Genomic DNA, 287,576 nt, shown 5'->3' on the forward strand with positions numbered 1-287,576 from the left:
CCTCCTTATCCTAAGCTTTTGCCTCCTGCACAATCCTGCCAATCCCTCCCTCCTTTGCCTGCTTCCAACCCATCCACCCGCCCTTCCACCCCTCCTGCATCTGCTCATACAGGAGCTATTCCTCAGCCCACACCCATTCCCCCTTCCCTCCCTCCTGCATCTGCTCATACAGGAGCTATGAACCAGCCCACCCCCATCCCCCCTTCCCTCCCTCCTGTGTTTCCTTTGCATGCATCCGCTTCTTCAGAAGCTGTGTCTCAGCCAACATCCACTTCCCCCCCTCTTTCTTCCCCCCCACTTTCTTCCCTCCCTCCTTCCACCCCTCCCTTGCCTGCCTCAGCTCCTGCCTGTTTCAAGGGAGCTGTCCGTGTTGCACTTTCTCAGGCAAGGCAGAAAGGGCTCCTATCCTTAGAGGAAGAGTCTGAATGGGCTGGGGTGTTGCCATCTGCTTTCCCTATTTCTTATGCAAACCCAGGCACAGCACAACAACAGGTGCTATATGAAACCCTTTCTTATTCTGTAATGCGAGAATTAAGAAGGGCCATTGCTGATTCTGGTCTCAAATCCTCCTATGTAACAGGAATGCTGGAGGGAATAGCAAATGGTTATACGATGCTACCGCAGGATTGGAAGGATCTTATGCGTATGCTTTTGTCCCCTGCTCAGTATGTAGTTTTTGACAGTGAATTTAAACATAACGCCTCGACCCTGTCTGATCCACAGCATACAGCCAATGAACTTTATGGTGCTGGTCCGTTTGACAATATAGCAGCCCAGGCAACGCTGACACCTGCACATTTCAGTCGCACTGCGACCTGTGTACAGCGCGCCTTTCGGAAAGTCCCTGTATCAGGGCAACCACAGAGCTCCTTTGTCAATATTAAGCAACAGCATTCGGAGCCTTACCATCAATTTATAGATAGATTAAAAGAAGCAGTTACTCGGCAGATTGATAACACCACAGCTCAGAATGAGTTGATGAAAAAAATGGCTTTTGAGAATTCTAACACAGATTGCAAAAAAGTTTTACAGTCCGTCGTCCAACGTGTTAAATATGACCTGGCGGATATGATAAAAGCATGTGCGGATGTTGGAAGCCAGAGTCACGCGATGTCCTTGCTTGCCGGTGCCATCCAGGCTGGCAATAAGCCAACTGGTAACTGTTTTAATTGCAAGCGCCCAGGACATTTTGCAAAAGAATGCAGAGCACCTGGCGGTGGGGCGCACAGGAATGGTGATGCCAACAAGGCTAAACCTTCCAAAAAATGCCCGAAATGTGGTAAAGGCTATCATTGGGCTAATCAATGCAGGAGTCCGGGAAACTCCATTGCGGCCCCACTCTCGGGCCAGGACAATTAGAGAGTTTTCCGCCTTTAGTGTCCGCTGCTGAAAAACTTTCTAAACATACACCTTCTGAACTTGCCATTGATTTGATAAATCAAGAGAACAAAGACACTGTTTTACCTGGTGAAATTGTGCTCATGCCTTCCCAATTGGCAGGTCCACTACCTCCTAAAGTCGCAGGTTTAATTTTACCAAAATTTTCTGCGGCGAAAGAAGGGATCCAGGTTATTCCTGGTGTTCTGGATCCTGACTATGTAGGCACAATAATGGTTCCATTTTGGAGCCATATGCCCATGCAGTTGAAAAAGGGTGAGTCTTGGGCACATTTGGTGGTGCTCCCTTCTAATCCTACTGCTTCTATTATTGATAGTAATTTGCACGAGCTCTCTCCTCTTTCTCCACAGCTATTAGCTGTAATCCAGCGGATTGGTCATCAGAAACTTCTTCGTAAGTACAAGATCAATGGAAAAGTTCTGGAAGGCTTGATTGACACGGGCGCAGACATTTCTGTAATTTCCAGTGATTGCTGGGACCCCACGTGGCCCCTTGAGTCTGCCTCTGCAGTCTGGGGCGTGGGTGGCCCACAAAATTCTTCCAAAAGCGTACAGTGGCTGCCTGTTTCTCTGCCTGATAGTTCTGAAACCATTGCATACATCCAGCCCTGTGTGCTGAAAATCCACCTCAACCTGTGGGGAAGAGATTTACTGCAACAATTACAAGCTACCATTCAATTTAATGAGTAAGCTTGCACTTCCCCTCAACTGGAACTCTTCTGGTCGTGCCCTGGCTATACGTTTAATTACATTCCAGCAAACATCAGCCATGGCACACCTTGCGTTTTAAGCCGTTTGTCCATCATTTTATCCAAGAAGCATCATTTATCCTGCTCTTGATAACGCCATTCTGTGAAATTGACTAATGATTGTGATGCTTTTGTCTCTCTTTTCAGTAGGTCTGAATATATCTCTTTAGTTGTTTTTCTCTTAGGAGCCCCTGGATTGGCTGTACGGAATCGTATGAACGTTAATTCTTTAGCTTGTTCTGCAGAAAAAGCCCTGAATTTTACTTCGGAAGCTCTTCACCTTTTGAATAAAGAACAGAGTGGACTACATAATGGACTTTTACAAAATTGCGCTATAGATTATTTGCTGATGCTTCATCATTATGGCTGTGAACAAGTGAATGATGTGTTGTTTTAACATTACTGATAATTCTAAAGCCATTTAAAGCCAAATCTCTCATTTGCAAAATCTTACAACCACATTAATATGCCCTTGTCATTATATGCATCTTAATTTTGTTATGTTGCTTCCTTCAATGCATTCCTGGCCTCATAAGCCTATTCTCTCGGCTTCTCTCTCCCCCTCAACCACCTAATAAACTCCTTGCCGCCTACTTTGCGAAATGGCAACACCAACAGTAAACCTAAGGTGAGATGTGGACGGATTTATTTTGGGCATGCGTTGGCAAACCACGTATCCCGAAGTATTCTTGTCCCATCGATCCTGGACGGATTTATTTTGGGCATGCGTTGGCAAACCACGTATCCCGAAATATTTTTGTCCCATCGACCCTGGCGAACTTATTTTGGGCATTTGTTGGCACACCACTAATCCTGAAATATTTTTGCCTTATCTACCCAGAATGCCTCGCAAACAAGAAAAGAAAGGGGGATATAAAGGGAAGTCTTCTTTCTGCACAAAACTGCTCCATTTTGGGGAAGCCTCGCTCCTCTTTTCTCTTGCTTTCTGAGAAATTTTGCTTGTAGGTTTTTCCCTGCTTTTGCACACACTGTACGAACCTGCTCTTCACGCCTAGCTGACCACATCCACAGAACTTGATTGTTACATTGTTACATGATATGATCAATCATTAGTAACAGACATCCCAAGCTCATGGAAAACAAACTGTACTTGCTCTCCATGCCTAGCTGACCATAACTATAAAACCCGATTGTTATATTGTTTGTGCCAATTAATCCCTAGTTACAATTCAATTAGGAGGCTTCATGCCTGTCTAGTTCCAGCTCCGATTCTCAGCCTTCTCTCCATCAATGATAAATGATCACATGTAATCCCCACCTTTCACATGTAATTCCCGCCTTAGTACTTATGTTAACCAATTACAAGTTTCTGTGTGTATGTATCAACCAATCAGCCACAGGCACACTTTTGGCAATGCTTGCAATATTCAATAAAATAGGCTCTCAGGGTCCGCCCTGACAGACGCCTCATGTTACACCTGCCTCTCTCGTCTCCCATGATTTTTCATTTCTACAGTTTCTTGCAGCTGGAATACCAGGCAATGCCAAATTTACGTATAAGCTAACAAGCAATAGCTTAGGGCCTCACTCTCCCCCCCCAAAAAAAATTTCACTACAGTGGTACCTTGAGTTACAAACTTCTCAGGTTACAAACGCTTCAGGTTACAAACTCTGCTAACCTCGAGTTGAGAACTTTGCCCCAGGATGAGAATAGAAATTGTGTGCTGGCAGCCCAGCAGCAGCAAGAGGCCCCATTAGCGAAAGCACACCTCTGGTTAAGAACAGTTTCTGGTTACAGTGGTACCTCAGGTTAAGAACTTAATTCGTTCTGGAGGTCCGTTCTTAACCTGAAGCACCACTTTAGCTAATGGGGCCTCCCTGGCGCATGATTTCAGTTCTCATCCTGAAACAAAGTTCTTAACCCGAGGTAATATTTCTGGGTTACAGGAGTGTGTAACCTGAAGTGTATGTAACCTGAAGTGTATGTAACCTGAAGTGTATGTAACTCAAGGTACCACTGTATTAATAAACTTCTTAATTGTATTTCAGTTCAACAATTACTTGGATAAAATACATATTTTGTTATGTTCAAATGGCTTTAGATACCTATTAGGTCCATAAATTACCATCTAGCATGTATTCAACAAAAAAAGCAACAATTTGTTGTTGCCAAATGACAGCTGGACATATAAAGTGCCCCATTCCGTCAGTAGCGTAGGGCCTCATCAAACCTAAATCCGGCCCTGCTGCCAGGAATACCAACTTGGCCCCGCGATTGAGGGTGCTATGCAGCGTGCATGGCCTGGGGGTACAGAAATTTGTGGATGTCCAGCCCCTTAATGGGGAATTTTGTGGGTACTCGGGCACCCCAGGGAGTGGGGACCTAGGCGACTGCTTGCATCGGAATTCGGGTGGGCAGGGCTGCACTCCAGAGGTGGGAGGGATCCTGAGGGTCATCCATCCACCCCCCTGCAATGCAGGAATCTCAACAGGGGGGCACCCACTCATTATTATATATACCGCCCTATACCCGGTATATATTACCATTAAAATTATATACCATTAAATGGTATATAATACCATTAAAAGAACCTTTTAATGAGGGTGAAAGAGGAGAGTGCAAAATATGGTCTGAAGCTCAACATCAAGAAAATGAAGATCATGGCCACTGGGCCCATCACCTCCTGGCAAATAGAAGGGGAAGAAATGGAGGCAGTGAGAGATTTTACTTTCTTGGGCTCCATGATCACTGCAGATGGTGACAGCAGCCACGAAATTAAAAGACGCCTGCTTCTTGGGAGGAAAGCAATGACAAACCTAGACAGTATCTTAAAAAGCAGAGACATCACCTTGCCAAGAAAGGTCCGTATAGTTAAAGCTATGGCTTTCCCAGTATTGATGTATGGAAGTCAGAGCTGGACCATAAAGAAGGCTAATTGCCGAAGAATTGATGCTTTTGAATTATGGTGCTGGAGGAGACTCTTGAGAGTCCCACTTACTGCAAGAAGATCAAACCTATCCATTCTGAAGGAAATCAGCCCTGAGTGCTCACTGGAAGGACAGATTCTGAAGCTGAGACTCCAATACTTTGGCCGCCTCATGAGAAGAGAAGACTCCCTGGAAAAGACCCTGATGTTGGGAAAGATGGAGGGCACAAGGAGAAGGGGACGACAGAGGACGAGATGGTTGGACAGTGTTCTTGAAGCTACCAGCATGAGTTTGACCAAACTGCGGGAGGCAGTGGAAGACAGGAGTGCCTGGCGTGCTCTGGTCCATGGGGTCACGAAGAGTCGGACACGACTAAACGACTAAACAACAACAATATGAAACCCTGCAAGCCGTTTTATTGTCACTCCACTAGCACACATTGAGAAACAGCAAACAATGCTTTCCTACGTAAAGGTTTCAAAAAACAGAAACTCCCATACCTTTGCTGCTACTTTTTTGGGGGCGGGGACTGGACACCCAATACTTCCGCCGGGGGGCTCCGTTGAAAACGGCTTCTCGAGACGCGAACCAGGAAGCGCCTTCTTCAGGTCAGCGGCGCGCGACTCTTCTTTTTTCGTACCTCTGCGGCTGCGATCTCCCGGGTGACGCGGACGCGGTGGAGGCAGTTGAGCGCGCATGCGCACTCCGCCCCTTGCCCTCCCTCACACCCCTCCGTGCGGCGGCCCCCTTTTAAACAACGCCATAGCGAAGGGGAAAGATGCAGGTGAGGCCCTGAGGGAGAGCGGCGGTTGGGTCGCACGCGTGTGTAACGCTGTGCCTCAGGGGTGGGCCGTGAGGCCTATTATTAGGCAGAGCAGCCCTGCCGCCCGTGGGGGCCGCTTCTCGGGGCTTGGAGAGGCGTCGTCTTGGCCGCTCCCCTTCACGCCTTCCGCGGGGGGAAGCGCACCACAAATGTCCCCTTCAAGGACTTCTGGCGCTGTTCACTTTTTTCCCCGCGCTCTCTGTGCCTTCAAAAGCTTCGCGACAGGCAGACATTCAACAGGTGGAGTCATCGCCTGGGGAGGGGGGAGAGAGAGAGCTGTTGGATATTGGGGAGATTATTGGGCTTTTTGGCGGGGAGCTTTTAATAATATTACCTGCCACGCAGGACCCTGCCAGAAAAAAACAAAACTATGCATTGGCCTCCGCCTGTCACAGCTGTGTGGCAAGGGATTAGAGAGAGAGAGAGAGAGTAAATCCCTGCCTATTTTACAAAAACTATACCATTCGGTATTCCATTACCACATCCATCAAAACTTACTTATCCTGTTGATTTTATCTTAAGGCTGCCAGCGTTTTCAGCTGTGCACAGTTATTTCCCATATATTCAATAAAGGTTTTCCAGTCTTCTCGAAAGGTGGCAAGCGATTATTCAACAGGTGAAGCATAGATGCGGCGCTATATATCTCTTAAAAAAGAAAAGAAAAAGCACACAATATCCGACAGAGAAATGTGGCAGCTCTGGCAAGGACTAGGATCATCATTTGACTAGCATTCAGATCTTGTTCTGGAAAATCTTGCTAGTTTAGGGGAGAAATGCCTTTTGGGTACCTTTTGCTAGCTAGCTGGTTTTAATCTGTTCTGGCAGGAAAAGGCTGCTTTATTATAACTGACAGAAATGTAGGCTTCCACTACAAAAGTTTGTGCTAGATTGAAGCTGCAATACTAGGGGTAAGCCACATTAACCTTAGTTGGACTTACCTTTTGAGTAGATCCCTGGAGGATTAAACCAAAATGAGTTTTATAGATTTCAGAGAGTGCTTAATTTCTAGAAAAAGTGATGCTGGGGCTGAAAGTACTTCTTTTCTCAATTTTTTTTGTTGATTTTGTCAACTAAAGTACTTCTGATCTTTCCCTTAATCCCATATGAGTGGGGAACTTTTAGTGAGGAAAACACTTTCCATTTGCTTGGGGTACTTTAATTTGCATCTTATGTTCTGGAGCTGAGCAAGAATAGTGAAAATCAAAATACATCTGACAATTGGCCCTGGGAGAAATTAAACCCTCCAAGACTTTTTTTTGCCATAGAAAGCAGTTATTCTTTTGGGTATCTAAACATCTAACAATCCTAAGAGGTCTTATTGAAGAGATGCAAAGCAACTTATTTTTCTTTATGTCATATCATAAGGATATATGTAAGAGTGTGTGTGTGTACTGCTTATAATAATTTGTTTGCTTCTCAGACAACTTTAAAGCATGTATATTTAAAAGGTTTACAAGATGTACCTTGAAAAGGAATTCCTTTGAGCCAATTGCTATTTAACTGCTTTTTCTCCAACTGGAGAATACACCTGAGAAATGTAGCATCAGAGGAGAATCAGAATACAGGCAGCAACCATTTTAGGCGCATCCAATTGACGTGCAATCACTGATGTGTGGGTCCTTTTGGACCTGGAAAAAGGCAGAACAGTGGGACGGAACAGGACAGGGAGCATTTATATGTGCTCTACGGACATAAATGGGGGCCAGGAATAGAACCCCAGCGTGACATTATCACCGCCTATATATATGAGACTTGCAGAACATACCAGTTACCATTAGTCCTCTTCACAGATCTTGCTGCAAAGTGTATATGGATTCTGTGTTTCCTCTTCACTGGTATTTTTTCCATTTCCATTAAGGATTTTGGAGCAAGAACTGCAGGAAGCTGTTCTTTTGAAATTAGTGCTAGGGATTCCAGTAAGGGTTGCTTCAGTTACTGAAAATTTGTTGCATGGCATATGCTTGCACTCTCAGGCCTCTCTGTACTCAGGTCTGTTCTTATTTTTATAACAAACACTCCCAGAGAACTGTTCCTCAGTAATCTTCAATATGAAATATGTCTTTCAGCTTCTACCCATTTTGCCTGCTGTCTCTGTCTTCTGCTGCAATAGATATTTGGGCGGGGAATAGTAGAACTGAAATTAAGGAAGATGCAATAAAGCCAAAAGACATGCCTTGAGTTTTCTTCCTATGGTGCTTCATTCTCTCCTTTGATACAGTCTTCCTGTGCTATTTACTGCCATAGGCGCCGACTCCATGGGGCCTGAGGGGGCCCGAGCCCCCTCAAAAATTCGTTTGGGGGGGCTCTGCCCCCCCAATAATCTTGGGCGCCCCTCCAGCAGAGCGCCACCGCCGCCCCTCCCCCAGCCCAAAATGCACAGGGTCGGGCTGCATGCCTCCTGCCCTCCCTCCCGAGCAAAAGCTCCACCCAATTTCCTTCGGAGCTGATTAATAGGCGCAGCACGCTCTCCCCTATTCGCTCACGAGGAGGCGGCGCCACTTTATCTGCATATTCATGAGCTTATTAATTATTCATGAGCTTTCGCGGGCTCCCCCAATATTTTTTATAAGTCGGCGCCCCTGTTTACTGCCCAGTATATTGTTTTCCTTTATACTGGAGGAAACCCTCAGGGTGTAAAGCATGCATTTCTACATGCACTATTACTACTGCATGTGGTCCTCCCACCCTTTAGTTAAGTGACATTTATACTGGATAAATTAAAGCAGGTTTCCCCAAATATTTTGGACTATAAATCCCATCATCCCAACCACCGTGACCAAATGCCAGGGATGATGAAAACAGTAGTCCAAAACATATTGAAGGCGTCAGGCTGGGGATGTCTGCTCTAAAGCAGGTGTAGGGAACATTTAGCCCTCCAGATTTTGTTGAACCACAATTCCCATCAGCCCCAGCAAGCATAGCCAAAGGCCAGGGATGCTGATCAGAGTTGTAGCTCAGCAACACCTGAAGAGCCAAAGGTTCCATACAGCTGCTGTAAAACTTCAGTTCCACAGCTGTCACCTGTTTGGGGGATTATGCAATTTTGCCTGTTTGTCTCCAAAATTTAGCAGAAGGTACTTAGAACAGATTCTGTCTGTATGCCTTTATAAAAATATATTTCTTGGTTTTTCTAGCATTGCAGAAAGTTGGTAATTCCCCCCCCCCCTGAATTAGGTATGCCTTGTAAATGAAAAAAGAAAAATGGAAAACATTTAATGATTGTGCATCTTTAATTGTCAATTTCTTTCCATAGCGAGTATTTACCCTGTCTGAAAGGGATGCACCTAGTTCACCTGTGCAATTTGCTTGGCAAAAAACTGTAGGAAACTACATTGCTGTTGCAGGGTAAGATAATAAAGATTTCTTTATTGTATATGTTAATTAACTAAACAGATGAATCAGATTTTGTCATAGGAAGCAGCTTACAGACTTTAATAATATTTACAGATGTATGAAAGATGACCACCATAATGATTATTCCTCTTCTGTTTTGTTTTTTTTTTAGACACAATCACACTGTAAAAATCTTCGATCGCCATGGTCAAAAGAAAAATGAAATTATTTTACCAGGGTAAGTCTTGTACAATTTTGTGAAAGCAAAATATTACTTTTAGGCAAATTCAACATTAGATTATCTGATTTGTTTGGCATCAATGCCTTCAAAAATGGTGGGGGAGAGGGTTATGAAATTGGATGAGATTAGACTGCACTTTATTTTAGGAGAACAGAATAATGGGGAATGGATATCTCCTTCAAGGAGCTAGTCAGGCTTGCATTTCCACTCAGTTTCATATTTTCGAACCAAATATTGGAACATCCGGTTAATACTTTCTGTGTTTCCTTAGCAACTGCATTGCTATGGACTGGGATCAAGATGGTGATACCTTAGCAATAATTGCTGATAAGGCCATTTGCATTTATCTGTGGGATGCCAACACAAACAAAATCAGCCTGATAGACACTGGCATGAGGTAAGCAAAAAGTCTGTTTTAAGAAAAAGTATATTTCCAGGCCAGTTTATACATTTAGTATACTTGCAACCTAAAATTTACAGGGAACCAGGCAGAGGGCCTTCTCGGTAGTGGCGCCCTCCCTGTGGAACGCCCTCCCACCAGATGTCAAAGAGAACAACAACTACCAGACTTTTAGAAGACATCTGAAGGCAGCCCTGTTTAGGGATGCTTTTAATGTTTGATATATCACAGTATTTTAATATTCTTTTGGAAGCCACCCAGAGTGGCTGGGGAGGCCCAGCCAGATCGGCGGGGTATAAATTATTATTATTATTATTATTATTATTATTATTATTATTATTATTATTATTATTATTAAAATTAAAATTAATACAGGGAATAGGTTGTGTTGTTTAAGTGGGAGAAGTTTTCAGTTGTAGTTTTATGAATGAATTTTTCTTGCTGGTAGCACAGATTCTGTAGGATTGCCATATTTTGTTTCCTTCTAAAGTTGTTGAGAGCTTTTTGGGGGGGCGGGGGGAATCCAAAAGTTGAGCTTTTTTTTCCCCACCAGAAAAAAGGGATTTCTTAATTGACTTGCCTAAGATCCAGGACAAAGTGCCACCTTTTGGAAATTTTCCCCAGATGTGTATTCTGCTTTTGAAATCCCAGTAATGTCCAGGAGAATCTGGACATATGACAGCCCTAGGTTCTGTATCTGTACCACCAAGCTGAATGGTGCAAGAAGTGCACAGACCTAATTTCCTCATCTTATGAAATTTTCCCCAGAAGAAACCTTTTTAGAATACGGAGCATTGATCAGTCAGTTCTGACTGGTACTTTCAGCTTGTTCTTTGTTGTTACTTACCGTATTTTTCGCTCTATAGGAAGCACTTTTCCCCCTCCAAAAATGAAGGGGAAATGTGTGTGTGTCCTATGGAGCGAAATCAGGCTTTCGCTGAAGCCTGGAGAGCGAGAGGGGTCGGTGCGCACCAACCCCTCTCACTCTCCAGGCTTCAGGAAGCTATCCGCAAGCCTTCGGAGCGCGGCGGGAGTGTGCTGTGTTTGAAAATGGAAGCATTCACTTCTGCATTTTTGGTGTTTGGCTTCCGCAACGTTCGGCCGCAAAAACATGTGAAAACCGAGGTTTGATTGTATTGAAAGCCTATTTCATTTTTTTATTACAGGGAACCAATGTCTTTCTTACGTTGGTCGAAAGCCGAACCCTTACTTGCTGCTGGAACAGCTAAGGGAAATGTACTAATATACAACCGCCAAACTTCTCGCAAGATTCCTATCCTTGGTCAGTACCATTATAAAATTAGTGAACTTCCATGTGGGGAGAGAGCAGAAATTTGCTCGCTGTATTAAAATCTAGTTAATATCTCTCTAGTGTAAGTATTTCACCATGTGTAATTGTAGATGAGGAAACTGTGATCTACCAGATGGTGTTGAACTTCAGCATCCATCAGGCCCAGCCAGCATGGCCAAAGGTCAAGGATGATGGGATTTGTAGTCCAACAATATTAGGAGGGCCACAGGTTCCTACGCTATTTGTCTGTTTTCTTTTAATAATTCACAGTTTTCCAGCTTAAAATGATAATTGTATTATTGGATATGCCTACTTGAATCACATACTTAGCGTCCATGCATTGTCCAATATCTTTAGGGAGCAAATTGTGATTTTTCTATGTGAATTTGTTTTACCAGGTAAGCACACCAAACGGATTACATGTGGTTGTTGGAGCGGTGGGAAATTCATAGCATTAGGCGGTGAGGACAAAATGGTAACAATTAGCAACCACGAAGGAGATACAATCAGAGTGGTAATAAACCTACATTGTTGTTATGCACAAGTTATATGAAAAAATGCCTTCGCCCCCATTTGCTCTATGTGTGAATGTTAATGTGAGAGAGAAAGCAGACGAGAATTGGTTAAAATGCCTGTTTGAGCCAGTTGTAATTTCACATTTGAATTACAGGCTCAGGAAAGGAAAAAGAACAAAAACTATTTAGTGTTGTGTGTGAAAATATCCTGGGTTAATGTTCAAGAATCTGTGTAGTTTAAACATTAGTTGCAGCTTTGCTTTTTATTGGACCAACTTCTATTAGTGAGTGCCCAATCTTTAAAAACAACAACTGTAAGATGCTTGAAAGGTCATCCATTATAACCAACACCAGTTATTTTTGTGAAAGACGTAGATTTTTGTCCTTGTTTTTTCTCCTTGTCTTTCCTTGCCTCTTTCTCCCAGAGGGCAGTGAAGGGGCTAATTAACTGATAATGGGGATCTCCATATATATAGATAGGCACTATCTAAGTCCTAGGATACAGTCTGCTAAGGATATTATTGTATCACTTTGGCTTTATGCTTATTTTGTACAATATGTTATTTTGTTAGCCGCTTTGAGTTCCTCAATGGGAAAAAGAAGCAGGATCCAAATTTTGTAACTACAGGAGAAACTAATGTCAGAAATGGTGTAGCTGTTTGTGGTGGTGATCTAAGAATTAAACTATTGTGCCCAGCTGGCTGGGATCAGCGATTTTCCATGAAGGCATTGTTTAAAATCTCAGGCCACATGTAATTCTTTCTTCCTTGACAGAGCCTTAAGGCAAGCAAATGAAAGACTTTATAAGGTGGAATGGAGAAAATATGACAGCTGTGCCCAAACATTGCATTATTGTAGAGAACAGGAAGCACAGCCAGTTTGTGCATCTAGTTCCTCCACACAAAGTTAGTGTCCAAAGCTGCTTTTGGAATTGAAGTTGATAGCTGTTAATATTACTGTATTAACACCTGAAAAATCATTGCATTGTTTTGTGGTTTTCCTGTCAATGGCCTAGTTTGCTCTTAGCACTAAATCATGATTTATTAAACTTAGCACTATGTGTGAACCCAGCCCAGTGACTTAACTGTGGTACATTTACTGCCAACAAGCCATTATCTGAACCTATAGGCTTTTGTTTTTGCTTTACTTTACAAACCTTGCTTTGTTTTAACTAATGGCTTCGTGTTGCATGGGAACTCAGCACCCTTCCTTAACCAGGCACTCGCCAAACTATAAAGGCATGAGGGAAGAGTGGCTGGAAAACAAACATTGGAGGGGGAAAGCCATAGTTTGCTTATCATTTGTGGGACAACTTGTGGTTAACTTGTGATTAACTTGTGATTTATTAACAAACCATGGTGTAGTGTTATGAGTATACCAGGCCAGTGTAACTGTTTCAAAAAATAAAAATTACTTATTCTATTAACCTTGGAACCTTATTCTTGCAGACAACAGTGAGAGGAGAACCCAGTGATATGGAGTTTATAGTAATGAAAACTGATGATAGAACAGGAGGAAATGAGACCACAGTAAGTATTTAACAACACAGCAAGTATATATTGCTTGAAACCAAAGGGGCTTTGCAAAGAAAGCAATAAGGGAAAGTTATAACACAAGAAAATAAAATACAAATTTTGTTTGTCATAAGAATTCCAAAATTAGATTGTAGCTCTGAGACGTTAGTGTCATTCTTATCATAAGAGCTTTATCATGTTACTTGACAAGGCACAGTAAAAGATTTAAGATAGGTGTCTTTGATTTTCTTAGCAGCTGATGCTTACAAAGGCTGTCTTAGAAATAAGTAATCATGTCAGGAGAATAATTTCTAATCCTCTTAAGGAACACTACCATTGCATTATTACCGTAAGATGCGTAAGATGATTCTGGTTTTGTTCAATATATTATTTTCCTCTCTCTCTCTTTTTTCCAGGTATGCATTGTCGTTGCTCAGAAAACCCTGTATATTTATAATTTCAGAGATCCAGAGAACCCAATTGAACTGGCGTTTCAGCCACGCTATGGGAATATTGTCTCTTATAAATGGTAAAGCTGTTCACCAAACTAGTAATATCCCATGAAAGAGAGTGCTCTAGCATTATAGACATTTCCAGATGGGTAGCTGACAAACTGTATTAATCTATTGAAGCAAAAACAGCAGAGAGTATTATTATGCCATAACCTTCCACACACATTGTCAACTTCAGCAGTGCACAAAAGCTTCTGCCATAATAAATTGCTTTTATAAATGTTTTGTGCTAGGATGGGTTTTGTGCTGTTGCTTTGTCTGTCTGGATGTTGCTAGACTGCAACTTCTATCATCCCTGAGATGATTGCTCATGTTGGCTGAGGCTGATGGCAGCTGAACAGCTGGCGGGCAACAGGTTCTAAATCCCTGCTTTTGTAGACTAAAAAGTCAGTGTTCTTGAAAAGAGACGCAAATGCAATTGTTCCAGTGTTTCCTAGTAGTTTAATTTTGAAATAGAATTTGGTTTTCTGTGAACAATCCCATTCCCCACCCTCCCCAGCCAGCTGACAATTTTGAGATTGTGTCTTCAACTTTTCTTTCTTTCTGCAGCCATGTTGCTTGTACGGTTTTGATCATATTGTTGAAATCTTTACAGGTATGGTGATAATTACATCATGATAGGGTTCTCGCTTGGCTGTTTTGTGGTGATTTCTACACACGTTCGAGAGATTGGCCATGAGATCTTTCAGGCATATGATCATAAAGATAACCTGACTAGCATTGCAATATCACAGTCACTAAACAAAGTTGCATCATGTGGAGATAACTGGTGAGTCATCATGTTTTCATATGAAGCCCTTAAAATACAAGCTATCACAAAGAAAGTGCTAATATTGACTCTGAAAATGTTGTCCTAGAACAGTTTGAGGTCATGTTAAGATAGTAGTACCCCGATCAAGAGATCTGTTTGGTTTCTGACAGAAGCTGTTATCTTTCATGTGCCGATATGCTATCTTATTCCAAGGGAGAAAGCAATTCTGCACCAGCTGTAACTTTTATACCATCTTCAAGGGCAGCCCCACATAGAGCATACTACAGTAGTCTCATTGAGATGTTATCAGAGTATGTAGTGCCATAGCTAAGCTATCCTGATCCAAGAACACTGAAGATGAGGAGCCAGCTCGAACAGGGTATAGGTACTTCATGCCACAGAGCCACCTTTGCTTTTAGTGACAATGACTCCAAGAGTACCCCAGGCTACAAATCAGCTCCTTTGGGTGTGGGTGGGGTGCAACTCCATCTAGATCAGGTTGTCTGTCCAAGTCCCAGACCCAGGAAGTACTCAGCAACAGTACCGTCATCTTATTATGTTGTAAGTTAACACTGAAGGAAGTGATTTTCTTTCTATTATAGCATCAAGATTCATGACTTGTCAGATTTGAATGAAATGTATGCAATAATAAACTTGGAGGATGAAAATAAAGGTATGACCACTTTTAGATTTACCTGATTGCTTGCCAAATCATATAAGACAGATTCTTAATTTGCATTAGCAATTTGCTTATATAAAGAAATGTGATGCAGTAACTACAGTTTGTGGATTGGACCAACCAGACTTTGGTTCCAACTCTCACTCAGCTGAGCTTTGCTATTAATAACCTTAACGTGACCTGTGACTTTCTTAAGACAATTCTTCAAACCGTACTGTGGAGTATTTGAAACCAACAGTGACAAGCCTTGGATTAGAAATTTCTGCTTCCAGTTAGCTGCAAACCACAGTTTGCTGTTTGAATGTGCCAAACCATGGTTTACTCAATAACTTGCCCACTGGGAAGGGAGAGCTTTTTATCTCTTCCCCATGTGTGTGAAAGGAAGGTGGGAAGCAGCATTGAAGCCCAGTTCTTGCAGCTTTCTCTCAGACTAGTCTTCCTCATAGGGTTGTGGAAAGGATAAAATATGATAACACCATATAAGCTGCCCTTGGATTCTTGAAGGAAGGGCAGAGCAGAAGTGCAATTCATTGCTAATGTGCCCATTGTAGCTTACATAATTCCCCAAAGACTTGGGGACAAGGGCTAGCAACTTAAATATGGAATTAGAAATAAAGGTATATATTGTTGTGTATGACATTGTGCTAATCTGACAGAGGTAGGTTACTCTTTAAGACACAGAAAATGCTTTTTAGTGACGAAGGTATTGCTTCTTGGATTTCTAAGATAGAATACTGTTGTTGTTTTTACAAAACCTCGTTGATATTTTAGGTCTAGATCAGTTGTCATGGACAGACGATGGACAATTGCTGGCAGTGTCTACGAAGAAAGGGACTATCCATGTCTTCTTGACAAAACTTCCCATTCTTGGAGACTCATACAGCACACGGATCGCGTACCTCACCTCGCTTCTTGAAGTGACAGTTGCCAACCACATTGAAAGTGTATAGTACTTCATTCATTTTAAAGTTTAGTTAGGTGTAACATTTTGTTTTATGGTAAGCAGTTCTCAGCAAAAGTGGTATGGTCTGTCTTGGCAGGAGCTACCAATTACAGTTTCTGTGGAAGTTGAGCCCAACTTTGTGGCTATTGGCCATTATCACTTGGCTGTTGGCATGAATAATCGGGCATGGTTTTATGTTCTGGGAGAGAGCAGTAAGTATATCTCTAGTTCCATTATTCCACACTGAAGTAGTGTAGCACTGTTGTATTTTATTGAATTACTGGTTATTCTATAATATGTTAGTAAGTTTATTGCTTCAAATTGTACCCTTAGTGTCACAACAGCTAATTATACCTCTTGTAAGATGTTACAGGACACACAATTTAGATCATGTAAAAATAATATGAAACAATTATTATTGGGATTATGAAAGAAAGATGGAGCTTTTCGTCTTCATGTGGGCCACATAGCCCTGACAGTCACAATCTGATTGCATTGTTCGAAATATTTGAAGTATTTTAAGTGGCCAAGGATATGTTCAAAAGAGAGAATCACGACAAAATTTCTTTTTTTTAATTATATTTTATTAATTTTCCATACATTCATACCACATTACAATTTCTATTAAATTTTCCATTTTTTACTTCCTTCGGCTTCTCTGCCAATCATCCAAATTCTAACTTCTTTAATTACGCATTTCCAAATTTTGCTATTGCCTTTATACCTAGCCCCCACTTCTATTTTGCCTTTTTACAATATTTCTTATGCTGTTACAGAGCTTCTCTAAATGCCACTAGCATTATTCCATTATCACTTATACATTCCCAGTATTCAACTAATTTTCCCCAGTCCTCGATGAACTTTTGATCTCGTAGATATCTGATCTTCCCAGTCAGTTTATCAAGTTCTGCATAGTCCATCAGCTTCATTCTCCACTCCTCCAACGTTGGTATTTGTTCTTGTTTCCATTTCTGGGCCAGTAATATTCTTGCCGCTGTTACTGCATATTGGAAAAGTTTATGGTCCTTTCTATTTATTTCATTACCGACAATTCCTAAAAGAAAAGCCTCTGGTTTCTTAACAAATGTATATTTCAACATTTTTTCAGCTCATTATATATCAACTCCCAGAAACTTTTCACTTTCTTACATTCCCACCACATATGATAAAATGTACCATCTTTTTCTTTACATTTCCAACACCTCTTACATTTTTTGTACATTTTTGCAAATTTTACTGTTGTAATATACCATCTATATATCATTTTCATAACATTTTCCTTTAATGCAGTACATGCAGTAAATTTAATACTTTCATTCCATAGTTTTATCCAGTCGTTAAATTGTATAATATACAATTTAACGACAAAATTTCATTCCACATTTTGCAGGTGTAAAAAAGCTCAAGGACATGGAATATCTTGGAACAGTAGCCAGTATGTGCCTTAATTCTGACTACGCTGCTGCACGTTTTGAGGGTAAAGTTCAGTTGCATATGGTAAGTATATTAGGCAGCCTGAACTCCCAAGAGTCGCATGAACTGCTATAATAGAGCTGGACGAGAAACTCCTAATTATGTAATCTTCTGTCATGCATTTGATCTAGATAACCAGTTAATTTCCAGTCTAATTTAGCAGCTGGTTACTGGAGAACAACAAGAAGCTAAATGCACCACTGAGATTAGTTGCAGGCAACTGAAAGGCAAAAAGTTTTGGATAATTACATAGTTAATAGAGTTGGTGTGAAAAGTCCTCTTGAGATTCGGGGTGGCTAGTGGAGATTTATGACTCATTAAAGGGGGAAAGGATGAGGCTGAGATTGATATAGTATGCAGCTAGCTTCTTTAATTTTAGATTATGAGCTGCTGAAACCTGTTCACTTTTTATTGCTGATAAAATAACCTTCGGTTTGCTGTTTTATTTTAGATAGAAAGTGAACGCTCCAATACCCAGGAAGAACGGGAAACTAGACTCTTCCCAGATACAGATGATAAAAATAAAATTTTGTGCCATGCTTTAACCAATGATTTCCTCATCTATGGTACTGATGTAAGTATTTGTCTGTTTCAAACTGTGGATGCCATCTTTGTAGTATAAAATGTTAATTATTAAGAATACCGGTTTCATTTTGTGCATGTACATTCCATGACACTCCTTGGTTCTATTCCGCATTCTCTTACGAATAACCAAAGCAAGTGAGACATAATGGGAGGAAAGGGGGGGGGGGCAAAAGAAAGAAGCAAAATTCATGCCCCCTTTCCCCTTTCTGTGGCCGCATCCCTCTGTCATTCATCTTCTCTGGTCGCATTCTCCCCTCTTGAAAGAAGCCGCTTGGTGTCCTGCCTTTTCAGCAAACTTAGTGGTCTCTTTCAACAGGAGCCCAGTTATGCCACCCCTTGCCTGCAGAGCCGGCAGCCTCTCACCCCTTTTCAAACACCCTCCCTTGTGGAGTGTTCCCTCAGCCTCCTCTCCCCTTGGGAGTCCTCTGGGCAGCCACTGCAGCCACCTCTGGTTTCTGAGCTGCTCTCCTGCCCCAAAGAGAGGTGCTTCTTTCACACTAACCCACAGGGGCCTGGGAAGAGGATGCCTCCAGCCTTAGTGGCCCAACGGAGACTGGCCAAAGGTGAATGTGAGGATAGTACCTTAGCTTGGGAGGCAGCAGTGTCAGCAGTGGGCACTGCTGGGCCTGCAAGGCAGAAAGGCTCCCCTTCAGCACCGGGTTCTCAGGTACCAGGCAGGCCTTTCACACAGCAAGCACAAGAAAGGCCAGTGCAGCGCCTGCCTGCCTGCCCAGCCTCCTACTTGTCTGTCCATTCACAACAGCAAGGTTTGGCTGGTGGCTGGGATTCCTCACCCGCTTGCTTGCTTGCTTGTTGCTTGCTTATTCCAAGGCTGCCTCAGCTCCTGGCAACAGGCACCCATTGGCCAGCCCCAGAGGCACCATTCGTGTGGGGAACTTGTAGCCATGGCTGTTGCAGCAAATAGCTGTTCAGGTGGCAGAGACACAAGAGGGGACCAGAGGAGGGAGGAAAGAAAAGAGGGACAAAGGCCAGTGTTCCCTGCGGCACCCCGACTATCCTTCAAGGCACCCCAGGGTGCCATGGCACACTGGTTAAAACCCCTGAGCTAGAGGATAGGGGACTATCCTTGGTCTGGGTGAATGAAAATATGTTTTTTGTAGGGAAGTAGTAGAAGGAGAGAGACGCGGGTGGTGCTGTGGGTTAAACCACAGAGCCTAGGACTTGCTGATCAGAAGGTCAGCGGTTCGAATCCCCGTGACGGGGTGAGCTCCCATTGCTCGGTCCCTGCTCCTGCCAACCTAGCAGTTCAAAAGCACGTCAAAGCGCAAGTAGATAAATAGGTACCGCTCCGGTGGGAAGGTAAGCGGCCTTTCTGTGTGCTGCTCTGGTTCGCCAGAAGCGGCTTGGTTATGCTAGCCACATGACCCGGAAGCTGTACGCTGGCTCCCTCAGCCAATAAAGTGAGATGAGCGCCGCAACCCCAGAGTCAGCCATGACTGGACCTAATGGTCTGGTTCCTTTACCTTTTAGTAGACTCTGAGTTGGTCCACCCAGCCAATATAATTGTTCCACCCTTCAGTCCTTGCACCTTATTATCACCATCTGTCATTGGTATTCCTCAGTGGCATATGGAAAGTGTTCCTCTGCAATATTTATCCAGATCTGATTTGAGAGTTGGTTGTTCCAAATGCTACTCCCTAATATGTTTCTTCAAGGGTAGGGACTCCCTACCTTTTTCCTGCAGTGGAGGAGGGAATCCTCGGATAGGTGGACCCTCTGACTCGCTCCACTAGGCAGGGCCATGCAAATTAATGAAAGAGTGGTAGAGTAGAATTAATGGTAGAGTGACACCCCCCCATCCAACACTGGCCAACCTAGCTACCTGTGCAGGTTTACTTTGTCTTCCATTGTTTCCGAGAGGCCTTAATCTACACAATTCTTGTCGGTGGAGAGATAAGAGAGAAAAGGTTCTGAGGGGAGCAGTTTTGGCTTGGCTGTGGCTCAGAATCCCTTGAGGGCTCCCAGCCTGATTTTCTCTGCAAACTCTTTGAAGCATGAGGTGTCAGGGGGAAAAGCTGCCCAAGGCGATGGGCCTGTCTACCGAATGAGAGCAGCTACCCTCAGTTTCAATGAGGAGCTTGTAATTAATTGTTCCTTTGTCGGTTCTCAAGCCAAAAATGTTTTGCTGGTCTGGTTGTCTGGATCACCTACTTCAGCTGCAAATGCATTAGTTTTTCAGGCTCTAATGCTAGTATTGTGGCTCTTGTTTTGTTGGTTGTTAGACTGGTGCTATTCAGTATTTCTACATTGAAGATTGGCAGTTTGTGAATGAGTACCGCCATTCCGTCAGTGTGAGAAACATCTTCCCAGATCCCAATGGGTCTAGATTAGTTTTCATTGATGACAAAAGTGATGGATTTGTTTACTGTCCGGTAAGTCATTTATTCCATTCCTAATTTATAGGTTGCAGTCTACTTATTTCTCCCTTACAGACTTTTGCTTCCCCCCCCCCCTCATTTTTAGTCCACCCATCTTCTAAAGATAGGTACTTGGTGTAAATAGGTTTATTCTGTTTTATTTTCAAAAATCTGTAAGGTCATTGGGATGAGAAACTGACATGCTAGATGCCATAAAGTAGGCATTTGAACCAGGTCTCTCCAGTCTAAGTACAACACGCTGGTCTATTGAACTATGCCAGTGCTCTCCTGTAGATTGTGAAATTGATTGTGGGCTTTGTTACCCAAAACCACACACATTTTGAACTGCTTTAGTTGTCATGGGGGGCTTCCACTGTTCATGTCCATTACTATTGTTCTCTGATTATACTTTACCTGCTTTAAATATCACTAACCCCCTGGCCTGCCCTGAGACTAGGTTCAGAGGCAATTCTATCCTGTCATGGCTAGTAACAATCAGATAGCATGTAATCCTTTTATCTGCCCCACTTCCCATTTCCTTCACTGTCCCGCCTCACAGGTCTCTAATGAAGCCGACAAGATGGGGGGAAGCCTTGCCAACTCCACTTTGCTTTTTTAATTGCCAATTTTTAAAATTGACTTTCCAATATAAACCCAATTACACAAATTAGTTCAAAATTAATACAATTTTGTTAAGAGGCTTCCCATGCATCATTCTTGATGGATCTTTATGATCTAATATTACTTTGTTTCATATTCTTACATATTTCTATTATATCCCATTTTTCAAAATTATCACATAATTAACAGCTGCACTCTTTGTTATTTTTATTCTTGTTACTATATTATTTATATTATTTAACTTCCATAAAAAGGCTTCAAGTGAGGAACCATAGCTTTTTCGTTTTCATCCTGTGTGCGTCCAAAAGTCAGTTGTTGATCCTCTTGGCCTTATATGTCTCTCTGATGTTTTCCTTTTTCCTGCGGCATTTGGGGCTATCTCCATACACTGTTGTTGTATTCCAGCCTGGTTGGGGCAGAGCTGCAACTTCAAGGTTAAACCCTCGTCTTTCTCCGACTCAGCTCCTTCCCATAATACTCAAGCAGTTCCAAGTCGACAACCTCTTTCACTGGCACCAAATCAACAAGTTCCAGAAATTCACCAGCTGAGAAGGGAGGGGAAAGGTGGCACCATTCCTCTATCAACATCCAAAAAGCCCTCACACTGCTTTCCTTGCACGGCTACAATAGCATCTTCCTTTTTTCTTTTCTTTTTTTAAAGGTTATATTTCAAACTCTCCATTATCTTTCAGTCTTTTTTTAGAGGGGGGTAGGCGCTTAACTCCCAGCGACATCCTTCCAAACAAAACAAGCAGGATCTCCTGCCGCCCCCCTTACTCCTCTCAAGCCACATGCAGCTTTACATTTTCTTTTAAATCTCAGTGTTACATCGTACATCAAGCCATCTTCACTTGTATATCTTAAAATTCAATCTTAGAGGGTTGCCGAACCATAAATATAAAAACTTCCATAAAATATAGCAGAGTACCCCCTTCTTCATCCATCTCTAGCACAAGATAGAATCTTCTCCAATTTCAAATTTCAGTTCCATGCAGCTGATTGTCCGTAGTTATAATGTCTGTCTCCTCTGGTGTTATGCCTATTCTTAATGCCAATTAGAACCCAATTATAAGGAGAACCTCTGCATCCAATGGCGATTTGGGGGGTTTTGCATCAAGCAAAGTGCAGTGAGCCATTACGACCCATGGTCACCTGTACCTCCCATGCCCTGAGAGGTTTATAGGAGATGGTTTAACCCCTCCATCTCCCTTTTCCCCCAGCCTGTGCCTCTTTCCAATGTTGAGAGACCCATCGCCAAGGCGTGGGACAAGACCCAGAAGCCCACTTTGCTTTTATTTTAAATTGCATTGTTTGTATGAGCACCAGTGCCTGCCTGCCTGCCCTTTTGGGTGTGTGGGTATGTCGGGTCAGGTCGAGGGGACCATATGAAAGTGACAAGACTTTTCCCTTACCTTCTCTGTTTCACTGAATAGAGTGAAGGAAATGACTGTGGCAGAGGTGCTCATATTGCTAGAAAAGAGAGGAATTGAGTAACAGAGCTGTGCCTTTTAATAGTAACCAAACCATATCCAATTTCATCACTTTTTATTGCTTTTTTAAGATGTCCATATTTCTGTTGAATTGTGACCAAAGGAATGGGGAGGGTGGATCTGTAAGTTCAAGTTATTCTCAGATCCCCATTGCAAACACCTTACTTAGATTGCAGCTGTTGATATGGGAATGGGGTTCACCTGACTCTTTTAAAATGGTAATGTAAATCCAAAATTAATTAGATCTCATTAACATTTTTATTTAGAAATTAATTTTGCACTGCTGCCTTTTGTAGGTAACTGATATTGCCTTTGAGATCCCAGATTTCCAGCCAACCATCAAGGGTATTCTGTGGGAAAATTGGCCAGTGGACAAAGGTGTCTTTGTTGCTTACGATGACGACAAAATATACACATACATTTTTCACAAGGATACTATACAAGGTAGGGTAAAGTTGCATTATTATTCCAACAGTGCACATTTTGCAGAGCAGCTGAAAGAAAACCCCTAGAAGCTTACAATATAAAATAGATGATTGGTGGAGGAAAGGCATAACAAAACACAGAACGAATGGATTAATGGAATTTTAGGTTGGTTGTGTAGTTCAGTAGTGCTCAATATTTATTTCGTACCCTTGTGGGAATTTGGTTCTCTAGGACAATGAACAACAATAGAACTTCTGGTGTTAGGTTATTTCAATGGGCTTTATTCTCAAGTGACTGTACGTCAGATTTCAACAATGATGGAGTATAAGAGCCAGATAAGCCACAAATTAGGCTGTGCCAGTTAGGCTGTGCCAGTTAATCTGATTTTCCTTTTAAATACATGGTCATAACTGCTAGGAACAAAATTCCAGAAAGTAGAAATTCTAAACTAGCTATGGCTAAGCCGCTGCTTTCGTTGTGTAATCCTTTTTTTTTTTTTTTTTTTTTTGGCAGTGCGGGATATATTTTCCCATATGTTCACGTTGTAGCACAATACTTTAGTGTTTATGTCAAGCTGGTTTTATTTGCTTGTTTGACACTCGTATGTTCAAGGAACATTTGTTTTCTGGTATAGATCTGGCATTGTAAATATAGGGGGTGGGGAACCCTGCCCCACACATTCAGCCCTAGCTGGTATGAGCCAGCACTGCTTCAGGTGCAGTGGAGAAGCCGCCACTCTCTGCTTCCCTGCTCCCTTGTTAGGATTTCTCTGTTAGTCATTCATCAGTAACTAAGAAGGTTTTTTTAAAAATGATTTTATCTTTATTTAGCAAGCAAGAGCTAATGTTCTTTTGATGGGCAAGTTCAATAATTACTTTGTTTTCGTTTGTAATGTAGGGTCCAAGGTAATTTGGGCCGGAGGCACCAAAGTTCCTTATTCTCACAAGCCATTGCTACTATATAACGGAGAATTAACTTGTCAGACTCAAAGTGGGAAAACCAACAGCATCTTCCTTAGTACACATGGCTTCCTTGGTCCATTGAATGACTTGGAACGTAATGAGCTGAAACAGGTGCTTATACAGACTTTAATACTAAAAAGGTAAGCTTCCTTTCAATTCCAGTACACCATTGATACCCAAACATCCGAGATCTGACCATGCTTATTGTAGCTGTTGCCTTTGTTTTGTTAAAATTTTTGCATAGGTTTTCTGAGGCTTGGGAGGTGTGCAAACTTCTGAATGATCATTCAAGTTGGAACGAGCTTGCCAGAGCTTGCTTACACCACATGGAGTTGGAGTTTGCGACACGTGTTTACCGGACAATCAGAAATGTGGGAATGGTCATGTCGCTAGAGCAAATAAAGGTAAAATATACACATTTAAATATTAGTCTGTTTGTTTGTTTGTTTGTTTGTTTATCCATTTTACTTAGTTGCTGTGTGGGATTATTCTAGTCCATGGGCTGATACCTCAGAGCATAAGCTTGGGCAGAAGAACATGACTTCAGACCAAGTGCAAAGTATGATGTCAAAATCATTAGCAGATGAATCTGGTAATAAAAACAACAACAATACAGTATTCTGATCTGATGACTTCTTGAATTCATGAGGACTCTTATTCCACATGGATCCTCACGTTTTAAGTTCTCCTTTCCACAGTCCCTGTCTAGGACTTTTCATTCCTTTGTGTATGAGCCAGGGGAGATGAAGCTCTTTTCCTTGAGTCTTTTCTGACTTCCATATGCTATAGCAATGCATCTCTGGCAGCTTGTCTAATGTTAATCCAATATAATAGGGACTTCACACATTTCTGTGCTTTGTTTTTCAGGGCATAGAAGACCACAACCTTCTAGCGGGGCATCTTGCCATGTATACAAATAACTTTAATTTGGCTCAGGATTTGTATTTGGCGTCTTCTTGCCCAATTGCCGCACTTGAGGTAATAAATTGAGCCACCTAATATTTAATCAGATGGGGCAGGGGATCATAATCTTTTCCATTTAAATCAATACTTCTTTTGATAATAGATGAGGAGAGATCTACAGCACTGGGATAATGCACTTCAGCTAGCTAAACGCTTGGCACCAGATAACATCCCCTTATTATCGAAGGAGTATGCTGTGCAGCTGGAATTCACGTATGTTCTCTCTTAAAAGCCTATCAAATCTAGCTTTTGTCATAAGCCAACGGTAGAAAACTATTACTGGCTTGCGTGGTGTTGGAAAACAAAGTTTGGAAGCAATTGAGAAAGGGCAAGGTAGTTAGTGTAGCTCAGGCTGGGGTTTGATATGGGGATACTGGCTGCTGTTCATGTACTTTGTAGAAAAGAAGTCTGGAAAGTTAAAACCCCTTATCAAGCAGCCAGGTCACTATAGAACGGTGTAGGGCCAATGTACTGCAGACATTTTGGACTACAACTTTCATCATCCCTCGGGCTGGGGTGTTGTTTGGACGGTTTTGTTGGATGGGGGTTATTGCTGCTGGCTTTTTGTATCTTTATTTTAGGTCGTCTTGTGATTTATGTGAAAATTGTTCAGTTTGGTTATTTAAAAAAAACACGTTTGTTTTTACTGTTTTTGACTACTTTTTGACCACTACTTTTGTAGTTAAATATTTTTTTCATGTTGCAAGCAACCTTGGGCATGGTTTGAACTTTGGGAAGGCGGCATACCAATAAAATTATGACCATTGGCCTTGCTGACTGGGACTGATGGGAATTGTAGTCCTCAACTGGGCACCGTGTTGGTTACACCTGCTCAAGTTGATCTCTTTAAACAATTAAAAAAGGTTGGGTTGAGAAAAATTAGAAGTTCTGGGAATCCATGCTGAGGTGCAAGGAGCCAGCAACGTCTACCAGCATCTATCTGTAAGCTAAACCAGAAAAGGGGTTGGGTGATGGTACCTTAAGGAAGACCTAACAGCTAGTGAGGGTGGGCTTCCAATACAGGCAATTGTTTGGTTGGCTCCACCCTTGCTGCTCCTAGCAGCAAACAGCACACAGCTCGACACAGTCCTCTTTATGACTTTTAGGTGTCACTTCTACTGATATTGGACTTCACACTCATAAAGCCATCTATCTGGAAGTCCCCTAAGAACCCCTTCAGTGTCTCATTCTTGTCATAATATATCACTCTATGTCAATATACATATAATACAATCTGACTTTTTATTTTAGGGGTGATTATGTGAATGCTTTGGCCCATTATGAGAAAGGGATTACAGGCGATAGTAAGGTAACGCTCTATTGTTGGTGATGACATTATGGTGGACTTTCACCCATGTAGTTAATTATTTTAATGATTTGCTTTAAAATCTTATTTTAAAGCACTGTAAATATTTATTTGGCTGAGGCTGATCTTGGATTAGAAATGCATTTTGTCACTTGAGCAGCAAAATATAAAAGCAGGAGATCGCTGTTGAAATAGTTGCTTTACAAACCCCTGATTACCACAATTTTGGCACAGAAGAATAGAGTGGTTTGTTTTGCTCACTTAATTAGATAAATATTTGCTTTGTATTTATATTATTTTAAAGGGTAACTGGTAGGACATTTGATCTGAGAGAACTCTTGTTATAAGGGAGAGTATTATTTTATCTTCTGTGGATGTGTTTGAAAACTGGTATGGTGCATCTTAACTATTTTTTGCAAATGGCAATATTATAAACAAAAATAGTTAACTAGTCTAAATAGGAAGAAAACCATTCTATTTTTAACTTTTCCCTTCAATACTCCCAGAATAACAGTTGCGGCATTTTCAAACTCTGTCTTTATTTTCTTCAAGCGTTTGTATTTCCCCCATATTTTTTATTGATGCAAGTTTATGCTATACTCCTTGTTGCCAGTTCCAAGAGCATGATGAGGCCTGCCTAGCTGGAGTTGCCCAAATGTCCATTCGCATGGGTGACATTCGCCGGGGTGTTAACCAAGCCATCAAGCATCCGAGCAGAATGTTGAAAAGAGACTGCGGAGCTATTCTGGAGAGCATGAAGGTAGCTAGTGCTTTGAATACAGAAAGGAAAAGATTCACAGTATGAGTTTGCACGCTTTAGACTAACTTTTGTTTCCCTGTTTGTTTTATAGCAATTTTCAGAAGCTGCCCAGCTCTATGAAAAAGGGCAGTATTATGACAAAGCAGCATCGGTGTATATCCGGTGCAAAAACTGGTAAGCACTGGTGTTGCATTCCTTTAAAATTACAGCACAAGGATAGGGAACCTGTGGCCTTTCACATGGAGTTAGATTCCAGCTCCCATCAGCCCCAGCCTGCATGAACAATTGTCTGGGCAAATGTGTCGATAGCTCAGCTGGTTAGAGCGTGGTGCTGATGACACCAAGGTTGCAGGTTTGATCCCTGCATTGCAGGGGGTTAACCTAGATGATCCTCAGAGTCCCTTCCAACTCAACATTTCTAGGATTCTCTTGCTTTCCCTAACCGGTGATCACTTTATTTAGTCACTTTTCTAGCTTTTTGGGATTTCACTCAATTCCCAAGTGTATTATCTCAGCTGTTAAGAGCTTGAAACTTTGCTTTTTAAGAAGAAAGAAATGTAAAATTCTTGGGAAGCTGAATTACCACATTCTGCACTTTTTCTACACTTCACCAGCATCACAACATGCTGATCCAAAATAGCTCTTCTGTGAACTGAAGGGCTGAGATTTAGCAGAATCTCCACTTATGGAACAAGCAGGGGAGCTGATTTCCACCAGTTCCTCCTTCCACATGGAACCTGCCCCACTTCTAATTCTGCTCTGAAGGTCCTCTGACCCCCTGGACCAAAGAGGAGATTGGGAGTGGTGTACACAAGGCTACAAGGGGAAGGAGGAATCAGAAAAATACCATCTTCCTTCTGTGAATGAGTGGTCTGTGGATGGAGTTTTGTTCACAGAACCCTGAGATAAATGTTGTTGTTTAGTTGTTTAGTCATGTCCGACTCTTCGTGACCCCATGGACCAGAGCACGCCAGGCACTCCTGTCTTCCACTGCCTCCCGCACTTTGGTCAAACTCATGCTGGTGGCTTCGAGAACACTGTCCAACCATCTCGTCCTCTGTCGTCCCCTTCTCCTTGTGCCCTCAGTCTCTCCCAACACTAGTGTCTTTTCCAGGGAGTCTTCTCATGAGGTGGCCAAAGTATTGGAGCCTCAGCTTCACAATCTGTCCTTCTAGTGAGCACTCAGGGCTGATTTCCCTAAGAATGGATAGGTTTGATCTTCTTACAGTCCATGGGACTCTCATGAGTCTCATCCAGCACCATAATTCAAAAGCATCAATTCTTCGGCGATCAGCCTGTGATAAATAAGATACCCAATTACCCTAGTTTGAAGCAGTGCCCTATGTTCGTCAGTTATCTTAATTCTTGGTATGATGGGATTGGAGCGGGGGGTGGGGTGAGAGAAAGCAATTAAAATAATGTGTGTGTGTGTGAAATTACAGTTATAAAATAGAACTGTTTCTGTTGTCCAGGGCAAAGGTTGGTGAGCTTCTCCCTCACGTATCTTCTCAAAAGATACATCTTCAATATGCCAAAGCAAAGGAGGCAGATGGCAGGTATATATATTCCTTTCTGCAGTCAAATCTGATGTGACAGTGGTACTTACATTGGAGTTCGGGGCGGGATGCTCTGCCAAGTTCAGCAGAACTTGGATCAGAGAAAGTGTGGGAAGGGTAGCGTCCGAACATTGAAACATTTGAGGACTGAAAATTAATTTTAATGACTTATTGCTGTTATTTCTGTCCTGCTTTCCGGGATACAAGTCCACAATAAACAACATTATTAAAAACTCATCATGAGCCTTCCCAAGGCAGCTGATGGTATAGCAGTCCTCCAGTGGGGAGGGAATAATCCAGCCAGAGCAGACCGAGGTGGTATTTGCGTGCCTCCTGCTCTCTCCTGGAATCCCTCCCACAGGACAGCTGATGGAAGAAAGGCCCTCTTTTTTTCTGCTGAAGTTTTTAAATCAACTACCAATGCGAGCCTAGGACTTGCTGATCAGGTCGGCGGTTCGAATCCCCGCCACGGGGTGAGCTCCCGTTGCCCGGTCCCTGCTCCTGCCAACCTAGCAGTTTGAAAGCACGTCAAAGTGCAAGTAGATAAATAGGTGCTGCTCTGGCGGGAAGGTAAACAGCATTTCTGTGCGCTCCTCTGGTTCGCCAGAAGCGGCTTAGTCATGCTGGCCACATGACCTGGAAGCTGTACGCCGACTCCCTCGGCCAATAAAGCAAGATGAGCGCCGTAACCCCAGAGTTGGCCACGACCAGACGTAATGGTCAGGGATCCCTTTACCTTTTACCAATGTGCTACAACATGTTTTTCTTCCTTTAAGGAACAACAAAACAAAAAACATGTTTCCAGAATTAATTTTACCTCTTGTTTTTATCCCTTACAAGAGCAGAGGGAAAAGGCACGAAAAGAGTTTGTTCTCCACCCTCCATCTCCTTTATTTCAGATTTGCTAACCTCTGCTAGCAACTTAGCATCAATAGAGAGAGCATGAAATCACTGCCCCCTGCCTCGTTATTGTTCAGTTCATCTGGACTTTGCATGTGATTAAATTTTATATAGCAAAACTTAAGCAGCAATAATTTGTTTAGTCCATAAAGGGTGTGCTAATTTGAAAGTTATTATTTCTTGTTAGAAGGAACTGGCATCTTTAATAGCCCCCCCCCCCCATCAAATATGGGAAGGTAGAATACAGAATATTTCTTACCACAGTTTTTAAAAAGCCTTTAAACCTGGATACTCACCAATGGTGGTTGTTCCTAGTTTTTTTTAAGATGGATTTTATTTGACAACTGGTTTCGATTGAGAGAAAAAGTGTTATAGTCTAGCTCTATATGGGGATATTTGCTGTTGCTAGGTACAAACTGAAAGAAAACTCATCTTTAAATTTTGTCAGAGTCAGATTTGAGACAAGACACTTATAAACAGAATAGCATCAAAATTAATTAAAAAGTTCTGGGAACCATTTGGCTCCATGAGTCTCTGTGGTAAGAGTTAATAGTATCTGATATAAGGTACCTACATTGCATGGAGTTGTTTCCAGACTTAGTCACACTTAAAGTAAACACACTGAAATCAATGGGCTTTCAAATAATAATAATAATAATAATAATAATAATAACAATCAATCATCAATAATTAATAATTAGTCATGATCCAGCCTATATTGCATAAATTGGTTACCAGATACCAGCAAAAGAATAATTTATCCTTATTTAGTAAAGTGTTTTTAAATGAGTAACAGCCTGTAGCCCTGGGAATTTTGAGGACTGAACCTGAAGTGTCTATGATGATCTCTCTTTCTAGATACAAAGAAGCCGTCTTGGCCTACGCAAATGCCAAGCAGTGGGACAGCGTCATCCGGCTATATTTGGATCACCTTAATAACCCAGAGAAGGCTGTTAGCATTGTCAGGGAGACGCAGTCACTTGAGGGAGCCAAGATGGTAGCCAGGTAACTGCAGCTATAGTAACTAGTTTTCAGACTTTTAACAGAGTTCTAACTCTGTAGAATTGGTCAGATTATATATGTGCAAAACCCAATCTCTACAATTTGCTTTTAAAATATTTTGTTTGACTCTATTCAAATGAGAGAGGCTAAAAAAAACATTTTTAAAAACAATAATAGAAAAGAGCCCCTAGCTTTTGGAAAAAGTTTTTTTTTTAAAAAAAAATCCATTTCAAATAATTCTGATGGAGAATCTGAGCTTTAAGTGTATAAATTCATTTTGACATGTACCAACCCCATTTAACTTTTATTTTAATGTTTGCTTTCTAGTTGTAGTAACAGAAGCAAAAGCAAGCTTGTATTGATTCTATGATACGATTTTATGTACATCTTTATATGCAATTTACATGGATTTTGTTTTGTTCTCTTTTGATGTTGTCTAAGACTAATTTCAGGAATAGAAAAGAGCATATGGAAGATTTTTTTCATAATTTTTTTTCTGAAAGTGCCAGATACAATTTTGTATCTAGTTTTCCTGCAGAAATACATTTCATGACTAATTTGATCTCTCCAAATGGAGTATTTTACCTTCCACCCCAAATCAGAGATGGAGAACCTGGGCCTTTCAGCTGTGAGTGGGCTTCCAGTTCCCATCAGGCCCAACCAGCATGGCCAGTGATCAGGAACAATGAGAGTTGTAGTCCAGTAACATTTGGAGGTCAGCATCCCTGCCTTAAATGAAGCACCAGAGAACGCGACTGCAAGGGGTTGAGAAGGACCCTTCCAGTTATAGGAGCCTGGAGGTGTTCCATAATTCAACCGCGTTTGTACAGAGCCACCAACATGGCTGCAAACTTAAAATCTAAGGATCTGGAGTTGCCTAGTCAACCTTATCCATCATACTTGCCTTCTGAGACATTGCCAACCATATGTATGTATCCTCGGCATGTTTCATGTTAGTGTAGCCTGGGTGGGAGATTAAGTGGAACATGATTGCAGAGTGGGAGGTCTTTTTCCCCCTCTTGCATGCAGCTAGTAATAGTGACTGAGCTGCTCGTGTTCTTCAACATCAACTTCGTTGCACTGGTCATGTTGTTTGGATGCCTGATTATTGTCTTCCAAATCAACTGCTCCATTCCGAACTTAAAAATAGAAAGTGTAATGCTGGTGGTCCACAAAAGAGGTTTAAAGACTCTCTCAAGGCTAATCTTAAAAAAATGTAGCATAAACACCAACAATTGGGAAACACTGGCCTGCGAGCGCTCCAGTTGGAGAACAATCTTTACCAAAGGTATCATGGGCTTTGAAGACACTCAAGCTCGGAACGAAAGGGAGAAGCGTGCTAAGAGGAAGGCACACTTGCCAAACCCTCACCATGATCAACTCCTGTCTGGAAACCTATGTCCCCACTGTGGAAGGACGTGTGGATCCAGAACTGGCCTCCACAGCCACTTAATGGACTCACTGTTATGATCGTGTTCATGGAAGACAATCTTACTCGGCTGTGAGTGATCACTAAAGAAAGAAGACGACTATTTTGGGGGGCTGAATAGGAACCAACTAATGCGACTCTGCTTGCCTGACTCCTAATGAACTTGCAGGCATACAGAATCTCTGCACCTGCCCTAATCATAGCATTGGTGGGAGCAAGATCATGCCTTTGGTTTTTAAAATAGTATGGAAGCCTATGAACAAGGCCTGTCTTATTTTGTTAAAGCATTGTACAGCATGTAGTGTTTTTTAAACGTGTTATTAATAAATAATAATGATATAGTAGGATCAGAGATACGACTGTTGAAAATCTGCCCTGAAAAGTAAGCTTAAGGCAGCTTACAACTGGTTATGGGTATAATGAGAAATGCTGCTTCAGTGTTAAAAATATTGTGGATGCTCCTACAAATCATTACATGGATTTCATGGATTCTGTCCATTATACTTTAAAATAGTATAACAGATTTGTTAATTTGGTTTAGATTCTTTCTGCAATTGGGTGACTACGGGTCTGCCATCCAGTTTTTGGTGATGTCCAAGTGTAACAACGAAGCTTTCTCGCTGGCCCAGCAGCACAATAAGATGGAGATCTATGCTGATATAATTAGTGAGTATTCCATCTTCTTGGATACTGTGTACCACTGGAAAAACACTGCCAGTGCAATCCTATACATGTCTAATCAGAAGCAGGAGCAACCCAGTCAGTTGGGTGGGGTGCAAATAATGAAATTATTATTGTAAGAAAGTCCTATTGAGTTTCTCCCCCCCCCCCCAATCTATTGCAGGTTCTGAGGAGACCACTAATGAAGATTACCAAAGCATTGCCTTATATTTTGAAGGAGAGAAGAAACATTTTCAGGCGGGCAGATTCTTTCTTCTGTGTGGTCAATATGCACGGGTTAGTATAGAAACTTGCTGAGTCAGACTAAGGGCCAACCTAGACAGGACATGGGAGATCTGTGCTCTTCCAACGTCATTTTCTTTGCTTTGAAAATAACTGCATTGGGTCTAATTTAGATCAGAACTGAAATGTAAAAATTTTTGTCCATGCCTAATAGCAGCTTGCAGATATTTAAAGGAAGTGGTCAGGGCGGGAAGAGAGAAAGACATAGGACTCCCCCACTATCTTCTCCCTGTAATTTCATTCAATGGCAGCACTGCTCCCAGTTCCACACTTCTCCTTAGCCCTGTTCTGCACATTTCTTGTGTTATTCTGGCTGAAAGGTGACTCTTGCTTGCCAGGATGGAGAGAGAGGTGTGCCTGACCACACCTGCTTTTGTCACACTCGCCATTGGTACGTGGACTTGGGAAGGTTGTCCATGAGGAAATGTGGCCCTCATTAAAAGAGGAGGCGAGATTTAGGCAATACATTTAGCACCAAAGCTTCCTAGACAACTGTTTAGGAGAGCACAAAATGCCGCTGTGTTGTGTGTATTATCCAGTTAAGAACCTGAACATCTTTCATGAAGTAGAGACATTGGGGAATTAGGCTGATGCTGTGTTTTTGGGGCATATCTAGATCTCCTGGTCATTTTTAAAACTACCAACCTAGTCAGCCAATTGGTTAACATTAATTTCTAGCTTTTGAAGCATTTAGTAACATAAGACACATACTCCTTAGAAATGCAGGTGATTTGAAGAGTAATTTGTTCATAGAGAAATACTCAGATATAAGGCATTAAATGCTGTATGTGGTTTTTTCCAGGCATTAAAGCACTTTCTGAAAAATCCAAGTGCGGATGATACTATGGCTATAGAAATGGCAATAGAAACGGTAAGAAACATCATTTAGGAAGGAGAGGATTCTTCCTTTTACCCGAAACTCAGTATCATTGCTATGATTGATTAAGCAGAGAACCAATGCCAGACTATTTGTTTTATATTTATTTTACAGCCTGTATTTTACTCTTCTTCCAAAATTGGAACCCTTTACTTATTATGTTAAATATCCTCTACTTTAGACCCTTCAGTGTGGTATAATTACTTGTAAATAACAGATTTGTAGGCCTTGGATACCAAATTATTTGTGGCTTGACTGTATAAGTGTTGTTCATTTCACATAAAAGAACCTTCCCTACAGTGTGTTGTGTTACTCCATTCACAATTTATTTTCAATAGGTAGGACAGGCGAAAGATGAAGCTTTGACCAATCAGCTTATAAATCACCTTATGGGAGAGAGTGATGGAATACCAAAGGTACTAAATTCCAAATATAGACCTATGTTTAATATAATTGTTCCTCTATTAGTTTGGTTTTTTTAAATTAAATGGCCTCTGGTCTAGATTTTCAAACTCAGACCCTATCTGCACTATACATTTAAAGCAGTACCATACCACTTTAAACAGTTATGGCTTCCCCAAAAGAATCCTTGGCAGTGTAGTTATTACAGAATGCTGAGAGTTGTTAGTGGGCCACTATTCTCCATACAGAACTACAATTCCCAGAGCCCCTTGGGAAGAGAAATTGTTAAATGTCTTTGACAACTGGCAAACCTAGATTTGCCTTAATGTAATGGGTGTAGAGTGGCCCTAGTTTCAGGGTAGCAATTTACCTGTACGGACTGTTGCTTTTTTTGTCTGTTTCTGAGAGACTGACTGTGTCCATACTGCACTGGACCTGAGTATGACTCCTGAATTTTGCCTATAATCTGTGGTTCATTGGCAGAGAAATTGGAATAAAAGCCTAAGACAAGGAGGCAGAGGAAGCCTGACACATTGTATAAGAACTGAGCTGTGGATGTTCCTGGCAGTATACCAAAAGCTAGTTTCCTTAAAAATATTTTCTGTGCTAAGACTGATGTTGGGTCTGGTTTTATTTTGCTGTGTGTTTGTCATCTCTGCACATTTCTTCCTCTTACATAAAATTGGGATGGGAAATGCTTTGGAACCAAATCCATTTTTAATAGTAGACATAGTTTTACCTTGTGTAATCATGCTCATTGCTTTATTTAACAAGTTTTATTTGGAATAGTTCTATTTTCTCATTTAAAACCTTTGTTCTTCTAACTGCTATACTGCATCTGCCATAGTCTCTTTCTGTGAGTAATTTTTTTTTTACTTTAACCAATCATAGCTGCTATTTAACTTTTTGTTTTTAAAATAATTTATGAGGCTGCTTCCTTTAGTATATGCACTTACTCAAGTGTAAAACCCATTGAACTCAATGCATAGGATTGTGCTGTAAAAGGACAAGACTCTATGCTCATTGTTTGCATCATTTGTGGAAAATGACTTGTAGCATTTCTGAACCCCTATCCCACAATGTTTTAGGATAATTTATAATGCTGCGGTTATGCTGGCTTAACTAGTTTTCAACCCAGAACACATTCACAGTATCTAAACTATTTCAATCAGTATTAGCTAGATAACAGAGGAATATTAACTAATGTATACTGTAATAACAGCATGCTACAGTGTTCTAATACAATTTATGGCTTAACCTGTCCAATTTAAACATAGCTGATTGGCATAAACTGATTTGATTAAAAGAAACTGAAAATTCTTATTTTATGTTTGGAAACTTTAAAGACAAATGGTTATTTATTTTTTAAAAACTATTACTAAAAATGGGAGGGAAAGCTGAATTTTTTAAAAAGCTATCACTAAAATGTTTTTTCAGCTGAGATAATTTCAGCTGACTGATTTTATTGTGTATTGCAAAATAACACTTTAACCCTGTGGAAATGTTCAGATTTTATACATGTATGGGAAGCTGTTCAACAAACTAGCTCAGTAGTGTAAAAAATTTGTGGAACCAAGGCTTTCCATATGCACACAGAAAACCTGGGCAAACGAGGCTGTGCTTAAAGCTCAGCAGCTCCTCAGCAGTTCTGGCTGAAGTATGGCTAAGATGCGTGTGTGGATAAATAGACACTGTCTTCTCTTACTCATCTGTTTCCTTGCTCTAATAAAGGAAGCCAAGTATCTGTTTCGGCTGTACATGGCACTAAAGCAATACCGAGAAGCTGCCCGGACGGCCATAATAATTGCCAGAGAAGAACAGTGTGCAGGTAAGACACTTATGCTTCCAGCAGTCTGCGACGTTTGTGCACTTCTGTTTTGTTTGGAGCAACAAATATGACAAACGACAAGAGCAGGAGGGCGAATGAAGGGGAAGGAGACAAGAGTGTGAAGCATCTTCAGTGCATTGCCTTTTCTCTGCAGAAGCGAGAACTGGCATGGGGTTGAGATTTGTACCTTGTCTCTCATTTTCTCCCTGGGCTACAACATTTCTTACTGCGTAACCTGCCTGTAGGCCTCCAGGTGCTTTTGGACTGCAGCTCCCATCAGCCCCAGCCAGCATGACCAATGGTCAGGGATGATGGGAGCTGTAGTCGAGCAGCATCTGAAGAGCCACAGGTTTCCTGTCCCTGCTCTAGACATTGGTGGCTAGAGATGCAAATTGTTTTGTGAGCATGATTTCACTAGACAAGTAGTGTCCGTGTAAGATGCCTTATATGCTGGCAGTTACTAATACAGTCTTGCTAAATTTACTTAAATCAGCTGAAATGAAGAGAAGCTGGAATATAAGGGGGCACAGTATCCTTCTGAAACCTAATTAGTATTTTTTGTCATTTATTTATAAAAAAGGGAACTACCGAAATGCCCATGATGTTCTCTTCAGTATGTATTCGGAGCTGAAAACCCAGAAAATCAAAATACCGTCTGAAATGGCTACAAACCTTATGATTCTGCACAGCTATATTTTAGTAAAGGTAAAGCCTTGAAAATATTTATGGAAACTTGTGAAAAATGAAATGCATATTGCCCACCACTGCCTTTTCCTGATAGTTTAAGTGGATTCCTGATCACTTTGGGAAAATGTGTCTAAGAAAAATGCTTCATTGTTTAGCTCCAAAGTTCTCAAAGGGCCTCACACACTCTGTGTGTGTGTGTGTGTGTGTGTGTGTGTGTGTGTGAGAGAGAGAGAGAGAGAGAGAGAGAGAGAGAGAGAGCGCACCACATGGTTGGAAAGACCTTCAAGATTGCAACTGTTTAGCTTTGTGAATAACTCACATTTCTCTCTCAGATTCACGTTAAATGTGGCGACCATTTGAAGGGAGCACGTATGCTCATTCGTGTGGCCAACAACATCAGCAAATTTCCATCCCGTAAGTGTTAACTATACTGGGAAGTGGCACCTGCCGTTCTCAACCTTGCATCCCCAGACTGATGGTTGGACTACAACTCCCATCAGCCCTGGTCACTGGTAGCTATAGAGATGATGGGAGTTCCCATGACATCTGGGGACCCAAGGTTGAGAACAGCTCCATTATGTAGACCAGCTGTTAATGGGGGGTTATTACTTCCTCTTTGTGTCATATAATTGATCAGATGACCAGAGAGGGGACGATTGGCTTCCCTGTTGGGGCACTGGATGGGCAGAAAGGCTAAACCTCTGCCAACTCCATCAATATGTCTACTTCAACTTTTCTTTTTGCTGCCACCATCACAATTGATGTGGTCTTGAGTGGGGAGCAGAAAACTTGCTTGGGGGCCTATACCAGACCGCCAGGCCAGGGGTTAACCATTGCTGCTTTAGGAATTACTCCCAGTTAGTGAATTGCCCAAGGGCATGCAACTTAAATTCAAGCATTGGTAGAGATGGTCCTGGAGCAAGTGGAACTTCAGTTTTACCCAACGAAACATTTCTTTCGTTCTTAGAATAATTGCATGAATTTACTAAAAATATACGCAGCTAATTGATGCCAGCTGTTGGGTGTCATTGCTATTCCTATCCCTTCCCATGTGTTTTCTCTAAAATTCAGGAAAGTCAAATCAATTAGCAGCTCTCTGGAAATCTGGAAAGTTATAACTGGAAGCCAAAAATGAAGGACCATAGCCCAAGGCTTTCTATCACCATTGGAAATAAAATTATTGCCATTGTTCTTCTTATAGACATTGTGCCCATCCTGACTTCAACAGTCATTGAATGTCACAGAGCAGGACTGAAGAAGTCAGCATTTAGTTTTGCTGCAATGTTGATGAGACCAGAGTACCGTAATAAAATTGATCTGAAATACAAAAAGAAGATTGAAGCCATGGTTAGGTGAGTTGTCTCTGTGTAACTGAAGTTTGGAAATGCATTGATAAAAGTTAGCTTGAAAGCATTGTGGCAGTACTTGAAAACTGCAATTTGATGCACACTTACTTGGGAATAAGTCCTATGAAATGCAGTAGAACTTACTTTTAAGTAAATATGCATTAGTATTGGCTGTTAAGCAGTTATCCACAACCACAAATTTTAGTCTGTGCCCCAACCCTACAAGCAACACATGTAATAATATTACATGCAAAAGCAGGATCCAGGAGGCATTTCAATTGTTTTGTTACGTATCAACCTGATTTATTTGAAGACAACACTCTAGAAAGGTTTGATGATGTTGCCAAACCACCATATATGAAAATAAGTACCTTTGACTGCCTACCCCCTCCAACAAGTAGCATTGACCTCTTTAGATATTTGGGGTAGCCTCACCTGTGTATAATGCCACCTATGCAGAAGTTTTAATAAGTATTTCCTGAGTTTTGCAGAAACCGATGTCAAAAATATATTTCATAAGTACTAGTGTTCCAGAGGCAGCTAATAGAGTCATTTACAGTAATAACTGTATTGCAAAGCCAATCTGCTGAATTGTCATGTGGTTGGAAGGATAAAGGCACTGTGGCTCTCCAGATGTTGCTGGATTATTGGAGTTGTAGTCCAAGTTTAATCTTGGCTTCCTGCAGACTCTGGTTCACATGCAACATAAAGCTATCCTCTGGTTTGTTTCCTCTAGCCTGGCAAGGGAGCAGAGGAACAAGTTTGGAACTGTTGAGCTACATACATCAGCATGCTGCTTATTGCATTAAGCATCTTTCATTATAGTTATTCACATTTATCATTAGCAGAGCTAAGCCTCTGTAAGCTAGGAAAGCACTTCTGCTATCCTCGTAGATAAAAAAAACCCTGTCTTTGTTAAAACGTCTTAATGGAATTTCTTTCTTTCTACTAACAGACGACCTGACACAGCCGAAGCGGAAGAGCCCACCACCCCATGTCCCTACTGTGAATTCCTGCTGCCTGAATGTGAGCTGCTCTGTCCTGGCTGTAAAAACAACCTCCCATACTGTATTGCCACAGTAAGTATCATTTGAATATAATAGACTACCCTTCAAGAAGGTGTAACTGTTCTTACCTTAAATTTCTAATGCTGAAACTGAAAAATCCTATTATTTGAAACTGGTTCACACTATTTGTTTCCACTCTGCAAAATCTCAGAATTTTCTTGCTTTTTGAATGTTACGTTTAGATTTTGCACCCTTTGGTCCCCCCCCCCCCCGCTACATGTCATTGGTTTAGAAACAAGTCACTTGCAGCATATGCACCCAATGGCCCCTGTCCACTATAGGTTGATGCAGAGCAATTTGGAATATTTTCCACCAGGTTTAATCGCCCTCTTCATTTTAGGGACGACATATGGTAAAAGATGACTGGACTGTGTGCCCCCACTGTGACTTCCCCGCCCTGTATTCAGCATTCAGAAAGTAAGTTGGAATCTTTTTCATCTTCCTTTAGGATATTACTTAAATGCCAGAGACGTTTACCATGATCCTCAAAGCAAACCAGACACTAGATCGATTCAATATATACATGAGATTTGCAGCCAATCATCTGTTAAGTACAGTGGTACCTCGGGTTACATACGCTTCAGGTTACAGACTCTCTTAACCCAGAAATATTGCTTCAGGTTAAGAACTTTGCTTCAGGATGAGAACAGAAATTGTGCTCCGGCGGCGCAGCAGCAGCAGCAGGAGGCCCCATTAGCTAAAGTGGTACTTCAGGTTAAGAACAGTTTCAGGTTAAGAATGGACCTCCAGAACGAATTAAGTACTTAACCCGAGGTACCACTGTATATTTTGAATTAAAAATTGAACTTCAGCTTTCCTCACCTCTGAAACTCTTGGCCTTGCACACCTTGTTTGTACAACTGTGTACACTAGATTTCCCTTCAGCTAGGTGGCACCATAACCTATGCCATCCCTGCTTAGCCAAAGAAAATCTGCCCTTCAGATAGGCACCAACCATACTTTTTCCTTTTCTGCTCAATTCTTTAAGCCAACATAAAGCACCATTACTTTCTCAAGGACCCCACTTTCCTTTCCTGGGCCCCTTTTTGCATAAGTCCTTCTGCCTGCCCTGCCCTTCTCTAGGATCATTGTATTCCAGCCAAATAGAGAACTTGTCTGCCCTGCATCTCTGTGAACTTAGCCAATCAGTGCCAGAGGCTCCATCACAAAACTCCATATCACATTACAGTTAGGACTGAGTTGAAAGTGTTTGTTGTGTCTGTCTGCGAGTTCTTCATTAACATTACAATATGTATTGACTGGCTAGGATCATGTCCAAGAAGCATTCATTTCCTTTATTCTAAACCGGCTTTATTGGCCCTCAGTGAAGTCAGCATGTGGTCAAAATTTACTGCATACATAACTTTGTGGCATCCTAAATGATCCTTGGTTGGCTGGGATAACTCTAGGAAACGGGGCAAGACTCTAGCCATCTGCAGTGGAATGGGGAAAACAATGCATATAAACATATTTGAGAAGTTGCAAATTTGCACTTATGATGGGTTTGTGGGGAGAACATCTCCACTTCCTGGCCAAGCACTTTTAATTCTGAAAATTGAAATGGACTAACACAACCCTAGGAATATTTCTGAACATTTAACTTGACTTGTACGACTAGTATTACAAGTTCTGGGGATCATCTGATAAAAGCAAACAGCCTTTTTAAGTGGCTGGTCTGGTCTCCCAGAGTATTCTGGACTTCATGTTAGGACACTGAGCTGACTCTAGGAGCAGTCCGTGTGTTCACTGCATTTTTGCGGTTCCTGATATTAGGAATCTATTCCTGTTTGGCACATTCCAAGTGCTGTAACCTGACAACATGGGCAGCGATACTTTTTAAGGGTATGCAGCCTTATGTACCTTCAGAAGAAGAAGAAGAGTTTGGATTTGATATCCCGCCTTTCACTCCCTTTAAGGAGTCTCAAAGCGGATAACATTCTCCTTTCCCTTCCTCCCCCACAACAAACACTCTGTGAGGTGAGTGGGGCTGAGAGACTTCAAAGAAGTGTGTCTGGCCCATGGTCACCTAGCGGCTGCATGTGGAGGAGCGGAGACGCGAACCCGGTTCCCCAGATTACGAGTCTATCGCTCTTAACCACTACACCACACTGGCTCTCAGCATCAACAAAGCACTTGGACAAAGAAAATCCCTTCCTCCATTGCCCCAAGGTGCCAAAATTATTCACCTGTAAGACCAGGCATAGGGAAACTCCAGCCCTCCAGATGTTTGGGATTACAATTCCCATCATCCCTAACTAACAGAACCAGTGGTCAGGGATGATGGGAATTGTAGTTTCAAAACATCTGGAGGGCCGGAGTTTGCCTATGCCTGTGTAAGAAAGACACAAACTATTTTGAGCAGTATAAAATAATCAAAATGACAGGGCATGTTGTGAAAATGTATCTTTCTTAAACAGCTTGTTACAGTATGAAAGCACATGTCCCATGTGTTCAGAAAAAGTTGAGATTATGAGCCTTAAGAAAACTGCTGACTGTACACCATACCTCAAGCCTGAAGTGGAGCAATGATTATAGTCAGGTAAGTGTTTCAACCTTGGGTCTCATTTCTAGAACTTCATAGCATCTTATGGACTAAATTTTTATTTCGTTAATGTCTAAGGGAGCAAACTGTCCAACTGGTGTCTGGTTTCTCTGGCAGTGATGAAGGGATGTGGTTCTTGTTCTGACTTCCTCATTGATGATCTATATAATCACTGAGTCACCAAAATTAAAAAAAATGCAAATGTGGCATAGGTTTAAAATGGGTGCTCTGGGAAGTTAGGAATCCTAGGGCTCTACTTCTTTTCAACCATCAGGTTTTCGTTACTTCTGAAATGGCAGCAGCTATGTTTCATATGGCACAGGCAGGATGTTTTCAGATCTTACTGCCAATGGCAGCTGGGTGAAAGGCTATGAACGTAGTAGCGCAGTGTTGTCTGCATCATGTTGATTTGGCGGGGAAGGAATGCAGAGAAACCCTCAAGAGCCATCAAAGAGGTGATGTGATTACAGAATCATAGAGTTGGGTTGCTAAGGGCATCTAGTCCAACACACTGCAATACAGGAATCTCAAAAATTTAATGGAATATTGACTTTTAAATGCTAAAAAAATTAGGTAGTTTGTGGTCGTATATAGCACTGAGGGGAATTTTATAGGAGAGTTTATTGAAATAATGTAGAAACATAATTTTAAAAGTTTGCCACTTGTTCTCGTTTTCCCAGAATGTTGAATCTATGTAGTTTGCGACATTTCGTGTTTTTAGCTACCAGACTGGTGTTCTCTAATACAAAATGTTAGAACATTTGTGTTTATTTTCAGGAGACAGTGGCCAGCCAAATGCTGCAACGCTAAAGGATGCTTCAAAACTTTAAGCCCAGTTGGTACGGCTATGCTTGAAATTATTTTATAGTTTATCAGATCTGTGAAACTGTAAATATTTCTTTTATAGAAATTTTGTACTATGGCCTTTTTGGTTCACAATAAATTTTTAATGCTAAAAATTAGTCTTAAATCTATGTAGCTGGCAAGATTTCTTGAAGATGGCAAGGGCAGGGTGGAAGTAGAGAACAAATTTGATTATTTAGGCCAGGGCCTAAACCCCCGTCGGTGTAAGATACAAGAAGTAAAAAAGAAAAATTGGTTAAAAATATGAAATTAGTTTTATTGCAATTTTTAAACATTGCTGTGTTCTCATAATGTACAAAAGAGACCAATCTATATACTATATATATATACAGGAATTGACAACATAATAGCTATTTTTAAAAAGTATTAGCTTTGCACAGATGAAATATTGTAAATGCACAGGCCAGTGTTTATTTTTTCTAGATGTTAACTAAGCCACTGCGCATACCAATCAGTAGCCAGAGAATTGCATTTAGTCCTATTTATTCAGTATATTACATATTTGTATTTGTGTAGTGACGATAAAATGACTAAGCTTGTTTTATCAACACCCCCAGCATAAAGTAACAGTTGCATAGCTGGTTCGGAGCATTTGTCAGCACTGAACCATTTATTTAGACTTCTTCTTTGCTTTCCCCTTTTTAACATCTCCGTTCCTTTTTGGTTGCTTAGCAGTCTTGGTTGTCTTCTGCAGAAAAGAAAAAATCAGTTTTTAAGTCAGATGAAAATGTTTCGGTCGCAAGGAATACTAGCACACTTTGCAAATTGCTTTTAAGGTCTCTAAAAGCACTAGGGCTGGGCAATATGGTTTTCAGCACTGTGATATATAATGTCTGAAGTGTATCCGGCTGCTTCCTCCTCTCCATCTTAGGGGAGGAAGAAGTAGCCAGCTACATTGCCCAGCCCTTCAGCTGAGCAAGCCCCTTACCATACCATACAAGCTGGAGGGTAGGGTTACAGGGGCTTCCTTAAGCTGCTCTCTGTGTTGCCTCCTCATAAGTGGGGGGGGGCAGTCTCTTTCCTCCTGGTTGGTCACTTGGGAGTTGTAAGACCAGCCACTTGCTTGTGTGGGACTGGGTGCCCCTCCCTCAAAAGCACATGGCTGCCTTCATCCAAGCGGGGGTGCTGCGTCTTTACCCTGGAAGTAAAGACACAGTCCACCCTCCCTGGTGGCAGTAGCCAAGCAGGTGGAGCATTTAAGGCTTTGGTTGCAGGGTTTCCACTCACCGAGGGGCACGCAGCTGCCTGTGGCCCGGGGGGGGGTGCTTGATCAACCAAGAAGCAGGCTTCCTTAAGCCACCTGCTTCTCAGCTGGCCAACACCCCCCCCCCCAGGTTGGGGCTTCATTAAACTGCTCCACTGCAGGGCAGCTGAAAGAAGCATCCTGCAGGTGAAATAGCAGCCACTCCTGCGTCCCTCTGGTGGCAGAGGGACTCAGGAGCAGCAGCTGTCTCACCTGCGATACGCCACTGGATGAAGCAGCCATCATCTGACCCATGTATCAATATATCACCCAGGCCAAAAAAGCACACATTTCTTTTAAAACAAACCACCCCTCCGTCCCAAGGGAAGCTGTAAGGAAAGAGAAAGTATGAAGGGATAAGTTGAGCAGAACAAATAAATAAAAGCATCTTTCCTGTAATACTTCCCTGCTCACACTTCTAAGTTCAGTGAACATTTAGAAAGGATGGGAATGAAAACCAAATGATTATAAGGAAAATTATACAGATGAAGAAAAATAACGTCACATTTTATACTTAATGCCAGAAAATCAGTAGTATTGAGGACAGTTTCTATTAAATTGCAAGGTTTCACAACTGCAACACGGTTAGCATGATAGAATAATGTATCATGGCAACATTTCTTCAGTAAGGAAAGATGGCATATGAAGACATCAACTTGCCATTTTTCAGAGATGTTATAATACTAGTTTGCTTTCAGTGAGACAAACCACGATCCTCATAGGTTTAGATGCACTGTAAACTATTACCCCTGGTATACCATGATACGCAAATAAGGCCACTACTACATTTACTCAGGACTGGTTCCCCACAACATCTGCTTCCGTGGGAAATGGAACATGTTCCCATGAAAATATACACAGTATGCAGTGGAACTGCATTCCATGTGTCTGAAATGCAAAGGTCCAAGATAACTGCTATTTCCCACTTTCAAATCTTCCTTGGAAAAGTCTGTATGGATTATTAATTGTCACATAACGTTTTCCACACGTACACCTCCAGAGGAATAATTCCAAAAGCTCTCGTGGAAAGCAAACGTTCAATGGCTACCCTCAGCTTCCAACATTATGAAAACATATGACAGTATCAGGCTCTAATTTATTTTCCTGCTATGAACAAGTCATCTGTTGCAAGCCAAAGTATGTAGGGTTGTGTGTGTTTTTTTTACTAGGATTTAAGAATCAAGGTGTCTGAACACTTTTGGCCCAAACTTCATAACAATAACTTTACTGGTGTAAACAAGACTTAATAAAAACACACACTGGCAGATGACCGAAGCCTTGTGCAAATCAGTCCCTGGTTTTATTAAACCTTTAAAGATGGTTTGATTTTCCCTGGCATTTAACTGCCCTGTCAGCCAAAAAACGTTACCTTAATCATTGCATCATTTTCAATAGTCTCTTGCTCGTTCTCAGATGGGATTTCTTCAGCTTCCAGTTCTTCATCCACCGACGATCCTGCTCGTCGATTCGCCTTATGCACCACTTGCAGAGAATATGGTGTAAGGTGTGCCTCTTTGTTATAGGCTCGTGTGAAGGCAGATTTAACCTGCAAACAGTAAAGGAAAGATCTGGAGTGAGGCACTGAAGTTTTCCTGTGGCCACTTACCAGCTGTGAGCAGCAGTTTTGAAGCAGCATTCTGGGGAATTCAGAAGTACCTTAAGGACAATAATAGCAAAGGTTTTCTGAAAAGACAGCTTTTCCATTACTGCTGATCTTTTCAAGTAATGTGCAAATGCGGAAGGCAGGTGTTTGCCAGCCTTCACTCGGTTCACATGAAGTAATGGGAGTCCAACAACCCTGAACACCATGCCTTCGAATCCTCAGCAACACACAGGAGTTGCATGAGAAGATGGAATGAAAATCGTTCCCTGAAGGAAGCATGTTTGAAAACCACTGTGTTATGTTAGCTAGGACATATCATCCCCCAGTAAAACAAAACAAGGGTAGAACATTTTGACGAGAAAGGGAGATTCCCATTTTCAATGAGAGGAGGAGGAAAAGGGTCCCAGCCAAGGAGAGCAGTCCAATGTCAAGAACATTTCCTCAGGATAAAAATAATTCATGAGGTGTTTATCTGACCTGGGGGTGGAAGGGAGCAGAGTTGGTGGATAGATCCAAAGCTAAAGTTGTTGGAGTGGAATGGAGCTACCCATTTCCATTCTGTCAAACCTCTCTCCCTTCTTTCTCAGCCATAAATGGCTGCACAGCAGTTGGACTTGGAAAAAGGTCCCATTTATGGCTAGGGCAGGGCAGGGCTAACCCTCCCACCACCACTGAGCCTAACTGTTGTGTGCAGGGGAGAGATTGTGGGCTGGACCGCAAACGTGCTGTGGGCCACATCCGACCCATGGGCTAGTATTTCCTCATCCTTGAAAGGGAATAAAATCTTCCTCTTAAGAATAAACTCTCACTTTTGGGAGGTTCCCAAATACTGACAAACTGGCCTAAGTATCTGACGTGAGCTCTAACCCACAGAAACTGAACCTTGCCTGTTACTATCTTCCTTAGGCCTTTCTGCTCGCTCACTCTTCTTTACCTGCAAGGGCCTGTCTCATGTATCAGCCAAACCCAAAGGATTCCATATGGCAAATCTAGTTGACTTCTGAAGCAGTCGATTAATTGGCCCACCTACAACCTTCTCTATTCTGCTCTGAGCTTATTTGAAGAACAAGATATAAACATTCTAAAAAAAACAAAACACCGCTTATATAGTCAGCCTAGTGATTAATACCATGCAAAGGCACTGACTTCAGCAAGCTGAGTGCCTTTGTATGTTAGAAGGATGAGCTAGACATACCCTGGTTAGTGTGGAAGGCACCTGGAAGCAAGTGGGTAACCTATAGGGTTTAGGCTGGGGGACATAACCCTCTCTGCCTTTGATTCTCCCTTCACATCTGCTAGAAGGAATATTTGAAGTAAGTAACCTGTGTTCCCAGTTGGCATGCAGGAGGCACAGACAGTGGCAGAGCTTCATGCTCCAGCACGGGGGGAGGGGGGGGCAGAGAGCAGGCAGATGGAGGCACAGCAGCGATGGCATCCCACCGGGGCTGGGCGCTCTCCCTGCACTCCTCTTCCTCCGCCAGTGGGCACAGAGGGTTAAATCCCCCAATGACTCATGCCTAGACAGTGCAAGGAAAGTTAACACACTCATTTCTGGATGCCTCCTAAGGTAAAGGAACCCTGGAGAGTTAAGTCCTGTCGAATTAGACTATGGGGTGCAGCGCTTATCTCGCTTCAGGCCAAAGGAGCCGGCATTTGTCCACAGCTTTCTGGGTCATGTCACCAGCATGACTAAACCCCTTCTGGCACCACAGAACACCGTGACAAGTGCCAGAGCACACGGAAATGCAGTTCACCTTCCTGCTGCAGCGGTACCTATTTCTCTATTTGCACTGGTATGCTTTCAAACTGCTAGGTTGGCAGGTGCTGGGACAGAGCAACGGGAGCTCACCCTGTCATGTGGATTTGAACCACCAACCTTATGATCAGCAAGCTCAAGAAGCTCGGTGGTTTAGGCCGCCTGTGTCCCAAGGATGCCTCCTACATGCACCAGACGCAACATTCACAGCAAACACCCAATGTTCCGTTTTGAAATAGGTTGGGGGGGGCGGACGTATGAGAATCCTATTTAAGGAAGCCCATAAAATGTTTTTGGCAGACAACAATCCATGTAAGAGAAACTTACCTTGGAATCAACTTTAGAAAATTCACTAGGTTTGCCTCCCCAACTGGTTACTTCCATTATGCTTTCGACATCTTCCTTCATCAAGCAGTAAGTATCCATAAATGCTACAGCCTCCCGCACTCCATCTGTTCCCAGGCATGTCAAAGGTTTCACAATTGCATCTCGTAAGTATGACAAATAGTCCAGATTTACTGCTCTCTTGCTTGCATGTGTCCTATACGAAGGGAGAAGAAGCATTATGTGGGTTTCCCCCAAAGCCTTTCTGAAGGCAGGGAAGGCTCAAGCTCTGCATACAGGCAATCTCAGGTCCCATTGCTGCCATACTCTAGTGAACATCACTCAGTGGGTTGTGGTATAGCCATACTTCCAGACTGGTATAAAGCAGATGTAAGTTCATCTGAAGGGCAAAACAGAGGCAGGAGGGCGTGCTTAGCATGTTGGAAAGTACCTATGTGCCAAGCAGGCAATGCGGCTCAAGGGACTACCGATAAAGGTGAGGAGTCATGCAGCAGGACCTTCCACCCAAAGAATACTCTCTAAACCAGAATTGTTCTACCCAAAGGACACCCAAAATGCTATGAATGCAGCAGTCATCTACCCGAAAAGTAACATGTTTAAGATCTATCTTGCAGAATGGAAATGCCAGTTTAATGCAAAGTCAAGAGAGAATGTGGGTACTGAAAAAAATGTGCAAGAACTCAACATGTTGACCCATTTCCTGTTGATAAATTGTGTTCTGCAGAATTCTAATTACAGAAGATTATACGAAATGCTTTGCTGGTTTCAGTAACCAGCAGTAAAAAAGAACCTCACATTCTAAACCTTTGGCAACTTGATCACTGTGGCCCTGTTTACACAATTAACAACAACCCTGTGAGGTAGATTAAAAGGCTGCGACTGGCCCAAGGTCACTCAGTGAGCTTCATGACTGAATCGGGATTTGAACCCTGATCTCCCAGGTCCGAGTCCGACACACTAACCACTACACCACCCTGGCTTCCTTGAGTCCTGCTATGGAGCAGCTATATGAAGTAGGTAAATAAATATGGGGAAAGCAAAATGTCACTTAGAGAAGGATCTGAAATATTTTCCCTGAAGCTTGCATTTGTTTTATTTGATGTTTTAATGTGCTGCAAACTGCTTTGAGATTTTTAAAAAATATAAAGCAGTGTTGATATGAGGTGAATAGTAACAATAAATTTTAAAGGGGGGGGGGAAGGCAGTACCAAAACATTCTGTTGTGGTGACCGTAACCTAGTTTCAAGTGCCTTTTGGCTTATATATCTGAGTTTCTAACACTGTCCATAATAGGGGAATTTGCAACCCAGGTCACCAGGATTACCTGAGGCTCATGTGCATCGACAGCTCTTGCATGATACGGTCGTGCTTTCCTGTTGATGAAAATTTGCCCAGCCAGCTTGGGAAATTTGGGAATTGTTTCATGTAGCCTCTCATCAGCTCCCCGGGGAGGACACTTGAATAAATGGCCTGAACAATGAAGGAAACATCCATCAGTTTTCCCTGGAGACTATAATGGACACAATTATTTTCTAATACGCTACACAGAAAATACAGAATGATACCCAAGGCAATAGTAGCAGAACAGAGGTGAAGATGGAAGCCCCATCACCAGCACAGAGTAGGGATCCTTTGCAAGAGGCAAAGTAGTGGGCTACATTTCAGCCATGTAAAAGACGAGGTTTCTGCAAACACCTCTCCCCGTCCAGGAAAGCAAGAGGCACCACAGGCTGAAGGCACATTCCAGCAAGTCAGAATGCCATATTTTTCGTTCTATAAGACGCACTTTTCCCCTTCTAAAAAGGGGAAATGTGTGTGCGTCTTACGGAGCGAATGCAAGCAGGAGGCTCTGCTCAGCGCTCCCTTTAAAGAGCCATGGGGAGCGTCTTGGGGTAGCCTTCCCCCCCTGCCCGCGAAGCCATCCCGCTTGCTGTCCCGGCTTCTGCCTTAGCGCAGAAGCCTCTTCCGGGCAGGGGGAGCCTTCATCCCGCTGCCTGGGAGTGGCTGTGCACAGCTATCCCATAAGCCAGAACAGCAAGAGTCTATCCCAGAAGCCAGATCCCTCTTGCTGTTCTAGCTTCTGGGATTCAGATCCCCCCCCCCCGTTTTCCTCCTCCAAAAACTAGGTGCGTCCTATGGTCTGGTGCGTCTTATAGAGCAAAAAATACGGTAGCTTGAGGGTACAAAGCTTGGAGAGTCTCAAGGACCAGGCAGGCCAGGTCACATGAGAAGCTTCCAGGGGAGAGGTTTGTGCATACTGGGAAGTAGCCACAGGCTCTGGCTGTTAACTTTGATCCCTGTACATGGCTTCTGTGCTTTGAGACGGAAGGCTTCTGTGCTTTGAGACGGAAACTGCCACTGATTACCAGCACAATAACTCAGTTGGTAGAGCATGAGACTCTCAGGATCATGGGTTCGAGCTACACTTTGGGCAAAAGATGGGACTAGATGAGTCCTTGTGGACTCTTCCAACTCTGAGATTAACTTTTGAAGGTGCTCGCTGCCAAGACCATTCCCACCCCAGCAGGGAGAGAAAAAGGCCTTTGATTGACATCAGGAAATTACACTGCTGACAGCCAATACAACCCCTGCTTTCAAAGCTGTTCATGAGGACCTTTCAAAGTTGAGAGCACCCACACTCCTTCAGCCACTTTGTAAGAGTTTCTCACGGGCAAAACTCTACCCCTCCAAAGTTTCTCTGAAATTCTCCCCACATCTCCCTGTTTTTTTAGCTGGTATGTTTTCACCCCTCCCTCCCTCCCGCAAAACGAACTGATGGGGAAAAGCATGGCTGAAAAGTTCAGCCCCTCTCTACTTTGCACAAATCCTGAGCTTTTTTCTCCTGCCACAACCTGCGACAAAGCAGCAGATACCCCTGAGGCAGCCACACGATATGCTCTGGAAACTAAAGAAGTGGGTAACCTGCGTAGGTAGAAGGCTCCAATTTTGTCGGCTGCGAATCTGCCGGTCAACTAAGTCGCCATCGCAAATACTGTCAGCTGCTTTGCTAAGCAACATCAGGTGTTTCTTCGTGTTACCCCTGGGGGGAAATGATGGCTCACATTACTCACAAACAATTGTACTTTCGTTAGTCCTGATGCAGCTACACAATCCAAATAATTCAGATTCATTTAACTCACCCTGCAGCAGCTGGGGTCACGTGGATGTAGTTCTCCTGGACAAAGAGCGGGGCGAGAGAGTAATCGTGGAAGAAGAGGTCCGATTTGTCTATAAGGGACATGTGAGAGGTCTCCTCTCCGGTAGCAAAAACCTTCCTGACAACATCGAAAGGGCCCTGCAAAAATAAAGAGACTCTGAATTCTACCGTCAAGCAAAGCTTCTGCACCAATTGCAGAGATTAGCCCTGGAAGAATCTGGGCAAGTATTTTGGAATGCAGAAAAAATGCAGAAGAATGAATTAATCAACTCTAGCATGCGAGGGGGCCAGTTAAATTAAATTGTATAATTTGACATTTGAATAATTGGCAATAATTGTATTAACTGGATAAAATTTGTATTTTTATAATGAGGCTGTTATTGGGACAATACTGGAAAATAAATAAAAATATTAATAATGATGATGATGGCTGAACCAGCTCAACCAAAGGCAGAATTCCTGGCATCACCTAGACATTTCCGCTGTCTGAGTGATATTTGAAGCCATGATTTTAACAGGGGCCCAAGGTACAACTTCTGGTTTCTGGCAAAAATCTAATTTTGCAGGTCCTGTTGCAAAGCAAGCTGGCACAGACATGGCATTCCCCAAGCCATAATTCATCCTACCATCTTGATGTCCTTCTTTGCTTTGTTAGCATCCTCTTTGACACCATCGTAGGTCAGAGATTTGCTCCTTGCGCACCACATGCTGAGATTATGTAAAACCTGAGAACAAAACAGAAAGGTTAGAGCTTGCTTCATTTTGGTGTCTGAAACTCCATCCGCCTTCGATAGAGAGCAGACTAAATAAATGACTAAGGATTAAAGGCTGGCACTGATCAATAACTCACTTGTCTGATATCCTGATTGGCTGCCAAGATGACTTCATTCATTGCTGGTGGTGGAATCTTTAACCCCTCTTTAAAGGCAATGGACATCATGGCACCCTGCGAGAAGGAAATTAGAGAAATTCATGAAGAATAGATTTATAAGTGGTTATTATCCATGACAACTAATTGGAATCACTTCTCTCTGATGGTCCCATCTAAGGCAATGCCCTCCCCCCCAAAGTTGGGGAAAATAAAGCAATTGGATAGCCATCACTGTTACACCCTGCTTTTAAGCTTCCTGGAAACATCTGTTGGATCTCTTGCAGAAAGGCTTTGGACTGACCCAGAAAGGCAATTCTTATTGTCCTACTTTAAGAGAGTCCCAGCATATTATTTGTCAACCGCCTACCTTAATCTGCTCCACGCGTGGTCTGTGAAAGCGAAGATCAAAGCAGTAGTGGACCAGGGAACGCATCTTTGGGTGATTCCGATCATTACACATACAAATTATAGGAACCTTTGTATGTTTAATCAGGTCAATCAGTTCCTGCAATTAGAGAATGCAACCCCACCATGAAGCCGTTTGTGTGGCTCTGCTGATACCAACCACAGTGCTCTGCAAATTAGTGCAACTTGATGCAAGTTTGCCATGCATCTCATCTAGCTTTCAGACATTTAGGAATGACCTAGCTGCTTAACAGTTCAAACTGCTGTTAGTGAATTAGTCTCAAGGAAAGCAATAGCTTTCTAGTAGACCAACTTGATAAACCAAAGCAAGGTTGAGCTTTTTCCTTACATTTTTGTGAAAGAAGCGGTCAGCACAAAATGGAATGATAAAATATTTTTGAGACAAAAAAGACATGATACTCATTTTCAATCAGTTGTCCTTTAAGCTAATAAAGATCTGTTCCTTGTGCTGTCTGAACTTCCACCCCTCATCCCCCCCAAAACTCACAATAATCACTTTTACACGTTTCATGGAAGTTATTCTACCTGGATGCCTCCCCTGTCTTCGTTGCCAGCCATTCCATCCACCTCATCCATAATTAGGACATGTTTTGTGCTGACTGAAGATGATGTGCCTGAGGAAGAGTAAAAAAAGGCAAAGTGATCTTCTCCCCACATAGTACGGCCACATTCATTGTAAGCCACAAAGTACAACTTACTGCGCACAAGCAAACCACACCCACTTCACTCCTTCCAATTCGTGCAGGGAAGAAATAAACCACCACCTCATTACATTTGAACCAGGGATTATGGTTTGTTTCATCCCAAAGAAACTCAGTTAGTAAACCAAGACTGAAGCTTGGTTACAGATCATGGTTAGTTGGATGCAAAGCAAACCATGATCTGTGGTATTGCTAAGACAGGGATTGTGTTTTATTACATTCTAGGGCAACAAACTGTCCAGAAAGGCCCAGTTTCATGTCATGGTAAACTGTCTGCTGTGAACCTGCCCATCTCCTGAAAACGCTGCTGCTTACAAAAAAATCAATCCAAGATAGAATACCATTTTTTGAGCATGAGGGAATTATTAGGGCCTGTGAAATTGGTGACAGCGAGTCCACATTAATTGCTCTAGCCAGTAAGAAGGAATGCCCAGAAAGGGAAATGAAGATACCTGAACAGAACTCTTTGATGCTGGTGTTATTTAGAGATTCGGCAACCACCTCCTTCAGGCTGTTCTTACTACGAGTGTCGCTGGCATTTAATTCCACATAGCTCAAGCCCAGTTCCTAAGCCAAACACACAAATAAAACAGCAGTGTCAATAAGACAGACAGACAAACAAAATGCTTATACTGTATAGATTAGTCCAGCAGCCAACAAGCAGTCTTATTCTAGGGATACGGTCAAGAAGATCAATAACCACAACCCCCAATCTTCCATGCACACCACTTGATTCCAGTTAAAAATTGGGGCGTCAGAAGGTATTCCTCAGGAGGTCAGCTGTGGCCCTGGATCTTCTCTAAACTAGTCATTGTTTTTGTGATTAGTCACCAATATAAAAATGACCCCAGAGAGAAAATGACCATCTGAAAAAACTAAGCAAGCAACTCTGCTTTTAAAACAGTAAGTCAAAGTGGATTAGGTCAACTAAACAGATGGATCTGACCCACAGAACAGGATACCACAGAACATTATAATTCAACTTTTTTTAAAAAAAATATGCAGTTGTAGTTGCAACCTTGTTTTTTTAAAAACAGACTTCAGAGTCCTATATAGAAATGAATTACCATATTGGCCTGAATATAAGCCACCCTTTTTTTCCAAATTCCGACTGAAAAGTTAAAGTGCGGCTTAAATTCGCAACCTTACAAAAATGGGCTTTTACGATATCGCTGCTGAAACAGACATACATTAAAACAAAATGGGTGTGAGTGCCTGCAGAATTTTAAGGGAGCGGCTTATATTCAGGTATTGTCTTTTTTTCTTTCTTGCCTTTGAATTTTAAAGCTGCGGCTGATATTCGGGTGCGGCTTATATTCGGGCCAATATGGCAAATCAAATGCAAACAATTGTCCTAGCTCCTCTAATTCTTAGGGAAGCCAGAGGGAGAATGAAAGTACAGCCAAAGCCAGTCCACCTGCATACAGTAGAACCTCAGTTTTTGAACATAGTCCATTCCAGGAGTCCATTTGACTTCTGAAACGTTCAAAAACCGAAAATCAAAGGGCTGTCGGCAAAGTGAATGGTGAAAATGAAAACATTCACTTCAGGGTTTTCGGCGTTCGGCAGCCGAGACAATCGAAAAACGGTGTTTGATCGTATTTGACTGTGGTCGCCTCCAGTAAGTGGGGGAACTTTCAGAACTTTCTAATGGCCGAGGTGGATGCTGTTACAGTGGTACCTCGGGTTAAGTACTTAATTCGTTCTGGAGGTCCATTCTTAACCTGAAACTGTTCTTAACCTGAAGCACAACTAATGGGGCCTCCTACTGCTGCCGCGCTGCAGGAGCACGATTTCTGTTCTCATCCTGAAACAAAGTTTTTAACCCGAGGTACTATTTCTGGGTTAGCGGAGTCTGTAACCTGAAGCATATGTAAGCCGAGGTACCACTGTATATGGTGAGCACTGACATGCAGGCCAGCTTTGATTTGCTGATAGACTTAAGCAGGAAAGCAGCTGTCAAGGTCCACTGCAATACCAGAAAATACATTTCTGGTGTTGTTCAGTCACTTCCTCCATCAAACAGCCCCCAAAGAAGTTCATCCCAATGCTCTCGTTTCCTTCGCATGCAATCCCCATTTTGGGGGGGAAATGCAACTCACTTCGCAAACTAATGAAGCAGTGGTCGTTTTGCCAACCCCTGGGGGGCCAGACAGCAAAGCTGCTTTTGAACTAGCACCGTCATCTTTGACTCCAAACTTACTGGGTTTTGCTGCAGGGAAAAGAGAGGAAAGCTTTAGCCAACCATGTCATATAACAGCCAAGAGGAAAACAAGCAACAGTTTAACAAGATTGTTCAATGAAACAGAAACAAAGCAGTTTCAAAACAAAAAAAACCCAATGCTTTACAAATCCAACGAAGGGAGTGCCATGTTGAACATCTCTGCCCATCCCAAAATTATTTTTAAAAATCCAGATGTAGAAAACCAGGCTACATGTGCTAGTGTTTTCAGGAAGTCTTTTCGTTTTACATGAGATAGTATCTAAATGCCACCTTCAGAACCTGCAGTAGTAAAACAGGATGCAAGTATTTAAAATGAATAAACTATCCACATGCAAGCCTCCATTTTCAATCTAAGGTTGTACAGTCCCAACAGGGGCACACAATTATTCTGAATATGTACCGTATTTTGCGCCCCATAGGACGCTCCGGCCCATAGGACGCACCTAGTTTTTTGGGGGGGAAATAAAGAAAAAAAATTTATTTCCCCCCCCAGGTGCGGGGCTGGAAGAACCAGGTCGGGGAACAGTGGGAAGGCACGCTCTACCTCCCCGCTGTCCCCCGAGCTTGTGGGGCTGGTGATGGGAAGAAGTGCGCTGATCCCGGGACTGCAGGCAGCTCTGCACCGCCATCCGGAGCGGGGCGGGGCTTCGCCCCCGGCTCCCGGTGGCCGCGCAGAGCTGCGCTGATCCCGGGACTGCAGGCAGCTCTGCACTGCCATCCGGAGCGGGGCGGGACTTAGCGCCCCGCTCCCGATGGCCGCGCAGAGCTGTGCTGAGCCGGGGACTGCAGGCAGCTCTGCGCAACCCTCGGAGCCGGTCTCCTGAGGGTTGCGCAGAGCTTCCTGAAGCCTGGAGAGCGAGAGGGGTCGGTGCGCACCGACCCCTCTCGCTCTCCAGGCTTCAGCGAAAGCCTGCATTCGCCCCATAGGACGCACCCAGATTTCCCCTTCATTTTTGGAGGGGAAAAAGTGCGTCCTATAGGGCGAAAAATACGGTAGATCAGTTCTTAACGCCAGAAAAAAATGAACTTTTTAAAAAAAACACTGCAGAATTCAAGCAAATTTACTCTGAAATGTCTGTGGGTTTTCTATCAGTTTGAAATGGCAAGGTATTAAAGGTTTTTTTTCAAAAGCAAAACTGAGCCTGTAAACCTATAAATACCTAATAAGACTTAAACTTCATGTTAGATTTAAGTTGCTTCAACTGTAAAGAATGTCCTCAGCCAGACTTGCTTCAAGGGCAACGCTGAAACATGGTTTGTGTTCCTTAAACCAAATTAAATACATTTGATGTGTTAAGCTGGGAAGCTAATTAGAAAACCCTGTTTATAAATAGCTTTACTGGAGTGAAACCATTAATACTGGTTCACTGAATGCAGTACTGTATCTACAAACATTGGCTGGGGCAGTAAGAGAGCTGTGTGGGGTAGCAGCTATGGACTCCTTGGGAGGGGAAGGGAACACACTACAAAAGCAAAATTCTGACTCAGTTGTACGCTAACATTGCAATGACCAGATCCAGAACATTAACAGATTAAAATAAAACCAGGTTTCAATGCTATCTGTCAACTAGCTATGGTTTGGCATTAAGATGCCCTGTGTAAATGTAATATACATAATCAAGACCCTGGAAAAAGGTGTCAAGTTCCAGAAGAATCATTTATTGCACAATTACCGTGTTTGTCCTGCGAAAGATTCCTGTGCCAGTTTCGAAGCCAACGCAAGAGTTTATTGGCACAGCTTTGGTCGCCTTGTTGCCCAATAATTGTTTTAAGGGATGTGGGCTTGTATTTGTCCACCCATAGCAACACCTCGGCTCCACCTTTACTGCCTTTTTGAATTGGGCTCCCAGCATCCTTCGGATCCTTTTTCTCCGGCGCTTTCTGATCAAAGTCCAGACCTCTCCTTGCTTCCATTGTTTGCTTCTTGGGAGATCTGACGGTATTGTCCTTTTCAGGAGTGACTTTTTTCTTTTTGGGTTCACTCTCTCTAGTTGGAGGGCTAATTTTTCTTCTTTCCGCTTCAGCTTTCGGTGGGGTTTTCACACACTTGGATTTGGCCTTCTTTGCCTTGAAAAGGAAAGACGTGCCAGAATGAGCAGGCCTGAGCTCGGAGACAAAAGCTTTCAAATGGTGCTTCTAGGAATTCAGGGATTCTCAAAAAGATCAGCAACGGGAGCTCACTGGCTTCGACCAGATACAAAACTATAGTTTAAGTATACTAAATCATACTTGAGCGAGCCCTGGGCTTGCTCCAGTCCAGTCATTAGAAGGAGACAGCTTTTCCTTCTGCTTTCAAGAGAACCACTTTTCTGTTAGGTCTGAACCCTAAACTGTGGTTAAAACCAAATTATGGTTTATTATGTCCCTTTAAGGCTACCAGGGACACTGCAAAAAAAAAAAAAAGTTGGCTGCCTCCACAGCAGTCGTCCTTTTCTCCATACAATTACCAGGAAGGGGTGGCATATCATAATGTACAATGGCTTCCGGGGACTTTTAAATTAGAAGTTTTAAACAAGTGTGACAAAGTGTGAGGCTGTTTCAGGATTTTTCCTAAAATCCACACAGATGGCACAGATTTACTAGTCTCATGTGCACATGTTCATGTGCAAGGGACACACATCGAATTAAGATTATTTTCTCCAACCCTAATTACAATAGAATACCTATTCTGTCAGATGGATAACCTTTTTTTAAAAAAATCACTATACATGGCAATAACATTAAGTCTCAGTGTCAGCACACAAACTAGAAGGTTATTCATCCACTTTTAGTTGGGTTTTTTGGTCTCTGCTGTGTAAGGAAAGAGGAGAAAACCCAAAGATTTCTATAATTTTTCTGCTCAGCTTGGAAGACGACTTTTTCTTGTGAACACGGCTTGCGAGGAAAGGATAGAGCACCCACTCGCCCTGGAAAAATGCTGCAATCTAATTCACAGCCCCCACCCCACAAGCCCACAGTCCTTCTAAAGGCTGTGCAACAACACAACGCCAAGAAATGTGATATTGAATCTTCTAGCATCAAGCATTCTTTGGCCTTGAGGTTATTCAAAAGAACAACTACTTCTGCAATTAAAAAGAGAATTAAGAGAATGTTGTCAATTAAAGCTAATTTGTACAAACCTCTGCTTCAGCTGCCACTTCATACTTTGACTTCTTGCCTGGCATACTCCGAATCAGGTCAAATAAACCATCTTCATCAATTATTTTTGTCCCTAAAGCTAAGGCCTATAAGAGAAGCCAAAGTTGGCAGTTATTCACATTTATAGCACTCAGTGTCAGAAAATAGCACAATCGCACCCAGCTAACATGTTCAAATGCACCAGATGTAGAACCTGGTTAAGCAAATAAAATATACCTGAAATCAGAGGTCTCCACTAATTATTTCCTCACCTCAACAAGCAACCTTCAGCTCTAGAAGAAGAGAATTTGTCTACCACAAAGATCTGGCTTCATATTGCTGAGGCTGAAAGCCTTTGAGTCTAAGAGTTGTATTGTTGATAGTGCTAACAAAATGGAACTCAGAAAAAGGCCGTTTCACTGAATGCAGGATACATTTAAAGCTGTAACCCTAAGCACATTTATTTGGAAGTGCCCTTGAATTTAGTGTAAACACACTGAGGGGTGCACTTTGTATCGGGCAGTTGCAAGGTGACTATTGTACTTAACTAAAGTATAACAGGAGTGAGGAGGAATGCGTATTTCCAATAATGTACAATACAATGTACTGGATGAATATCTCTATAGATAGACAGACAGACAGACAGACAGACAGATAGATAGACAGATAGACAGACAGACAGACAGATAAGATAATTTATTATGGTTGGAGAGTAGCTTATAAAACACACTTGGGAGTACAATCCCAGAAAGAAAACAAACAGTTAAAACAATGTACAACAATAAATTTAAAATTTATAAATGTGATAAGCATATAGACACTTAAAACTTTAAGATAAGCTACTGCACAGATATGACCCAGTTACCCATGGAACCGAGTTTGGGGATTTTCTTCATGAACTAGTTTGAGTCGGGGGATGGTCTACGCCTACAAATCTTTACCATCTGGTGACCATCCGGGTCATCTTATGATCTTTGCCTAACAGGAAAAGGTCGAATTTTTGCTTTTCCGGGAAGTCAGTGAGCCTCACCAGTAGGGGATCAATGGTCTTACTATGTGCCTCTTCATAAAAGGGACATCTAAAGCAGTGTTTCCCAACCACTGTTCCGCGGCACACTAGTGTGCCGCGAGATGTTGCCTGGTGTGCCGCGAGATGTTGCCTGGAGGGAGTCGGGCGAGTCGGGCGGCGAGAGGCGGGGCGGCGGCGGCGAGGAGAGGCCGCCCAGCGCGGGGCTCTCGCCGTCTGCCTGCCTGGCTGCCTGCGAGCTCGGCGGGCAGCGCCTCCGTCCGCAGCGCCCGCCTCGCGGCTCTCATTCCCTGCCCCTGCCAAAGCTCGCCAAGCCGCGCTCTCCTTCCTGCCTCGCTTTGCTGCCTCCTCCCCCCCCACCCCCAAAGCTTGGAGGTTCCCCGGCAAGGGGGAGGAAAAAAAATTGAAACTTACACTTTCGTGCGTCCCTCCCGGCGTGACGCTGCGCGCTGACGTCACGGGGCTGTAATGGTGGTGTGCCTCGAGATTTTTTTCATCAAACAAGTGTGCCTTTGCCCAAAAAAGGTTGGGAAACACTGATCTAAAGAACAAGTGCTCTGGGCTTCCCATATCCCCCAATGAACAGGCACAGAGTCTCTGGGCATATGGGACTTTTTTAAAGGCTCCTTCCAGGACCAGCGAGGGCAGAGCCGAGCTTCTGGCAAGTGTAAAGGCCTTTCTAGCATTTTTGGCTACAAGAAAGAAGAGATATGCTTCCGGTGCGGCTATATATCTCTCGATTTCTCCAATTTTATAGTCGGGGCACCTCGAGCAGTCCTGTTGTCTCTCGGTGTCTATGATTCTTTGCCTGACCGTAGCTTTTGCCTGGCCCAATCCCACACTTAGAAGGGCTTGAGGGGCAAAACCCAGTTTCTGAAGGGTGTTCAGGACTGCTGTCTGCCAGCCTGACTGGAACTGGTCACAGAGGATCAGTGGGGATATTCCTCGGGGGAGCAGATTCAATGTCAGCCATTTGTAAACTGATGTTAGGCAGAATATCTCTATCTGCAAGCGCCAATCCCCCATCCCGGGGTGAAACCATTTCAAACCCTAATGGATTTTCCTCAAACGAACTTCGCTGTGTTCCAGAGGGCCTCCTGTATCCCCTCCAAAAGGAGCCACACAAAACGAGTACAGTGGTACCTTGGTTCCTGAACAGATTAATTGTCAAACAAATTGGCTCCTGAACGCCGCAAACCCGGAGGTGTTCCTGTTTGCAAACGTTTTTTCGGAAGCCAAACATCAGATATGGCTTCCAATTGAGTGCAGGAAATTCCTGCAGCCAATCGGAAGCTGCACCTTGGTTTTTCAATGGTTTCGGGAGTCAAACAGACTCCCAGAATGGATTAAATTCAAGAATCAAGGTACCACTGTACCCTGCAGAGAGCTGTCTTGAAAGAAAATTAGCACCCCCCCAAAAAAACCTCCCTATTTCAAATAGGCTGGGGTTGTGGTAAGAGTTAATTTTTAAAAGTTTGTTTCATCAAAAGCGCTGAAATAACCTTTTTGTTGTATTTAGATTTATTTCATTTTATTTCATAAAACTTATACACTTTTTGACTGTAAAAAAAACCCTCAAAGCAGTTTACGAAACGCTAAAACATGGAGCAGCAGGGGCGGAGCAGCTGCCAATTTGGGGGGGTCGTCTAATATGCCCAATCGCCTAATATGCCGGAATCTATGGTAATTATGAAATTATTGTGAGGTTTAATAAGTTAACTGTTTATATTTGGACAACTTTTCTGCTGTACTTTATTGGAAGGAGAAAAATAATAATTTCCTTAATAACAATTTAAACAATTAATTTAACTAAAACAGTAACTTTATAGCATATGTATCCATGTTTGTTAACTGATAAGGCTAAACTATTTTAAGAAAACAACTTAGACTGAGTTTTAGTACACATGAAAAACTTAAAACAAATCCCTATTTCCTGATGAATAGCTTTTGGACTATAATGTAACTTAAATAGAAAACTTTCTTTAGAAAGATTTTTCCTCCAAAAGCATTTTATTTTAAAAATCCAATTTAAATAAAAGAAATCTGATTTAAATCAAAAGAATCCATTTTTAATTGTTGATTGTTTTATCCACCCTGGTTAGTTCCATTCAAACAAACAAAAACACAGTACTTTCACACACAATGTTAGTTCATGCAAATCACTGCCATGAGTTATGGCAGCCTCTTACCATTGATAGCTTCCTGATGTTTGTTTTGGACTCCAGTTCCCATCAGCCCCAGCCAGCATAGCCAATGGTCAGGGATGATGGGAGCCGTAGTCTAACACATCTGGAGTAGGTTGGAGAAGAGTTACAGCAATGCCCATTACTTGGCTTTTTAAAGGATTAAACTTGTATTAGCCAAGATAGTTAAATGGAACTTTGAGATTCAGAGGCAGTGCACTTCAGAATACCAGGCGTGAGAGATAAGCAAGGATAGCCTTTGCCATTGTGCATGGACCAGACATTTCCAAAGGCAGTGCTGGGCGCTGCCTGGGACAGAATATTGGAAAAGATGAACCTTGATCCAATCCAGTGAAGCCATTCTGTTCTCAAGACCAGGACATGGCTTGATAGGAGAAGAGGATACATAGGTCAGGGAGGCAAGAAATCGCTTGTTATGACAAAGCAAGGACTCCATGACCACACGGTAACAACTTACCTTGTCACTCTTGGCTGCACCGCAGTCTCGACCCTTCACAAGATAGTCTGTCTTCTTGCTGATATTCCCAGTTACTTTCCCTCCATAGCGCTCAATCAGAGATTTGGCCTCATCGCGTTCAATGGATTCCAAGATGCCTGTGATCACAAACGTCAGGCCTTCAAAGCAATTTTCACCACCCTAAGGAGAAAAAACGGTGCCAATGGGCAGTATTAGGTTAAAGGCAGTTGACATGAAAGCTACAGCAGCTGTGTTCCAAAGAGAGGAAAAGTAAAAAAGGGCTGTTTGAAAAATGATTTTGTTCTTCATCATGCTGAAATGAAAACTGATCTTTGGCACAGTATAAACATACTGCTAGCTTGCAGAACAGTCTGGAAACCTGAAGACAGCTTTGTCAGCAAATATGCACAATTTCAGCTGTCTGGCCTTAAATGCACATTGATTCTACAGTATCTGGTTAGAATACAGTAGGCCTGGGAGAGAGAGATGAGAAAGTCTAGAAGGAGTTGCTAGGCCCAATGCTACTAGAAATACCAATCACTCGTGATATGTTTCTGCAAGAAATGTCTGCACTTACTTGTGGGATCTCCTTAGAGCCAAGCGCTCTTGGGCCTTCACGATTAAGATAGCTTCTATAAGCTTGATAGTTGGCTCGCTTCTTTTCAGAGTCCTCAGGACTTACAGACTTTGAAAAGAAAAATCACACAGCAATCAGGTTCCACCCAGTTCAAATAATGTAAAGAGATGAGCAAACATTAATAGAGATAAACCCAAATACAAATTATTTGTACACCAATCATTTATGATAAGTTTGAACACACTTCTGGTATGTTAATCTTCACTCAAATTAAGGCCTACCTATTTTTAAAAAAACAATTCAGTTTCTTCAAGGACTGATGCTACTCTTCCATGCTCCCTGAAGAGCAAAAAATACAAGAAGCTGGACACACAAACTCTTGTGTTGAGCAGCTGATCAAGCACTCTGCCCATTCTGAGCAATGTCTTCGGTGCACCGAATTGTGCAAAAAAAAGCTATAAACAGAAGGTGGCTAAAATGGACTGTCATCTCTGCAGCTTGTCCAAAGCAAGTTCACAACAGAGATGAAATTGATGTTGGAACTGAAATCTCCCCTGCACCCCAATACAGCCCTATATTATTCACGCTATAGTGTTGACAGCAGGGAGTGCGCTGAAGAGCACACTGTAATAGGGATTGAGGATATCCAGCCTGTTCAGCTAAATTCTAAATCCTTGCCTGGCAAAAAGCATCAGACACAAGACCACTAATCCGTTGAAAGTACAGTATGGGCACACTTATTGGGACACTGGGACTACAAGGGGAGAGACCAAAAAACCCCATTTATTCTTCACTTGGCCTGAGCTCTCTGAACCAATAGGTAGGCTAGCGATATGCATGCAAACCAGATCAATGTATGATATTTAAACTGGACACAAAGGAATTTGAGGTCATTTTAATCTGTCTTAGTATTTTAACTTTTGCATGCTTTAGAGCATGGCTGTGAATTTTTCTTGATTTTACTGTTTTCTCTTTTAAGGTTTTTCACAATCAAACAGTGTATAAATTTTATGAAATAAACAGATAAATCTGTTGTTTACTACGTTTATACAGCGTCTTGTAACATATATTCTCTGTGTGACATAACAATTAAAATACAACACAAAACAATTAAAATACCATCAGACCATATGGCATGAAGCTATTTAAAAGACCCGGGTGAATGGGAGGGATCCTCAGCTGGCAAAGATTGCACTGGGCAAAGCTTTCTGGGAAGGCTGTTCCCACAACAAGGGGGACCCCCAAAAATACCTTCTTCCTGGTGGTTACCCCCCCTCACTTCATTTGGTGGGGACACTCAAAGCAGGGCCTCTGAAGGCAACCCTTATTTTTTGATAGGTACATATGGGGAAAGGCCATCTCTGAGGAAATTTTGTTCTAAGCTTTTTAGGCCATTCTAGGTTAAAGCAACACTTCGAAGTTTGGCCTGGAAATGCACAGAATAAGATGGTTCTTATTCTGAACCATCTTCAGTTTCTGAACCATTTTTAAAAGCAGGTCCATGTTTAAATATATTACAATAGTCTAAATAGGATATTACCAGAGCCAAGCCATTACCATCCAGGTCAAGTCACAGCTGGTGTTATTAGCCAAGGTGATAAAAGGCAGTTTCAGCCACAGAAATCACTTAGGCCTCTAATGACAGTACTGGGTCAATAAGTACCCCTAAACTGAAAGCCAAATTATTTTTGGGACTGTCACCTCACCTAGGACAGGCTGCCCAGCATTCAGCCAGATGGATGACCCACCAACCAATTCCATCTTGTCTGGAATTGCATCCCAGCTTGTTTGTCTTCATCCAGTCCACTACCATGCCAAGGCATTGGTTCAATCCATGTCAGGCCGCACAAGACCTTTCAAGTTCCATCAACATGCATTCAAAATAATGATGAAATCTGCAGTTCCTAAAGTGTGGTCTTCAAACCTACCTTAGATTTGGGGGGAGTAACCTTCTCCTTTCTAGGTGTCTCCTCTGGTAAAACTGACTTTACTTTTGGAGTCCTACTTTCATTTTTTATCGTTTCTCCTTTTGGAGTTCCATTTTCGACTTTAATACTTTCTGATTTTTGCTTCAGCACAGCCAACTTGGAACTTGGCTTTGAGGGCAGCACCTTATTCCCCAAATCCTTCCTCTCTTTACTAATGGAAGACTCAGGGTGCTGACTCCATGTTTTTGTACTTTCTGAGCAAACCTGGTCCTTTGCAGAATTAGGTCTTGTGTCCACAGTTGAACTGGCAGGTTTTACTGGAGAGAGAAGAACATGTTGCAGATTAAAAATTAGTGCTACCACCTCAGCCTTGAAAGTTAAACTACTATTTTGCTGGACAAAAATTACCTTTAGGAGCCTGTTTATGTTTTTCTGCTTCAACTGGACTAGTTTTGACTGTTGAAGTTATCTGTTTCTCTTCTGGACCTTTTCGAGGCTAAAAGACATGTGCTCATGAATAACTATTATGATGAAGCTATTGCAAATAGGAAATAGGAATCTATTTTTGTAAATAAACAATCAGTCTGAATCATTTTAAGACGATGTCCAATTCTTTTGTTGAGTTTTAAATAAGCTAAATACAAACTGCAAAGTATTTTAAACAGTCTATATTTAAAACTCAGTAAAACAAATAGGACATTAACAGATGGACATTAACAGATTTACACTTAAGATGTTTAGGGAAGTTTTTAATGTTTAATGTTTTATCGTGTTTTTAATAGTCTGTTGGGAGCCACCCAGAGTGGCTGGGGCAACCCAGTTAGGTGGGTGGCAAACAAATAATAAAACTGTTGTTGTTGTATATGGGGTGGAATATTTTAAAGTGTGGTGACACTGTCCTTTAAAATTCAGGCTTATTGGCAGAAAGTGACAAGAGATTATCACAAAATCATAGTCACCATTGAGTGCAATCATCCCAATCAAAACAAGATTGTGCTCATGCAACACAAGGTCATCAGATGAACTTCTGTATTGCCACATTCATCTCTATTGCATGAATCATTTGAAGCTATGGCCTACGACATGCAGCAGAATTTGGTTTCGACCGGAGGTTTGTCTGATGAGCATAGGACAGGAGTTGGCAACCAAGCCAAACCTCTGCAATAGTCCTCAACTTGGGTCCATCAGGAAGAAGAGTTTGGAAGAGGCACACAAAGAGAACCAGGCTCTTTCTCAAAATAAAGAAACACGCCAGAGATAACAAAGCCTTCCACTGTCATACCCACATCATATACAAGGTGACTATGATCCACTGTCAGATTTCCACTTGCACCCACCGTTTGTGAAGTAGTTGCACAGAGCAACCAGTTTGTAAGATGTTACCTTTTTCTTCTTTGGTGTTTCATCCAGCATGGCCAGAGTTCTGGCAAATTCTTCATCTTCATGCAGTTGCCTCTCCAACTGAAAGAAGGGATTAATGCATCACAATTGGTATTGATAAGTAAACGGACACTGCTAAAAATCAGAGGATTACTATGCTACCTAAACTAGGGATGTTACTGAACTTTGTAATTCATTGCCTTGGAATATAAAACTTCCTTGCCATTGATGATTCTTCATCAACTCAATTTGACTGCAATTCAAGGCAGAGAAGAACCATGTTCCTCTTGCCACTAACAATGGTCCCAGATTGACATATTGCTGCTATGGTAGTAAGCCAAGCACCAGCAATGCTGGGAAATGTAAATCAAAGTGGTCTTCACCAAGTGCTGGGAAAACTATAATTGCGACACCTGGCTTGTTGCGTAAGTAGCACGAAATAGGAAGGTATACCTGCAGATCAGTGATGGGACGGAGTGTGAAGGGGTGCTTGGGGAAGGAATTGGACTATGTCACAGTCCTATGGTCTGATTTAACTCATTGGCTCAGAAGAAGACAACCTCCCCCCTTTTTGAGGAGGCAAGATAATTATCCCAGCATTTTTTGAGCCAATCTAAGGAAAACCAAAGAGGGGAGGAAGTACTGCTCATGGATAAATTTAAATCAAGCGTTAGCTAACCACCACTACACCACAAATAATTTCATCTAATTCTTCTTGCAAGTAGCAATATTAAGTCGGTTAGCTGGCATTTATAAACAAGACAAATCAGGTCCTCCAGCTCCTCAACTGCAGCCCCACCCATTTTTGGTACAACCTGCCTGAAATTGTCAGAGGAAAGTTCGCCACAGCCGTGCCCACTTTCACCCTAAATGTGTCACACTGTGACTTTACTGCGCTGGCTATGAGAGGAGGGTATAAGCCGGAGTGCAGATTTCTTTTCAGTATGAGGAACATACTTCCTCATGGCAACCTTCTGGGGCCTGCGTACCAGTGGTGGGCATGGCTAGAGGCTAAAAGCTGGTGTAGCAACAGACGGGGCTCTTGCCTTTGTAAAACAGGATACAGTCAAGCCATGCAAAATTCAGAGATTTCTAGGCAAGTATCCATCCATGCAAGTAGAAAGCACCATCACAATTAAGGACACATTCAAGCCAAGCAGAAGCACAGAAGGAAGGGATTAAGCAGGACCAGTGAGGGGTATGCCCTGGAGAGTGTCTCAAGGGCCAGGCAGAGAGGGCTGAGGGCCACATTTTGTCCCTTGGTCTGAAGTTCCCCACCCCTCGTATAACACAACACTTCCTCAACCCATTTCAAAAAGCTATTTTCTGAAATGGCTTTCTTTCCTAGAACAAATATGCACTCAAGTTTCAGTCAAACACAATAAGGAAAAAACAAGTGAATTTCTCCTTCATTCCGCCCTTAATGCAATAAATACAGCATTTGCTGCATCCTGCTATTATCAAATATAGTTTCTTAAGAGGAAAGCTAATTTGTTCTTGCCAAGAGATTTATTGATAAGAGCTGTTCTGCACACATTACACAAATCCAATCTTTTGGCAACAATGAGATCAAAACTTGCCTCAACGTATGATTCAGACAGATAACTTTATAAGCAGAAGAGTGCCACAGGGTTTACTTTTATGCAATTGTGAGCCACAGAAGGATATTTGGACCAATGAATAGCATTAATCTTTCTTGTTTTCCGTATGAAGCTGAATGCAGACAGGCCCAGCAGCAAAAGCGGAAGTCAGGCAAAGAAGTCAAAAGTTCCCATCTATAGTGCCTTGGATCATTGTTATTTTCTTTTTAAAAGATCTTAAACTACACTAAAACTAAACCACTGTTCCAAATTATCAATTTCTTTAACATTCTATTTAAACATGGCATACATAGTTGAGTATTTAAAATGCATAGAGAATGTTCACTTTCAGTGAACAGGATGGCTTTTTATCTTCAGTGAAATCCTGATAATCTACAGCTTCTATATTTCACCATGAAATGCTCAAGTTTCAGCACCAGCAAATAATACTTTCTTTTTTCTAACACTGTACTCTGTCTGGTAGCAGCTACTGGTGTGGCTGTGCCAGGAAAAGTCCCCTTTCCTCTTACAGTTGTGGGGAGCTACAGGATGAAATGCTGAAAAAAACCTTGGTATGAGCTTTCGTGTGCATGCACACTTCTTCAGATACACGCATGCACACGAAAGCTCATACCAAGAACTAACTTAGTTGGTCTTTAAGGTGCTACTGGAAGGAATTTTTTTATTTTGACTATGGCAGACCAACACGGCTACCTATCTACTATTGAAAAAAACCTTGTAACTGTGCCAATGCAGCCAATGCAGAAAGCTATGATCAGCCTGCCTCCAAGTATATATAAAATTTCCAGAGTTTCACATCTTGCATATTTTTTCAAATATTGTATTTTCAGTAGATTTCCACTTAGCATAGGATATTTTCCATCATGGTCCAGAGACTGCTCTTGGGTCACCTACTCTTATCAGTTTCAGAACACCTCTGGAGGCCTTAAATCTCTATGCAAGACCATACCACCCAGATCTCACTCAAGAGTGCAACTACACCACTTGTGGTTTTCAATAATAGTAATAATAATAATAATAATAATAATAATAATAAATTTTATTTATACCCCTCCCTCCCCCAGCCAAGACCAGGCTCAGGGCGGCTAACCACCAATAATAAAATTGGCAGGGCTGGCTAATCCATAGGTTGCAGCTGTCCCCCCACAGTCTACAACAGGGAAACACCAAGTAAGAGTAAAACTTCCTCTCAGCTTAGCAAATACTTTCCAAATATGCTTATGAAGCTAACCAGTCAAGGCTACCCACGAGAGCCAACCACTTTTTTAAAAAAGCCTCCCCTTATCAAGGGAATAATTTCCTTTGAAGATAGCATGACTGTGCAAGGACTTTCTCTAGTCTGGGCGCCACAACCTTTGTCCTATACAGGTCTTTACAGTCTTAGATGGTTACAGAATTAAATAAAGAGCACAGGAGTCTTTCTTCTTTTATCATATGTTAACCCTAGAACTAAATACTGTGTCTTATTCATGTGGGTGGCAATATCTATGGTGGGACAAGGCAATTTCTTATTTGTTGTGACCACTCCATGTTGTGAACTACTACTAGGGTCTAGAAAGAAGAATCAAATTAAATCGAGAAAGGGGAAGAAGGAAGAGGAAAGAAGATTCAACCTAGAAAAATGCTATAGAAAAGGGAAGCTTCAGCAGGAATGGCTGTACTGCAACAAAACAGGCAAGAGGAGCCTTTCATATTTGTTATCGAGGAAAACTGTGCTAAAAAAGCCAGAGAAGTGCACATGCTTATTTGTCTGTCATTACCTCTGTATTCTCTTCAAGCTGTAGCTGCCTGGCGACAGCCTCATCATCTAGTGTGGGATCCCTGCTTTGTGACAGCTGCACCGCAAAGAGAGAAGAATCACAGGGGAGCTCACAGTGAACCCATTACTTAGACAAGCTTCATGGAATAATGAATGAGAAGAAAAATCATAAAGCCTCAACCTAAATGCCTGTGCTTAAAACAAGAAGCAAGTGGAACAGGAATTGTACAGGGAGGAAATCTAATTCTAGGTGATAAAGCAATATTTCAGAGAACTTAATGGCAAGAATATTGATCACATATTTTAGTGTGCCGGCATATTGATTCTGGACATTTGTCACATTTTATTGCACAACCATGCCACGTTCCATAGGCAGAAACCAAAAAGCTAGGCACAGACAAGGAAGTGAGAATTAAGGGCTTTGCTTTCCTCTTCTTCCTGACTGGCACAGACTCAAACCGCATGGCACTTCAACACTCAGAACTCCCCACACAACTTATGTTTTGCATTCCTTGCCCCAATCTGAATTGGCCTTGTATCAACATGAGTGTAAAGAGGACAGATATGATAGCATCTGGTCAGCTTGTCTTGAGATTTATGGTCAATGGTTGTCGGTAGCAGACACTGGTCAGAGACACACCATACATTCTTGTATCACTTTTAAAAGTCATGAAGGATCCTGGGAACTGTAGTTTGTTAAGGGTGCTGGGAGGCCAGAATCCTTAACAAACTAGTTCACAGGTTTCTCCATGATGGTTACAGTGCCATAAAAGCACTTTAAATGCATGATGTAGCTGTGACCATTGTTTCCTATTCCATTTCATGCATCTTAAATGACATAACCCACCTTCCTCATCTCTTATTTGTATCATAATCTCTCTCCTTTTAAAACGGTCACTCTCTTTATATAGGGAGCAACCTCCGTCATTTTCCTTAATTTGACATTACGTGACAAACTGCCATTTCCAAAATCCACTTAAGGTGCTCTTCTCACACCCTAATAAAAGGAAGTCTAGATGATATGGACCACACACCAATAGTTTCTTCATGAAGTTCATGAATTTTTCTGCTCATAAGCACACATCAGCTAGAAGAGTCACCCTCTTGTGCATTACTCACTTCTTTTCGTTTGCTTGACACCAGTTTCTTCTCTGATCGCTGAATGCTACCAGTTCCAAAGTAATCAATTACAGAGGTTGGTGTCAGTTTTACTGGAGATAGGGGTTTATTTTTCAGTTTTGGTTTGGGATCAGTCTTTGATGCTCCAGATGTCCCAAAATGAATAGCCACAGATGTCCCATTTTCCTTGGGTTTGGGAGCGACCTTCTTATTAACAAAGTCCTCTTCTTCATCTGCATGCCAAAAAAAAAAAGAGAAAGAAATATACTTAATTACTCCTCAGCACCAAAACACCAACCTGAAAGTAATGTTTCCTTACTATGGAAACATATATATTTTAAAAATGCAAAGGGCCCAGAGTCTCAACCTGGTACAGTGGTACCTCGGCTTAAGTACTTAATTCGTTCCGGAGGTCCGTTCTTAACCTGAAACTGTTCTTAACCTGAAGCACCGCTTTAGCTAATGGGGCCTCCTGCTGCCGCCGCGCTGCCGGAGCACAATTTCTGTTCTCATCCTGACGCAAAGTTCTTAACCCGAGGTATTATTTCTGGGTTAGCGGAATCTGTAACCTGAAGCGTATGTAACCTGAAGCGTATGTAACCTGACGTACCACTGTATTAGGGCTCTCTCAACCATTTCCCTCTCACAGAAAGAAAAATATTTTCTTGGGTATGGCTTTGGAAGATAGACCCTATGCAAAAAAGATGGGAGATTATCTCCATCTATTTGCACAGGTGCTGCTTTTAGAGGCTGCACCCTGAAAAATTGCTGCACGAAGTGCGTGACTCCACTCTGCACAATGACCTGTGGTCCAAAGGGTCTTGGGTAGTGGATGGCTGTTGAGTCTCTAGCAGGGTTTATACCATATGCAGTCTTTCAAAACAGGGGTAAAAGGGGAAATCTTGCCTGCCACGCATTTAAATCTGGGTGCTTTCAATGTTCACATCTCCCCTGCAGAGACCTTGATCAAGCCCACAAAGTTCATTTCCAGGCCTGACCCCAACAACCTTTAGTGACATTTCATGAACCAAGCTAATGTCCCCATTGAACAGCTGTGTCTTTGGCAGCAATCATTTCTGTGCTGAAAATGAAGCGCAGCCCGTCCTGAACATGGAGATCCTTCCTGTGACACTAAACCTCTTTGCTTGGTCATCACCCTGTTCTCAATGCTATGTGAGCAGGCCTTTTCCTCCAGAGATGCAAGAATTGCAAATTATACAACCCTCTTATCTGAAGAGAAATGTTAAAACCCTGAGCTGCAATAAAAACATAAAACTGATCAACTGAATCTGTTTAAATATTAGTCCCCTTTTATTACTTCTCCAGAGAAATTAAAACAAACACGGACATGTCTTCATATCACAGCAACAGCCATCTAGGCTACTGCGTCTTGCTGCCCATACACTATGATCATAAAAATGGCACGTGTAATTCCTAATACAGTAACTTGTATTAAAACCGCTGAACCAGCTTCCAGGGCAGAAGAGCCAGTGAATCCTTTGGTATATGAGAATCACTAAGATTTTATTCTGCTCTCTGTGAACTTTGCTTTCAGTGTTGCAGAATTTCCAGTTTCCAATAACCACCAGGGTCCTTTCTCAAAAATCTTCCATGATCAGTACTGTAATGAAAGTCTGACCTGGCAAATAGCAAGCAGTTTTGTTGAAAAACAAAGCTACCCACCAACTCCGGAGACACAAAACCAAACTGACTAAGGAAATGCCAGAGCTCAACGGGGAAGGGGTAAAGAGGTGGGAGAGATCTTTTGCATTAAATCACAGTCAACTGATTTCCCAAGGCACTCCAATGACAGAAGTTTGGTGGGATTACAAATTGTTTTCATGTGGATCTATGCCTTTCTCTATGGAAGTAAATGGAGATCTGCATTTTATTCCCAAAAATCCAAGGTAGTAGCAGAAGCCCACACTCACCAATGACTCTAAGGGTAAGAAGGTTCTTGCTGGTGGGTGACATTGGCCCCATCTCAGTGTTCCCTGGGATCCACGTTGTTTTTTCTAACACCACCCTATGATTCCCATTATAGCCATCCCCAAACTGTAAAGCCTGCCTTTACAAAAGAAATATTGGTGCTCTCTTGGCAGATATCATGCCCTCAGAAGGGATAACAATGCCTGAAAAGTGCAGCCAAATCTGGCAGTAAACAAAAAAGCTATTGACTTTTCATTTGCTTTTTAGCAAAAATAAAACTTCAGAGGTGCAACACGTAAAAAGCCCTGGGCATATCTGCCCAGAGTTTGGAAGCTTGCAAATTTTATTCACTTCTGTGGAAAGGAAAACAATTATTGCCAGAACTAGATTCTCTATTATACTGAATGGGGACCAAGGAACTTTGCTTTCAATCCTGAATGCTGAGCTGAGTTAGAAAAACACAGAGCAGCCAAAACAGATAAGGTTTCTTTCCAAAGCTATTTATTCAATGTGACGAAAGCTGGCAAAGCAGGTCCCTCCCAAACCTACAATTTTGACAGGTGGAAAGGGCCAGCTACCTCTCAGTCACATGTTATCAGCATGATGTCAGATGACTGACAGTTGGTGGCCCCACCCACCTATTACACTTGGCCTGCAGGGATGGGTAAAAATAGATATTTGTATAGAAAAAATGGGTACATAAAGCATAGGAAAGTTTTGATACAAGTGTGCTTTTATCAAACAAATCAGTCGAAACACTCAACTATTCATTAATGAACAGTCAAAATAGCACTCGAAGAAAAACCACAGCCCTTGCAAATTAAAAGCCACTTATGAAACTGAGCAAGGTTCAGTGCAGCAATAAGAGGTCATCTTCTACAAACAACATTCAAGGTCCCATACTTAGCTAAACAGTGGTGCATGTGAGTTAGTGAACACGCTCAAACATTTGGATCTCTCCCAATATACTGGGGCTAATTTACCAGAGACTAGTTAGAGACAGAAATATTTATAAAACCACTCTGCATATTCCCATCACTTGTGAGAGACATTGTGTTCTCCAGGAGACATTGTGTTCTGTCTTAGACAATCAATAACCTAAAAGGAAAAAGAGGCTGGTTTAACCAAACACAGTAATGATGAAAAGTGTTTCATGAGGATTTAAATGATAAACCTAATGACCTGTATGGCACTTCCTACATTAAAAAGAGAATGCAATTTTTCACGTGATCATCACACACTTTAGAATTTTATCTCCAGGAAGCCAAGTTCAAGAGAAACTGAAATGGCACAGGCCAAGAAGACATTAATCTCATGTTTGCTAACAATTTTCAGAAAGTACTTTAGCTATAATTCAGAAACTGACAAGAACGTCACTCAACACAATAAACCATTTCAGATGCAAATAGCTCAAGGACCACCATTTATCTGCTTTCAAGACTGAATCCAAGCAGACAAGTTAAGAATGTCCTGACCTTGCGTATTAGATCAGATAAAAAAAAAAATCCACCTGTTTTCCACAACTAGTATTCAGAGGCACACTTCCTCTGATCTTAGAGGTGTCATACAACAACCATTTATAAGCCTACTCTTCATAAATCCTCCAGAGCTTGGACTGTTTGTAAAAAAAAGACAAAAAAAATTGTGCGAAAAAATATTTATTTCTGCTGGAAACAGTGCCAAAAGGTACACCCAAAAGGATTATGGTGGGAAAATAAAAATAGCTTTAAAATTGAGTAGTCTTTTATCGCTGCTTTCAAAATGCACGTTATTGGGCCAGAATGAATGAGATTGAAAGCAGGTAAAACAGTTTTCCATTTCTATAATATTGTACATATATCCAACACAGCAGAAGGAAAGGAATCAACAGTCTAAAAGACACAGCACCTCAGGTCAAATCCAAGCAATTTCTTTTTCTGCAAGGTGAGGGACAGAACAGCATAGCAAGCAAAAGATGGTCAGTTTCTCAGCAGATGCAGCCCATGCTCAACACATTCCTTTTCTCCTTTCGGGGAAAAAACTACAGAATCGTGCTTTGAACAATGGACGGCAGAAGAAATCATTTTACTGCTGCCACTGCATTTTAAATGCAATGCTGCAATCAGTCTGCTTTAGCACCAGCACAGTGCTATTTAATTTCTTTTCCTTTTCATTTGTATCAAGCTGTCTACAACAGCAAAACACAAAGGACACTAAAAAGCTTCAACACTAATGGCACTAATGAGCCCACTGTTTCCTTTGGACAACATACCCCTCAGCAGAACAACAATCAAAGTCAAAGGAGAAATCTCCAAAAAGTTTAAGAACCAATACAACTGGGCTCCATGAATTCCTAAGGCTGAACCAATTAGCCAGAACCCCATGAGCACTGAAGGAATCCATAGATCTCAGGGCAATTCACAACACAAAAATACAAGATAAAAAACCCCACAAAGTACATAATAAAAACAAGAACAAGAACAAACCAATAACCCACCCTCACCCCCAATATAATAGGTATGGAAGACCTAAACAGTGCTTCAGATCTGCTCAGTCATGGGGTTTGTAGTGCTGTAAAGTGGCTAATATAGGAATCAATTATGCACCGCAATATCTTCTTTCATTTATTTCAAGGCTGAGACACACCTATTGACAGTTTCAGAGCAGCAACGTCAATTGTCTGTAAAAAAAACTGCTCAGAGCCAGGGGACAGATCAACCATACACAGCTGATCAATATGTGTTTCAAATTAAGTCATTAACTCTAACTACAATCACTAGATAAGAATAACCTTGATCTGCAACCAAGACACTCCACAATTAACCTTGACCAAATGTTTTCTGGCACGTCACATGCAGAAATCTTTAACTACACCACTCAGGTTACCTAATGCAGAACACCTCTGGTTGCCTTACTTCTGGGCACATCCCCAAGGACATTCTATAGATATATACCGGTAGATATAGATATAAACACACACAAGTCTAAAGAGAACATACATCATGAAAATTTTAAAACCCTTCAGTCCAAAGCTCAATGAGCATGGAAATTAATTTCCAGTTTTCAGTCATTAAAAATAGTCAGTTTTTCATCAACCTTATTATTCCCATTCTTGGTGAAGATTTATCCACCTGTCATTTAGCTTGTCTGGCATTACACCCCACAATGTTTAACACTCATTCCAAAAAGGGTGTTGTGTTAAAAATATAGAAAACTGCATGTTGTTACAAAACCATGCAGTTCTTTGTTTGAATAATTATACTAGAGCCATAAACAACCATTCATCGTGGTTTACTGTAGAAAGTATAAAATGTTATCATACTTTAAAAAATTAACCCTCTTTTTAGACCACAAATGACCTAGATCCTATGCACCCTATGCATTTAAAGTAGGCTCATACTTTAAGCAATCATGGCTTTCCCCAGAGAATCCTGGGAACTGTAGTTTGTTAAGAGTGCTGTGGGTTATTAGGATACCCCATTCTCCTTACAAAGCTACAATTCCCATAGTTCCCAGGCAAGAGGGACTGACGGTTAAACCACTCTGGGAATTGTAGCTCTCTGTGGGGAATAGGGGTGCCCCAACAACTCTCTTAACAAACTACAGTACCCAGAATTTTTTTTTGGGGGGGGGGTCATGACTGCCACTGCTTTAAATGTAAAGTTTGAGAATTCCAGCATGTTTTGGTCATAGTCAATAACTTGAAAGAGAAAAATCTGTAAGTAAACAAACTGGGTATATGTTTCTTGTGCAGGTTAAAGTACAATAATATCATAGTGTAGAGGCAAGTTTATTTTTGCATTGCTTCCATGAACTTTTAAAAGCCTTCTTTTTACATAAGCATTTTTAGTACAGCGCAAACCCCATGTATGAGCTGCCTTCAGGCTGAATTCATTACCTGTCTCTGAAACATAAACAACAGGATCCTTCTTTAGAATCTTATCAGGTCTTGAAGACTGTTTTCTATCTGGCGGCTTCTTAGATTTCTTCACCACCTGGACCTCCTCTTCAGAATCTGCAATTTAGCACAGTGGTATCATTTAATTCTGCCATATCCATCTAAAGAGGAAAACATCCAAAGAAGAGAACAGCGATTCTGCATTCACTTGAGATTCTGACTAAAGCTCCCTTCTAATTCAGAGACAAGGAGCCTCTGATCTGCAGGCCTAAGTAGGTCCAGCATAATCCCAACTTGCCCCACGAGGTCATTTCCCCAAATCACCTATGTGACGTTAGCTGCAGGCCAGGACATGACTCCAAAGGAGCAACTAGGAGCTTCAAGTGGGCTCCTAATGGTTGCTTTGCAAGTAGGTCCCACCAACTTGCCAAAATTGGCCCACAGGGATATGAGAAATAACATATAGCAGGCCACGTTTTGCATTTACATTGAAGCAAGCCTGTACAATTTCTTCACCCACAGAAGAAATATGCTTCAACAAACAGTAAAAAAGAAATATCTAAGAAGCCTGTCACCTTTTTGTAGTGTCTTAACAGCCTTTAAGAACGATTCTACTCAGTCAGTTGATGGAGGTCCGGTCCACAAAAAAAACTGCATAAACTATTTGGAGTGAATCTGTTTATTTATTGTTAAAAAAATTAAATCTGAGTGCATGTAAGAAGTTGGTAACAGGGCTGAGAAAGACCTCTGCCCAAGGGCTTGGAGAGGCATTGTCAGTTAAACTGGGCAATACTGGGCTGAATGGGACAACAGCCAAATATAATGCTCAGGAGGTCCCGCAGGGATGTCTAGGCTGTGGATAGCAGCCTGCTTCCCGGAGCGTCGGGCGCCCTCAAAGCAGAGCGCCCGGCGCTTTGGGAACACATCTGCAGCCTAAGCAGCCCTGCGGGAGGTCCCGCAGGGCTCCCCACGCTGCGGACAGCAGCCTGCCGACCGGCGGGCGGGGCGCCCTGAAGCAGAGCGCCCCTCGCGCCGGGCATACATCCACAGCGTGGGGAGCCCTGCAGGAGTTCCCCGCAGGGCTCCCCACACTGCGTATAGCAGCCTGCCACCTGGCGGGCGGGGCGCCCTGAAGCAGAGCGCCCCTCGCGCCGGGCATACATCCACAGCGTGGGGAGCCCTGCAGGAGTTCCCCACAGGGCTCCCCACGCTACGAATAGCAGCCTGCTGCCCGGCGGGCAGGGCGCCCTAAAGCAGAGCGCCCCTCGTGCCGGGCAGACATTGGCCAGCCCCACAAGCTGGGGGGACAGCAGGGAGGTGCAGCGCCGCCATCCCGCTGTTCCTCGACCTGGTTCGGTTTCCCCGACCTGCTTTTGGGGGGGAAATAAAGGGGGAAAATTTTCCTTTATTTCCCCCCAAAAAAACTAGGTGCGTCCTATGGGACAGAGTGTCCTATCGGACGAAAAATACGGTATTTGATCCCCTGCTAAATTTGCCCATTTGCCCTCTGACAAAGAAATGACAAGTCCATAATTTTAATGGTAGGTTTATTGTAGCTGTGAGAGACAGAATAACAACAGGAAAACCCCAGAAACCCGAAGACAAAAGTCAGAGATTGATGTGCATTATATAACGAGTTAAACAAGTATCTGATCCCCTATCAAGCAGCCAGATGTCAGACTACCTGGTATCTTCACTGTATGTAACAAGCTGAGATTAGAAGCACCTGCTGTAAGGGAGAGGTCTTACCTGTAATCCCAGCTCGTTACAGTACCTGTACAAAAGACACCTGTCGACAGAAGCAATCAATCCAGCAGATTCCAAAGTACTGTAGCCACCATGACCAAGACCAAAGAGCTGTCCAAGGATGTCAGGGACAAGACTGTAGACCTGCACAAGGCTGGACTGGGCTACAAGATTATTGCCAAGCAGCTTGGTGAGAAGGTGACAACAGTTGGTGCAATAATTGGCAAATGGAAGAAACACAAAATAACTGTCAACCTCCCTGGGTCTGGGGCTCCATGCAAGACCTCATCTCGTGGAGTTGCAATGATCAGGAGAACGGTGATGAAGCAGCCCAGAACTACCCGGGGGGAACCTGTCAATGATCTCAGGGCAGCTGGGACCATAGTCACCATGAAAACAGTTGGTAACACACTACGCTGTGAAGGACTGAGATCTTGCAGAGCCCGCAAGGTCCCCTTGCTCAAGACAGCACATGTACAGACCTGTCTGCAGTTTGCCAATGCACATTTGAATTACCCAGAGGAGAACTGGGTGAAAGTGTTGTGGTCAGATGAGACCAAAATTGAGCTCTTTGGCATCAACTCAACTCGCCGTGTTTGGAGGAGGAGGAATGCTGCCTACGACCCCAAGAACACCATCCCCCCGTCAAACATGGAGGGGGACATATTATGCTTTGGGGGTGTTTTTCTGCTAAGGGGGCAGGACACCTTCACTGCATCAAAGGGACGATGGACGGGACCATGTATCATCAAATCTTGGGTAAGCACCTCCTTCCCTCAGCCAGGGCATTGAAAATGAGTCGAGGATGGGTATTCCAGCATGACAATGACCCAAAACACATGGCCAAGGCAACAAAGGAGTGGCTCAAGAAGCAGCACATTAAGGTCCTGGAGTGGCCTAGCCAGTTTCCAGACTTTAATCCCATCAAAAATCTGTGGAGGGAGCTGAAGGTTCGAGTAGCTACACATCAGCCTCGAAATCTTACTGACTTGGAGAGGATCTGCAAAGAGGACTGGGACAAAATACCTCCTGAGATGTGTGCAAACCTGGTGGCCACCTACAAGAAATGTCTGACCTCTGTAATTGCCAACAAGGGTCTTGCCACCAAGTACTAAGTCATCTTTTGCAAAGGGATCAAATACTTATTTCATTTCACTCATTATAATGCACATCAATCTCTGACTTTTGTCTTCTGGGTTTCCGGAGGTTTTTCCTGTTGTTATTCTGTCTCTCACAGCTACAATAGACCAGTCCATAATTTTAATGGTAGGTTATTTCTTCGTCAGAGGGCAAACGGGCAAATTTAGCAGGGGATCAAATACTTTTTCACCTCACTGTAAATGGGGTTAGGATTACAGCCCTAAACATTAACTCCATGCTATGGAATAGCAATATTCACCATGTGACCTAAGGGTCGTAATAGATACCATCACAGTAGATACACATTTTGCCTAATTTATGACTGAAAATAATTTCATTTGGGAGACGACACCTGCCAAGATTTTGTAAGCCTCTCTCAAAAGAATCTCTAGCAGAGGAAAGTTACCTCAAAGATGGAAAAAACATAGCAACAGAAGTCATAAATGTTACCTGAATCATAGATTATCCTCTTTTTCTTGTTCACCTGTTTGTGCCCAGAATCCTCTCCACGAGATGAATTCTTCACCTAGTTGAAATGGTTCATTAGTTACTCATGCAAACAATTCTCCCAACATTAACTCTTGTTTACCAAGTACTACCTTAAGAGAGACAGCCCAATAAAGTTCACTTGTTGGATCAAGGGACTGTCACATACACCAACAAATTAAAAACAAAAAATGATATATGAGATGGTCTCTGGATTCTGGAGTGATTTTTTTTTTAATGAAGGGCGATTCAAGCAATCATTGACAAAGCCACAGGGTAAACTAAGAACAGGAACACTAGCAAAGAAGTAAAGATAAAAGCATATGACAAAGCTGTAACAGGCATATATATCTGAACAGCATAATAATATAATAATAATAATAATAATAATAATAATAATAATAATCAGCATACCTTGATTTCCTTCAATTTTGACTTTTCACCTGAAGCCCCCTCCTTATTTTGGGGTTTCTCATTCTTTCTGGTAGTGTCACATTCTTGTTTATTTCTAGGAATTACTGCTCCAAAGAATTTCCGGATATCCTAATAAAAGTGAAACAGTTAAAAGGGTAAGGTATAATTTAAGGATCTGTCATCTTCCAAAATTTCAGGGTACAAGTCTGGATTGCCAACCAAGATTTTAAAAGGAGAAGTTAGATAACACAGTGTTTAAAATAAGATTTTATTTTTTAAAAAATGTATTAAAAAGACTATCAAGGTGGCACATGTGAAATCTGAGTAAGAATGCCACTGAGTAAATGGAACATTGTTGGACTTTGCCCCATATTCAAATCCCTGAATGGCCCAGGAGCCAGTGGTAGCTTGAGCAGCACCTCGACTCACATGGCTGTTGTAAATATGACATTACAAATGTTACAATGAACTTTCTTTTTTTACAACAAACCTGTTAACTAAATGAACATAGAGACCTAGTTGTCCAAAACATTGTGCCTCAAATTTATGTTTGTGAATTCAATAATTTTCTAAAGTAAGAACAGGGAACATGTGGCGCTCTAGATACGGTATTATTAACTCCTTGCCCCAGTCAATATAGTTAATGGTCAAACATTATGGGAGTTGTAGTCCAGCAACACATGGAGGCCCAAAGATTCTCCAGTCCTGCCCTAAAGAGTGCGAGACTCATAATGGTAGCCACAAAAGTTGGAAAGCCTTTACTCGCAATGTTTTACAGTTACAAACCAAGGGCACCCTGTATAATCTGGGACTTTGCACAGTCACTCAGAAGTTAATTCCCACTGGGTTCAATAGAACTTGCTCCTAAATGCATGTCTAATTGAAGACCTAATCTGAACCACTTTTACAAGCACGGACTACAGGTTGGTGTCCTTGCCCTATCCCTCTCAACCCAGGGCGGTATCAGGTAATTGCTGCTAATCTGCGATTAGAAAATTGCTTCCTGAACAGCTGATGGCAAGATGCTACATGAGTCATTTTACTCAGACTGCACCTGGGAGATGCACACTTTTTTCAAGCTAACATCCAAAGAGCAACAACTGTTCATTCTAAACTTAAAGATAAATGCATTCTAACTTTCAAAAGATACTTGTAACTGTTTCTAGACTTTTCAGCCACAAAGAGGAGTATATTTTACCCAAATGAAACTGATTAAGTCAGATAAGATGCCAGGGAAGAAACTATCTAAAAACAAAATCTGTCTGTTGAATTTGATGGAAAGCAGCTGCTCTCACCAAAACCACCTTTGTACCAACCAGTTTTAAAAGTAGCGTAAGCAGGAAGATAAAGGCACTGAAGCATTTCTCTACATATGTTGAAGGGCTGCTGTAGGCAAAATTCAACCCTCTCACACTGATGAGGAAGTTTTTCAACAGCAAAAATAAGCAGCTCTGACCTAAAGGCTCCTATTCCTAATTTAATCCCAACAAGAAACCCCCAAAACCTTAGATTTAAAATTATGAAATTTAAGCCTCTGTGGATGTCTCTTTAACAGCAACTTCAAATACAGAAATTTGCAGGTGGAACACAGAGGTGTTATTAAGGCATCAGAACAAGCCTGAGTCACACCTGCATGAACTGGTGTGAAAGTTCACAAACGTTAAGGGAAGAATGGCTGGGGACATCTTTTAAAACTGCCTTTTAAGTTGATGCCATACATTTTAGAAAACTGTAATTCAGTTATATGACACTATTCGACAGCTGTCAACTACTAAGAAACTATGTTCCTTAGCCTTCAAAGAAAGCCCATCACTTTATTTTATTTTATTTAATGCTCAGGGTGGGTTATAGCATTAAAAATTGCCAAAAAGGTATCCAAGTTGTGCAATATACATTCACTTTCACAGGATACATAACAGTAGCATCTAGCATACAGGTAACTCACCCAGATGCCCACATACATACCAAAAACTGTGCTGCCAGGACCACAGAAATAACTGTCAGGCAGATGTGGCTGTACCCAAAGACAGCCCAGGTTATACAAATTGCCATCTTCAGAGAAGATGCAAAGTGGGGGCCCAGCATCACTTGACACATAGTTTAGATATGTAAAGTGCACATATGTCAAAATAATGTTTGAAAACATGTGTATCGTACAGGCACATTAGTCAAGGAGTCCCAAAGTACACTGTGGCTCCCTACTGAGGCTATACTTTGTGACAAGCCTGCATTTTGCTGCTGTGTTATGTGTGAAAAACCCCTGAGCATGCAGCTGAAGCGAACTGTGAACTCAAGAAGTAATGAGTCTGCTTTGGAATAACAACCCTTTACAGGAAGCTGTGGCTGAGTGGCAGAGCATCTGCTATGCATGCAGAAGGTCCCAAGTTCAATCATGTGTTGAGTGACACCTCAGTCTGAAACGCTCAGGAACTGCTGTCAACTAATGTAGACAATACTGAACTAAGTGGACAAATGGTACAAGTTAGCTTCCTATGTCCCTACGTTTGTTAAGGTCTGGAACATGATGTTCCGAATATCTCACCAAAAAGGAGAAGGGGAAGGAAGAATGAGAGACAAGGGTTCAAGTTAAAATAAAAAAATTCCTTCCAGTAGCACCTTAAAGACCAACTAAGTTAGTTCTTGGTATGAGCTTTCGTGTGCATGCAACAAGTTGTAAACCTCCCGTGATCATTGGATGAAGGGGTGGTAGATAACAACAACAACCCCTCTTCCAATGGCAGAATAGGACATGCTGAACTTTTCCAAAAGTGAGGAGTTATAAAAAGTTGTAACATGACTTAGGAACACAAAATTTATTTTGATAAAATTAATATAATTTAGTATTGCTTGGTAAGTAAAATTGCATAGAAATAATTCCCTGTTTAGGGAAGTTTTTAATGTTTGATGTTTTATCATGTTTTTAATATTCTGTTGGGAGTCGCCCAGAGTGGCTGGTGAAACCCTGCCAGATGGCCGGGGTATAAATAATAATAAATAATAATAAACGATTGCAAAGTACTTGTATACACGTGTGAAGACATATACACACCCTATTTAGCATTACCTGACATTTTCAGGAGGCAAAATTAAAAGCCTTCGCTTTTCCAAAGGCAGTTTCTGTGCTTCTTCCTCAAGCGTACTTACCGACCTAAATGTTGTCCCATCGCAAAAACAACAGCGTGTTTGAATTCCTCACACACACACACCCCGAAATTTTTTTTCTTAAGCCTCCCTCTCTGAAGAAATTTGCAATAATTAAGTCCCACCTCCCCCCCAGTCACTCCCTAATAGCAGAATAAGGTTTGGGGAGGGGATGGGGCATTGGGGTTGGAGAATAGGGCTTAGGCAAGCGAGGGAAAAGAGGTTATTTCGTAGAAGTCCCTCGCATGCACCGCCTCAACAAGTTTCTCGTCCTCATGGAGCACAAGGAGGAGTCCCACCCGCGACCTCCCGCCTCGGCACCCTGAGAGGTTTCCTCTCAGAAGGCCGGGCCCCGGCCGCCCCGCTCGCGCTCACCATGCCTACGCCCGACGCCGACTGCCGAACCGCCTTCCGCGACGTCGGTTTATGCCGTTGGCGGCGGGCCAACCGACCCGCGCTCCATCCCCCGCCGCCAGCTTCGCGCCAATGCGCGAACGCGGGGTCCGAGTGCGCAGGCGCGCGCGGGGTGATGGCGTCACGGGCTGGACGGGGGGAGGAGGAAGAGCGCGGGAGAGGGGAGATGTGTTCGCCTGAGTAGATTCCCGCGCAAATGGGGCCCGGCGGGTCCAAACGAACGCGCGCTGGCGAAGCTCCCTTAGATCCAGACTTCGCTCCCCGCCCTCAGAGTAGCAGCAGTCTGAATTTAAGATTTAAGCGTGTACTTAGTTAGTTCTGAAATCAGCGCTTCGTTTCGGCTGGATCTTGCCCACGCGCGTGTCTATGTGTACACATAAAATAATCAGATTCGGGAGGGTCCCTGTGGGTCATGTAGCTCAACCCCCTGCAATGCAGGAATCTCAGCTACGTCATTAAATAGCAGGTGCCCCCTCCCCACCTCTGCTAAAAATCCAAGGATGGAGAGTCCCACCTCTATGGGAATTCACACACACACACACACACAATCGGGTGGCTTTTCAAAACATAAATAAAAGTTAGGTATGCCTTTGTGTTTATGTTCAATAAGTGTCTAACAGTTGTCATAGCATGCATATCTGGTTTTCCAGCTGCGAAGACACCCAGACACAGACAAGGCCAAAGTCAGGGACAAAGTCAGGACCGCCTTACCCATAAACACTAGTGGTGCGGGGTGCCAGGGTGCCAAGTTCTGGAGGGCACCAGGCGAGTGTCTGGGGAACACTGAACGAGTGCACTGAGTGAGGGTGCGTGCGCTGCTCCCGCCAAGCGTCGGCTCGGTTTTTTCCCTTTTAGCTTGCAGGCGCCGAATTCTGCCGGGTGTCAGAAGGCTAAAAGGGGAAAAAACGAGCCAACGTTCGCGGGAGCGGCGCACACGCGCTCGCTCGGCACAGGGCCACTCGCTCGGTGTGTTCGCTTGCCCAACGGGTTGAGACACTGGCGTGCGTGGCATCCCTCCTGCTAGCCATCTTCATCTTCGAGCCAGGCATCAGGCACCACGGATCTCCACGGGGCTGGCTCCCTCGGCCCACTCGCTGCCCTCGCCCGCCTCCGCCTCTTCCCTGCAAAGCTGGGCACATTGCCGGCAGCGCCGGCCCGTCCCGAGAGGCTTCCTCTGCTGCTGCTGGTGTTCCCTCCCTAAAAAAAGGGTTGACAACTCTGGGAAACGGGTGTGTGATTTTTTTCACCACGACGCCGGATATGCTTAAGACGGCCCTGGACAAAGTACCGCCTGGTTTCCTTTATTATCCTATCATTCCATTTCTTGTCTTTGAAAATGATTCACTAGTTAGGACATCAAGAATCATCATTCTGCAGTTTGAATATTCAGACACTGTATTCCATTTTTGAACATTCAGACACAGATTATTGAAAACAAGCAGGTCCATAAAGGACTGATTTAAACGCTCATAGATCTTACGTTTTGCACTCCTGGCTAAGCAAAACGGACAGTTGAGTATGATTGCTTGGAAAAAAAGAAAAGAAAAAATGATGTTTTTATTGTTGGTTACTTTATTGTATTTTATTGGTGTATCTTTGTACACTTTTCTGAGAGCCTTGGCTGATGATACGCTAATATATATTCTAAATAAGTATATAAATATAAGTATATAAATCATAAACCAAAGGTCACATCCCAAGGAACTCCTTAATGACTTAGTAAGGTATGCTGGCGTTTTTGTTTAGAAGTGAGTTGGGATGCCTTACCACTTTTCAGGCCACCCTAAAACCATCCCACTTTTTATCAGCGGGTATAACTGTCTAGCTTAACCATCCAACTTCAAGTATAGTAGCTAACATAAGGGTTTAAAATTACGTTTCATCTGCGCTTAAAGCAGTATCATGCCATTTTAAGCAGTCATGATTTCCCCCCAAAGAATTCTGGGAGTTGTAGTTTGTTAAAGGGACTGAGACTTGCTAGGAGACCCTATACACCTTACAAACTTGCAGTTCCTAGGGAAGAGGGACATCCTGTTAAATCACTCTGGAAATTGCAGCTTCGAGAGGGGAATAAGGGCCTTCTCAGGACCCTTAACAAACTACAACTCCCAGGATTCTCTGGCAAAAGCTTTAAATGTGTAGTACAGATGGAGCCTTAACCTCACCATCTGCGTTGTATAAAGCACCAGGATGCACAGGTGCCTTAAATAATAGTTTGTCATACAAAGTTTAAGGGGGACACAAATCTTAAACAAAACAGACCAGCAACAGAAAACGCTGAACCCCAGATACAGCTCAGTTCAGTGACACTTTGTGGCTAAACTCATATAATGACACTGTCCACAAAAAGGCTTTGCGTGCTTCCAGACATGCTATTTTCAGGTGGGATTTAATCACATACCGGCAAATTCAGGTTGCACAATTAAAGTTGATTTAATGATCTTGCACAGCAAGCCCTGCTTCTCCAAAAGATCAGGCTTTTTGCAATAAGGAGAGTGGCAAGCAAAATGCACTGCAAAGTCTGGGCTAATGCTTGACGCATTGTCAAATAACCCACCTCGCCCCCAAATAAATCAGCATGAAGCTTCCGTAAATAAGCCATCTGGAATCGACTTCTGAATAGTAGGCACAAACAAAAGAGGAAGTCTTGTGCCTTCATGCCATGCCTAGAAGCTTTGTAGAATCTGCATCTGGTTGTTATGGAAAATGAATACAGGATCTGAGGGACTTTGGGACAAATTCAGCAGAGCTCTTCATTCGCTTGCATATTCACTTGAGCTAAGATGCCTTCACACTGCTTCAAATGTTGAATTTCTAGAGACCTGAGGCAGTGAGCTGATACATAGCTACTCTAGCATGCACTAACATTTTTGAAGGCACCCCAAAAGAAAATGTAGGGACAGTAATTCACCAGAAAGTGGAACTGGATCTAATAAATGGTGATAGCTGGAACATGTTAGACCTGGTCTTTTTGCTAAGATCAAGCGTAGAAGTTGCAAGCTTGCAATGAGCCCCCATGCATTTTAGTCTGGAATTAAAGCACTGGCAGGTTAAGAAAGAGGAAATGAGTATATACGGCAACAAAACTTTGCATATCAAGGTCCTAGAATTCCACTCAACAACCAACTAACTGAACAACAATGGTGAAAAAAATATGGGAAGTAAAGGGGGAAGTTGTGGCACATAGTTTGGCTCCCCTTAATCTCATATTAGGAGTCCTTGTCAACTGATAGTTATGTTCCAGCCACATATAAAAGTGTCTATTTAATCTAATTGTAAATACAGTATATTGCTTTTTTATTCCTCTTTTTTTCTTATTGAACGGTTCCTACATCACTTTGGTTTTTTAAAAAATCCCTGCTGAGAAATACGCTATTGCTGGGAACAACTGCCTTATTCTTGTATATGTTCGTTTCCTTCATATAAGGGAGGCTAATGAAGATAGAGAAAGAAATGCTGGTAAGATTTGTGATGCCTGTTTCATGCTAAATTCTCCTAACTGCAGCCTTGCACAGAATTTACACACTCACTGATGTTTCTAAGACAAGAGCATGTAAAACCACCTGTATGGTTATTGCCTTTCTATTTGGTTTACTCTCTATTTGATATCTGTAAAGTATCATCAAGAACAATCCCACAAAATCCCTTATTTACAAGCAAGGACACTGTGATTAATAACATTTCTAATCCAGCCTTCATTATTGTTATTTATTAAATTTGTATACCACTCATCCTCCATAGATCTCAAGGCGGTTCACAAGATAAAATCACAATATACAAACAACAAAACACATAATAAAAAATCAGAACAACAACCGTCTTGCCATGGTGAGCAACCTGCTGCACTAGAATTCTGTGCTAGCTGAATTCATACCACGGGATCCCAGGCCTTTATACTATAATCATACAAAATACCTGAAATACTGTTATGTACTGAGCTGGGTTCCTAGAACAATAGGCAGGTAGGATCCTAGAAGGAAGCAACCTGATTGGTCTGCAGGAGCCGCCCAATCCGGCTCCAGGAGGAAGTGAATCACACGGAACCCATTGTGTAAATAATGTACAGTGGAACTTCAGGTTACAGATGCTTCAGGTTACAAACGCTTCAGGTTACAGATTCCGCTAACCCAGAAATAGTGCCTCAGGTTAAGAACTTTGCTTCATGACAAGAACAGAAATTGTGCTCCGGTAGCGCGGCAGCAGCAGGAGGCCCCATTAGCTAAAGTGGTACCTCAGGTTAAGAACAGTTTCAGGTTAAGAACGGACCTCCAGAACGAATTAAGTTCTTAACCCAAAGTACCACTGTACTGTATATATAGCCAGAGGATTTGGGGGATAGCACTCTCACTGGTTTACCATGAGGTAAAATAAGGAGCATGGAAATCAACACTCAACTCCGAGTATATTTCAAATACAGTACATTAAAACCAGTAAGCAGAAGCATAAAACCAAATACAGCAAATACCAGTACTTTATCAAAACATTCTTAACTACAACTACACTCCTCCTCTGCCGAAAGAAAGATGTCTTGAGTTGTCAATGAAGACGACAACCATATTTTCACACGGCAGGACCATGGCAGAGAAGACCCAATCTCAGATCATTGCATAATACATAATAGCTGAGCAGGATCTCACCCTCTGTAGATCATAAGGTTTGAACAAGCAGATGAGGAGATGCCCTTCTTCAAATATTTGTGTCCTATGTCATAGAATCATACAATTGTAGATTTGGTGGGGTCTGATCATGAAATAATAGAGCAGTACTACTATTATTTTCCTTGTTCCAGACCCTATATTTCTATTGATGCAGCCTAGAATCGCATTAGCCTTTTTTGCTGCTGCATCACTCTGCTAACCCATGTCAAGCTTGTGGTCTACTAAGACCCCTAGATCCTTTTCACGTGTATTCTGTCAAGCCAGGTGTCCAACATCCTATATTTGCGCATCAGAGAAACGTTGAAGGGTATGCAGAGTTCTTACCTATAAAAGCTCATGCTGCCATAAACTTGCTAGCCTTTCACAAATCCTCATGTAGCTGCAGGGGCTTCTGAAGACAATTCTGGTTGGCCTTTCCTCCTATTAATTACCATTTATTTGATTAAGCAGTGGCAGCATGTTTTCTGCATGTGGGTAATTGTGTCCAAAAGGCAATTTGTCTCTATCCCCTTTAAATATAATTGGATCAGCCGCTAGCATCCTCTGACAGACAGCTGCCAAGACTGCCGTTTCAGACATTCAGAACAACTAGGCATTGATGGAGGGAAGCCTTCGTGATTCGAACCTCTTTTTTTCTGCGGCAAAAAAAGAATCTCCCTCAGGTGTCCTAGTGGTCATGAGAAGGTGATCTCCCGGGGATTATGTTGCTTTTTCGTGACCCATCCTAAGTCTTGCAATGCCAAGCTAATCATTAACAGGGTTTTTACAGTCACAAGCTTGCTTTCCCCCCCTGCTGAAGCTTTGATAAGACACTCCAGCAGTTTTGTGGCAAATGAAGACAAGCTATGCAGCAGGGATCCCGGGGAATGGATGCATTTACAGGCGCCGCCAAAAAGAAAATGTGACTTTTAGCGTACACTCCAGAAAGGCGCAATGTTTATGCAGCAGCTGAAAGGATCGCTAACCTTGTGGACGTTCATTTTTATACCCACGGTTGCTGGGCTTGACAACGATGGAAGATCGGTCTGGGGGAAAGAGTCCAGTTCAAGTTTTGTGAATGAAACCCAGATGTTTCTGCAGGACACATTCCCCAAAAAGTTCTTCTGGGGTGTGGGGACCAGCGCTTTTCAGGTGGAAGGTGCCCAAAGGAAAGATGGAAGGGGACCGTCGATATGGGAAGAGTTTGCCCGTTCAGAGCTGAGAGCTGGTTCCAGGACAGATGACTCCAGTGACAGCTACATGTTTTGGCAGAAAGATTTAGCAGCTCTGGATTTTTTGGGAGTTTCTTCTTACCACTTTTCCATTTCATGGCCACGGCTCTTTCCCACTGGGACGGTGACAGCTGTCAATGAAAAGGGACTTCAATACTACAACAGTCTCCTAGATGCTCTGGTTCAGAGGCATATTGAGCCTGTGGTCACCCTTTACCACTGGGATTTGCCCTGGATTCTGTACGAGAGATATGGTGGGTGGAAAAACGAATCCCTAATTGGTGTTTTCGATGACTACGCGACTTTTTGCTTCCAAGCTTTTGGCGATCGAGTCAAGTACTGGATTACGATCCACAATCCTTATCTAGTTGCTTGGCATGGGTATGGCACAGGGATCCATGCACCCGGAGAGAAGGAAGAAAGCGCTGTCCCTCTGGTAGGACATAATCTGATCAAGGTACAGTACAGAGATTTCACTGTGACAGATTTAAGTTTCACTGGAGAGCCAGTAAAATATTTATACAATGACTGCAAAGCTGAGAACAATGCTTGCAATAATCAGTATTCTTATTGCAGGTTAAAAGCCTGGGCAGAAACAAACATGCTGCCCCTTGTCTTTGTCCATGTAATGATTTCAACACTTGTTTTATTAAAAGTAAAAAGAAGCAGCAAATTTGGCCATGTTCCAGTTGTGGATCTTGAAGCTGCCTTAGATCAGTTGTTTGACTGACAGCTAGGGTCTTTCCCATTGCATTTCACCCTATCCTTTTTGATTGGAGATGTCGGAAGTTGAACCATATTGCCAACTGCTGAGCTCTGGTCCTCCATAAATTAAGGACTTATTGGGTTGTAGCCAATGCCAGTCCTACTCAGAGAAGACCCATTGAAGTTATTGGATATATATGACTAAATTTGGGCCCATTAATTTCAGTGGGTCTGCTGCTCTGAGACGAATTTACGGTAGTTAAATATGACTCTTTCAGTACCATTTCATTGAGGAAGTCAAGCATGTGTCTCTTAATCTGCAATCCCTGTCTAGGGACTGAATCAAATCAACAAATTTGTTGACAAATTGTAGCTTGATGAAGCAATCAAACATAGAGAATAATTAAATAATGCAGCCGAACCTGATACAATCACACTTCAAATAGTAGCCACTATACTGAACAAACAATGTTACCAAGTATTTTTTAATTGTCTGAAGAGAAATATCCTTTATGTCAATATTGAAGACCTGAAGAATGACGTCAAGCCAATTCTGCTTACAGCTGTTTATTAGAATTGAACTAGGGTAGCTACCCCTCCCTTAGCTGAATTATATATCCAACAGAAGTTAGCTTCTTTCTGTTGACTTAGTTATCGTTTAGTGAAATCAGAGCTCTTATTCCAGCTGCGGATCATGCCCTAAAATTTGTACACAGAAATACTCTGCATAATTTGGGGGAAGGGGTATTAAAAGAAAAGTACGGTACCCACCACAACTGCATCATTTGAGAAAAGCATCCCTTGACAGAATGATCAAAATATCCATTGGTCTTTCTTGTGGCAACTTAGGGCTTGTCTACAATTCCACACACACAATCATTTTGCAATTCAGCCCACAAAAAGTAACTAGGTTAGCCGTTGCAAACTTGGTGCCTTCCGGGGGTTTTGGACTACAATTTCCATTAGCCCTAGCAAAAAGGGTCCTTAAAATCTGAGTTCCCTTGAAGTGATTCTTTCATAAGTGGCTATTGCCAAACCTGTCTTAGACATTTTCCTAGACAGAGGCTCAACAATGAGTGAAGGCAAGGGGAGGAGTTTGGAGAGGGTCGGTCCATACCTGCACGTTGCAACATCAAATGATGACCTGATTGAATAACTGAGCATCACAAACCAAACACAGCCAGAATGTCCCCCTCTCCAATATTTTTATCGGTTTTCAGGCATTTCACATTTTTACTTCTTTTCTTGTAAATTTTATTATTTTTCACCCTAGCTCTGCTGTGATATTCATAAACTAATATCATGGCGTAATCATCAGGACCGTAAGCAAGGTTAAAGTAAAATGACATTTGAATAAGATATATCCTATCCATAAACACTGAAATTATATTCTGACATTCTCATGATAGCCAAACATTCTTATTTGCTTCTGGAATCAATACATTTAATTTATTATTGTTAGCATATTGTATAAAATATCACCACACTTCACAAAAATCCAAAGGTTGCACTTTGCCTTGAATTAATTTTAAACTAAATATTTTCCCCCCTGAAATTGCAATGTTCCACATATTTAAACATAGAATGTTAATGTCACCTTGTTCTGTTCAACTGTAAGTCATCAGGTGGTAATCCGATATGTGTGGAGCAACTCTCAGGTACACTGAGAGTGAGTGAGTGAGAGAGAGAGAGAGAGTGTGTGTGTTTAAGGAGAGAAAAAGCAGCACATGATATAGTAGAATGGAAAGGAGGAAATCAGCCAAATTCTGGATGCCACCACCACTGTAGGAGCCAACAGCAGTAGATGTTCTTAGGAGCTGACCATTTGGCACTTGATTTTGGACTAACGCACTGAGTTACAAGTCCCATTTATCCAGCAGAAAGCAAGGCCTTGAAATGTTGTCCAGTGATCTACTAAAACAAGCATGAAAAGGAGCCGATCCAATGTAGTGTTTAAATATCTGAATCAGTAGGAAGTTCCGGTTCAGCCCAGCCTTTTTAGGTTGAGTGTCACTTAGAGAGAAAGAGTGGATATATTATGTGGATAGCGTCATTATCTCGTTTAGTCACTAGATGGCACTGGACTTTGTTTTCTGTATCTATTCTGCTCTTGCTTGTGATACAGAAAGTTATTGTCCATCTTCCTGACTGGTACGCCCTCTAAGCCTTCCATGATACTTACAACAGGTTTTGCTGCTGACTTTCTTTTTTAAAATCTGATTTACACTTTTGCTCTCAAAACAAAAGAAGTGCAGGTGCCAGGTTTTCCTCTATTTGGGAGAAATTAAAGAACACGATGTGCTCTATTTTTATAGCAAACTCTCATGTTTTGACCTCCGTTTGGAGTCAGTTGGTGGGGTTCCCTCCACCTGTAAACAAAGGCAGATAAGAATTGTTTCACCAACATAAGCTGAATGAGTCAGCTGGACTTTTCCCTGTCTTACTTTCTTTCAGGGCAGGGTAGGAACATAAGAATTATTGCAAGTCAGACCAATAGTGGCTGCTCACAATTTCAGGCAGGAGTCGTACCCCAGAGATCCAACCAAGGACCTTCTACTACTGAGCCACATTCTGCTAATAATTGTATTAGGAATACTCATTTTGTTTAACCAGGAAAGAGAGACGCTGAATGTAAGATTGTGAATGTCCCTGGGTTAAAATGGATGTTCATAGGAGCTGTGCAAAAATAATAAGATAAAGGAATCTTTACTTTATTCAACTATAGGCCCTAAAATCAAGGAATGATTTACCTCTAATTTGTCACAAGATATGCAAGAACCCCATAGAGAAAACACAAGGATTATGATGCCCATTGTAGTACTGATATCGCGCCCTTCCCAGACAGTTGTTAACTAACCATTTGTCACAAAGTAATAAACTTGGAGACATACATGTTGCTAGCAGTGGAAGCCAGTCAATTAATGATTACAGTCTCTTCTCTTATGGAATGTTATTCTCTCCATAAGAAACATGGTGGGCATCTCTAGGTAATAATAATAATAATAATAATAATAATAATAATAATAATAATAATAATAATAATATAATATTACTTTTACCCTGCCCATCTGGCTGGGTTTCCCCAGCTACTCTGGGCGGCTCCCAACAGAATATTAAAAACACAATAAAACATCAACAGGGCTGCCTTCAGATGTCTTCTAAAAGTCAGGTAGTTATTATTTCCTTGACATCTGATAGGAGGGCATTCCAAAGGGCGGACACCACTACCGAGAAGGCCCTCTGCCTGGTTCCCTGTAACGTCGCTTCTCGCAGGGAGGGAACTGCTAGAAGGCCCTCAGAGCTGGACCTCAATGTCCGGGCTGAACGATGGGGGTGAAGATCCTCCTTCAGGTATACTGGGCCGAGGCCATTTAGGGCTTTAAAGGTCAGCACCAACACTTTGAATTGTGCTCGGAAACGTACTGGGAGCCTATGTAGGTCTTTCAGGACTGGTGTTATATGGTCCTGGTGGCCACTCCCAGTCCCCAGTCTAGCTGGATTAATTGTAGTTTCTGAGTCACCTTCAAAGGTAGTCCCACATAGAGCGCATTGAATTGTCCAAGCAGGACTAGAGTATGCACCACTCTGGCGAGACAGTCTGGGGTCAAGGAGCGTCTCAGCCTGTGTACCAGCTGGAGCTGGTAGACACAGAATTGACCTGTGCCTCCATGGACAGCTGTGAGTCCAAAATGACTCCCAGGCTACACACCTGGTCCTTCAGGGGCACAGTTATCCCCATTCAGGACCAGGGAGTCCTCCACACCTGCTTGCCTCCTGTCCCCCAAAATCAGTACTTATGTCTTGTCCAGGATTCAATCTCAATCTGTTAGCTGCCATCAATCCTCCAACCACCCGCAGACACTCACACAGGCCCTTCACCGCCTTCACTGGTTCTGATTTTAAAGACAGGTAGAGCTGGGTATCATCCGCATACTGACAAACACCCAGCCCAAACCCCTGTTTGAAAGCTGCAAGCTGACCTTCCCTGAACATTCTTCAGTGTCACAGTGGACCTACTAAGACAGAGGTGTCATGACCCTCCGGTGGCCTTCAGCTTCAGAGCTCAGGTGTCACCAAGGGTCAGGGCAAACTACAACAAAAGAGTTCAAGGCTGAGGATTGCTTTGAAATGACACATTACATTAAATAATTTGGAGTGTTCCTGTTAAGCCTTGGTTCCAGACAGCTAGCCATGTTCCTTTGCAGGATACTCCATTTGCACCCCAATTTTCCATTTCTCCTCCTAACAGATGCTCTGTACTCTATTGCTCACTGAGCACACTCTCAGCCCTCGCTGAAATATTTTGGGTTTCACCCTGCCCTTTCAGTTTATTTTCCTACAGATTTTTTTCTCCAAAACCAGTCCTACTGATACTTCCTTTTGTGAGTGGATGGCACAGTTTTGGCTACATAAGGATCAGGACTCAAATAATGACTTTGCTGTTAGTGTAGAGAACTGAGGCTACACTGACTTGGGTTGGGCAGAAGCTGAGTTGAATTCAATGAGATTTTCAAGCAAGTAAACATGTATAGGATTAGGCTATAATAATTTCCTTGGTGTCATATGCTTTTTGATGGAAAACCACAGACGGATCATGGCATTTGCTGTTCATGGTAAGTAGTGCATAATCTGAGTAAAAGTGTTTCTGAAGAGATACATTGTGGTTGGAATTCAAATTTAAACCATGCTTGCTATTGAGAAAAGAGAATTGAAGTGGGGTGAAGGAAGGCTAGATTAATCAGCAGTAGGTTAAGCAAGTTGTTTAGCTTCTCTCTTTTTTTGGAAAATCTTAAAAAAAAACAAAAACGAAGTGTTTGAGCTATTTTTAAGGAAATTCACCAAAATTTAGATTTCCAACATGGAATGTCTGGATTTTCCCAGACATTAAATCAATTTCCGCCCAGACACTGTTTCCAACTGTTGTATTCTAGCTATGTCTGGAAAATTTCGGACATACGGCAACCCTTATAGAGTTGGAAGGGACCCTGAGGATGATTTCGTCCAACCTGAATACGCAGCTGTCCCATACAGGCATCAAACCTGCAACCTTGGCAGTGTCAGCATCACACTCTAATCAGCTGAGCTATCCTGACATATAAATTTAACATTCAGTCACAAATTTGACTGCGGGCATGATGATAGAAGTGTAAGTTTTATTTTGTCTCAACCACTGGAGGTCCGTTTTTAACCTGAAACTGTTCTTAACCTGAAGCACCACTTTAGCTAATGGGGCCTCCTGCTGCTGCAGCGACGCCGGAGCACAATTTCTGTTCTCATCCTGAAGCAAAGTTATTAACCTGAGGTACTATTTCTGGGTTAGCGGAGTCTGTAACCTGAAGCGTATGTAACCCGAGGTACCACTGTAAGGCTGAAATGAATTTGGAGAAGGACCCCAATCCAAAGGACTGTGGACAGAAAGAAAATAGCCACTCACGCTGGTCAGCAAATGTACGTCATATGATAACTTGAAAGCACCTGTGAAACACATTTTCCCCTCAAAGAATTCTGGGCACTGTAGTTTGTTAAGCATGGCTGGGAATTATAACTCTGTGAGGGGAGAACTAAAGTGCCCAGAATTCTCTGTGGGAAAGAATGTGTTTTGAATGTGCTTTGAAAATGTAATATATACACAGCCTTGAATGGGAGCTTCTGCAAGAGTCTGCATAGATAAGATTCTGCCACTCTGGTCCTGTTTCCATTTGTGCAAGAGTTTGCTCAGGGTGTTGTTCAGGTAGCAGAACATAGCGGCTTTAGTTTCACTTATCTCAACACCGCACATTTAGAGACATTCAAATTTGGAGTTTGCAAAGGATTTAGGCCCTTTTCACCATGTGAGCCAGACTATGTGTTTTCTGTCTATCAGGGCATGGTAACTGGGCGCTCGGTTTGTAAAATGCCACGCACCTCCCCAAATCAAAACTTGTGGCCGGGTCAGGGAGCAGATTGCATTCCAGATTACAAAATAAAATAAATGCAGAATGTACCTTGGTTCTCCCCCCACCCCAATGAGTTCCTATTTACTATAGAATTATAGATAAAATCTTGGTTATCTAGTAACCACTGAAATTGCTGGTAGCTGGCAACCTAATCTTGGGTATCTAGTCGGCATAAGACCTTTGATACTTGGAAAGGTATTGTCACTCCTGAGTTGGTCCTTGGCTTAATTAGGATGAAAGATGGAGCTTGGTTAACTAGCGCAATATCACTCGATCCCCTAGTTTCTCTTGCACAATAAGGAAGGTGGTTGAGGATAATCTTTTGCCCAAGGACTAGATGCTATCTGTGTTTGGTCAGCACTAATTAACTGCCACATAGCATCTTCCACACAAAAAGTGTTCTGGAAGGCTTGGACTTATTTCCAAATGGTAAGATGTAATGTATAATACAGTGGTACCTCGGGTTACATATGCTTCAGGTTACATACGCTTCAGATTACAGACTCCGCTAACCCAGAAATAGTGCTTCAGGTTAAGAACTTTGCCTCAGGATGAGAGCAGAAATCGTGCTCCGGCGGCGCGGCAACAGCAGGAGGCCCCATTAGCTAAAGTGGTGCTTCAGGTTAAGAACAATTTCAGGTTAAGAACGGACCTCCGGAATGAATTAAGTGCTTAACCCGAGGTCCCACTGTAATATATTGTAAGTGTACCTCTGTCACAGCTTTCAGTTATAAAAAAAATTGGCATTTCCTTTTGCTACACGGTCAGCCTTGTTGCAGATACTCCAAGTGTCCCTATTTTTCAGGGATGTCCCTGATTTACAAAAGCCGTCCCGGTTTCCGATTTGATCCTGGAATGTCTCACTTTTCCTTAAAGGTAAAGGGACCCCTGACTATTAGGTCCAGTCGTGACCGACTCTGGGGTTGCGGCGCTCATCTCGCTTTACTGGCCCAGGGAGCCGGCGTACAGCTTCCGGGTCATGTGGCCAGCATGACTAAACCGCTTCTGGCGAACCAGAGCAGCGCACGGAAATGCCGTTTACCTTCCTGCCACAGCGGTACCTATTTATCTACTTGCACTTTGATGTGCTTTCAAACTGCTAGGTTGGCAGGAGCAGGAACCGAACAACGGGAGCTCACCCCGTCGCAGGGATTCGAACCACCGACCTTCTGATTGGCAAGCCCTAGGCTCTGTGGTTAGACCACAGCACCACCCACTTTTCCTTAGGACGCCCCTATTTTCACTGGAGAAATGTTGGAGGGTATGGAGTTATCTGACCCCCAAGCCATGTGAAAGCAATCATGTATAGGGAAGGGGTTTTTTATGTTTAATGTTTTGTTATGTTTTTTATGTATGTTGGAAGCTGCCCAGAGTGGCTGGGGCAACCCAGTAAGGTGTGTGAGGTATAAACAGTAAAACTATCACAATGGAATGGGATGTCCCTATTTTCATCAGAAAAACGTTGGAGGGTATAGCATTGCCTTCCAGTGACTTTTGGAGAAAACCGTTTAAACATAGCATAACCAATTTTTGACAGATGACAGAAGTGCAGGGCAGGCTTTTTCATTTTGTTTTTCTGCAACAAAGGCTCAGAAGCTAACAGGAAACTGGAACCGTCACCACAGCACGAGTTTTTACTTATTTGTTTCATTTCCCTATACAGTGGTACCTCGGGTTAAGTACTTAATTCGTTCCGGAGGTCCGTTCTTAACCTGAAACTGTTCTTAACCTGAAGCACCACTTTAGCTACACCCCCAGCCTTGTTGCAGATACAGTGGTACCTCGGGTTAAGTACCTAATTTGTTCCGGAGGTCCGTTCTTAACCTGAAAATGTTCCTAACCTGAAGCACCACTTTAGCTAATGGGGCCTCCGGCTGTCGCTGCGCCATCGGAGCACGATTTCTGTTCTCATCCTGAAGCAAAGTTCTTAACCCGAGGTACTATTTCTGGGTTAGTGGAGTCTGCAACCTGAAGCGTCTGTAACCTGAAGCGTCTGTAACCCGAGGTACCACTGTATTATGGGTAGCCAACATGGTATCTGCCAGACGATATTGGACTCCAACTCCCATCAGCCCTGTTCAGCATAGCTAGTGGTAAGGGCTGGTGGGAGATGTAGTCCAACAACATGATATGGGGGGGGGCACCAAATTAGCTCCCCCTGCTCTATTTCAGTTTCACCTTTTGGCTCACAAGAACCCCTGCTCCTCCCCAGATGGTAAACAAGCAATGGGATCAGAAGAAGCAGTAGTGTAAGGGAAAATAAATATCTGCTGGTGCAGATCTGCTGTAAATGCTTGTGCAAGCGTTCACACAATCCTGCAACATGCAGCCATCCTCAAGCTTGCACAAGAGGTCGTGGACACCCTTGCAGAAGCAGAAGATATTTGGATTTAATTTTGCCACTTCTTTGTTAAATTTCACATAGCCAGGGTACTCCAGAAATATTCAAAATCAGTGATATAAACAAATCAAAGCAAGATAAAGCAAGGCGTCCAGATCAAGAAATGGCAACGCAGACTTTTTAGTTAAGAAGAGAGTTCTGTTTCAGGAACTTGTTTAGTCTGTTACAAGCAGTCCACATGTTGTGAACTACAAATAGGAGCTGCTGCTCGACTCTTGCAATACTGTAAAAATTAATATCTGTTCAGGCGTACATTCCTGACTGCTCTAAGCATTCCTAATGGATTTATATTAACTAATTTCGCATTGTACATCAAATGCACGAGGAACAGGGAAATGTGCAGAAAATCCCGTGTACCTGCGAGGATATAGCACCTATTATTGATTGTACCGCCACTATCTACTTAGCCTTTACATTCAGCCTTGATCTTCAAGGTGCAAAGCAGATTAGGTATCGAGCAGCGACCCGGGGGGGGGGGGGAGAACAACTGCAATCAAGATCTGCTTTTAAAAAATGAAAATGAAAATCCATGTATTATGGTCAGTCTTAACTCTTATGCTTGTTTGTTTTGCAGTTAATAATCTGTTGCTGAGGTCTATCAATCGGAGCTTGAATCAGGTTGAGGTGTCAGGAATAAGTGCCAGAGGTGGAAAGTTACAGGGTGTCTCCAAACAGCCCCCCGCCCAAAAATCTTGATTTTTATGTAGATCACATTTGTATCTAATTCTTTCTGCAAGGAGTTCAGAGCAGTGCACGCCGGTACAAGAAATACAAGAGGCAGCCTCATCGTTAAATGGTGGAGTTTGCTACCTCAAGATGAATCGATGGCGCTTTCAGACAGTCGCCGTTTCCCAGTGGGATTCCTTCAGACACTGGCAAATTCCAGTTGTGCAAATACAGTGGTATTTGGGGTTAAGAACTTAATTCGTTCTGGAGGTCCATTCTTAACCTGAAACAGTTCTTAACCTGAGGTACCACTTTAGCTAATGGGGCCTCCTGCCGCCGCCGCCGCGCGATTTCTGTTCTCATCCTGAAGCAAAGTTCTTAACCCGAGGTACTATTTCTGGGTTAGCGGAGTCTGTAACCTGAAACGTCTGTAACCCAAGGTACCACCGTATAGTCGATTGAGAAGTCCTTTGCAACAAACCCACTTCCCCACAAATATCGTATGTTTTGTGTTATGTACCGAGTTGAATAGGATCCAAAATGCAGCAGTCTGATTGGTCCTAGAACAATAGGATTCAGAATGCAGCAGTCTGATTGGTAGTAGAACAATAGGATTCAGAATGCAGCAGTCTGATTGGTCCACAGGAGCCACCCAATCCAGCTCCAGGTGGAAGTGAATCTGCAACCTGATTGGCCTAAAGGAGAATCCCAGAATTAGCCAATCACGTGCAGCCCATTGTGTAAATAATGTATATAAAGCAGATATTGTGGGGGAACTTCCATTCCTCCTCACCACTATGAGCTGAATAAAGAGCATGAAATCCACTCTCGACTCTGAATATATTTCATTTTGCAATAAGAGAAGTGATGGGAACATGTGTGAGAGAGCACCCAATGCACCATTATCTAACCTCCTCACAAACAAATCAGGATGAATGCTTACTAAATAGCCATTGTTATCTAGGGCTGCCATACGTCCAGGATTTCCAAGCCATATCCGGAATACTGCGACAGTCAGCAGCTGTGTCCAGGCAGAAATCGTCGAAGTGCTCAGGGAAATCCAGGCACATGGCAGCCCATGCCGGCAATGCCGTTCTTGCCGACTTCCCATAAAAGCTCGGCAAGTTTTCTGTCCGGATTTTCACTTTTTGAAATGTGGCATCCCTAATGCTGCCTAACCTTCCTGCAAGCAAATCTGGATGAATGCTCAATAAACAGGCCCTCAGACAGCTTTAAAAGGGGATTAGACAGATTCAGAGAGGAGATCTATTTCCCTATTGCTTGTGGGTTCCCCGGAAACATCTGAGTGGCTACCATGGGAAACAGAATGCTGAATTAGACAGTCCTTTAGTATGATCTAGTAAGGTTGTTCCTATGTTCATATCCTGAATCACTCAACAATCTACTGAGTCCACTAGACACCAACCATAGAGTTTCATGGTTGAGCAGGGATATGACTTATTGGTACATGCCTAATAATAATAATAATAAATAATTTTATTTATACCCCGCCCTCCCCAGCCAAGACCAGGCTCAGGGCAGCTAACAACCAATAATAAAAACAAGTTGATTGAAATACAACTTAAAATACAACATTAAAATACAACATTAAGACAATTAAAACATTAAAATGCGGCCTCATCACAGGAGAAGAAAGGAAAAAAGAAAGGGGGGAGGGAATCAAATTGGTTCTAAGCCAACGGCCAGGTGGAACAACTCTGTCTTACAGGCCCTGAATGCAGACTTATCCCCCTTTTCCCTCCATCTCAAAGGTTAATGCTAATGTCTAGACCTTGGGCAGATGTCCTGACATAGACTGCGGCATTGGAAGCCCATAAAACAACTGATAGCAGATTCTTCCATGCTGCCAGTCTGAAATAATCCTCAACTTGGTTGCTACTTCGCTATTTGAATCAGGTTCTGCAACTAGAATCAGCAGTACCAAGCTATCTGTGACTCGATTGGTCAGTTAGTTAAGTATTTTTTTATTATTTACTTTATTGGGGGGGGGCAGCCCCCGGCTACACCCATGCATGCAACATAAGTAAGAATTTCAAAGTAAACTACCATATTTTTCGCTCTATAAGATGCACCAGACCACAAGACGCACCTAGTTTTTGGAGGAAGAAAACAAAAAAAAAAATATTCTGAATCTCAGAAGCCAGAACAGCAAGAGGGATCGCTGCGCAGTGAAAGCAGCAATCCCTCTTGCTGTTCTGGCTTCTGGGATAGCTGTGCAGCCTGCATTCGCTCCATAAGACGCACACACATTTCCCCTTACTTTTTAGGAGGGAAAAAGTCTTATAGAACAAAAAATACGGTAATTTATGAGGAGAATTAGTTTGCTGAGTCATTGACGGTTCGGCTCTTGAGAAGCGTTTCCCAACATTGGTCAGCGTTTTCTCCATATGTCAAGAGATGATCTCTTCAGACAAAGGCAAAGAAGTCCACGTCAGAGGCAAAGGTAAACGCGAGATAATCTGGCATGCACCTTTATCTCAGGAGGAGAGGTCAAATTGCCTCGTGGAAGTAAAATACATTTGAAATGCCCTTCATGACCCTTCTAAGCAAAACTGATACTCTCTCATCCCATTCCAAACATTGTTTTGCTTTTTTTTCATACTGCTGGTCTTCCAGAGATCATAGTGCTCAGGTTCAGGGATAACTAACTCAAATAAAGAACGTGAAGAGTAAGATGTGAAACAGGGGCCATTGCAGTGTAAAACAGGGACTCATCTTGTTGTTGTTTAGTCATTTAGTCGTGTCCAACTCTTTGTGACCCCATGGACCAGAGCATACCAGGTATTTCTGTCTTCCACTGCCTCCCGCAGTTTGGTCAAACTCATGCTGGTAGCTTCAAGAAGACTGTCCAACCATCTAGTCCTCTGTTGTCCCCTTCTCCTTGTGCCCTCCATCTTTCCCAACATCAGGGTCTTTTCCAGGGAGTCTTCTCTTCTCATGAGGTGGCCAAAATATTGGAGCCTCAGCTTCAGGATCTGTCCTTCCAGTGAGCACTCAGGGCTGATTTCCTTCAGAATGGATAGGTTTGATCTTCTTGCAGTCCATGGGACTCTCAAGAGTCTCCTCCAGCACCATAATTCAAAAGCACCAATTCTTCGGCGTTCAGCCTTCTTTATGGTCCAGCTCTCACTTCCATGCATTACTACTGGGAAAACCATGGCTTTAACTATATGGACCTTTGTTGGCAAGGTGATGTCTCTACTTTTTAAGATGCTGTCTAGGTTTGTCATCGCCTTTCTCCCAAGAAGCAGGCGTCTTTTAATTTCGTGGCTGCTGTCACCATCTGCAGTGATCATGGAGCCCAAGAAAGTAAAATCTTTCATTGCCTCCATTTCTTCCCCTTCTATTTGCCAGGAGGTGATGGGCCCAGTAGCATAGCTCATAGCTTCTCTGGGGCCTCATCTACACAGCTGCAAATAAAATGTGTTGTAAAGTGCAATATGCAAATGTGACACTAGATGGCGACAGTGAGCTATGCAAAATTCCATGGATTTTTCAAAACTTTTTTAAAAAGCATTTTCACAGCGTTTTTTTATGTGTGTGTAGATTCCACCCTGGTATTGCCTCATCCATGACTAATCAACTGCTTGGATATGCAGAACTTGCACGTTACAAGTGTCATATAATGGTTATTCCACATATGTGAGGAGCTGATCTTTTAGCGCAATTAACATGAGACAGGGATGCTTACTAGGTCCCCATTCCCTGATAGGTTCTCCATGTCTTCTCTAGGTCCCCCCCACCCTGAGAGGTTTGTAGGGTGACTACACAAGAACAGGCCTTTTCTGGAGTGGCTCTGCGTTTGTAGAAAGCTCTCCCCAGAGAGGCTCCCCAGGTGCCTTTGTTGCATGTCTTTAGGCGCCAGGTAATAACATTCCTCTTTACCCAGGCCTTCAGACAGTAAATGATCTATGGCCTGTTAAATGTGGGGGGGGGGGGCTGTTATTATGATTATTTTACCATTATGCTGTATGTTATTATGCTATGTATTTTATATTATTATTATGCTGAGTAAATAATGTTCCTAATGTTGTACAGCGCACTAGGATCTTTGGATAGGTGGTATATAAATTGAATAAATAATAATATACTCCTTGAGGAGCCTGCTAATAACTTCTTGGTTTCAGCAAGCCTACCCACATGTATAATTTAGTACTTGTTTTAAGCGTTTAGCTGATTTACCCATGTACTATTGATAATTATTTTGTATTAACTTATGCAGTGCTATTTTTCTAGAAAAAGGGGTGCTGGAACTCACCAGGAACACCTCCCTTATTCTCTTTGAATGGCAATGGTGAGATGGCAAGGGCAAATGGTTCTGGCTGAGAGGTGCCAGAACTAAATTCTGGCGAGTTCCAGCTGAACCCCCCCCCCCCCCGATCTTATGTACATCACTTAGGCTTATATTTATTAAACAGTTTACTTTTTTCCTAAATAAAATAATAATAATAATAATAATAATAATAAATAAATAAATAAATAAATAAATAAAATAATAATGATAGGACTGGCTCTGCCCTTAGGCATGTAAGTTAGCTACTTCATGTTCAAGGTTTTTGTGAGGATAAAATGGAGAGAGAATCTTGTGTGCTGCTTTGAACTCCTGTGGATCAAAGGCAAGGCAGAGGTGTAATAAATAAATAAGTGGTTCAATTATTTCATTTATTCTATTTTTGTCATTCAGACGTGCCCTATAGATTGTATGTCTCTGAAACCAAAATATCTTGAACTGAACTGATTTTTTGGCTCGATGTGAGGCTGCTAGCAAACAACAACTAATGAATGAATGAGCAATTAGACTCTCGTTTGACTGTGTTGCCAATCTTATTTGCATCTCTGTAAAAATGATAATAAAACGCCGTCAGTAGTATATTAACACCAAATCCAAAATACTTACTGATAGGATGTTTCCATTTGTTTTTTTCTCCTTCTCCTTCTTCATTAGGCACATGCAAGAGTCTGGCATAATTACAACCAACATTTCCGACCACAACAGAAAGGGTTTTTGTCGATCACTTTGGGATCCCACTGGATCGAACCGAGCAGATCCAAGAATGAAGAAGACATCAGAAAGTGTCAGCAGTCCATGCAGAAAGTGCTTGGGTGGTTTGCCAAGCCAATACATGGGGATGGAGATTACCCAGAAGAGCTGAAGACAGAATTTGCCTCTCTCTTGCCAAACAGTACTGAGACCGAGAAGAACTACGTCAAAGGGACCGCTGACTTCTTTGCATTTTCTTTTGGTCCAAATAACTTTATACCCCCAAAGAAACTACCCAAAATGGGACAAGTTTTCTCGCTCGACCTGAGGGAAGTGTTGAACTGGATTAAGTTGGAATATAACAATCCTAGAATCCTGATTGCAGAAAACGGCTGGTTTACCAACAGCCACGTGAAAACAGAAGACACCACAGTGATCTATTTGATGAAAAATTTTATTAATAAGGTCTTGCAAGGTTTGTGAAGCTATTGGGTTTTTGAATGCACCCAACAGATCTGAATGAATGTACATGCAGGTCCCGCTATTCAAGCATGGAAATTCACTTTTCCAAACAGGAATTTGGACCCAAACCTCACTCTACACATCGCAGATTCATACATGCAAACAGGCAGGCTCACGTGTGGCACTGTAAACAAATAAGCAGCCTTAAACAAGCTTATGGTTTATGTATGAATGTACACATGCAGCCTATTACAGTTTTTTATATGAAAAATGCAGTTATAATCAGTTGTCGAGGGGGGTGGAGATGACTGATAATTAAGAGGATGACAGCAGGCATAGAAAGGGAATTTAACTACTGCAATCCTGAGGGGAAACCCTGAAGCTAATATTCAATTAGTTCAATTCTTTTCTTAGTAGTATATTCACATGGTCCTATCCTTTGATCACTGGAAATATCTGTGACTTGCAGAATGAAAGCTACATACCTCTTTTGGTCCATAACTGTCCTAAGTATGTTCAGAATATTACCACATACTTGGCAAGTTAAACATTGGTTTACTTACAAACCCTTCAAAGGTCAGGTTCATGTGCTTTTCCATGCACCAGTCAGAAAACACAGGCAGTAGAACTTGGTACAAGTGTAGGCTTTTCATTCAGAGCAAATGCCTGCTTTAAAATAGGGTTCCCCTCCACCAGAGAATATGTCTTTAGGAGAAGAGTCAGTCACTGACATCTCCAAGTAACCTTGGGAATAACACTCTCTGAAACAATGGAGAACCATTACCATCCAATGGAGACAGTACAAAGCTATACAACTATGGGCTGAGTATAAAGAAACTTCATGAATATCCTGTTTCAAAACCATTTTACTGTGCAAACTTTGTAATGCAAATCATAGTCTGGTTTTCTAATATTGTCCCTTTACTTTCATTTCCCCTGTGCAGCGATTAAATATGATCAAATCGATGTATTTGGTTACACGGCCTGGTCCCTCCTGGATGGATATGAATGGCAACATGCCTACAATAACCGACGTGGATTATTTTATGTAGATTTTAATAGCAAAGAAAAAGAGAGGATTCCCAAATCATCCGCATTTTATTACAAGGAAATCATACAAGAAAATGGCTTTCCTCTGAAAGAACCAGCTTTCCACGGCCAGTTTCCCTGTGACTTCTCCTGGGGTGTGACAGAGTCAGTTATTAAGGTAGGCATAATAAAAAACTTAAGCATCTCAAGTCTCTCCTTCGACTGAGCTAAATTTAACAACAACATTATCTTCCTGCAGTCACCAAAAAGTCACAAATGCATCTAAAAGACCTATTTGAGTTGTTAATGTTATTTCTTATTTAGGGTAGAGATGGATCTTTTTCACCTTTAATAGTTATGTAGAATTTCAACAGGCATACCCAGTTCTGCAAGCTCTTCTACTCAGCTATTAAAGATGCAGGAGACTTAGGACTCAGCTATACAGCTGCTAATAAAATGTTTTAAGTGTGATAATACGTGCAATATACAAATGTGACACTAGATGGCAACAGTGAGCTATGGAAAATTCAATGCATTTTTCAAAACTTTTTTTTTAAAAAAAATAGCATTTTCACAGCGTTTTTAAATACGTGTGTAGATTCCACCTTATTCTCTTTAGCATCTTGCCACCTGGTTATAATAGTTTGACAAATGAATCTAGTTTGAAGTTTCTCCCTAGATTTGTATGAACACTGTGCCTGGTTCATTTTGGAAATAGAATTAACGCAGGCATATATCCATGCTCCCTGCTTCCTCGAGTGGCATTTTACTTATTTACAGCATTTGTATGCCATCCTCGTAACGCAGAAGTAGAAAACAAATGAAACACAAAGGCATAAAGCTGTTTAAAAAGAAAGGGATGGGGAACTCTATAGGTGCTTTCAGATAATTCATTTTAGTACAGTTGCTTTTTATGGATCTTCTCAGTAGGTTCCCTGTATAAATGTATATTATTATTATTATTATTATTATTATTATTATTATTATTATGCTGCACCCCCTCAGCTTGGCACCGTATGCGTGGGGGGGGGGGCTGCCTGCACTGACCTAAATCCATTGCTGCTTCCTCTCAAGTCTTCTGTCTTGAGACCCTTCTTCCAGCTGTCCACTGATGGAAACTGACTCTGGCTGACTCGCACCCAGCCATATATTCACTTTTTCTGGCCACCACAGCCAATCACATAGTCTAACTAACAATTCTAAACCTCCAGCCACCAATCAGAATATGCATGCTTTCGATCCCTCTTTTGCATACTAAGAGTTCTAACTTCCACCCTTCCTCTGTTGTCAGTTAAGGTCTCTCCCCCCCCCCATGACGACAGTTAAACCAACTTTCATCTGACTAGACAAAAGATTCTGCCCATCAAAGTACAATGTACATTGCGATACAAATGGCAGAATATGCTACATAATGCCCACCAAAACACAGTTTAGACCAAGAGGATTTCTTTTCACCTAGTAAAAAGTTCTGGGACAGATTTATATAAGATAACTTCCTTATGAGAATACGGGAGAGTACATATTTGGCAGAAATGGCAGGAGGAGGATGTCATGTGAAATAAAGAATGGGGGACACTTAATATTTATTCACCAGTTGTGATGCTAAAGGAGAGCAAGCAGGTGATGATAAATTTAAGCTCTCCTTCCTGCCTACTGCTTCTGTAGGATAACCAGCCTCATATAACCAACATAAAAGGTAAAGGGACCCCTAACCATTAGGTCCAGTCGTGGCCGACTCTGGGGTTGTGGCGCTCATCTTGCTTTATTGGCTGAGGGAGCCGGCGTATAGCTTCCGGGTCATGTGGCCAGCATGACTAAGCCGCTTCTGGCAAACCAGAGCAGCACACAGAAACGCCGTTTACCTTCCCACTGGAGCAGTACTTATTTATCTACTTGCACTTTGACGTGCTTTCAAACTGCTAGGTTGGCAGGAGCTGGGACTGAGCAATGGGAGCTCACCCTGTGGTGGGGATTCGAACCGCTGACCTTCTGATTGGCAAGTCCTAGGCTCTGTGGTTTGATCCACAGCACCACTCGCGTCCCATAACCAACATAAAGGTAAAAGTAAAGGTACCCCTGCCCATACGGGCCAGTCATGTCCGACTCTAGGGTTGCATGCTCATCTCGCTCAAGAGGCTGTGAGCTGGCGCCATCTGAAGACACTTCCGGGTCACGTGGCCAGCGTGACGAAGCTGCAGCTGGCGAGCCAGCACCAGCGCAGCACACGGAAACGCCGTTTACCTTCCCGCTATAAAGCGGTACCTATTTATCTACTTGCACTTAAGGGTGCTTTCGAACTGCTAGGTGGGCAGGAGCTGGGACCGAACGATGGGAGCTCACCCCGCTGCGGGGATTCGAACCGCCGACCATGCGATCAGCAAGCCCTAGGCACTGAGGTTTTACCCACAGCGCAACCCACGTCCCGGCCATAACCAACATACTTAAGTCTAATTAATGCATACTGGGTTTAATGCATGAAGGGATTAATACCATAGAGTAAGCCATCCTGTCGGGCATATCTCTGTCCAATTCCCTTAATTTGGGAGGAAATGGGTAATCAAGCCTATTGGTCTCTCCCAGTCTACCTGAGAAGCTCAGCATGTGAAGAGGGTCAGCTAGTTGCTCCGGCTTAGCCAGCCACTCTTCAGTTCCTATGACAATAATTTAGGAACTTTCACCACGGTAACTGAGCCAAGCTTCACTGCCTGTGCAACTTTTCTGACTGATGTATGGAAAAGCACACTAACCTGACCTTTGGAGAGTTTGTAAGTACAGTGGTACCTTGGGTTAAGAACTTAATTCGTTCCGGAGGTCCGTTCTTAACCTGAAACTGTTCTTAACCTGAGGTACCACTTTAGCTAATGGGGCCTCCCGCTGTTGCCACCGCGCGATTTCTGTTCTCCTCCTGAAGCAAAGTTCTTAACCCGAGGTACTATTTCTGGGTTAGCGGAGTCTGTAACCTGAAGCGTTTGTAACCCGAGGTACCACTGTAAGCCAATTTCCAATTTTTAACTTGCCAAGTGTGTGGTCTTTTCCTACACTGGGAGATGAGGGGAGTTTTGGAACTCACAAGGGCATATTTTAAAGCTTTAGCAGCCTATATTTCCAAGCCTTACTTGCATGTTTTGTGATTTTAAATCTCTGCTGGGGTTCTCTCACCAAAGAGTACTTGCCCCAAACCTGGATCTTGGCATCCAGGGAATTCTCCTTTTATATCTATTTTTTCAATTGAACAGCTTCACAGTAAAGTATGACTCGCCACCACAAGTCAGAGCCACCCACAATTTCCATAATAATTTATCTCCAATGCAAATAGTTACAAATTCCTCACAGGCTACATGAGGGCAAAAACCCTCTTGCATAGTCTAAGGTTCATGTTTGGAAATGATAGTTTTTGGCACTGGCAGGATTCCACTGATTCCTAGCACTTTAAGGCAGCCTGGCATGTGAAAGACAAGTGCCAAGCAGGTGCGCTGATATTACGCTCCTTGGTACATATGGATTGGAGAGGATTTGGGAGGAAACAGAAATTCCCTGTGTTGTCTTATTTGCCACATGTCTAGAATGGAAATAAACCCAGCAAGTACAACAGTCCACAGAAAGGATAGGCAACTGATGAGGTTTTTCCCCTTCATTTAATTTTCATTTGCTTTGCACTGAAATCAACATTGCAGAACAATGTAATTCAGTGGGTAAAATTCCACCCTAGTGGAATAGCATGCAGCACATTTTTTTTTGTCTGAAGCCAAACTGCAGCAGAACGGAAACAGCACTGCAAGTGGCAAACATGGGTCAGAATGGATATCAGTGTCTCCTTACATCATTCCTTTCTTAGCAACCACCCATACATTCTCAAGGAAATGAGCATCACTCCCTGAGAACTGTGGTGGTAGAATAATTAGCTGTGAATCCGAGGCTAAGATGATACAGTGGCACCTTGGTTCTCAAACTGAATCCGTTCCGGAAGTCTGTTCCAAAACCAAAGCATTCCAAAACCAAGGCACACTTTCCCATAGAAAGTAATGCAAAATGGATTAATCCGTTCTAGACTTTTAAAAACAACCCCTAAAACAGCAATTTAACATGAATTTTACTATTCAACGAGATTCATAAAATGAAAACAATAACCAATGTACTGCAGTCACACAATCAATCAGGAGCTGAACTGGGTTCCACACAGTCACAAAAAAGCCGCAAAAACAAAAATGCAAAATGAATAACAAAGACAGACCTCAGCGTAACACTCAAAACGGAAGGGTGGCACTCAAAACAGAGCGCATTAGGCTTCCGAAAAAGGTTTGCAAACTGGAAACACTTACTTCTGGGTTTGCAGTGTTTGGGTTCCAAGTTGTTCGAGTACCGAGGTGTTTGAGAACCAAGGTACCACTGTCCTGGCTCTGATCCAAGGAACTGCATGTCGTGTGCAGCATCTGCAGCAGGACTTTGTCACCCACCTCAGCCTCTTCTGCCTACCAAAAAGAGGGTCAAGTTTCACTTGGTCACAGGGGGGCAAAGAATTGGAAATTGGCTAAATCAGCAGACGGGCTGAGGTACACACCCACAGCTAAGTAATGCTGAACTCTGAACTTAATTGCTTTATATGGTGGGAGGGCTATTTAAAGAGAAACATCTTTTACTTCACAACATATTTGGGCGCCCTTCTGCTCATTCCGCTATTTGAGGCCTTAGATCAGGCATCCCCAAAGTCAGCCCTCCAGGTGTTTTGGGACTACAACTCCCATCATCCCTAGCTAACAGGACCAGTGGTCAGGGATGATGGGCGTTGTAGTCCCAAAACAGCTGGAGGGCCGAGTTTGGAGATGCCTGTCTTAGATGCTTGCTCTGAAGTCTTTTCCTATAGGTACCACTGACACATCCTGCAGCATCTCCCACTCATACAAGGAACCCTCTGGATCCAAGCAGTGGTGGAGCTTCATGCTCTGGCACTGGGGGCAGAGAGCAGGTGGGGGCGTGGCTGGCATGCATCCCAGGGGCGTGGCGCCCAGCGCAGTGGGGGCAGCATCAATGGCACCCCACCATGATCAAGGCACTGGGGGCAATGTGCTCCCCCCCACCCCCTCTTCCTCCACCAGTGGATCCAAGCCATAATTTTCTTAAAATATTCCTTTCCACATTCGTCAGGGCTTATTCTTCTCGAGAAGCAGAGCAAAACGATGTACTTTTGCAGGCTGGCAAATGAAACCTAATTCAGCTCGGTTTCAGCCAGTCGCACGCACACCCGCAAGAAAGCCTGTGGATATCATGCTAAAAAAGGACATCTATCTGCACTAATAGATAGTTTGGGGATATAGCATTGTGTTTATTAGTTTTAGTAGAAAACCTTGTTAGGTCTGCAGAGGCTAATTTGCAGAGAAACGGATGGTTTCAGTTCAGAGCGATGAAATATGAATAAAACAATGCAGCAGCAACAAGATGGAAAATGTAGTTAAGAGAGCAGAAATAATAGCAGATATAAATTTATACACACATATATCTGCATTTGCTCCTTTGGGGAGGGGGCGCTTCCAATCGCTTGTTGCCTTGCAGGTGCTATTTTGAGAGAGGTGTGTGTGTCTCACAATCATTCACTTTTAAAAAGTTCTGTCCTATTTATCTGCCTGACAACAGTCTTCCAAGGCAGACGTCTTGATTTTCTGGCAATAACAGGAAAATTACACCTAATAAAAGCTGGATCTAGAAACATCAAAGAAGCATTTCAGTTCAAAGCATTGTAAATGCAAACAGGGAAAACGGGTAGAGAAAAACTGGACGCCACATCGCCATCTGGTGATGCAATGTTATATCACACATACAGCGCATATAAATTGCTTTTTCTTTACCAGTCTAGCTGAGTCCAAAGGATTTGGGCAGGAGTTAGAGGTCCTGAGGGGGCTGGGGGTGTAATATGTGTGCCTACCCACAGTGCTCTTCAAGGTTGGATCCCCAGAACTTCCTCCTTCCTGACCATTGGCTAAGCTGGCAGTGGATGATGGGAATTGTATTCCAACAACATCCGGGCAACCAAGCTTGAAAAGCAGCGCTGTAGGTGTTGCTGACACCGCTCTTTGCTTATTCTACAATGGCTGGTGGCACCCAATGTTTTCATCCCTGCAGAAAGGTTATGTCCTCACCCAAGTAGCAGCAGAGTCTGCAGCTCTTGGCTCTTGATGGCAGCAGCCATGTTTTTATTTCTCCCTCAGTGTTCTACTTTGTCACACACAGCCTGGTTTTCAAGCCCCCTTAATATTAATCTGGGACGCGGGTGGTGCTGTAGGTTAAACCACAGAGCCTAGGACTTGCCGATCAGAAGGTCGGTGGTTCGAATCCCCGCGACGGGTTGAGCTCCCGTTGCTCAGTCCCTGCTCCTGCCAACCTAGCAGTTCGAAAGCATGTCAAAGTGCAAGTAGATAAATAGGTAGCACTCCAGCGGGAAGGTAAATGGCGTTTCCTTGCACTGCTCTGGTTCACCAGAAGCAGCTTAGTCATCCTGACCACATGACCCGGAAGCTGTACGCCGGCTCCCTCGGCCAATAAAACGAGATGAGTGCCACAACTCCAGAGTCGGTCACGACTGGACCTAATGGTCAGGGGTCCCTTTACGTTTAATATTAATCGTCAAATAATTATTTATTTTTTCATCAAACATCAGTTTTGGAAGGGAAAGTTTTGCAAGAGGTGGGTTGCACTCTCATTTACCTATTTACCTGTTCCCACAACCCCAAGACTGATTGATCCTCCTGCGGCTGCTATTGGCATTTCTTAAAAAGACTCGTACAACATAAAGTGACACATTTAGGGTCACCTGCACCCATTTATTCTGTGATGTTTAGGACTACCACTCCCAAACATCTGTGCCGGCTGGAGCTAATAGTTCTAAACATCTGCAGGACATCAGCTTGATGAAGGCTGCTTGAGAGAACCACATTTCTAAAACTATAGTTCTTTTCACAAGCTGGCCCGCTCTCCCTTTTGTTGCTTGCGTGTGAACGGTGGTCCAAGCAAGTTGGAGAATTCACCATCTCTGCCGGACTTTGTTTACATGCTTCTTTGTATTTCTGTAGAACTGCTACAGTGACACCTAGTGATACAGAGAAAAAAGCCTGTTTATTATTTAGACTGGTAGCGTTACAACTTACGAGAACCATTTATGTAACTGGTCTCTACTGGAGTTGTGAAACTAAACCAATATCCTTTATTAAATAAAAAATCAAATTATGTGATTGTCATTTGCAGGCAGAATCTGTCGCTTCCTCACCACAGTTCTGCGATCCTAACCTCTATCTCTGGAATCTTACCGGCGATGGACTTTTCTACCAGGTGAAGGGAGTGAAACTGAAAACCCGACCGGCTCAATGTACGGATTTTGTTACCATTAAAACGCAACTTGACCTGCTGTCCAAATTGAAAATCACCCGTTATAGATTTGCACTGAATTGGTCCCTGCTTCTGCCTAGCGGCGATTTGAAATCCATCAATGGCCAAGTCCTTCGTTACTATCGATGCGTGATCAGTGAGCTGCTCAAACTCAACATCAAGTCTGTGGTCACCTTATATTATCCAACTCACCGCTCCTTGGGGCTGCCTGGTCCTTTAGTCCAGAATGGTGGCTGGTTGAACCAGTCCACCGTCCAGGCTTTCCGAACCTACGCAGAGATGTGTTTTCGGGAGCTTGGGGACTTGGTTAAATTCTGGATCACAATAAATGAACCTAATCGACTCAGCGATATTTATAACAGCAGCAGTAACCACACCTATCAGGCTGCCCATAATCTATTGATAGCCCATGCCTCGGCTTGGCATGTTTACGATAAACAATATCGATCCAAGCAGCATGGTCAGATCTCTTTATCTCTGCATTCTGACTGGGCAGAACCCGCCAACCCATTTGTGGACACCCACTGGGAAGCTGCCGAGAGATTCCTTCAGTTTGAAATAGCTTGGTTTTCCGATCCGATCTTTAAGACGGGGGACTATCCTGCAGCTATGAGAGAATACCTTGACTACAAGAATAGCAGAGGGCTCTCTAGTTCTTCCCTGCCGTATTTCACAAAGGAAGAGAAGGAACTTGTGAGAGGGGCTGCCGATTTTTACGCGCTCAATCATTTCACCACGCGGTTTGTGATCCACGAGTCGAAAAACGGAAGTCGGTACGACTTTGATCAGGACGTTCAATTTCTGCAAGACATCACCTGCCTAAACTCCCCATCTCGCTCAGCGGTCGTGCCTGCCGGCTTACGCAAAATCCTAAACTGGATTAGAAAACGTTATGGCGACCTAAATATCTACATCACGGCAAACGGGATAGACGATCAGTCTTTAATTGACGATGGACTTCGTAAATTCTACATTGAAAAATATGTCCAAGAGGCCTTAAAAGGTGAGTGGATGGTAAAAGATGCTAAACTAGAAGAGACACATAATGTGTTTTTATCTTGTATTTTTTGTTGTTGTTTTTATCTTGTATTTTTATACTGTGAACAGCCCTGAGTTCTACGGATGAAGGGCGGCATACAAATTTAATCAACAACAACAACACAGCTGTTCTGCTAGCACAGCAAACTTGTGCAATGGTACTTTCCCCTCCTCCTCCCCAGTAGTATAGGGGACTCAGCTACATTAGTAAAGAAGCAGCGATTTGAATGCACTATAAACATTTAACACCAGATGGCACCAAAGAGCAGGAAATTTTAAAATGTGATTTTTCCATAGAGATTTTGTTATAACTATCTAATTTCTGATTTATTTATAGCGGGGGTTTCCCCCCCCTGTGTCTAGATCCACCCCAGGTGTCCCATTTTTCTGCTCTTTTAAGTTACCCAAAATGCTATGCCCTGCTTCATAGGTGTCATAGAGCTATAGTCCAAGCAGGATTATAATTTAAGGCGGCAGGCAGCCACCACTGATGGGAGCTGAACATAGCTCTCGTTCAAATGCTCCCCCACCTGCCCACCACTGAAATGCTGAAGGGCAGTGAAATCATAGCTAAGAAGCTCAAAGCATATATATGACTGACACCCTTCTCTGAAAATTAAACCAATGCCCAGGCTTTAACATTCAAAAACTGTGCTTGCAGAAACTCCAAGCTATAGAGGAATTAAAACATAATATTTACAGTCACATGCTTCTAAGCATGGGTTTACAGACTTTCTCTCTAACTTCCTAACAACTTTATTTCCCTCCCTTTCCAGAGCTCAATGTATCTCAGGCCTTGCCTTGCAGTTCCTATGAGAGATTTCCGCTTTTACCTTCTCCTACAGCTTTGCTCTCTTTCTTTCAAGCCGAGAAGCAGCCCTGCAACGCTCAATTCAACTTAGCAGTGTTCACAGTGTTTCTAAAGCACAGCCATCTTGCTTCACATAAAATGGGAGTCTCTCCTTCACCGGATACCTCCCAGGTGACTAACGTTAGCCAATCACATGAGAACTACTAGAGAACTCTCTAGAATTCAGCTACCAACTGAGCAAATTTAAACACATAGCAATGCATACAAGCATTTGCAATTTCTGTGAATTCATTTACTGTACTTAACGTGAAGCATTTCCAGAGACAATTGGAAAACTACCACCACAGGAAGGGCTGTTTCTATGGAGGGGCCTGTTTGGAGGAAGGCATCCAATCAACATGTCAAGCCTCCCCAATCTGTTTTAAATACTATAAAAGCATCCTTTTGCTTCACACAGCCATTTAACAGTGAATAATTCGCTTATTTCTTGTCGTTTCCAGCTTACCACATTGACAAAGTCAACGTCCGAGGCTATTTTGCTTTTAAACTCACCGATGAAAAATCCAAACCCAGACTGGGCTTCTTCACCCACGAAGCCAAGGCCAAGGCTTCCGTTCCGTTCTACAACCGTCTCATTAGCCGCAACGGCTTTCTCTTGGAGACTGCAAACAACATCTGTGACCAGCCCGAGGAAGAAGCAGGTTGCACGTTCTGCCTGCTTCTAGCGCAGAAAAAGCCGCTCGTATTCTTTGGGTGCTGCCTTTGCTCGACTCTCTTCTTGCTCTTAAGCATTATTGTTTTCCACAAAAGGAAAAGGAGAAAATGGTATTGGTCAAAAAATATGGAGTACATGTGCGTTCCTGTCAAAAGTAGACACAGGAAAGTTCTCAACCAGATATAGAGTGGTCTTTTTCCCCCTGCATGTGAATGTCAACGGCGAGGAGAAGTTATTGAAAGCACTCCAAATCACTCCACCAAGATACTTGGCAAAAAAATGCTGCTTTGCATGAGAATTCCCATGATAGTCAATTCAGGATTGTTCTCAAGAATTCTTGTTCTGCGTTTATGCTGTCAGGGAATCCCAGGTTGTTTACTTGTGTGTTCATGTTTATCATAAAGTCATTCAGAACTCCAAGTCCCTTGCTTTTTACATCAACGTACACCATGAAAAGACACGGCGAAAAGAAACGATACAAGAGTGTCTACCTTTCTTTCAACCTTTTTTTCCATCTTCAGAGTAAGACTTGATTACATAAAGGAGGTTTTAGCTGTTGTCATGCCTGAAAATCTCAGGATGAGAGCAGGGACAGATGTATACGAAGGAATTCAAAATGGTGTTAGTCCAATATATTTATTTACAGTTGAAGCATAAATGCTTTCCTTTTGTAACCTAGTACAGTGACGGAACTGATTTGACATGAAAAGGTTCACAATTTGTGAACTTTTACAGAAATATCTCAAAATTTGTGGCGCTATGCCTGCAGCTGTTGTGGATTGCAGGTGTAACATTTGCACACTTTCATTTTGCTTGTTTTGGCTTGCGGAAGCTCCAGTAGGGCAGCTACCCTATCTATCACACGACTAGTCTTCATGGTTGTAAACGAAATGCTAAAAGCTGTATTAACGGCACCTCAAAAACATGTCCAGAGCATGTGATTGCAGCAGCCTCTCCTTCATGCCCAGGTTGTAAATGAGAAAGGCCTGACATATAATACCTCTGTTATGTCTACTTCAGATCAAAAGATGTCAGGAATCTTAAAGGAGAAGAGGCTCGCAATAGGGATGTTTAAGTTGGTCTGAAATACTTTAGCAGTTGAATATAGGGGTGATTAGACTGGAAAGCCCTCTGTGTATTTAAGATTATCATATACATACCAACTGCAATTGCAGTTCCAAGTCTTTATGCAGCCAAAAAAACAGCACCATCTGCACATAAGGGTGGGTGGAGTATTAGCAGGCTGGAGGGGGTATACAAATAAATTGGAAAACGCTCCTGAGAGGGCCACCTCCCGATCTTCCAAAATGGAAAACTAGGGGCTAGGGAAGAGGAGAAAAGGAATCGTGAACAGAATCACTTTGCACTGCGACATTTTGTTGCAGGCCCCACTTGTGGAGACCATACTAAAAATGAGCATAGGTGGTTTTTTTGGGGGGGGGGGAGAATCCCGTATTAGCGAGAAATGCCAACCTTCCCAGGAGCGTGAACTGCAACACTTTTGTAAAACGAAATTGGGAAATATTGGTGTATTTGTGCTTTTCAAAGTTTCCTTCCTTTTCACATAGGATGATTCTGTTATATATATATTTTCACCAATGGCCATTATTTAAAAGCTGGGATACATTCTAGGCTGTTCAGGATCAAATTGGCACAAATACAGCTTTTTTAAAAAATAAATTGACCCACTGTGTTGTGCACACCCTTTTATTTAAAAATAAAAGGCATGCTCTGTGGATCAATGAACTATATAGTTACAGTTATGAGATTTGTAAATCACACAAACCTTTATCCATATTAAAACTTTCCATATTAAAACTTTATCCATATTAAAACACAAGTGGTCCTGCTCTGAATCTGTCACTCTTTGATATGCACGTTACCCATGAAAGTCTTACTTTTGCAAGCTGCAGAAATGTGTTGAGTTCCCCGCGCCTAAAAAAAAAGCCAATATGCTTCTTCGAAAGTATTTAAATAGATACTAAGTGGGTGCATATTGCAGAACCTGGCTTACAACTTGTGGGACAGAGCCAACATTTAATACTGGGGGGGGGGGGGGAGAGTAATCAAATGCCCTGGGGCTGCATTTGACCTCCAGATCCATGTGCAGCTGAGGTTTGGGAACCGTCCATCAGACCAAGTAAGCACAGCCAATGATCAGAGACAATAGGGGATGCAAATTCAGAAACATCTGGAGGGCCACAGGTTCCCCACCCCTGCTGCAGCACATCCTCTTTGTCCTATACCTCCCACTGCTGCAACTATTGGGGGGGGGGTGGTGGATATGAATTGGAATTGCAGCTAGGGATGGACAGTTAAATACCCCCAATATAATTTAGGCCCTAACAGGTACCTCCGCACCCTCACACTAAATGAAGTGCACATGGCTATTTTGGCAGGCAGCTGATGAGGGAAAGGTTACTCACACTTTCCCCATGTGCTGTGGGACGCGGGTGGCGCTGTGGATTAAACCACAGAGCCTAGGACTTGCCGAACAGAAGGTTGGCGGTTCGAATCCCTGTGATGGGGTGAGCTCCCATTGCTCGGTCCCTGCTCCTGCCCACCTAGCAGTTTGAAAGCGCATCAAAGTTCAAGTAGATAAATAGGTACCGCTCCGGCGGGAAGGTAAACGGCGTTTCCGTGCGCTGCTCTGGTTCGCCAGAAGCGGCTTAGTCATGCTGGCCACATGACACGGAAGCTGTACGCCGGCTCCCTCGGCCAATAAAGCGAGAGGAGTGCCGCGACCCCAGAGTCAGTCACGACCGGACCTAATGGTCAGGGGTCCCTTTACCTATGTGCTGTGCACCACTAGCAAAAATGTCCCTTTGATACCATGATCAGGTCTGGAAAAAGGATCTCTATTGGAACCTGTTGCATCAGTGGGTTTGCACCTGACTCCCAGGGCGTTGGCCGAGAGGGAATGATTCATGGGCCAAAATAAATAAATAAATAAATAAGCCCCACCCCCCACTTTCATACACGCAGTTGCTTATTTTCATGAGACATCAGTAAAACGAACATCGGTTCAGCTGTTGTTTTTCGCTCACCCCCCCCCCGCAACTGTCAGGAGGGTTACTAATTCATTAAAAAAATTAAACCAGCCATTATGCATCCTTGTTTAAAAACCAGCACTACCAAGTTTGAGGGTAATCGCTGGAAAAAAAGAACCAAGCAGTTATAATTTGATGTAACCAGGTCATTAAAGGAATTCTTAGGTTTTCGTATTCGACTCTACTGCTTCAAGACAGAAGTACGTTCTTGAGGGATGTCCACTTGGTCAGTGTGACTGACTCCAAGGAAATACCTGATTAAACCCATGTCTTAACATTATGCATGGCACTGTTTGCCTATTGGCAATGTCTCCTCCCTAAAGGTAAAAACTGCTAGGCTGTTGTCAGAGATGAAATGGGTTGCAAATTGACAACTATTCCATTTCACTGTAAAGTTTGTTAGAGACACTCAAATGTGTGATGAAGAAACACTAGAAAACACAACCTGATAACTACTTACTGTACTGGGTTTTTACATTAGGTGATAATCCAATATTTTCTATGCTGATGGAAGCTGCTCGCTAGCGAACAGAAGATTTATTCCTCCTTATCCCTATCTGCCCCCAATCTGTTCTGGATGTTTTGAGGGGGAGGGATATGCAGGACAGCAGGGGAGGATGAACTGCCAAAAATGCCTCCTTCCCTCATGACAGATGCCTTCCACCTAGTAGAGTGGGATACCACCCATTTACTCTATTTTCAGAGTTTACTTTTCCAGATTAATATATAATTAAGAGATTTAATTAATAAGATATTTAATGCTTATGCAGGAAACCAAAGTGTTAGAATAGCTGAAAGCTCAATGACAAAACATAAAATATTGAAATATATTGTTTAATTTTTCTCCAAACAATGTCAAACTGTTTGGTTCATACAGCCAAATCCTGATGTGAATTGAAGGCTTGCTGCATGCCATTCTCCTTTGTGCCCTGGTTGTCAATTTAGGATCTGAAACAACGAAACAGATTGGATTATTAAAAACAACTGAAGCTTTAAACAACATTTTACAACTGCAATCCCCTTACAAGCACCTCCAAAGTAACATGAGAAGTATGGTTTAAAGTTACTACACGTTCCAATAATGGGAGAATGTTGAGATTAATCATCAAGAATTCATGTGACGTGCAAATATGAAGCAGAAATCAGCCTAAGATTTTGAACCACTAGACCCCTAATACCTGCTCTCCCTGTCTCCTTGTTTAGTTGTTTCATATCACTGGTTTTATGAAAATTTAATTTTATACACTGCAAGCTACCATGAGTAATGCTTTTGCAGAAGAAACGGAGCATTTTTTATTTTTTAAAAAACCACAACTTAATATTCTTTCTGGTGTTCAGAAAGACAATTCAAGTCTACGAAGTTACTTAGGTTTTACTCAGGTTTGGATCAGGAAGCATGATCCAAAGCTGGAAGACTTTGTGCTTCTCCCATTACAAGCCACACGGTGCAGCAGCTGCTATGCTGGCTCCTCTTAGTTGGAGCAGAGACCTGGATTCGCCTGGTGCAGTGAGTCTCTACAGAGGGGAACCTGCTCCTAAGATTGGAGCATTTCCCCTGCTCTGCAGAGAAAGCAATTTGCATTCAAGGAACTGGGAATGCACTTTGAATACAAATGGCTTCCATTGGAAAGAAATAAAATATATATATGCTCCTTTTAAAATTCCAAGCTAGTCTTACAGTGTAACCCAGTGTGGTCAAGACAAGATTTCAACCAGGGATTTCTGCTGCATAGAAACTTCTGTGATATTTTGGATACCAAAAATCTTCTTCCAAATAAAAGATTTCACCCTCCAGTCTATATGGTAAAACTCGGTCCTTTACAGAATACACCATCTGTGAAATGTGAAAAGAACACAAACCTATTTATAGAGCTTTATTCATCTGCCTGTTGTACTGTTCCCTTCTCAGAGACATAGATACCATCCAAAAATTTCCTGATATCTTTATTCTTGACTGTGGTGGCCTGCTGAATCAAGGCAGCTGTAACAAAAAGAGGATAATTTAAGCAAGATTGGCTTAACAAAGCAATCGTATTTTCCCAATTTAATCAAGCAACCAACTGAACAAGAACGAGGACAAATACTGCTAACTTCAAATCAAGCTAGGTAGTTTCTCTGTCAAGTCAAACTTCTTCTGTCCCATTAGCAACACTTGTTCCTATTTGTTGCTGGAGAAACAATAGCAACAGACTATGGAAGACAAAACAATTACAGTGGTGCCCCGCAAGATGAATGCCTCGCAAGATGAAAAACTCGCTAGACGAAAGGGTTTTGCATTTTTTTAGTCGTTCCGCACGGCGAATTTCCCTATGGGCTTGCTTTGCAAGCCTTGCGAGTTCGTTTCCTTTTTCTTAAAGCCACTAAGCCGTTAACAGCCGCTAAGCCGCTAATAGCCGTGCTTCGCAAGACGAAAAAACCGCAAGATGAAGAGACTCGCGGAAAGGATTAATTTCGTCTTGCGAGGCACCACTGTAACCTTGTTTAGTCTAACTAAACACACCCAACAAAATAAGCTTCTCTTTTAACTTTAGACATTATTTAAAGTAAGTTTTCCAATGTTTTAGTAGTATACAGACAATGCAAGCTGAATTACACGGCAGTTGTTGCATGTTTATGGACCACATCAAAGTAAAACCATTATTTCCACAATACAATAATTAACTGACGTACCGGAGTTAGATACCAATTCAATGTCATTTCCTTCAAGGATCAGCTCATCCTTCTGGGCTTGCGATACTGCACAGTTGACCCCTGTAAAAATGTTTTAAAAAGCACACATTTCTTCAATCAAAAAAATTTATCCTTCTCATACAAGTCCACCATTTTTAAAAAACAGAACACATACATTTGCATACTTATCTCAGCTATCTAGTCATGATCCCTTACTATAATAAACTGTAAAAAAAGGTAAAAGGTAAAGGACCCCTGGACGGTTAGGTCCACTCAAAGGTGACTATGGGGTTGCTGCGCTCATCTTGCTTTCAAGCCAAGGGAGACGGCGTTTGTCCACAGACATCTTTCCGGGTCATGTGGCCAGCATGACTAAACCGCTTCAGAAGCAACAGAACACCGTGAGGAAAACCAGAGCACATGGAAACACTATTTACCTTGCTTCCGCAGCGGTACCTATTTATCTACTTGCGCTGGTGTGCTTTCGTACTGCTAGGATGGCAAGAGCTGGGGCAGAGTAACAGACACTCACCCCGGACAGATTTGAACCACCGATCTTCTGATTGGCAAGCCCAAGAGGCTGAGTGGTTTAGACCACAGCGCCACCAGAATAAATTGTATCCTGTACACACATAGCACAGTACTAAGACCAACAGGCCTGAGGGAATTGGGCACTCATTGCTGATGGGGTTCTGCCCAATGCAATTGGTGGACAACAACAGGAAGGACTAAAACAATAGGATAAAAATCCCTCTTGCATGTTAATACACATACAGATCTGTTAAATATGACTCAAAGTCTCACATCAGTGGCTGCTAAAATAAGATAAAGGATTAAGATTGGAACTGGTATATTGAGAATAAACAAGAGAAGAAACAGGAACAAGGAATAAATTTTTTCTCCCATCAGCCAGAACATGGGAAGTCACCTAAAATATATAATTTGGAATGTATAATTGGCTTTATTATTTGTATTATGATGTGGCAATATTTTGTATTGTATCCATTGGAATGTTATTAATGAAAAATTAATAAAAATCATTTCATACTCCATCATAAAACTCCCAAACTTAAAATACCATCTTAACTAGCCTACTGGGACATTAAGTTCCTACATCAGTAGCACGGGAAAAGGCGTTTTTCTTTCTTCCTGAAGTCACATGACATGCAAGACACAGAATTATTGTAATACATGCCCATTAATCTGTGCTTCTGTAGCAGGAATAAAACCAGTGCTTGGAGGTTTTCTCGTTACAGAAATTTAATGGGGGCACATTATCACAATTATTTTTTAAAGATTAGTGCACATTAATTTTGCATTTTCAAAATACTTTTAACCTGAAAAATGGAGGTAATCCAGAGCAAGGCAGAACTCCAAAAGACAAGTATCCGATTCTGCAAGCTTTTTTCCAGTTATCATATGGTACAAACAACTTGCTTGGAAAAACACATGTTTTCGGACATTATAGGATTCATTTGAAGCATAGGTGTGACTACCCACCCCCCAATTCTTATATCAATCTTGGTAACAGATATCGCCACAGTAACTAGCTCCTTACCTGGCCTCATGCGCACCCGACGGATGTACTTCTCCCCAAGAAAGTTACGGATTTCCACAAGTGAGCCACTCTCCTGGATAACCACATTGATGGGGAAGTGAGCGTACACTGACCTCATCTTGTAACGAAAGCCCTGGAATCACACACATTTAAAATCAAACAAACAGGGGGAAAAGAGAAACTTAAGTGTTTTTTGTCCAAACTGACTCTTAAAGCACTTTATTCTCCAAATAGTATGTTAATAATTATTTCTATTATTATTATTAATTATAATTAATAAATAATAATTATTATTATTAATACTACTACTACTACTACTAATAATTTATTATTTATACCCCGCCCATCTGGCTGTAGTGTAGCTGCAAAGATGAAGTTGGCTATATCAACACTTAATAGTAAATTCCCACTGGAAACTTACCAATGTGACACCCTTGATCATATTTTGCACATGACTGCAAATTGTGCGGACTGTTGCCAGCTCCTTTCTGTTACCCCACCATTTGTCAACACGCAGCTACAGAAAAAACAACAAAGTGTATAAAAACAGGCTGCTCATTTCCAAATATAAAACACGTTTTCCGTGTAAACATTACAAGAATTAAGTTTTATTATATTAATGAATTTCCACACCAGCAAATATGATTATTTCCAATTTCTATATACAGTGGTGCCTCGCAAGACGAAATTAATTCGTTCCGCAAGTCTCTTCGTCTTGCGAGTTTTTCGTCTTTCGATGCACGGTTTCCCATAGGAATGCATTGAAAATCAATTAATGCGTTCCTAGGGAAACCGCCTTCAGACCAGGTCCGGGGACAGTCTGTCCCCGGACCTCTTCTAAAGGCTGGGGGGGGGGGGACAAGGGCTTTTCTTCCCACCCCCAGCATTTAAAAAAACCCCGGGACAGCGGAGGACTTCTCCGCTGTCCGGGCGATCTTAAAATGCTGGCGGGCGGCATTTTAAAATCGCCCTGGGACAGCGGAGGACTTCTCCGTTGTCCGGGGCGATTTAAAAGCCCCTGGGAAGGCAGGCAGGGGGGACAAAGACTTTCGCCCCCCGCCCGCCTTCAGAAGGTGTTCCCGCCCTGCCGCCCGGCTTCGGAGCAGCGTTCCGAAGCCCGGCGGCGGGGGCAGGTGTTCCCGCCCCGCCGCCCGGCTTCGGAGCATCGTTCCGAAGCCCGGCGGCGGCGGGAGGAGGCGTTCCCGCCCCACCGCCCGGCTTCGGAGGAGGTCCGAGGACAGTGGGGAAGACGCGCTGCGCTTCCCCGCTGTCCCGGATATTTCCCTATGGGCTGTCGTCTTGCGAAGCAAGCCCATAGGGAAATTCGTCTTGCGAAGCGCCTCCAAAACGGAAAACCCTTTCGTCTAGCGGGTTTTCCATCTTGCGAGGCGTTCGTCTTGCGAGGTACCACTGTACGGTATTTATCAAGTGATGAAGTAGTACTGCTATCCTCATCTGCCAAGTCAACATTGCTACATGTGTTTCTTGTATCAGCAATACACATACAGTTTTAAAGGAAGTGCTACTACTTTAGAGAAACTGAGGCCAAGTTCTCACAAGACATCAATATAATTACCTTCATCTTCTTGGGTACAAACTGATGGAACGCCCAGCACTTTAACAGCAGCTGTATTTAATATTTAATTGTATCTACTCAGTTCACACATTATAATATCTGTAGGAATGCATACCCAGGGATGGTCAGGACTAATTATGTGGAGAACACATCTTATGTGAACTAGTTCAGAGTTTCTTTAAAAAAAATTATAGAGAGCAGCAAGTCATATACCTCAATGACTGTCTTTATTCAACTGTGTAGTCAGCTATACAAAATATTGCAGTGTGGAATGCTCCTGTTCCGGATTCTAGACTAACAGTGATATAGTCTTTCTAGAATATTAAATTTCCACCACCACTACCTTTCCCCCTAACTGTTGTTGTTGGCATCTGTATGTCTCAAGAGGCAATGGAGTGTACCTACACAGGGTTGAAGTCAAACCAATGGAAAACCACAGTGCTTGTTGTGGCTGTGGAGACCAGTAACTCATAACTGCTGCCCCTCATGCTGTTTTAACTCCTTAAATCATTCTCATGAAAGCCGCCAAGCCATTCCTTCTCCTAGATAGGTACCTTCCTAGGTTGATGAGCTCCACCTGCCCCTCATTTCCCTCTACAGCACATACAGTAACTGCCTCTTTGACCACTGAATCCACATTGGTACCCAGCCTCTGAGGCTTTTCCCCCCATAGAAAACTAGTCGTACCTTGGTTTTCGAACAGCTGTTTCCGAACGTCACAAACCCGGAAGTGACGGTTACAGTTTGCGAACTATTTTTAGAAGCTGAATGTCCAATGGGGCTTCCGATTGGCTACAGCATTGGTGTCCAAACGTTTTGGAAGTCAAATGGACTTCCGGAATGGATCCCGTTCAACTTCCAAGGCACAACTGTACTGCAAACCTTGGAGTTGCTGGCATAGGTCCCTCTTGTGTATGGAGCTACTGTTTTGGCTGTATCAGGACTTACATTTGGAGTACAAGTGGACTACAGTGGTACCTCACGTTACATACGCTTCAGGTTACAGACTCCGCTAACCCTGAAATAGTGTTTCAGGTTAAGAACTTTGCTTCAGGATGAGAACAGAAATTGGGCTCCGGCGGCGCGGCAGCAGCGGGAGGCCCCATTAGCTAAAGTGGTGCTTCAGGTTAAGAAGAGTTTCAGGTTAAGTACGGACCTCCGGAACGAATTAAGTACTTAACCCGAGGTACCGCTGTACTGTCAGTACACTTTGCCTCCCATATAATGGGAGTAATACACAAATATGTTAACGTTCTGAAAAGTGAATGGTCCATATTCACTGCCAAGAGCCATGTCCTGTTAATTACACTGAAAACTAAAATTCAGTGAACAACAAACCACAGACATTTGACATTTGCTAATAGAAGAAAGGCTAGCTCAGGGTTCCAATTTATTCTTAATTAAAACACAACAATTCACAGAGATTGTGAACCAGCTGGCGTGTGTTAGTATTGCTACAATTTATTAATTAATAGCTCTAATAGCACCAAATGTCTTGATCTAGTCCACTGCCTATCATCCTCATTTATTTTAACATGAATCAGCCACATGCATTTTTGCACCTGAAACAAAAAACAGGGGACTCATTTTTCTTGCAGACTGACTGGCTGTGCTGTAGGATGCAACAACGTCCTCTGGAAATCTCGCACTTGAAACATCATATGCAAGAGGTTCATTTATCAGACAAAACACCCCAAAGCACATTTTCTCTCAATATACTGCTTAGAAACTTCTGTAAACAAGTACATATGCATCTTAAATAAGTGCATGTTTCACTTTTCAAAAAGTTAAGATTACATGTTTTACAGAACACAGGTCTGCTCCAAAGCACTGAAAAACAGTAAACAGATACTAAGCCTTTCTGCCTGCCACTTTCCCTGTGCAACTCTCCACTCCGCAGAAAGTGTCCCAGATCCGTATCTGCTGTATAGCAAAGAAAAGCAGCTTGGAGGTGAAGTTTGTAAAGAAAAAAATTGGAAAGGAAAGGATTAAGTCCCTCCTCCAACCTACTGCTTTTCCACAGCCAACTGCCCCATTGGTGCAGTGCTTCACAACTGACACATCTACCAGCAAACATGTAATTAAAGCTATAGAATCCAGCAACCATTACTGACAATACAAAGCTAACATGGAATCTGAAAACATTGCACAGGGCCAACAGCTTCCGTTGTCAGCAGAAACATGATATACAGTAACGCTCACAACATCCACAAATTGCTCACCTTCTTGCGTTTCTTTCCCAAGAGAGAGAGTTCCACATTGATATGATTGAAGTCCCTTTGCAGGGTTCCTCTGGGGCCCTTGACAATAACTGTCCGTCCCTTCAAACGAACCTCGACTGGATGGAGATAATTAAACATTAGTACAACATACAGCAACTGCAAGTGATAAGAACATTAAAGATTTTGGGGTATTTTTTGGGTGTGTGTGTGTGGTAGTGCTAAAAATAAAAACATCCAAGTGGATGCACATACCTTTTTCTGGGATGTCGACCGTCTGGTTGCTGAGAATGGTCTTCATTTTAAATCTAACAGGAAAAGCAAAATGAAAAACTGCAGGTTTAACATGATACTGATATCAGCTGTACCACGCCCTTTGCAACAAAGGCACCATCCCTTGTGTTGTGGCTTTAACATCCATTTAGATCAATGGTGTCCAAACTTTTTTCAGAGGGCCAACCAAAGTTTTTTTTTTTTTAGGATTTTTACCCTGAAATTGTTGAGCTTTTTTTAGGATTGAAGTTGTTTAGGTTCTTTTAGGATTTTACCCCAGGAAATAAACTGCCACAGGTGCCCCCAAAATTATAATTTATTTACTTGCTTATGGCATTTATAGGCCACTTTGGACGCCCGATTTAGATGCTTAAGAGGAATATTACTAAAACTGTTATGATCAACTGCATTGGCCCTGTAAAAGTTTCTAACCTTTAACCCAGAGCTTTCCAAACTTTTCACTTTGGTGACACACTTTTTAGACATGCATCATTTCGTGACAACATAATTCAGTTTTACTAGCAAACTGGAGGTTAAGCTAATCCCTTTCCATCCCCAGGAGTGGTGCAGGGAGCGTTCATGCGACACACCAACACACTGCAGCTAACACACTAATTTGTCGAGACAGTGTTTGGAAAGCTCTGCTTTAACCAATACTTTCCCCTGCCACCATCACTTCCCACTCCTATTACCAATCTCAAAGGCCACATAAAAAGCATGCTCCTCTTCACCTAGTGCTTATACCAGGGGTGGCTAACCTGTGGCGCTCCAGATGTTACTAGCATGTCCAATGGCAAGAGATAATAATGAGAACTGCAGCAACATCTAGACAGCCACCTGGCTTTAACTTTGCCTAGGCCTAGCCAGAACTCCCTGGCATGACAAAAAACCCCAAAAAAGCCCACTATATATTATTGCAGAAGGCAGGAAGCAAAACCGGCACTTTCAGCTCTGGGAAACCTTAAAGTAATGCTGCTGAAGCAGAAATCCTGCAGCCTTTCTTGGCCTTGGGTCTCTAGACCTCGTTGAACTACAACTCCCATAATTCCCAGCCAGCACAGCCAGTGGAGAAGCTTGATGGGAGTTGTAATCCAACATTAAAAGCAAGCTTGAGAAAGCAGCCGTGCAGTTTTGCGCTGAAATAACCTCTGCCACGAAAGCAGCCTTCTTAGGGGCGCGCCGTAGAAACGAGACCCCCCCTTCACCCGGCATCAGTTTACGCAGGCGCAAACGAAGCCGGGGCGCGCGAGAGAGAGCAAAGCCCTTGAGGGGAAGGGAGGGCGGCTGCTTCTAGGCCTCCCTCTCAGGAGCCCCCGCCGAACCCAACCTCGCAGCGACGCCCGTTCCAGTCTCTGAGCCCTGCCCGCGGCCCCCGCGGGGCGCTCGGGGCAAGAGGCAGCCGCGGCGCCTCGGATGGAGCCGGATACCGCCCCTCACCTCGCAAGGAAAAAAGAAAGCCGGGCCTCACCTCCTTGTTCGCGGAGAGGAGGAAAGGAAGAGCGTCGTACGTCACCACGGTCTTGAACCCCGTGCGGAGTGACGCCAGCGCGTTCCGTGGGTGGGGCGTCGAGGCGCCGGGAGGCGAGAGCAATCGTCTCCGAGCCCAAACGGCAGGAGGGAAGGGGAAGGTGGGCGAGCGCCGAGTACATCGAGCTTGAGAAAGGAGTCGGGGTCGGGACGACATGGCTCTGCTCCACCTAGGCTTCCCCCGGGAGAACCTGAGGAGGCTGACGTCACTGGGGAGGCTGGTGAGCATATGGAGGGGGAAGGATAGGCCTGTGTGGAGCCCTATTCCCTGGTACCTCCTCTCTTGGGGAATCCCTGCCCCCAATATTATCATTTATTTACTTGCTAATGGCATTTATAGGCCACTTTTAACACACACACACCCAGGAGCGGAAGGCGGTGTGCGTAGTTCTCCTCCTCGCCCCCATCTCCTCCTCGCACAACAACCCTGCGAGGTAGGCTAGGCGAAGGAGAGATTAGTCATTGGCCCGGAAGGTCGCCCCCAGCGAGCTTCACCGCCGAGTGGGGATTCGAACCCTGGTCTTAATAATAATAATAATAATAATAATAATAATAATAATAATAATAATAATACATTTATACCCCGCTCATCTGGCTAGGTTTCCGCAGCCACGCTGGGCGGCTCCCAACAAAACACTAAAAACACGATAAAACATCAAACATTAAAAGCTTCCCAAGAAACCAGAAGCATTCCTCCTAGGAATTCTAGATCAAGATTTTAAAAAAGAAAATTGGAAATTATGTATGCAACAACAGCGGCAAGAATTATATTAGCACAAGCTTGGAAGACAGAAGAAATAACAACAACAATAATAATAACAATAATAATTTATTATTTCTACCCCGCCCATCTGGCTGGGTTTCCCCAGCCACTCTGGGCGGCTTCCAACAAAACACTAAAATACAATGACCTATTAAACTGAAAGCTTCCCTAAACAGGGCTGCCTTCAGCGAAATACCAACAAAAGAACAATGGCAAGGGAAACTTATGGAATATGCAGAACTGGCAAAATTAACAGATAAATTACATGAAAAGGATAACAAAGATTTTAAAAGAGAATGGGAATCATTTACAACATATATGAAGAGACATCATAAAGAATTGGACTCACTGGCAGGGTTTGAATAAACAAAAACAATTGTATATAGCAAAAAGTAAGACTATATGTATTGGAAAAATTTTGGGAAACAACACGGAGGGTGAGTAATATGGAAATAAAACAAAATGGGAATATGAGGGAAGTCCAGGTGAGGGGGGGGAATATGGAAAATTGTTAGAGAATATTGTTAGAGGATCTATACATGGAAAAACCAATAATTTTTTTTTTTAAAAAAAACTTCCTTAAACAGGGCTCCCTTCAGATGTCTTCTAAAAGTCAGATAGTTGTTCATTTCCTTGACATCTGGTGGGAGGGCGTTCCACAAGGCGGACACCACCACCAAGAAGGCCCTGTTCCAGGTTCCCTGTAATCTCACTTTTCACAGTGAGTGGGTTGGACTAGATGACCCGTGTGGTCCCTTCCAACCCATGATCTACAAATTCCAGCTTCTGGATAAAGCTTTTATACCTCATTAGTTGGAAATAAGTGCACAAATATAGCAGGGGACACAGCTGTGTTGTAACTTTTGATTTAAAAAATAAATAAATTATTTGGAAATGTGTTATTTGGAAATAAAAGTGCAAATACTTTTTCCTAGACCTGTGAAAGCAATCGGCACAAACAGTGGAGAGCATCAAGCTCATTGCCAGAGGAGCAGAAGGGACTTTTGCAAAATGGACCTGATTTGCAAGACTTTATGTCTGGAGAACTTTCAGACAAAACAAAGTGGGCAGACTATAAAGGCGAATTAAAGCGTCAGAAAGGAGAAAGGTATTTAAAACAACTTAATTACCTCATTAGAATGAGTAGAACGATGTGTTTACAAAATAGGTCAGCTGTGTGGGAAGTCAGTTAATTTCTCAGACTTACAAACATTACCTGTTAAAGCAAAATAAGCATTGCTTTTGTATTTTTTAGGCTGCGACTTCCTCCATGGCTGAAAACGGAGATTCCAATTGGAAAAAATTATAACAAATTGAAGAATTCGCTGAGAAATTTAAATCTCCACACGGTAATTCTAATGACTGTATCGTAGCAGATGATTTACGGTGTTGTTCAGTGTTGTTTTTGCAATTAAAGTTCCCATCATAGGCACACTTACTTAAAAGTAAATTCCTTTGCAGTGGACTCGCTTCCGTAGGTTTAGAGCCCATCTGTTGTGTTTAGAAGACTTTTGTTTTGTTTCCAGTGATGAGGCCTCACTCACTTACAATAGCAGCTTGCACTGGAGTAGTCATGATGGTATCGCATTGTTTTCTTTGTCATGGAAACCCTCCCTGAACAGTTTGAGAGCAGACCAGGGTTGTACCAACATGCATGCCAGATGGACTGAAAAAAACCACCCTCATTGGGTACTGCCATGTGAAATAATTTTCATTATAACAGTAGTACAGTGGTACCTCTGGTTACGTACTTAATTGGTTCTGGAGGTCCGTGCTTAACCTGAAACTGTTCTTAACCTTAAGCACCACTTTAGCTAATGGGGCTTCCCGCAGCCGCCGCGCGATTTCTGTTCTCATCCTGAAGCAAAGTTCTTAACCCGAGGTAGTATTTCTGGGTTAGTGGAGTTCGTAACCTGAAGCGTATGTAACCCGAGGTACCACTGTACTTACCTCATCATCAGCTTTACAGTGGTGAGACTCCTTGTAGCCAATGCACTTTGTGCCCTTCTTACGGTGTTCATAACTGTTTCATTTCCTGTAGGTGTGTGAGGAAGCGCGTTGTCCAAACATCGGAGAGTGCTGGGGAGGGGGCAAATATGCTACTGCTACAGCGACTATAATGGTAAGCTGACCACTGGCAATTGATGGTCTTATTGGGAACAGTACATCCAAATTGTCCCTTATTTGTCTTGTGTATTATTCAGAGGTTATGGCAGAGAATAAAGGGAATGGAATAAGAGGGACGTTGCTTTTGTCATTCTAGAAAGCAGTCGTGCAACCAGGGCTCTAAGGGTGCCTTGTACATTATCTGGAAAATGATGATGATGATGATTTTATTTCTGTGCCACCCATGTGACTGGGTTGCTCCTGCGGAGTCTCATCTCATGGTATTCTAGCAAGCAGACCACACGGGCAGAGGCATATAGCATGGCTGCACCCCATAATATGTGGTCCCAGGGTGGTGTGGTGCTGACATGGGGAGTAACCAGTTTACCTATGACATGATCTTTCTATTTAAATCAGTTACTGGAACTCTGTGCAATTATTTGACTGCTGCAACCCTTCTGCTGTCTTAATTTAAGAACTGGCTGCAAGGAACATTTCACACTAAATGTCATTCAGTGTTGCCCATCTAGGGGACAAGATGACAATTCTTAAAAATGCAGGTGATTTTATTTCCTCTCCCTGCCTGCCCTTATTGGTGTCAAGCTATTAATATGAAAACGGAGGGAATTTCCTGCTGTTTTCGTCTGTGCTCAGAGAGCAGATAATACTAAACCATAGCTAAAACAATGAGTTACTCCTCCCCTTTCTCCTCCGTTGAGGAGGAAACAAACCAGAGGCTAGCTTGCAGTTACAAGAAAACCTTTATGTACCATCGTTGTTTGTTGGGGGGGGGGACAGAATTATGCATGTAAAGACTATGGACTATATAATAATTTCTCATCTGCTGGCTTAGCTGTTGAGATTCTTTTAATATTCGTTATAGAAGGTTCTTGAATTATTATTTTTTTAACCAATTGTTTCCTGTTTCAGCTGATGGGGGACACTTGTACAAGAGGCTGTCTCTTTTGCTCAGTGAAGACAGCAAGAAGTCCCCCTCCATTAGATCCCGAAGAGCCATATAACACAGCGAAAGCAATTGCTGAATGGGGGCTGGATTATGTTGTATTGACCTCTGTGGACAGAGATGGTAAGTAACTTTCTAATTTTGACTCCTTTTGAAAATACAGTTATGCTGATTCCAACCAAGGAAGAATGGCAAACCAAGTTGATGGACTATGCTAAATTGGCAAAATTAACTGGGAAGCTCAGAAACCAAGAGGACTTCAAAAAAGAATGGGGAAAATGTATAATATATTTAGGAGACCATTGTAAGCAGATGAAAACATTAGCAGGATTTTAACCACACTTGTAAAGTAACAAAAAATATGGACAATTTAGATGGATAAAAAACATGGATAACAAATTGATATTCAGTTATAAACATTGTCATTAGGACCCATGGAGGGGATGGGGGGTGTCATGGAATCTCTTTATATGGGTTTTTAATTGCTTTTATTATATGTTTATATCTTCTTAAGGTCAAATAAAAATTATTTACAAAAAAAGACTCCTCCCCAAAAGCAAATACAGTTATGCTATATGCAGAAATCTCATCTAAGGTATTTGTAAGCTGTGCAGATCATTGTTCTCTATTTCAATAGTTAATATTTGCAGGCATTAAATTTACACAAATGCATCCTTGACACCACTATAGCTATGTATAAGTAGGTATTTGTTCTTTCTGTAAAATAACTGCTGTGTTCTATTATTAGATGTTTCAGATGGTGGAGCAGCACACTTTGCAAAGACCGTATCGCACTTAAAAGAGAGGTAAGGAGTGAATATTAGAAAAATTAAATGGATTGCTTTTGGGGCAAGGTTAATGCAGCTTTCAACTGACCGCGCTGCACTTTGTTTTGTTTTTTCCAACCCTCGCTTCTCAGGAATCCCAAAATTCTCGTGGAATGTTTAACTCCTGATTTCAGAGGGGACCTGAAAGCTGTGGAGACGGTTGCTCTGTCAGGGCTCGATGTCTATGCTCACAATGTGGAAACAGTTCCAGAATTGCAGAGGTGATGAAAGGTGATATATACTGATAGAGTAAAATAAGATTTGTGAGAGCAGACTATTTCAATTTAAGAGATGGTTCCATGAAGATGCTATTAGGAGGGACTGGCAGTCTGCCTGCATTAGTGCTAAGCCATTTTCTGCTTGCTGAAGACTAAGTAGTGAATCTGCTTTTATGTTCTGTTCACAGTGGGGTACCACAGAATGTGCATGCCCAGAAGACTTATTCTGCATCCTTAGTGTCACTGCAGCTGTACTGTGTTGTTTAGACATGTTTAAGAACCTTTTTTTGCTTTGTATAACTACAGTTCTCAGATTTTATCAGAATGAGCTTCTCTATACTCTAGCTATTTACTGGTCATAATAAATGTATGCTTTGCCATCAAATGAAAGCAAACTGCAGTGGTAGTGATTAACCTGGGGATGCTTCACCCCAAACTGACATGCCATGTTTTACATATTCCATCAAGGATTGATCCCTGGAAGTTACTTTTAGGACCGCCAGCACAATGAATGCCTTTTGTAAAAGCCAAATATTTAAGTGGCTTGAGAATTGTCTCCTAGATTCCTGTTTTGCTGTTCATTGGCTTGTCATAAATCCGATCACATGTACTAGTCATTCATACCAAGACATTTGTCTGCTTATGCAGGTGAAAAAAATAACTTGCAATAGTTGCCCCATTTCGATTAAATGGGGATATGACCCAGCATAGAGAGTGGTGTTGTATTCTCTGTCATTCTTTTGAATATTTTTCTCGGAGCAAGGGTGATGTTGTTCAGCCTGATACACATTGAAGGTAATGTTATAAAGATAAAAGAAAAATTGTATGTACACACACAAAAAAAACACCTTTGGAAGCAGTTATAAAAGGCAGATTCTAGAACTATGACAATACAGTATCTGACCATCTTTCATTCCCTGATAAGGCTAGTTTTTGTTGTCGTGATGGGCATTGTCAAATTCCTGTTACCCTTTCAATCCAGTTACTCTGAACGAGTTTTCAGTTAAATGTTTGAGAAGGTATTCTTGATCTGTGTATTCTTCCGTAGTTTGACTCATCTAATCCAGTGGGTTCTGCAGAAGGTTTTTCCAGAGGTGTGACAAGATCCATTCTTGTTATGCTAAATTATTCTTTATTATTTCTTTTCTTAAAGAAAAGTTCGGGATCCTCGGGCTAACTTCAACCAGTCCCTCAGTGTTTTGAAGCATGCAAAGAAAGTTCAGCCTGATGTAATTTCCAAAACATCCATCATGCTTGGTCTTGGTGAAACAGATGAACAAATATACAACACATTGAAATGTAAGTCAGGATTTTGTGTGGATAGAGGCCACGATTCACATATTCAAGGAAAAAGAAAGTGCACCCTCTTTGAATTCTGTAGTTTTACATACGAAGACATAATAACAATACCTGTTCCTTGTTGTTGTTTAGTCGTTTAGTCGTGTCTGACTCTTCGTGACCCCATAGACTAGAGCACGCCAGGCATTCCTGTCTTCCACTGCCTCCTGCAGTTTGGTCAGACTCATGTTTGTAGCTTCGAGAACACTGTCCAACCATCCTGTCCTCTGTCGTCCCCTTCTCCTTGTGCCCTCCATCTTTCCCAACATCAGGGTCTTTTCCAGGGAGTCTTCTCTTCTCATGAGGTGGCCAAAGTATTGGAGCCTCAGCTTCAGGATCTGTCCTTCCAGTGAGCACTCAGGGCTGATTTCCTTAAGAATGGATAGGTTTGATCTTCTTGCAGTCCATGGGACTCTCAAGAGTCTCCTCCAGCACCATAATTCAAAAGCATCAATTCTTCGGCGATCAGCCTTCTTTATGGTCCAGCTCTCACTTCCATACATCACTACTGGGAAAACCATGGCTTTAACTATATGGACCTGTTCCTTAGTAGGTCTTAAAATTAGGTAAATACAACCTCCGATGAACAACACATGACATATTACACTGTGTCATGATTTATTCAGTTGGATTGAGGTGTGGATTTTGACTGGCCATTGCAATAAAGAGGGTGCACTTTCTTTTCCCCATGACTGTAAGCTGTGTAGGGACCCTAGCTGAGTTTTGGAGCATGTTATTCCAATAGCTGTATGCTAAACTGTCCATGCACAATTTCTGAGGCTCCTTAAAGCAAACTCATTCCTGCATATTGAGTTCAGATGGGGGCAAGCTGATTGGAGGTTGAAAAGAGATTTCATTTTGGGTCTCTTTCTTAACTTTTGATACGGGTTTTTTCTTCCTCATTTAGGGAGTTAAACATGGCAGTTTCAACAAACATACTTTATCTTATAACTTAAATGTGCTACTTCAAAACAAGCACCAGTGAAGTTTGGAAGAATAAACAATGCTATACTATATTTCTGTCATTCACTAGATATACGTTTAATTTTTATAGTATTACGTGAGGCTGACGTAGACTGTTTGACCTTGGGACAATACATGCAACCCACAAAGCGCCATTTAAAGGTAAAATTGTACTGGAAGTTTATTGTTTGAAAATATATCACATTTTCTGCATTGAAGGCTGAAAGTGACTTGGGATATGCCTTCTGGGATGGGAATCTTAAGGTGAGGCAATTATGCCAGCCTCAATTTCTTTTGGAACACAGATCCGTGTACAATTTAGTTGTGGATGTTATAGTCTGTGCTTGTTAAGCTTAGGAATATATGCATTTTGAAATGACTGGATCATGATGAAAATGTATTCTTCTATCCAGGTCGAAGAATATATTACTCCTGAGAAATTTAAACATTGGGAAAATGTAGGAAATGATCTTGGGTTTCATTACACTGCGAGTGGGCCTCTTGTGCGTTCCTCCTACAAAGCAGGTGAGATACATAGTTTGCTAGATGAGCTGAACTATATAAATTTCTGCAAACTTCCGTTTAAACTTGCCCCCTTATTGGCAAGTGCAATACACCTTTAGCTTTATACGTACAGGCATTGGGTTTTATTCAGTGTAACACTAAGCAAAATGTTCTCTGAGTGCAACACAAGGATTTCTCCTTGCACAACAGAACATTCTCTCCCTCTAGGTCTCCCTCTCCTCGTCCCTTAAATCTTTTCCGGGGTTCTCCCAACCCTCTGGAACAGATTTGGGGATGGCATAGAATTGGATGTGGAGCACTGCGGTGGAATCCACTAGCACTAATCCTTAACATTAGTGCAACTGAATATGGCCCATCATGTTACTTTTGAAGACTAGCTGGACAGGCATGATTTATAGAAAATGTTATTTGTTCCATGATAGTCAGATAATCGGCCTAGGCATTTTGTCTCATGTGTTGCAAGTTGCCTGGGGTGCGGTCCTTCACATTCTTCATTTTGTACCATGTTCCTTCATGCCAGTGGAGAAATGGCAATAGGATAGAGGCAAGATACAATAGATTGTGGCCGTAGCTACAATTCAGATATAAATTGGTGAGTAACTTGCAGCTTTTGTTGTGACATGCAAACTCTTAAGTACAGTTCCCTTTAAACTAATACCTGTATTCAATGGGACTTGCTTCTGACACTGATTATAGCCTTAGTGTGTTATACAACTTAGATGGGAAATATTACTTACGAAGTTTGAAATATAGATCTTCATGGTTGTAATCTTTTAGGTGGCAAAAGCAGTAGAGCAAGTAGTTCATATGCAGTGTGAACTACAGTGATCTAATTTAGTTTTATTTTAAAGTTGTACATACTGCATTCAACATGGGAGTATGTCTGCTGGTGTGAATTAAACAAACATACTTGCTGCAGAAAGCATGGCAAAAACCAAAAATGGCTAAAGGCCAGAATTTTAAAAATTTATTTGCTTCCTGGCTCATCTATGATTAACAGAAGTGTCAGTTCAAGGTCTGATTTTTTTTATCATTTGCTTTTTGGCTGTACCATGATTTACAGAAGCACCCAATAATGTGCAGCCCATAGATCTTGTGCTGCTCCTGAGATTTATCTATCTCTTCAGTTACATATAATGTTCAGTGCAAAGTCTGCGAGTGACAAATGCCGAGAAGCCATGCCTGACAACTATAACCCACACAAGGATTGTGCTATTCCTTATACTTTTTACAGCCATCCAAAATAGTCTAGCGGACTTTGGGTAGCACAGCAACTGAATACCTCCCTCCCATCAACAGCACAGTTGCCACGATGCTAGCATTTCCCTACATTTGCTTGTTCAGTGTTAAAATTTCAGGGAAACCACCATTTGCAAGTTTTCCAGGATTGCTCTTTCCCGATCCAAAAGCGGCTCCTTTGCCAAGAGGAAATATTCATTAAATGCAGCAATCCTATTACATTGACATTGGTATGACTTACCTTTGATTAAATATCATCAGAAGGTTTAGAAAGCCTCGTTTTTTTCCTGCTGCCTAACATTCCAAGTCTTTCTCATTTAAAACCTTTTAAGAACCGAGATGATTTATGCTGGGGAAAATAGTTTGCTTATGTGACTTGCCCCGTTTGACACAGGGTTAATTCCTGCAGCGCTAAGAGAGTAATAGGCAGCAAGGATTCTTTTCAGCTGCCTTCTGTAGATGCTACTGCTCATTTCTTTCCTACAACACAGGCTAAAGAATACAGTCACAAGATGCTTGCTACTCTGTTAAAATAGATGCATGTTTTCTTTTTGTCTGTGCAGGTGAATTTTTCTTGAAGAATTTGGTACAGAAGAGGAAGAAGAAAGACATCTGAAATGTAAAAAGTTCATGGGGAGAACTCTGCATCTCTAATGGATTCCAGATGGCAGCATCACAAATAAAGGAAGAACATTCAAGATGCTTTTGTTTATTGCCGTTGCACCTGCAAGCATTTAAACTTAGCCATGAATTATTCAGGTTGTTTCTGAACCGCTATCTTCTACTGTAGTTTAAAAAATGTTAATATGTATTATATGGCTTACAGTGCAATCCTATACATATACATTCAAAATTAAGTTCTAAGGGATTTGTTGGTCTTCTTTCTAAGTAAGTGGTACAGATCTACCTTAGAAAACCTCTGCTTTCTAACATATGAAGCACCATGAGATATACCCATTGGGAAAATTGAGAGTTAGATGCATATTTTAAATATCTTGCAGATAATACCAGTAATAAACAGCTGAACACAGTGTGCAACATTTCTTCAAACTTTGTATGCACCCATATTTACGCTCTGTCATTTCAATACTTAAAACAATTTTTACAAGCCAATGTGCAAACATTATGAGGCACAGTCAAAATTGTCAATATTGATTATTGAGAGAGCCCATCCTTTACCATCAAACAGAGATATGGTTAAATCTGGATGGATTTTACCATGCATTGGTAGCATCCCTTAGTGTTTCACTACTTAAACATTGTTTTGTGAAAAGCTTGATCTCATCAGCAGGTGTGCTAGCAAGCATTGGGATAGCAGTGTAGCATGGGCTTGTGATAGCATTATCAGCAATAGGTTGCAATTCCAAGATGTGGATATGAACCACACACAGCATTTACGGGAGCTTTTACACAGCAGCACTTGTTGTTGAAGAGGCAATGCACTATGAAACTTTCCACAAAAGAGCTCCTGCTCAAAGAGCAAACTCATTTTAAATGGAACTGTTCAAATGCTGCATGCATACACGAGTGTTTCTTTAGGATGTCACCATCACTCTGCGCACACACAAATTGTATGAGACACTGAGTGCAAAGGCGAAGGACCTCCACTGGATGTACAAAAGAAAAATCAGAAAATTTGGCTTGGTTTCTCTAATTAAATATACCTTATGTCAGTCTCAACTATCAATTTCAAGAAAAGGGAATGGATCTTTATGGAAATTGAAATTATCCCTTACGGAGGAGGAAAAATTGATCTTAGTATTTTGTCCAAACATAAACAGTTAGAAATTTTGTCCAAACATAAACAGTTAGAAATTAAGCACTGCACAGCTGGGACTAAAACCCAAGAATTGCTATTGATCTAAGGAGGTGTTTTATCAATTCCAAGGGGAAGAGGGCCTCTTTTCTAACCCCATCGTGTGTTTTTTTAATAAAAAATGTGGCATATTTCTATACTTCACACTTAAGTCTTGCATTTTGCAGTACGGATCACTGAAATTTCTGTGTACTGTATTAACAATTTAGGGGTGGAAGGATGGATTTTTTTTTATGAAACAACTGTACCGTAATAAGGTGTAGTGAAGGTCTGTTCATTGTGGGGTGGGACTGCAGAAACCCTTCAACAGATTCACAACAGCATGATATCATTTGAAAATTACACCGCATTGGTAATATTTAGCATCTTCATTGATCCTTTTTAGGGCTGGGAGGAATACCATGGTTTTTGTTATATATCTCACGCCGGGAATGTTCCCCCCCCCCCCCGCCCCAAAGGTATTTAATAGAACCAACTTAATACTGGAAAAAGCTAAGCATCACAGTAGACTGTTACCAATGAGTAGACAAAGATTTATTTTTGTAATCACAGTGAGGTAGTAAGCAGATTATAATATATGACATAAGGTTCTGTTCTGCTGGAACTCTGTGAACTTTTTGTTCTGGCAATATTCTTGAGCGTTAAGTCAAGTGTTGAAACAGCAGTGGGAAACCAGTGTGTTTCACGGCAGTCATGAATGATATGCGGTTGCTTTATGAGTGATGTCCCTTCCAGAAATTGGACTTAATGCAAAAAAATATGTTAATGAAAATGGTTTGGGAGACTGTTTTGCCAGAAAGGCAGTTCTAGGGAGCAGTGCTTGCAGTTGATCGAAGGAAAGAGGAAGGATTGTGAGCTTTTGCTCTGCTTCCACTTCCAAAGTATAAGAATGTAGGAAGCCCAAAAAACAATTAAAAACAGGTGGCCGTTGTATGACTTTTAGCAAGTTGAATAGAATTGGGGGTGTAGATTAAAGAGCCACTAACAATGCGCTGATTGGAATTCCGCTTCCTAGCTCAATGCCCTGATAATGGGGAAAGGAGGAATCCGCCTGTTTTTACCAACATGCAGAGCTTTCACTTTAAGAACACTTGCTCTAGTAAAATTAAATCTATGATCTAGAGAGAACTAGACCTGGTGTGATCTTCTAGTAAAGACAGTATTTGCTGTAATAGGGATTTCACTTCAGAGCCACTGCAGAAACTTGGAAAAAACACTTTTATTTCTGGATGAAATCAAAAGTTGTTGAAACCAAATAGAAGCAGCTTTTGGCTACAATCGGGAAGTGAAAACCTCCTTATTCTCTAACTTTCAGCGGAGGCTGTAAAAGCTACTAACCCATACTTGTGTACCTAAGAGAATAAAGTACAGACTCCATGTTATAAAAAGCTTATCTGCCTGCTTGCCTTGGGAGGGTTTTTAATGACTTCTGATGATCAGGTCTGTGGCTAGTTACAGTCGTGCTGTAATGGTAGAACAGTTTGCAAAATATAGAGCACATATCCAGACCATTCCTCTTTAATAGGGCTCTCAGGTTTGTAAAGTTATATTGCATATGATTCATATACTGCTTAGTACCATATTTTCAGCCAGTTCTACACTTCTATAGAGGCATGTTATTTTATAGACAAGAACCTGCTGCTGAAAGGATAGGGTAGGAATGAGGCAGCTTGTCCCAGGCAGCAAGTCTCAGGATAACAAATAATCAATCATTGATTTTATTATAACATTACCACAAGGAATGTATTGACCTCAGGCTGCTTTCTGATCCCAAAAACCCATCTCTGCAGCCATCCCAACACCAAAATAGGAAGATGTGGTGTTTCATAGGAGCAACAGACCTTCCATTGAGCCCCGTGGTTCACATATTATGGTAAAAAGAAAAGCTATCCTTGAGCAAGCTGCCCACACCTGCCTAGAGTCAAATTAAAATGAGCAATGTTGCATGGCATAGTACAGATTAGTGTATCAAACAAGATGGGAAAATCCCTTGTTTCTTTTGGATTGCAACATACATCATAAAAATTTAAAGTGCAGTTTGTAAACCTCACAGAGTAGGAAGTCTTGGAAGGTTGAAGCTGAGTTTTTATATATATATAAAAATTACTAAAATCATCTATGACTGTACAGTTTTTCACTTCAATGACAAAAGTTCCAGTATTATAAAAATAGAGATTATAAAACAGATTCTGGATTGAAATGTCCCAGCTACAATGCTATTATTGAAAAAAAATGTCTTCATTATGAGAAAATATTCAGCATGATTCAGTCAGAGTTAAGTACTTTTTAGTCCTGTTGATCTCAAAAGGAAATATTTGAGAACATGATTACCTGTCCCATTAATATCAAAAGGACAAGCACTTAACTTTGGCGCCATTGTGTCCCATTTCCCCCCGTTTTTTTGTTTTAATTCATGCTGGTTTACAGCTCACATGGGAAGAGCCCTTCTGTGACAATTGAAACCTATACCCTTGGCTTCTTGAGAGGAGGATCTTGCAAGCTAAACTTTGGTATGTCACATGAAGAAGCAAACGGAATCCTTTTTGCCGACACCTTCTTCCCAATTGTCTCAATCTAAAGGGAACAAAACATAGGGATGTTAAGTCAGACAAAGTATACAATCGCTGGTGTTCCCAAAATGATGTTAGGACCCAAAATGTGATTTCACAAGTGCCTTCTGAAGTCACACGGTCCTCTTGGGCCAGTTCAGGCATAAACTCCCCTCTCCGCCCCGACCCATCCCAACATCTCTAATGTGCTAAGACTGAGAACATGCCTAGGTTTGTGTGTTTCTACCAGGTTCTGATCAGTGCATAGAGAAGGCAGCACTCAAGCCAGATGATCCCTTGTTTTTAAAATGTAGGAATTCCCTTATCCTGAATGTTGCTAGTGCTACAGAAAGGTTTCAATATCTAGAGTTCAGGGACATCTTTCCTTCAGATATCTGAACCAGAATATTCCACAACTATTGCCTTTTATGCCAGATAAATGTTGCAAAGACAGGGAGGATGTATGAACGCCTTAGGCTGGTTCTTATTCTCACAAGGTGTATTAAAATCCTTACAACAGTATAATGAGGGAACTAAAGACAATTTACTCCTGCCCCCCACCCAAAATCAGGACCATGCACATCAGATCGACCTACGCAATGCAGACAATGGTTCACCCCAAATCAACCAGGCACACTTGAGACAGGAAAATGAGCTCCAGATTGTGCTTTTATATTGAAAGAACATGTGATCTTTGGATGAAGAGCGGTATAGAAATTTAACTACTAAGATAATAAATGATAAATAACCTGGGTTTCTAGCCAATTTGATCTGGACGAAAACCTTTTCGTTATTCTGAATGGGATGGTCAGCCACATCCTTGGTGTGAGTACAAAGCTTTCTGCTGAATCATCCTTTATTTTTTCTCTAGTTGCTTGCCAAGCTGGTGTCTCCCCCCCCCCCATTTACAGTAACTCAGAATATTGGCAACTTTTAGGACAAAAGCATGCAAGTTCATGGTAAGGTAAGGTAAAGGACCCCTAGACAGTTAAGTCCAGTCAAAGGTGCCTACAGGGTTGTGGCACTCATCTTGCTTTTAGGCCAAGGGAGTTGGTGTTTGTCCACAGACAGCTTTCCGGGTCATGTGGCCAGGATGACTAAACCACTTCTGGCGCAACGAAACACCGTGACAGAAGTCAGAGTGCACAGAAATGCCATTTACCTTCCTGCCGCAGTGATACCTATTTATCTACTTGCACTGGTGTGCTTTTGAAATGCTAGGCTGGCAGGAACTGGGACACAGCAACAGGAGCTCACCCCGTCACAGGGATTCAAACCACTGACCTGACTGGCAAGCTTAAGAGGCTCAGTGGTTTAGACCAAGTAACTTAGCTACATCTAGGGATGACTCAAGGTTTGTGCAAAGGTATCTCCACAGATAAGTGTAATTCACTGCTGCTGAAGACTCTGGCATGGCCCAAGGCGCCACCACAGTATGCAGCCTAAGGTATGTATTGCCCAAGACACTGTCCAGGCCCGCCAACATCCTACAAACCAATACCTGCCTGGAACAACACGGGTAATCATTTCTATGTTCTGACTTATCATATGGCTTCAAGTTACAAGAAAGGAGATTCCAAACAAACATCAGGAATAACTTTCTGAGGGTAAGAACTGTTCCGACAGTGGATGGACTCCCTTGGAAGGTGGTGGACTCTCCTTCATTGGAGGTTGGATGGCCATCTGTCATGGATGCTTTAGTGGAGATTCCCGCATTGCAGGGGGTTGGTCTAGATGACCCCCAGGGCCCCTTCCAACTGTATGATTCTATAAAGCCCAGAAAATACGCAGCACTCTCAGTACACTCAGATTAATACCAAAAGAGGCCATGATGGTGTAGGGATTGCATGAATCCTTGCTCTGCTTCCCTCTAAAACCATGCAAGGATTTTAATGAGAATTAGTGGATGGGCAAAAGGAAAACTTACCTGGAAGCCAATGCCCTGCAATTCATTATGAAGGTCATCAAGGACTCTTCTGCCATCAAAGATGAACGCTGGCTTCAACATCTTTTTGTGTATTCGCTCGTAATCCAGCTCCTATATAGATATATAAAAAAAACCCCAACAACTCAGAGACTGTTTCAGGGATGGCAGTCGCTAGCCCTGGTTCTTCTGAATGTTGCTAAATGGCACTCTGTTTACCTTAAACATGTCCCACTCGGTGCAGATAACTAGGGCATGGGCTCCATCACAGGCTTCATATGGGTCTTTGCTAATGGTGACCAGTCGAGACACTGTAAGGAGCAGGGAGGGAGAGAAACAGCAGGACTGTGAATTGATTTCATTTTTTTTTTTTAGTCAATCTTTATTGAGTTAAAATGAATACATCCAGACAGTATTTGCCATTACAAGCTTACAACATAAGAAAGAAAGAAAGAAAGAAAGAAAGAAAGAAAGAAAGAAAGAAAGACGGACGCAAGATAAGGACAAGTGTATAAAAACCAAGGGAAAAAGAAAAGAAAAAACATACGTAATTATGGAATTCCTCAACATTAAGTATTTTGTTAATACATTGATTATTCACACAATTAGAAATAAAAAGTGCTGCAAACATTTAAAAAGACTTCCAAGTATTCTCATTGTACTTTATCTGTTATATACATTATACCACACAGTTACCTGTTTCTTGTGATTTTTCATTATACCTCAGTTACCTTTTATGAATTTCAAGGATCAGTCTAATTCTGCCAGATTTCTGTTTACACCATAATTTTCTAAGTATTCTTTATATATTCTCCATTCCTTATAGTCTCTCTGTTTTGTCTGACCTCTAACTCTTTCTGTCATCTTTGCTAGCTGCAGGTATTCTACCATTAGATTCTGCCAATCCATTATACTGGGTATTGATTGACTTCCAGTTTCTTGCCACTAATATTCTGGCAGCTGTTATCCCATACATGGTCAATGGTCTTTTTGATTTTCCAAGTTGCTTTGGCAGCATGCTTAGGAGGAAAATTTCCGGTCTTTTTTTAAAATTAAGTTTAAGTAGTTTTTTTGAGTTCCTTGTATATATTATTCCAAAATTCATGGATTTCTATACAATTCCACCACATGTGTAGATAGGACCCTTTCTCTTTTTTACATCTCCAACACATGGGTGATCTGTTTTTATACATTTTGGCAAGTTTTGCCAGGGTTTGATGCCACCTGTACATCATCTTCATAGTATTCTCCCTGTGAATTGATTTCAATGAGAGATTTGTGGCACCATTTTATGCCAAACATTTGCTGGCACAGGGTCTATGTTGCTGGCAAAAACAAACCACAATGACCCGTGTAAGCCACTTGGGGAGGCTTTTTCTGGCTGAAGGAGAGGATGATAATGTTTTAAATCAAGGCCAGATACACCGCTGCTGTAAAGGACCCCTGGACAGTTAATTCCAGTCAAATTTGACTATGGTGTGTGGCGCTCATCCCGCTGCTGTGATGGATAGGCTTCAGATGCACTGATGGAACATGCTGCCAAGCATTCTGCAGGCTGCTCTTGAACCCTTGGCCCAGAACGGCTGTGTGTGATGTCTGAAGGCATCCCAGCCAGGAAACTACGTGGGTGTTGGGTGGTGATTCTTCCTCCCCTCTTTGGGCTTGAAAGCAAAGGTGGTAAAGGCATAGGAGGAGCTCCACACCCCTGCCTGGAGGGCTGCCTGGGGACTGGGAGCAGTTGGGCTGTTGGTTGCTGTGCCATTGGGGCTGATGCAATGGCGGCATCATGGTATGATCCTGTGTGATGCTTATGTCGATGCTGGCATGTGTGTGTATCAGTTGTGGAGAATTCATAACCCCCACCCACCCAATGTATGGGCAGTATCTGGATATTGGCAGTAGGACAGTCCCTGACTGGTGGGCACTGGCAGTTTCCAGGGACACTGGGGATATGCCTGTTGTTTCCCTGCCATGTGCATTTTCTAGTTATGCATTTTGCCCCTCCTTTTCCAGGCTGAGCACACACTGGTGACGGCAGCTGTCCCACCAGTTCAGCAGCACCGTCTTTCTAGTCGTAGTACAGTGGCAGCCTAGGATTATTCTGCACTTAGAAAGCATAAAGGACTTTGACTGGGCAATAGCTTGCAATCTCTGCTATTATAGTTCAGTATGCAGTTATAGTCAGGACTCTGTGTACTCTGCACTAATAAATCAGTAACTAAAGCTGAGCATTAAGGATGGCTGAATTTTGGCTGCAGCACACCTCAAGGGCTGAAAATCTTATTCAGCAACTCCTCTGACACCCAGCATTTCATCAGATATTTCCTATACACTATCAAGCTCAACTGTATAGTGATGAGGGCTAGAAATGTGCTTTAAAACTCAAAAAAATGAGATTCTCTGGACCCCACATGCCATACTATGAACTGCCCCAACCCCACTTTCCACAGATGCACAGCCTACCTACAACTTTAATTTGTTGTTGTTTAGTCATGTCTGAATCTTTGTGACCCCTTGGACCAGAGCATGCCAGGCACTCCTGTCTTCCACTGCATCCTGCAGTTTGGTCAAACTCAACTTTAATTACAGCCTAACAAATCAGCTCGCTTGCCTTTTATGGTTATCAATGGGAGGCCTGTTCCATTTGAGCATTTGAGTTGTCAGCAGTAAGGAACAGTTTTCCAGTTTATGCCTAAGTCCTGCGAAACTACCTCTTGAAAGAGACACATCGGTGTTCTTCACTTCTGACTCTTAAACAGCTTTACTCCAAAATGTCCTGCACTAGATGGAAGGAGGAACATGCTCTAGGTTTTGCTACTGTTTTTAAGGGTTTCCCACTGATAACTGGGAAACACTGGCCTGTGAGCGCTCCAGTTGGAAAACAGCCTTTACCAAAGGTGTCATGGACTTTGAAGACACTCAAACTCAGGACAAAAGGGAGAAGTGTGCTAGGAGGAAGGCATGCTTGGCAAACCCTCACCTGTGATCAACTCCCGCCCAGAAACCTATGTCCACACTGTGGAAGGACGTATGGATCCAGAATTAGCCTCCACAGTCACTTAGAGACTCACTGTCAAGACTCTGTTCATGGAAGACAATTGGCTACGAGTGATCGCCAAAGAAGAAGAAGAGTAGCTTGTTTTTATTGTACAGACAAGCCTATACCGTCAGAGCTGGAGGAGCTTGTAAAAAGCAAGCCCCACTCACCTTGATCATCTTCAGATACACCTGGATGAGAAAGATCTAGAATGATTTGTTCCTTTAGCACTTTAGGGTCGTAGATATGAAGTTTCGCTCCTTCATCCATTAAATACTTGCTGATGTAGATGCTGGAGGACTCTCTACAGAAAAAAACAACAACCCCATCAGCTTTTTACTGAGAAGGCTTCATGAGAAAGTTGCATTTGGTAACTACAAGCTGCAATGTGATTTGTGGAATGCAAGTGGGCAGGAGGTAGTTAGTGTCCTACAGGATCTTAACTTACTAAGGAGTCAGTCCCCTTGAACACAGTGAAACTTAATTTCCAAGTAAACAGACAAAGGCTAGCACTATAAATCTGGCATCTGAAGCCTCCCGGAGATCAAATAATTTGCATGATCATCATGATCGGACAAACCTGGGGAAACAGTGTCCCTTGTTGTCATAGTCTTATCTTGCAAGAGTAAGTCTTATATTGTAAGGTTTTGCTACTAGCAAAACCAAATGAATAAACAAGGAATAGAAAGAAAACACAGCTTTTCCCACCTTGCCACAACATTTTTCCAAGCTTGCCATTCTGCACTGTAAAGGTCTCAAAAAAATGCCAACTTTTCCTCTTAAAATCTGTGGTTAACAGAGTGTTTGTCAACTCAAACGGTAAAATCAGGGAATTACTGCTGAGTCATGGCCTTGGCTTACTCTGTTAATCCCAAAGCCATAAACAGAGAAGGGCCACTCCAGGCCAAAGGTAACTAGAAAAGAAGTTATCAGATGGCAAATTAGCTCCAGATTGTACAGAAACTACATTATATTAGAGCCAGTGTCTCCAGAACTTTTTTTTAAAATACAACTCCCTCCTCTTCTGTGTCTCCCTCTCTCTGTCTCATAATATTCCACTGTCTTAACATGAGACTTAATTAAACCCCCCTTTTAACTTGTGCCAAATCTGATCTTCCACGTCACCTGTTTATATGACCAAAATCTGTTTTTCACTGCATTACAACTGGATACACAGTTAAGCTTCCACTGTATGGTCCGTTGCCCCATCAGACTGGTTTTTGATCTTTTGTGAGGTCTGTAGCACTAAAACTCAATCAAGCTGCACTACTGAGCAACTGGATGAACATCTGTCTGCACAGCCAGCTTTAAATGTGCATTGAACTCACCACAAGCCAAGAACAATTGCTGGGCAGATAAATTGGAGCTCCAAATAAGCTAAGCTCGGGTAAATAACAAAGTTCCATCAATTTAACAGGTCAAGGGGAAATTATCTATCCTATCAGTTATATTGTTATCCAATTACCTGGCTTGTGTCATGAACTCAAAACCAGGAAAGTTACCCTTTTGTTCACTAGAAACTGGTGTCTGCCACAGAATTCCCATTCTTAACTATCACAGCCTTCTTTTTTCATGTTATAACAAGAAAGTTTCTAGTTCTCAGAGTCCTATAGATGACATTTCAAACCCATAAAGATAGAACCTACAAAGAGCAGAATGCAAAAAGTACTTTCACAGGCACCTAGGGCTTGGACATACCTAGTGGGATTTTTAAAATCTTGTTATTTTCTTTAAAAAGAAACCCAGCTCCATGCCATAGCACAAATTACTTCTAAAAGTCACCTTGGTTTCAAAAGCAGTTTGCACAAGAGTCTGCAGGAGCAGGCTACTGTTTAAGACAAGTCCTAGGGCACAAGGAACTAGTTGTGCAGTTCTTGGAATACTGGCCAGAAAAAAAAACCCTCTTTAATAAGGCAGAATTTCCATCTTGAGTCGGAACCTCTCCCCATTTTTGGGAATCTCTATGCAACATATCCCTCTGGGTTACAGGGATGATTGATGGGTGGGCCAAAGAGGCTGGAGACTGCCCAGGGGGCATGGGTAAGTGGCTGCAAGAAAACCCCAAAGGCAAATGGGTCACAGGAGATCAATGGGCCTGTGAGAATTTAGCAACCGTTTCCTGCAAATTGCCCCCTTTAGGGAGAAACTCAGATTCAGATAAACCTGTGTCTCAAGGCACAAGCTTGCTGCAACTGCACAACTCTCTCTAGAGTTAAAAGTGAGGGCCAGAAGATGGGAGGAAAGAGGGGGAATTCCCTGACTCAACCAATCGAGGGTCAGGGTCAGGGGGAGAAAGTTGGTGAGCACAACCCTCTCTCCTTGGGACATGGGAGCATCCCAGGCAACTGCCATTCCCCATTGTGGCACAGTCCCACATGCCCCATTTAATGTTTTCAGAACTGGTAGAGGAGTTCCCCAACATGCAAGGGTTTCTCCTCCAGTGAATCAGTGGGAGAAGCAGAGGCTCATACGGCATATTCCTTTACTTGTGGAGTTCTCTTCATAAGCTACATCGCTGCTTGGAAAAGAGATTTTAAAGTTCACGCAACTGAGAATGTCCATAGGTTATGCAGCAAGACTGTTAAAGGGACCTCGTTCAAAAACAAAGAGCCTTTTGAATAGAAAGATGGGCAATAATGCTGCAGTAGTAAACAAGTTACTGAGGTTGTATGCAACAGTGTTGCTCCACTGGGGGGAAAAAAGACTTCTGTCAGCAGAATGGAAAGCTGCTGTGTCCAACAGTTTCCCCTCCCTCCAACAGCCCCCCAAGCACACCCACTCACCCAAATCTTCCTCAAGGGCTTTCTTCCGGAGCAAATTTAGGGACTGTGCTGAAAACAGCTCCCCTCTTTACTCTGCTGATGGAAGCTTTATATCAGTGCAACACCTTAGGGTACAATATTTAGCATTTATTTTGGGAACAGTGTCCTGTTTTCCTCTGAACGCAGGTTGGGTCTGTTTTGGCTCATGGCATGAAGCAGCTCAGAGAACGGGTAACTTTTACAACTGCGGCTTGAGCTCACGTTGTGTTACCTTGTGTCTCCGGTGTCTTTCTTGAATGCAAATCCCAAAATAGCAATCTTCTTGTCGGTGACAGTGTTAAACAAGCTGTCAATGATCCGAGAAGCAAATCTTCTCCTCTGATAGTCGTTCATGTCGATCACCTACAATTGGATTGGATGCAGAGAGCCACATCAATGGTAATATATAAAAAAATTGTCCAGTAGCACCTTGGAGACCAACTAAGTTTGTTCTTGGTATAAGCTTTCGTGCGCATGCACACTTCTTCAGTTATATTTCGACTGCGTCAGACCAACACGGCTACCTACCTGAATCTATATCAATGGTAATGCAATGTTAGTAGTAATTTCCATGAGTCTGCGCTTGATAAAAGGAGTGTGCAGGATGTCAAATGCCAAAGGATAAAGAAAATGCATGCAGATCAATTACATGTACACATGTGCTTCTGCATTAATGTACATATTCTTCCTAGTCATACTTGGTCTAAAATGGTTATTTTAAAGTAAGGAGCAATATCATGGCAGCAAAGCAGCTATTTGGGCAAAGGATTTGATCACAGAAGGCCATGATGGGGATCCAGGTAGCAGAAATGCCCACCAAACTCCTACTCTTCATCACTCAGCATTTTCAAATGTTTCTCTACAACATGGCTTAGAAGCAGGAGGCTGGATCTAGTCTTCAGTTAGTTGCACTTATGTCCTATAGATTTGAATGAGAGCAGTGAAATCATGACTAACCTATGCCGCTGATTTCAATGTGACTTAAGTTCAACTAATAGTCTGGATCCAACCCATGCTCTTAAAAAATAATAATGAAAAGGCCAATGTGGCTAGTTAATTTCTGAACCCAGTAGGAGAAAAGGCCGATCTTGTGATTACTTCAAGCCTGTAGGACCTTTGGTTGTAGAAATCTGCTTCCTTCCCAGTGCCAGAGGCCCATTCCACACCAAGAGGTCAAATTTCCTGGGGCCCTAGCTTCCTCCTCCCTACCAATTTCTGCAAGTGGAAAAAAATGGAACACTAGTGGCCTATGTCCTACCCTCTGGGCAGTCTGACTTTCAGAAAGAATCAGAACTAGGCACATTTTGTGAGATCGATTTCCGGGACTACTTTTGTTGTTGGGTGAGGCAGACTGATTAGGTTGTCAGCTTCACCCTAAGCAATTGCTGGTGCAGATTCTGTTGTATACTGGCTTCTCCTTCTCCCTGCTAACCCTGAACTTTGTAACTCTGGATTTTTACTTTATAGAATTATAGAACCCATTGCCAAATCCACAAATTCTCTACGGGCACTCCAGCTACTTGCTTCCCCTGGGTAGTTTCCTTCCTGCCTAAAAGACTGGTCCAATATGCCCAAAGTGATCATCCAGGTCCTTACTGTGCAGTGCCCTGTTGGGTTCAATAGGACTTATTTCCAAGCAATGTATTTGATGTAAGACTGTCACTCAATCCCAAAGCTATATAAATGAATGAAAATGTTGCTATATTTGAAAGTAGTTTTTCTTCCCAATCGGAACTCTAAAGTGATTAATAATTTGGTTCTGAAAAGCAGCAAAAGGGGTATTAACAAAAGTATTAGTGATGTGAAAATAGATGCTATTCTCAGTTCTAACAAAACACTTGCTAACAAGGGAGGAGAATAATTAAGTGATTTAATTTCCACTGCATACATTCTTACCTGTTGCCAGTAACGAGCGACTTCTGACAAGTTCAGAGCCTCACAGAGATAAACCAAATTCAGAACATCTTTTTGAAAACAGCTCCCCCCAAATCCTGTATGGGGGAGGAAGAAACCTCATTACTCCACTTGTATGATTTCTCTTTGTGCACTCTGATCCTAGGTACATTTAATGAGACGCACACCCCTAAAGAGTTCAATGGAGCTTATTCCCAGGTGTTTGCAACCTTAAAAACACCTGATGGGTACCTTTATATCCAGCAATAGCTAACCCAAAAAATTATTTGCTTCAGGATCAATGCTGACCAGTTTTAAGAGCCTTCCAAATAAATGAATATGCTTAAGAAATTTCTCTCCTGAGAACATTCTATGTCCTGTTAAAATAAGCAGGATTCTGTAGCTAGAGTCCAAAAAAGGAATTACACATTTGGAAAACGTAAAAAAAAAAAAAGGCAACTGTTATTGAGAAAAATCTGGGTTGAAGACCAGACTTAAGAAGGCCACAAAACTCATGTTTAGAAAGGCCTGTTGTCTAAACACCATATTGCCAAAAGTCACAACCAAGACAGAAAGAGAGAAAGAAAGAGAGCATTTACCAACACTGGCTTTCAGAAATTTATTTCCAATCCTTTGGTCCATTCCAATGGCTCTTGCAACTTCTTCAACGTCCGCACCTGTTGCCTCGCAAAGAGCACTTATGGAGTTGATACTGCTGATTCTCTGGGCGAGGAAAGCATTAGCTGCCTGGAGATGAAAAAGAAACAAGAAAACAACCTCAGAATGTTACTTTCTGCTGAAATGAATGGCGGACGACAGATTAAGTATGACAGTACATCTATTATGGGGACGGAATGTTAGAAAGTGGGTCCTAGAAAATCCATATATCTTTATTAGCAAAGCTATTTATTGTATTGAATCTATGTTAGAACATAGCTACTTTATAGGAGCATAATGACTTCTTTATCAGAACCACAGTCCCCCACACAATTCCCCGATACCAGAGGCACATATGTCTTATCACATTACCTGATAGTGTAACTTGGCACTGGACAAAGAAATAAGTATTCTGAGATACTGATTGCCAAGTTTACTTCTAAAGCCACGAGAGCCAGGGACAGGCCGCTTGTTTCAGATCTCTTCCTTTATAAACCCACCTGGTGTTGGGTTTAATTTGCTTTAGGTTTTCTAACAGGCACTGTCTAACCCCACCAAAATGAAATAGGGCTTGTTGCAAAATTCTTCTGATGAAGGCAGGTAGTTTGTGCTCAATCAGCAAAATCAACTTTAAGGTACAGTCAAACCTTGGTTGTCAAACGTTTGATTTCTGAAATGTTTGACAAACCGCAAACTGAAAGCGGAGGCCTCAATGCAGTAGGGAAACTCAAAACAGAAGCCGTGTAGCATGTTCGGCTTCTGAAAATCATTTGAAAACCAGAGCAGTTACTTCCGGGGTTTTGGCATTCAGGAGCCGAAACATTCCAAAATGGAGGCATTCAGGAACAGAGGTTTGACTGTAAATATAAGTGGGATTTTCCCAAGCCAAGGCAGCAGTTTCAAGGCTTATTCACATGGGCTGCTCTGCTCCTACTAAGGACCTGGGTACTCCTAGGGAGCCTCTGGCTGCTACTGACTTAGCTACCCTGATCTGACCAGTGGGCCACACAGTCTTGGATAAAGCAGCTGAGGACTTGGGATCAACATGCTACAGACAATCACACCATGTAAATATTGCCCAGATGCCATCAACCTTTGCATGATGCCTTGGGAGTTTGAATCAGTGGTGCAGTTCAAAAGCCTTTTTGTGGAAACAGACAGATGAAACTTGCTTCTTTCTCTGATATTTTGTAACAGCGCTTTTCAGAGGCTAACAAAATACCAAAGATCTAACACTGCTAAGCCGATACTTCATACTTTCTCTACTTTGTTGATGTCAGAATTTCGAAGGGATACCCACCAGTTTGGAAAGTTCAGATGACCAAGTGTTGGTTGTAAGGATTTTCTCTTTGGGCACCCACTGCTCATAGACGGCACACAGAGCGCGAACTGCTTTCTGACCCTCGGGCGTCTCATCTCCACCAATCAGCACGCGGTCTGGATTCTTCAGGTCTTTGATTGCTGTGCCTTCAGCTAGGAATTCTGGGTTAGACAGAACCTGCACACAAAGACCAAAGACTGATCTGAATCACAGAATGATAAAGTTGGAAGGGACATCCCTCGGGTTATCTAGTCCAATCCCAAATGCATTAGAAGAGAGAGATGAAAATGCACTCAATTCAAAATGGTTATTTTACCTGCAAATTTAAGTCAGGTTTCGTGTTGGCATCAAATATACGACGAATGCTTTCCGCAGCACGGACAGGGACGGTGCTTTTCTCAGTCACAATTTTGTATCCGTTTGAGTTCTGCACGATCCGTCTCGCACACGCCTCAATGTATTTCAGATCTGCTGCCCGACCTTTTCCCATGCCATAGGTCTTTGTTGGGGTATTAACCTGGTTGCAGGTATAAGCAAAGGACATTTATTTAGGAGGTTGAAGAAAACATTGATATCCCCTTTCTTGGCTGTCATATTAATGTAAAATTCTCATTCAACTTTGGCTAACTAAGGAAACCAAATTTGAAAGTCCAGATGTTAAAATAGGTGCTACAGTGGTGTATTTGCCTTCAAGCCTACAATCTCAGTTGGTGTTTGAGGAATAATATCAGGCAGGGATTCAGCCTGAGTATATTTATTAAGCTGCAATCAAAGGAGGAATTTTCAGAGATTCCACCAGAGGCCTCTTCAGCACAGCTCAATGTAGATTATGTGGCAAAGCCAAATGCCTATAAAAGCTTTAAGATCAGACTAGCTCTCTCACCTGCTCAACTTAAGGACTCTGCTGTTCTTTTTTCCCCCTCTTGAAACAGGCTACCTCTCCCAAAGAAACACAGAAACACATAGTCACACAGCTTGCATGCACCCTAATTTATTGAATGAAGAAAACTCTTTCTAGGTTTGGGGAGTGGGGGCAGGCTTCACAGAAAAAGTAGTTTAAAATAGTTTAAAACAGGCCTCAGTACAACTTGCATCCTCTTTATGTGAATGGCTACATCCACGAAAAAGAACTGCTGATCTACCGTATTTTTCGCTCTATAACACGCTCCCAACCATAACACGCACATAGTTTTTAGAGGAGGAAAACAAGAAAAAAATATTCTAAATGAAACAGTGGATGTATGATTTTTGTGGTTCATGCTGTGGCCACAGACTTGTGATCTGATGGTGAATTTGGGGTGACCCAGTGCAAAAATCCTGAGGATCCATGTGGATCCGTGCTTTGTAACCATGTTTTAAGTTGGAAGGGAAGGAAAAGCACTCAAGGGACAAGGAGCAGCGTGGGGTGTGTGGAGAAGGAGCTTTTCGGGGAGCTGAGCAGGGAGGAGGGAGAGAAAGAGCACTGTTGCTTTAAAGGTATACTCAAGGTATTTGTCCTGTGCCTGGGTTTTTTTCCATTTAACAGTTTGCAGCCTTTTCCTTCCGCTCCTTGTTTTGAGGCAGAATAGATTTGAGCAAGTGAGGAGGACTTGGATTGCAGGGGATTCGCCATTAGCTGTGTAAAAGCACTCCTCCTTGCAGCCTGAGTGATAAGCAGCCACCAGCAGCAATAGAATGGAGCACAAAAAAGCGATAGGGGCACTAGGACCCAGACAATGCTCAAATCTATCCTGCCTGAAAACAAGCTGCTCCCTCCCAGCAGATCAGCGGGAGATTTGCGAAGTTTTCCCCTCTCCCTCATCCCCAGCCTTTTTTTTAACTTCCTGGTTTTCACTGCGTGGCTCAGAGCTAGAGGTTGGTTTTATTTTGCTGCTGGTTGCTTAAATTTTATCTTTCCTGCTGTCCCTCTGCAGCCTCATTGCTCTGTTTAGAGAGCGCGCAGACCTTTGCTAGTGTCTGTCCCTCCTCCGTGTCCGCTTTGCTGCCATGGCTCTCCTTCCCTCCCTCCTCCCCGGCTCCAGGTCGCTTTAAAGCAAGCAAAGCGAGAGCCTCATAGAGCGTGTAAACGGCTCCCGCTTTGCTTGACTGACGGCAGCTATGGCTCCGATCCGTGCATTCGCTTCGTAACACGCACAAGCATTTCCCCTTACTTTCTAGGAGCAAAAAAGTGTGTGTTTTGGAGCGAAAATTACGGTAATTCCTCCCAACATAGAGAGATTTCTGTTCCATTTGTTCATCCAGCTGCTGGCTGGCACAGTGAATGAAAGAGCGAGCAGAGCCATCTATCACAACACAGCTACTAAAGAAGCATCCCTGAGCTCATGCCCAATTTATGAAAAGGCCATTCATGGCATCTCTTCAACTTTAGTGCTCTGAAATCTTTATTCTGGAGGCAAAATTGCTTTTTGCTGCTCCATACCCTTTGAGTCATTTTCTCTTAAATTAGGAAAAGGAATGCATTTCAGCAGCTGAATCGTCTGAATCCCAACACACAAAAAGAATTCTGAACATTGATTTCCAATTTGTTGATTATCTAGAACATACTGTTAACAAGATGAGAACTGCAATTCATTTTTCAAAGTCCAGTCAGGGGTGTTCTCTCCTCACCCCCAACACTTTTTATTGGATGGGCTTTGACTCAGTGACGGAGTACAGTACATGTTTTCCACACAAAAAGTCCCAGATTTAAACCTTGATATTTTCAGGCAAGGCTAGGAAGAACTCCTATCTGAAAGCAAAATTATTCTACCATTTAAATCTGCAGGCACCACACAAAATTGTCAGTGCTGCTACTATTTATATTTGTGCTTGTGGAACTCACAAAAAAGGGCAGAAAGGTTTTTGTATATCTGTGCAAACCACTCCCTCCCTAACATGAACCAGCCAGCTGAGAGTAGCTTATTGAGACAGATGGAGAAAGAGACTCTGTTTTTCTCCCACTTCCCAAAATTCCTGCCCCTAGCATTATTCAAGGAGGAAAGTAATTACTTACAGAAATAAACACAAGATCAGCATCTCTGATGGCATCATCAATACTGGTAGAAAAAAAGAGATTCTTTCCTCTGCAGGATTCTACCACTTCTTTTAGCCCTGGCTGGAAAAATATTGGCAAGTTATTTAAGGATTAAAATGTGCTTTATACCTGAACAAGCAGCATGCATTCCCCATAAGAGACCCCCAAACCCTTTGATCGAGATATTTTGTTCTAACGCTTGCCTTGTGGTCATGAACAAACCAGGAATCATTGTTCAAAATAAATTCTAGTTTGGTAAAGAAGCCCACTTCAGAACCATGGTGTGAAGTCGGTTTGTTTTCCAATTAACTAGAGTTTATTATAAACCAGGATTTCTGGCCTGCAGATAAAAATGTCAAGAATCAGGGAAAGCAAAACTGAATCCTGGGCTCATTGTTCCTCCCAGCCTCTGTGGGAGGAGGAGAGGCGACTGCTCAGGCCAGAGGCTCTGATGGGCTTGCATAAATTCGTACATGCAACCCTAAAACATGGTTTAGTATTCTGTGCAAACCCAATCACAATGTCTGGCATGTACAGTGGTACCTCGGGTTACATACGCTTCAGGTTACAGACTCCGCTAACCCAGAAATAGTACCTCGTGTTAAGAACGTTGCTTCAGGATGAGAACAGAAATCGTGCTCCGGTGGCACGGCAGCAGCAGGAGGCCCCATTAGCTAAAGTGGTGCTTCAGGTTAAGAATAGTTTCAGGTTAAGAACAGACCTCCAGAATTAATTAAGTACTTAACCCGAGGTACCACTGTATTAAGAAGCATACCCAGTTCCCACTGATCCATCTCAGTATATATACTTTATACTCTGGATTAAAATTTAACTCATCCAGAGAAACAGGGCTTTAACAAAGGCCACTTGCCATTATTTACCCTTGATGCAACCTGAACTATAAACTCCAGCAGCTGTTTTAAGAGTAACATATTCAGGTCATAGGGCTGCCATAGGTCTGGTTTCCCCCAGGATTTCAAAGGTGGTGCTTTGTCCTGGATTTTAGGCAAGTTTTTGTAAAAAGAAGCTCAACAGTGTCAAGCGTTTCCTTTAAAAAGCTCAACAACATTTGATAGCAACCCTATCAGGTCATATATTCAAAAAACAAGGAAGCACTTTAAATCTCAGTACCGTATTTTTCGTTCTATATGATGCACCAGACCACAAGTTCTTGGAGGAGGAAAACAAGAAAAAAAATATTCTGAATCTCAGAAGCCAGAACAGCAAGAGGGATCGCTGCGCAGTGAAAGCAGCAATCCCTCTTGATGTTCTGGCTTCTGGGATAGCTGCGCAGCCTGCATTCGCCCCATACGATGCACACACATTTCCTCTTACTTTTTAGGAGGGAAAAAGTGAGTCTTATAGAGCAAAAATACGGTAATTTTAAGGAACTCAGAATTTTAAGTGCCCCATCCCTTTTTGAAGACTGACTAAAAATAACATGTCATTTAGTGTAATTCTGTGCCACAATTTGCGGCAATTTTCTAAACAGAAACAATAATTCAATGTTCTATTGAAAAACATGGCTGTGCTTCTGCCAGTGTACCCTAAAACAGCATTAACCACTGCTCTGATGTCAGTGGCAACCACTTCCCCATGTCTTGAAACAGACATGTTTCCCATTAATAAACCATTTGTGAGGTAGATAAAACTGAATCACTGCTCTACAGTCAGAAAGAATATGCTGACTCTTCACAGAATTGTGCAATTCCTGGATGTGCAATGCATGTTCATTTTAAATAACCAAATGGCAAACCCAGGCCCTAATTAGCAAAAGAATAATCTTTCGTAAAAGGTTATGTTCTTTAGGGAAGCCTGAAAATAACCAGATCTAATGCCCTGTCCTGAAGCATCTAATCCTGTAAACTTGGAACAACTTCCAGCCATTAACATTCAAATCAATTTAGTGCCTCATTGAGTGTCTCTTGTTCCTTCTACAAACAAACTTGGCTACTTTTCTGGCTCGGGGAGCTAAGCCACATCAAGGAACTCAACCCTTTCAATGACGTGGATGTGTTATATGACTCTTACACATAAAAAAGAGGCCAGAGTTTTTCCTTTGAATTCCAGGTCTGCGTCCACACCTGCAGTTTTAATTATGCTTCCCTCCTGCTACTTGTGCAACTAAAAGAGAGCAGTCCACACTCATCCTGTGATATGTTGCTGGTTGTGCTCCGTTTCCTAGCGCAAAGTTAAGCACCTCTTTAAAGGGGCAAAAATGATTTCAAGCTCTTAGAAGTGTTGCATATGACTCACTGCTTAGTCACTGTCCAAGCCCTCCTCTTTTGCTATTATATTACTATTAAATTCCCCTTCCATCATGAAGTTCACTAAGTGGCCTTGGGTCAGTCACTAGTGCTCCGTTCTACTCAGTTCATTTGACTGTTGTGAAGGTAAAATGGGACCACCCTGAACTCCTTGGAGGAAGAGTGGGATACACATGCTAATACTGACAATAGCATTAAAGAATAGCAATACCAAAAAAAGAAAAAGAAAAAGAAAAAGAAAAAGAAAAAGTAAAAGTAAAGTAAAGTAAGCACACATTTTTGGAGGCACCTAACAATGAGATACAGCCCAGAAGAGATATGTGACATGACAAGTATAGTAAGGTAAGAATGGAAAACTGCAGCATTAAAATTCAGTTACCTCATAAATTGGAAGCGTATCGGAATTCCATGCGTTGATTCTAGCTTCATTGACATCAACAACAGTGACCTTAATTTTCGGACACATATGTGCAATGACAGAACACGTTGGTCCACCTACATAACCAGCACCAATGCAGCAGATTTTCTTAATTTCAAACATGATTGTTCTGGTGAGAAAGAAGAAAAAATTGGGAAACGTTCAGTTTAAAACTACTGTGAACGCTAAAACCCAGTCACATTCTTATATTGCGCACAAATTTAAAAAGGAACATTTTCAGATACTTAAGTGCTCCTACTTATTCACAGTAAATATGGCATAAAACATTCTCCGTCTCCATTTGGAAGCGTTTTAAAGCCCGACTTACGCCAACTCAGCAAGACATTTAACAACATCTGTGAATCATTATGAAGACAGCAACATTTTTCTAGAAAGACCAAGTGAAAACACAAGTGTCTCCGTTGTAGAAAAGCGTTAAACAGCTTCACAAGCAAGTATTTGTGGGGGCTACCTCACCCACATAGCTCACAAATACTGCTTCTCCACCCCGCAGCTGTAAGAGCACTGTATGTTTCCCTGCTGGGGAAATCGAGTCTTGCACTATGGCAGCTACAGAGTTCTGTGCACACTGCTCTCCTAATCTTTTTTCTTATAGTAGACTAGGAGTATGAAGGTGCCCAAGCTGTCATAAAACTGTCCCTTACCCAGCCAGGGAAACAAGGCAACACTATGGCAATTGCCCATGTGGTCCTCAGTCCGTATTCTGATGGGGCTGAATGCACCATTGGTCTCTGACTCAGTGGTCCTTGCAAATGCTGGTTTTCCCTATAAAAGTGGGATATCACAATCATGCCAACTGACCCTGCCTCTCCAGCGCACCCAACATTCATGCGTTGGTCATCACATTTCTATTCTTGCCTTTGTGCAAGGTGTGTAGGCTCCGAATTTGTGCAATCCAAACCTACGCACAAGGTAGGCACCTATGCAAAGTGCTGAGAGGCCCCTTTGGCACAATATCAACCCTCTTCCCTCCCCCAGAAACCCAACGTCTCTCCTGGACACAATCACTGAGCAAGAGAGTTTTCAGAATTAAGAGAGATCTGGCAGGCATATAACTGGTAGGAGGAAAAGAGGCACAAATGAGGTTGTGTCTGTTGCTAACCAAGTGGTTTTTAAAAAAATGCAGGCCTGTTAGATGAGAACCAGACTTTGCAAAGAGCCACAATATGGTACATTGCAAGTCTTCCTCCCCTGGATAAACACTGTAGGCTTCTCCAGCAGCTAGAGTGAAGGGCCTATATTCACAGAAAAATTCAAAAGCTGCATTGTAGCCACAAAATAAGATTACCAGCTGATGCTCCCAAGAGGCCTTGCTGGAGGATGACTGAGTTACAAACCTTGCAAGGGGAATGTCAGAAGAACTCCAGGCAGGCTTACATGGGCAGCTCAAGATAAAGAGTATGGAGAAAAGGTCCGAACATTACAGTAGCATTCAACCCCTTTCTCAAGATGTGATATTAGCAATGGGTTATTGTTGCTCTTCAGGCTTACAGAGAGAAATAAAAAGAGCCAGTGTGGTTGAGTGTCAGACTACTACCCAAGGGTTCAAATCCTCACTTAGCCATGAAGTTCACTGTGTGGCCCACCTCTCAGCCTAACCTACCTCACAAGGCTGTTGTGGGGATTAAATGAAGATGGGGGAACCATGTACACCATTGAACTTCTTGGGGGGAAAGACAGGGTATAAATGCAATAAATAAAATAAAGGAACAGAACAGAATCTCAGGCACCGTGTGGTTGCAGGCAAATTGACATAGGAGAGATACTGAGTTTTCTTAAGGAAAATAGAAGTAAAAGTTTTTAAGGTCAACCGTTATTAGTGTTGTTAGCTACTGGCAAACACACAAGCCTCTCTGAAATAGGATCTTTTCCCCTGCCAGCAGAGGAAAATGAATCATTGAACTTGGATGGAATGAGGAAAGGGGTCTGTTGTGCAAGAGACAGTCAACCGAATATGTGAGGATTTCAAGAACTGGTTTGCCTTGTGCTTGCTTGTGGCTTAGCCGCTCAGAAGCTGCCCCAAACCGTTCAAATTACAACATTTCTCAGTTTTCCTTCTTCAGGCAATTTGTTTTGGGGCTGGTTTGATTGGCTTTCTCTCCCAGCTTCCATACTTACCACTGTACTGTGAATCACAAGTGGGGGGACGGCTGCTGCACTAGGGTCCTATTTGCAGACTTTCCATGGACATCTGGTCATTCACTGTGAGAACAGGATGCTGTCTTACATTTGATCCAGCTCTTCTTATATTATATTCTTATGCTGATCAAATTATTCAAGCTACCAGGAGAAGGTGTGTGTGTGTGTGTGTTGTGTGTGTGCATGCTAACATATGTTCCAGCGAAAGACTCATTGAAAACATGCAGTCAGTGAAAAGAACAATCTTCTATCTTTTTTTACCTCTGTAGCCAATCATGAGAATGCAGTTTCAAAAGTATGGAATGCCTATACTAACGATGGCTAATATTTTATGGATCTATCTAATAACATTTGCATAATTATTCCAAGAGTTCAAAGCACTTCACATGCCTCGTCTAGCTGTAATCCTTATAGCAATCTCAAGATAAGTCCATTATTATTCCCTATATTGCAAGGGAGGCTGAGCCCAACTAGTGAGCTAACTCTATATAACAAAAGAACATGGGCAGAGCAATCCTATACCAATTATAAGGACAAGATATATCACTGCTATGCTAGTGGAATTGCTGCTCTCTCAGTACAAAATCCCTCAATGGTGCCAAAAGACAGGAGGCACATCCTAGTGCCCCTCTCTGGGAAGGGCATTCCATAGGTCTGGTGCCACCACTGAGAAGCCCCTGTCTTGAATATGGGGGGGGGGTACCCAGAGGAAGGCAGAATATCTGAACATAAAGGGCAGGATAATAGGGAGGCAGGTGTCCTTTCAGGTACTAGAGGGAGCTCAGTCCCAAATCGCAAAGGCCTCAGTCTGAAGGTAACACTGGCGCCAATATTCTGGGCCCAGAAATAGACCAGAAGCCACTATAATTATTGAAGCATTTGCTACAATATGAACTTGAGTTAGTAAGAGTGCTGGATTGGAGAAACCTGGCTTCAAACGCTTGCCTAGTCACAAAGTCCACCAGGTCAGTCACTCTCATTCAAATTCGCTTAACAGGGTAGCTTTAAGGATAAAACACGGCAACTTCCATGTAGCGTTCTGAGAAGCTTTGAGAAAAGGTGGGATACATATGTAAGTAAATATTTACAGTAAGAACAGTTCAGGAATGATTATAGTAAAATGGGATGTGTTGTTAAAAATTAGTACTGTAGTGGCAACTTATAAATTGCCTCCTGATTGACTTCCTGAAGACACACATTTTGCACACAGAGAGTATTAAGTGGCTGTGGAAGTTATTCCAGATCAATTTATACAGATCACAGACTGGTGGAGTGATCATTGTGCAAAATAAATTATTATTGAATACTTCTAAAGAGGAGCCCCATTTTTAACAAACCCCCAAAACGGACTCACTAGCTCTATATGCAAGCATCTGTAAGGAGACAATGGGAGCATTTCAGAGCAATTCTGAAATAACTGCTTTCAGAAGAACTGAAGTCTCAAGTTATTTGGAGTCTTAAATTCCTGTGTGTGTACATGTAAGGGATACCACGCACCGATAGAGGAAGCAGCATTGCAAAGCGGTTGAAAAAAAACACACCCCACAAGAGTCATTCAAACGCCCTGACAAAGGCAGCCTTAGTCTTCTTCTGAAAAGGGAGTATCTCTGGTATGCGTTAGATTAAACAGCAAACTCCCAGGGAAAGCCATTAAATTTAACATCAAGGAAAGGCGAAATATACACGGAAACCCAAGGCAATACACACCCTTAAACCTCCTGCAAAATCAAACAATCCCTTTGTCCGGTAAGAAAAAGGCTTTGGTGAAAGGGTTTCATCCTGTGCAAGGGGGGAAAGCAACCCCGGGAAAGCAAAGAGGAGAAAGTCCGCAAACATTTTAAAGAGGGAAAGGAATACATACAGCGATCCGCGGTCCCGGTGCCTTGGATGGGCAGGAAGCGAAGGAGGCTGTGCCGCAGCTGGACGGAGCAGGAGGGGATGCGGCCAGGCAGGGATCGAGCAGGCGAGTGGATCCCAGGCGCCGGCGCCGCCCCGCTTTTAAAGAGCCGCTTTCCTCTATTTCCCCCCCCCCCGGAGGGCAGCGGCGGATCCCTCCCCTTTCCCGCCCGGGCAGTGGGAGGGAAAAGTGGGGCCCGGGGGCGGGAGGATGGCGAAGATCTGGCCGGGAGGAGCGAAAAAGGAAGGCGGCGATCGGGCTAGATCTCGCGCTGCGGAAGAGCCAAGGAAGATTCCGCCGGCATGTTTGGGAGTTTGCAGGATGGATGAATGAATGAATGAAAGCGGGTTACTGGGAAAGCAGTACTGGGATGGCTGGAAAAGAGCGAGAGAGCTGGAAGAAATCCGCAGGGGGGCTGAGAGCGGCGGGCGGCGAAGGATCCCTGGATCTCGGAGGGAGGAAAAGCAAAGCCTATGCAAGGGATCGGGGACGAAAAGAGGTGGTAGTGAGGGGAAATGAGATTTATTTTTGGAGCCTGGAGGTATTTGGAGGCGGCCAAGGTGAGCAGCTCCTACCAGAGAGAAGAGGCGGGGAGATTTATGGGGAAGCATAAAATGCGGGTGGGAATCGTCTGGGAGAGCGAGGTGTCCTCAAGGATCTTGAGAGGACGATCTTATTCTGCCTCTCGCTTCCGCCTCCTTCCTCCGACGAAGGTGCTGATATTTTTATTTTTATTATTAAAATTAAAACCCCACCCATTTGGCTAGGTTTCCCCAGTCACTCTGGGCCGAGGCCCCCAAGCCCGGCCTCTACCTTCTCCCCCAGCGAGGAGGCCCAAGAAAATGCTGCTGCCCGAGGCCTAGTCGCCTCCCGCGCTAAGGGAAGCGGGCCGGGTGTGGCGGCAGGCAAGGCCTCCGGGGCCGCTTCGGCCTTGCTGCTGCTGCCTCGGAGCTCGGCCTCAAATCCCTGCTGCACACCCAGGCGAGCGCCCTGAAGCTGCGGCGACTACGAGAAGCGCTTACGCGGCCCATCTTCCCGGCCCTGCCGCCTCAGCGACGTGGCTTTTCCCGGGCTTGGCCAGGGTTTACCTCACGCGCTCTCCGTCTCCGGACGGCCGAGCGAGCGAGCGCCTCGGTTCCTCCGTCCAGACAGGCCGCGTTTGAGGGGAAATTAAAGCATTTGGGGCGGGGGGGGGGAGGAAGCCGTCTGCGGCCGCCACTCTCACGGGCTCGCTTTTATTTTTATTTTTTTATGGAGGCTTTTATTAGGTGTTGCTTAGGGAAACGGGATACGCAGCGACCTTTTGATAAAAGAGGCTGGGGCCGGAGTGGCTTGACCACCACATCTCTTCACTGGGAATTGGTAGTTCCGTGAGGGGAGCGGGAGCCTCACCCCTGGCAAACTACAGCTCCCAGAATTCTTAGCGTGCGAGGGGGCGGGGAGGGAAGTGAGTGGCTTTGAATATGCGGCGTGAACTAGGTGTGAGTCAAGTGGTTCTCCAAAGGCGCGCCAGGAAAGGATGGCAAGGCTGGCGGGAAGATTCAAGGATCATCAGAGACTTTTAAACATTTCAGCACGGTATTTTATAGTAGCAAAAAAATTAAAAATATACAAATGTAATGGAGAGTGCACGCCTAACTTGAGGAGGCATACATTTGTGGGTCTTAACTTTATTTATAAGCCTGTTTATTATATATATATTATTTTATTGAGTTTTCATTTTTGTTACATAACCAATTAAACATTTTACAAACTTTGAAACATCCAGTGACTTTGCTTCTCCTTCCATGGTTCGTGGTTTCCTGTATGTTTTACTATGACCATTCAAATCAATTTTCAAACTTTTACATCAAGCAGTTACTATTTACTCTGTTGGATTTATTTTAGTGCTGCCAGCGTTTTCAGCTGTGTACAATTATTTTCCATATATTCAATAAATATTTTCCACTCTTCTTTAAATATATGTTCTTGTTGCTCTCTTAATCTGTGGGTTAAACCTGCAAGTTCTGCATATTCTAACATCTTTAAGTTGCCAATCTTCTTTTTGGGCCAACAAAACATGGGCTTTTGTTGTTGCATACATAAATAAACTACTGGCACCTAGGAATTTCTACTTGGGTTATTCTCAACAAAAAGGATTGGGTTTTTGGGGAAGGCAAATTTAAACATTTTTTTCAGTTCATCATAAATAATTTCCCAATATTCTTTCACCTTTCTGCATGTCCACCACATATGAAAAGGGTACCTCCCATTTCTTTACATTTCCAACACGTATCCGATTCTACGTTATACATCTTAGCCAACCTACTGAGAGTTAAATACCATCTAGGAATCATTTTCAAATACAGTGGTACCTTGGTAGTTGAATGGCTTGGCTCCCGAATTCTTAATTCATTCCGGAGGTCCGTACTTAACCTGAAACTGTTCTTAACCTGAAGCACCACTTTAGCTAATGGGGCCTCCTGCTGCTGCTGCGCTGCCGGAGCACGATTTCTGTTCTCATCCTGAAGCAAAGTTCATAACCTGAAGCACTATTTCTGGGTTAGCGGAGTCTGTAACCTGAAGCATATGTAACCCGAGGTACCACTGTATACAGTATTGCCCAGTGTGTCATTGGATGCTTTAACTAGCTTGTCTTATGTTTCCCATTCTAACAAGAAATAATACATTTCAGACAGATGTTTATCCTTAATTTTTAACAGTTCTTTTTCAAATTATGATCTTTGGTCCAAAACTAAAAATCATGGCAACATAATAATGTAAATGGGGCAGCCAAGAGAAAAAGAAGGGAGGAGGGAGCTGTAAAAAAACAAAACAAAACAAAACAAGTTAAAAGAGTCAACTAGATAAATTGTTACTTCTCTCCCAAACTGATCATGTATAAAATCCACACATTCACAGAGGGTAACTAATGGTTACTATTTATTTAGATCATTTTAAAAAGTGCATAGTACAAGCAAAAACCTTAGTTAAAAAACTGCAAATTCCCAAATGGCACAGATACGATTTTTGTCTGGCATGATTCAAACAATTTTAAAGCCTCCCAATCTAAACTATAAAAGCACAAGTCACATTATTACTCACATTCTGCATCAGAAAATTAAGGCTAAGTGAACTGCTGATATTCTATAAGCACATGTGAATCTAGGGTCAATGAAGATTTATGTGATCAGGATTTCCCTTTGTTTTGAAGCAAGTTAATAGGAGCTGTAGGATGGGATTTAATCAGGGCCGCAGTGTAGAATATATGGGGGTATAGCCTTCTTCTCCCATGGTAGTCTTACAATTAAAACCCCCTCCCTGAAGCTGTTTAGCAGGTGGCGGTGACTTTCATTAGGAAACACCATTAGAAAAGAGGGTGATCCTGTCCTCAGTGCCATGGTCCTAGTCCAAATCTCTTCCTTACTCCTTGCCCTGTGTGGCTACTATCAACTTTTTTTTAAGTGTGAGAAAGCCTGATGCCATGTCTAGCTTGTGCATTCAAAGCATGTGGTGTTTTTTTTTAAAAAAAAGTATTAGAAACTAAAGCATAAACTGCAAGCCTGCTTTCTCTTTCCCATCAAGCAGGCTGTGCAGTGTCTCTCCATCTGATCACTGAACCCTTAATACAAAGATCAAGTTCTAAGAAGATTCATGAGAAGTGAATCTTGTAAAGAGGCACTAAAGGACACCTTCCTTTCCTCAAACACCACCAGTGTAAGTGTATTGGAAAAGGAGGGAGAATGCAGTTTGGGCCTCTCAGCAGAATATTTCCATTTCCCCTAGTACACTGGACTAGATGTTGGTTGACAGCCCCTATTTCCCCACCATCCCTCCATCTGAAATCTTAAAGCAGAGGTTTTCAAGCTGTTCTGGCAATCCTCGAGTTCCCTGCCAGGTTTGACAAGGGTGCACAAACATGCCTGGAAGTCAGCTTCCAATGCCTAGCTGTACAGTGGTACCCCGCAAGACGAACGCCTCGGAAGACGGAAAACTTGCTAGACGAAGGAGTTTTTCGTTTTCTTAGCCGCTTCGCAAGATGCATTTCCCTATGGGCTTGCTTCGCAAAACGAAGCTTGCCCCGCAAGCTCCGGGGATAGCGGGGAAGCGCAGCGCATCTTCCCCGCTGTCCCCAGACCTCTTTTGAACCAAGGGGCGGCAACGGGGAGAAGCGATTCTCCCCGCTGCCCCTTCCCTTGCTTTAAAACAGGTCCGGGGACAGAGGGGAAGGCGCGCGCGCCTTCCCCTCTGTCCCTGGAGATTGCGGGGCAGGCAACGGGGAGAAGCAATCTTCTCCCCACCGCCCCTTACTTTAAACAGGTCCAGGGACAGAGGGGAAGGCGTGCGGCGCTTCCCCTCTGTCCCCGGACGGTCTCCATAGGAACGCATTGATTGATTTTCAATGCATTCCTATGGGAAACCGTGCTTCGCAAGACAAAAAACTTGCAAGAAGAAAAAACTTGCGGAACGAATTAATTTCGTCTTGCGAGGCACCACTGTACTATAGCACGCTGATCCATGAGACCAAGAGCAACAGGTCCTTCAGACAAAACTAAATGTAATGAACACCACCACAATTTTTTTAAACATTATTTGAATCTTCTGCAACACAGTTTTGCAGCAGGTTAAGCAATCTGGAACAGCTTCTCTGATGCTCAAAAGACTGTCTTAAAGCGCAGTATGGATTGTTCTGCTTCCTCCTAAGTTAGCAAGAATGTTAATCATCATACGTTGTCTGGGGTGGCTGAAAAAAAATTGCTAGTAGTGCCCCCACACCCGTAAACAAAAAAACTTACCATGGTACAATTTAGGACCCTTATTAAGGCACATTTATTCTACTGTAGAAGTGTAAATCACTACGAGATTGGTTTAAATTTGCCATGGCTTTTCCCATAACAAGATGAAAGGAGTCAAGAAGGGCCATAACTCAGTGTTGAAGCATCTGCTTTGCATGAAGAAGGTCCTAGACAAATCCTTGGCATTTCCAAGTAGAAGAAGAGTTTGGATTTGATATCCTGCTTTATCACTACCCTAAGGAGTCTCAAAGCGGCTAACATTCTCCTTTCCCTTCCTCCCCCACAACAAACACTCTGTGAGGTGAGTGAGGCTGAGAGACTTCAAAGAAGTGTGACTAGCCCAAGGTCACCCAGCAGCTGCATGTGGAGGAGCGGGGAATCAAACCCGGTTCAGCAGATTGCGAGTCCACTGCTCTTAACCACTACACCATACTGGGAACGTCTCCTGGGAGTGTCACTGCCAGTCAGTGTAGACAACAGCGAGGAAGTTGGACCAATCCAGTATAAGGCATCTTCCTCAAAAATATTTTTGTTCAAGATCCATATTTTAGGGGTCACTGATCCAAATTTAGTATAGGACCAAAGAAATGTTTTGTTTGCTGAGTTAGGCCATTATTGCTGCATTGCTAGGGGTTGCACTAGAATGATGGTCCCTTCCAACTCTACGATTCTGTAAATTATTGCAAGCCGTTTTGCTGCGATATTGCTAAATTGCTATAAAATTGTCAGTAAGAAGCTTCATAGCCAATCTAAAACATAAAAGGGTTTTTTTTGTTCTCTGATGAAGAAAAACAGGCAGAGTTGTTTTGTTTCACTCCCAGCTGCAGTCTTAGGAACACTTACTCAGACGCAAGCCCCACTGAACATAATAGGACTTCCAAGTAAACATGCACAGGACTGAACAGCATAATGTTCTTAAATTACTTATTGCATATGTATTTTCCTTTCCAGTAGTTAAACTGGAATTGCGAGTACATGCATACCAAATCATCTAATCCATATTATATTTTCCTGTTGGTCATTCCAAGAATAAAAGTAAAGGAGGGAGGCTAATTGAGAATGCGTAAGAAAAATGCAAATTACAATTGCTACATTTCATTTCTGGCAACTATAAATTATGTCTCATTGAAGAGTCTGTTCAAAGAAGCCAAATTTGAGGATGCTTTCAGCATTAAAGCTGTTCTACACATTGCATACTGAGATAGCAAAATTCTGGGCTGTACACTTGAGACTGCAGGTGGGAGGTGCATGCTTTTGAACGCTTCTGCACCTAGGAAAGGGATCTGAGCAAGATGTAAACTATTCCATCAGACACAAAGGTTTCATGAGGCCTTCTCTAATGTGATAGTTTCTTTGAAACAGGAAAGGTTTTAGCGTTCAGAACTATGACACCTTCCACACATCTGCAATTGCAAGTGGTACAGTCCAGAATTTTATCACCTCAACTTACCACTTCAGTTTCTGTGGTATGCAGAATATCTCTTGCTGCTCTTGTTGCTTTAAGCAACACTTAAGATGTCTCTTAAGATGTCTTAGGGTATGTCCACAAGTGATCCTGAAGACTCCTATTTGTCTCCCGCATACTTTAAGGGAAAGCTAAACATAGATAATGTAATTCATAACGCATAAAACAACATTTTAAATCCAAATGGCAGTCCTTAAAACTATGTTTAATGTTTGCAAGCAATCTGTTCTATTTCTGTGAACATTTGGTGTCTTTACATTACTGCTTGCTGATTCCATCCATAAAAAAATGGCAGCTGGACTCTTGCCTTAGAGGCACAGCTCTGGCATGCTGTTTCTAAGAATATGAAAATGTTAACGCCTGAAAATAAATAATGCAGATTGGAGTGATGCAGCAAGTAAGTACATAGGATAAATCTAGTTCTGTGGACTTCAAAATAGAATGAGATTGTTGTATTTGGTCATTGTTTACACCCCGGTATTTGAATAAGATGTATTGAGGTGTTCTGATTACAGTTCCACAAACAGTTCAATATGCATAGACTGCTTCCTTCTTTCAAAGGCTTCTAACAACTTCAACGACAGGGGAAATCCTTACAAATGCATCATTTTTACCTAAATACACCATGCTGTTGCCCTGCCACTGAACTGAATGGGAAACCTTTACAGTCCAGAGCACCTTCATGTGCACATTGGAGCCCTACATTTACAGAAAATAACTGGATATAGGTAGCTGTGGACTGTAATATCCACTACAGAGAAGTATACAGGTAACTATTTTTATTATAGTATTTGTAAATATTCCTAGTTTCAAATGTAACATTTAGTTATGCACTCTTTAGTTATCTTAATACAATACTAAATTTATTTTCTTGCTTCCAATAAATACATTTAATTTGGCCTTATTTTAGAGAAGGATGTACTTTGGACAACACTAACACAGATATAAATAGTAGAGAGAATCCCTGTGAAACAATTCTGGTTCGCAGGCACAAAGTAAATCCAAAGTTGTATTGATGAGATACAATTTGGGTTTTTCTAAATTGGGGAGGCTAGCGTGTGGCCAGTTGGATGTTGCCAGACAATAATTTACACCATCTTTGACCGCTGGCCATGCTGACTGGAAATGATGGGAGTTTTAGTCCAGCAATATTAAGAGGAGCACAGATTAGCCACCCCTCTTCTAAATCAATTCTATAGATAATGGCACATTCAATGGGAACTTCTGTGCAGTTCCCTCCACTCCATAAATGTACATAGATCACGGAGACATTATTGGTGGACTGCAGGGAAAGAACTGTTTGAAAAATGACAACTAGGCTTTAAATTTCTTTTAGATATTATTGCAAAGTGCAATAGTGCCTAGAGTCCAATGAACATCAGCAAAAATGCCACATATGTTAACTTATTCAAATATAACGGGAGGGGGTGCAAAACAATTTTAAATGTATGGAGCAGAACAGTATTGTGTGCGACATAGAGGGGTATTCTGGTCACGTTCGTTCTTTTGGTCGTGCAAGGTTACAGTCGCTGAGCTTCCTCCAGTAAGGTCTAGTCCACAGGTGGAGCTGGTGGTTCTTGCCCCTGTGTGTCAAGAATACACTGATTTATATATCTTAATTTCATATAGCAGCCTGGTTTTCAAGACAGACATTCTATGTAAAGGGGCATGACATAATACAAATTAAAACACAGGCAATAAAATATAAAGCATCTACTTAAAACTACTGAAAGCTAGCGCAAATAACCCAGCGTAACTTAAAACACATACATAACCAGAACTCAGCACTAGTTCTACTGCTTGCAGGTTACTCACTGAAGGCCATGACAAAAAGATGGGTCTTCAAGGCCCATTTAAAAGTATCAAGGGATGAAGCTCTCCTCATGTCACATGGGACTGAATTCCACAACAGCAGGCCACCACCAAAACGTCCCTGTTCTATGTGCCCGCCATTAGAACAATAGGAATGTGTACAAAAGAGAAGAAAGATTAGAACAGAAGAAAGAAATGTGTACAAGAGAAGAAGCTGTCCATTTCAAGATTCGCCGTACACCTTTTTGAGTTTGTTTCCGTTAGGGAATGTAATGGCAGAACCAGGAGTGCCAAGGACAGATAGAACTCTAGCTGAGTGAGCTACTTAGAACTGGAAGTATTCAGAGATGTCTTCAGGCCTGGCAGTGAATAGAGATCCCCATATCACTGCCTTTGATAGACCAAGAAGATGCTTCCAGAGTGAACACAAAATTTATTAGAACCAGGAAGTGGGCATGTGTCATTGTCTAGTTAGCAGGGCAGACCCTCCTGTGCTGAGGACTGGTAGTCTTAGTGTCAGCTTATCCCTGGCTCAGTTCCATGCAAAACCATCTCGAGTTCCAGCCTGATACTGATACCAGCTACAGTTTTGTAAACAGAAATGCAACGTCAGAATGGATGAGGAAAATGCATTACTGGCACAGTGTAGCACAATCTGCTAAAAGCTACATATGAATTGCATTTGTGTCTTGGTTTTTCTTCGAGAAACTCAGGCCTCTGCATCACATATTCCCCTCTCCCTGCCTTGTCGTTTGAGGTTATATAGGGAGGTTAACTAAAACGTCGGAATACTCACATTATGTGGGCTGGATGGCTTTTCAGCTGTAAAAGGTCTTCTTAGATTAGCAGGTCTCATCAAGAACAGTACCAGTGCCAGAACCAGCCAGCCCACCATTATCATTGTCACACTGATGTCATTATCAGCAGACGGATTGGGTCCTGGCACTGGAAGGAAAAGAACACATGAATTAAACAGAGTGAAGAATTTCAAGTCACTTTTTAAAATTAACTACAATTAAAGGGACTCAGGTGGGGATTACGCAGCATTTTGGGAGAAACAAGAGAGTCAAGCTAAGGTAGAATCTCAGGCTCAACAGAGAAGTTCAGCTCTTGAAGGAGGGCTAACTGGCTTGGAAAGAGAAAAGTAGCTCCACCTCCTGAGTCACTGAACAAACACGGTCCCATGTGAGTCACTGTACTGACTGTTAAGCCTTAACCAAAAATAGATGACTATTTATTAAATGCTGTCTGCTTCTTTTCCACTTCGTCTTTAATCGCCTTTAAACTGATCACAGGGCTAGTTATTTCATCTGTACTCATCTCTGAAAGTTTATGGTGCCATCTGGCAACTTTCTAACCGATGGGTGCTCTCAGCATTCTCACTTCCATATTTATTTTCTTCCCTCTGTGTCTTTTACTTGTTGGTCAACAGGGTCCCTAACGTTAGTGTAATGTGCATGGGTTGCTCGTGCGTAAGTTGCCGCCTCTCCAGGCTTTGTTGCCTTGCTAAACCTTTCAGTCTGGGCAGCCCTTCACTTCGTGGCTGCCTCAGTCGCTAGCAGAATCCGTCAGTGGGCGTTTCTTAAATCTTTTCCAACATAAAAGTTGTTTGACACCCAGTCTCCTCCTACTCTCTCTGCGTGGAAGTCTTCTGCGCAGGGTGGGCGTGGGTAGCGGAGGACCCGTGCTCTCCCCGCTGGTGTCCGGTGAAGAGTCCTGGAGCCCTCTCGCCGATTCCCCCATCAGCCCCTCTATATCCCTGGTGTTGCGCTGATTTGCTTCCCCATCTGCAGAGCTGCCTCTCTCCCTGCTGGGCCCTTCTCCAGCATCATTTGAGAGCCTTCCCTCCACCTCTAGCTCCGATGTCAGTTCCCTGACAGTTAGCACAATTTTTGAAAATGTAAAGAGCGAATAATTGCTGATTGTTATCAAGAAGCCTTCATCAATATAAACCAATATAAATTTTGTAGTGGTGGTAAAAGGCTGAAGCTATTGAGGCCTCCACACTATAGCCTCCTCCTGATGGGTATAGATATAGACACACATGCAGAACACACACATTTATGCAAAGATACAAATACAGTGGAACCTCTACTCACGACCGAAATCCATCCTTATGGTGAAATGGGTCGCTGGTAGAAGCGCCATTGTCCGCAGGCGCATTCAGTGGCAGCCCGCTTCTGTGCATGTGCAGATGGCAGCAGCCGTTTCTGCATGTGTGTGAATCGTGGCAAACCTGGTGTTTACTTCTGGGTTTGCCGCGGTCGCGACTTGGAACGGGCCTAACTAGAGCGGGACGTAAGTAATAATAATAATAATAATAATAATAATAATAATAATAATAATTTATTATTTGTACCCCACCCATCTGGCTGGGCTTCCCCAGCCACTCTGGGCGGCTTCCAAAAAATTTTTTTAAAATACTCTAATACATCAAACATTAAAAGCTTCAGATGTCTTCTAAAAGTCTGGTAGTTGTTGTTCTTTTTGACATCTGGTGGGAGGGCGTTCCACAGGGAGGGCGCAACTACCGAGAAGGCCCTCCGCCTGGTTCCCTGTAACTTGGCTTCTCGCAGTGAGGGAACCGCCAGAAGGCCCTCAGAGCTGGACCTCAGTGTCCGGGTAGAACAATGGGGGTGGAGACGCTCCTTCAGTAGAGGTTCTACTGTAGTCTAATATGTTTACATTAATATTATTTAATAAAGTTACTACCAAATTGATTAAATCCACAGCAGCAGTGCCTCAGTGATGCAAAGTGCCTTCCATCAGCTCCGGATAGGGATAGCCTAACTATTGTTGTCTAGGCTCTGGTAACATGTAGGTTAGATTACTGCAATGCATTATACATAGGGCTGCCTCTGAAGCCGGTTTGGAAACTTGCTAGTGCAGAAATGGGCAGCCAGGTTGCTAACCAGGACCAGACAGTTTGAGCATATTACACCGATCCTGGCCCAAAGGCACTGGCTGTCAATTATGGCCCAATTCAAACTACTGGTTTTGATCTATAAAGCCCTAAACACCTCAGGACTGCAATACTTCCAGAGCCACCTCTCCCCATATGAACCTACTCAGACCCTGTGATGATCATCTGAGGCTCTTATTCATGTGCTGCTTCAATGAAAGGTCTGGAGGGTGGCAACACAAGAACGGGCCTTTTCTGCAGTGGCTCCTCATTTGTGGAATGCTCTCCCCAGGGAGACTCGCCTGGCACCTTCATTATACACCTTTAGGTGCCAGGCAAAAACATTCCTCTTCAACCAGGCCTTTGGCTGATGAACATCCCATATCCTTTTAAATGTGTTCACAAGGGGGTGGTTACTGGTTTGGTTTGTTCTTGTTTTTATTATGTATTTTGTGATTTTACGATGTGCACTGCCCTGAGATCTTCGGACGAAGGGTGCTATACAAATTTAATGAATAAATAAAAATAATATCAAAACGGAGGGATTGCTCAGCCATGATTACTGAGCAGAGGGATGCCTCCACTCAGTCCAAACCTCCCACAGTCTGGCTTGAGAAACAGTTTGGCTTGCTCTGTTAATCTTGCAGCAGTACAGAAAACTAATTCGGCTCAGAGCTCGGTGCCAGAAGATTGCTGCCATAAGTAGCCAAAGAACATTGAAGGCAGCAGTATCATGTAGTCACAGTTCTCAGAGAGGAAAGCTGATAAGCACCCTGCTTTTCTTCTGTAGCCCACAAAACAATATCCCCCTAAACTTCTGGAGGCCTCCTTTCACTCATCATTTTGGCAGCAACTGATGTGACCGGCCCGTGAGAGACAAAAAGCTGGGCTGCTGTGGAGTTTTAAATCCATCAAATATCTTACAGATAAGCTGACCACCTCTTTGAGAAGTTGTTCTCTTCAAGGCAACACTTGAAGCTCCTATTTCCAGGGCTTATCAGTCATCTGCATATCCGCCAAAGGCATCTCCTGTATGACATCCCTCTCAACGTCAAACTGTGAAAGAGACCTTCAGCTTCCTTGGGCAAAGGTTATTAGCAGTGTCCTTGGGGCTGGGGCAGAGAGGGAAGGCCCAGCAGGAAATAAGCTCAGAGTTGGAAGCAATTAAAATGATAGATTTTTAAAACCTCAGGAGTAAGGTTTCTTCCTCCCCCTGTGACATAGCTCTGTTCAATACACACCGAGCCTCTGACTACCCACTCCTTTCCTCAATGTATTGCAAGAATACATATTTAAAAATGTAATCGTACTAAAGAGAAAACAGTTAATATTTAATAATTATATAGCATATTGTAAGAATTGCCAAGGTATAGGAAAAGTTTGAAACGTTTGTGGCATGCTTTAAACATTTTCGTAAATTATCTTTGCAACAGCCTTCAAGGTACAGCTGAAGGAGGACAGGATATTGTTCATGCGGCAGACGGGAACTCTGAGCTAGAAGCTTGCTGAAGGCCATCTAATAAGTTCACGGCTAAACTGATATTTGGACTGGGGACTATTTGTTCCCAGCTCACATCATGACGATAACCACAATATTATGCAGAGGTTTTGCCAACGGGGCAGAGAGGAAGGGCCCTATCCTTGTTCTGTAAAGCAGGGATGGGAAATCTTTATGCTGCTGAGCATGGGTAGGCAAACTAAGGCCCGGGGGCCAGATCCGGCCCAACCACCTTCTAAATCCGGCCCGCAGACGGTCCGGGAATCAGCGTGTTTTTACATGAGTAGAATGTGTCCTTTTATTTAAAATGCATCTCTGGGTTATTTGTGGGGCATAGGAATTCATTCATTATTATGTTTTCCAAAATATAGTCTGGCCACCCACGAGGTCTGAGGGACAGTGGACCAGCCCCCTGCTGAAAAAAATTGCTGACCCCTGCTGCTGAGGGTTGCATTCCCTCAGGGGTAGTCTCATGTGGGACACATGTCAACGCTGGGCAGAGGAGGGCTGATGAGGGGCAGGAACAAAGTTTTATGTATTAAATAATCCAGAACAAAGACTGCCCTTCTTCAGCTTTCGTCATGACTAGCTCAGATTAGAAATCCTATGCAGGTCTACTCAGATGTAAGCCCTGAGCTAGGTTTGATAGGGTTATTTTCTGGAAAGCAATTCCATTCTGGCTTAGTGAGCTATATATGTACACACCCAATTCATTTTCATCAAATAAAATACTGCCTTTTCTGAAACTATAGAGAGAGAGGGAAAGCACAATTCTGAAAGCTAAGAGAAGGAAGGAGGAAAGGAAGGAGGAGGAAGAAACTGATAGAATGGAGAAATTGAGAAGCTACAGTAAATGTTGGAGGGCACACAAAATTAGCTGCGGGTTTGGGGGGAATTACACGTTACACTTGGGCCCCAGGTTGCTCTCCACTGTGTTGCAAAGGGAGAAGCAACACGCCTTGGTGATAAGACAGAATAAAAGTATGGTCTGAAGACACAGAAGACCACTACCTTGTTAAGCTAAGCTAGTTTGATAGTGGTCAGTGCCCAAAAGGTAAGGTAAAATACCCCTGGATGGTTAAGTCCAGTCAAAGGTGACTATGGGGTTGCAGCGCTCATCTCACTTTCAGGCCGAGGGAGCCGGCGTTTGAGCCAATCAAAGCTGACAGAGACAACTACAGTATTAGCTGCCCCCAGAAGAGCTACTCTGTCTGTACGCCAAGTTTCTGCTTTGGCAAGGTCTTTTCCCAATCTTTAAGGACATAACAGTGTCATTAGATGCCAATTTTACTTGCAAAAATACCATTTTTTAAGTTTTTAAGTTCAGGAAGCACTGCTAGCCTATATTATCTCAAGCAAATGAGTGCTGTTTCACTTTGTCTGGATGCAAAGACCAAACCCAAGAGTTTCACACTTCCACAGAAAGACTCCAAATGTGCAAAATTCAGGGAGTTCCCCTCTCAAGTCATCGTTTTCGTAATGATTCATTCATCTGCAGCAATGGAACAGACGTCAGGCTGACTTCAGCAGAGCCCCTGCCCTCCTGCTTCCCAAACCAAACCCCACCCAAAGTTCCAGCCTTTACTGCTGTAATCATTGGCCAAAAGGGTTTGTTTGTATAAGCTGGGTCTCAGACAGGAAGCAAAATAATCATAGGCTCCCAAACCACTTGCTGCACTCCTCCAGCTCTTCATTCCTATCAGCAGATGTGACTAAGGGAAAACAACACAGCAGATGTCATAATTCCCTGCCAATTCGAGCTAAGCCCCCTCACCTCAAATCTAGAAATAAACTTATTATTCCACTAGGCATTTGGTCTTTTCAGTTGATATGGGGGGTGGGGGTGGAAAGTGTCTGCAATTTTTTATCTGCTGTTCCCATCTTCTTTTCAACTGTTTTGAGTATGTTTCCCTGGTCCCCCCCCTTTAATTCTAATATGTAAGCCACCATGAGCGTTTTATATAAGAACAGAAATTGGGTGTGTGTGAAGTTCCTAAATGAATTGTGTGTGCCAGAATTTATAAATTCTATATGCAAGCCACCTCGAGGGTTTCATGTAAGACAGAAATTCAGGATATAAAGTTCCCAAAGTCATTTGTGTGCCAGGATCTACATTCTCCAGAGCTCTGCTTAGGGAACCTACAATCTTCCAGATGCTGTCGGACTCTGATTCTTGTAAGCTGAGGCAGCTTGGCCAATCAGGAATGATGGGAATTGGAGTCTGACAACATCTGGAGTTCCTCATTTCCGGTTTAAGAGAAGGCTGGGGGGGAGGGCACAAAATAAATACAGAAGACAGCTAGTGACAGGAAATCTGGAGATGAAACTGAGAATCTAAGGGAGCAAATCAAAATGTAGTCTACAGAGCCATTCCCTGTTGACTACAGGCCCCCAGCATAGCTGTCAACTTTCATATTTGAAAATAAGGAATCAGCAGCATCAAAAATAAGGGATCAGCAGCCTCACCTGTTCCAGGGACAGTCTATGGGATATCTAACAATCCGGGATAGCAGCGGGAAACGGCGCTGGAATAAGCAAATTTCCCACAAAAAAAGGAAAGGTTGACAGCTATGGCCCCCAGACGTCAAATAGGCGTACAACATCTGCCCTTGCAATTGGCTGGCAAGCAGCATGAAATTTCTGGGATGGCTAAGCCTGGTGCAAATATTAGCAGCCGGGCCTTCTGCCTTGCCTTGCCTGCTATGCAAAGCAGTGTATTCCTTAGTGCTGCACTTGACGTTCCAGCATTTAGACAGCTAGTCATGCAGTTAACTCTCCAAGTCTGGATACTCATAGCCTCTTACTAGCCCCAAAATCACTTTATGTAAAAATTCCAAACATGTTCTTACTCACAGCTAATTCTCACTGTGTTTTTATATCACTCTTAAACATCCAAACGCTGCCAACCCCCTCCCCCTTTTTTTCAAGAGAGTAGGAAAGTTGGAAAATAAGACTGTAGTGTACAATCTGGCATGATGAATCATGAACATGGGTCTTTATCAGTGTACACTAGTACCTGGCTGGAACGGTTATGCATTCCAAAACTGGAAGATCAACTTCCAACTAAGAAAAAAAACCTTATAGTGTTCCTTTGGTTCAGATTACCAATACTACAAGGTATACAATGGCACGATTCTTTCTGAATTATCGAGGCCTTTTTCTGTTTGGATCAAAACGCATGCCCCTGAAATTTCTCAAAATGCTATTTTGATATCCTAATCTGATGATACTTTTCACAGAGCAACACCCACCCCTAGCCCTCAGCCATGCATTGTCCTGTTCCCACCCCCCACATTTTCTATTTTAGAAAACAAATCACTTTTAAGTTTTATTACAACTAAGGTATATAGAAAGTTGTGAAATAAATAAAGTAAAATACAGTTGCAGAGATAACAATCTAAAGCAGAAGTCCTAAGCAGGGAGAAAGGGCTTCTGAATCCTTTCTTATCCAGTGGTTATTCCGTTTATTAAAAAATCACCCCCTCCCAAATTGCAGCAAGAAAGCAGATGGGAACATTTTAAATGGGAGGGGGACCAGAGAGAAAACCTAAGAAGTATCTCCCTGCTTCTGTGAAGTTCTCCCACTTTAGAGTGTAACAATCCCACTGGAATTTTGTGAAAAGAAAAGAAAAAGGTTAACAGGTGAAATATGAAACTCAGTCTAATGCACATTTAGCCATCAGACATAATCTTTTCCATTGCATCTATTCCTTAACGCTAATTATTTTAGCCCTGAAATTAGCAGGAGGGTCACTCCCACTTGCCATTTCCATTGATGAGAGTAGCTTGTAATATGGGGAACCAGAGTATGGCCTCCTTTGTATTGATGCCCCCCCACTCCCAGCTTAGACTCATAGAAAACTTTCTGATCTACATGGGATTTTGCCGCATGATGAAGATGGCATGCTTAGACTTACTCTGTCCAACTATCTTCCTGTATTTTGTAATGCTTGTGGCTGTTGTTTTATTGGTGTTTAAATTGTATTATTATTATTTTTTGGATATATTTCTGTTGGTATATATAAAAACAGCTGTTGAGTTGCTTTGTGCTGGAAAGCAATATACAAAAGCGTTTAAAAATATACATGCAAGATTTCCCTATTACTCACGTTCCTGAAGGCATTCCGTGTCTGTGCAGTAGGATTGGGATTGCCGTAACTGAAATGAAGAGAACAGAAACTTGTTTAGAGAAAAAAGAGACTTCATCCGTTCTAAGATTTGTGGGTGAGTCTTCAGAATTTCTGAAATCAAATGAACTTTGGAGAGTCAAGTGCAAAGTCTTGGAAGTTAACTATTGTTAACTACATGAGTTTTACTTTCAAAAATTTACTTGTATATCAAAATTCTTTATTTTTCAGCTTTTCAATAAGTGCTAGAAATTTGGTGATAATCATTGGTCGGAAAAAGATGTTCCATTTTTAAAAAAAAGGAGCCCCTCCCAATACACCGCATCACAGTTGGCTTTTGAAACCAAAGCAGTTGGCTGTACAATGTGGAGGAGCTGCTATTAAAAAGAATGAAGTGCGGACCAATTCCAAATCTCTAGCCAGACGCAACCTTCTACTGCAGGCTTCCTCAAACTCAGCCCTCCAGATGTTTTTGGCCTACAACTCCCATGATCCCTAGCTAGCAGGACCAGTGGTCAGGAATGATAGGAATTGTACTTTCAAAACTTCTGGAGGGCCGAGTTTGAGGAAGCCTGTTCTACTGGATCAGAAAGAGCAGACCTAAACCAGATAGATGTCCAAATGAGGTCTCACCACACTACATCATTTTCAATGGAATGCTCACTTGGGGACAAACTATATTATATTAATTTTTAAAACACCATGCTGAGCACATTTTTTAAAAACACCATGCTGAGCACTGGTGGCTTTAATTTCCAAAGAAAAACAGCTAGACAGGGTCTTGATCCAGATTAGGGCACTGTACCAAAACCTGCCCCTCCCTTCCCATCAGCTGCTATTTGTCCTTAACGATACCGTTTGCAGTCAAACGTCACATCTGTGTACAAGGAGCTGCTGTGGGGTGGATTTTTTGGCAGGGAAATAGCTAAGGGTCCCATGTGACTATGCTTCTTTCACAACAGAAGCGGCTCGCTTAGGCGTGCTTTTTAAAAAGCATGTTTAATGTAGCAATGTAATTTGGCCACACTACAACACCACTCAGACGAACCATCTGATGTGCATTCATTTACCCTGCAAGCATCCCACGCAAGTGAAAGGATTATGGGGTGGTGGGTGGACCAAGAAACCCAAGAAGGCATGCCATAGGTCAACCCCAACCCCATCCTTTAAATTTTGATGGTGATTCTCCAAGGGACATTTCCTAAGCACAAGTCCCTCCTCCTTTTTTTGTTCCAGTGCTATCAGATGAGTGTTCACCTATGCAATTTGCTTCACTTCCATCTTTTTACAGTGGCCAGCCCTTGATCCCTTCTGCACTGGAGGGATAGGTGAATTAGAGATTTCACACACACAGGATTTTCCCGACTGTATTGAAGGTTTCTCACACCTGTCCTTTCTCCTATTTTAGCATCAACACACACTTTGCAATCAGAGAGAGACCGTATCAATAGGTTCGGCTTTAATTCTTGGCAAACAGAAAACTCTCTAATCGCTTCTGCTTCGACTTTGATCTAGCAAGCTCTTTCAATAAGCTTTGCAGAACATGAGTTGTTCCAATGAGGGAGAGCTCTGCACAAGACTGCAGACATTTTGCATACGTAGATAAAGATAAACTCTACCTAACACATTTTGAAATGTGATTTGAATGAATCACATGTTTCATTAATTTCAGTGGGGCTTAATTGCAGGTGAGCTTCAAGCAGATTGTGTCCAGTGGTTTGTATTATGTGACATACTACCATATTTACCAGGTAAAAACAGAAATCATATAAACATAACTTACTGTGTTTTAACTTACACCACCATTCTAAAAGGGGCTTATAAACACACACCTTGTAGTGTTGCTTCCCTACCAAAAGAGGGCAATGTTGATGTAGGCAAGATAGAAAAATAATGGGAAAATATATAGTAGTATTAATAAGATCCCTAGAGATAGCCTTGCCTTTATTATACACATTCTGGATATAAGGTTATAGGAAATGGGCACCCACAAGAGATAGTTGCCCCCTGGTGAACCTAATTTCCAGCTTCCATTTTTCAAAAAGCAAGTATTTAGACCTCGTAGAACTTGAGATATGATCTCCCCTTAACAGACTGTGTGCCAGTTTCATTTCCCTCCTCGGCAGTTTAAGACAAAATTCATATACAGTAATCCCTTCAAAAATGTCCCTCCCTCACATTTGACACAAGATGCAGTATGTTAAGGATTTTGTGTTTCTAGAATACACACACACACACACACACACACACACACCTCTCACTGGATTCATTTGTATCAATACCCCCATGACTCCATCCTGAACCTATTTTATCTGATATAATCTCAACTGACTTTGACGAAGTTGCCAATGACAACTGTTATATATATCAGGCCTCCAACATTTTGGGGTCTGTGGCCGCATTTGCAATGTGGGCACTGCTGCAAAACGGCTGGCCCGGAAGGCCATGGCAATTCACAAAAACGCCGCTGCGGGGACATGGAGAAAGACTGTGGTTACTACTGCAAGAAAACATCCATTTCACAGAAGGAAAACTGATAAGAGGCTAAGAGGCAAAAGACCTTGGCCCTCCAGAAACTTAGGAGAACACATGGCTGGGATATATGAGCCTCAAAACACAAAGCTACTCATTGGAACCTAACACTGTTCACAATTAAATCTCCCCTAAATCACCTCTAAATAAAATTAAAACCTCACACACATATGCTCATCCTACCTCTCCCAGACCACACCACTAGGCCCCATATCCTCCATTTTTTCTTCTTGTTCCCTACTTTTCTTTTAGCTAGGCACAGATGCACATTTCCTGTCTCCTTATCACTCCTCTAAGTCAACATGCTAATCCTATTTTTTATCTGTCCTCTCTGCTGGACAGAACCTTTCCTTCTCTTCAATGACTGCCTGTTGCTGCAACCATCCGTTGCTCATGGGAAAGGGAAACTACCAGCCACAGTAGATTGGTTTTGTGATTACTACCCCCCGTAGGTTAATGGAGCTTGAATTAGTAGGATCCTCGGGTTGCCAAGATCTTGTTTATTGCATTTGTTTATTCAAAGCGTTATGGAAAAGTTCTGAGTACAGATTGGAATGCCCTCAGGATTGCAATGTAAGAAGACACGACACAAAAGGAAAAAGTGGTGAGTCAGGACGAGGAAAGCAAGCAAATGGGGGCACCTAATTCTTAAACGTTCAAGGTTCTTATCGTGGCCAGCTTGGACTGAAACAGGATGTTCACTGTTCGAAAAGGCTCTGGGGAATAGCTTCCTAGAAGTGATTGTAACACACCTAGAAGCTGCATTTTCCCAACAGTCAAGAGGATCCCCAGCCTGGTTCCAAGTAAAATGCTGTATTTTCCCTCCCACAGGTTAAAAAAAGTTAAGTCCTTTTCAAACTTAGGTACAAGCCTGTCAATGTTATGGTACTTTCAATCTTGTTGTTTTAACGATCTCCCACTGAAACAAAGGAGTATTTAAATATGGCTGGATCATTCCTTTATTTTCCCAGTTCTTCTTTTATACACACGTTGGATAGTCTCCCATGGCACCATTCAATTGCAGAAGTACTTGTATAGCCCTTTAAATAAATCTAAGAAGCAAACCTCCAACCAATCTACTTTCCCCCTACCCTTAGACAGCACTTTGTTTCCATGGATTTTATCTTGACTAGTTTCCAAAACTGTGCTGCTCATCTGTGCCAGAGTGCACATCTCCCCAAAATGTTGAGAGAGGGGAGGGGGAGAGAGGGAGGGAGAACCCACTCCCAAGGACTCACCCTTGTTTTTGACAGCACAAGTGAAATCGACAATGTTCAGCTGGAAGGTTTCCCTATCACCTAACAGTGTATTTACCTGTCCATCCTATGGATAATAGATGTAGCCCCTTGAAGGACTTGCGGAAAGACTGCACTAAGAAAAAATTATGAGATTGGCATGCACTTTGAAAGACTGCACGAGCAAGCGCTCAAGAAGGCTATTCAGCAGTAGCTATGCAATTGGCTGAAATTTGTTTTGAAAGAAAGAAACGTAAAGGCAATTGTCTCTCACCAGATTGATCAGCCTCCTCATGGCATGTTCATGGGAGCAGATACACTCGCAGGGATCAAATCCACCTTCTGCCATGGCTATTCAGATGAAGCTAAAACCGGTCCTTGATAGCGAACACCTAGAAAAGACAAGGGGTTGTGTGTTAGCTACACTTTGTTTTCCTTTTCTTTTCACACAAAGGTTTACCCATTTTCGTTCAGGCTAGAGTCTAAACTTGAATTGAGGCCAGCAATTCAGAATATCCTTTTCCCCTTGTGGGGAAAACTCAAGCTGCACCAGGCAAAAGAAGACTCCCATTGCCAGTTTGAGTTTGAGAGGACAGACCAGGGGAAAATGGGGATCACACTCTGAGCGCATCATTAAAAAATGGATGCGCTTTAAATTTGGCACCTTTTTCTTTTTGAAGATGTCAGCTTCAAAATGCTCCTGATAGATATGGGGCACAAGTCCAGCAAAAGCCAGTCATAGCTAAGGAATACTTAAAACCCATGGAATGGGATCTTTTCGCAATTTAAGTTCCTTGGACCAGAAGGATTTAAAAGCTGCAACTAGCTTTACTCTGAAGTGAGTCCAATTTATTTCAATGTAGTTTACCCGTAGGGACGCGGGTGGCGCTGTGGGTAAAACCTCAGCGCCTAGGATTTGCCGATCACATGGTCGGCGGTTCAAATCCCCGCAGCGGGGTGCGCTCCCGTCCTTCGGTCCCAGCGCCTGCCAAGCTAGCAGTTCGAAAGCACCTCCGGGTGCAAGTAGATAAATAGGGACCGCTTACCAGCGGGAAGGTAAACGGCGTTTCCGTGTGCTGCGCTGGTTCGCCAGATGCAGCTTGTCACGCTGGCCAAGTGACCCGGAAGTGTCTGCGGACAGCGCTGGCTCCCGGCCTCTAGAGTGAGATGAGCGCACAACCCTAGAGTCTGGCAAGACTGGCCCGTACGGGCAGGGGTACCTTTACCTAGTTTACCCGTAAAGAACTATGCTTTGTCTGACGTACCTTATCTCATCCCACCGCTCTTTCGTCATGCACGGCCCAGAAACTTCCTGACTACAATTCAGATAAAGCCAAGGTCCCATTGAAACCAGAAGAACACGTCACAATTAACTTAAACTTCCAGGGCACTTAATCTCTATTAACCTTGGCTGCACAGGGTGGAGCTGCCTTTTGCAAAATTAATCATTTCATTGCCAAACTCCACAGGGACAAAAACAGCGAGGGGGCAGTTCTACAGCTGTTTCCTTATGATGCCTAGAAAAAGTATATTTTTCCTTCTATATTCCACCACCACCCCATGCAAATTTAGATATTGTCCCCTGTAATCCAGGTGGGAAGTAGGATAAATAGAAGACACAGGGGGAAATCACACATTCCAGGGGAAATACAGTTTCCCATAATTCAGAGAGATTCATTGCAAGGGAAAAACCAGTGAGCACGAGTATTTAGTCCAAGCAGGGTGAGGGTTGTCATTCAGTGGTACAGCATGTTCAGAGACCAGACATAGGCCCAACTAGGGGAAAAGTGTGAGAGGTATTGCATTAAGATAATCAGTGGCTAGGGAAGGGGTTGAGTTCATCCTGCCTGCCAATTCACTTCTGCAAACCTCTTCATTCCTGCATAACTATTAATCAACAAACATACACATTAAGGAAATAATGTGTTTGCTGAAGCAATGTGGCTGGTCTATATTTGTAAGCCTACGCAAGAAGTGGAAAGAGAAGCCTCCATGTAACTTATGAAATGTACTGATCACAAGCTCTATCACTATGTGATATATTTCAGTAACGATTTAATAAATGTGTTAAAGGGCACAGGAGCCATTTTAATGATCTGGTGTGCCTCCAAATTAAAATCCAATTCCTTCTGGACTCCCAGTAGTATATCCTCCTCCTGAGCTTTCAGCAAGCAAAAGCATTATCACCTGCTTCGTACCAAAGCAATGAGGAAGTTTACAATGAGGTTTACAACCTCTGATAAACATGGGTAGGTAAACACTCAGCAAGAGAAAGGCGGGTGAGTTTTAATGCATTTTTAATTCCGTGTTTCAAATAAAGTCACATTTTGCACCTTCTCAATTTAATAACTGTATGACATGTTAAAATTGATGTGTCAGAGAGCACACGCTTTCTATTATAAACTTTTCCTACTGAGATTCTCTGAGACCAAATCTGGGAAGATTTGCTTAGATCTGGCATAGAGAACCTGTCATCTGCCAGCTGTTGCTACATTACGACTTCCACCATCCCTAAGAATTGTCCGTGCTGGCTCAGACTCACAGGAGTCAAGTTCCACAGTATCTGGAGGACCACAGTTTCCCCCATCCCTCTCTGAGACTCTACAAAGTTGGGCCCAGGATCCACGGCAGACTTCATATCTGCAGTCTTCTTTGGTGATCACTCATAGCCAAGTAAGATTGTCTTCCATGAACACGGTCTTAACAGTGAGTCCGTAAGTGACTGTGGAGGTGAATTCTGGATCCACACATCCTTCTGCAGTGGGGACATAGGGAGTTGACCATGGTAAGGGTTTGCCAAAGGTGCCTTCCTCTTAGCTAGTTTCTCCCTTTCGTCCTGAGTTCAAGAATCTTCAAAGCCCATGACACCTTTGGTAAAGGCTGTTCTCTAATTGGAGCGCTCGCAGGCCAGTGCTTCCCAGTTGCCAGTGTTTATGCTACATTTTTAAAGATTTGGCTTGAGACAATCTTTAAACCTCTTTAAATCTGTAGTACTGGACTAGACGAATTGGCATTCTGGCACAAGCACACACACAATGTGATACACTAATTGGAACACAGCCTACGGCTATGAATGGAAACCCACCAGAGGCTTGATAAACCTTTGCTTGATGCCCAAGGTGGGTGGGGAGAGATACATAGCGGACAACAATGCACGGTTTCTGGAGCACATTTACACTTGTTCAATTCAGCTCAGTGGGAGTGGGCTGCTGGCAACGGAGTCTATGAGTCCTATCTTTATACCTTCTTCATATAGTCCACACTTGGCACTGTTTCCTAAGCCTCACCAAGCAGATCACATGATAAAACCGTTCCTAGACCTTTATCACTCAGGTAGGGGAATCACTGAAAGGTCCATTATTTTTTATTTTATTTTTTAAAAAAACAGATTTAGAAAAGTAGATGTCAATGGAAGGGTTTTGAAAGGCAGTGAAATTCCCCCATCACCACTAAAATGGTGGAACATTAAATCCTGCTTTCAAAAATTGTACAATACAGATTTTTAGATATGATAATGATGTGCCCTGGCACAAGACCTACCACTTCTCTAATGACCTCTACTTAATTTATTGGAGACAGGTACAATCCCAGATTACTGGCAAGTTTATGTAAGTCAAATTGGATGAGTTTTTTGATGATATAATGTCTTAGTGACAAGCGTTCATGCGGAAGGAGCACAAGTTGCTACTTCGTTTTCAAGATTTCACGTGGGAGTTCATCTGGAAGCATAATGATGCCATATACAGTGGTGCCTCGCAAGACGAAATTAATCCATTCCGCGAACCTCTTCGTCTAGCGGCTTTTTCGTCTTGCGAAGCAACCCTATTAGCGGATTAGCGCTATTAGCGGTTTAGCGGCTATTAAAGGCTTAGCGGCTATTAAAGGCTTAGCGGATTAGCGGCTAAAAGGCTATTAGCGGCTTAGCGGCTTAGAAAAAGGGGAAAGCGGAAAAAAATCGGAACACTTGCAAGACGTTTTCGTCTTGCAAAGCAAGCCCATAGGAAAAATCGTCTTGCGAAGCAGCTCAAAAACGGAAAACCCTTTCGTCTAGTGGGTTTTCCGTCTTGCGAGGCATTCGTCTTGCGGGGTACCACTGTATTACCCCATATGATGGGGCATCCAGGGTGTGGGTGAGGCAGTTCCCCCTGTGTTGCAAAAAGCACGAGTAAATCATATGACCTTCACAACCCTCATAAACATTATAAAAGGACAAGAACACTACTTTCTGGTTGTACCTATTTAATGGGTACAGTTCCTGTATTAATTGGTTTCTAGTACTGCAACTCAGATCTTTTACTGGAACCTACCTGCTAGTTACACCTGTTTGACTGGTGTAACACTATACAGGAACAACAGCAAAGTTCAAATTGGGACGAGGGGGGCAGGAGATGTGAAGCAACGTGGCACTCTTTCTATGATGCAGCAATTAAAATGTACAGGTTTACAAAACCAAAATGTCAAAATTGTGCTTTCTGGGTTGCACGAAAATGTACAAATTTAAAAGAGCCTTTTGTAAAATCACCCATTTCAAAGGTTAATTTTGTGATAAATACCAGTATTAGCAATGGGTGTGATTCAATTCATGTCACTGGCTCACTACTGTACTCTTGCATTGAGTTTACTTACAGAAAAATTGTTTACTTAATCTTTATTATATTTTTAGCTGCCATATGTTAATGCCCAGGTGACATATGGTAAAAATAGTTAGAAGCAATCCAACGTCATCAGTACAAGTATTAATAAGTAAAATGGACTTAAATTTGTGCAATGGAACTTTACCTTCCTTTTCTCTACACTGCTGACCTCTGCACACCTCCAAAATCTGCTATAGCCGCCAATCCTCAGGCACAGGTTTTGAGCTGAAAGGAAAAAGAAGGTGAAGTCCCACTGCAGAAGTCTGTTCTATTTCCACCGAGTCTGCATTGGATACAACCCTATATCTGTTTTATTTACTAATTGTTAAATACAGTATTAAGGGATGCGGGTGGCTCTGTGGGTTAAACCAGAGAGCCTAGGACTTGCCGATCAGAAGGTCGGCGGTTCGAATCCCCGCGACGGGTGAGCTCCCGTTGTTGTGTCCCTGCTCCTGCCAACCTAGCAGTTCAAAAGCACGTCAAAGTGCAAGTAGATAAATAGGTACCGCTCTGGCAGGAAGGTAAACGCCGTTTCCATGCGCTGCTCTGGTTCGCCAGAAGCAGCTTAGTCATGCTGGCCGCATGACCCGGAAGCTGTACGCCGGCTTCAACGGCAAGTAAAGTGAGATGAGTGCCGCAACCCCAGAGTCAACCACAACTGGACCTAATGGTCAGGGGTCCCTTTACCTTTAAATACAGTATAATTGACTAAAAATACTAGTCTAGCAATTGTTAAGCTATGGGGTTCTTTAAAAATTATTCCGTAAGTAAATACTTCTTTGCACAGTGAAGTTTGTCATTTTTATGGGCCAATTCACAAAAACCTGTCAGACGAGTTGGTGGCATTTTGAGAAATGCCCAGTTCTACGTCTCACTATGACAATTTGCTCATTTTGAGTGGCTGCTGAAGCGTGCACAAATCTAAAGCTCCCACCACATTATCAGTAAATCACTGAAGTTTCAAATGCAAATGGACAATAACTAAGGCAAGTCCAGTATCCTATATATTTACTAGCTTGCACTGTGCAATCATAAATAGATTCCTAAATGCCATGTAAAAATGTGTGTGCAGCGGGAAAGACCCACACCCTTTGAGACATTTTCAGACTACATTTTAGCTGCTACTATCAAGCTGCCTCTTCTACCTTTATGAGGCAAATTTGAATACCTATAGCCAAAAAGTTCATTTTGGTCTCCATGTTTCACAGGGAAAAGTGAAAAGTGAGAGGTTGGGTCCAAATTAAGTCAGTTGAATTTGGGTTCCATTGAAATCAACTGGAAAAATTATGACCAAGTAAAACTAAATTAGAGCACTGATGGATTGGATCCAGATTAAGAGCTTTCTAGGACTTGCATCAACTATTCTTCCATGTCTTGTGGGAGTACAGTGGTACCTTGGGTTACATACGCTTTAGGTTACAGACTCCGCTAACCCAGAAATAGTACCTCAGGTTAAGAACTTTGCTTCAGGATGAGAACAGAAATCGTGCGGTGGCAGCGGCGCGGCAGCAGCGGGAGGCCCCATTAGCTAAAGTGGTGCTTCAGGTTAAGAATGGACCTCCGGAACGAATTAAGTACGTTACCAGAGGTACCACTGTACTACAGTGGTGTCTCACAAGACGAAATTAATCCGTTCCGCGATTCTCTTCGTCTAGCGGTTTTTTCGTCTTGCGAAGCAACCCTATTAGCGAATTAGCGGATTAGCGCTATTAGCGGTTTAGCGGCCATTAAAGGCTTAGCGGCTATTAAAGGCTTAGCAGATTAGCGGCTAAAAGGCTATTAGGGGCTTAGAAAAAGGGGGGAAAGCGCAAAAAATCGGAACACTCGCAAGACGTTTTCGTCTTGCAAAGCAAGCCCATAGGGAAAATCGTCTTGCGAAGCAGCTCAAAAACGGAAAACCCTTTCGTCTAGTGGGTTTTCCGTCTTGTGAGGCATTCATCTTGTGGGGCACCACTGTATAAGAATTATGAGACCCTAATACAGTGGTGGGGGACCTCTGACCTCACCTACCTATCAAAATGACCTGCCAGAACTGGAAGGGGGGGAGATAAGGCTCTGGCCTGCCAGCTACAAGAGGTTCCTCACCCCTGCATTAACAAGTGATGTAATATGGGAGGGACCAAGTGAGAACCAACCTTTCAGGTAGCTGTAGGAGGGGCACATTTGATTACAGCCCAGTGAAACTATCCATAAACATGGATTTCCCAGGCCCAGCACAAAACATTTTGCTTCCAAGGACAGAGCAACAAACGCCTCCCCTCACCACGACAATACCCAAGGCTGGTCTTCACGCAATGAGGCAGAAAATGGCTCCCCACTTTCATGACAGTAAAAACACAATTTAATGATGCACAAAATCGGTTGACTAATAATAATAAATAATAATAATAAATTTTATTTATACCCTGCCCTCCCTGGCCAGAGCCTGGCTCAGGGCAGCTAACACCAATAAAATTTCGGCTACGAGATTCAACTAGAGAATTGGGAAAAACTGTGGAGAGTGAATATAAAGTTCACTGCATGTGTGTTACTAAGGGAAAATATGATGAAGATGCTATTCAGATGGTACATGACACCTGTAAAATTAGCTAAGATGTACAAAACAGACAACAAATGCTGGAAATGCAGACAAAAAGAAGGAACGTTCTATCATCTATGGTGGGAGTGTACGAAAGTTAAAGGCTTCTGGGATGAAATTTACAATGAAATCAAAAAAATACTAAGCTATACCTTCGTAAAGAAACCTGAAGCTTTTTTATTAGGATTGATGGGAAAAGACATCAAAAGAGAGGATTGTAAAATCTTCCAGTATGCGGTAACGGCAGCTAGAATTGTGGTAGCGCAGAAGTGGAAACAGGAAGAAAGCCCAACGATAGCAGAGTGGAGACTAAAACTGATTGAATATGCTGAGCTGGATAAATTAACAGGGAAAATTAGATATATTAAGGATCAAAAGTTTATTAATGACTGGGGGAAATTTGTGGGATATCTGGAGAACAAATGTTTTGTAAACACAACGCTAGTGGGATTTAAAGAGGCACTGTAAAGCATTAAGAGGTACTGCTTATTGGATATAATGTATGAAGGGAGGTATAAATGGCAGTATGAACGATTGGAATGTGCTATAAAGAAACAAATACGAATGAATGTCAACGACGCTGAAGGAAGTCTAAAATGTATGAGATGTATGCAATACGAATATAATGTACATATATGGAATACTAATAAAATTTTAAAATGCAAAAAAATAAAAATAAAAAAAAAATAACACCAATAAAATTTCAGTAAAAACATAGCAAGAAAAAAAAAAACAATTTAAAATACAGGTTAAAATGCAATTTAAAAGGCAGCCTCATTTTAAAAGTCAAAACCGTAAGGGGAGGGAAACATAAAGGTCAGTATGAGTCCAAACCAAAGGCCAGGCGGAACAGCTCTGTCTTGCAGGCCCTGCGGAAACATGTCAAGTCCCGCAAAGCCCTAGTCTCTTGTGACAGAGCGTTCCACCAAGTCGGGGCCAGTACTGAAAAGGCCCTGGCCCTAGTTGAGACCAACCTAACCACCTTGTGACTTGGGACCTCCAAAATGTTGTCATTTTTGGACCTTAAGGTCCTTTGTGGGGCATACCAGGAGAGGCGGTCCCGTAGGTATGTAGGTCCTAGGCCACATAGAGCTTTAAAGGTCAAAACATCTTACTCTTTCCAATGGTAGTGCGAGCCCTGCTAATGCAAACCCCACTTTGGGACGTCCATTGTCCAAGTTTGCTTCAGAGTGCCATCGGTACAACTGATTTGAAGTGCGTAGCCCACGTCTCAACTCCTTATGTTAGTCAGAACTCTTACTACTTTGATGGGCCTGAATCCCAACTTGTTTTGGAGAAATTAAGAAGAAGAGTTTGGCTTTGATATCCCGCTTTATCACTACCCGAAGGAGTCTCACAGCGGCTAACGTTCTCCTTTCCCTTCCTCCCCCACAACAAACACTCTGTGAGTGAGTGGGGCTGAGAGACTTCAGAGAATTGTGACTAGCCCAAGGTCACCCAGCAGCTGCATGTGGAGGAGCGGAGACGCGAACCCGGTTCCACAGATTATGAGTCTACCGCTCTTAACCACTACACCACATTGGCTGTATTACATTCAGCCCAATCTTCAGAAAATATTTTAACATCAAATCATTTTTCAAAGTGTAGCGACACAATCATCTTCCCTGGTAGGCTGCCATGTACAGAATTAACAGGCCAGTTCTAAATATGTGCAGGGTTATCATGGAAGTGCTTAGGATGGGACGTATCAGCAACGCAATGTACCAAAACACAATGTTCCGCCAGGACTGCAAACATAATTGCACTAGTGCCGGCAAAAAGGCAGATTTGATGGGTGCTGTCCGGGTAAATAAGAAGCACTTGTTTCCCCCCAGACAACTACCATTTATCAAGGAGACCAAGGATGTTCTCTGAATTCTGAGAAGTTCAGCTTGCAAGTGTGTGTGTATATGTTCTGATCTAATGTGTAATCTCCTACATGTCAAAATATTTTAATGCTCTTAAAAATAACAGACAGTCAATCCTATACATATTGCACTCAGAAGTAAGTTTTATTTAGGTCAGTGGGACTTAATTCTCAAGCAAGTGTGTATAGGATTGCGGACTAAATCTAAGACACACACCATCCGATCAAGTTTACTTTTACTTTACTGCTTTTAACTCAGTGGCTATGTGAATCACACAAAGAGGCATCGTGCACAGAAAGGGGCTGTGAGATCCTTCCACTAGTCCTACCCTTGAGGTCATGAAGGAGGCAGAGATGTTCAGAGATGTTCCAAATATTTTCATACTTCCTACCTTCATGGAACACTTTTCATATGGGCTAGTTTTCAGAGAATACTCTGACTGTCACAAAACTCCTGGACATTTCAGAGGATTCTGCAGCATGGTCTAGGGACCACAGTCCTATCACTTGAGTACCAGGCCACTCTTCCCCAAACTGGTGCCCTTCGGCTCTCATCAGCTCCAGCCAACTGTCACAGATGATGGGATTTGCAACCAAAAACAACTGGAGGGCACCAGCTTTGGAAGGCTAGCCTAGGCCCACTTGGATCTCACTCTTACCCCATATAAATTGAGAATCTGCCCTAAAATACACCCAAAACATTGAAGGGGGCGTTTGAAAGTAGAAGGCAAACTTTCATTTGGGCAGCTTGTCTGCCGCTACTGGTCTTCTTATTATGAAACCTCTTTGAAAACCACAAACACAGAACGTCACTGGTAACCGCCACAAGTCACTAATGCAAAATACTAAAGCACTGACACCCTCTGCTGCTTTTTGCCTCTAAATATATATACAAAAGTAGGAAACGAGAAATTTTCGGTAAGAAAGAACACTCAACCTTAATTAAAAACAGTATGTTGTGGTTAAGAAAATGCAAATACAGACAAGTGCATACTGAGCAGTATAACATAACACATATTTTTAATACCTTGCAAAATAAAAGTTTGCCAAAATGTATTTATGTCATGGCTGCAAATCTTAACATAGGCTGCTAAAACTCCACTAGGGTCAGTTCAGGACTAAAGTCCTAATGGGGTTTTTTTATTCTAAATACAGCAGATAGAACAAAACACTTTGGGCTCTATTTTTTAATGAAAGTAAAGATATTGTGAAGTAGGCAACTCCTTACACTCATAACTCAGATTATGGATTCCTGGCTGGTTATATATCACAGGTTCATCTACAACAGAGATGGAGATTTGTGGTCCTCCAGATGTTGATGAAGTACCAATCCCATCAGCCCCAACCAGTCAGGGACAATGCAAGTTGCAGTCAGGAAACATCTGAAAGGCCACAGCTCCCCCACCCCAGATCTGCAAGTATGATGCAATGGATATTTCACAAGGAATAACGTCCACTTCCTAGAGGAAGAAAGATCCTATAGTTATTGCACTAGCACTTTATCAATGGTAAAATGATTTTACATTCACAACACCTGTACCAAATAAAGCCATTAAGGTGACTTAACTGTGCAGCTGAATTACAACTGCCGGTGCAAGGCACAACAGTTTTAATAATCTTAAAAAAGATAGGCATGAACACATCACCTTGCATCAGATGACAAGTGTCCCTTGAATGCTTCCACCCACACTGGTGGTGTAGTGAAGAGGCATTTCCCGCCTATCCTCCCTTCTGCCCTGGCCAACACAACCAGCAGTTCTGTGGATACAGTGGTGCCTGCCCCCCTCCACAAAGTCTTGCTGTTAAGGGGTGAAGATTGCTCCCAAATTCATTACCGGTTGGGAGTCAATAATGCCGACGGGATTTTTTTTTTACCCTTTTTAGTGGATCTGGTTTGCATTTAAGAATGCATAGTAACAGAGCAAACCTATTTCTTCCACTGCTGGACCTTCTGGCCTTATTCCCTACCTCCAGTTATTGCAAATCAGTACAGTACAGTGGTACCTCGGGTTAAGTACTTAATTCGTTCCGGAGGTCCGTTCTTAACCTGAAACTGTTCTTAACCTGAAGCACCACTTTAGCTAATGGGGCCTCCTGCTGCCACCGCGCCGCCGGGGCACAATGTCTGTTCTCATCCTGAAGCAAAGTTCTTAACCCGAGGTACTATTTCTGGGTTAGCGGAGTCTGTAACCTGAAGCGTATCTAACCCGAGGTACCACTGTAATATAAACAAGAAACTAGCAAAAAGACAGTTTGTCCAGCCTGTCTGCTAACAAACTTATCTAGCAGAATAAAGAAAATCATGATGTTCCCAGATACTTTTTATTTTTTCATTTCTCCAAGCAGAGGCCACCCACTGGTCCAAGGAGAGCAGGAGAGAGGAGCAACCAGGGGAGGACTCTCTAAATTACAAACAGGCCCAAGAGTCCAAAAAAGGCTGGTGACCTGTCTAGCAGTTCAGGGCAATGTACATGACTTCAACCATTTTATCCTCAGAACCACCCTTAGATTAGGCTGAAAATAGGGACTGGCCAAAGGTGACCCAGCAAGCTTCACGGCTAAGCAAGAATCTGAACCCAGATCTTCCCAATCTTAGTTTGTGACCTAAGTCATTGAGACCAGGATAGAAGAAGGACGGCCTTCTTGGGATATTGTTATATGTCCCATGGTCCTAGGTTCTTCATATTTTTATTTTCCCACTTTCTGTATGTTCTGTAAAACTTACTAAGTTTTATTTATTTATTTTTTAAAAAGGACCACCCATATGAACTTTTGCAACCTTTAATATAATTGACAGAGACCCTTCTGGCTGTTTATTTATTTACATTTATTTAGTAACCTACATTTCTTCAAAGCAATGCACATGTAAAAAGTGTCAGACTGATCCTCCTGAACGTCTAATAAAGTCACTGGGTAAGGTGCAGGTCAGTGAAAGCCAGGAAATTGAGATCATAATGGTAATTAAAATAAAATCATTAGTTAAGCACAGGGCATTCTGAAAAGCAGGAAAATTACAACAGTAGGATGATAAACGTGCAACTCTACCACACCGTGAAAGCACACTCAGGAAAAGAGTCATACCTTTTCCAGGATATTTCAGAATACTCATTTCACACTTATAACATGACACAAGTACACTTTTGATGTTAAATAACAACTATCTTAGATTTTGCCAATAGTCTGTCTGTAATTTCTGGATCCTCATCTTTTCTCCCTGCATAGGAATTCTGAAGCCAGCATGTTTTAGTATTAAAGGTAAGCCCAATTAGCTAAATAATACCAAGTAATATGTTTAGGACTGAAGTCCTAACTTTTTTTAAAAAAAAAAAGAATTAAAAGCATCCATGTTCAGTATTGGTTGGCATTACAGTGTCATCGCTAGCCTTCTCCCAAGGTTCTCTCTTGAGAATGTAATAGCTTCTGGGGCATCTGTTGTCTGTTCCAGGGATCCCTATTCCATTGTGAACAGGAAACATTTCTTTATAAAGATTGAGGAAGCTGATGTTTTAACTCAAAAGTCAACACAGTGTGACCTGGCTTATTAAAGAGCAAGAGAAAGAGAGGAATAATATAAAACTGATCCAGTTAATGTGCTTCTCAGTCCTATACTTGTTTACTCAGAAGCAAGTCCTATTGAGCTTAATGAAGTTTACTCCCACAAAAGTGCCCATGCTAACCTGGAAGTCAGTCACTTAACTCCACGTAGCTTGTGTAAACATGCGTAGGGTTTAGCTTACAAGGGTTTGAGGGCACCGCCTTTACTAAATTTTAACTGTTTTATTTGTTAAACAAATTTATAGACCGCTTCACGCCGTAAAAGCCATCAGGGTGGTAGGTGTACCCAGCTCACAACCTAAACTTCTGCACACACTTGAAAATTTAACTTGCCTTGAGTTCAGCATCATGCATCTCCTAAGAAATATGAAAACGTTTATTCAGGAACAAAACCAAATCTGTATAAATCAGGTGTGCAGTTCTGCTCGGCTGCAAGACCAAAAACAAAAGCTTCGCCAGCCCCAGCGAGCAAACGGCTCTCCTTCTTTATCACAGCTGGCCTCTCACCAAAGCAAAGTCGGTGGGGCTCCTTTGGCACAGGGAAGATCAGCAACAGGCTTTTTACAGGGAGAGATCCGGTTTTAGATGACCCCCCCCCCTCCCGCCAGGAAATCAGTGCAGGGCTTGCATATTTTGCGGGTTTTAAATACTTGCAAAGATCCAGAATAAGCAAAAAGCAGCAGTAGGGAACAAGGGGCAGTCTTTTCCCAAAAACTTTTTTGTTTTGCCTCCCATCCCCAAAGCAGAAGAGAGAACCGGGGTGGGAAACTTTTCCTTTTCCTTGCCTCCTTTCGCCTTCTTCCTCCATTAAAAGAAGGACAAGCCTGGGAGGGAGAAGAAGGGGAAAGGAGAAAAAAAAAACAGCTTGAGGCTGGAATGCGGAGAGGCAGCCACAAACAACTCACCGGGTTTGCTCGGATCTGGAGAGCAAGAGGCGCAGCCCCAAGACGCCAGCCAGCGCAGCTGCGGAGCGACTGCCTTTCGCCTGGTGTTTTGATTCCGTCGACCACGTCAGTCTAGCAGGCAGCGCTGCAAGACCCGGATCTGCCGGCTCGCAGGCAAGGGGAGGGCTTCTTCTGCACCCTCCCCTTGTCTCCCATGGGGATCGCGGTGGGCGGCGCGCTAAAGCGCACGGGCCGCACCCCTCGGCGGCCGCCCCAGAGGAAAGCGCTTGTCGCCGAATCGTGCGGCGGAAAACTAAGGCTGCAGTTGCACGTTAACCCTCCATTGACTTGTAGAGTCCGAAGGGACCCCGGGGGGGGGTAATCTAGTCCACTACTCCCCGCCATGCAGGAAACTCTTTGCCCGACGGGCTCGAACCCACAACCCTGAGATTAAGCGGCTCTCTCGCTCTCTCTATATATATTTGGCTTTACAAATTAAAGTTAAACAACATAAAAACAAGATTCCAAAGAATCTTCTGGACTGCCCTAGTCCCCTTTGTGGGTCCTATTGTTAGTCATTTCCTCCTGCAACTTTTATAATCAGGTCTTTTGCATCTCCATTATATCCAAAATTCACCATTAAACTACAAGTGTTAATCCAACCCTACTAACGATTTTAACTGTTTACTGTGGTTTTTAAGATAAACAATAAATTTTTCCCATTCTTTATTAAGGTTTTGGTCTTCCTGACTTCTGATTCTTGCAGTCTTTTTTGCTAGAGATGGAAAGAAGATAAAGTCCTGACCACAGAAGAATGGCAGATTAAGTGGATGGGATTATGCTGAAATGGCAAAAATGGCACAATAGCCAATTTTTAAAGTGGCGTGTAAGTCCCTTAGAATGAATATGACTTTACAAATGAGAAAATAACTTTGAATCAATAACTTGGTATTGATAAGATAGTGTTTTCTGCTAGGTCATAAATGGATTTAGGTCAGCACTCTATTTTCTGGTAACTTCCAGATTGGATTATTGTAACACACTCTACATGGGTCTGTTCTTGAAGACCACGCAGAAGCCCAACTGGTCCAAAAACACAGCATGCAGATTCCCGGCTGGGGTTCCTTTTAGAACCACAGAACCTAGGACTTGCTGATCAGAAGGTCGGCGGTTCGAATCCCCGCGATAGGGTGAGCTCCCATTGCTCAGTCCCTGCTCCTGCCAACCTAGCAGTTCAAAAGCATGTCAAAGTGCAAGTAGATAAATAGGTACCACTCCAGCGGGAAGGTAAACGGCGTTTCCGTGCGCTGCTCTGGTCACATGACCCGGAAACTGTACGCCAGCTCCCTCAGCCAATAAAGCGAGATGAGCGCCGCAGCCCCAGAGTCAGTCACGACTGGACCTAATGGTCAGGGGTCCCTTTACCTTTTAACCCACTGTCTAAAACGGGCATGGTTGCTGGTTCATTTCCAGGCGCAATTCAATGTGCTCTTGTTTGTGTTTATAGCCCTAAATACCTAAAGTCCCAAATATATGAAACACTGCCTCCTTTCCTACTGTCTTGAACGTTAAGATCAGTAGAGGGGCCCTCTTGGTAGTTCCATCACCCTTGGAAGTTTGGGGGTGCTGGCGACCCTTAACTATGGAATTCCCAGCAGAATGAAAGTTGTAATCCAGCAACATCTCCAACCCTTCTCTAAACTTAGTATTTTGCCAAGTTAAAATGTATTATTGTTTGTTGGCACAGCTGATGGGAAGAGCATGGAGGCCCTCTGCTATTGGCCAGGGGACCAAAGGACACTAGGGTGCTGTATCCCCTGCCCTCCCAGAAAGAAGACAATGGCAAGGTGAAGGCCAGCTTAGTCCCACCCATTGGCCATAGAAGGGGCGCCTGCTTCCCTCCCTGCTGCAAGAAAGTATGGGAGGAAAACCTAGTTAACGTGACCTGAAGTCTACATCAAGGCATTATAATTTTAAAAATATTGTTTAATGGACAAATGGTCATGGGGGGCCCATTAAGAAAATTGACATCATGGGAGAGGGCATAGAAATGCTCAGTATAATATATATACAATGGTACCTCAGTTTTCAAACATAATCCGTTCCGGCTTCCAAAATGTTCGAAAACCGAGCCACAGAGGCGGTCTGCAATTTCAATGGAGAAAATTTTACAAAAGTCGTTCAACTTCCAAGGCGTGTTTAAAAACAGAAGCATGGGTTTTTGGCGTTCGAAAACCAAAACGTTCAGCTTCCAAGATGCTTGAAAACTGAGGTACCACTGTTTTTAAAAAAACTGGTGCTGCCCAGTTGTGAAATTCCCTCCCCATGCAAATTCACCTGGTGCCATCATTACTATTATCTTTTAGGTATCTGGCAAAGTCACCCTGTTTTCCCATGCATTCTTTTATTCCTGCTGCAACTGATGCTTAAAAAAAAATCACTAAAAAAAACCCTGCTATTTGTTTAGCTGGAGAGAGAATATGCATAATATCGAAAATTACCAAATCTAGGATTGATCATTGGCATTGTAAATTCAAAGCCTGAAACCTGCTGAGGCTTGGAAATTGTCATCTGGTTAATACCCTGGCTTTAATATTTAATACAGTTAAATAACACTTTCAATTTGCTCTAGGGAAAAAAATCTGAAGAGGGGGAAGTCTTACTGTGAATATTCCTTACTGAAGTTGCTTGGTCAATGGCAGATTTAATTTGACACATTCCATCCAGCAGAAGGCACTGTAACACCAACTTTTCAACCTGTGCACAGAGAAAAAGGTAACATTTATAAAGCAAGCTACACATATCAAGAGATAAGGAAGGAGGCAGGAAAATTGAGAGGTGCTATTGTCTGAAATGTGAGCTCACACTAATCTGCTTATTTCTGCAATTTAATCAGAATTCTGTAACTAGGTAGCGAAAGCAGTTCATACTAACATGTTTCATTGTAAGCAGATCCACAAATGCTATAAGAATTACGAGATATTTTGAATATTGTATCTAAGTGATTACAGTGGTACCTCGGGTTAAGTACTTAATTCGTTCCGGAGGTCCGTTCTTAATGTGAAACTGTTCTTAACCTGAACCACCACTTTACCTAATGGGGCCTCCTGCTGCCGCCACGCCGCCAGAGCACGATTTCTGTTCTCACCCTGAAGCAAAGTTCTTAACGCGAGGTAATATTTCTGGGTTAGCGGAGTCTGTAACCTGAAGCGTATGTAACCTGAAGCGTATGTAACCCAAGGTACCACTGTAGTCTAAGAATGTGCATGTCTTCCATTTATCTCTCATCAGTAACTCAATTTTAACAGGATCATTCTTTTTAAAACTGAGTAATCATAGGTCAAAAACTCTTTAACCCTCTCTTCTCCAGTATTAGTTGCAAGCAGGGTAGACAGGGGAAGCAATGTGAGCGAACTAAACAAGATATTTAAAGGGTCTAACAGTCTATATTGCTCACACTTCCCTGTGCTGCATGATTCTGTGATTTTAATATTCTGCTGGGAGCTCTCTCTTGCTGGAGAGTTTGATTATCCCCATGCTTTGGATCTAGGGATCCAGCCAGTTCTTTTATTAATTACCCCACATGGGTAATCTTCTATATCTATTATTATTTTCCTTCCCACATGTAAAACCATGATTCTGTAGCTTTTAAGAGTCTTAAGATGGAACATGGGAGGTGGTAGCATACATTCAAATAAGGATCTGAATATGGTGTACAGTTTTCAGGTTGCATCAATGCCTTTTACTGCTTTTATTCAGGTACTTTCCCTGGAGCCTGCCTTTTGCCATATGGCCTCATATCTGACTTATGCTGCAGTCCTAAAAGCCCTATCTATGGAGGAAGCACCATAGTGTTATTTATTTTTCAGTAAACATGCAATAGTATTGCATTTGTATTGCTCCATCTCTCCTCTCTACTGTCCCCATGTCCAGGTTACTTTCTGTTGTAATATACAGTTACTGCCTCACACTTGTGTGCATGAAACGGTTAACCTGAGCCCTGAACTCAAGTTGCCGGAGTGGGTGTATATTAGCAGGCTCTCGGCAGCTTCTGCTCCTGCTTCTTCTGTCTTTTCTTTTTGTGCAAGCAAAGGAGCCATGTGGCCTGACTCCCAACTCAGCAAATGGTACAAAATCTCTCCAAAGGGAGATTTTAAAGCCTGCATCTTTGCTAACCCAAAGACTGCATTATCCTTTTTGTAAGAAAACCAAGCACTTTTGTTTTTTTAGACTATTAGGTATTAAGTGATTAATAAATCAAATAGATAAGTAATAATAACAGACTGGAACTCCTCAGAAGGCCATCCAGCTGTAGCCACTGCTCTGAAGGACAAAATATTTCTCTCTTCAGCATCCCATGTCCAATGGCCCCAATATTATTGCAATTAATACGTGTATTACAGCAGGTCACAGGGTGGGCTACAACAATTCGAAAGTCAGATGAAAACCTGTTTGTACAGTCACAAGAATAGGGTGGACTCTGAAAGTGCACATCTCAGGTGTCAAAAGGCATGGTTAAGAGGGGCATCTTCAGGATTCTCCAAAAGTTGTATAGTGAAGAAGTCAGACACACCTATGGGGAGGGAATTTCACAACTTAGGGGCTGCTGCAGAGAAAGGCATATTCTGGGTTGCTGCCACCACAAACTCGTGAAAGAAATTGCTACTACCCCAGTGCCCCTTCTGCTGATCTGGGAAGGTCTGTGGGGGAAGGAGGCATTCTTTCATTTCTAATTTTGACATCCCACATGCTACAAGAGCTGTGTACATGGATCAAGCTTCATGCTGAATGCTATTGACATTCTGGGGAGTGGAAATGCTTACAAAATGCTGTACTGCCTCCACAATGTGGCAGCTTGACTCTGCGTCCTACTGCACTCACATCCTGGTGCCCCATTTTGGAAAGCGTCCCCTGAGCAATTCTGCCGTCTCCTGTACACCTCAGACCTCTCCATGTGGAGTGTCCAAAATGGAGACCTTTCCCATCAATCTGCGTCAACTTGAAGGCCAGAAACGTTGCCCAAGGAGAACTGCACGACTTTGAGAAACCATCTTCCCTGTCTTGGGAAGGCATAGATGTTTCCAGATATGCTGTAAGCCACCAAGAACAGCTGGGGAAACCTAGTCAGATGGGTTTATTACAAATAATAAAATGATGATGATGATTATAAATTAAAACGGAAGGTGGGCAATGTGTTATGTACAATCCACCCGCCACACAGGCTGGTGCGTGCAAAGGCTGCATTTGTGTGAAGGAGCAGGTAGGCGTGTGATACCTCATACGATGGGTGTGATTTCATCACAAGGGCCTTAGCTCTGCCCTTAAACAACAATGGGATATCAGCTTTGCCCAAGGCATGATGGATGGAAAGAAAGACAAAACATCTTACAAGGACAGGAAGAAACACCTCAGACAGAACAATTGCCACATACAGGAAGAACAAGGATATAGTTTGAGTTCCTCCCTTGCAGTTTTATAAATCACTTAATGTGTCAACATGAATAGAAGTTATTAATAATGCAGTTGTTGTATAAGGTATTATTATTATTATGACCGGAACGTAATGGAAATTAATAAGATTTTGGAACCCAGAAATAAAGCAAATAATCCAACCATCAATTCTAGCACTTTCTCTAAATTATATAATTCGGCATTTGAATGATTGGTATTAATAATTGTATTATAAATTGGTATTGTTATAATAGGTCTATTATTGGATTGTAACTGAAAAGTAATTAAAAATATTATTTAAAAACTGCCCTACTCCCTCACCCTTCCCCACCCACGCTATAATAATAATAATAATAATAATAATAATAATAATAATGATTATTATTATTATTTTATTCGTACCCTGCCCATCTGGCTGGTTTCCCCCAGCTGCTCTGGGCGGCTAACAGCACATGTGTATTATTATTATCTAAAAACATCCTAAGAAATCGATGCCTTCCCAAGACGGGGAAGTTGTGTAGCTCTCCCGTCTCAGCCTCTGAAGGGAGGGCCGTCGCGCAAGGAAAAGGCGCCGCCACCGAGAAGGCCTCGCCTCCGCTCCAGACGGTCCACATTCACACGTACGGACCTACGTACCACACACACAGAGAGAGAAAAGGCGGTTCTGCCTCATAGTCAGTGACGGCCAAAGGCGGAGGTCGCCGACGACCCCTCCTGAGGCGAGGTGGGCGAAGGCCTCCCCTCTCCCTGAGGGGTGAAACCACCGTCTGACAGGAGAACCTCTTCTCCACTTTTTCTCCTCTCATTTTGCCTCCCCCTTCTCCACACTTTTCGCGGGGGCCCGAAGCAGCGGCTCCCCCCCCCCCGCCCTTTCCTATTCCCCTCCCCTCTCCATTTTCCTTTCTCTGACGGAGAGGAAGGGGCAGGCGGCCGGGCGGCGGCGGCGGCCAACGCGCATGCTCGGCGCCGGCGCCATTTTGGAAGGGCCGGGAGATTAACCCGCGGGAGCAGCGGTGGCGGCGGCGGGTGGAAGAGCTCGGCCCGGCTCGGCGGCGGCAGCGGCGGCGGCCTGGGGTTGGGCGGGTCGTCGGACCCCTCCGAGGACATGGCCAACATCGCGGTGCAGAGGATCAAGCGGGAGTTCAAGGAGGTGCTGAAGAGCGAGGAGGTCAGCCTTTCCCTCCCTTGTCGCCCTCCTCGGTCGTGGCGTTTATTGGGGGTGGGGGAGAGATTTGGGAGGCTACATCCCTTTCGGTTTTCCTTCCCTCGCCTCCGTTTTTCTTTCTCTCCGGGGTCTCGGAGAAGCAGCGATGTTGCCTCGTTTCCTCGGGCAACGTTCATTTCCCATGGGGGAAAAAAAGGAAATTTCTGGGGAGGGGAGGGGGTCCCTCGGTGGGGAGTGACCCCCATCTGAGGGGAATGGGGTGGGGGTGGGGAAGGAAGAAATGATGAGAAAGGGGGAAGGGGATCAAGCTAGGCCTGCCAGCTCCATCTGATCCTCTCTGGTGCCCGTGTAGGCCCACCCAAGAGGCCCAGAGTCACGCCTGAATTTGTAGCGTGTTAACCACCATACGTGTGAATCTGCTCCTTCTGGGGGGTGGGGAATGCACGTCACTGCCCTCCTCAAGCTGTGCTTTTGCTGCTCTCAAATGTCAACATGCTCTCTCCAGCTTCTGCTGGGGGTGAAATAAGTAGCACACACCACTTCACTGGCTCAGATGCTGGCCCATGTAATATTATTATTATTATTATTTATACACCGCCCATCTGCTTGTGTTTCCCCAGCCACTCTGGGCAGCTCCCAACAGAATATTAAAAACACAATAAAACATCAAACATTAAAAACTTCCCCTAAACAGGGCTGCCTTCAGATGTCTTCTAAAAGTGGCAACCCTGCCACTGGTCTCCAGCTCAGTCCCACAGGTATCCTGCCACTCTTGTCTTCTGCTTTCTGGTAAAACTGACTAGGCCGGAGAAAAGTTAAAAGCCTTGTTATGGTTACCAGCGCAGATATGGATGCGGCGGTTGAATTTCCCCCCAGCATTTTGTCAAACCCATTAGAGCTTTCCGCTGTCACTTTTTTTTTTTGGCTGGAAAGTAGAGGAGGAAGACAGGGGAATGAAATTTGGGACTGTGAAACTGGCAATGCTTCCCTTCGCACTTCCCCATTTGTGTGTGTGTGTGTGTAGCCATTCAGAAATCTGGAAACTGTGGGGGGAATGGTGGGTCAAAGAGCAATAAATTGTGGGCGCATTGCATCGGTTCACAGGTGATGAAAGGTTGAAATGCAGTTGTAACCTGTATGACCATCAGTTGACTAACATAAGATTGCCTCAGTGCATGGAATACTTTGTTTATTCCTTTCACATGTACATAGTGGAGGAGAACATCCAAAGTGCTTTTAATTGGTTTGTACGGTGTCATACTGTTAATAGGAAGAATATGAATCTATTGGTGGTGTAAACTGGTATGTTATTTGTTATTAGCATAACTGAGTATAAAAAAATACCTGTGTGATGAGAAACGATATGGCAGAGATAAAAGGTGGAGGATGCATAGTAGCATATTGCTTTTGAAAACCAACCTCTTAAGAAAAAGTGTGAACTGTAGTTGCAGACTTTGAGGACATAAAAATGTGTAGTGACCCTTTGCTGCATCCTTGCACGTGGGTGGCACTGTGGGTTAAACCACAGAGCCTAGGACTTGCCAATCAGAGGGTTGGCGGTTCAAATCCCCATGACGGGGTGAGCTCCCATTGCTCGGTCCCTGCTCCTGCCAACCTAGCAGTTTGAATGCACGTCATAGTGCAAGTAGATGAATAGGTACCGCTCCGGCGGGAAGGTAAATGGCATATCCGTGCACTGCTCTGGTTCGCCAGAAGCGGCTTAGTCATGCTGGCCACATGACCTGCAAGCTGTACGCCGGCTCCCTCGGCCAATAAAGCGAGATGAGCGCCGCAACCCCAGAGTCGTCCACGATTGGACCTAATGGTCAGGGGTCCCTTTACCGTTTACCTTACAGTGTGATTATAACACACACACTGAGAGAGAGAGAGAGAGAGGGCCACATCCTAACATCTAGTTGGTGTACTTCCACTCCTGGGATGGGATGGGCTGGCCTTAAGCAATTGTGATTTTTAACCCTCCCCTGCTGGCAAAAGTTAAACCAAGGGAAGTCATACTGATGTAGAGTTATTGGTCTTCCCCACACAGCTCCATGCAACTTGCACCAACAAAAAACCAAGTGTAACTAAACATTTCATAGGAATTCATGGAAGGGCAGAAAATTCAAGTTTACACTACCTGCCCAAACCTGGCCACACACACCCTGGCTAGAAACAAGATGAAGCTGAACTTACACAGGAGATATGTTGACATAACTTCCTGGTTAGGATAGGTTTGACATACTGTCTTGTACTACTCCACTGTTGCCATCTTGAAAATGTTAGTTAAGAGCAACTCCGACTGATTTTCGGTATGAGGACCATTTCACACATTATGACAGGCAAACCTAGACTTGCCTTGTATTTAAAAAGAAGATGCAAAATTAATCCCAGCATTATAATCAGTGTACTTATATATACATGTTTGCACATTTATTGTTTACACTTAAAATATTTTAGTTGTAACCTTTTTAGGTATCTATCTACATATCATTATATATCTGTAGCTATATAATTGTTTTCATGTGTGAGGATAGCAGTGACAGCATACAGAAACAAAAATCTCAGTCTAGACTGTTTTAAGTAGATATATACTTCACTCTAATGCCAAAAGTTGTGGACACACGTTCCTAATTCTGGCTGCATCATGTCCACAGCCTTTCCTGCATGCTTCCTATCCTAACTAAATAAATGCTCACACAACAGTTCAGATTCATGTATTTTCCCTTCAGATTGTCATCTCTAGATAGGAACTTTGTCCTCATTTCCAAGCAGTTGTGCATTGAGAAGCAAGTTTGATATTAGTGATCTGTTGATGTTATATAATAGGCAGTGCTATAAGTATATTGCCTGTCAGTGAGTTGTATCCAGAAGCTATCTTATGTTGTACTACAAATAATAATGAATTGAAATCTTTCAGTGTTGGTATGATTGATAATATTTGAAGAAAACGAGGGTTTTGTTTTAAATCTGTGTCTTGTCCTTCAAGGAGCTCAGGGTGATGTACATGGGTGTATTTCAATATCTTCACAACAGCCCTGTGTAGTGGGTTAAGCTGAACAATAAGCGCTAACCTGAGGCTGTCCCATTTGCTTTATGAGTGAATGGGAATATCTGACATTAGTCATATTGGGAGTTAGACCCATTGAAACCAATGGATTTGGGTAACTTAAGTTCATTGATTTCAGTGTGTCTGCTCCAAATAAGATGTAGTTCGATATCATCTAGATTTTTTTCCTTGACCAACTTCAGTTCTTTATTAATTACCCCACACTTCGGTCCAGACCACATGCTAGATTTATAATTGTTATCATAACTAATTCTGCCCTTCCTCAACACCCAATATTGTGTAAATGTTACCAAAATGGGTTCAGACTACCATACTGTCCCTATTCTTTTATTTGTGGTGATGAGATATTGTACAGTGGTGCCTCGCAAGACGAAATTAATTCGTTTCGCAAGTTTTTTCTTCTTGCGAGTTTTTCGTCTTGCGATGCACAGTTTCCCATAGGAATGCATTGAAAATCAATTAATGCGTTCCTAGGGAAACCGCCTTCAGACCAGGTCCGGGGACAGTCTGTCCCCCGACCTCTTCTGAAGGCTGGGGGGGGGGGGGACAAGGGCTTTTCTTCCCACTGCCAGCCTTCAGAAGGCTGTTCTGAAGGCTGGCGGTGGGAAAAAAAGCCCTTCTTCCCACCTCCCGCCCCGCAAGCTCCGGGGACAGGAGGGCTTTGCTGCCGACCACCAGCATTTTAAAAGCCCCTGCTGTCCCGGGGAGATTTTAAAATGCTGGGGGGCGGGAGCGAACGCTTCGCTCCCGCCCGCCAGCATTTTAAGATCGCCCGGGGCAGCAGAGACTTCTCGCCCAAAGCAAGGGGAGCTCTCCGAAGGGCTCCCCGTGCTTCGGGCGACAGGCTGCCGCCCCAAGCCTCGCGCACCCGGCGGGACCTCCTGCCGGGCGCGCGAGGCTTGCAGACACTCGCCCAAAGCAAGGGGAGCTCTCCGAAGGGCTCCCCGTGCTTCGGGTGACAGGCTGTCGCCCCAAGCCTCGCGCACCCGGCGGGACCTCCTGCCGGGCGCGCGAGGCTTGCAGACACTCGCCCAAAGCAAGGGGAGCTCTCCGAAGGGCTCCCCGTGCTTCGGGTGACAGGCTGCCGCCCCAAGCCTCGCGCACCCGGCAGGACCTCCTGCCGGGCGCGCGAGGCTTGCAGACACTCGCCCAAAGATTTTAAAATGCTGGGGGTCGGGAGCGAAGCGTTCGCTGCCGACCCCCAGCATTTTAAGATCGCCCGGGACAGCAGAGACTTCTCTGTTGTCCCGGGGAGATTTTAAAATGCTGGGGGTCGGCAGCGAACGCTTTGCTCCCGCCCGCCAGCATTTTAAGATCGCCCGGGGCAGCGGAGAAGTCTCCGCTGTCCCGGGAAGGCAGGCGGGTGGGGAGCAAAGACTTTTGCCCCCGGCGGCCTTCAGAAGAGGTCCAGGACCTCTTCTGAAGGCCGGCTGTGGGCGAAAGTCTTTGCTCCCGACCGCCAGCAATTTAAAACAGGTCCCCGGAGATTTCCCTATGGGCTTACGTCTTGCAAAGCAAGCCCATAGGGAAATTCGTCTTGCGAAGCGCCTCCAAAACAGAAAACCCTTTCGTCTTGCGGGTTTTCCGTCTTGCGAGGCATTCGTCTTGCGGGGTACCACTGTATTCCTAAAAATTAGTAATCCGTAGTTATCATTCTGACATATGGTCTAATATTTCACAGTAAGAAAACCAAGATGATGGCAACTTTGAGGATATATAAGAAATTATCTCTTGTAGGTCTTGGTGTTCGATCTTTCAAATAAACTGTTACAACAGAGGGAAGATACTAATGCCTAAAACTAGCCTAGAAAATCTGAAGGACCGCTTCTACAGCTCTTTTGCACATGGAACTCCAATTAATTTTATTCTAAGCTTACCTGTGAGGCAATTGCAAAATGCATGCATATGCAACAGCATGTCTTCATATCTAGAATTGTATCCAGTTGGTGTCCAGGAACAGATCAAGGTGATCTTCAGCATTTTTCTCCCTCCATGCTGTTCTAAAGGGTCTCACAACCCTCTGGAAGCAGAAATGAAGCAAGGAAAGGAATTACTGAAGATTGCCTCAATCCCTGTTGTTCTGAATGAAAGAATCTTCTGTCAGCATAGGACCACCATTTGTATACAACCCCTTAAGAACATTTTAGCTCCTTTCCACAGTAAGTTTCCACTTGCACAGGGCATACATGAACTGTAACATTTGAATTATATAAATGGTTTGGAGGGTATCCAAAGTGGCTGGAAAACCAGGAGTGCTGGTAAATGGACTGACTGGTTTACTAAATGTAATATAATTCATACTGATTTGGGCAAGAATGTGTAATATCTGTCCTTGTTTTATATAGAGAATGAAAAACTCAATTTTTATGATGAGTTTGGTTAGCTGGTTTTTTGTTTTTAAAAAAGCTTAAGGTATTTTTTAAAAATGTAAAACCTATCACATCTTTCCACTAATACTGGGCCCCCCTCTATGATGGCTTAAATTTATGCTTAAAAACATAATATATTGCAATTAAAAACAAAAAGACAAAATAGCCAGTATAATAGAAACTTATTTATGGATAAAAAAAAAAACAAATCTGAAAACCTTGTGCAAATAAAACATTTGTAATTTTTACCCAAAAGAAAGCAGAACAGGCACCTAACAAACCTAAGTAGGGTGTCCCATAATTGGGTTCCATAGCTATCCAGCTTCTCTCTGGCAGAAGGAACACCTGAAGCAGAGCCTTAAATGAAGATTTTAACACAAAAGGAGTTCATATGGGAGCAGGTATTTATTTGAAGAATTGTTATCCTGCTGTTCAGCAAAAAAAAAGAAAAAGGCTGCCATACTGACTTTTAAAGATCAATAAAAACAAGGCATTACCTCCCTTCATGCTTAAAAGTCCAAAAGACGTGAAGCAAAATGAAAATGAATTGGGAGGGAGGAGGAAATAAGCAAACTCAGGTACCCGTTCTTAGTTACAGGTTCTTGTAATGTCCAGCTGGGATGGAAAAAGTTCATCCCTGAGCCAAATGTTGCTCTCCCAGCTGCCCTGATGGAAGTGTTCCCCAACCCCATCTTCCCTCTCGTGCTATAGTCTGATGTAATAGTTGCTGCCAGGTGACAGGAGGAAAAAGTGTGACTCGGCAGAGCAGAAAGGGATCCTGCCCCTCTTCTCCTCTGCCAAGTGACAGTTGGTGAACGGACAATATTATTTTGTTCTGTTTTCCTGTTGGGAGCATAGCCTTGAGTTTCAGAGCAGGTACAGAGTTTCTTGCAGAAGGGAGTTTGCAAAAAGAGAGCATCCTTGGACTCCTGATCAAAGCTTCCATCTGGCACTGCTGAAAATGGTTTGGGATCAGGGGGGTTGGGGTCTGAAGGTCGAAAGAAGAAGTTTGAATTGTAACTGGAAACAAACTGTCAATATGGATATTGAAGCATTCTGTAGATTCTAGTTAATAACGGTGACTACATTTCTGAACTAGTTGAAACTTCTGAATGCTCATCATAATCAGCCCCATGTAAAATTCCCTCCAGTAGTCTAAACTGGACATGACTAAAGCATGGATAACTGACAAGATTTGCATTTTTTAAGGACTGATTGCAGCTGTTGCACAACCAACAGTGGAAGCTGCTTCTGACCACCAATTTTACTGCAAGGCCAGACCTAATAGTGACCCAAGTGAATTTCATGGGGGAGGTGAGAGGAAATTGTTGATGTTGTTTAGTCGTTCAGTTGTGTCCGACTTCGTCACCCCATAGACCAGAGCACGCCAGGCACTCCTGTCTTCCACTGCCTCCCGCAGTTTGGTCAAACTCATGCTGGTAGCTTCGACAACACTGTCCAACCATCTCGTCCTCTGTCGTCCCCTTCTCCTTGTGCCCTCCATCTTTCCCAACATCAGTGTCTTTTCCAGGGAGTCTTCTCTTCTCATGAGGTGGCCAAAGTATTGAAGCATCAGCATATCCAAAACTGGCTGAAAACCCAACTCCCTGATCAGCTTTACTGTCTATTAACAAAACCTTTTTATTTTGTCTAGATAATAGATATCTAATTCGTTGGTACAAAGTCTGATGAAAGAAACAGCTAGGTGTCAATTGTTTTTATATTGATGGTGCTATACCATATCCCCAGACGCAGCAATTTCATGTAGATGGGGAATAGTGTGGGACAAGGATGGGAATCTGGCATTCCATAGCAAAAATGTCATTAGGTGGGGCAGAAATACCCAGTGTTAGAGAGCTAGGAGCTACATAGCACCTTAAACCTAGGTTATGGGTGCTGCAACAGAATGTATAGGCATGCTTTTTATAGCAAGAATACAAACCTGAAAATGAATGAACTGCAGCTAAAATACTATGTTCATTTTTCATATGGCCTAGTCCTTCCCCTGCCCCGCCCCCTAATATTCTTAAGAGGGTCTCATCTCCAGTCTTCAGAGAGTAGCTGGAAGTGGGGAGGCAGAAAATGATCCTCCTTTCCTTCCACTTTGCAGTTTTAATCTGAAATCTTAGGCACAGTACTGCTCCCAGAGCTCAGAAACTGCTTGCACTAATGAAATTCTGTTGCAAAATGCACCTAGAACAATGGGAGTTTTGAACACTGGAAATACCTCATACCTACTTCTTGAATCAGTGCGCCAGAGCACCTAAATAATTTTAGCACAAAGTGGAATTAGTTGAATGTCAGATTGCCTGTGCCATTTCCATGGAATGTATACATACTGTAGGTTTCTGGAGCATGTTCTAGACTGGAGTATATAGCTAGGGCTCATTGTTACCCCACATCAATTGAGAGCAGGGGTGGTAACCTCATGTCAAGGGCTGCATTCCCTTTTAGTCTCTTGGCAGCATGCTAATAATAGATTGGACAAGAATTAAAAGTGGGAGGGCCACCCCTCTTATCTCTTTGCACCACCCCTTTTGAACAGCCTCTTTCTGCTATCCCATTTCCCCTCCTGTCGTCGTTACTCTTATGCAATTGGGCTAAGTACTGGATGGAATTGGACTAAGGGCAGCAGGTTGCCCATCCATTCTAAAATATGCTCAAGTTTCAGATTGCAGGTAAATATAATAATGATGAGCTTTTAGAAAAGTTTGCCTGATGTCATTGATCTTTTAAATGAGTTGATTACCTTTTTGCAAAACCAGTGTTCCCTGCAACACACTTTGAAAGCCACATTTTTTAAAAGTACAGTACTCTTATCACAATAGCTAACATCATATGTTTTGTTCATTGCAACCCATGTTTATGTGTCACTAAGGTCTCACAATATTCCAACAACAAGGGTTGATACTTAGTAGAGCTACTTATTTTATTTATCATAAGATATGAAGGAAACACCCATATTTATAGAAAATAAATTGAAGATGGTACAGAGCCACTGATTCAGTTTTTTTAATTAAAAAATGACAATATAAGCCTATGCTTGTCTACACAGTTAAAGAAGAATATACAGATATAAAAGGATGTCTGAGATAAGGATGGAACTATGTACAGTAGAGGAAAACAGGGTGATGTTCTGGAAACTGCTACAACTTAGGGGTCTAAAACTGAAACATCTTTACTTACCTTTAACATATAGTTACAACTGTTAATTTATAGTACAGAGCAACAGGGGTGTTGATATATTGCCATGTCAAATATTATGAAGCATGCTGTTTTAAAAATCTATCCTGTGTGTCATTTGGTTAAACGTTTATACTAGTTTTAATTAAACATTTGTACTACTGTACTTGCCCAAAAGCTTCAGTTGTAACCACAATCCAGCAACATGTATGCAACACATCCAGGAGTGAACCTGGGCCTATTGGGTGTTCTCGCTCTCTTTTTTCTTAAGAGACTCCATGTATTGCATCTCTATGGGGTTTGTGTGTGTGTTACACAAAACAGTTTGGAGATTTGGAATATGACTTTCCTAACTGGTGTACCTACTGTTAGTTGCATGTGTATAGCACTTGTTGAATCAGGTACTAGTTGAATCAATGCTTTTTCTACAGTGGCTCCTGTTTTGTGGAATGTTCTCCCCAGGGAGGCTCACTTAACACTTTCATTACATATCTTTGGTGCCAGGAAAAAACATTTCTCTTTAACCAGGTTTGGCTGATTAACATTCTATGGCTTTTTTAATGTGTTTGTGGGAGGAGGGGTTATTGGTTTGTTTTCACTTTATTATGTATTTTATATTCTAATTTTGTATTTGTTGTGAACTGCCCTGGTATCTTCAGTTGAAGGGTGACATACAAACTTAATTAATAAATATTAACAACAACAACAACAACAACAACAACAACAATAATAATATAGTAGTTGAGAAGCTTCTGTTTAATTTATTAGTGGTGTGGATAGACATAAAATAGAAGTGCTTTAAAGGTTTTTATAATAGACTTCACGTTGGACCAATAAAGGCTATTCAAAATAGTACTGGGAGTGGAGAAATGATATAGTATAGTGACAGCTATTGTACAAAGAGTGCTCAAAACAGGTCGCACCTGCTTATTTTTGATTCCAATACCCAAGTTAGTGTCCATGTTTAGACATTGCATGAATTAGGATGATGCAAATAAGCATGATGTCCAAATGCAACAGATAAGTTTCATTGCAACAGCTCCTAGTACTCTAGAGGCAGTTCATAGTCTTCCTACACCTACATTTTTGTGGGCTTAAAGGAACTAAGGTGTTTTGAAAACCGGATAAAGATTCTACTTAGTACTTCTTGGGAATTCCTCTAGGACAGTGGTTTTCAACCAGTGTGCCGTGGCACCCTGGGGTGCCTTGAATGATGGTCAGGGGTGCCGCAGGCATCCCTGGCCTCTGTCCCTCTTTCCTTCCCTCCCTCCCTCTGATGCCTCTTGTGTCTCTGCCCCACAAAGGCTTGCATAGCTGTTTGTTGCAGCAGCTCTGGGACAAGCTTTGCAGGTGAGTGGGGCCTCTGGGGCTGGCCAGGGGGTGCTTCCCAGGCCCCTGTGGGGTTGTGTGAGGAGGCACCTCTCTTTGGGGCAGGGGGAGCAGCTCAGAGACCAGGGGTGGCAGCCCAGAGGACTCCCAAGGAGAGGGGAGAGGAGGCCGAGGGAACACTCCACAAGGGAAGGTGTTCAAAAAAGGGTGAGAGGCTGCCAGCTCTGCAGGCAAGGGGTGACATAACTGGGCTCCTGAGCCCCAGAGGGGTGCCGCAGAAAGAATGCAGTTGGTCAAGGGAGCTGTGGATTCAAAAACGGTAAAACCTCTGCTCTAGGAATTAAACTGGTAATTTTACTTTCAGCAACTTTATTAGGCTGGACGGTACAGTTTCTGTTTGTAATATGGCTAGGAAGCATGTAGCATTGGTGAGACAGGAGGCATAGCAGGAATTTGTGGTGCATCTGGATAGCTTTGCTATGGTCCATAGTGATGGTGCTTAAGCTCCTGCTTCTTCTTAATTACTTTGCTGTTGCTTAGCCTATGGCCAAATTGAAAGGGTGTGGCTATTTATTGTAGCACTCTCTGGTCCTGTTCATATGTAAGAGGAACCCATGGCTTGGCATTGTGGCCAGGGATGATAAAGCTGCAGTGCAGTAACCTTTGCAGGACCACAAGCTCCCCACACCTGATCTAGACGCATTCTAATCTGGTTTGAGACCATGTTTTGGGACCAAGGAGGACTTGATTGCCCTGAAGGATCACCTTTTTCAAGAGAAGCATGGGGGGAACATGACTTCTGCTGGATCACTCTTTGCATTTTAAGACCTGTTGCCCAAGGTATCCTCCTGGTTGAACTCCATGGATTCATTGTAGGAGGCACTGTACCTCAGTGGTGCTACCTACAGAGCTGGTTTCATGGAGTCACATTGGGTGACCGTTTCTCAACCTCCTAGCAGTTGTGTTGTGGAGTTGTCTGTAGAAGGGAAGTGGAGACAGTATTTGAAAGCCCCTGATGAAGGACCTGAGAGGTCTGACTCATGCTCAGTTTTTTAAAAAGAATTCTCTCCCCCCCCCCCCCGCTAGTGACTGAAATCATTAAAGAAGACTCTTCTGATAGTACTATACTTTTTGAAATCATGTTGTGGTCAATGGGAGCCTATACAATCTGCTTTTTTTTTGGCATAAGTTAAGATCATGTTCATCCAGTTGTCCTGATCATGAATACTAGTATACTTGTTTGGTCTCTGGATGTTAGGTACTATTATTGTCTTGGTCTATGCTTTTATTCATGGGACGCGGGTGGCGCTGTGGGTAAAACCTCAGCGCCTAGGACTTGTCGATCGCATGGTCGGCAGTTCGAATCCCCGCGGCAGGGTGAGCTCCCGCCGTTCGGTCCCAGCTCCTGCCCACCTAGCAGTTCGAAAGCACAATTAAGTGCAAGTAGATAAATAGGTACCGCTTTCTAGCGGGAAGGTAAACGGCGTTTCCGTGTGCTGCTCTGGTGCCAGTTCGCCGGAGCAGCTTCGTCACGCTGGCCACGTGACCCGGAAGTGTCTGCGGACAGCGCTGGCTCCCGGCCTCTAGAGTGAGATGAGCGCACAACCCTAGAGTCTGTCAAGACTGGCCCGTACGGGCAGGGGTACCTTTACCTTTACTTTTATGCTTTTATTCATTGTATGGTTATTTTTATTTTTTGAAGATCACTTTAATATTTTTAAGTAATCAACAGTGTATAAGCATTTTAAATACATAGAACAATAATTATTTACTTCATTTTTCTCTCCTGCTTTCTTTTATATAAAGCAGTACCATGTTTTTGTCAGTCTGCCCTATAAGCTGCATGCTACATGAATCTTAAAACATTATAAATTGCTTCAGAATGCCTCATGAGAAGCAATTCATAAATTAAAATAATAACAGTAACAAAGATACACATACGTTTTCAGAAGGTTTTTCAGAACTAGATAACTTTCTTCAGTCATTTGGAGGGTGGTACTGGGCAGCCTGGAAATAGCTGCTTACACTTTGAAGGATAATGCAAGTGAATGTTTCCTGTGTTGCAGGTGAAGAAGGTAGGGATCTCCTTGTGAAATCAGGATGTTTTGCATTACACTTTTAAATATGGGCACTCTATATTAGGGTTAGCTTTGCAGTTAGAAAGTGAACTGAGATGATAAGGAGAAAGGGATTTCAAGACATTGTGACTGCATACAAACAAACAAAATGTCAGTTTGGGTTGTTGCTGGTTTTTTGCAACTTTATCTAGGGTAAATCAGTTATTCCTGTTTGCAGCTGAAACTGGCCCTGAAGAGTCCTGATTGGTTGACCCCTTCAGTGTCACAGGGCCAGGCCCCTCTCAAACTTTCCAGAACAGTTTTTGTTTGCTTGTAAAGCACATTATTTGTGCCCCTTTTTGTACCAGTAGCATGGCAAAGTTGCAAGTAATGAATGTTCTCATTGCCCATAATTTTAAAATTTTATTTAAAGGCAGACCCCTGGGTGGAGGGCAAAACAAACGACAGACTTGGTGTTCAGTTTGCTGGCCAGTATATCTGTCAAAAGGTTGTGAAGGCAGGGAAGAAGCTGGCCTCAAGCTGTGGAAAGAAAAAGAACAAAAGGGCTTAGATTTTAAGTGCTTTGCTTTTTTACAGGAATAAATGCTTTAATAGTTGTGTTTCTTCACTACCTGCAAGCTTTATATTTGCTTACTTCACAATTATTATACTTTCTGTTAGGTAATTAGGGATAGTGAGCCAGTTAGGTTATTCACAAATTTATGGAAGATTGGGAAATGCCTTAGGATGTGAAAAACAGTGCATTTTGGGTTTCACCTTTTCCTTAAACAATGGATGGCCAAAAGGAATGCAATTCTGTTTTCTTCTCCTTTTATGTACTTTATGAATCTGCTAAAGCCCATTGTCACCTAGACTTTTCAGTTGGAAAGCCAATTGGCCTGGCCAACGAGACTTGCGTGCCAGCAGTATTTTATAGTAATGTTGAGAGCAATACAGTTCTTGTGGTAATGTGTAAAAAGCCTGGAGGGTATAGGCTAGCTATATATAAATATCTCATTGGAGGGAGAAGACAAGGTAGCATAAATAAATAACATAGAAAATGACTTTTTAAAATAGTCACTGGAGGTGAGTGTTGACTTAAATAATGTTCTTTATAATTGCTTAACTGGTGAAGGAAAGGAGCCTATTGCAAACCAAGGCCACAGTCTCAGTGTGCTGCTGGACTTAATGCAATCTCCTTGCTTGTTCCAAGGATATAGTGGACAGCTTAGGATGTTATATACAGCTTGCGGGAGAAGAGTTTCTTAGCTTAAGCATCTCTTCCCCTCCCCCCCAAAACATGCAACATAATGGGTGAGATTTAGTGTAGTCTGAGCAGGCATCTGCTTCTCCTCCCCTGAAATCCTTCTCTGTGCCCCCCAAATCTGCTCAGGACAATTGGGGGGCCCTAAAACAGAATTTGGGAGGACAGATTGCGGAGTGGGGGGAGAGAAACTGGAAATCCCATTGTGCACGTGGGCAGACATTATTGGATGTCTCGCGCTATTCTAAGTCTTTTGGAATGCTGCTTCTCTGAACAATTATGTTCTAACACCTTCAGTGTATATGTGTATTCAAAATTGCAGTCCATAACCATTGCAATAACTATTGCTACTTAGCTGGAACAGCAAAAGATTCCTGGATTGCAGGGGGCTGAACTATAGATGATCCTTGTGGTCCCGTCCAACACCACAATTCTGTGATTCTGTAGCTCCAGATACCTGCTTAACTATGGTTAGTAGATACACAGTACTTCAACATTCTGTATATTGGTTAAAAATTGGAAGTATTTAGCATACAAAAGACTTGAAGGAAAATTTGTGGCACCGTGTGGACATCTGAGCTAGTAAATTTTGTGATTTAATAATTAGTTGGCGATGTCAGGAGGGTCTGCCATAGTCTTGTCTACAAAAAATATATTTACTTCTCTGAAAGATAGCGCCTTAACCTTTTAGAGCAAGTTTGTAACCTGTCTTTGTGAGGTGATGAGAGTCACTAACTTTTCCTCCAGCAAGTGCATAACAGAAAACGTAAAATGTTTGCTCTGTTGTAAATGTTCATTTGTAGTGCTTTCTGCAATGAAGAACACTTGCAAACATTACTGGACATTTTCAGTCAACCCTAAAGTTAACTATTAAATGAATGTCTTTCCCTTCGATGCTAATATCATAATGTTACTAGTAGCTTAATTCATGCTGATAAAGATGAAATGTATCTTCATAGTGAAGCAGCAAAGTCTATTATTAATCATTGATATTGTGAATTTGCTTCACATTGAAGTATCCATTTATACATAGGTCTAAAAATAGCTTGACTATAGCACATTTTGTGCATATGTCACATCAGTGACATATATTTTTCTTCCACCTTTCCTCATTTTTGAAGTTGCATTATTAGAGGGAGGTTTTGTGGCTCCTGCCAATGGTGGTGGAGGTGGGGGTAGTTTCTGCCCATGATAAGGAATCCTAGATCTGTAATTTCCTTACGTGTTGTAGGTTAAATGCCTAGAAGTGAAATTGTTGGGAGGGAAAAGGATTGTTAAAAATGCATCTTGCATTGTTAAAAATGCATCTTGCAGTCCTGTTTAAGAATGATTCAGTTTACAAACTCTGCAAAACTGGAAATAGTGTCCCGGTTTGCGAACTTTACCTTGGTCTAAGAACGGAATCCAAATGGCGGAAGGGCATCGGCGGCAAGAGGCCTCATTAGGGAAAGCACGACTCGGTTTAAGAATGGTTTCGGTTTAAGAACAGACTTCCGGACGGATTAAGTTTGTAAACCGAGGTACCACTGTATAAGCATTTTTGGGGATGGGTGTGTGTGTCCAAAAGCATTTCATTGGATTTTTTGCTAATTTTCTGAGTGCAACCAGAAATAATTCTATTTAGATGCTCTGCATATAGTACATAGAGTCTAAATATGAGCACAGTTAAAATCCCATTTCCAGTCATGGCTGTAATGCATGTTAGAAATGTGAACAAAACTTTGCGTTATATCTATATATATATATATACAACCAACTAATATTAATGGTGTCCCAAGCTAAGAGAGAACTGTTGTATTATTTATTGTAGCTGCTACAGTTTGAGTACCATTTTCTAGTAAGTATGATCAGGTAATAAGACTTCATTGAAGGATATGCATGTTTAAAACTCTGCCCTGTTTAAGCATAGGAGCCCTTTGAGAATTTCATCTCTAGACTTCAAAGTATCTCCTTGTGAGTTGAATACACTGCTATAACCTTGATGGGTCTTTCAGAGGAATAGTTCTCCAAGGACAGTATTTTCCAGAGGTGAAATATATATTTAAGAAATGCTTACCTGTTACCTTTTGGAATAAAAAAAATCTTTGTAGTTTAGAGACTTGTATAATTGTAATACAGTCTACTAGAAGAGAGAGAGTCTTCAACCATTAACTTTTTGTCCTGCAAATAGTTTGCACCGTCATTGCTTTACAAGGTATGCATGAACTAGTATAGTTGCTTTAAAGAAGTAAGACTTGATTAACATGTTTTGGAAAACCAGTTTCCTTAGCTAAGCAGTGAGTGGGCAGGAGTGATGTTAGAGGGCAAGGTTAGCAAAAGCAGCAGAATGTCTCCAGGCACCAGGTGTGTGAATTCTGTAATGATTGGGTGGTCCCCATTAAATGTCATTATAGAAGCGTGGCAAGTTAAATTTTTGAGTCCCCAATAAATAAAGCTGGTTCATCAAGTCTAGTTATGTCAAGGAAAAACATACCTATATGTCTTGGCTTCATACACTTTTGTAAAGGAATTGCAAACTGAATTTAGTATTTCCAAGCCATTTTCGTGTGTCTCTGTTTATAGGGAGGCTTTATCACAGTTGGTTTTGCTTTAAATTTGATATAAATTCAGAGCTGATTTTTGGAATGGAGACAACTTCATCCTAGCAGTGGATTTTTGCTAATTTGCAGCCTAATTATATGCTTTACTCAGTCCTAGTCAATGATGTGCAGTGTTATGTTTTCCCCCAGGTCTTAAGTTCATTAGTAACAAAGAACGGATGCCAATTGAAAATACAGTATTAGGCAAGCTTGGTAGTTTCAATGTTTTGTAGCTTTGCTAAAGTAAAATAAACATGTTAAATTAGATCTCACTTTAGGGCATCAAAAAAAGTTTCACTGCAGATTACCCTAATTACCCAGTTAATTTTTTCTCACAAAACATACATCACTGGGGCAAGTTCTTGTATTACCATGGCAGCATAAGACCCTGCTCCTTCCTGCGCCATCAGAGAATTTGAGAAGTCCAAGACAATATGAAAAGAGTCCATTCTGCAGTTCCTGCCAGTGTTGAACCCTGGATTGATGGGGTCATATAGATGAATGATGGCACAGGCTTCTCCTGCATGGTTTGGAGTGTCTCATGTTGTCTTGACAGTATAGGAAGTGGGGGGGGGGAAGGGTAAAGAACACCTGGACTGTTAAGTCCAGTCAAAGGTGACTATGGGGTTGTGGCGTTCATCTCAAAATCAGGCCAAGGGAGTGGTGTTTGTCCACAGACAGCTTTCCGGGTCATGTAGCCAGCATGACTAAACTGCTTCTGGCTCAACAGAACACCGTGATGGAAGCCAGAGCTCACGGAAATGCTGTTTACCTTCCCACCACAGCAGTACCTATTTATCTACTTGCACTGGTGTGCTTTCGAACTGCTAGGTTGGCAGGAGCTGGGACAGAGCAACAGAAGCTCACTCCGTCACAGGGATTTGAACCGCCGACCTTCCGATCTGCAAGCCCAAGATCACAGCGCCATAGCATGCACCAAAACCACCGTGGCAACTTAAAATGTGCCATTCAAGATAACTCTCACTGGGGTCAAGAAGTGTTGCTCCCAAGTAAGATTTGATAGTAAAGTGAGAAAGAGAGATGTTGGCTTTCTTGCCATAAGCCATTGGTTCAGCTGCTATCACTGTAAGGTGATCAAGGGGGGGGGGGACGGGAGATCCAGATAATCTGCACTGGGAGGTAGAAGTAAAGACACTAAGCACCTTATAAGCAAGCAGTGGTCATCAGCTAGCACCCACCACTGGTGTCAGCAACTCATGTTGGAAATTGCTAGTCCAGATGTGTTGAATGTACGGCCCTCCAGATGTTGCTGAACCCACAACTCCCATCAGCCCCATCCAGCTTGGCCAGTGGTCAGGGATGATGGGAGTTTTTGTTTGGCAACCGTGTGCTTGCGTAATCCTGACCAGGATTTCCCGTCTTCTACTCTTACCTCCCAACTGTTACTGGTAAGGACATCTATCTTTTCAAAACTGCCTCGCCAGATGTACTGTCTAGAATTGGGCATTTAACTACTTTAAAAAGACTGTTGGTTGGCTAAAAGAATTGATTGAAGCCTTAATATTATGTGAGCAAAGATATTGATCATCAGCATGTTTGATACAGTGGTGCCTCGCAAGACGAAAAGAATCCGTTCTGTGATTCTCTTCATCTAGCGGTTTTTTCGTCTTGCGAAGCAAGCTCATTGACAGATTAGCGGATTAGCGCTATTAGCGGCTTTTAGCGGCTTATCATTTTATCAGATCAGCTGATGAGCGGCTTAGCGGCTTAGAAAAAGGGGGGGAACCCGCAGGAACTCGCAAGACATTGTCGTCTTGCGAAGCAAGCCCATAGGAGATTCGTTTTGCGAAGCACCTCCAAAACGGAAAACTCTTTCGTCTAGCGAGTTTCCCGTCTTGCGAGGCATTCGTCTTGCGGGGCACCACTGTACTTAATGCTAATTACTAAAAAAAAAATAGCTGTCATTAGGCATCCTAAAGAAGCAGTGGATTTTATTTATTATGCCTTCCTTCAAGGCACTCCCATTTTATTTTCAACAGCCCTGTGAGTTCTCTTTAAGCTGAGTGCGTGTGGCCAGCCCAAGGTTGCTTAACAAACTTAATGGCTGAATGACCATTTAAATCTTAATCCAGTCCCATAAGGCAAAGCAACCTCTTCAACTGATGACTTGCTGTGTTCCTTTTTGGAACTCTGTTCCTATTTGGAGATGTCTGCAGGTGTTGGCGAGAGAAGCCTTGTGAGTTCTCTGGGGCTATAAAGGCAAGCTGTCCTCGCTCCTGCTCTTACTAACAAGTGACTCCATAATGAAATGACTTGAGCAATCATCTCTGTGGAAAGTGGGCCTGTTCTGCTCATGCTGCAGAACACTTGAGTTCTTACAAGAAGTGTCCCATCCATGCACGTAACAGCTTAGTTTTCATTATGTGCCCTGGACCTTTTCCTGGGCCAGTCTGTGTAATGACACATCTCTTAGGCCAGTTTAGATGCCCATATCGGTGCATTCGGTGCATGTTGTCAAAGCCATGCTGCCCACACACTCTACTGTAACTTAAGCCTTAGGGTCTATAACTGAAATGATACACATTCTTCCCCTGTTTACCTCTGCCTGGTGGTGCAGCTAGTCTAGTCTGGAGGTCAAAATCCAGGCTGTCATAGCCGGTGGAGGGGAGCAGGTGACCATCCAAACCAGGGTTTGAAATTAGCCAGGCGCATTTTGCACCTAAAGATTCTCCATTTGCGAGCACCTCAAAAAGTCTGGGCGCCATTTTTTGCGTGACACTCAAGGATTACTGAAATTATGTGCTTTGAAGCCTGGAATTATATGTTAAGGATAGATAAGGAGTTTAACAATAAAGAGTAGAGTGTTTTGAAAACTGAAGTACGGTACCAATATTTTTATTGTAAATGCCAAATGAAGCATGTCTTAACAATTTTTGCTAAAAATGTGATACAGTGGTCACTTATGTGAATTGCATATTAGTTCATGCTTATCAAAATAATAAATAAAAAGTGTTGCCGGCACACACACCCAACCCAGGTCCCAGAAACCATTTGGCTCCTAGCTTTTCTATCCCAGTTTAGGAAGATTTTTTAATCTGGGGTGGTTTAGCATGTCCATGTTTACAGATTCTCATACATCTTATCACATATATTAAACTGTTCTACAGCAAAATGGTATTTGTTCGTAGTGTGTCTAGCATCAGGGCAGCAGAATCAAACTCTCTGATTCCTATTAGAATGTGAAACTGCATTTGCTCAGAATATTTCTTTTCTTTTTATCAGGGTCGGCAAACTGTTTTGGGTTTGTTTGTTTTTCTGTAATGTATCAGGAATGTAGAAGCAATTAATAAGGCATAGAGTAACGTGGGGAGAGATTTTGTGTTCTTCAGAGCGGAATTCGTACAAAAGTAATACTGTTAAGGCTGGGGTCAAAATTGCTTGGTTGCACCACCTGCCTCTACTTCCTCTGTGGTCTCCCTGTGTCAAATTATAGATAGTATGCTAAGTCATCTGGTTAGGGACTTTTGTATCTGTAAAGCACTATGCACACTGATGGAAACATATATATATTTAGAGAGAGAGGATAAGCTGCCATTTCCTACACAATAGACTTGGAACATCTGATAATATTTGGCTGTGGCTCAATAATACATGGCTTAATTGGTGATATTTGACATATCAAATTGATCAGCAACACATACTTTGCCATCCTGATTGCAGATTTTCTTCCTAAACCTCCTTAAGTCTACAGAAGAGTACACTGATCCCCAAAGGTATTGTGGCAGTATGTAGTTGTTAAATCCTGAGAACGCTTGGCATCCTTTTGTAAAAGTAACTTGCTTATACTCATGGTTGCTGTACTTATTTAAGACACATGGATGTTTCAAACACTAATCTTATTTCAATCTCATTGGATTATTAGCATTCTGTTTGCCATAGGTTCTTCCTTTCCTGCTTCCTTTCTGTTTCCTACCTTCCTGTCCACCTTTGCTGGTAGTGATATATAAAATAGTAGAGAGATGGATGCTCTTAAGAGTGTGGGAGGATGTGGCTGAACATGAACTGTCTCCTTTTGCCAAGTGTCTGTATTCAAAGCCAGTGGTAGTTCAATAGTTGTCATTGCCACATTTATATTTCTTGGTTAACTCTGTAATTAAACGTCATCATTCTAGACCTGCTTTTCTCAACCTTGGATCCCCATATACTGTTGGACTACAGTTCCTATCATCCCTAGCTAGCAGGACCAGTGGTCAGGGATGATGGGAGTTGCAGTTCAACAACATATGGGGACCCAAGGTTAAGAAAGGCTGGTCTAGACTCTAGAACTATGCCTTAGAATTAGGCTTTTAATTTGCTTTGGAACGTATTTACATTGTTTGAAAACTAATGATCATGGAGAATAAAAATGTGCCACCCATTGTTAATTGGATTGTTTCTAATGTCTATTTTTGTGGTTTAATAAATATGCAGTACACATATAATCTAAGTACTCACTTGGCAATTTAAATATCAAAATGTCTGCGCCCTGTTAGATTACTTAAATCCCATTGACTTGAGTGAGATTTAAGCAGTTTAACTATGAGCAGATTTGGAGCCCTAGTCTAATTAAAAAATGTTGCTGGACCTGCTCCATGCTCTTAATGTGTCTAATCCCAACATACTTCAACCACTACATAAAAATGATCTTGGAATTGTTAAATACTGGGGTTATGTGGCTTCCAGTGTAACTCTATGCATTGGCGTATTACAGCAAAACTGCTATCCGATTTTTTTATCTCTATAAATTTAAGAAAAAAGATAATACAGTACATATTAGCATCTGATTGTAATTTTTCTGTTTTTATTTTTAAGACAAGCAAAAATCAAATTAAAGTAGATCTTGTAGATGAAAATTTTACAGAACTAAGAGGAGAAATAGCAGGACCTCCGGACACACCATATGAAGGCAAGTAATATTTTTTGTATAAGCCATAGTACATTTACACATCTTATCACTTGAAGCTAAAGTTTATAAGAAATTGTATTGTGGCCCATCTTGAAGCCTGTTATTGAACTACATTTTTTTTTAGTGCAGTCACATAAGATAAATAAAGATTGCTTCTTTGTTTGTAGCATATATCTGTTCAAGCTACTTTGTGCACATAGTATTTTAGAAAACTTTGGGCTGCACTTTTACAGGAGTTGGTAATGACTTGTGTGTTTGATCTGATAGAAATGCATGAATATTTTTAGCTGAACATAATTTATTGTAAAGACATCTTGGAAGTAGTAGTGCAATTTGGGGCGAAATTGGGGTGGGGGCTAAGAGTTCCATATTAATGATACATTGACCTACTTTCATAAACATTTGACACCGAATAATGCCCAGTAAGAGGAAGTAGAGTGTGCAAGCATTTTTAAGGACCAGGTTTTCAGGCCTTAAGTTAAAAGTCAGCTTTTTGACAGGTCTTTCAGCTCACTTCCTCCCACCCCCTTCTCTTGTCCCTCTTGACAGAGAGCAGTAAATTAATTCCAAGCAATTGGTGGGTATCTATTGACAATGTAAAAAGTTGAAGTGTACTCTCGGGACCTGTCTCGCTTGCTTATGTTAGCTACATAAAGCGCCATGTGATGGGTTAAGAATGAAATAATTACAATCTGTGGCTTTTGAAAAATATGGAGACCACCAAATATTTAGTATTGTGAGTTAGTGTATACCAGGGATTGTCAACCTGGTTCATAACCACCCACTAGCGGGAGTTTCAGGATTCTAGATGGGCGGTAGGGCACAAGCTGAATCCTCCTTCCATCGAGCACTGGTGGGTGGTAAGGAAATTTTACCATCAAGAAAGATGCATTAGTGGGCGGTAGGTATAATAAGGTTAACTACCCCTGGTATAGACTGTTACCTTTCAGGGGTGCTTCCACTTGTTAAAAATAAATGCACAAGTTTCCTCCTTCACTGAGATGAGCTTTCAGTAAGCAGTGAATCGCTAAAGAACATTTGTGCATAGGATGGATATATAAAGAAGCAAGATACACGTGCATATGTCTAAGGTGGTACGCATTATGTGTACCACCTTAGACACATGATGCTGATGACAGGCATCTGTCCGTGAATCAAGGAGGGAAGAAATCCCACCCCTCCCCAAATCTGGGGTGTTGTGGACCCTCCAGAGCAGTTTGGAGGGATGCAAGGATATGAGAAAGTGCCCAAAAATGCTTGCTTCTCCGTTCTGCAGATGTATGTCTGCCATCATTGGGGGGGGGGGAGAGGGAAGATGCCACTCATTATTTCTTGTAATACAATTGTTTTAAAAAGCCAATTTCATCACCCATGCTTTGAAGTTGGCTTGTTTTTGAAATAGAGCTTAGTTAATGTTAAGCCATGATCCTTGGTTTGGCCAGAATGGGAATGTGTGGTGTGGCTTACTAAATAAAGAGCAGAATCTTCCGACATCATCCTTCTGGCCATATGGGAGGCCATATGCAAGCTCAGGTTCACTGTGGTTCATGCATGTCACAATAAACCATAGTTTATCATGGAATCCAAATGTGGCTGCCATCTCTCCCAGAAGAAGAGTGCTTACATTACAAATCCCAGGATCCTCGAGTTATGTGGAAAAGTGCTTATTCCAATAAGTCACAGAGTGAGAGACCTTTTGTATACTGTGTGTTGAAACTGAGATTCTCCACTCCCAAGTTTATTTTAGAGAGGCCCCTGGGAATCTTACACTGCTAACTCAAAATCTTTGATTTCCAAACTGCATGTATTAATAAGTTTTTATCTCTCTTCATTCTTGCCTTCTAGTATAGTTTTAGGACACCATTCAGTCCTCTAGTCTCAATCTACACCTTCAGTCTAGAGTTTGTTCTGCCTTTTCAGTTTGAATCTGCCCTACTTAAACATAGGAATCCAAAATTGGGCACAGTGTTCTTGTCAGTGCAATGTACAACATGGGTACATCATTTCTTTCACTTGAACTACTGTGCTTACTACCTTTTAAGCAAATGCGTGTTTGCTGCTTTTGCAGCTACATTACTTTGCTGCATTGTCCTCTTGCCACTGACAAAGATTTCTCAATCTTAATGTCTGATGAGTTCTCATTCAATAGCAAAAATGTTTGTTAACAGCTCCCAAATGCATGACCTTACGCATCTTAACTTTCCGTTCATTTTGCATAACTTGTGCAGGTAAGAATTGGGTGTCATCAAATAATTTTATCAGTGTTCCTACTTCCCTCCATAGAGTTGCTAGTGAAATCACTGAGCAGAAGGCATCCCAAGACTCATCTTAAGGGAGGGAGTTTCCTTCAACTTAAAAGTTTGCCTTTTGCCTTAACAATTTGCCTTTGCCTGTCTTAGTCGATATTGGTGGTGTGTTTTTTTTTCATTCCATGTTACAAAATGGCCACACTAGACACTTTAGTCAATATTCATAACAACTGGAACGGCTGGCAAAATTCCCCCAAGGTGAGCTTTTTAATGTCCCTGAATTCTTTGCTGGCACTTTCATAATCTGAGTCGGAGAAGAATTCTTGGCTTCTCTCTCTCTGTCTGGGCATCCCAGAGGCATTGCCACCGTCTCTGACTGCTGTTAGCAACTATATGCTGGTAGGCTAGAGAGGATAGTCTCTTCCCTTCCTCTTTCCCTCCCTCCCTCCCTCATCCTTTTCTCTTTCTGGAATGTGGAAAACTGGCACATATGCCTGGAGCCCATAGGAATTGCAGCTTTCCTAAGGGTGATTACAGTTTGCATCCCCCTTTCACTTTTCTCCCTGTGCATTGCTGCTGCTGCTGCTACAACCAACTCTGCGTGCCAGAGAAGGGGAGATGTTGTGTTGGGAGAGTAGCTGGCAGTGCGGGCTTCTGGGGACAGGGAGTGCAGTCAGGTATAGGTAGAGGGTTTGTTTTTTTTAATCTCAGATTCTCAGGAAAAAAATATCCGCCCCCTACCTTTCTTTCCCAGAAGAACTTAAATTCTTTCCAGGTTAATACAAAGCAGATTTGAGAGACCATGCCCATCTCTAGTATCTTCTCTTTCCAAAAGGCCAGTTATTTTGAATAAGAAAATGTGTATGGGAATCATGGCTTGTTTGTGTTTTGCTATGTTGCTGTTTAGGCGTATGGTCTCATAAGGGCTGCTACTTCATTGAAATGAGTGACGCATGCCATGTGTCGGTGGCTCAATCAACAAGAAAATAGGGGAACTGACAGGATTCATTACCTTCTCTAAAGCTGTATCTGATTGTTCTTCACAAAGAATAAAGAGGAAAATTCCCCACCCCAGGAGTTTAAAAAACATGTTATTGTTATTTATTGTTTGTAGTGTGAAGTTCTATCATGTCATTGTTATTGATTGTTTGTAAGCTGCTTTGGGGTTCATTTGAATGAAAAGCAGCATGGTTAATAAAGCAAATCAAATAAAAAATAGTGAGACAGCAAGGACAGGGAAATGCAAGGTGAGTTGGAATAAATGTGGAAGAGTTTTGGTACAATCACTGTTGAAAAAGACCTGTTGCACATAGGAATGTAAAAGCTACAAGTCTTTTTATTAGGATTGCTTCTGTCTGAAAGTAAATGAGCTGTTAACTTACTTTTCTAAGACAAAAAGTTAAAATGCCATTTGATTCCCTTATTCAGTATTTTGGTAAAATACTACTGGCAAAGTGTATAATACTTGTGTGTTGGCTTTTGCAGGAGGAAGATATCAACTAGAAATAAAAATTCCAGAAACGTATCCATTTAATCCCCCAAAGGTACAGTGAGCATAAATTCTTGTGAATAATTCTCTAGAATGTTTCTGTGTAGTAGGTATTTTGTTATGCAGTGCTGTTACCCCCCAGATCTTTCTGGATCGACACAGAATCAACAGTCATTCACCCCTCATCATTTTATGTCAATAGTCCCTGGTCACAAAATATTACACAGCTGGCAAAGCACTGATGGAACTTTTTAAAACAAAACTGCCCTCAACATAACCTTGATGTGAACAGCTTTGTTCACCCCCACCCTATTGCTCTCTGCTTGAAAACCAATGTGAAGGCAGTAACGGTTAGATCTAGGTTGAATTGTATATATAATATTTATTAATATATATGTTTTAGTATAATAGAAATATTATACATACTTTTTAAGCTTCAGGGTGTCACAAGACTCTTTTGGTTTTGCTACAACAGACTAACACAGTTACCCTTCTGAAAATTGCTTTAAGGATGCATCTTCATTCCTTGTGCTTATCAACTCACTTGGTAGCCATAGATAACCAGGAATTCCACGCAGGCAGGTAACAAAGGGATGGATTTCTCTGTCATCTGTCTGCTTTTTTATAAGGTCATTTTATAAACGATTCTGCTAAGAGGTATCACATCAGATTGCTGTGGGGGCTCACCCAAGAAAATGCTTTCCGTGCCAGAAGAAACACTGCATTTCAATAAGTACAAAACTATCATATTTAGGTGGTTTTTATCTCAGAAATCTTGATCATCAATATTATGGAGGAATATTTTTTCAAGTGGCAAATCATCCAGTCATGTGAGCCCCCACCTGCATTCTGCTGTGGTGGAACTCAGGTTTACATTTATCATCATATATTGCCATTTGTGAAAACAGTTGGAGGTTTGCCCATTAAAATATGTAGAGGTTGTCTTGAATACTTAGCAGCTAATTTAATAGAATTTTTTGTTTTATGTTCTAGGTGCGGTTTATCACAAAAATATGGCATCCTAATATTAGCTCAGTCACTGGAGCTATTTGCTTGGATATCCTAAAAGATCAATGGTAATGTTGTGCATTAAGTTCTTGAAGATCCTCCGGATAATTAGACAATTGTCTATTTACAAATGTAGTAAATTATTGTTTGTTGAGTGAAGTTATTGACAGTGGATTATTGATTTAATGACTATACCACTGTTCATCTGAAGATCACAGGGCAGTTGGATGGATGGAACACAATGGATGGAAAGATCATTTTCATTCTCTACTTATATTTTTCATAGGAATTAGAAATATAATGTGCATTAACTGTTTCCTAATTTATATTGCTTTACTTTAAACTTAGTAATGCTATACTATGGTTTAACAGTTTAGAATGCCGCCCTACATCTTTTTTACTGCACCTCTTGGTTTTTGTTAACCATAGTTTGATGTGACATCTGAATTGACACACCATGGCTTACATCCAAACCATGGTTTCTGGTCTGTCATTGTTTGATGGTTAGCAAACTATGGTTAGCAAAAAGAAGGAAGTGAATGAGGGAAGCATGAAAGGGGTGCAAATGTGTGACTGCTCCCCTTCATTACACCACTGAGCTGTTTTCACTTAGGAATTTAGAAAACTGGATGACTCTTCCGATTAGGAGTGCTCTGTACAGCAGTGTTAGCCATAGGTAATCACAGAGGTTTTACTGCTTTTTAGACTTTTCTGTTTCTTACTAAGAACAGCAATTGGAGGCTAGATCCCCCATGTGATCTTCAGCTCTGTTCCGGAGGGTCTCCCAACTCTCTGGAGTCAACACTCAGGGCACAGTGGGGACCGCAGGGAGTAATTGGTAAAAATTGCCTCCCCTCTTCTGTTAGTTGAGACATAGGGGTCTCCCAAGTGTTTTTACACAGTTTAGTTGGAAGGAATAGTGGACAGATAAAATAGCTGTAGATTTAGGATTTGCTCTCCTTGAGGAATTAGACCTGTGCCTGAAATATATCACTTCAGACTGAATATGGGGCTCATGTGGTTGAAAATTAGGTATCAGGGAGGATTCTACCCAAGTTGTTGTTGTTTTTTTAATGTGGGGAATGTGCTGTCTGTCTCTCACGCACACACACACACACAAGGGCACATTCCCTCATATGAGCGCCCAACCTAAAGGCTGAAGTGGTACAGCTCAGACACAGGTTTATCATCTCAGTGAGAACTTGGCCATAATTTCAGCCTTAATGTCAATTAATTAGTGTGATTGATGCAAACTGTGGCAAATGAGTAACCCAGGCATTCTTCTCTGGTTGAGTGGTACAATTAATGCATGGCAGGGAAAGATGATTTTAAATAACAGAGTTGAAATTATTCTAAAGGCATTGCAATCAGATTTTTGTGTGTGGATAATAATGTGAATTTTATTACTTCTAATTTATTCTAGGGCTGCAGCAATGACTCTTAGGACAGTGTTGTTATCACTGCAAGCACTCTTGGCAGCTGCGGAACCTGATGACCCCCAGGATGCAGTAGTGGCAAATCAGGTATGATGCTTAGGAAAACTCTGGTTCTCTCTATTTGTAATGCTTTTCTCTCTTCAAAAGTACACTGACAGCTCCCAAATTTTGAGTTTTAATTAAATCTGTAGGACACAGGCTAGTGAAATACTCATTTGCTCTCTGAGAATTCAGAAAATGCAGAATTGGTGCAGTTCCTAAAATAGGACCTATTATAGCATAAGCCTTTGTGATATTATTATTATTATTATTATTATTATTATTATTAATAATAATACTTGGGAGTATGTGCAGTGTCACAACTCTCAGCAAAACAAACGTTTTGCCTACCTTGATAAATAAAAAGAAAATACTCTGTGCATGTCTGGTTTCATATTTTAAATTAACTGAGAATTGTTTTTGCTCACTTCCGGCATTGGGCCAGTTACCAGCTCTCAGCCTGGCTACAAAAGGGGACATGGTGCTTGTATCATAGGCATCAATTTTTGGTTCCTTCAACCAGAGTGAGGCCAGCTGGTTGTTATAGCTCTTCAATAGATGTGTACAAAAGTTTTCATGTTGTTCATAGAGTTACTGAATCAAATTTACAGAATCAAAGCACACACATGGACACACACTAACTATATAAAAGTGGCTGGCAGGAATATTGTCTTGTTTAAAAGGTCTCTGTATGAAGAGGAAAGAAGCCTGTCACTGTTGCACCATTGGCAATCACCTTCATTGCTTTTAATTCTAACCAATTCTGCTCTGAATAAGAGTTTCTGTAAGCAATAAATTTATTGTAGAAATGCAGTTGCACTGTGTTCTCGCCTACCTATGGTGCTTTGGAGTCTTAAGGTATATTTATTCATCAGTTACAATTATTCAGCGGCAAAACATCACAGACCATTAGGCATGTATATCCCAGATTGGATGCCAAAGTAAGCCAGACAGTGCAGTTTGAATGCAAAAATTCTTGAGTTTGGACAATTGTATGACTTATTTTTTCTTTCTTTTTGCTATAGTACAAACAAAATCCAGAAATGTTTAAACAGACAGCTCGACTTTGGGCACACGTGTATGCTGGAGCACCAGTTTCTAGTCCAGAATACACCAAAAAGATAGAAAACCTTTGTGCTATGGGCTTTGATAGGGTGAGTATTGGTGACTCTCACGAAAGTGAAACCACAGCATGTCTATCCTTCTGCAGGCAGCAACATAACTTTGGATACAAGGCATACTCTTTGCTTACTTGGGTAGAAGCTGCTTAGATTGTATTATGCCTTGATTAACAGCTTTTTCACTACTTCTGAAGCTCAAGGAAATCCATTTAACGCCTGATTTTCTGTTAAGTAACTGACTTTAATTTAGCCATGGTCAAACTGACATGTAAAGTTTTCTTCAGGCTCATGCTACAATTGAGTTTATATAAAGAACAGGTGCACACACTGACTTGAGTCTTTTTTTTCTTTTCTTTTTGTCTTTGCAGAATGCAGTAATAGTGGCCTTGTCATCAAAATCATGGGATGTAGAGACAGCAACAGAACTACTTCTGAGTAACTGAGCCATGTGCAGAGAACTGCTTCTGTAGCCCAGCTTGCCCTTTCTTGAGGAGCCTCACCATCTCTTATTTTTAGGTTTCTATATAGATTCTCTTTCAAAACTGGCATTCTTGCCTGATGCTATCTAGGCATTATTGGAGACTGAAAAAAACAACAAAAAAAACCTGCTCTGTAAATAAAGCTAATTAAACGTCTGTGTAAATTTAAAAAAAAGGGGGAAATACTTTAATTTTTTCTTACTAAATATTGTAAATTCCTTGAGCTTGGCTAAAACAATGGGGGACAACATGCCTACTTTAGTCTTAGCTGTGTGACCCAAGACTAGAAGGAATTTGCATCAGGATTTTGACTTTTAAGAATTTATTCAGAACACATCTGATTGTGTCCATAATCATCAGTCATTGATGTCACTCATCCCAGCTACCTTACCTATGTTTTTTTAACATGGATCCTACGTGCCTGTGGACCTTATATTTGCATGCTTGTACTTTACATAGACACTTTTAAAGAAAAAAAAAGTAGGGTAAACTGAACAGAGCACTGTTTGAAGTACTTGAGTATTCATTCTTGTAACTTTTTCCTAAGACTTTCCAAATGTGCTCATAGATCAAAATGACAGCCTACTCGGAAATGTTTTCACCTCTTAAGGAGTAGCAATCTTCCATTACTTCTTTACCTCCCTCTCCCCTCCCCCCAACTGCACATGCAACTAAAATAACACACTAGAACCTCCAGAATTTGTGGGTATGTGCCATTTAAAGTAGCCTAGTTTCCCACTTCCAAGTGGTCTATTTTGAATAACCAGTAAAAGTGTTTCAACCATTGTAATTTCTACACAATTGTATAAAAGGTTTGGTATATCTATCTGGACATAGCACAAGCAAGTGGAGCTGCTCTTTTGTTTCTTATGCAGAAATCAAACCTCTTTCAATAAATTCTGGATAGAATGAATTTGCCGAGAAGAATTGGTTCTCTGTTAACACTGAGAATGCCACCTCTTTTCTCTAGTATTTGCTGTGATGCAATCAGATTGGGGGCAAAATCTTCCTCGTTTTTACTTTGGACATTGTTTTAGGTAGGGGTTGCTTGTAAACCTCTAAAAGTCCCTCTTGTGCACATTTCCCCCAGTTGACACTTGAAAGTCTTGGATTGTTGTTTTTTTTACTGTAAATATATTGAATGCGAGTAGAAGTACCTGCTAAAACAAATGTACATACAGTCATACTTTCTATTCATTCAGAGAGATCTAAAATCTCCAAATCATTAGTTTTTATACCTTTGTTGCGAGTTGTAATATCATTACAGAACTGCATCAGGAATTGCTTTTGAGCAAAATGCAGAGATGCAGTGTCAACGTAGAATTCTGCAAGGTTATTTTCCCATTCCTGCCCCCAACTCTTCTGTACTGTAGATAGGAAAGTTTAAATCGGTCCATTTTTTTTATTGAAGAAGCTGCATCACCACTTTTGCTAATCAGCCATGTTGCATAACTGTTAAGCATCTAATGTGAAGTAGAGAAATGGAAGAGATGAGAACCTAACTAATGCAGAATTATTTTCTGCAGTACGTATGTCTTAAGCTGCCTATAGATTCAAGTTACTAGGACACAGAAAAATAAACTGTAGTTTGTATCTGTGCAATGCAGAACACTGTTGATCTCTTCACATCCTATTTATGCATTCAGTGATTGTATGGTTTTTCTTGCAGTCCTGTAAATCACTTTCAGATGCCAAAGGAAATGTGATTTTTGTTTTTTCCTTGATATATATTTATTTTTTTTAACAAGTTGCTGCTGCTCAACAAAGTTTTTGTTAAATAGTAGCCAGGGCCAGCAGAACCCTGGCAATCTGCCATTTGTGTTTGTAATTTTTTTTTAATGGTCTATATTTTGACGAGTTCATCTACAGCTTTGTTTTACCCTGGTGGTAATTGTGTAAAAATGGCTGATAGATTACATTTTCCCTTGTTCTTTGCAAATTATTAAAGGAAAGATCGTGGAAGTGGTTAGATGGAATGAAATGTCTTCTGCTTTTCCATCTAGATCATAGTAATCATTCTAAGGAAGCTTTCTGTGATTGTGTTAAATGAGTAGAAAAAGTTTGAACACAGGAGAAAAAGCTTACGCTAAACATAATAGCTAGGACTCTTCCCCTTGGCTACATGAAAACTCTTGGTATTGGTGGAAGGATTCATATAGGTGCTAGGTTTTCCCTTCATGGTTCTAGGGTAATGACAGTCGTTTTGTCACTACACCCAAGAGAGGAAGTTTTCTCAAGAATTGAGCAAGAATCCTTAACTTGCGTTGATGCCAGCTGGGACTCAGTTTCTAAAGGTATGTGTGCACGGCTTGGTAGGCCGTTGAGCTGTGAAACGCAAACTGCTACCCAGCTCAATCTTAATTTGCTGGTCTTTAATTATTCAGCGTATCAGTTTTCAATTCTCATTACTCTAAAAATAATAGTCAGGCAGCCTTGCAGTTATTGTGAGCTGTGCCAGTTATGGTGGAAGAATTGCTGCACAGTTCACCTACGCCACACAATGGATGCTGATCATGCAATAACCTGTTTCTGGGAACTTTTAAGCAACCCGTAGATTTTTAACAAATCTAGAGGGTTGGAATTGGTTTATCTCTGTTGAGTACTGAGATTATAACCATTGACTGCTCTTCCTATGGAGGCAAGAGAGAAAGAGATGCCCTTCCCATTGCCAGGGGTCTCAACAAATCATTGTAAGTGCCAAAAACACTCCACACAACTAATTGGGTTTTTAAAAAGCCAAGTCCATGCTTTCGTTCCTATACTGAGCTGCCATTAGAAAGTGACAAAGTACAAAACAATTTGTACTCCTGGTGACATGTGCTGTAAAAAAAAAGCAGTTAAGCAGCATTTTACCTCAAGCATTGATTTTGGAACATTTTGACCAGTCAGGTACTTCTATAAATGTAATTAAATGATATTTTATGATATCTTTGGAGAGGAATATCCAAGGTCCAAGCCTCAGCAATCTTGTCTAAAAGGAGAAACTCTGGTTGAAAGCAACTTTGTCTTCAAATAAACCAAATGGTTGCAAAGTGAGTAAACTATGCAAACTCAAACTTGTTCAATAGAAGAGTTAGACATTGTGGAATGTGCACCTTGCCTTCCCTGTTGTTTGCTTTATCTTTTACAACTTAATGATGGCAATGACACTGGGCTTTTATTTTTTAAACATCTTGGTGGCTTTTGCAGTCATTGTTTGGATAAGAACCGTGCTCCCATCACGGACATTTTGATAGGCTCATAAATGGTTACCACTGTCAGATTTTGAGTTTTATTGGGTAACCAAATGCATGATGGCTGTCGATTGCCATAATCCACGGGAGTTTTTCTGAGTGGGTTGGCAGTCTGGGAAGTTTAGCAGAGTTAACTGCAAAAATCATGGTCGAAGGGAGAATGTCTCAATCAAAGACTTTTCTAAACAAGGCTTAATTGCATGAATATAAGCATAGGAAAAACATTACAGTTGCAGAAGTAGCAGCCATTGTGACTAGAGCTGCGGTATTCACTCTGCTTTGACATGCAAGCACAGCTACATCCTTGTTAGACTAATGCTTCCAAAGTGATTTGGGGTTTTTCAATACATAACCCAACCTTCAGGTTTTTGGGTTTTTTAAGTGCCATACTTAACCGGCCTACTCTTCTACTTGGAGCTATTAAATGCCCCTACCTGCTTTTTTGTTTTTGTTGTACTGTAATAAATTCGTGACTCCATTCCCTAAAGGATGAAAGCTTGCAAGTTGTGTATTGTATGACAGTGCTGCTTTCTGGTTAGTCCCTCTGCGATGGGAAGAATCTACTAGTTTGAAATAACCATTCAGAATCATGCCAACAAAACCCAACAGTACTATAGGAGCCCATTAATAAAATTTGCAATGTGGTGCTTTACATTGGTTTTTAGAGAGGGCCTCCCCTTTCAGAAAAGTGGTACTGTCAAAGATCCTTGCTGACCTGTTGCCGTTTTCCATTTCAATTTATGTTGTGGGGGTGGGAGGTTTTTTTGGTTTGGTTTTTCTTCCCAACCAAGGTGACAAAGGCTATTTGTAGGAAGCTTTCAACTGGACATTTCATTGTGAGTGAGCGGGCTGCAATGCAACGTTGGTGTTTGCGTCTCTTGAGAATAAAAGCCGCGCAACACTTTTGTATGCCATTTTTCTAAAAAAATAATAAATACACTTTAAAAATGTTGATTTCCACTGCAAATGCTTAACAATAAATGCATGTTTCCCTGAAAATGCTTTCCATTTTACTTTGTGGTAATAAATCTCTCCAGAACAGGAGATGATGCACCACTATTTAAGTGTGATATAATGGTCTCATTACATTACAAGAGTGATGACCCATAGACCAGCAAGTTGGATTTTATGGAGCAGACATAGGTATGTGTGCAAATCAACCAGTTGTGTTTATGCTTTGTTAAAATCTTTTTTAAATGAACGGGTGGCTGAGGCGTTGCTACTTGAGTGTTCCTTGCAGCATTAGTAAACTTTTGTTCTCACTACTTGTTGCCTTTGTGGCCAAAAACCTAGGAATTTTCTTACTGGGAATCTGCTCAGGAAGGCATATTGGATCTTGTGAGATTACTTCTACCAGCCTAACTTGCATTTTTCTGCTGCAGAGGAGGCATTCTTCTCCCCAGCCCAGCTAAGAGCAGGAACTTCCTCCCAAAAAAGATACGGTACCTTCCATATTGTGACCAGTATGCTGAGCCTTGGGTAACACACACAAAACCATTTCCTAATCCACAATAATAGAGCTTTCATATTCTGGGAGCCCTAAACTACCCCTTCCCAATGTGCCTATTGCTGAGGCAGATGTGCCGAAACACTTAGGGGTAGGGACAGAATATTCTCCTTAATCCTAGATTGGCGTCTTGGGAGCAACTGAATCACAACTGATTGAACATTCTGATAGTTTTGCCAAGAGGCAGCATCGGCTGAGGCAAAAAAGTTAAGTCTAGGATGCACACAACTCTGGTCGCTCACATGGCGGCCTGCAGGTATCTTTTTCAAATATCTCACTCTTCCAAAGCAGCCCAGGGTAGCAAAAAGCCCCATCACGTACTGATGAGCTGTGCTTTCCCTGAGTTACTTGGCACAAAGTTCAAAATGCAACAGCAGCGCACGCATACAGCCACCTTATCTCTAGGTCTTCCCCCAAGGAAATCGCCTGAAATTTTGGAAGGAGAAATGGACGGTTTTCTCCCACATCTAACTCATCTGTGAGTACAATAGCAGCAGAAGAATAGAAGTGCCACCAGCTATGCGGAAAATCAATTTAACTTTCGCTGTAAGAGAGAAGACCAAGCATAAACAACTATCTCTTCAACTACGATGGGTCTGGGTTAGATCATGCTCCAAGCTTATATATCCTTGCAGACACAGCTGTGTGTCGTCCCCGGCACATTTCCAGAATGAACTTTCCGAAAGGAATAATGCTCATAGTCAAGTCCTGGTAGAACACAGTGGTACCTCGGGTTAAGAACTTAATTCGTTCTGGAGGTCTGTTCTTAACCTGAAACTGTTCTTAACCTGAAGCACCACTTTAGCTAATGGGGTCTCCCACTGCCGCTGCTGCATGATTTCTGTTCTCATCCTGAAGCAAAATTCTTAACCCGAGGTACTATTTCTGGGTTAGCGGAGTCTGTAACCTGAAACGTCTGTAACCCGAGGTACCACCGTACATGTGAAAAGGTTCTAGAGATCTTGGTGAACCTCTAGTTTAACATGAGTCATCAGAGTGATGCAACCACAAAAAAGGCTAATGCTATTCTAGGCTGCATCAACAGAAGTTGGTAAGGGAAGTGATAGTCCTGCTCTTTTCTGCCCTGGTCAGATCCCACCTGGAGTCCTGTGTCCAAGCCCTGCAATGCAGGACTCTCAACTAAAGCATCCATGACAGATGGCCATCCACACAAAAACCCTCAAGCTGTTTTTCAAGGCAGACTCCAGACCCTTGCTGGAAGTGTCCTTAGGCCTCTCCTCTTCTGTACAAAGGGAAATCGCCATGGAGCACACCTGGCGGTGGTCCATGACATCTGGAAGAAAGTAAAATTGGTTAATCAAATGGTGGTAGACTTAAATCTACACACACTGGACTGGTAACATCCTGACACAGATTAAGAAACATTATAGTACAGTGGTACCCCGCAAGACGAACGCCTCGCAAGACGGAAAACCCGCTAGACGAAAGGGTTTTCCGTTTTGGAGGCGCTTCGCAAAACGAATTTCTCTATGGGCTTGCCTCGCAAGACGACAGCCCATAGGGAAATCTCCGGGACAGCGGGGAAGCGCAGCGCGTCTTCCCCGCTGTCCTCGGACCTCCGCCCGCCGCGCGGCATCGGAACGAAGCTCCGATGCCGGGCGGCGGGGGGGGGAACGCCTCCTCCCGCCGCGCGGCATCGGAACGAAGCTCCGATGCCGGGCGGCGGGGGGGGGGGAACACCTCCTCCCGCCGCGCGGCATCGGAACGAAGCTCCGATGCCGGGCGGCGGGGGGGAACGCCTCCTCCCGCCGCGCGGCATCGGAACGAAGCTCCGATGCCGGGCGGCGGGGGGGGGGAACGCCTCCTCCCGCCGCGCGGCATCGGAACGAAGCTCCGATGCCGGGCGGCGGGGGGGGAACGCCTCCTCCCGCCGCGCGGCATCGGAACGAAGCTCCGATGCCGGGCGGCGGGGGGGGGGGGAACGCCTCCTCCCGCCGCGCGGCATCGGAACGAAGCTCCGATGCCGGGCGGCGGGGGGGGGAACGCCTCCTCCCGCCGCGCGGCATCGGAACGAAGCTCCGATGCTGCCGCGCGGCATCGGATGGCTTTCCTGAAGACTTGGGGTGGGAGGAGGGTTTTCCTTCCCACCGCCAACATTCAGAATGCTGTTCTGAATGTTTGCGGTGGGGAGGAAAAACCCTCCTCCCACGCAAGCCCCGGGAACAGAGGGAAAGCGCTGCGCGCCTTCCCCTCTGTTCCCGTACCTGTCCTGAAGGCTTGCGGTGCGGAGAAAAGCCCTTCTCCGCACCACCAGCCTGGCAAGCGGTTTCCCTAGGAACGCATTAATTGATTTTCAATGCATTCCTATGGGAAACCGTGCTTCGCAAGACGAAAAACTCGCAAGAAGAAAAAACTTGCGGAACCAATTAATTTCGTCTTGCGAGGCACCACTGTATATTTAGGTAGCTCTGAAGTTCTTTCCTCTGCATCTGCACTGGGGTATTAAGAAAGCTCAGATCAGGTTTGCCAAACCTGGTGCCCTCCAATGTTTTGTACTATAACTCCCATAATTCCTAGCCGTTGGCTAGCAGGGGTTGATGGGAGTTATACCCTAAAACTTCTGGAGGGCATGGGATTACAGAAGGCAGGTTTGGATTGATCACCCATGCTAAGCTCTTAACCTCAAAATTTAATATAGAACACTAATGTTTCAGTGACCTCTAGCATCTCCTAGATGTAATCCATCATTTAAAAAAGCCCACCTGATGATGGTACAAACCCCTTCAAGTACAGGACATGTCTTGCAAGAACACATTCACTAATGACTATCTTCATAGCCTCTGTCCCAAATTAAACACTGGTATAGAGATACTTGCTACATTCCTCTGATCAGCACTAAAGGTGACAAAATGCAAAATTCAGAATTTCAAGAAATTGTATTCTACGACCTTACAGTACAGGCAGATTTTGATTCAGCATATCAAAAACTACAATTCCCCTCAAACAGACTTGGGAAATCTCCTTGGCTACATACCTTAGTAAATGTATTTTGCATTATACCATCTGCAGCTTTTCTTGTCTCCCTGAAACCTATTTTAGGTTTCTTAGAGGTGTTGTGTGCAATACTGGAATGCTCTTTGCTTTCTGAACACTCCAGAATACACGTCATCTTGCTGTGAAAACTATGACCAGAGGTTCTGTTCAAAATGCAAAATCTTTCTATTCCTTATTGAGTGATGTTTGATTAGCTGTTTGCTTCCTATTTTGTTCTTTTAATCTATGAAATCCAGGGCATAAGTATTTTACACTACTATCTGGTCCACTGGAGAACACACACTTTCCCAAAGTGTCAAAATCTTATGTGTTGACATCAGCGCTTAGGCAGCAGGAAATTTATTGGTCCTACACAAATACAGAGATGCCATGCAGAACTGAGGCAAAGTAGAAATTATACTTTTCTGGGGAGAAAAATGATACCATATGACACCTAGAAGCATTTATTTTATGCAACAAACTTAAATATGATCATGTGTACATTAAAAGTGTACACTGTATGCTGAACAATGCCAGGGGGAAAATCAATATTGATGCAAGTCTTCTAAAATTAAACATTAAAAAATGAGCTTGGACAGGAAGACAAAAACGTAAAACAGACTTACTTTCAATCAGCACAATGCTTAAAATTGAGAGCAATCCTAAACATTTCCAACGTTCCTTACAAAGCTGCCAAAAGTCCAACTATTTTTAAAAATTGATATTTTACATCAATAATAAAAATCTGGTGACAAACATTATAAAATCAAATGCTGGGCTGCCTTTACTCCATTAAATTTAGAATATTCCAACAGAACCACAGGAGTAAACCCACTTAAAAGTGATGTTTTTATAAAACAACCAACAATATGTACATTTATTGCAAATTATATTAAACTAAAATGGAGAGGGAAATTAAAAAAAAATGAAATGTCTACTTGCAAATCAATCAAGTGATTAGTCTCCCACTCAGTTAAAAAGTCAGAAAGCAACATGTATAAAAATTGTCACTATGTGACTTTTCATAGCAGGAACCAAAATCTGTACATCTTATTTAGCTGGAAAGAATTATACATAGGAGTCTCCAAAAGGAAAGCAGATGAGAATTCAGGTATTTTCCTTGTGTCTTGGATTAAAATTATTTCAGTAAGCTTCTATTTTTTCTTGCAAAAAGGGTGGGCAATACCTGATTCTAGGTCTGAATTTTTTAAAGGATCTCATTCTGACTTTCTTTTAAAAAATGCAGCATGAAAATTTATGGAGTAAAACACTTTTAACTCCAGATATGCAGAAACTGGAATCAAGTGTTAAGCAATTTGCTTAATTATTGACTTTTCATAAAAAAAGTCTCTGGGAAAATAAGTACAGATGCTTTTAGCCTCTCTCAAGAGTTTCAGCAGAATAATGTCATCTGAAAGGGAAGCGGATTTTCCTTCTGTTTTCAGAGCTGAAAGCGGTGTGATCTGAGAATTTTCAGTTCCTTATACAGGAAATTTCTTGGTTTTTGCAGAAGCTTGGAGCATGCCTTCATTTGGCCCTCCTTTTCCTCCCCTTGCAAGGAAGTTTTCTTTTTACCTTGAAGAGAAGAAGAAGAAAGTTTAGAAAATGAAACTTACTGGGAAAACGTTCACGAGCGAAGTGAACCTTCCCCTCTGAAGTGCACCTTTGATTTCTTTTTTTTTAAATCAATTCTTTAATGCCTTAATTTTTAATTTTTATTAAATTTATATCCCGTCTTTGTTCCATCTTGGAACCCAGCATAAATGGGTATATGGTATTCAGTCATCTAGCCTACGCACACTTACCTGAAACTAAGCAGCACTGAACACATTACCTGAATATTTATGTCTGTCAATTGTGTTTGAATCTACATCATCTTTGATGTAGGTGATAAAGGTCTGGTCGAAATTCCACTGAAGACAATAATTTGCATTTATAGGAGGATGATAATCTTTTTATGAATTGATTTGGGGGGAGATATTACTTTAAATTTAAAGCAACAACAGTTTATTCCACTGCAATAATGTAAAGAGCATCATAAAGATGCTCTAGCATTTGTCTAGAAAAAGCTCAGCAATTGAAGCTCTTGTCGAAGGAAGGAAGGAAGGAAGGAAGGTGGGAAGAATGACAGGAATATAGCAGTTTCACGACCTCCCAGTTTATTGACTTTCATTACCTAACTTCCACTAAATTTTTAACATGCAGAACTACTGTGTGATCTTCTACATCCATGTCAGTGACATTTCTACAAGGACTGACCAGCACCACCTCCTCCCAGCACCCATAATTATACAAACATAGCCCTGTATAATCTCCCTGCTGCACCTTCAGGAAGCCACTCTCTGTTAGTTCTGTCTCCTCAGTGTCTTCCTGGCTGCCTGTATCCTCAGTGTCACAAAGCTTAAAAAGATCCATTTCACCTGGAGAATATCCAGGACTTGATTCTACCTCGAACACTGACTCTCCATCACTTCCCAGCACCTTGCTTCTGAAAAACGTTAGAATGGGAATATCATTTGGGAGTAAAAGCCTAGCTAAATCAAACTAGGAGTTGCACTTCTGTCCTTTGAGCTGAGACAAAATGAGCTCTGCTTTTCGGAGCTTAAGTCAATTTTTGTTAGCATGAGATTTCTCTTAACCTTCTTTGAAAGGGCAAGAGGTCTACATAAGGAATAACAATGGACTTTACAGATGTGTATGAATGGTTTCTATACTGCTTTAGACAATTATCAGCTATATTGGAACAATATATACTATTAAATACAGGCAACATCTGATTTGCACGGGGGTTGCATTCCTGGCCCCCTTTTCTGGCCACTTCTGGGTTGTTGTGATGCACGTGTACATGATCATGCATGCATTGAACAAGCGTAAATGGTTGTTGCCTGTATACTTCAGTTGGTTTTAACTATGCCAGAGATACAGATTCCCCCCACCAGTATATACATCTAAAAGGATGTCTAATCAAATTCCTTACATAAAAGAATATCTCCTCTGTTTTCAATAAGATCTCAAAGAGCTAATTTAGGCATGTCCAAGGACAAGCATTCCCAATTTGTGACCCAACAAGCTCAAGACAGTCTAGTAGTCATGTTACAACATTGATTGGCCACATTGATTGGGATCACAAGTTGGGCAGGCCTACCCAAGAGCCTGCATATATTTGGTACCATTTTTGAGCACCAGATCCGTATGCCATCTCAATGGTTGCTTCTGAAACTCCTCCCAGTCTAAGAAATAGGCTGTGCAGCCAGCCATTATTTGTGGCCACCAACCCTGACCATCTCCCTTCCCGGGAATCTTCTAACATATGTAGAGGATGGGAGTGGGGAGAAGGTAGGATTAGGACTTGATACTACCTCCAGAGAGACAACTGCGAGAGATTCAGGCTGCTCCTGACTATGTGAGGAAGCCGGTCCCTCTCATTTGGTGTTGGACATCCAGTAACTGCCTTTGTGAGCCCTTGAAGGGGGCTGAAATTTAAGAAACAAACCCCCATGGTTCGGGCAGCAAAGTAAACTCATCGGACAGTTGTTCAGAAGGCTAAGGATTCCTGGGCAGGATTCTTTCATGCTGATGCTTTTGACCAGGGGAATGGTCAGTAGCCAACAGCAAACACCACCCTAGGAAGGCCATATGTGAATTAAGTAGGTATCTCTACTCCTGCTAATTCACCAGGTCAACAGCTAGTTTTAAAAACAATTTTATAATTGACCACAGGTTGAAGGACCAGTAAGACTGGTTAGGGGCACCATGCTTGTCAACCATCTTGACAGGCCCCTTAAGTCTTCCAGTGTGTGGGGATGCCACAGTTGTTATAACACCACATTGCCTTGTCATGATGCCTGATCCCAGTGAAAACTATCCCTAACACAAATCCTAGCCCCACACCACTTCCAGAAGTCCCAATTCTACCCTACTGTGCTGCCATTATTCCACAGCAACATGCACACACAGAGGGTAACAGGGAGGAGGTGAATACACAAAACTGAGAGCAGCCAGGTTGCTCAGGTGCTCTGGAAGAGCTGCTTGCTTCTGAATTTGATTTTTGAGACTGGGTCCAGGTTGCAGTAGCTACTCCTCACTGCACACTTGAGGAACTGCAGGCAGAAAATAGATGAGCCAAAGTGCCAAAACGGTCTGGAGGAAGGCAGAATTTCTTTCTCATGCCCGAAGAGACATCTCTTCCTCAAAGTTCTTTACCCTGGAGATGGGTGGTATTATCCCTAGTTAGGGGATTTCTGAAACCATTTACACTGGCTTTCTCCACTGATTCTGATGTGAACCAAGCCACACGCAAAAGACTAACTCACGCTCCAACTATGAACAACTTTCTCCCATCATGCACTTCAACTGCTTACTCTGACATGCCTTGTGCTAAGTAAACAACAGCAGAGATGCATAATACATAAGAAGAAAAATCTACCACAGCCAATTTTGCTGTTTACACATGGATGGGGATGTCAAATATTTTTTTTACCTGCCTCTCAACTTGCGTTGAAGAAAGCCATCAAGTTGCATAACGGCAGGTGAGTACATAGGGAACTAGAGTGAACCTTTAGGGGGCCAGTTGCCAATTCTTTTTAAAAAAAAAACATGTTTATTTATTTTTCTTATAAAGCATGCAGGATAAAAATAACGATACCTAACATTAGGGAAAACAAACCAGCTGATTCCACCAATAAGGGAAATAATAGGTCGTCTGTAGTAATATTACAGAATGTCTCTGTTTGATTTGTACTATTCAGCCCAGAGTTCCTGACCACAGTTGGCCATGTGTATCCAGAGGACTAGTTGCAAACAAGCAATACCATGTTTCATGAAATCTATCCACCTCACGAGTTTTTCCTAAACATGAACAATCTAAGGGTTTTTCCATTAGTGCCTACTTTCAAATTTCTTGATCCCAGCAGCAGTTGCCTATTCTTAACAAGAAGGGACAGAAGCAGCTCGTATGGTTGACTGACTGGATCAGGGGTCAGCAAACTTTTTCAGCAAGGGGCTGGTCCACTGTCCCTCAGACCTTGTGGGGGGACGGACTATATTTTTTTTTTGGGGGGGGATATATGAACGAATTCCTATGCCCCACAAATAACCCAGACATGCATTTGAAATAAAATCACACATTCTACTCATGTAAAAACACCAGGCAGGCCTCACAAATAACCCAGAGATGCATTTTAAATAAAAGGGCACATTCTACTCATGTAAAAACACAGATTCCCGGACCGCCCACGGGCTGGATTTAGAAGGCGATTGGGCTCCCAGGCCTTAGTTTGCCTACCAATGCTCTGGATATTTTGGCAAGATCAGATCTCCAAGAGCTGGCTACTCTGCCAACTTATCAGCAGCCACTGCTGCTCTGAATATTCCATGTCAGCTGGCTTTTTAAAATGGAGAGACTTCTGGTAATTGGTCTTCCACACTCCTTGACCCTGAGGTTCATCTGCATTTGCATGGGGGGAAAAATCTTTTGAGGGATGTCTTTTTACACATGAACACATATCTCTGTGTTAAAGAAAACCTGTGTTATGCAAATGAACTAGCTGCACTTTTTGAAAACATGTATTGCTCAGCAATTGGATTTTGTGTGTGGTGGGGAAGGACTAGGATGGCAAAAGGCTAAGTAAAGAGGAATTAAAGGGCACAAATAAACAAGAGACATGCGACGAGGGAGGAAAGAGTGCAGGGAGCAGTTTGCAAAAAAATGCAAAAGAAGTTCCGTGGAGATGGTTAGGATTTACCGTGATGTCACTTGGCATTTCTGACAAATTATAGCCAATTCAGGACAACTTCCCAGAGAAAGAAAGCAGTGTATTTGTGTTTACCTTTGTAGATCAATCTGTCTCTGTGCTGGTACTGCTTTTTTCGGCGCCTCTTGCTGTTTTGGTGCTTTGGCATTGCTTGCCTCTAAACTCCCTGGACCTTCCTGGCTGGGTGCTGCCCTTTTCCGCCCCCTACCAGATGGTTTACTTGTTTCAGCATTTTTTGCCATGGTGCCCTGAGATTCAGACTTGGGAGGACGCCCTCTCCTCGGCTTGGGAGGGGCAGGCTGGCCCGATTCATCTGTTTTTTTCTCTTCTGACTTTTGATGAATATTTTCTGCTCCGGCGGCTGTTGCAGTTCTTTTCTTCCCACGCTCAGTGCTAACATTTCCTTGCGTTGCCTGATCAGAGTTTATCTCCTAGAGGGGGGAAATAAGGCTTAGTTTGTTGTCAACTGAATCCCTGACAGTCAGGTGGCAGTTATATCTGCTTCAAAACCTTGCAAGCATTTTAGAAAGAAGTTTCCAAGGGCAGCTACAGCAAAAACCTTTCAAGTACCACAAAATAATCGGTCCAAGGGGACATACTGTTGCAATGGGGAATTCTCATTCCCAAAAATATAAAACAGCATTTGGGCAACTCGTTATAGAAATACAACCAGCTTTGAAGTATTATTTCTCAATGTCGTGTCTACTGGCTTAGGTTTTCTACTTAAATTAAAATCCAACTTAAAACATTATGGGCATGAAACAAACTATCAGATGATGGCATGACAAGTCCTTGCATAATATTATTTAATGTGCTTTAAAAGTTCTCTCTGTACCACACTCAAGAGCAGCTCAACTGGAGCCAAAACATAGTACAGCAACATTAAAGCAGGATATTTGAATAAATAAGGAAAATCTTGCTATCAACTTGCTAAGCTGACTTCTTCCGCCTTGTTGGGAAACTGTTGACGTTCTCAATCTGGGATGTGTTTTCATGGAATGGCAAATAAAATGCAACAGTTATATTAAAATGTTAGTCACCAATTCCTGGATACATTTTTTAGTCGGATTACCTAAAAGTAGAACATGCTTTAAAAAAAAACAACCATACCTTGTTCTTTACAGGTTCTATTTTTGCTGGGGTGACAGAAATAATTCTCACTGGATTTTCATCATTTTCACTGACACCAGTTTCTGATATGTCTGAGCTCTGCTCTCTGTTGGAAGAATTTTAAAAATCAATGTAAATTTGTTTTCTGTTAAATTATGGAAGGGAAAGAAACCTATTTCCCTTCTTTAAGCCTAATTGGTAAAAGAACTGATCAAGAAGGTAAAAGAACTGATCAAGATTTCTTGTAAACTGGTTAATCCTAATGCAAACGTTTTAATATGCCCCTGCCTGTGTGCTGGATTGTGATCCTGCATTAACTTTTTAAATTCATTATCTTTTTAACTACAGCAATCCCCAGGGTTGAAAGTGGAAGATGTTATTTAAAAAACCATGCATTTAAAATAAATTCTACCCTGAAATACTTAATTTCAATGTTAATCCTAATATTTAAAAATCCATGTGAACATAGATATGCACTCAATCGGTTCTGTTGTTTGATATTTAGTTTTTACACAGTAATAACTGCTGATATTATTGTACTGTGTATTTTGGGTCTATGGACCACAATAAAGCTGTGTGTGTGAGTAAAAGAGTTAACAATTTGAGAAAAATGTGCAACTAGCAATGTGCTGATAAGAACAGATACTACACTTGATCTTAAGCCAAAAGGCCGAGAAGCTATAGCAATGTGAACTTCATCCAAACCTCATTAGATATAATACTGCAACTACATAAAACATTCTAACAGGTAATACAATTGAAAGCAGATGGTGAGACCAAATATATAAATGTTCATTTCAAAATTCAAAATGGAGGTGAAGAAGTGATTGGCAGACTTAGTTCATTAAAGGACTTGGAATTCTAAGAATTTGATATTCCTTTATGACACTGAAAAGTTTGCAAACTCTGAATTTTAGAAAAATAAAATACATAAACTGAAAAATAGCAATTTTCCACATAATTAAGAGAAGTAAAGTACAATCCTATATTGAGAGAATCCTTTAACATAATATGTTTTTAAAATCTGAATTATATTGCTGAAAAGTCTTAGACCTTGATTTGTTTCCTGCAGGAGAGCTCAGTTCAGAGTTTACGCTATTATTGCTTCCAGTTTCTGATCCTGCACTTCGGATATATGGTCTCCTTCCAGTTGCAGATAAAGGTTTATTTACAGCACCTAATACACCAGTTGGTTTGGGCTAAAATGAACAAGAGCAGGCTTATTTAATAAGTTTGAAATACATGCAAACACACAATTCACAATGTATAATTTTTTAAAAAAACAACTCTACAATATATAAAATGGCCCCTTGCATTTTGGTCTATAAGACATATTAATTGGATATCATTAAATAGCTGCAGCTACAACTAGCTCAGTGAAAATTCCTGAACTTTCTCCTACTTATAAATGTGATATAGCTCCAAGGTTATAGTGAAAGGCTTCATTTCCCTACAACCTCAAGTTCACCACATGCCTAAATCACCGTATTTTTCGCCCCATAAGACGCACTTTTTCCCCTCCAAAAATGAAGGGGAAATCAGGGTGCGTCTTATGGGGCGAATGCCTGCAAGCCTCGCGCGCCCGGCAGGAGGTCCCACCGGGTGCGCGAGGCTTGGGGCGGCAGCCTGTCGCCCGAAGCACGGGGAGCCCTCGGGAGGGCTCCCCCTGCTTCGGGCGAGTGTCTGCAAGCCTCGCGCACCCGGCAGGAGGTCCCACTGGGTGCGCGAGGCTTGGGGCGGCAGCCTGTCGCCCGAAGCACGGGGAGCCCTCCGGAGGGCTTCCCCTGCTTCGGGCGAGTGTCAGCAAGCCTCGCGCTCCCGGCAGGAGGTCCCACCGGTGCGCGAGGCTTGGGGCGGCAGCCTGTCGCCCGAAGCACGGGGAGCCCTCCGGAGGGCTCCCCCTGCTTCGGGCGAGTGTCTGCAAGCCTCGCGCACCCAGCAGGAGGTCCCACCGGGTGCGCGAGGCTTGGGGCGGCAGCCTGTCGCCCGAAGCACGGGGAGCCCTCCGGAGGGCTCCCCCTGCTTCGGGCGAGTGTCAGCAAGCCTCGCGCTCCCGGCAGGAGGTCCCACCGGGTGCGCGAGGCTTGGGGCGGCAGCCTGTCGCCCGAAGCACGGGGAGCCCTCCGGAGGGCTTCCCCTGCTTCGGGCGAGTGTCAGCAAGCCTCGCGCTCCCGGCAGGAGGTCCCACCGGGTGCGCGAGGCTTGGGGCGGCAGCCTGTCGCCCGAAGCACGGGGAGCCCTCCGGAGGGCTTCCCCTGCTTCGGGCGAGTGTCAGCAAGCCTCGCGCTCCCGGCAGGAGGTCCCACCGGGTGCGCGAGGCTTGGGGCGGCAGCCTGTCGCCCAAAGCACGGGGAGCCCTCCGGAGGGCTCCCCCTGCTTCGGGCGAGTGTCAGCAAGCCTCGCGCTCCCGGCAGGAGGTCCCACCGGGTGCGCGAGGCTTGGGGCGGCAGCCTGTCGCCCAAAGCACGGGGAGCCCTCCGGAGGGCTCCCCCTGCTTCGGGCGAGTGTCAGCAAGCCTCGCGCTCCCGGCAGGAGGTCCCACCGGGTGCGCGAGGCTTGGGGCGGCAGCCTGTGCTTCTAGGTGCGCGCAAGCAGTCCGCTAGCCTTGGGAGAGCCCCGCGGCTCTCCCAAGGCTAGCGGACTGCTTGCGCACACGCAGAAGCTTGGGGCGCGCTGAGCTCAGCACGCCCCAAGCTCCTGGTGTAGCGCAGCGATCCGCTAGCCCTGGGAGAGCCCCACGGCTCTCCCAAGGCTAGCGGACTGCTTGCGCGCACGCAGAAGCTTGGGGCGTGCTGAGCTCAGCACGCCCCAAGCTCCTGGTGTAGCGCAGCGATCCGCTAGCCCTGGGAGAGCCCCGCGGCTCTCCCAAGGCTAGCGGACTGCTTGCGCGCACACAATAGCTTGGGGCGCGCTGAGCTCAGCACGCCCCAAGCTCCTGGTGTAGCGCAGCGATCCGCTAGCCCTGGGAGAGCCCCGCGGCTCTCCCAGGGCTAGCGGACTGCTTGCCGGCACACAGAAGCTTGGGGCGCGCTGAGCTCCGCACGCCCCAAGCTCCTGGTGTAGCGCAGCGCACCTGGGGGGAAAATAATTTTTTTCCCCTTTATTTCCCCCCCAAAAAACTAGGTGCGTCTTATGGGCCGGTGCGTCTTATGGGGCGAAAAATACGGTGTTGAGGTACAAATTGTCTCAGCATTGTTTCTCCTTACACTGCATTAAAATGTACTCAGAGATTCAGCAGAAAGCATACATTTTTAAACCCTGTAGAATGAGAATCCCAAAGTCACAGCCCATAATCAATACAAAATCCTAACACCCTTTACATAAAAATAAAAGTTCTTGTTTTAACTTTGTGAAGCTGACCCACAACCGACAAATTAGCTCTGAAATCAAAGGGGCAAAGGCGCATTAGGTGAACCTGTAAGTAATTTAACAGTGTTGTCCTCTGCACTCTGAAAAAGTCCTACAGAATTCAATGGGATTTAGACTCAAATAAATTGAGCCTAAATGGGTTGCACTAAGTTAGTGATGTATACAATTTTATCATTTCTCAGAAACTGAAAGGGTTCATTGTTTATACGTGTCAAATAAAAAAAATAGAAACAACACCTTTCCGGTTAAGAGAAGAACTCTCATCTCTTCCGAAATATAATTCCTTTCGTTGCAAAAATCCTTGGGGGGGGGGGGGAGGAGAGAAAAACAGAAGTTAATTAGTAATTTCAGGATAGATTATGCAATTTGACAGGGAACAGAGAGATTCTGAAATGCTTTCCAGTTTTCAAGAACGGGTGCTTCTAAATCAGAGGTGAGGAATGTTTGGTCCTCCAAAAGTTGCTGAGCGACAATTCCCATCATCCTGGCCACTGACCATGTTGGCTGGGGCTGATGGACATTGGAGTCCTAACATCTGGTGGACCAAATGTTCCCTACCCTTATTCAAAATAGCTCCTCTCCCAAGTAAACTTTGTTCATAAAACAGGACTGCAACCCAAGAAGTGTGAGACCTGTTTTTTGAGCCCAGGGTCCTGGTGGGGTTACACAGTGAATTGCATTTCAAGCAGAGGAGCATTTAGAGGCCTTTTCCACTATGTTCCAACAGAGAGGAAAAAACCTGCCTTGTCCAGCAGGGTTTTGTTTTGTCATTTAAGTTAAAACTGGTATCTTGGAAAGAAAATTATCTGCGGAACCTCTGTTTTGCATTGTTATTCTATGGAACATTTTGGGGAGATATTCAAAGGTCATACTCAGAGCAGACTCACTAAAATAAATGGATTCAATGCGTCTATCCAAGGATGATTAAAACTGGCTAACACCTTAATACAGTACATATTGGTTTCAACTGCTGCTAGCCACCCTGAGGTGCATGTAATCACTATAATAACAGGATCTAAACTCCTCTATAAAAGCTAAATCAGAAAACTAGGCAGTGAGCTCAATGTTCAACAGTGGCCCACTAATGCGAGGTCCTAAAGCGTATTTAAGGAATATGCACTAAGCTAAACAGAGTAAACTTTTGTCCCGTTAGGAGAGTGCTATTAAAAGTACTACTGATTTTGCATATTATAGACACCTGTAGATTTAATTTCTTTAGCTTGGCACTTTCACTATAATCTAGTAATGGCAGATTCAATACTGCTGAATGTCCAAAGAATACGACCACAAATAAGTTTTAAGAGCAATTTTGTTTCACTGGAGAGGAAGAGAACATGGCAATAGTAAGATAATTATCTAAAGAGGTAATTTAGAAAATACAACCAAGAACAAAGTTCCCATATTCAAAGGTATGCTTAATTAGAAGAGAACACAAAGATTTGTTTGTTCTATAAAATTACCTTTTCAGGTTGCGTAAAAAATTTGGTTGGCAATACAGGATCCTTTGGAGACTCTGCATTACATAAAGCACTTTTGCTGTTGATTACACACAGGGCCACATCACATACAGTATAGAGTTTCTGTGGGAGGGGGGAATTGTAAAAAGGACTTTAGAAATCACTTTACAGCTTAAAACAAATGTAACTATAACATATAGAAATCAGTATGCCAATTACATTACAGACTTATTTTATGCTTTTTTTAAAAAAAGGGATTCCCCTTAGACATATTATCTCCCAGTGCAAATCCTGCCTAATTTTCTACACTATACTTTTGAACAAAATGAAGCAAGCTTTTTCTAAATTTTACAAACACACAGGATTAAGGTTTAAGTAGCTTGCTGTAACAGCTAGTCCTACTCAGAGCAGAGCTACTGAAATTGAAGAATATGATGAAGAGGTTAGTTGAATACAATTCCTAGCTTCTTATTGTTTCAATAGATTAGTCCCCCCCCCCCAATATACGGTAAGATGGTGTTTTTTAAAAAAAGGTTGTAACATAAATTGATTACAGCAAGTTATATTTGAGAAATGTGATTTCTGTGATCCAATCCACACCTCCTGAACTAATGTGCAGATCGGCACATAATTATCCTTTGTATTTTGCACTTCTCCAAATTCTGTGACAGCTCTTTGCTCAAAATACCCCTACCAAAATATATATTAACAATGAGTATTTCAGGTAATATATGCTTAGAAATGAGTACATAGAGATGAAATGGAATTTTATAAGAAGATATGTAATGAAATATGAATTTTTCGTGTTGATTTTCAGATAAACATGGAAGTGGGACAGGATGGACTTATGAATAAACATATTCAACATTGATATAGACTGGTTTAGACTTGATCTGTCCATATTTAATTACAGCTAGCAGAATTTGGTGTGGTGTGGGGCAAGGATCCATCCAACAGTCCAAATGGTGACTGACATCACCACTCAACCCACATGCTGAAAGAACACTGGGGAGGGCAGCAGGAATCTCAAGCCAAAATGGCATGGAACTGATCTTCTGGGCTGTTCTTATCCTCCAAGCATGAAATACAGAACTCTATAATAAACCACACATATGAGGGAGGTAGCACCATTCCCTTACTGGCAGCAAAAGCTTCTTCCCAACTGTTAACCGGTGGCTAACCTTTGCCCATAGCAAGGTAAGAAAATACTGAAACTTAGGTGGGAAATTCAGAGACTGCAATGTGAAGCCCCTAACAAGGCCTCCCTTTATGGCCTATGAGCAGGTTAGATGGGAAAGGTCACTCCTCTCGTTTGATGCCAGATTCGGCCCATAACATTAGCCAATGTAGCTGATTTAGAACCTGTGCTGTGGCTGGACCATATCCTAGCCAGTGAAATAGATCAGCAAACTGCTGCCATATGAAGTGGGGGGGGGGGAGGGGGAGAGAACTCTTATTTGTGCCAAGTGCTCAAAGAAGGGCCCCAAGTAAGAGGAGATCCAGGGCTTCCCCTTCTGTGAGAATTTTGTGGTGCTTGGCTTTTTTTGCGATCACAAAACAAACATTCAACGTGGCAAAGAGGAGGAGGAACAACAAAGAAAACAAGATTTTGCTTGCTTGATGACAACTACATTCTGCTGGATTAACTTTTTCGCTCTGTAAAGATGAGATTGCTAACACAAAATGCTTACAACTAAAATTCTCTCTGGAGAGAAATGAGATTCTGGCTTATTGCTTGCTCTGAAGCATTCTGTCCATCTTGTTCAAAAACTGACTTCAAAACCAATCTCTTTCCACCACATTTCTTACTTCATTGGCTTTTGGCTCATCTGGAGACTGTCCATCCCGCGTAAGTCTGATACTTTCTGTCATCTTTTTCATGAAGGCATGACTGTTGTTTTCGTTTTTTGTCATTAAGACTTCCAGCATGAACCAAAGGCACCTAATGAAATCAAAACACCCCAATGCTATGAGTTGCATGTAACACCACTAACAACATTCCCCAGAAAGAAAGCATACTTGAGTCTGAAAACACCTCCCTTCCAGCTCGAAATGTTATGTCCCGGTATCCCACAATGCATGATTTTAGCAATACAGTACAATGAACTAGAAATTTGACCATCCCTACCCACCCAAATTAGGGCAAAAGGAGGGAACTGCAAGCCACAGGAAGAAGTCCTTAGAAGTTCTACAAAGCTAGAAAAAGGAATGTGGGGGCAGAGGTTGAAGCTTTGGAAAATATGGCCTGGAAGCTTAGTAAGTAGAATCCTCTCAAATTTGCAGATCCTGGTAATTTGAAAACCAACCCCCCCAAATTAACAACCATGATTATCCAAAAAGGGTAGCCATCATGGAAACCAGTCTCCATCCAGCAACAACAGTGTGCTCAAGCCTGCTGTCATATAATTTTTCAGGTGCTTACACTTTCTTCAGAATGCACTGAGGACACATGATGCGGTTCTATCTACTGTGGAAAACAGGCACGTCTGGTCCAGTAAGCTGCCTGGATGGCAGACTGCCTTTGAGTCATACCTAAACAACATTCTGAGCAACTTAGAGGAGTAGCATATATGAATTTAACCAAATGCACTGTGTGAACAAGAGCCACCAAAATGAATGCTCTAGAGATCCTGAGGAAATCCTAAATTTGTGTTGTGAACTGCCCTATGATCTTCGGATGAAGGGTGATATACAAATTTAACAAATAGTAACAATTGTGAAGTTTACAGTAAAAAATGGGCATTGTTCTCTTTGTTAGAACTGCGAAATGAAAGTTTGGGGGCTGTATCTATCCAACATCTAAATTAGCATTTATCAAATATCCAATACAGAATGACACATACTCTTTGATATCACGAAGCTGATCAACATCTTGAGGTTTTGTAAAATCTGGATCATGGGCCAGCAAGTGAATCATGTATGGTACCACATATTCAGGCAGCAGGGATAGCAGCTTTTCTGGAATAACATAATATAAACATGTTCTAAGCATAATGTAAAGACACATAGCCAACACCAGAGATTTTGCTATTTTTCTATTAAGCAAGTAAGCAATATAGCTGTAACACATTTTACAAAAATATTGTGAAGCTAATTCAATTGTATGATTATTGGAAGATTTATGGAATGACCTCTCAGAACATATATGAACACAACTACTATATTCTTCAACCACAACCAAAAAACAGAATTTGAAATAAAAATGCCACAAGCTACAATTTTACTTGCAAGCAAATTTACTAACCATTGGCCATGGGGTTCTGTTTAATGTACTCTCGCCGTATACTTATATTTTTAAGTAAGCATTGTCTTGCATGTGCTCTCCTTTCTTTTACGGGGTCTTTGGCACACAATGCAAATATTGCCATGTACTCCAATGGGAGCAGTAATTTTACCAGTGCTTTATGCAGCTTCTGAGCAAATATCTGCCTCACCTGGTAACATTCATCCTGCAAGAGAGGAAAATAATAGGACAAATGCAACTGAGTGACTAAGCAAATCATATGGGTGTCAACAGAAACAATTCTGTGAAACAGTAAAATATGCTTGCAGACAGTGAAGTATCTGCAAAGTTGAAGGCAGAGCTTTCCAAACTTTTCACGTTGGGGACACACTTTTTAGACGTGCCTCATTTCACAACACAGTAATTCAGTTTTACTAGCAAACTGGAGGTTAAACTAACCCCTTTCCAGTAACGGAAGAAGAGCAGGGAGTGTTCACGTGACACACTGCAGCCGACACACTAATGTGTCATGACACACATTTTGGAAAGCTCTGGTTTAAGGAAAGAAAGACAGGTAATCTTAGACTAAACAGTAGCTTTATGATAGGGAATGTGCCCTACCTTAATTAACTATTCCTCTCACAGCTCTTCAAAGACAATTACTTACGTTAATGACCAATGCACAGAGTTGGAATTGCTCTGGGGTAATAATTTCGTGGTAACAGGGCTCCTGTGCAAGCTTCATTATGGCACTGCCAGCAGCCAGACGTAGACGGGACATATCAGATTTGCTGCATACAAGAGAAGACAATCATCTCTGTCTCTCAGAAGACAACCTTCTGTCTAAAGATGCATAAGCAGTATGAAACTTCTAGAATTTCACGGAAATGTCATGACTTCTAGCTGAGTAACTAACTTTCTGGTCACCATGCTGTAAACATTACCACGTAAATTTTACACACACTGCAACATAGATGAGAAAACTCATCCCAAAACACTGTGAGCTGTAGCTGCCCACAAAAATAAATAAATATATAAAGGACCTACCCATGTGATGCTGACACAAAACCCCTGCACAAGCACTATGCAATAGAACCAAAGATCATTACCCCCCAGCTCTCTCTCTTCCCCCAACTGCACAATGCATAGGACAAGTGACTCATCCAGAATGTAAACAAAATGTGAAAAAATACTCCATGAATTTAAAATGGAAACACCATATGTACGTTTATTTGTATGTCTGGAACACTAGAAAATGTTTAAAACAAACAAACAAAATAAATGTTTTGCGTCCACTCTTTCAGATCTAATAAGGGAAAGAACAATTGGTCTTAACTGAAGAGTAGATTTATAAGGTGGATGAAGACACTGAAACCGTCCCTGCTGTAGTCTGCAGTTGTGCTAATTTCAGACTACCGCCAAGGCTTTATTTAAGGGTTCCCTTTGTTCCTCTGTTTAAGGGGTTACATTATTTATTTTGGGGCATGTCATCAGCCAAGGGGAGGTAGACAGGTATGTTCAGATTTCCTTTCTAAGTATGTACATTGATTATTGCTGCTTGGGCGAGTCTGAAAAACTAATTTAAGACTGCCTACCACAATTCTGTGCTCCTGCCTCCATCACGTGATGAGGGAATTACCCAATCCAGTAGCTTCATCATCCACCGCAATAAATTCTATATACACAGCTCTTGCTTCTAAGCAACTTGATGGAATGGGACATAAATATGAACTGTTATCAGTGAAAATTTGGGGGAAGTCTTACCTAATTCTCTTCTGTTCTGTCAAGTCTCCTTCACTGACCAACATAGCTGATAGTAAGCGGAGTGTTGAATTTGCAGATTTTGACTGGTTATTTTTCATACCCAAAAGCCAACGTACTAGAAGTTTAATTGCTTGAACCTATTAGCAGATAAAATCAAGTCATTGATACTTCTAACAGCATTACTAAGTATATTTTAAAAATAAAAAAATTCCTTCCAGTAGCACATAAGTATATTTTAGTTCACTGCCTACAATTTGAGAGCCTCCTCTATTGAAATAGAACGACTGAAAATTGTATTCACATTCAATTTCAGAATAGAAAAAACCTGTGTGAATTTCATGTTAAACAAGGGTCACCAACCTTTCTGGACCAGTGGGCCCATTTCTAATTTTGAGAAAACGCTCTGGGTGCCAGTCACAAAACAGCTGCCGTTAAGTCAGAACACAACACAACTGCTATGGCATAAAACAAAATTAGAGAGAGTATGGTCACTACTACTTCCATCATCCCACTCGGACAAGCTCATGCTTGGTGTGAGATGTCAGCTATGTCTTCCTGGTTCTGACTCTGGAGGTGACACAATATTTTCCACGCACATAAGACAATGATCCTGTTGCTGACTAGTAACAGCAGGGAGCCTGAGTATCAGGGGGGAAATACAAGGTGGCTACACCACTCATTTATTCTTTCAAACTCAGCATACACACCTACAGACCACAGGAACACATGCATCTCTGCCAAGCGCATCTCCCTCTCTCTTTCTAAGACCACAACATACAAACAAACCACACATGCATATATCCCTCCCTCTCACACATACACACCACAAATATCTTAGGCTACACATAAACCCATCCCTTCCCTCCCTCCCACATCTCCCCCCCACCAGCCAAGTGAATCTCTCTCAAAGCAACACGGTAATAGACAATAAAAAAAGGGAAAACACACAAAATCCAATACAACAATACAACAAAAAGATAAAAAGAAAAAAGAAAACAACACAAATCCCAGATTACATATCTAAAACTTCCATTTGCTTGTTTCATTGACTTCCTCACACCTCCCTTTTTGTATTCTAGTTTAATTAGTTATTTCAGCAAATTCTTTCCATCTTTCTCAATTTTTGTTAAAAAATTTATCCTAACCTAATTTAATCTAATAATTAACTCAACCAATCCTTTCCATCTTTCCCCATATTCTATTATTCACATTACCTTAATTAATTTAACCTTAGCTTACCCTAAAACACCTTAAAGCTTGAATCTTAGTTATCAAATATACATTACTCCTAATATCATTTCTGCTAAAGTCATATAGTTTCATTCCAACATTTCCCCTAGTATTCATTAATTTTTAGCCAATTCCCCAAATAGAAAATTTTCTTTATAAATTTTCTTCCAATCTTCATCCAACGTCCCTTCTTTCTGGTCTCGGATCGTGTCAGTCCTTACTGTCCATTCCATCTAGTCCATCAACCTGGAAGCCTTATGTCCGAGGCCCTTAAGTCTCTTCCATGTCCCTTCTGCAATTCTTCTTCTTCTTGTTTATACTTGCCCTTTTCCTTGTCTTTTGTTGGTCTCTTTCTTAGTTTCTTTCCTTTCTCATTGAGGGGTAGGCCTCTGGGGGATTCCAAGCCAAAATTGTCTCCATCTCCCTTCATCAAACCCGCCCATTCCCCACAGTCCCACTCCCCACAATCCTCAATATAGTCCAAAAAGTATTTAAAAGCATATTCCAAGGTCTCTCCAACGTTGGGAACCTCCTCAACTCCAGACGCCCCCTGGCCCACTCCAACTTCAATCTTCAATGACAAGAGCTCATACTCCTGTAGGGCCTCGGGACTCTCCATTTGTATTATTTGGGGTGCAACCACATCCTCCTCCATTATCTTCTGCACTTGCCCAGTCAGTACAGATTCATGAGTTGGTCCCTGGATAATTTCTGTATCAATATTCCCTATTTGCCCACAGTTATTAACTGCAACAGTCAAATCCATTTTCTCATTCATCAAGTCCATCTTCTCATGCATCTGTTCCAGCAGGGCACTTGTCTTGCATAAGGCAAGCACCCATTCTTCTTTCCAACTCATCTTTAGTCAAGGTCAGAAAAGCCTGTTCCCACGGTCTTAATCTCACATCTGTTGAGCCCTCAAATGTACTGCAGCAACAATTTGACAAGCTCCCTCTAGAGGAGGCAATTTCTATTTGTATCCATTTTTTTTAGGCAAGTCCAACAAAGGAAAATTACTTTCGTTTTTCAGATATTTTGTTTCTTTAAAATGCAAAAGGCAACATTGGAATCAGCTTGTTTCTCTTCTTTAGCTATCTGTCAAAATATTCCATTAACAGTCAATGAACCTCTCCAACAATTTCTGTCTCTGACACCCCGTTCCCAGGTTAGAGACAGTGGAAACTTATCCTTCTTCACTCCCTCTCCTGCTAGGGTTGAACAAAGTTCCCCTCCCCCCTTTTCTCCTGCTTCCAAGGGGGTTTCAGTAATTCTAAATGAAGGAAATTTAGACTTTTTTGACAGCTTTCCAGGCTTTAGCTTACAGAGTTTTTGCTTTAGTCTATATACAAAAAGCGGAAGGCAGACTTCCTGTTTTGAACCTTCCCGCTTCGTTACCAAATTAAGAAATTTCTTGATCCAATTTTCCGTTTCTACTCACGGGTACTTGTTTTAAATCCAATTGTCCACAGGAAAAAGTCAGCGCTCTCCGGCAATGGCTGTGCGGCTTCACTCCGTGAAAGTAGCAGTCAGTTCGCAGCACCGCGCTTCTCACCCCACTTCACTCCGGAGCCCCTAAATGGGATTCCCTGCGAGTAGGGGGGCGCTCCTGGTGCCCTGCCGAACCCCACATTCCCAGGCTTCCTCTGCCTGGGATTTCTAGGGGGTCCCCACCTTCGCCGCGGCGGGAAGACCCAGTTTCCACAGAGCCCGTTCCTCCGAACGGAGGAACTCCGCCATTCACAGATGGCGCTGACCCGGAAGTTGAAACTCAATTTCTTTGAAGGTCGATACGTTACAAAGGCCAAGCTATACTGTTTATGTTTATATTGACAAATAGATTTAATACTGTTGTACATTTTTGTGAGAAATTGCTATGCCTTACAGTTAAAGGTAAGAAACAAATGTACCTTTGCTAGAACTTCTGGAGAAACCTCTTCATCTGGGGACCACAATTTCCCATTTTTCTCACCTGTAGACTGCAAAGATTTATGCATGATTGATAGCAATTTTTTAAAATACACAAAAGAATTTAAAAAAAGAATTTTAATATATTTTGCCTTCATCTTGCAAGCTCATATAGCATCAGATATTTACATAACATTCTTCATTCTCACCATAAAGTCATTATATCGCTCTGAGCCTTACCCTGTCATTCATCAGGAGATCTTTTACAATGAAATTTGCAACTACGGATTTCATTGGTGATGCAAACTGGTCTGGTGCCAACATGGAAATGTGACCCAAAGAAACTAATGGTGTTATAAGTTGCTCTGGAACATCAGCATTCAAACTTCTACTTAGAGGCTGGGGGAGGAGAGAGAAGAATTACTGCACATTAATGTACTTCCAAAAGAAAAATACTAACTTGTATAGTTCTGTTACAAATATATATCTCAAGAAGACCCAAAATGCAGTACAAACTCAGTTTCTTACTCAATTTAATATACTGGTATGAACCAATATATTAAAAATCAAATACCTTAAGCACTCTACACCAAGAGAGCAACTTGTTCCCTATATCCCATCTTATTCTCAGAAGCGCTTTATGCTACACCATCTGCAATTGGGTAGAAGAGTTCATATCCAATGAGCTCCTTGGAGGAAGGGTATGATAAAGACATGGGATATGGTCCAATGTAATACAAGTGGGCATTTGCTCATACCATGGGGCTTCTCCTTTGTCTGTCCCCCCCACCTCAAAATCTGCTCTGGAATATTGAGGGAACCTCTGGAACAGATTGGAGGGTGCAGGGGGCTTCAGGGGGAGATTAAAGAAACTGGAAGTACAGTTGCACAAGCAGGCACACATCACTCGAGGTAAGCGAACAGTTTGGGAAGGCTCAATTCACATTCCATTTTGAATCTTACTTTTGCCCCTTGGGCATAAGTGTGGAGTTGGAGGTTAATCAGAGCAGTGTGTCATAAATATACCGTATTTTTCGCCCCATAGGACACACTTTTTCCCCTCCAAAAATGAAGGGGAAATCTGGGTGCGTCCTATGGGGCGAATGCAGGCTTTCGCTGAAGCCTGGAGAGCGAGAGGCATCGATGCGCACCGACCCCTCTCGCTCTCCAGGCTTCAGGAAGCTATCCGCAAGCCTTGCAAGCCCGGTGGGAGTACCCGCGGGCTCACAAGGCTTGCGGGCAGCAGCCTGCAGCCCCCGCGAGTGTCCGCAAGCCTTGCCGCCCGGCAGGAGGTCCCACCGGGTGCGCGAGGCTTGGGGCGGCAGCCTGTCGCCGGAAGCACGAGGAGCCCTCCCGAGGGCTCCCCCTGCTTTGGGCGAGTGTCTGCAAGCCTCCCGCGCCCAGCAGGAGGTCCCACCGGGTGCGCGAGGCTTGGGGCGGCAGCCTGTCGCCCGAAGCACGGGGAGCCCTTCGGAGGGCTCCCCTTGCTTCGGGCGAGTGTCTGCAAGCCTCGCGCGCCCGGCAGGAGGTCCCGCCGGGTGCGCGAGGCTTGGGGCGGCAGCCTGTCGCCCCGAAGCACGGGGAGCCCTCCGGAGGGCTTCCCCTGCTTCGGGCAGGTGAGCGCAAGGCTTGGGGCGGCAGCCAGGGCTGGGGGGGGGGGGAATAATTTTTTTATATTCATTTCCCCCACAAAAAATGAGGTGCGTCCTATGGGCCGGTGCGCCTTATAGGACGAAAAATACGGTATATGTCGAGTTCCACTGTGACCTCTCACTGCTCAAGGAAGACATTGTATTACAGTGAATTGTAGCTTTTCTTGCCCCTTTAAAATGGGTGCAGGGGTCAAGATGGGAGTCATGTTGCAAATGGAGAATTATATGTTAACATACATACCAAGTTGTGTTATGGTTCCTCAGTGCCCAGTATCAAATTTTAGGGCTTGATCATCTTTCCTGCATCCTTTGGGAATGGTTATGGGGGCAAAATTGCATTATAACATCTAGAGCTGTGTCCAGAACATGCACATTAAACTTCATTAAACCAAAGGCTTTGCTTGCTTGGCAAGCAGCTAGGTACAGTGGTCTGATAATTGTGATTCCATCCTTTCATGGCTTTTAAGAAGTCAGACAAACCTACCTCAAAAATCTGTGCAAGCTGAACTTCTTTATTTGAAAATATGGCATGTATACAGTGGACAGCTTGTTTTGCTTGGTGAGGTGTTCCTCTCTTTGCTTTCTGATGCAAAATAGGAATAAGGGTTCTGTACAGAGTTAGCACAAAAAAAATTATACCAAAAATAAATTCCTGTAATGTTTGCCGGAAGTCAGTGCAAGATTTTTTTGAAACATAGAGAACCACCAAATAAAATTAGATTAAGAGCACACATTCTTGGGCGGAAAGGTAGTTCAAATGCATTGGTCATTGACAACCCCCACCATCATCCACATGAAATGGGATGCTAGATTAAGAGAGATCCAAGCATGGCTCTTTTATCGTCTTAAGACATACATGAGCACCCAAGGTTCACCGTTCTCCCCAACCCAGCAAAAAATGTAACTACAAATCAAGGCAGTGGTTTTCAACCAGTGTGCCGTGACACCCTGGGGTGCCTTGAATGATGGTCAGGGGTGCCATGGGCAACACTGGCCTCTGTCCCTTTTTCTTTCCCTCCCTCCTCTGATGCCCTCTCAGCTTGCTTAAAGCCAGAGCCCTGGCTATAAGCTCCGCAGGTAAATGGTACCTCTGGAAGACATCTCTTTTGGGGAAGGATGGGCAGCTCAGAGACCAGGGGTGGCAGCAGTGGCTGCCCAGAGGACTCCCAAGGAGAGAGGAGGGGAGAGGAGGCTGAGGGAACACTCCACAGGGAGGATGTTTGAAACAGGGTGAGAGGCTGCCATTTCTGCAGGCAAGGGATGACATAACTGGGCTCCTGAGCCCCACAGGGGTGCCGCAGAAAGAATGCAGTTGGTGAAGGGAGCCGTGGACTAAAAAAGGTTGAAAACCTCTGAATTAAGGGATGCAACAGTAATGGGCAATGAGGTTATACGTATTTGCACCAGCAAGAAAAAGATTGTCTAATATCAAAAAGCTGAAAGACAAGACAGTACCAAAAGCATTTATGGTATTTGAAGAAATGCACTCACGATCGTATCTGGGGCAGATCAGTTTCTATTTTGTGCCCAGTGTTTCTGAATATTTGAATGGCTGCCTCTGCTACTTTATCATCTTCCATCCTGAGGCACTGCAGGAGAGATTCATACGTCTCTGCAGAGTGGAACGAGGTAGGATGCGTGAAAGACAGAACCTATGGACACATATCAAAACAAATTAGAAAAACATATTCATGAATGAATCCTGAATATCTGGGAGTAGGGCAGGGTATAAATCTAAATATAGATTCATTTCCCTTTGTGCTTGCCTCAAAGGAAGGGGTGGGAAACACTAAGATTATCTTGTGGAAGTCCCAATTCTTGACTTTCAGAGTTTATTATTTTTTAATAACATTTTTGGATTAGCATTTCAAATTTTACAAATTCTTTTAAACAACCCTCAGGATAAATCTCTCATATCGATTGACTTCCCATCCACACTTCCATGGTGTTCTTTTCTTATCTTATAAAGCTGCTATACTGCTTATATTTTACTCATTATATTTTGTCTAATTTTGTGTTGTGCCACGGCCGCCTTGACACCCATGAGAATTGTTCAGTGCCCCCAGGGCAGACATTTTGTCCCTCAAGCCCACAGCACTTTCTCAAAATCTGAACTGTGATCACTCATCCAAAAAAAGGCTGGCAACCCCTGATCTAATCCATCTACAGACAATGCAATTTATTGTGCTAATACCTAGGACAACATACATCTAAAATTCACTGCATTATGCAATGTACAAAGAGATTAAAAGGGATTGTAGCTGGCCCATTCCATAGGTTTCTTCAAGTGAATGTCAGCATTTGAAGAAAGGTTTTTAATGTCATGAAGCAGCACTGACTCTTCAAAAGAATACTGAAATGGACTGCAGTGTAGTGAATTTAGGAGTATTATGTCAGGGAACTGACATCGGAGCCAGAGGCGGAGGCAAGGCTCCCGAGTGATGCTGGAGAAGGGCCCAGCAGGGAGAGAGGCAGCTCATCAGCGGGGGAAGGAAATCAGCATAACACCAGGGATAAAGGGGAGCAGATGGGGGAATCGGCGAGGGGGCTCCAGGACTCCTCGCCGGAGACCAGCGGGGAGAGCACGGGTCCTCCACTACCCACACCCTCCCTGCGCAGAAGACTTCCGTGCAGGGAGAGTAGGAGGAGACTTGGCGTCAAACAGCTTTTATGCTGGAAAAGGTTTAAGAAACGCCCACTGACGGATTCTGCTAGCGACTGAGACAGCCACGAAGTGAAGGGCTGTCCAGACAGAAAAGGTTTAACCAGGCAACCTAGCCAGGAGTGGCGGCAACTTACGCACGAGCAACCCCTATTATTATTACATATTACTAAACAAGTAATTTTACAGACAGTACCTTGAGAAGTTCAAGCCCTGAACGAATAGCTGTATCGGGGCTTACACCCTCCTCTTCATCATCAGCTGTCCCTTCTATTGATTTATTCATCAGCTTTACTAATGCACTAAGAAAAAAATTGGGGGGGGGGAGCTTAAATGTATACTTACAGCTTACATATTATACACACATTCAATCTACTATTTCTTTGTAAAAAAAACACCATCTATGTAACCAAGTCAGTCTAATATTCCGGTTTTCTTCTGAATATTGCTTATTTTCACAATAATCTAGAATATTATTGAAATATTCTTATTTCAATAAAATTTTCAACATACCTTGACCTTTGTTTTTAAAAGCAAATATTATTTTTTATTAATTGGTTTAAACTCATTCCTAACTACTTTGAAGTGTATACCGGTAAATCAGATTTTAAAAGAAACTCATATTAGCAACAGTAAAGAGCTGCCTTGCAAAAACACTAAGATGGGACAGCTGTCAGTCAAGCTTACCTGATGGCTTCTGAGTCAATGTGTACAGGGGCAATTCTTTCCAAAAGAAATTTTACCATCTCCAGGAAAGGATTGGTTGGCTGTTTAGGATTAGCAAGTTTCCGTGCAATCTCCCTCTGAATAAAAGAAAAGGATTAAGTTATGACAAATCTGCAGTAATTTTTGTACAAGCAATACTCCGAATGAGACAAACAGACAAACAAAAACAAAAGCCACACTAGTTCCATAACTCACGGTACATTGCTGAAAATCAAATACTGCTAAACAGAGCTAAATTTCTTCTAGCCTTAATTAAATGTGTGAACTACGTACAACCTTCAAGCATGAATGACTAATTTTTTGTGGGAGTTTCCCACCCCCCACTAATGGTTGGAAGAAGGGGCAAAAGTTATATTAAAGTATCACCCTTTTTGGACTATCTCTCAGCTTTCAGAACTTGGGAGAGAATGTCAGTGAATCCTCTGCTCCGGTGATGTGGTGATCATTGACAGGTCAGCCCAAAATAAAGTTACCTGTCCTCCATAAATTTCCTGCCCACAGCAAGACAGCAAGATTTTATCATGGTGGTTGACCTGGTGTGTTACTGAGACACAAGTGACTGACCTTTATTTTAACTGTGCCACACCGGGGTATCCAGTGAAGCAGCAGCAGGCAGATAAAAGTACCGTACTTTTCCATGTATAAGACTAGGTTTTCTTACTTTAAAATAAGGTTAAAAATATGGGGGCGTCTTATACACAGACAGTGCATATGCCCATTTTCTAAATTTGGGGTCCCCAAAAGTAGGGGGTGTCTTATACACGGAAAAATACGGTACTTTCTTCTCACCAGAATAGGGGCCTTCTCAGGAGTGGAGGAAAAGCAAAGTGTGCACTTATTTAAACTATTGCTTATTTTAAACAGCAGTTTAATATTTTGTGTGAACCAAGCCAGTAAAACTTGCTTGTGGGTAAACATTTAGGAGTAACCCAGGCATGTGTATATACACTTCCTAAGGATTTTCTATTATCAGGAGCATCCCTGAATTCTTGGCTCATCTTTCTGACCCTTCCTACCGAGTCAAAGCCCCATATTTTTATTGTGGTATTCCTGTTCAGAAATGCATAAAAGAAACACAGCCTATCTATACTGGAAACAATAGTAAAAACCTGGTTCTTACCACACAGACATCTGCTTGCTTACAGGAGCAGGTAGGACTGATTAATAGTTCAAGCTGAGAACGAAGCTTCTCATCATCACCAAGAACCTGATTGAACTTTTTCACAAAGTCTTGTGCCTTCCCAGGATCAGGAAGATTTTCTATAGAATTGAAATTCAAAAAGGCAGTTTATAGTAGCAGCTTTAGTTGTACTGAAAAAAACAACAATGTAATACTCATCTACAGATCTTACTTGCTATGGTCATCAGCTTTCCAAACATAGCAGCACTGTTTGCTTCTGACTGAAAAGAGAAGTTCAGAATGAGCATTTATACAGAAAGTTTCATATACCAGAGTTCCTTCTACTGTTGTAGAATCTCTCTTCTCTCCCCCCACCCCACTTTGGTAAATGGGTAAAGGTAAAGATAAAGGGACCCCTGACCATTAGGTCCAGTTGTGACAGACTCTGGGGTTGCAGCGCTCATCTCGCTTCCGGGTCATGTGGCCACCATGACTAAGCCGCTTCTGGCAAACCAGAGCAACACATGGAAATGCCGTTTACATTCCCAGCAGAGCGGTACCTACTTATCTACTTGCACTTTGATGTGCTTTTAAACTGCTAGGTTGGCAGGAGCAGGGATCGAGCAATGGGAGCTCACCCTGTTGCGGGGATTCGAACCGCCGACCTTCTGATCGGCAAGTCCTAGGCACTGTGGTTTAAGCCACAGCGCCACCCGCGTCCCTTGGTAAATGGGTACAAGATTACAAATACATGATCGTCAAATAAAATAATAAACAAATAAATATTTAGCATTTTGCTATCCCATAAAAGCCAATTTCCAACAACAAAGCAGTCCTAACCTAAAAGCAGGCAGCAGTAGAATTTGATGGAGCAGCGTAGTCACCACCACATGTACAGCCACCCTGGCCAGGGCTGGCATTCTGAGTGGGCACAAATTGGACTGAATGCTGTCAAGTGACTACAGTGAAACTGAATTGGGATCCAGTGAGTCCTAGGCCCGCTCAGCCTTTCTCTCTCTCTCTCTCTCTCCCCCGTTTTGGGCTTTCTGTGGACTACCGTAGGTAGGAATCATGCCAATGACAGGAATGGGAAGATCTACACCAGAGTAGTGATGCCAGCACAATAGTTTTGGGCTGTGCAGAAGAACACATTTGCTCTATCCCACTGCCCCCAAGCCAGCAGATCAGGAGTTTGGATTGCAGTGTAAATTACCAAAAAGAGATACTTTTGTCTTTTCATCAAAAAAACCCCCAAAAATGCTAGATATTATTTAGTAATGTATTATTCTGATTTATTCTATTAATTGTTGCTTCTAGTTTGTTCTTTCAGGAACATTAGAAAATTTTAATGCAAGAAGTCACTGATTGTAAAGGATTGACAACAAACATTTCTGAGCTAGAGTGGACCCCTTGCTTTAAAGTTCCATTAAGATACTGATTACTAAGTTCTGAACTAAGAAAAAGGTAGTATTAGAATTTGAAATTAAAAAATAAAATAAAAAAGAATTTGAAATTAAGTTTAAAACCATCATTTAATATATTAATTCTAAAATATATGCAGATGTGTTACAAAGCATTAAATGTAAAATGAGGCAATTAAGTTATTGTGAAAACCGTACAGTGGGTTGCTTGTGCAAATCTAGTAACTCCCGCACGTGACTCCTAAGCATGTTCTGGCATTTCCACATTTCATTCAGTGCCCTAAGCATAAAAGAAATGACAAATGTGTTAAAATCTGAAAAACCAGTGTGATTCTAAAAATACAACATTGAGTCCCAAGCTGACTGTTCTTCTATCACATTATCTCTTGTTGGCCCAATATCCTGCTCTCAATAACTTCTCCAGCGACAAGTCTGAACATATATGATGCCTTCCCACCTTTCAGTTGGTTTTTAATCTGTGTGTGCCTGCACATGCAAGCACACACACAAAATTCATTGAGCTCTTCATTCAACTAGTAATTTCAAAATACCATGTCTTAAAATCCAAATACAGAAGCTAACCTTGAATAAAATACAACTATTGACAAGATACTAGCAGCGAACACTGGCTCTGTGCATACTATGAACTATGAGGAAAACTGAGGTGATTCAGAGAAGGTCCTCACATTTCTGAGTCGGTTTATGCTGTTAAGAATATATCATGACGTGGAACAGGAACTCCCTAAGCTTTTGTGCATTCTGTGGCCTTGACAGTCCAAAATGTACAACCAAGTATCTTTCCTTCTTTCTGACAAACAAACTCAAGCAGACTGGAGTACTGTCTAAGTAATAAGAGGAAGGGTGGTGGAGGAAAATGGGATAAATCTTCATTTTGTTGGCTAAGAGGACAAACCCCCCGCCCAGGTCTATTCTAGGGATTTATGCTATTTTTCTACTACCCTCTTCCCTATGATTTCTACTGTATCTACTCCATATCGGTGAAATCTGCCCTTTTTCTTTGTTCTAAAAAAAATAATAAGCAAGCTACAGGAGCTTTCTGTCTATGATCAGGACAGGTTTAATCCACTCTGGAGGACCTGCTATGCTTGCAAATTTCATCCTCTTCTAAGAATAGAAAATAAAGTTAAAGTTGTGTTATGATCCCACTTAAGGGGGAGGGGGACAGATTTAATTCTGTCCTGAATAATGAGTTCAATTGCAAAGACACAGAGAGCACCTGAAACAGATAGGGCTGCTTCCCAAAGCAACAGATATTGCTGCAAATTGAATCTTATGGCCAGTGTACACTCCTAGTAGACACCCAGTTCAGCAAATTGCTTAAACAAGTTTGCTCATCTTAACAGGTCAACTAATACGTAGTATTCTGAATAGTGAGGCATTTTGTTTTTGAATCTCCAACATATTGTGTGTTTAAAGCGACTGCTAAAGCGTGCTGAGAACTTCCCTGTGTAGGATACTCACTTAACAGCATTTGGGTCTAAGCTAGCATACAAATAATATAAGCACTTCATCCGCTCTTCTGTTTCCAAGTTATGTGGAACAAGATACTGAGCAAAGATTTTCTCCACCAATAATCTGCAAAGGAAAATAAGTTGACAGATTTTGTATTTTCCAAAATACTCATACTTTCAAATTATGAGCACAAGCCTATGCATACCAGGACATCATCCTCTCATTTCCACATTATCTGCTATCCCAAAACAAGCAGGTTTGGGTGGATCTCCCTTGCCAGTTCATCCAAAAACCTCTGTCAAGAGTTGGGGGAGCCTGCTGAATGGGGAGGGGCTGAGGGGGATTGTCCACCAAAGACTGGGTGGAGTCACTTTCCGTAAGTATGAGCTCATGGAAGGAGCCTCTCCCAGTTTTCAGCAGCCCCTCTCCCCCACCATGATACAGCTCACTCTTTGATAAGAGTGAGGCCCTTGCAACCCTCAAGCAAGGATTTTCAGCAGTCTGACTGGTGGTGGAGGGGGAAAGATAGTCACCTTCTGGCAATCCCCTTCTACCAACACTTCTCAGGATCTAAACCAAATAAAATATTGCATCTGCTTGAAAGACTGTAGAATACCCCTTAAAGGTAAAGGTAAAGGGACCCCTGACCATTAAGTCCAGTCGTGGTCGACTCTGGGGTTACGGTGCTCATCTCGCTTTATTGGCTGAGGGAGCCGGCGTACAGCTTCCGGGTCATGTGGCCAGCATGACTAAGCTGCTTCTGGCGAACCAGAGCAGCGCCCGGGAACGCCGTTTACCTTCCCACCGGAGCGGTACCTATTTATCTACTTGCACTTTGACGTGCTTTTGAACTACTAGGTTGGCAGGAGCAGGGACCAAGCAATGGGAGCTCACCCCGTTGCGGGGATTCAAACAGCCGACCTTCTGATCAGCATGTCCTAGGCTCTGTGGTTTAACCCACAGCGCCACCCACGTTCCTTAGAATACCCCTTACTATTATTAATTATAATATTAATATCAGTAATGGGAATCCTCATTATTAAGGTAAAGGAATTAACTAACCCCTGTAGTTCATCTGGAGAAAACAAATACACTTCTCTCACCTAATGGCAAATTCAACAGTGAAATGCCCTGAAAACATCTAAAAAAAGGACAAAGTAAAGAAGGCACACACTTTTCCTTTATGAAAATGCAGAATCAGCAGAAATTACCAAGAGTCTAAAATTCCATTTTTAAAAAGGAATCTTATGACAATGTATCACAAACATGCATTAGGGAAGAATGCTACTGTATCTAACCTTTGTTACATATCTTTAAGCACCAGGGAAAAACGTTCTTCTTCTCCCAGGCCTTTGGCTATTTAAACAATCTTATGGCCTTTTAAACTTTAGGGGCAGGTAGTGTTTGTGTGTGCTACTATGTTATATAATTTTGTTTTGATATTGTAAACTGCCCTGTGATCCTCAGACGAAGGGCAGTATAGAAATTCAATAAATAAATAACCAACCCCTCCCTGGATTATATAATTGTTTGTATACAGGCAAAATTAATCTATGCTGCCTAGGAATGCCTTCACCAGGGTGTTTCTTGCAGCACGCTAGTATTCTGCAGTTCTCCCTTTGGAAACCATTTAGAACAATTATATTCTGTTGTTCTATCAAGATCCTGAAGATGGCCATCGGAAGAAAAACATACAACAGATGTGAAACACAATGGGTCATTTCAGACATCAATAATCCCTGCTTGCACAGTTTAATAACTGTGGCATGCCTTAATGTCTCAACTGGACGAACTATTTAGCACTAACCAGAGATTATTATCACCAAACTGGTTTTGATCCATGGTTTTGAAGCAACTCATGTTTAGTGATGACCATAGTTTGCTCAATTCAAGTATCTTGGCAAATTACCTTCATCTCAAACCATAGGAGGAGTATGTAAGCCTATAGAGTTTACCAATTACCCAAACTATTGTTCAGCAATAGCTCCATGCTGGCCAAATTGAGCCATGGGAAATTTTATTTACGTTTCTTTGGAACAGCAGTTATTTTGGAGTACTTTTGCCACCAGTTAAAGGTTTATTTACCCTGGATTTCCCTGATCATTAGTAAGGGTCTTGGCTGCTCTTGGTTAATACTTTTGTGATGTTTTTACAGGCACTTTCATTGGATTTGTGCATTGTTTTACATTGTGATGTGATGTGTAATTCACTGTATTGAAAGAGAAATACGTAGGTTTAGATAAATAAATTGGATATTGTGCCACTTGAGGAAATGGCTTAACACTGACTTACTTGTCATCAATGCTATTCTGATAATATATGTGCAAAAGTTTATCCTTTATCCAGCTCACTTTCTCTGCTGCATCTTTTCCAGCTTCGGCATGAAGACAGTATTTCTTGTATAGCTGGGCAAGACCCATCATTGCTTCTTTTCTTACTCGCCACTTAAAAGGGGGAAAAAAGAAAGCATTTTTAGGTTTACAGGATTACATATTCTCTTTTTCTTATTTAATGAGTGCCCTTGATCTGTTCAAAGTGGGGTGGTTTGTAATTACCCTTTGGTGAATATTTTGGAACCTTTATTTTTTTTAAAAAAAACATTTTAATTGTTTTTCTTTCATCAGTCCCCCTATTTTTATCCCTGCCCTTGTTATGGATATAATAGTGGCTTCTAAGAGATTCTGGAGTTTTTTACTAGGTGAATGTGTTTAAATTTTCTTACTTTTCCTAATTCTAAACCAAATTTAAACAATGAATTTCTGTTTACTACCAGGTGACACAGCATATAAACTATTGTTTCATAATATCTGGCAAAACAGATTGTGATGCAGGATACTGTTTTTTGTATGTTATATGAGAAATGGGATTTTTGTGACTTTGCTAGATCACTGAAAACCCCCCAATATTTGTGGTTACAGAATCTCATGGATTATAATGTGTTTGTGAAATGTTTTCTACCTCTGATATTATACACCACAACTTGGTAGCTTTAGTTCGAATTTCCCTGTATGTTTTCCAATGACTAGAATGTTTCTGAAATATCTAAAATGTAACTTACTATGGAAGAACCATCATTATGGTTTTTCCTCTTTTTCATAGCTTGCAGGACCATAGAAATCCAGAAACATTTTACTTTTCCCAAAACAATAGCCAGACAAGAACACTATCCATAAAAGTAGCTCTGTTCAGTTTTGATTACTTTGAAGAAAGCAGACAGGACTAGTACAATCTTTTGTCTAAAATGTCATTGTAAGTTTCTAAATAATGAAATACTGAGAACAGAAACTGACATTTGACACCTTAAATGTCACAACAGGTCAGCAATCACTTTTACTTTGAAAACTGTCAATGTGGTGATAGTAAGAACAAGTCCTGATGTGATGCAGATAATATAGCATTTAGACAGGACGTGTTGCTGTTACACCTTTTCAGCATGCAGGATCACAGTCTCAGCCTGGAGTAAAAAGGGATTCTGAAAGTTGAATGAACATTTCAGTAACTGGTTTTTGTCTGCTGTTGTGATGTGACGTGCAACGAAACAAACTTAAAATATCCATACAACTCTGAAGCATGAAACTGCTAAATTTTCAGTTTTATTGTGTTATAGGATTTCTGCTTCCACATGAGAATTCCCTTCACCCCCTGTAGTGCCTGGTACAGCCCCAACACCTGCTCTGGAAGTTCCCCTGATCCTCTAGCGTAGATTCTGGGGGAACACAAGGGACTTCAGAGGAGAGGAAGGGGAGATGCTATTGCACAAGCAGAAATCCACTCATGTGACACTGGTTGTCGCCCTATGAGTTTTAACATTATAGCATTCCTTTCATCTTACCCTCTTGTCCAGTGTTCTCTCTCTGACAAAGCCAAGTAACTGGTCATTGACTAAAGAGAGGTCCCTCTTGCCAGCCGTTATTATTGTAACAATGACATCATGTCGAATGGCTTCTTCTGGATCATGTGACCTAACCTTCAAGTACTCTAATACAAAAAGAAAACATTGTCAGTTTTATGCTTCTGGCTTGGTTTCAATCAAAGAACAACAAATTAGGAATACTAAATACCTATCCTTAGCCTACAATTGTAAACACACGAGTTAAGGGAGAGATTAATATTATGACTTCAATTAGGAAAGCAACTGAACAGAGGAAAGTCATAGATTCCACTTAATGAAAGGCCTGCTGTGTTAAACTAAAAATTGCAAGAATATTAGAAATGATAAGCTACTCCATTTTGTATGTTGAGTCATGCAAAATATCAGAACCACCACACCAGCTCCAATTCTATTTGAAAATTTGCCTTGAACAATTCTTCTAATCTTTCAACTGATTAAAAGAATAATCAAGTCAAACATTTATATATATTATAATTATGTTAGTATTTGCCATGCCACCATGTTATGTACATGAGCTATTATCTTCATGCTCTTCTGTCTAATGAATCTAATCTAGGAGATAAGAGATCTTACCAGTGAGGTCTTTTGCTAAATCTGGATGGTTCATTAAACAATGGCTTGCAAATTTCACGCTTTCTAATCTCACAGGAACATGGATATCATTAAATCTGGAGAAGGGGAAATTAATTTACAATTATAATAGACAAATAAACTTAGTATGTTTTCATAAACTCCATCATTTCAGAGTGCAACACATTATGACACGATAAGGCAAAGCAAACTCAAAACAAGTAGGACAAAAAAGTATGGTAATCCTCTGAATAAAAATGCAATAAAATGCATATAAGGTTACATTGAAACAGCTAAATTTATTGTCATTCGCTTGACCCCCTAGGGGAGAGCAGAACCTAACTAACTAGTTTACATAGTAGTGCTGAAGAACCTCTGCCCATTTTACTCAAACCACACCCATCCACCCTCACAGCTAATTTCCTATGTATGCCAGATGTGGCTGCAAAGAGGCAATCAGGAAGTTAAAATATGCTCCTGATTGTTCCTTGGCAAGCATGGCTTGCTACTGTTATTGATCAGCTTAAGTTTTCCATTTGCACGTGCAGTTTAAGCCCAATGGTCTTCAAAGGGATTTGCTTGTTGGTGCACCTCACCTTTAAAAGTTGGCCCGTAGCCACCTGTGCTATATATAACTATCAAAAACATAAATGCTACTACTTGTATTTAGTGCACATAGTTATTCCAAGGAAACTGTATACTGTAACAGCATATAAAGGCAGCAGGGAATACAGTGGTACCTTGGTTTAAGAACAGCCCTGTTTACGAACGATTCAGTTTACGAACTCCATAAAACCAGAAGTAGTGTCCCAGTTTGCAAATTTTACCTCGGTCTAAGAACAGAATCCAAACGATGGAAGGGCACTGGCGGCAGGAGGCCTCATTAAGGAAAGCGCGCCTTGTTTTAAGAATGGTTTCGGTTTAAGAATGGACTTCCGGAATGGATTAAGTTCATAAACTGAGGTACCACTGTATACTATTAGGCAAGACCTAAACTGAGCTTTGCTTCAAGATGTGAACTCCAGTCCTATCTGAAAATAGAAGTAGGTCTAACAATATGTAGCAGATAACCATGACCATATGAAAATCATTACAGATTTTTTTTTAAAGAGATGAATGGTAGGAAGAGAGCTGCTTTGAGAACAGAACAATTAAAAACACGTTTGTATGTTTTCTCACCGGCCAAGAAAGCACTGCCAAAGTGGACGGTTCTGCGTTGCGAGGTCAGAATCCTTAGAACCAAATAGCTTAGCTAAAAGGCGAACAACAGCTAAACGTTCCTCTCCATCGTTGCTCTACAGTTTGAAGACAACCAAAAACAGAATTGGAATTAGATACTATCAAAACGAAACAAATATACAAAAATCAAAGTCATGTTATTCAACTATTGGATTCTTGCCTTTTGAAAAACCAAAGCAATACAAACAAGTATTTCAGCTCACAGACTCCTATGAAGAGCTCTCTCTCTCTGTATTATGCAACGCCATCTTAAAGCCATAAAGCATGCAAAGCTACTGTTTCAGAAACATGAGCCAAAGCACCACTAAACAGGTGGATCTAGTTGCTTGGTTTTTTGGAACCTAAACTGTTGTTACAGCCTCATGCTGAGGACCTCCACATATGTTAATATTAAATAACTAATTTCACTTACCTTCAGTTTGAACTCAAGCTGTGGCATGACGGACAGCAATAAATTAGGATCAACAGCAAAAAGCTCCTGAATTAGATCAAATATATGCTCTGACAAGTCACTTACAGAAGACTTTCCTAGTACCAGGACCTGGTTAAAAAACTAGGAAAAAAAGATATTATTAATAAGGTGCTTTAAAAAAAAATGAATAGAGATCCACAAATTTTGGCTAGTTTTTGTAGGTAAGTATTTGTGCTTGTCACCAATCTTGTTTGTCCCACAAACTGAAGGAAGGGCAGGCAAAGCCCGATGTCTGACATTAAGCAGAGCTTCAGGGGGACTCCGTAACAGTGAAACATGCCTCCAAAGCACATCACAAGGTGAGCTTCCACGCTCTTGTACTATGGCAGGCTACAGGGTAGGGGGGGCATGTTCAAGGACACAACAAAAGCCACTGAGATTGCCTGCCCAGAGCTGCAGGAAGGAACCGGAGTAGGTTGCAACAAATCCTACTTAAGCGCATTAATTTTAGGGCATAACTGCTTTGCAGATTCCAATGTTTAAAACCAGCTTTCAACTAAAAGCTCAGACTCTTACAGAATTCACTATCAGCATAAGCAGTGTTCCAGCAGGAGACATTCACATAATTCTATGCCCACATGGACATGACTCATTCTCTGTCTGTGCTTCATCAATATTATTTGCTGAGTGTCTTCTAATCAGGAACTTGCCTGGCAGCCTGTGGAAAGTAGCAATAGCCTACAAGCAACCAGGCAAAGCCCCATGTCAAATTCTCTGTCTCCTACCAGGAGAAAAAAGTCCAATGTTGAGCCACCACAATGTTGCCCTGTTTCCCCCAATATGCAAATACAGCATATCAATACTAGCAACAGCACAATTCCATATGCTACATATCTGTCAACAACACGATTGTTGGATTTGTCTTCTCTGACTGAAATAAGGAAAGGGAGAACAGGATGTGCACTGAGAGTAGCAGAGCCACATTATCCACTGTGATTCCATAGCTGGGTAGACACAGAAGAGGACTGTGGCTGCTGTCCTAACTCAGAGAGAAAAGGGGAAAGGAAAAATCCTATTCTGATGGTTTAAATTGATTCAATCAAACAAACAAAACAGTGATATATCAAAGCAGTTAAGAGGGTAGCAGTTAATAGCATGTTGATGCATTTATTACTTACATTGGCAATGCATGGCTCAATGGTCTGGACCGTCCTTTTCAACAGGACTTTTGAAAGATCAAATGCCTGTTTATTAAGGTTCTAGAATACAGAGGGGGGAAATTAAGAGGAAAAAATCCAGCTATTTGTTAGTGAGCAGCATAAAATAGTATTATTCATTCTACAAAAATGGATCAGTTTGAGCAGAAAATAAACCAAAGGTTCTAAAAACTCCCTCTTATACGAATGTCTTATACATACTTCTAATTAGCTAAAATATGTCACTTAAAGTTTTATATAGCAACTTATCTTTAAAGAAAACATTTTAAATGTGAAAGGCACTATATAATGAGCATATAGCTCATAATATTAATCTTATTAAGGTTAATATTTGCCTTGATGCCGAGATAAAAAATACATAAATGACTGGTGTAAGGGAGAACAGATATATATCCCATATAAAGCAAGGCAGGGGTTCTGTTGGTACAAATTCTTTCTCTCAGAATGGAGTGATCCTCACATTCACATACGCCTTCACTTCCCCTGCCCTGCTTTTTTTTTATATACTCAAAATAGTCTTAAATCCATTATCTGAACATTCAGTTAGAGAACAATATGACACATTTTCTAATTCATATCTTTGAATTGAAGCAATTGTTTTATCTAGTCTGGCAACCCTATTGATTCACAAGTTGTCAAGTGCACACACCCAAGATTAAAACATGGCAAATTTCTAGGACAGCTGTTTCCAAGCTGCCCACTAGATGTTGTGAACTACATCTCCCACCATCCCAGTTTAATTGGGCATTATAGGAAGGTGATGGGAATTGCAGTCCAAACCATCTGGAGGGCACTAGGTTGGAGAAAACTGCCTTCTTCTTTACCTAGCTTCCCATTTAATGACTTCCCCTGTTCTGTTCCCATGAAGCCAAGCACTACCCAGCACCTAACCTAAACTGAATCTCGAACAGATTTGTTGGGTCCCAGGAGAGATGTTGTATGCAGCCTACAGGAAGAAAAGCAGAGGGCAGACATACCTTGGGCTTCTCCAAATCAGCACACTATAATTGCTCAGCCCCAGCATCTCTCCTATGAATCAACTGAGTACCTCTACATCCAGAATTGAGGAAGCAGCAACAAGGTATATGCACAGAGGGAACAAGGAAAGACAAAGAAGGGAGGGAACAAGCAACTTTTGCAGTTCTCTGGACAAAACATCGAAATGGACACAGAAGTAAAGCTATGCTACTGAAGCACGAGTGGGGAGAGGGTTGTTGTTGTTTTTTACTTTGCAAACCTTGTGGGCAGGGATGAGGTTGATAAGAATTGAGTCCAATAGTTCTTGAGTAACTCCATCTCCTTCCATGATGATAGAACTCATCAAATCTAGCATGTGCATTTGTACTTTCTGGTTGTGGCTATTGCTAAATATAACATCAAAATTAGAATACATTGATTTAGAAGTACCAATATAACCAACTAATAACAGATCCTTGTTACTAAATGACACAATTAAATCTCATATCCTTTAACATATATCTGTTAATAAAAGCAATTAGGTCATTGTAACTGACATTTTCCTCTTGAGTCACAATTGGACACATGATGACCTCTCCCTGACCAATATACCATGCTGGGAAGTATCTTGGATGGAGATTACACCACACTAATTATTCCTCTGTTTATTCCCTTAAATCACACTGCCTCAATACAGCTTTGTATACTTTAACAGTCTTGTCTCCTTTAATGGCAACATTAATTCATTATCTAAATCTTATTTTTATAACAAGGTGAGGAGGGTATCTATTACAAGAGTTCCTGAGGGAGTGTTGTGCTAGTTTGCGCATAGAAACACAAACTCCCAATGGACTCCTAGTCAATTCAGAATGAGACTACCCAGTGTCAGGGTGATGGTCAGGTTTTGCTCCCAATGAAACAATGCCTCCAATTGTAGCATTCCACTAGATTGACAGAAGTAGGCCCCAAGAGTACTTTGACACAGAACCCGCACACGCTGCCTTGTTGTGCAGAGGAGAGGGGGAGTGAGCCCAAAATTTGACACCCCTTACCCAGCCCTCCTGCTACCCCTTACCCAGCCCTCCTGCTACCTTCCTAAAGCTGGCTAAGCAAGGCACCAGGCTATGAGAAGGAGGTGTGAGACTCAGGCATGGTCCTAGACCTTGAGCATTCACACCTCCTTCCCAAAGCTGGGAATGTGTTAACTAGACTTTGGGGAGAAGGTGGGTTGATTATAGGACCCTGCCAGAGCCCTCACACTTCCTTCCCAAAACGCAGCACCTCCTTTCCTGGCTGTGGGAAGGCGGGGGGGGGGGGTCAAGTGTTGTTGAGGGCCGCCAAAAAAGCACTGAGGGCCCCACATGTTATGACTGTCCTGGAATAGAGGAACTGTGGGAAAGTAAATTTTGCCACTCCTCCAACTGTCTTGCCATTTAGAGCTAGGGTCTTTTGTCCCACAGAATTTAATGGGAAAGATAATGAACAAAGCCCTCTCCAGTTCTCATTAATGATCACATTAGACTCATTGTAGAACTCTGAAAACTAGCATTTCACTCTCTCTCTCTCTATACACACACACACACACACACACACACATGCGCACGAACACACACACACACACTCAACATAAATATAGCTATGGGTGACAAGGTACAGTTCTCAGCTATATAACTATAGCAGAACATAGAAAAACTGCAACTCCTAAGGTACTTTTTTAGTGTTGCCAATATTGATTTATAATATAAAATTGTAATAAATCTTAATCAAGTAATATTTCTTTCCTGGATCACTAAAACTTTAGACAATCCTGGAATACATAAACCGCAATTATATTATTATTTCAACATGTTAAAGTTTTTAAGTTGCATGCAAGGATTGCACAAGAGGTCAAAGTAATCCAACTTACTTGATAACTGAAAAGAGTGTCCTAAAAAGCTGGATAAAAATTTCATTGCAATCTTCCAACTCAAAGCAGATGTTGTAAGATTTAACCCAAGCTAAATTCTATAACAAAAACAAAGCATTAAATTACAGTTTTGATCTGAACTATGTATACGCAAATGTTGATAATATACATTAAAATTTCAAAGTAGTCTGCCAGTATGATCAACTAAGCAGTTCTGTTAATTAATTAAAAGGCCAAAACCCTAATTTCTAAAGTCAGGAAACATGGATTTATCCATTTATGTAATCTTTTGCTCTAATAATATCCAGATAGCTTCACAGGTTGACATATCTGGATGCCATCAATATAAATCTAGGATCAGAGCCCGAAGTTTGGTTTCTGTAACAAGCATATACACTATTAAACTGCAACTTTCACAAGTCAAAATTCCTTTGACCACAAGGAATTAACATGTGTAAATAAAGTATAGGAAAAAGTTACCTCTAGTAAGTAGAAGTATCTGTTAAATTGGGGGCTCTTTGTATCCTCCAATCCTTTTAACTGTCTTGTAATAAACAAGAATATATCCTGCAGAACAAAAAGGAAGTGAATGTTTTACAGATGTACTCTGATATGTTAACATTGCTAACTGTATAGTTCAAGTTCTTTATATTATAAATATTATACTCGCTATTGGGGAAGTTTCACAAAGGCCTTGTTCAGACTAACAATGGTTTCAACAAGAATAAGCCCCAGCAAGCCTTTCACACTTCTCCAACACAGACATGCTCATGGCTTCCACTTCCACTTTTTATTAACCACAGGTTGTCAATATATGTGAACCCGAACAAATGGTGACTAATCTTAACTATGGTTTGCACTAACAAGCTAAATACAAATGATGGGTTACAAATGATGGCTTGTTTCTATAAATCATAGTTAAGATTAACCAGTTTAGGGTGAATCAGAACAGTAGTGAAAGTTTCTGAACTCTTTTGTGCAAATGCACTAGAGAGGGGCAAGCATGCCAACCTGAGACTTATTGCAGTATGATCTCATAATGAGAAACCATATTTTTATCATTACGTCCAAAGGAGGCTAATGTCTCAGTCTTTGATGCAGTGAGACAACCCATGAATTTCCTGAATATACAACTGAAATGGGTTGAGATTATTCGCAAAGTTTACCTTGAGTTTGTCATGGGAAGTATATGGTGCTTCTGGGGCATAAATTCGAAAGATATCAGCCAAGCAACATGCTACAAGGAGACGGACATCTTTATTGGGATTCCTGAGGAAGAATTCTGATGCAAGGTGCAAGGCTAACGGGAGATATTGTTGTTTCTCATCTTCTGAATCCTGGTCCATGTCCATAAACGTTTTCACTACCATCTAGGAGTAAAAATATGAACACTTCTAATTTTCATTAAGCATTGCTCTCTCCAGCTTCTACTGCAATAAGCAATTTATTCAACATATTGACACTACAAGTTTATATAACATACACCAATTCAGTATTTGTTAAGCTTCTTTTATTTACTATTATTTACTGTTATTCATTACACAGGGTAGGCCTGAAGTATGCACAAAATCTGCAGTACAAAAAAACTCACATGAAAAACCCAAGTGAAGACCCCAAAAACAGTCTAATAGTAACTGAGGGAGGAAACTGACAACTGGATGGAAGGGAATAGAATGCATGGCTGGAACAAGACAGAAAATCATAGACAAAGGGTAGACAGAACCATCTCATTGTCTTGATAGTTCACACTGAGATGCTACTTTGAAATGTCCTCAGAGATGGAAGAAAGCTACCTACAGATATCAATTGAAAAATAAAGAATTTACTAGAGCTGGTACTAAACACAAGAGTGTCCATCTCAACCTTACAAACACACAAACAAGCCTCCAAGTTTAGACCAGATAATATTGTATTTTGTGGGGAAACAAGGCCGATCCAGGCATTGAAGTCACCTCCCAAGATAAACCGAGGGTTAGGTGACAGAGAGTCTATACTTTCGAGTAGTTGGTCAAGTTTATCCCAATATGATCTCAGTTCCCCACAAGACTTTACTGGAGGTATATACACACATATGCAATAAGTATTTCTCAGGAGACTATCAGAAAGGGACAACACTAAAAAATTAGGGGTGGTCAACAAGGGACACTGTTGAATTAATACATTAAGAGAGGTTGACACCAGCACCGCCAACCCCCCACTAGACCTTCCATACTTTACAGTTTTAAGAGCTGGTTGAGTGTAACTTGTAAAACCCTGTAATTCAACCATAGTGCCCTCTTTTGCCCAGGTTTCTTGAAGAAAGATGTTATCATGTGTTTGTAGATAAGAACAGAAATCACTGTCTTGGATCTTGTTCGTCCACCCTGTTACATTCCATGAGAGAAGTTTGTTTTACAGTGATTTACTCTTAGTTAATTGTTGGCCGATGTGCTCTCGGAGTTTACCAGTTTTTGAGGCAACAGGTTATTGTTAATGCTAGTGGAATAATCCAGATGTTCGATTATTTCAGTTGTCGTACATAAAGTACTCACATTTGTAATCACTGGGCCTTTTCTTTGCAAATTGTCTGCCAATGGGGATTTCTTGGGTGTATTTCCTGACTCCTCCTCTTCTAAATATCTCATCTTTGTCCAATACTCCGGTGGTTCTATAGTTATCATTCTGTTGTGGCCATTGGATCTATTATCAATCTCTGCCTCCAGTTCTTTAATCTCTTTCAATGTCTGGCTCATAAGATCAAGCCTCTTGATAACTGTTTGTTGCTCTTCCTGAGGGAGATTCCTAAAGGAGCTGAGAAAATCCTCTTCCAAAGGATTTACAGAGTGCTCAGATTCCTGAAGATGATTGTCTAGAGGAATCAGCTGTTCCTTTTGGCTCACCTGGTTATTTTGATGTTGGGCATGATCCTGCGGATTCAACTCAGGCTTGTCTGTTTCCTCCCCACCTGTCAAGTTTTTTGTGATGTCATTACTTCCATTGGGGATCCAGGCTTTGGTTTTGTGAGCCCCTCTGAAGCGGCAGTCCTCATCTTACATAAGGGTGCAACAATAGAATTGCGAAATACCCGGGTTGGAAAAACTCCTTTGCTTGACAATCTGAATTTCAGCTTGTGAATTAGTGAGGGTAGTCTAGTAGAGGAAAAAGTTAACATAATTTTTTGGCTTTGATTTGTGGTACTCAAGAGTTCAGTCCTAACGAGGTCGATCTCTGTAAGTCCAATGCCAAGTAAGTCTGATAAATGTCGTTTGGAACGCTGGGCACCTTTCCAGCTAGGAGTTTGATCTGGCCTTCCACAAATTGTCATGCAGATCTTTTTTGGTTGGAAGATTAAATAAGAAGAGTTTGTTTTAAGAGCCTCTGCACGTTCTATGTTGAGCTTAGGGGTCTGCTCTTGTTGTCGCCAATTTCCTTTGGTACTATGGTGTTCTGTTGATGCCTGCTTGTTATTAACTGATAAACTGTGGACCTCTTTGGATAACTGGGTTATTTGAGAGGCAATACCTCTAATTTGCTGGAAGATATGCTCAACCGTTCTTGCAATTAGAGTTAATTGGGTGCTCTCCCTACTTGTTATTCCTTCCTCTCTGAGGAGCACAGGATCAGCTTGCCCCATTGCTGGATCCAGTTCCACGCTCTCACCTTGAATACTCTCCCCACACTCACAATCATCTTCAAGAGGAGAAAACCGTTTTTTTGTTGGAACTGTAAAAGCAGATTTGTTTAAAAAGTCCTCTATTTTAGATTGTTTGGGAACCGGTGAGAGAGCTACATCCTCTGGGTCCCTGTGGCGTTTACTAGCAGGCATAGCGTCACCGTGGGGAGTAAACAAGGAGAGGTTTCCCCAACCAAAAAAGAGAGAAAAGAATAGAAAGTGCTCAGTTTGTTCAATTTAAGAGCTTCTCTGTGTGGAGACTGCCAGGAGTTTCAGGGACAAAGTATAGAAGGGAGTTGGCGGTTAATAGCTAGCAGCTGGCGGCCTGCCCAGGATGCTTCACAGAACTTGCCCAGGATGTTTCTCATAGCATAGACAAGAAGGTGCTGTTAGACTCTCAGTAAGTTAAAAAGTAGAGAAGTAAAAAAGGAAAAATTACTTCCCTGGGTGGCAGTCAATGCTAATTACAGTCCTGTTATCTGCGGAGCTCCGAAGCCTGCTTGCTAAGCCGTCGCCATCTTGGACCCGCCCCCAGCAGTCTCCACAAACAAGCAAACATATCCCAAAACTGCCTTATTAGGAGGATCGAGTATGCTTAGTAAGCATGAAATGTTGACTGATTGTTGCGGGAGGAGGGAGGGGGATAGAATGAGGTGGCTGGGACCTTAAACAGCAACTCTTCACAGTACAGTATTTTGTTGCAGAGCCCTACTTGTAAATACTAATTTATGGAGTTTGTTGAACTTTCAAGTTATTGCTCTGATTTCTAAAGGAAAAGAAACGTTAAATACCAATGGGTCAATGATCCTTTAATTCTGATTCATCTTCTAGATGACTAGGAAGTCCTATCAGAAAAACTACAACAACTGCACAACAAGGCCACAATAGCAGTATTTATCTCATGCACAGTCTACTTGACTATCCTTCCCCTATGTCTTAATTGAGATTAGCAGATTTTCTAAAGAATTAACTGTTGAATAACTGCACTAAATAACACTGGTAAATTACTTTTTGTAACTTGAATTCAATAAAGTAGATACTGATTGCTGAACTATGTAATTATTTAATTTCTATTAAAAAATATTTTACAAGACATTTGGGCTTTCTGTAAACCAGGATATCAACGTTCTGTGGGGGGAAACACCCACCTACACAAAAACACAAGCCAAATACATACAAAAAAACCACTAACTTCTCCCTCATGTTGCACTATTAGGAATTTGGGAATGCAGTACAAACATTATAAAGAAGCACTAGTAGATCACTAGATTACAATTTGTAATGTTATCAAGACATGCAGCAGGATTAGTTAATATTTCTTTTACAAAATAGCATGTACTCATTAAGCAATAAGCACATGCCTGTTTAGAATGTGTTACAAAGACAACTCAAACAGATACGTTTTGAATATCTGGACACTTTGTTAATTATTTCTCCCCTTTAATAATGTTTGCTCTCTACAATGTCCACCCCCATTATACACAATCCAAGTGATTATTGTAACTGAGCAACAATTGTGTGTAAAGCAATCTAACACGGCCTCATAATTTGCTATTCACCTGCTAGCTTGGAACGAACAGCCAAATGGCAAACAGCCCAAGCAACATGTGTGCCACTCACAAATATTATGCCAAGTTCACGTTTGCAGGTGATGTGTGCAAGTGCTACAAATATCTGCTACCATGTCAGGTTGTACATATGTCTCAATCATAATTTCCCCGAAGAACTACTAATTTTTGAAAGCAGAATTAAGTTGGAGCGCACATCAACAGTTTAGTCTGGAAGTAGCCAGTTTGCTTCAATTCACTACAACTCTCAGCTTCTGAACTTGAAAAAATGAAAGAAAGAAGTACAGTGGTGCCTCGCAAGACGAAATTAATTCATTCTGCGAGGTTTTCCGTCTTACGAATTTTTTGTCTTGCGAAGCACTGTTTCCTGGGTATTAACGGTTTTAAGAAAAAGGAAACAAACTTGCAAGACGTTTTCGTCTTGCGAAGCAAGCCCATAGGGAAATTCGTCTTGCAAAGCAACTCAAAATACGAAAAACTCTTTCGTCTTGCAAGTTTTTCATCTTGTGAGGCATTCGTCTTGCGAGGTACCACTGTATGCCAAATTTCAATAGCCAAGATATGGTAATCCAATTTGGCACAATGGCTCCTGAGATTAAGAAGCAGGATTTTATATGCTTGGATACCACAGGACCCAATTTTGAATCAAGATGACGGATCAAATTTTTCAAAACTTTTTCAAATCTACACTGATTCTCAGTGAGAGTTACTGTTGGCTTCTCAGATTCCCAACCCATACCAGGCACCCCCCCCATGCCTTTATTTGAACATTACTAACTTCAGAAGGACGCGGGTGGTGCTGTGGTCTAAACCACTGAGCCTAGGGCTTGCCGATCGGAAGGTCGGGGGTTTGTATCCCCGTGACGGGGTGAGCTCCTGTTGCTTGGTCCTAGCTCCTGCTAACCTAGCAGTTCGAAAGCAAGCCAAAGTGCAAGTAGATAAATAGGTATTGCTCCGACAGGAAGGTAAACGGTGTTTCCGTGCGCTGCTCTGGTTTGGCCAGAAGCGGCTTAGTCATGCTGGCCACATAACCTGGAAAAACTGTCTGCGGACAAACATCAGCTCCCTCGACCAGTAAAGCGAGATGAGAGCTGCAACCCCAGAGTCGTTCGTGACTGGACTTAACTGTCAGGCGTCCTTTACCTTTTAACTTCAGAAAGGCTACATTGGGCACCCTCCAAAAGGCCCCTTCCCCTGGAAATTAGATTAAGGTTCCATTTCAGTTTCTACTGGGGGGAGGGCAGATAGAATCACTAAACATTGTGGCAAAATGAAACTTTGATCCAATCTACTGGCAATTTGATTTAGTTTAACTTTGTAACTCCTGGTAAACATCTACATATTTCCCCACAAGGGACATCTCAGTCATCAGACTTTATGTTGACTAGCCACTGGGCTGAGATCCCTTGTGATTTCACTGCAACTCAGTGGTGGGGAAATTGAATAGTAATTAATGACAGTTCACAGCTCACAACCTTTCTCCTTTGTAATTTAATGCCTCTTCTGTCTAGCCATATTCATAATGAGCAGTGTTTGAAATTAGCCAGCCGCATTTTGCACCTGGCTTTAAACAACTTGTGACCAAGTGATGATGCCTGGGTACCTGGATGGCACCTCACGTCTCCACCATCAGGAGGTGCATGTCTGGAGTCATTGTATCTGGGCTGTTTTCACACATCAATACCCCTTCCTGTAGAATTATATCAGTTATATTTTATATGCACAATCTGAATGAATATTTGGAACCAAAATGCTTTTTCTGTGCAGCCTGAGCAGGAGCAGTCACTATCAAGAAAAAGAGGTAGGAAAAGGCCAAGATATATGTGGATTGTCCCTGGATCAAGTGACTTTTCAAGTTCTCAAAGCTCTTAACCTAGCTCACGGTTGTCATCTGAACTAGCCAGATGCTTAACTGAGAATCAATCACGCTGGTCCATCATTTGAAAAATAATACTGTAGAGCTGTCTTGCCCCAAAATGGCAACTAAACATTCCCTTTTGGTGACTGTAAAGAGCCATTGGGGCTTAGCTTATATATCTGAGTTTCTAACAATGAAAACGAGATCACCCTTTTTCAGGAAGTACCGTATTTTTCGTCCCATAGGACGCTCCGTCCCATAGGACGCACCTACTTTTTTGGGGGGGGGGAATAAAGGGGGGGAAATTCCCTTTATTTCCCCCCCAAACCAGGTCGGGGAACAGTGGAATGGCGGCGCTGCGCCTCCCCGCTGTCCCCCGAGCTTGTGGGGCTGGCCGATGTCTGCCCGGCGCGAGGGGTGCTCTGCTTCAGGGTGCCCCACGTACCGGGCGGCAGGCTGCGGACACCTCCGGAGGGCGCCCCGTGCTCCGTGCTGCAGGCTGCCGCCGCAAGCCTTGCGCTCCCGGGGGGAGTTCCCCCCGGTGCGCAAGGCTTGCCGACACCTGCATGAAGCACGGGGCATCCTCCGGAGGGCGCCCCGTGCTCCGCGCTGCAGGCTGCCACCCGCAAGCCTTGCGCTCCCGGGGGGAGTCCCCCCCCAGCGTGCAAGGCTTGCCGACACCTGCGTGAAGCACAGGGCGTCCTCCGGAGGGCGCCCCGTGCTCCGCGCTGCAGGCTGCCGCCTGCAAGCATTGCGCTCCCGGGGGGAGTTCCCCCCGGTGCGCAAGGCTTGCCGACACCTGCGCGAACCACGGGGCGTCCTCCGAAGGGTGCCCCGTGCTCCGCGCTGCCGCCTGCAAGCCTTGCGCGCCCAGGGGAACTCCCCCCGGGTGCGCAAGGCTTGCGGATAGCTTCCTGGAGCCTGGAGAGCGAGAGGTGTCAGTGCGCACCGATGCCTCTCGCTCTCCAGGCTTCAGCGAAAGCCTGCATTCGCCCCATAGGACGCACACACATTTCCCCTTCATTTTTGGAGGGGAAAAAGTACGTCCTATAGGGCGAAAAATACGGTATATTCCTATACCTGAGTAAAGGTATATATCTGCATTAAATATAGCAAAAGTAGTATTTAAATTATGTTCCATGAGAAGTCTGGTGCTCTGGGAGAAGAAAATACATTGTACATCAACTATTTAGGGAGAACAACCTATTTCAAGCAACATTGCCTTCTGATATTATTTTGAAATAGGACTGCTCTCATTGCTCGGAACAAAACCAAAACAGATATAGTTCTGGGGCATGTGCAAATTTCCAATTCAAAGGAGATTCTTGGTAATGAAACCCGCAAAGTTCCTCAAATTAATTTAAGCCATCAATGAAAAGAAAATCCTATATGTAAATACTGTGTATACATTTTTCACATATTGGAAGTATGTAAGCTAACAATGAATCTAGATGAATGAATCTAATTTAAAAAAAACTAACGGTTGTATCCAATGCTGTGCCAGCATGGTTCCACATGGAACTTTTGTTTCCTCTCCACCCCCCAGGCACCCCCTACATCTTCTCCAGAGGGTCCCCAAACCCTTAGGAACAGACTTTGAGAGCAAGCAAGAGGCTGGGCTGGACAGAAAGTGGAAGCTGTGTTGCACAGAAATATGTTGCATCAGTAGGGCTGCAGTGTTACACATGATCCTAAAGCTTGCATGGATAAAACTTTGTACTGTTTTCCAAAAACAAAAAGCAAAAAACACACCACCCCTGCATACTGGTGTTCAGACAGGTCATGCTCAGGAAAGGAGAACACACTGTCCTATCACATATGGGCAGAAGAGGAGATCCATTAAGAAGACTTTCTATTCTATTTGAAAGTTTAATTGCTGTTGGCACTCATAAATGGCTTGGTAAGACTACTCTTTTTTTTTTTTTTCATAATCAAGGACACAATGATTATGAAATTAATAGAAATAAA

The 287,576-nt window shown here is 42.4% G+C and overlaps 9 protein-coding genes across 25 annotated transcripts in view; 4 read left to right on the top strand and 5 right to left on the bottom strand.

The window, feature by feature from the left end:
* Positions 1–5,678: 5,678 nt before the first annotated feature.
* WDR19 (WD repeat domain 19) lies at positions 5,679–42,559 on the top strand. Of its 5 annotated transcripts, none has more exons than XM_081207595.1 (37): positions 5,679–5,819; positions 9,112–9,203; positions 9,364–9,429; positions 9,704–9,829; positions 10,999–11,114; positions 11,522–11,637; positions 13,087–13,167; positions 13,569–13,681; positions 14,260–14,433; positions 15,018–15,088; positions 15,866–16,038; positions 16,135–16,249; positions 17,428–17,534; positions 17,962–18,084; positions 20,339–20,488; positions 22,881–23,028; positions 23,908–24,112; positions 24,217–24,376; positions 24,840–24,950; positions 25,039–25,148; positions 26,187–26,244; positions 26,855–27,001; positions 27,093–27,175; positions 28,474–28,557; positions 30,316–30,462; positions 32,430–32,554; positions 32,733–32,845; positions 33,654–33,722; positions 34,067–34,144; positions 35,862–35,958; positions 36,539–36,663; positions 36,978–37,059; positions 37,847–37,997; positions 38,947–39,070; positions 39,399–39,475; positions 41,476–41,597; positions 42,378–42,559. In XM_081207595.1, the coding sequence occupies exons 1-36, from the start codon at positions 5,814–5,816 to the stop codon at positions 41,585–41,587; spliced, it is 4,035 nt and encodes a 1,344-aa protein (XP_081063721.1). In that variant the 5' UTR covers positions 5,679–5,813; the 3' UTR covers positions 41,588–41,597; positions 42,378–42,559. The 5 variants fall into 5 exon arrangements, with proteins under 5 accessions (XP_081063721.1, XP_081063723.1, XP_081063722.1 ...); XM_081207597.1 differs by lacking the exon at positions 5,679–5,819 and adding an exon at positions 5,903–6,098; XM_081207596.1 differs by lacking the exon at positions 5,679–5,819 and adding an exon at positions 6,340–6,474.
* A 136-nt stretch (positions 42,560–42,695) lies between these two features.
* On the bottom strand, positions 42,696–83,204 carry RFC1 (replication factor C subunit 1). Of its 2 annotated transcripts, XM_081207617.1 has the most exons (25): positions 83,068–83,204; positions 79,552–79,680; positions 79,102–79,177; positions 75,766–75,882; positions 69,960–70,192; positions 68,842–68,916; positions 65,484–65,561; positions 64,509–64,596; positions 64,101–64,417; positions 62,173–62,280; positions 61,596–61,775; positions 57,910–58,014; positions 56,464–56,857; positions 54,669–54,778; positions 53,019–53,133; positions 52,391–52,479; positions 51,807–51,944; positions 51,419–51,514; positions 51,195–51,293; positions 50,552–50,706; positions 50,334–50,451; positions 48,736–48,881; positions 47,394–47,607; positions 45,077–45,253; positions 42,696–43,152 (listed from the first exon to the last, which is right to left on the bottom strand). In XM_081207617.1, the coding sequence occupies exons 1-25, from the start codon at positions 83,068–83,070 to the stop codon at positions 43,075–43,077; spliced, it is 3,438 nt and encodes a 1,145-aa protein (XP_081063743.1). In that variant the 5' UTR covers positions 83,071–83,204; the 3' UTR covers positions 42,696–43,074. The 2 variants fall into 2 exon arrangements, with proteins under 2 accessions (XP_081063743.1, XP_081063744.1); XM_081207618.1 differs by lacking the exon at positions 68,842–68,916.
* Positions 83,205–87,278: 4,074 nt separating this feature from the next.
* Positions 87,279–115,534, top strand: KLB (klotho beta). Its single transcript, XM_081207630.1, has 5 exons — positions 87,279–89,432; positions 103,650–104,160; positions 105,092–105,354; positions 112,410–113,553; positions 114,900–115,534. The coding sequence occupies exons 1-5, from the start codon at positions 88,698–88,700 to the stop codon at positions 115,298–115,300; spliced, it is 3,054 nt and encodes a 1,017-aa protein (XP_081063756.1). The 5' UTR covers positions 87,279–88,697; the 3' UTR covers positions 115,301–115,534.
* A 3,448-nt stretch (positions 115,535–118,982) lies between these two features.
* Positions 118,983–128,024, bottom strand: RPL9 (ribosomal protein L9). 2 transcript variants are annotated; one of them, XM_081207930.1, is made up of 8 exons: positions 127,929–128,024; positions 126,443–126,495; positions 126,191–126,306; positions 122,814–122,909; positions 122,393–122,525; positions 120,835–120,915; positions 120,025–120,145; positions 118,983–119,112 (listed from the first exon to the last, which is right to left on the bottom strand). In XM_081207930.1, the coding sequence occupies exons 2-7, from the start codon at positions 126,486–126,488 to the stop codon at positions 120,039–120,041; spliced, it is 579 nt and encodes a 192-aa protein (XP_081064056.1). In that variant the 5' UTR covers positions 126,489–126,495; positions 127,929–128,024; the 3' UTR covers positions 118,983–119,112; positions 120,025–120,038. The 2 variants fall into 2 exon arrangements, with proteins under 2 accessions (XP_081064056.1, XP_081064055.1); XM_081207929.1 differs by having other exon boundaries at positions 127,898–127,954.
* A 1-nt stretch (position 128,025) lies between these two features.
* Positions 128,026–137,961, top strand: LIAS (lipoic acid synthetase). The gene is made up of 11 exons (XM_081207869.1): positions 128,026–128,208; positions 129,686–129,858; positions 130,006–130,099; positions 130,792–130,872; positions 131,787–131,943; positions 132,569–132,626; positions 132,740–132,868; positions 134,019–134,164; positions 135,258–135,328; positions 135,580–135,691; positions 137,494–137,961. The coding sequence occupies exons 1-11, from the start codon at positions 128,143–128,145 to the stop codon at positions 137,544–137,546; spliced, it is 1,140 nt and encodes a 379-aa protein (XP_081063995.1). The 5' UTR covers positions 128,026–128,142; the 3' UTR covers positions 137,547–137,961.
* Positions 137,962–139,258: 1,297 nt separating this feature from the next.
* Positions 139,259–163,855, bottom strand: UGDH (UDP-glucose 6-dehydrogenase). 2 transcript variants are annotated; one of them, XM_081207804.1, is made up of 12 exons: positions 163,772–163,855; positions 158,588–158,756; positions 155,921–156,022; positions 153,245–153,445; positions 152,908–153,105; positions 151,550–151,697; positions 150,954–151,048; positions 149,290–149,420; positions 146,427–146,560; positions 143,439–143,530; positions 143,223–143,333; positions 139,259–141,320 (listed from the first exon to the last, which is right to left on the bottom strand). In XM_081207804.1, exons 2-12 carry the CDS (start codon positions 158,747–158,749, stop codon positions 141,210–141,212), a joined length of 1,485 nt encoding a protein of 494 aa, XP_081063930.1. In that variant the 5' UTR covers positions 158,750–158,756; positions 163,772–163,855; the 3' UTR covers positions 139,259–141,209. The 2 variants fall into 2 exon arrangements, with proteins under 2 accessions (XP_081063930.1, XP_081063929.1); XM_081207803.1 differs by lacking the exon at positions 163,772–163,855 and adding an exon at positions 162,648–163,743.
* Positions 163,856–167,463: 3,608 nt separating this feature from the next.
* SMIM14 (small integral membrane protein 14) lies at positions 167,464–202,310 on the bottom strand. 5 transcript variants are annotated; one of them, XM_081209185.1, is made up of 7 exons: positions 201,371–201,611; positions 199,211–199,304; positions 187,809–187,888; positions 183,304–183,421; positions 179,245–179,293; positions 171,532–171,680; positions 167,464–170,506 (listed from the first exon to the last, which is right to left on the bottom strand). In XM_081209185.1, exons 4-7 carry the CDS (start codon positions 183,376–183,378, stop codon positions 170,474–170,476), a joined length of 306 nt encoding a protein of 101 aa, XP_081065311.1. In that variant the 5' UTR covers positions 183,379–183,421; positions 187,809–187,888; positions 199,211–199,304; positions 201,371–201,611; the 3' UTR covers positions 167,464–170,473. The 5 variants fall into 5 exon arrangements, with proteins under 5 accessions (XP_081065311.1, XP_081065310.1, XP_081065312.1 ...); XM_081209184.1 differs by lacking the exons at positions 199,211–199,304; positions 201,371–201,611 and adding an exon at positions 196,569–196,726; XM_081209186.1 differs by lacking the exons at positions 187,809–187,888; positions 199,211–199,304; positions 201,371–201,611 and adding an exon at positions 196,569–196,724.
* A 674-nt stretch (positions 202,311–202,984) lies between these two features.
* UBE2K (ubiquitin conjugating enzyme E2 K) lies at positions 202,985–232,651 on the top strand. The gene is made up of 7 exons (XM_081209187.1): positions 202,985–203,166; positions 223,824–223,917; positions 227,652–227,710; positions 228,649–228,731; positions 230,087–230,186; positions 231,164–231,292; positions 231,628–232,651. The coding sequence occupies exons 1-7, from the start codon at positions 203,104–203,106 to the stop codon at positions 231,700–231,702; spliced, it is 603 nt and encodes a 200-aa protein (XP_081065313.1). The 5' UTR covers positions 202,985–203,103; the 3' UTR covers positions 231,703–232,651.
* A 7,262-nt stretch (positions 232,652–239,913) lies between these two features.
* Positions 239,914–287,576, bottom strand: part of PDS5A (PDS5 cohesin associated factor A) — a 58,977-nt gene continuing 11,314 nt past the window's right edge. For 3 of the 6 annotated variants that reach the window (XM_081208675.1, XM_081208674.1, XM_081208676.1), the window contains exons 3-33: positions 279,697–279,900; positions 279,011–279,097; positions 278,531–278,628; positions 276,905–277,031; positions 275,629–275,709; positions 274,451–274,591; positions 273,979–274,094; positions 272,803–272,897; positions 272,170–272,315; positions 270,630–270,781; positions 268,347–268,460; positions 267,063–267,144; positions 265,676–265,724; positions 265,444–265,583; positions 264,285–264,400; positions 263,794–263,899; positions 262,427–262,587; positions 261,420–261,543; positions 259,524–259,682; positions 259,286–259,354; positions 256,149–256,285; positions 255,052–255,175; positions 254,406–254,610; positions 254,005–254,119; positions 252,971–253,103; positions 251,165–251,284; positions 249,942–250,004; positions 247,389–247,534; positions 246,336–246,441; positions 245,301–245,656; positions 240,947–241,960 (exon numbers count right to left, since the gene is read on the bottom strand). In XM_081208675.1, coding sequence (XP_081064801.1) covers positions 241,645–241,960; positions 245,301–245,656; positions 246,336–246,441; positions 247,389–247,534; positions 249,942–250,004; positions 251,165–251,284; positions 252,971–253,103; positions 254,005–254,119; positions 254,406–254,610; positions 255,052–255,175; positions 256,149–256,285; positions 259,286–259,354; positions 259,524–259,682; positions 261,420–261,543; positions 262,427–262,587; positions 263,794–263,899; positions 264,285–264,400; positions 265,444–265,583; positions 265,676–265,724; positions 267,063–267,144; positions 268,347–268,460; positions 270,630–270,781; positions 272,170–272,315; positions 272,803–272,897; positions 273,979–274,094; positions 274,451–274,591; positions 275,629–275,709; positions 276,905–277,031; positions 278,531–278,628; positions 279,011–279,097; positions 279,697–279,900 — 4,188 coding nt within the window. In that variant the 3' untranslated portion in view covers positions 240,947–241,644. Of the gene's footprint in view, positions 241,961–245,300; positions 245,657–246,335; positions 246,442–247,388; positions 247,535–249,941; positions 250,005–251,164; positions 251,285–252,970; positions 253,104–254,004; positions 254,120–254,405; positions 254,611–255,051; positions 255,176–256,148; positions 256,286–259,285; positions 259,355–259,523; positions 259,683–261,419; positions 261,544–262,426; positions 262,588–263,793; positions 263,900–264,284; positions 264,401–265,443; positions 265,584–265,675; positions 265,725–267,062; positions 267,145–268,346; positions 268,461–270,629; positions 270,782–272,169; positions 272,316–272,802; positions 272,898–273,978; positions 274,095–274,450; positions 274,592–275,628; positions 275,710–276,904; positions 277,032–278,530; positions 278,629–279,010; positions 279,098–279,696; positions 279,901–287,576 lie in introns of all 6 variants that reach the window. The other 3 variants (XM_081208678.1, XM_081208677.1, XM_081208679.1) reach the window with 3 other exon arrangements.

This window comes from Podarcis bocagei (assembly GCF_964188305.1).
Source record: "Podarcis bocagei genome assembly, chromosome: 9".
Taxonomy (NCBI): Eukaryota; Metazoa; Chordata; class Lepidosauria; order Squamata; family Lacertidae; genus Podarcis; species Podarcis bocagei.

Bases quoted from the DNA above. Each gene is read 5' to 3' on its own strand.
- UBE2K (XM_081209187.1), top strand. From the start codon at position 203,104: ATGGCCAACATCGCGGTGCAGAGGATCAAGCGGGAGTTCAAGGAGGTG. The intron at 228,732-230,086 runs GTAATGTTGTGC...AATTTATTCTAG, and splicing joins GATATCCTAAAAGATCAATG to GGCTGCAGCAATGACTCTTA. The intron at 231,293-231,627 runs GTGAGTATTGGT...TTGTCTTTGCAG, and splicing joins GTGCTATGGGCTTTGATAGG to AATGCAGTAATAGTGGCCTT.
- RFC1 (XM_081207617.1), bottom strand. The intron at 61,776-62,172 runs GTAAGTGCAGAC...TTTTCTCCTTAG, and splicing joins GCTCTAAGGAGATCCCACAA to GGTGGTGAAAATTGCTTTGA. The intron at 45,254-47,393 runs GTAAGTTTCTCT...TACTGTTTGCAG, and splicing joins TTTCTAAAGTTGATTCCAAG to GTTAAATCTGCCTTCACACG.
- SMIM14 (XM_081209182.1), bottom strand. From the start codon at position 201,620: ATGCCTTCCCAAGACAGGGAAGATGGTTTCTCAAAGTCGTGCAGTTCT. The intron at 199,305-201,428 runs GTGAGTGCAGTA...CTCTGTGCACAG, and splicing joins CCAAAATGGGGCACCAGGAT to GTTGAAAAGTTGGTGTTACA. The intron at 187,889-199,210 runs GTAAGACTTCCC...TTTTCCTTTCAG, and splicing joins TTCAGTAAGGAATATTCACA to CTCAAAACCTGTGCCTGAGG.
- RPL9 (XM_081207930.1), bottom strand. From the start codon at position 126,488: ATGAAGACCATTCTCAGCAACCAGACGGTCGACATCCCAGAAAAAG. The intron at 122,526-122,813 runs GTAAGTTTCCAG...GTGTGATTCCAG, and splicing joins TGATCAAGGGTGTCACATTG to GGCTTTCGTTACAAGATGAG. The intron at 120,146-120,834 runs GTACGTCAGTTA...TTTTTGTTACAG, and splicing joins TGAATTGGTATCTAACTCCG to CTGCCTTGATTCAGCAGGCC.
- KLB (XM_081207630.1), top strand. From the start codon at position 88,698: ATGTTTATGCAGCAGCTGAAAGGATCGCTAACCTTGTGGACGTTCATT. The intron at 104,161-105,091 runs GTTTGTGAAGCT...TCCCCTGTGCAG, and splicing joins TATTAATAAGGTCTTGCAAG to CGATTAAATATGATCAAATC. The intron at 113,554-114,899 runs GTGAGTGGATGG...TGTCGTTTCCAG, and splicing joins TGTCCAAGAGGCCTTAAAAG to CTTACCACATTGACAAAGTC.
- UGDH (XM_081207804.1), bottom strand. From the start codon at position 158,749: ATGTTTGAAATTAAGAAAATCTGCTGCATTGGTGCTGGTTATGTAGGT. The intron at 146,561-149,289 runs GTAACACAACGT...TTTTTTCTGTAG, and splicing joins AAAGACACCGGAGACACAAG to AGAGTCCTCCAGCATCTACA. The intron at 141,321-143,222 runs GTAAGTTTTCCT...TGTTCCCTTTAG, and splicing joins TGCAGGGCATTGGCTTCCAG to ATTGAGACAATTGGGAAGAA.
- WDR19 (XM_081207595.1), top strand. The intron at 14,434-15,017 runs GTGAGTCATCAT...TTTCTATTATAG, and splicing joins GCATCATGTGGAGATAACTG to CATCAAGATTCATGACTTGT. The intron at 26,245-26,854 runs GTAACGCTCTAT...CCTTGTTGCCAG, and splicing joins GGATTACAGGCGATAGTAAG to TTCCAAGAGCATGATGAGGC.
- LIAS (XM_081207869.1), top strand. From the start codon at position 128,143: ATGGCTCTGCTCCACCTAGGCTTCCCCCGGGAGAACCTGAGGAGGCTG. The intron at 132,869-134,018 runs GTGATGAAAGGT...CTTTTCTTAAAG, and splicing joins ACAGTTCCAGAATTGCAGAG to AAAAGTTCGGGATCCTCGGG. The intron at 134,165-135,257 runs GTAAGTCAGGAT...TAATTTTTATAG, and splicing joins AATATACAACACATTGAAAT to TATTACGTGAGGCTGACGTA.